The following is a 225,941-nucleotide window of genomic DNA, read 5'->3' as shown; positions in this document are numbered from 1 at the left end:
AGGAAAGTCGCTGTGATCGCCATGACCTACTTCTTTAAAAGCTGCGGCAACTAGTCTCCACATGTGTCTTTGCCCTTAAAGGAGAAAGAAAGGTAAAAACTAAGTAAGCTTTATCAGAAAGGCCTATGTAAATACAGCCATAAGCACTCACAGAAACGCTGCACTGATTTCTCTGAAAAAAGATTAGTTGTGTCTGTTTTCCTGTGCCAGAGACATGCAGCTTTCAGCTCTCTGCTCTTTCCTGCTCCCCCCCCCCTTAGGAATGTGGATCTGAGCCAATCAGCAGGAAGCTGACTCATAGGGGCTGATTTACTAACCCACGAATCCGACCCGAATTGGAAAAGTTCTGACTTGAAAACGAACATTTTGCGACTTTTTCGTATGTTTTGCGATTTTTTCGGATTCTTTACGAATTTTTCGTTACCAATACGATTTTTGCGTAAAAACGCGAGTTTTTCGTATCCATTACGAAAGTTGCGTAAAAAGTTGCGCATTTTTCGTAGCGTTAAAACTTACGCGAAAAGTTGCGCATTTTTCGCGTAAGTTTTAACGCTACGAAAAATGCGCAACTTTTTACGCAACTTTCGTAATGGATACGAAAACTCGCGTTTTTACGCAAAAATCGTATTGGTAACGAAAAATTCGTAAAGAATCCGAAAAAATCGCAAAACATACGAAAAAATCGCAAAATACCGATCATTACGAAAAAAACGCAATCGGACTCCATTCGACCCGTTCATGGGTAAGTAAATCAGCCCCATAGTCTAACTAACTGAGCATGTTCACTTGGTCTGGGTGTCTGTGCAGGAGTGAGGCATTATGGGAACTCTCTTTACACAGCTCAGCGTTTTTTCTTCCTGTCTGGCTTCAGATCTTCTTAACAGGTGAAATATGGGGAGACTTAAGGGCACTATTGAGACAACTGAAGGTATGCCTGCAGCTTGAGATTAACTCTTTATTAGCCTTTCCTTCTCCTTTAAAGTCTTAATCAGGTCTGCTACTGCCAGCTACGGGCCTACCAGTATTCTACTTGACCAAATAACCCACATCAAAGCATGAGCCAGAAAAAGAATATCTTGCCCGATAATCATACTATTTGCTGTTTTCAAAATATTGAATATAACACAATATAAATTAGGTGCTAATTTATTATTCCCAAAATTTTCTAAAAAAGATGACAGATTAGCACCAAGGTACAGACATCACTTTAATAGTGGTTTCAAGGAAACATTTTATGCTGTAATTGTCATTTAGATATTTTGAATATAGAGTGTCCAAAATTTTTCTCTTTCCAAAAATGTATTTTTATATAATAATGCATGTATATTTGACTTATTAATGATATTGTTTTTACTTATTACGTATATGTTATAGCACTACTTGAATAATGTACTAGAGTACAAATTACATTTCCATTGCTACAGTGAGAAGAGAAAGTAGGTCTGTACCCCACAGAGCTTACAGTCGAATCCCAAATGGGATAAATTCGCATTGGATACGATAATTTCTTAAGATCGCAAATATCACGAATATCCTTACGAAAAAATCATTTTAGTCATGATAATATCGTATTGGCGATCTGTAAATCACAAAATTTTCGTACAGAGCGATCGTAAAATGCAGGAAACCCTTTCCGACTTTGATCCTTCTGTGCATGATTTTGGACGCCTCCCATAGGACTCCATGGCACTCTGCAGCTCCAACCTGGCCCAAGAAAAGTCTCCCATAGGGCTCAATGGCACTCTGCAGCTCCAACCTGGCCCAAGGAAAGTCTCCCATAGGGCTCAATGGCACTCTGCAGCTCCAACCCGGCCCAAGGAAAGTCTCCCATAGGGCTCAATGGCACTCTGCAGCTCCAACCTGGCCCAAGGAAAGTCTCCCATAGGGCTCAATGGCACTCTGCAGCTCCAACCTGGCCCAAGGAAAGTCTCCCATAGGGCTCAATGGCACTCTGCAGCTCCAACCTGGCCCAAGGAAAGTCTCCCATAGGACTCAATGGCACTCTGCAGCTCCAACCTGGCCCAAGGAAAGTCACGATAACGAAGCTTGAATGAATCCGAAACTTTCGTACTCGGCGCGACAATATGAAAAATTAGCGAAAAATACGAAAAAGTTGCACAAGGTATGAAAAAGTTGTTGAAAATACACTCGGAGTGTCCGAACGAACGCTCGGAGCGTTTGTGGATTAGTAAATGTCCCCCTTAGGGGCACATTTACTTATCCACAAACGCTCCGAGCCTTCGTTCGATCGGTCCAATCGTATTTTCCGTGACTTTTTCGATGCTTGCGAGACTCTTTCGGCGCCTTTGTGACTTTTTCGTATTTTTTCCGTGAACATCAGAGATCCTGATATTGTTACATAATATTTTTTGTCATATTTGATCTTCTTATATCTCCTTTAGTTTTGTGTCAAAATTACCTTTTAGCCTCTTGTTTAGTTTTTTATAACATATACATATCGTAGTAAGTGATTGTTTATCTTAAAAATTGTGCTGCAGAGGAACCATATACAGGTATGGGATCTATTATCTGGAATACTTGGGACCTGAGGTTTTCCTGATAAGAGGTCTTTCTGTAATTTGGATCTCCTCACCAAGTCTACAATAAAACATTTAAATATTAAATAAATAGGACATGATGTGGGAAGGCAATGCTGAAGTTTAGGGCTCCTTGGCAAGGCTTTGCAGGAAATAATATTTTGCCATAAACATATTCAAAGCACATAATTTGTGGTTAAATTCATCTGGATGAAAAATAAGGGTGTTTCTTCTATGTAGGCTGTAACTGATATGCCGAAAGTTGGTTTTATGAAGGGTGTGTTAGGGTGTTACAGCAATTCCCGCTGCTTATTTAAAGAAACTTCATTTCACTGTTTACCATTTGGGAGTCTATTGCAATGTGGCTATTTCTGTGTATTATTTATATAGATTTCAGCTACCGACTTGGCCTAAAATTGCCCAGATCTCAATTGGGCAGGTTTGATTTTCCATCTGATTGGGGATCACCTGTCGTCCTAGGGCCAAATAATGAAATTAGCCCGATATCGCCCACTTTAGGTGGACATATAGGGAGATCTGCTCATTTGGTGACCTCCCCAAAGAAATGGATGCAACTGTGCTTTGTCTGAAAGATGTGAGATTCATCCAAATACAGGGAACCCACTGGAGTGGTCCTTTGAAAGAAAAATTGCAAAGTAAACCAATAGCAGTTATTGCTAAATGATAAGAATGCTCTGAAAAAGCAAAAACTGTAATGGTCCATTATATTAGACAAACTTGATTCCATTATGCAGATGCCCTACCCAGGACTCCTAAGGCTTGCTTGCATCCTCGGCAATGTAGTTACTAATCAGTACCGACATATATTTGCCCATGAAGCACTCTTTTTAGCTAAAAAACATTGGAAAATTAGTGTCCCCCAAGAGGTTTCTATGACAAATATTATTTTTCTTGTACTGCTTCATTTTTCTTTGTAATTGTTTTACTCATGATTACTGGAAAAGATCTTTAATTGAGGGTATAGGTTTTGTGGTTATATATAGATAATTATCTGTAAGAGATAATGTTTCCTTCTTAGAATAAAGAGGATTGAGTTATTTATTGTCTTTGAGATTCGACAGGTTCTTTCTTGTTAAATTAGTTTTAAGAGGTGTAAACATGTTCTAATTGTTTCTAGTTATGTTATTATATTTTAAGAGTAAGTTTTTACATTACCATGACGCTGCTATACCTCTGTGAAAGAAAATCTCTTCATGTATTGTAAATCCCGACCTTTCAAAGTTCATTAAAGAGATACCGACACATGAACTGTTTTTGTCTCCGCATGTTATTTATATTTTATGTTTATACAGTGGTGTGAAAAACTATTTGCCCCCTTCCTGATTTCTTATTCTTTTGCATGTTTGTCACACTTAAATGTTTCTGCTCATCAAAAACCGTTAACTATTAGTCAAAGATAACATAATTGAACACAAAATGCAGTTTTAAAATGAAGGTTTACGTTATTAAGGGAGAAAAAAAACTCCAAATCTACATGGCCCTGTGTGAAAAAGTTATTGCCCCCCTTGTTAAAAAATAACTTAACTGTGGTTTATCAATTTCAATTTTCAATTTCAATATCAATTTCTGTAGTCACCCCCAGGCCTGATTACTGCCATACCTGTTTCAATCAAGAAATCACTTAAATAGGAGCTACCTGACACAGAAAAGTAGACCAAAAGCACCTCAAAAGCTAGACATCATGCCAAGATCCAAAGAAATTCAGGAACAAATGAGAACAAAAGTAATTGAGATCTATCAGTCTGGTAAAGGTTATAAAGCCATTTCTAAAGCTTTGGGACTCCAGCGAACCACAATGAGAGCCATTATCCACAAATGGCAAAAACATGGAACAGTGGTGAACCTTCCCAGGAGTGGCCGGCCGACCAAAATTACCCCAAGAGCGCAGAGACAACTCATCCGAGAGGCCACAAAAGACCCCAGGACAACATCTAAAGAACTGCAGGCCTCACTTGCCTCAATTAAGGTCAGTGTTCACGACTCCACCATAAGAAAGAGACTGGGCAAAAACGGCCTGCATGGCAGATTTCCAAGGCGCAAACCACTTTTAAGCAAAAAGAACATTATGGCTCGTCTCAATTTTGCTAAAAAACATCTCAATGATTGCCAAGACTTTTGGGAAAATACCTTGTGGACCGACGAGACAAAAGTTTAACTTTTTGGAAGGTGCGTGTCCCGTTACATCTGGCGTAAAAGTAACACAGCATTTCAGAAAAAGAACATCATACCAACAGTAAAATATGGTGGTGGTAGTGTGATGGTCTGGGGTTGTTTTGCGGCTTCAGGACCTGGAAGGCTTGCTGTGATAGATGGAACCATGAATTCTACTGTCTACCAAAAAATCCTGAAGGAGAATGTCCGGCCATCTGTTCGTCAACTCAAGCTGAAGCGATCTTGGGTGCTGCAGCAGGACAATGACCCAAAACACACCAGCAAATCCACCTCTGAATGGCTGAAGAAAAACAAAATGAAGACTTTGGAGTGGCCTAGTCAAAGTCCTGACCTGAATCCTATTGAGATGTTGTGGCATGACCTTAAAAAGGCGGTTCATGCTAGAAAACCCTCAAATAAAGCTGAATTACAACAATTCTGCAAAGATGAGTGGGCCAAAATGCCTCCAGAGCGCTGTAAAATACTCATTGCAAGTTATTGCAAACGCTTGATTGCAGTTATTGCTGCTAAGGGTGGCCCAACCAGTTATTAGGTTCAGGGGGCAATTACTTTTTCACACAGGGCCATGTAGGTTTGGATTTTTTTTCTCCCTAAATAATAAAAACCCTCATTTAAAAACTGCATTTTGTGTTTACTCGTGTTATCTTTGACTAATAGTTAAATGTGTTTGATGATCAGAAACATTTTGTGTGACAAACATGCAAAAGAATAAGAAATCAGGAAAGGGGCAAATAGTTTTTCACACCACTGTATTTTGCCATAAAAGTACTTTGTGATGCTTTTACATTACCTATCTGATCCCCCATGTTCCTCTATAAGGGGGTGCCATATTTGTGCAACAGCTTTTTCGTATTGAGCACTCGTAAGCGGCGGGCGAAACTTTCAGACTTAGCATGATTTTGGAAGCCTCCCACAAGCCTCCCCCTCTCAATGGCACCCTGCAGCTCCAACCTGGCCCAAGAAAAGTCACCATACTGAAGCTTGAATGAATCCGAACGCTACGAAAAAATCGCCAGATTTTGCGCAACTTTCGGAATGGCTACGAAAAATCGCCAAATACCGATCATTACGAAAAAAACGCAATCGGACGCATTCGGCCCATTCGTGGGTAAGTAAATGTGCCCCTAAGTCCGGCTTGGGACTCCTCCAGTTCCATGGGAATAGGAGAAAAAATAGTTTATCTGAAAGCATGAGGCACAATGCACTGAGATGGCGCCTACACACCAATATTACAACTAAAAAAAAAAACACATTTATTGGTTCAAAAACAAAATTATAAATAGTAGAGTGAATTATTTGCTATGTAAACAGTATAATTTAGAATTAAAAGTACAGGTATGGCATCACTTTTCCAGGAAGTTCAGAAAGGCCATCTCCTATAGACTCCATTATAAGCAAATAATTCTAATTTTTAAAAATGTATTTCCTTTTTCTCTGTAATAATTAAACAGTACCTTGTACTTGATCCCAACTAAGATATAATTAATCCTTATTGGAGACAAAACAATCCTATTGGGTTTATTCAATTCTTAAATTATTTTTAGCAGACTTAAGTTATGGAGATCCAAATTATGGTAAGATCCCTTATCCAGAAACCCCCAGGTCCCGAGCATTCTGGATAATAGGTCCCATACCTGAACACCATAAAAATTACGACAGAATCCCTTTAAAAGAAGTTATAATTGACAGGTTGTAAAGGGACAGTCAGGTTGGCAATTGAAATTATGGCCTGACTTTGCCTAGGACATATCCCAGTGACTTCTATAGAAACTCGCAAGCTTTTAGGTGAACTTTTACATTTGAGTTTTTTGCACTTCATAAATACCAGATATTTAAGTTTTTGAACCATAATTAGAATTGAGATTTTTTTTTTTAGCACAACGACTTGAATCATGGAAACATAACATTGAAAAATTACCCCCTTAATGTAAATTAATATTTTTTGTGTAGGTATCACAGATAAAAAAATTACATGGAATGTAAGTGGTTTTAATTGATTCCCCCAATAAAAAAAATTGAGAATGTGTAGTACTAAAAAATCTGAATGCTGATATAGCTCTAATTGCCATAATGAAAAACATGGTTACATTTGAGAGATGAACTTTTGTATACTTTTGCAAACTACAGCGAAGTCTCCATACTCCATTGTACAAAGAGATAAAGTTGTTCTAATCTTTCTGGTCTACAGGTATCTCTGCTCAATCAGGGGATCTTCTCTTATAAGTATTGTCCTATCTGATGTTGTCCAGAAGAGTCTCCAGTGGTTATAACCACAAAATGCCCTTTGGCCACAGCTCTTCGTAGCTCCTCCGAAAATGTGGCCCATGGCATTTCTCAGCATGCCGAAGATGTTCCTTTCTACCTCAGCCCTTTATGCCAAATTCAACTTACCTTCAAATGGTGATTTATTGACACCTCTGACTATGTATAAATAACGCAGCCAACAAAAGATGATTACTAACTTTTGGCCTAGTGCTGGGCGGTATGACCAAAAATTTATATCACGGTATTTTTCAAAATTATATCGGTATCACGGTATTTGACGGTATTTTTTTTTCCCCATGCATGATTAGGTGACCACCCCAAACACCCGCCACCCGCACCCCCCCCGCCACCCCAAACACCCCCCCATCCGCACGCACCCCCCCACCCCACCCCAAACACCCCCCCATCCGCACGCACCCCCCCACCCCTCCATCCACACGCACCCCCCCCACCCCCCCATCCGCACACACCCCCCACCCCACCCCAAACACCCCCCCATCCCCTTCACATAAATATAACCCCCCACCCCATCCCACACACAACCCCATCCCCTTCACATAAGTATAACCCACCCACCCCCACCCCAAACACCCCCCCATCCCCTTCACATAAATATAACCCCCCACCCCATCCCACCCCCCCCAAACACAACCCCATCCCCTTCACATAAGTATAACCCACCCACCCCCACCCATCCCCTTCACATAAAATATAATTACTGGCCAGGCACCCCCGACAGCTCACATTGGTATCCGACTCTGAATGCGTCCTAGCGATGGCGCTTTTGTAGAGTGTGCGCGCTGACGTCACGTGCGCACCCGGAAGTATTCAGCACACCGGTATGTCGAAAATTCATATCGGTTTAAAAAAAAAAACCGGTGATCGGTTTTTACCAGTATACCGCCCAGCACTATTTTGGCCCAAGGTTTTTTTTTTTTTATGGACAGTCAATCACTTGTAAAGAGGCCAGACTACTACTACTTATGGCTCAGGACTAGATTAGGAAAGGCTGTATTTATCGGTTACTCCCCTACTGGTATAACAGTAGTACTAAAGTGTTAGTAGGCTGTACACTCTCAAGCACCATCATCCTTCTTCAGAAAGGTTTTAACTACTGTTACTTAGAGGCCCACTTCTTTTGTAAAGCCCATATATGGGTTCCCCTTAAGGTGCTCAACGGAAAATGAAGCTTTTAATTCCCCCACAATGTGTGTTTTCAGAGGGAAATTTCAGATAATTAAATCTCATAACTTTACCAGACCACTTTTTATTTCATATAAAAAAAGATGAAGAACAGAGAAGTTAAGCAGCTCTAAAATGACAACTCTAAACCATGAAGACCTGACAAATACGATTTATTTCTTTATTCTTTTAAAAGCCATTCATCTTAAATAAGAACCTAAACATTCACCAGACTGTCACTGTATAAAAATGTACAGTGGCTTTATTAACGTGCACATTCCATTAAGTTTACAGCTGCAAGATATGAGGCACACTCAGTATTGCACTTCATTAAATTTCAGGCCCAAACATAACCCAGAAGTTTAAATGAAACTGCTGTTGTAATGTAATAAATCTTATTACGGGACAAAACATTGATATCTTTTAAGTATTATGTACAGCAATTGTTACAACATTTATACCTGGATACATATACACCTTCCAAATACAATCTGTTTCACTGCTGAGTGCACTGCAAATATCCACAGCAATGCCAGTTTAACAGTCTAGAGGATAAGCTAGCATGTTCTTCTCTTTCCATAAGATGCAGGTATACTTGTACTGGAATATTAAAAAGTCACTTCTCAGCTTGACACATCTTCTGATAATATAGAATATATGGGCATAGCCTGGGCATGGTGAGCTGCCCCCGAGTGCTGTATATTCGAGCAGTCATTTGTATATATTCGGTGCATTACTGATGGCGCTATATGTTATGACCACATGCATGCACCTCACAGATACCGATGTTTAAGAAATATGTACTGTTTGCTTTGAACAACATGGGTTTTGTAACTGGAGCCTTCTTCCTCTTTATTCTTGTTCGCAGACTCACTTAAATGGTCCCCCAACTTGACCGCAGGCTGTTGTCCAGAACCTGCCTGGCATTGTGGTGCAACAGACACACACAAGCCTGTTTCTTAATTCACAAAAGAATGCAAATCTTGAACACCAATATGGGTGAATTTAAAAAGTATGGGCATTTCTACACACTCCACAGCCCAATGCAAATTCTTCTCCAGTGGGCGGATGGACCACATGAAGAGGGCACTCTGTTCCTTCGAGCTGTTTGCCTTTTGGACCTGGAAGAGAAACATAACCATTAGAAAATAAAAGCCCCATTCCCAGTAAGTATGCAAAAGTATTACCAGTGTCATTAAGGAATGGGTGCCTTTCTCCTGCTTGAGCTGAAGGTGAGCCATAAATATATATAAGGAAAGATATTAACAACCTGAGCTAGAATTCCCACAGCAGCTATATGCTATATGGTACCCAACACAGACTGTGCATGCCACAAAATTAAAAACGACTAGGGAATATAATGACCATGGCCAAATTTACAAAAGCTTAGTTTGCACATTTTGGAGAATCCACTCTTTTCCTGCCTTTATCTTTGGCACAATGGTATTGGTATTTTGGTGCTCTGTCAGTATCTCCCAGTATTTGGCACCATTCATTTTTTCTTCTATTGAACACAATGCCTGGTCTCTGCTGATGAAAAGCAGCCCCACATTACGATGCTACCACTTCCAAACTTCCCACTAGTTATTGGTCATCCATATTAAGACTTTTACATAACAATGACCTGTACCAAAAACTACAAGAGTGATACATATCATGTGAAAAGATTCCATGGTCACATTAGACCAAGACAGAGGTTTCTGGCCAAAGCTGAAAGTTTTACATGTGGCAGGAATCTAACATTGACCCAACCTACACTGAATTATGATGGCAGTAGCATCATGCTATGGGCAGCTTTTTACCCATAGGTACTGGACATCTTGGTAAAACTAAGACAGTGATTATTTTAGTATATTTTGCACTAACAAAAAAAAAAACAAAAAACAGTTTCGGATCACCCAAACAATGGGTTTGAAAGTTAATCTTTGAACAATACATTGTCTACCTAAATGCAAGTTGAAATTATCTGAAATTGCTCAGTAATACAGTCTTACAATGGTTCACCCAAAGCCCTGTCCTCATTCTGTGGCACTATTTGAAAACCAAAAAGAACAATCACCACCTGACTAACATAACATATATAGTAAATGATAAAAGTGATTAAGGTATCTCATTTTGCAGAGGATAACTGCAGAACTTTTTATGAAACATCACAGCAAAAATGCTTATGTTTTGCTAGCACACATTTCAATGAACTATTTTTTTAGCTATCTTCCTTTACATTGTAGGGTGGGAAATGGACTGACTAAACCATAAAGTTTGACCCAAAGAAACATAACTTAGCACTTACCTGCAGGACAATGAGGAAGTTCCTCTTTAGGCAAACTTGTCATTCTTTGAAAGTCATCATGGCAAGCATTGCAAAAATGTGTTGTTCCAAAGCAGAAAAACACAGCTACGGAGCAGCAGTAACGACATTTGTATTCAAGGAAATCTGTACCATGTTTTGGGCACATCTGTCAGGAAAACAGGAACACAAGCATTAAAATCTAGATCCTGTACCCTGTCTGGCATGGGTTTAATCCCACTTTCATTTCTGTGCAACACTTTGGTAGCAGACAGAATGCAAACATATTTCCTTACTTATGTTCTCTCATTCCTCTGTCAGAGCTAGCCCAAATTATTCTGTCTACACAAATCAAACCTTCCTAAGCCTTATTTGCTTCCTTAACAGTTTTCTCCATGGTAGCCCTAAAGGTGGACATATTGTACACAGGCAGATTTAAGCTGTCAACTCAGGTCCTTCAGACCAATTCGGCATCTTATCTGCCTGTGAATGGGACCCACCGGCAGGCCTCCTCGACCAATATATGGTCTAAAATTAGCCAGAAGTCAATTGGACAGTCTTGATTTTTAATCAAATCGAGGAACACACCGGTTTATTGTATCCCCCCCCCTTCATTGTAATGTGATTGCTTGGCCCTAGGAAATAATCCTAGTATTACAAAAGTTGCACAGCAACAGCAACCTTGATAAAGGAAATGTAACCTGGTAGAAAGAAACTTTCGGTAGATATTTAATCTATGAAAGAGCACTTACCTGAGCCCGGGACACATCTGAACAAGCTCCACAAATAAGTTCTCTGGGATCATAGTCATCTCCTTGCCCAGCTTCTGCATCACACCGAGCTTCCCCACCAAAATATGCCTTAGGATAAAAAAATCATTATTTTGTTCAAATGTAAATGTACTTCTCTACTGTCCTCCCCTTCCATCACCGCATACCCTGATTTTAAGTTTTCCGTTAATTTACAATGTTTTACACCAATAGGTAATACATCATTAACTTCCCTGATTTTAAATTCCTGAAAAACTTAAAATATGGGTTCTATTGTATTATGTAAGGAGACAGTTAATCTCATAAAGGGAGCTCATTGTGTCTGATGTAAAACATAGGCACCTACATGTTTGCTCACTACAGACACAATGTGCCAGGGGCCCTGGATTACTCTGTGGTGGGGGGTGTTCCTGATAAGAGTTTGGTGCTTCTTTCAGATTATATCTGATGTTCATATCTGCCTGTACATTAAATATACAAAGTACCTTTTTGCATTTGTAGCACACATAATAAGCATATCTGTTCATGGCATAGCTGGCTGGATCATTGTAAAAACGAACTCCTGGTGTTGTTATAGCATCGCTTTTGTGAAGCCCTTCATATTCCAGTCTCATTAAAGCTTTCCTCCTCACATCTTCATAAAGTTCTTTTATTGGATCTAGAAGATCTTTTAATACTGTGTGATTTATTTTGTTCTGCAAGAAAGGAAAAAAAATCTACAGTTAACCATTCCAGTGCCTTCTTTCCCCAATTTTACCCACCATAATTGTTCAGTACAATACCCAATTTCTATCCAATACTAATGTTTAGATTGACTCCAACTGTTTCCTTTTAAAAATACATATTAAAAGTATGAAGTTGCAACCCTAGCTCCAACAATGACTAATCAGAGCAACAGCAAGTAAAATAGTTACCGCCTATATTACTCATAGCAACTCCCTATGATATTTACCTTGCAAATAGGGCAGGACATAAATCCAAATGTTATGCGTGGACCAAGCCATCTATTTTCAAGGACTCGTCGGCAGCACTGCATATGGAACACGTGGCTGCAATCCAGCTGCGGTGAGAAAAAAAAATATCAGTGTTTCTATATTTTTTACATTAATGTTTTAATAAATAAGAGCTGAGTTTAAGGGGCCCATTCATTAAAGTCCGAATGAGTACGAATGGAAAAAAATTTGTATTTTTTCTAACTTTTAGAACTCTGTGTATTTTCTGCATTTTTTTCGTACTTTGCAACAATTTGTGCGACAAAGTCGTATTTGTCGCAACGAGTACGAAAGTTTTGCTATTCATTCAAGCTTCGGTATTGTGACTTTCCTTGGGCCAGGTTGGAGTGCCATTGAGTCCTATGGGAGGACTCCAAAAACATGCACTGAAGGTTCAAAGTCAGAAAGTTATTTGTGCCGTTTACAATTATTCGAAAACGAAAATTTCGGAAATTTCAGATCGTACAACGATATTTTCGTACAACCATGATGCAAATTTTCACGCAATTAACGCACATCAGAAATTTTCGTATTAGAATTTTTCCCAAACTTACTTTTAAAAGTCCAAGTTCCATATAAAAGGTTTTCTGCTTTTATATAGGTCACAAAACTAGGGATCCACTATTTTGGGATTTGGCTGAACCCCCCAGATAATCCTTCAAAAAAGATTCAGTCTTATCTTGGACAAGACTGTCTCCTACATATATATGACTAGAATCCAGCACCTATACTATTCATTAAGGTATCAGGCCTGAGGTGTGTCTCCCTTCAGAAGCCATTCAGTGGAACGCACAGCATGCATGTCACACAGTAATAACTGCCTGCTTTGGTAAGTTATTATAGATACCTTCAACCAGGTGTCAGTGTGGAAGGAAATGAATAACCATTCATACACAATATGCTTATATTTGACAAACATCCAGATACATTTCACTGTATATTTGAAGCTCTCATTGTGTTATAAAGTATATAAATAATGCATGCACTATATCGTAGTCCAACACACAACAGTTTTTTTTTTCACCTTAAAATTGATGTCGATTTTTTTGTTTTAGACAAACTGCGTCTATTCGTCTTTAAATTCTGCCCCTATCAAAGATCTAGCACAGTGCTGTCCAACTGGCGGCCCGCGGGCCGCATGCGGCCCGCGACCCCCCTCTGTGTGGCCCCCCACCTGTCTGGCTGCTTTGATGGCTTACTCTTGTGTAAGCTTTAAATGGTATCAGTACTGTGATTAACTGCCCCCCCTGCATGGTTCTCACCTCAGATTCAGGCTGTAATCAGGCTGTATTGTTTAAATATGTAATCCCCTGTGTTTTTCACACCTTTTAGTTTCTGTATTGTTCACCCCCTGCAGAGTTCACACCTCAGGCTCAGGCTGTAATCACCCCCATTGTTCCCCTGTTCACACCTCAGGAGCAGTAGAAACCCACAAATAATCCCTGCACACTACAAAAAGAACATATACTGAGGTGGTACTTCAATTAAAAAGTTTTTTAATATATAGTTATTTTGCAGACTGTAGGAGCAGTGCCAGCATTGTGTCACTGTAGGCTGCCTGTGTGTGCCATACACACAGGCATCATAGGGCAAGCAGAGTATGGCACACACAGGCAGGGTAGGGAAGGCAGAGTATGGCACACACAGGCAGAGTATGGCACACACAGGCCAAGTATGGCACAAACCAGCCAAGAATGGCAAACACAGTGAGAGTATGGCACACGCAGGCAGGGTAATAAAGGCAGAGTATGGCACACACAGGCAGGGTAGGGCAGGCAGAGTATGGCACACACAGGCCAAGTATGGCACAAACCAGCCAAGAATGGCAAACACAGTAAGAGTATGGCACATGCAGGCAGCGTAATGAAGGCAGAGTATGGCACACACAGGCAGGGTATGGCACACACAGGCAGGGTATGGCACACACAGGCCAAGTATGGCACAAACCAGCCAAGAATGGCACACACAGTGAAAGTATGGCACACAGACAGGGTAGGGAAGGCAGAGTATGGCACACACAGGCAGGGTAGGGAAGGCGAGTATGGCACACACAGGCAGGGTAGGGCAGGCAGAGTATGGCACACACAGGCAGGGTAGGGCAGGCAGAGTATGGCAGGTTTTTGCTGTACTACAACCATTAATATGGGTATGGTCATGTGATAACATGGGTGTGGTTTCAAGTAGGTGCGGTTTCAAAAAGGGGAGTGGTCAAAACGGGCTTCCATTATCGGCCCTCCACCACGTAGGTCGGAAAAATTCCGGCCCTCGGTACAACAGAAGTTGGACAGCACTGATCTAGCATATATACAATCATCCCTCTGACTGTATATTGAAATGTCTGATACCTGAATAGCTGGTGCTGCAGAGAGGGCCTCAGTAAAACAGATCATGCACATATCATCAGCATCCTGTTTCAAGCTAGTTGCATTTTTATCACAGCCGTGCAAACAAGGCAAACAGTGGTCTTCATTCTTTACTCCACCGCAAGGATGTCCACAAGAATGAGTCTTACTGCATGCAGTCTTGGCATACTCCTAAAACAGAAACATGTACAATCAGGCTAGCTCTATTTAAAAAAAATAGGCAATAGTTTAAAACACCCCTAAAATCTAATGTATCTGCCAGTACAACAGCTTTAGGGAAAGAGCAAATGAAAGTCTCCTGGGATTGTGCATTGATAAAGCTGCAGTCGTATTCATTGCTAAAATGCAAATGTATGTCAGAACCCAAGAGCAACACCCCTACATCCTAAATACATTGTGCAGAGGCAGGCAGAGGGTACAGATACCTCAAATACATTAAGATGAAATAATATTCACTAAGAGGTAATGGATTCTCAGGAGTAGTCTAAACGATCCCAACCTAGCCAACCTTTTCTCATAACTGAAACCTATCAGCTTAGTCACTCTTTTTTGGACTTTCTCTGTCCCATTAATATAGCACTGGAAAGTAAAACTGCATTGCATATTCTAGATGGGGCCTTACCAGCAGTCAAGTGGAAGAATGGGCCTCCCCTTCCATGAATCTGTATACATTTTAATATGGTACTGCACACTACAGCCAAGTGTATTATCCACATGTATCCCTAGGTCCTTCTCCAATAATGACCTACCTAAATTAGTCCCACTAAGGGTATAAATGGCTTGCATATTTTTATAACCTTACATTTTTTAAACTGGATCACCAATGCTGGTGCATTGAATGGGGTTTGTCCTAATTTATTTGTGTTCTTGTACACCTTGTGAGGACACAATTGATAAAGGGATTCATAGACCGACACGTAGTGCGTGAGCTAATAAAGCAACAGCAGTTTAATTCTGTCTTTAGTCAGGGGCAAATCAGGGCGATACATGACTAATCAGTGAGTCGATTTGGTCTGTAGCAGACGCTCACCTGACAGTCTGAATCTGAGCAAACGCTGCCCACAGCAGATAGCTCTGTTCCATTTCTGGAGCCACAAAAGCGACAGGTTTCTGAGCTGCTACTTGCAGGTTTACCTAAATGTAACAAAAGTAAATAACATGTTGCACTCAGCTAGAAACTTTTGGTGCAGACAACAAGAACATCATGTACACAAAAATATTCAGACTCTTATCTTACAAAACAAATAAAATGTCGTTTCCTGCAATAAATAAATAAATATATATTTTATTGGTTTTAACATTGGTTTTACAATGTTGCAATAAAGCATTTATTGTTATAAAGTGGTTCTTCATAAGAAAATATCAGATACATGACAATTAATAAATAGGCAGATTATAACAATATTAAAATGGAGATTAAAAACAAAAGGAAAATCACGTGACTGAACTGCTCCTTGGGACATTCATTCACTCTGGGGGTATAGTTTTCCTTTAATGCTCAATAGAAAAATGTCTTCTGTGATTCGACAACTGGTGGTGTACAAACCTCCTACATGCATACTGTATGTGCATTTTATTACCTGTTTGCTCTCTAAATTCGACCATTGCTTTCATTGTTTTAGAATCAGCAAGTGCCATTAACCAAAATAACTTTGTTCTTCCACAGCCCTCATGCAGATCCACTTTAATTGCTTCCTCTTCTTCTTTGAAGACCTAGTAAAATATGTCAGTCAGTTAAGGATAAAAAAAAAAGTTATATACTGATAGGTCTCCCAGGGACAAAGCCCACCCTTAGTTTATTTCCTACACCCCCTGTAACTAAAAAATCTATTCTACCCTCCCCCAATAATTGTCCTATCCTGAAAACCATTTGTTATTTTGAATGCTTTAGTAGAAAATACCTGTAAAAAACTTGGCTTCCTGTCATTTGAACAAAGGCGATAAGGCGATGCCGGGGAAAGTATCAGGAGATGCATCAACTATGCGGCGATCGATTGATCGAGCCTAGCCTGACTTCTGTATGAAGGAGTCAGGCTAGGCTCGATCAATCGATCACCGCATAGTTGATGCATCTCCTGATACTTTCCCCGGCATCGCCGTATCGCCTTTGTTCAAATTACAGGAAGCCGAGTTTAACAGGTATTTTCTTCTAAAGCATTCAAAATAACAAATGGTTTTCAGGATAGGGCAATTATTGGGGGAGGGTAGAATAGATTTTTTAGTTAAAAATATTTAGTGTTACTTTTCCTTTAAGGGTTAACACATAGCAGTTCATGGGAAAGCAACATTAAAATGCCCCAGGCGGTAAGGAACATTAAAATGCCCCAGGAGGTAAGGAACATTAAAATGCCCCAGGAGGTAAGAAACATTAAAATGCCCCAGGAGGTAAGAAACATTAAAATGCCCCAGGAGGTAAGAAACATTAAAATGCCCCAGGAGGTAAGAAACATTAAAATGCCACAGGAGGTAAGAAACATTAAAATGCCACAGGAGGTAAGAAACATTAAAATGCCACAGGAGGTAAGGAACATTAAAATGCCACAGGAGGTAAGGAAGCGTTCAACAAACCCCACCAGCACGGTTTTCAAAGATGGTACATCTTGCAACAGTTTCTAAGGATTTACAAACAAATACCTGTCTCTGATGTGATTTTGTTCGTCGGTGGAGATGTAAGAAGCGGTCACAGTCTGTGCACAAGTTCCCGCAAGCATTGCACAAAATGATCGCTGCAGTTTCACCATCATCATGATTATCACACATTGGCTGGAAAATCAGTAGAATAAACATAAATGTAGACTTTTGTTTTGTGTTTGTTACATTATGGTTAATGGCACATGGGGATATTGGTCACCCACAGGAACTTCTACCCACAGGCGAAAAGTCTCCTGAAAATAATTTTCCCATTATTGCCACATGTAAAAACTTCACATGCAGGTGACAAATCCCCCATAATAAGCCATAGCCCTGAAATAACTAAACATTTTATCAACTCATCGGAAAAACTAACAATACCATTTGCTTTTGCTGTCCATCTTTTCCCATCCATCGTCCAGAAGACAAGCGATCTACATGGTCTTGATCAAGAACACAGAGGGATGCTACCGCCAGCCAGAGCTATTGTAATTAGAAACAAAATGTTATGCTGTGAAATGTACAGCAGTCTCTGTAAAGAACCTGACATGTCCGGGTTGCTTTTTGATCTGTCATTATAAAATGAACCACCTAGAAATTAGATATTCGCAAAATACACTGGGCAGGCTTGATCACCTCCAATGCACGCAACAATTGCATTTAGTGACTGAAGATTTTCATTCATCCAGGTCATGGTATATAGAATACAAGTAAATCTAAAGCAACTGGACATGCTAAGTAATCAACGATTACTTTGCAAGTACAGTTGCTTTAGAGTTACTTATACTAGATATAATTGTGTTTAGTATTTGAGTTGCTAGAGTTAGTAAGTATGTGGTTCCATTGTTATACATAGTACCTTCACACGCTAGATTGGCATCTTATGAAAAGGAACAGGCAAAAAGTGCAGCTAATGCACACAAGGAACTTCCAAGATAAAGCCATTATTATAGCAAAACAATCATTGAGAGAATTAATGGATCCTGGTTATTTCTGCAGTAAGAGTGCCAGTGGCTGGCTGTGGGACCACATACTTTATGTATGGTAGATGATAACATTCCTGCACTTTGTATCAACCATGCTAAGTATTTTGCATACTGATCTCCAAAAAGCCCAGGTTGTGTACATAAGCTCCCATAACTACTACATGACTATATATGACTGCTTAACTATTATTTAATTTAAAATACTGCCAGTTTAGGTCTTGTATACCAGCTTTACTTTATCATAAGAGGTATATACACTTGTGGTTTATACTGCTAGGTACACTGAATATTGAGCTCATGTTTGAATCTAACCTTACACATAGAATTAACTCTGGGGAAGCATTAGTTTGTAGTTGCTGATTGGGTTTAACATTATTAATCACATAGCTTAAGTGTGCATTACTTTTACTACTACATGCCTTTGTGAATTGGTATTGCTTAGTATTATATATCAGAGATTAACACATAGCACTTCCCTGAGTATGTAAGAACCATGAAATTGTGAGGATTTGATTCTGTTTGTAGTGTTTGATCCAACAGTTCTGCACAGAGCTATTTACTTAAATTAAACACCAAAAATAAATATAATGCAATGCTGCCCTGCACTGGTAATTGTGTTTGCATTAGAAATTCTACTACAGACTATGTACATTAGCTGCTATGTAGCCATGGGGGCAGCCAGGATAAATAGGGCAAAAGGCTCTAATTTACATAGCAGATAACAGATTGTATAATAGGTTTTGTTTTTAAATGGGAAGTAAACAGAGCCCAAATGCCATTCATGTATCCCTACAAAACTACAGGCTTAAAAACTTCACATAAAACAGGATATTAGATCCAAGAAATGGTTAATCTGCAGGTGCTGATTAATCGGATACAAAAATTACATTTATATGAAGAGATTTTAATGTTCCTGTTAATTCTTGAGTGCCTGTATACACACAGAGTGCATATATGAATACTATGTCATTTGTTTAATTACTAGGAGGCCTGTGGCTTAATTGTGATTAATTTTACTGATATGGGTTTATTTTTATATGTGAATGTTTGACATCTATGATCCAACCTGGGCAGCTATTAGTTCCTCAAGTCAGACATAGGTTTTGTGGGTTTTATATTTATCTAGAACCATCCCCAAAATCTTGCTGTTGCTGCCTGATACGCAAATATCATATAAGTGTGAAACTGGGAAACAGGTGGGCATGAAGGGAGAAAAGCAAGGCACACTTTGCGTAAACAAGTCCCCTTTGTGGTGGCAGATTTTATTTCTGAAATGCAGAACAATTGCCAGAACATAACTGGGATTTCATGGCTTTATAGAGAATATGATATGCACATCAGTGCTAATTTTACAGAAAATTCAAATAAGTCAACACAAGGCTCACCCTAGTAGTAGCAATACATCTAACAGGGGATCGATATTCTTCCTCCATCTTTGTCAGTGCAATGATTGTCTCTGCAATTGCATTTTTTGTCACTCTAGACCACGCCTCAGAAAGATGCCCCTGTAGCACAATCGCACAGGAAATAACAACAGTGTTTTAATAGATACAACAATACAACAAATAGATACAAACAAAATCATGTTTTTACATTTATAATACATCAGATCCCAGGGATACAGACATATAACAAAAGTAATGCAAAGAAATGCTGCTTGCTTGGCACAAATAATTTTGCTAGGAAAATGGTGACACAGGTAACTAAATATTAGCATTAAGTAAAACAAGTATACTTCTAAGTATGAAATGTCTTTTAACAAAGTTATTGGTTGGTAAAGGAGCATATGTAATTGTGTTATCTTTTTATTACTGACTGTGCACAACGTTACTTGGGCTGACATGCAGGAGTGATATTTTTCCTTAAGTAATGTACATGAGATTTGGAAGTAAAAAAATGAAAACTTACAGCTGCCATGTCTTTGATTAATTTTATAATAATCTCAGAAATCTGAGTAGGAGTTGAGCCTTTCATCCACCAGTGGCTTTCACCTCTTCTGAGGTAACTGTAGAGTATATTCAATTAGTTTACAGGCAAAGGCAAAGGCAAAAAAAAAAATAAAGGCAAGTAAATAAATATGTACACCCTCCAACATGCACTAAAAATCTGTAGATCAGCACTGTATAGTTTCCGTGCATGTCACTGTGGAACATTCATTCACAAGGGATCAAGGAGCATTAAATAATTATTATTTAGCATCTCTCTTTCAGTTTACCCCAGCAATCAGGCAGCCGTTTCACAAGGTTTAACTACCCTTTTGCACTTTAAGTTTCCATTCTCTGTTCTATAAAAGTGTTGTTCAGTGTAATTTGTATTCAGATAGCAATATATAACCAGATACATTTAAATCTGGACACTGTAAGAATAATTGAATTTGAAAAAAATGAAGGGAATATTCCCTTGTATACAGCTAAAATTCTCAATAGGCAGGTGGCAAATGAACCCACCTCGGGCAAGCACAGCAATATGTAATTAATACTGCAAATACCTGGAGTTGAAGATCATTGGCAGAGTGACAGTGGTGACACCTTTTCCTGCACTGGTTCCTGCAGTGCCTTTGATTGGTGTTCCTTTGGCCTTTAGCTGGACAGTCAGGGCCTTGGCAATACATCCCAGGAACATGTCCAATATTCCCATCTTATTCCAATCCCCTTTCTCTGTTGAATGAATAATGTCACTGATGTCAGCTGGTGGGAGAGACTTTACCCCAATAATACTCGCCAAACGAGAGGGCGTCACTTCAGGTAAAACACGACGCAGCAGTGAGGTAACCTACCAAGAAAGAAGAAGAAAAAAAATGAAATAATTTTGTCTCTGGAACTAAAGATTTAAAAGCATTTACTTTGATAAGCAAATCCAGCTGATTGTTGTATTTTTAGTATCTTTACCTAAAATAAATGAGAACTATATTGGTATGACAAGAAAACAGTATCACCATCATAAGAAATATGCACTACAGCAAAGAGAATCAAGTACCCACAGTAATCAGTTATAACAGCACTGAAAATTATTGGGAAAAGCACCCTTGCTTGTGCATTTTCTAAAAAAAGGTCAGATACAATATCAAAAGACTGACTTGTCTCTGGACTCTCGGAGAGGCAGTATGGAGCAGGTGGAATAGGTCTTGAAGCAGAGTAAGCTGTTGTGCCAAATACTGCCTGCCAACGTTTGATCCACTCAAAGCAAGAACCATTGATAACAGTTCAAAGCAGTAGGCATCAGAGGAGGCATCCTCATCATTAGGCTGAGAGTTTGCATTTTCTTTGCTGGATATTGCATGCTCCCACTCCTCTCGGACACGCATAGCTTCCATCCTGATGGCTTGCACAATATGGGCACAAACCTAAAGAGATATGGGCAAAAGTATGAATGGACAGCAAAATCAGTATAGGGGCAGTCAGACACGTAAAAGGAAACTTTAGTTACCTATCATTTAACAGCAAAATTGGTGGTAATTATTAGTTATGTTTTAGAAGGTTTGGTTGCTGGGGATGCTGGGAGTTGTTACTGCATGTATAGGTATGCTTTCACATCTATGCATAATACATTGTTGCCAAAAGAAAAAGTATCTTCTCCAGGCTGTCAAAATTGGTCAGTCATTTTTTTTTAATATTTTACAGCTCCCGTTCCTGAACCTACAAGTAACCCCTGCAAGTTAAAGTGAACCTTTTGCCCCTGAAACATCCATTTATTCCTTTTCATTAATGACTATGTGTATATTTTTAAAATTATATAAATATTAATGAACTAACAAACAGCATTTAAGGGCTCTGGCACACGGGGAGATTAGTCGCCTGCGACAAAACTCCCTGTTCGCGGGCGACTAATCTCCCCGAGTTGCCGCCAGTTGCCATCCCACCGGCCGGTGGGAGGCACACGTGGCGGCGCGATTTCGGGAGGCAACTTCAGCGATTTCCCGAAATCGCGCCGCCGCATGTGCCATCCCACCGGCGACTTACATTGTCGCCGGTGGGATGGCAACTGGTGGCAACTCGGGGAGATTAGTCGCCCGCGAACAGGGAGTTTGTCGCGGGCGACTAATCTCCCCGTGTGCCAGAGCCCTAAGTCATTTGGGGGATATCAGGATTATCCCTGGTATTTGTTTCATGTTACAGCAATTTGGATAGGCGTGTCACAAATAGGTACATTTTTCTTAAGGGAAAAAAAAAATAAATAAACTTCATGGTTTTGTGACTTATGTAAGCCATAAAGAAGAAAGTATGCCATGTCTTGGAAATTACCTGCTTCTGCAGATTTGTTAGCTTACTCCTGCTAAAGATAATGCCAACCATGTGCTCCTTCAGGTCCGCATCTGATGGTGCCTAGGAGCAAAGAGAGAAGGAATCTTAACAAATCACTTCATATTAGTGTTACTATAGTTTCACAAATGAAAGATGTCTGCACCACTGCAAAATTAAATATGTATATTATGTTTAAATATGTATAAATATGTTTATTAAGGGGAAATTAATGTCTCTGAATTTGTACTTGGGGATTTAATTTTACATTGTCCAGTAACTCTTCCAATTTACCATTCATTGTTTAAAAATTGTGCAATGAAGGAGAACACAGTTTACATTCTTATCAGTTCTTAAACAGCACATAAAAATAGAATACTGTACCTTTTCTTCCCCTTCTGGTGATGACAGCAATGTTTTTTCTTCCTGTTCAGGTGTTGGTTCTGCATCCCCAGAGATCAACTTGCCAAAGACCTAGATAGGGCAGCATTGGTTTAGGTGTGTACTATAAAGTAAAAAACTCCACCTCCATTAAATAATGTTCTTTTTTACATAGAATTCTTACAGACAGAAATGACAAACCCATTATAGGGCTTGTATTCTTTGTGAGGTACATGGTAAAGACAGGAATATAGCAAAGGATTTTACATTAACCTATTACTTGCAAAGATTTAATCCTACTATATAAATAGGTCGGCTGCAATCATTTAACCACTTTTATAAAGTTTACTACAAAGAGCTAAATAAAAATTATGGTAATGAATAAGGTTTAATTTTCCTGCAACTGACCTGAGATGTAATAAGTCTAAACACACGCAGTGTCTCCGATTCACAATTTCTTTGCTGAGCCACACTTGCAGAAATCTGACCAGGTATTTTGATAGTCTCGCCGTCTTTCCAGCCAAGCACTTTCACCTGCCGCACTCTCAGTGTGTTCTCTGGACCCTTCAGCTCAATCTTTATGATATTATTATCTCCTCCAGGAAGTTCACTAGTGACCCATCCAATGTGGCGGGAATCCAAGTCAGCCTAGCAGAAAATATCACAAATGTGAAGGAGAAGCAGTGATCACTCATTTTCTTCTAGAGGTGACCATACACTGGATCAAAAAAAAAAGGTCATTGACTCAAGGGATGAAAACATAATTTTGCCTCTTTATAGGTCCCTGGCAAGGCCTCACCTTGAGTATGCAGTGCAGTTTTGGGCTCGTCCTTAAGAAGGATATTAATGAGCTGGAGAGAGTGCAGAGACGTGCAACTAAACTGGTTAAGGGGATGGAAGATTTAAACTATGAGGTGAGACTGTTGAGGTTTGGGTTGTTTTCTCTGGAAAAGAGGCGCTTGCGAGGGGACATGATTACTCTGTACAAATACATTGGAGAGGATCATAGGCAGATTATAGGGGATGATCTTTTTTCCAATAAAAGCGATCAACACACCAGAGGCTACCTCTTTATATTAGAGGAGCGGAGTTTTCAATTGAATTAGCGTAGGTGGTTTTTCATGGTGAGGGCAGTGAGGTTGGGAAATGCCCTAGGGATGTGGTATTCTGTTAATGCCTTTAAAAGGGGCCTGGATGAGTTGAACAAGGATAGTATTCAAGGCTATTGTGATACTAATATCTACAGTTAGTATTAATGGTTGTATATATAGTTTATGTATGTGATAGTATAGATTGGTAAGTATAGGTTTGTGTGTGCTGGGTTTGCTTGGAAGGGTTAAACTTGATAGACTCTGGTCTTTTTTCAACCCCATGTAACTATGTATCACCAGCATGGAATGGGGATTTATATGAAGAAGCAGACCCCACGGTCTGGGCCCCCCTGCCCCCCCCACACTACCGCAGGGTCTGCTTCCTCTATTGTTATGCCACTGCCTCATTCGCCTGAATGGAGGAGTTTCAGTAAGGGCTCTGGTACACGGGGAGATTAGTCGCCCGCGGCAAAACTCCCTGCTCGCGGGCGACTAATCTCCCCGAGTTGCCTTCCCCCTGCCATCCCACCGGCGAACATGTAAGTCGCCGGTGGGATGGCAGACGCGGCGGGGCGATTTCGGGAAATCGCCGAAAAAGCCTCCCGAGTCTTTTTCGGCGATTTGCGCGAAATCGCGCCGCCGCATCTGCCATCCCGCCGGCGACTTACATGTTCGCCGGTGGGATGGCAGGGGTAGGCAACTCGGGGAGATTAGTCGCCCGCGAACAGGGAGTTAATCGCGGGCGACTTATCTCCCCCGTGTGCCAGAGCCCTAAATCTGTGCCATGCTCGGTTTTCCCCCTGTGCCTTCTGGGATGGAGAAAATTTCAGTGATACTGTATACTGTATAAGGCTCAGTTCCCCAGGTGCCTCCCCTTCCCTATGACTTCCTACCCCTGTGATGTAGAATGCACAGGGAGGGGGAAGCAGCTGGAGAACACAGCCTTACGTAGTTTCACTAAAATTTTCAGGGGAAACTGCTGCTGAGTACAGCTCCAAAAAAATTCTTTATTCTACGTTTGTTGTTCTATGTTCCTTGTTCACCTCCATTTTCTGTCCTTCTTTCTCTTGCTCTTTCAAACGGCTGAGATGTAATCTGGTTAGATTTCGGCTAACAGATTTTTCCCATGGGGCTTTGCATGCCGACTTTTTAGAGCGTCTGCTCGTGCACAGTTTTAAAACTACTGCATTTGGTACATTTATTTAAAAAAAGATGAAAGTATGTGATTATACTTAATACACTAAAGACATTCCTACTGTCAACTAAAAACTGACAGGTGCACAATAACAAACATGAAGGAATTATTTAAACACAATGTAATATGGTATTTGAGAAAATCTATTTATCTTGCTGTCTTAAAGACTTAAGGTGTCCACACACGTGGTGATTTTCGACATTCAGGGCTGAATCGTAAGATATGGAGGTAGAAACAATAGGATTTCTACCTCCTTCTGCCAATTCACCCCTAAAGGTAGATTTTGCTCAGGTGTCTTCAATGGCGTCCAATCAAAATCTTTTAACCCGCCCGATCGGCGAGTCAACCGATACCCGCAGCCTTTTCAGATATTGATCGCCTCGCCGAGTCACCATACACGTACCAAATATTGTATGAAACTAGGTTCATACGATATCATTGGTGCATGTATGGCCAGCTTTAAACTTGAGATTCAAACCAAGGCTTTTATGATAAAAGGAAAGAAAGAAAGAAAAATAGAGGTTCCTGCACCTGTTTGATTCTGCACAGATCTTCCACTGTTTTTCCACTCAGAAAAGTCAGTGATGTCACCTTGTTCTAAAACAAGCAAAAAAAAAAAAAAAGTTTGTAAAAACATTTAGCAACATTTGTACCAGTCTACAAAGTTTAGTGATACATATATTAATATTTACTAATTATATATTTAATTTTGTGCTGTATTTCCTACCAATGCTATTCAATAAGTTCAGCGTGCAGGGCTAAATAAAACACAGCAATCTTTATATAAAGCATTTCTACAATGCACTATAGCATCATCATCTATACAGTAATTACTAATGAACCATTTTTATTTAGAAATTTAGAAAACAATCGTTTTCATTGATATTTAGAATAAAAAAAAAAATATAGATTCACATCAACTTCATCTTAAGAGCTTATATGTACATATAAAAGTAAATAAGTACAGCACAGTGATTATTACCCCTAAGTCCCGAGAATTGTCTATGTGAACAGAAACATAACGAGTGTTTATGCCTTTCACACAGTTTATCGTTATGCTTTTGGTTTTATTTTTATCTTCATCTCCTGACTCCCAAAATGTTTCTGTTGATCCATCAGTCAGACTTCCAATCATGGCTGGTCTGCTGGAAGTCTTTATATCCACAATGCTTGTCATATCTTTTAAGCCAGTTACCAAGCAGGATCCCTGTAAGAAAAAATGGAATTTAACAATACTAAAAGGAGTATAACATGACAATGTAAAAGAAGATCACTTGACAAAAACTGACACCGCTATATGCATTTTTTATTATTGTCTCATGCCCCCTGTACCACTTACCTTAGCAATTATGCATTTAATGGTAAATGTGACCATAATACTTTTAAATTATTTTGAATTACTTTTAAAATAATCATTGCTGCTATTATTAGTGGGCATGTTGTAAATGTCTATGTGCTACTTATTGCAACCAAATTCACAAGAATTATGAGCAAGAACTACATAACTAACTATATTGTGTTGACAAACCAATGAGATACATTGATTCTGTCATGATTTTTATGATATAGTTTTTATTACTATACTACACTGTTCACATTGCAAATTATTAATTCTACCATTTAAAATGTAATATTGGTGTGTAGGCAGCCATCTCAGTGCATTGTGTCTGATCTTGCACTTTCATAAAAAGCCAGCACTGCGCAACAGAACTGCTTGCAGGTAACTATTGTTTCTCCTACTCAATGTAACTGGAGGAGTCATGGGTTGTTTGTTTTACTATTGAGTGCTATTCTTATATCTACCACTTGGTGGGGCATGGGAGCATTTTTAGCAATGCAGGTGTCAGGGAGTGGTTACCTTTCTATTGTTCTGCTGATCGGCTGCTGGGGGGGTGGGAGGGGGGGTGATAGCACTCTAACTTGCAGCAGTTAAGTGTGATTGAAGTTTACCAGAGAACAGGTCACATGGCTAAAGGCACCTGGGACACTAAGAATATGTCAAGCCCCACATCAGATTTCAAAATTAAAAAAAAAAATTCTCTTAGTAAAAAGCATGTTCTACCTCAACAGAATCCCTATAAATCATTTTATTTCTATTATGCTGTTTTGTCTCACAACTAACATTATTTTAACATCGGGACTGTACACTGTTGAAACTTGCCTCAAATCCAGACTGCACACTGATGTTAAAACTCTCCTCACTGTCTCCATCATCTGACTTGGAGAGAATGTTATTAATATGACGAAATACATTACTCTGATGTAGAAACTGGTGGTCTGATTGCTTGAATTTCAGACTCCAACATCTGAAAAAAACGGATAAAACAAAGGGGCATAAATATTTGATCAAACATTTTAGTAAAAGGTATGAAACAATATTAGCTGAAAGCATTAAAAGAAATTAATAACTGCAAGCAGCTTCTTTGCAAGACCCGTGGCTTAATAAACATTAAATCAATGTCTAATGTATAATGCTCTTAACTCTCCCAAAAGTTAATATATTTTTTAGTGTCTGTGCCTGTTTTTACCCAACTCTAGCAACCAGCGTAAGCTCAAGTGGGCAAATGTACACTCAACCTGCAGATCGGTGTCATGCATTTACTGTATATACACTGTAACTGCTTTATCCGTAACCAGTTCTGCTCACCACCACCCCATTGTAAGTAATGTTTTCCGACACTGGAACTGATGTCATCATAACTTGGAGATGGTTTCATTTGAGACCCACTGACCTGCCCCCAATACCTAACTACACAATTCTGACACAACCCAGTTTAAACTACAACAAAGACTCTGCATACATCACTGTTATACCATTAATACACAGTAATGGGTCTTTACCTCAGTGCCATCTGTTGCAAGGAACTACCCCCAGGAAGAGACATCATCAGGTCCGAAATGGTCTGTAGAAGACGATGAAATGTGTCTGGCAAGGGATGTGCTGCTTCCCCAGCAATAACTATGTCTGACAATGGGTGTTCACATACTCTTGTGTCTTTTTCCTTAAAAAAAAATTATACTATATATTATATATATATATATATATATGTGTGTGTATATGCATCTGTGTGGCTCACAAGTACAAATGATTGGGGATCCCTGTCCTAGGGTGTCTGGGGGCCAATCTTGAATGCCATTTAAGCATTCTCCCCCAGATCTGTTTTGCACTTTGAAAGTTGGCTTTGCTGCTCTGATCTTGTGTTTTTTTGCAAGCTGAGAGAAGGGGATTCACTCTCTTATGCACCTCAGTACACTGTACTGACAATTACAGCTTCCGCTTGGCTACACAAGGCGGAGCTGAGCAGAGATTGGCCTAAAAATGTCTTGCCTTCTAGTTTTTGGGCCAATTCCCGCTCAGCTCTACTTTGTGTAGCCAAGCAGAGGCAGAAGTTGTACTTGTCAGTGCAGTTTTACGGAGGTGCATAAGGGAGTAGTGCCCCATGGGCAGTGATTTGAGATTTAGGGGCAAATTTAGCAAAGTGTGAAATTAGAGCTCCATACAGAAAAATTACCCCACTTTCTATCCATTTATCAAATGGTGAAGTCTAACTTTTACCCATTGGTAAATATGTTTGATAATCTTGATATTATCACATAATGGCTGATATTTACAAAACAATTTGACATAATTATTTAACCCTCTTTATTTCTGTAGATTGTATGTTTTATAGTATGTGGCCTAAAGGACCTGACTGCCAATGATGAGCAACTTAAGTATCTAGGTTACTACTTGAGCTGTGCTGTTCCACATGGTATCTGGCAAAACATGGTGTAATAAGATCAGAAAGACAATGTGGGTAAGAGGTTAAAATCAATTTAAAAATAGTGCATAGGATTCCCTGAGTTTCTAGTTATGCCAGACTGAAATACCAGAGAGAGGAACATTAAAATTTAAAAATAAATTATATAAGTTAACTGAAAAAAAAAGTAATTTCTGGTGTACTATCTGCAAACAACTGGACTAAAAAAATGTTTGGAAGGTGAACATGCCCTTTAAACCTCCATTTTTGTTTAATGCAAAACAATGACATTCTACACAAATTTCTTTTGTCTGTTTTTGACTCCTGAAACTTAGCAAAAATAAGAAAGAAGCGTGTATTGTTTCAATAGCAAAAATATTTACAAATAAACTCAAAGCCGTTGATAATTTGTAGTTTGCATTCCCTTTTTAGACTACAGACTGTACCTGTTCAGCGTTTTCCTTGTTAGCTTTGTTTTCCTCATCCTCATCTTCTTCTGGTTCCACTGGAGCAGGAGTTAGGGAGGCCACAAAATGCCATAAGATATCATGGAGAGATGTTGTCTGAATGACATTACAAAGCAGCCAATTGAAAGCCTACAAAAAAAAAAAAAGTTATGGAAATGCGCTGAAGTGCATGTGTGTGTGACACCCTGTTAGGACAAACCTCCTACCTTAACACATATTTAAATATGTAATTGTACTTCTCCTACACTGCACCAACTGTTGATGTCCCTGTTATGGTAATGCAACAACCAGACAACTCACCAAATAAAAATAGTGAGTAATGAGGCTGAAACGTGACAGCCCTGTTAGTGGGTAACTAATCTTGTTTTGGATGTACCTTCTGTAAATCATTAAGGCCGACATTGGCAGCTGAAGCATGCTATTGAGTCCCGGAAATCATCTCTAGGAGATGTTCTAAAGCAATATCAGCCATTGTGGTGGTCATTTTTTAACACAGGGCAAATTTTAACATCAGACAGCATAGTATTAAACATTTTATTCTCGAGCAAAACTGGTCAATGTATTGCAAGTTTAGGTCTGAAGAATGCCTAGGCTTTTTTGTGTACTGCTCAAACAAAGTGTGTATTTAATAAGTGTTACCAACTAGTGCTGGAAGATCCCTCGTTTTAATTGGCTGCATATACATTTTTTAAACATTATACCCCTAGAATATGTAGCCCAAATTTTGTAAATATTTTGCCTTTAAAACCACATGATTTCTGATGCATAAAAAAATGTACTTTTATATGTAGTGTGCTACACAAAGGGTCAAATATACCAGGAAAATATGCCTCTGGCTAGTTTTAAAAAATCATGCTATCAACTGATTCATGGTTATGTAACCGATTTGATTCATGGTTATGTAACCGATTATTTTGGTGATCTTTGTATTGTGAAACAAAAAGCAGAAAATATTATCAGCAATCATTAACAAAGATGCCCTACCTCCATGGCAAATACACGGCAAGCAGATTTTCTTAGTGCCTGTTTCATTGCAATTTCTAAACCTTCGAGGTCATGGTGTTGGATAACAAAAGCCAGGACTGGCCACTGGAAATTCCTCTCGCCTTTTGATAGGGAACTATGAGCAGATATCAGCCGTGATAACTCAGGGGATGGATGTCTTAGCAGTGAGGATCCAACTTCTGTAAAACGATTCATATTAATTGATGCCAATGTATCCATGCAGTTTTTATAGCTCTAAAAAGCCATTATTACTAAAATGTATACAATGATTTCTTGAAATTAATGAGTCATTTTAGACGTTATAGGCCTAATAAGAAGGGTAAGTATATTTACTTTTTGTTTTTCAGTGTTCAATAACATGCCAGGGTTCTCAGATACCCTAGTAACAACCTTCTTAATACTGTCTTAGGGTTATTGCATTTGTGGCACTTTGTTCATTACTGCTTGTGATGGAGATCATATACCTGGCTTGGTGATATTACATGAATTCTAAACAAAGTCTAAATCAAAGTGAAATCATATAAAAATTCGTAAGCCTCTCAAAACAAAATGTGACTAGTTTCAACCTGATATCAGTCAGGGAAGCTACAATTTTGGTCCCATAACTGTGGGCAATAAGTTGGCCACTTGCTAGAGTTCTCGAGTTGGCAGTCAAATGGCATGTGTACTAAAAGTTTAGATCACAGCTTTTAGGAGCTGATCACTTACACATATACACTCAAAGTCAAAGTAAATTAGTTTACCTGCGTCTCCACTGTTCACTCTGCGTCTGGGAATAGCCTTTACTCGAGGCTGCAGAATAGAATGTTGCTTGTCATATTCAGAAGCAACGACGGAATAAGACCGTTGAAACACTGTCCGCTTTGCAGAGTCAGTATCTGTTATAGGACTTGTTTCTAGACTGAAAATTAAAAACACAAAATACTCAATATAAATAAAAGCCATACTAATTCTAACAAGATTCTTTACGAAAACGTACAAGACTAAATCAGTTGATTGCCAGGAAAATAAATGAATTAATCTACATTTGACTGAACACTATCATGCCTGTTAATACCTTATAATGCCATGTTTGGTGAAAAATAACATCTGTAGCTATCTATCTCTGCCTATCATCAATCTATCACCTATCCATCCATTTCATCTATCTATCTATCTATCTATCCATACAAACATCTACCATCTACCCATCTCCTCTACAAAATCTCATTTGTTTTGTAGGAGGCTGAGAAAATGACAGACAACACACCAGTATATACCATATGGCTTTTGTTGTACTCAATTAAAGATGCATTAATGTACACAATATTACAATCAGAAAAGTTCCAAATACCTAGGAGGCATAGATTTCATATTGTTCTCTGGCTCCTCAAAAACATTGGGACATGCATCTGGAGTTACCGATATGTATGGTGCTGGGACAGAGGTGGACCGAAGATATCTCATTTCATCTTGAAAAAGGTTGTCATCTTGATAACCAACAAAATTGTCATGATGATGTCTGTGTGTTTAAACAAAATGTAAATTCCAGAACTGTAACAGAGAATGATTTTTAACATGGGCAATGTTGCTGCAATGATATTAACAGATTAACTTGAATAACATTTCCTCTGCATTTCCCCTCCTCCTTTATCTAATCACCATCCCCTCCAGTTTTGGATATGCGAGTTTTCATTGGGGAATAATTATCCTTTTTTAAAAAGGGATAAAAACTTCTAAAGGTAACTGAAAATTATTTTTATACGAAGTTTCACCTTTTCTTCAGCTGCTAAACAAAAAAAAGCTAAAGTAGTCAAGTACCGATTATGTATTAACTTGAACCTGAGCAATGCTAACGTGATTTGATTTAACAGAACATCAAATCTGCAGTTAAGTGCAGGTAATTTAACAAAAGGTTATATAACAAAATATACAGTAGTTGACTATCTCCAATCACTACCTTGCCAAGGTCTGAAGGTAAAGACATTGCATCTTGGGTGGAATGTCCTCTGATATGGTCTCCTTGACAGAGGGTAGGTGGGAGAGGAACGGCTTGGGTGGATGGTAGCAAAGGATATTTGGCTCTGCTGCACTGCTTAAGGATAGCAAAAACAGTGCATTTGCTTTAATCACTTGATGAGCTTCCATAGTGGGGAGTGCTCGAGGAGTCTTAACCTGTACTGGTTTTCTCCTAGATTGTTTTACCTGTGAACACAATCAAATTTAGTATTCTACCATTTGTATCATGAAAGACAAGGTATATAATTTCTAAAAATTATCTGAAAATTATCAAAACAGAAGATTTACACACAAAAACTATTTAATTTCTAGTTACATATGTAAAGACTATGAATCACTTGTAAATGATGTGAAAGAAAAGTAGTGCGAATCCACATTGCACTCGCTGCCAAGAGTACATCAAGTATAAGCTCTTCTTTCTTACAAACTGAAGAGAGATTAGCTGTGTTAGCAGTATTAAGACTGTGGGTGAGGAAAATTGGCTCTTGTAAAGCTAAGAGGCAACTGCAAATCTATCTGAATCAATAATATCTGACAGCATACAGTGGTAGCCCTGCACTGCCATCTGTGGAAAAAGCAGGGACAAGAAGATACATGGGGTGGGAGGCAACCCATTCCTTAAACCTTTATGAAATAGACTTATTAGCATGTGATAAATGTAAGGACTTTGTTTTTGTAGACACATTCTAATAACCCCGTTATTTGTTTGCATTTGTACCTCTGAGTAAAATACAAAGAAATAATGGGGTTATTAGAATGTTGGGTGGAGAAGAGGATGGTTATGCGAAGGGAACAAGGACATTCTTTGACAAGGCAATAGCTGCATGAAGATTTAATAGACATCATTCAAATTGATAGAAGTTATTGGAGACTTGTGTAACAGGATACTATCAATTTGGCTGATGTCTATTGGATCTACATGCAGATACTACCTTATCAAAGAATGCCCCAGTCTCATAACCATTCTGCTAATAAATAAATCCAACAGGACTGCTTTGGCACAAATATGGATTCGTGCAGTTAGTCACAATTAAGTGCAAGGTATTGTTTAATGATTACAGAGGAAAAAGGTAAATTTAAAAAAAATTATTTAAGAAAAATGGATTGTGTGGTTAATCAAAGAGCAAATCTGAGCACTGGGTTTATAGGAACGACAGACAAAAAGCCAGTCAGTTGAGCAGTGTGTACAAAAAACAAACATGAGAATGTGGAATAGATATGTTATAAACAAATAAAATAATGTAAATTTGACTGCAAACCTTCTCCCGAACAGCCACTTGTTTTTCTCGAAGATATTTTTCTCGACAGCGATCACAGACCAAATACCAAGTGCTTCCTCCAATTCCCCCATCCCCACAGTTTCCTGCCCATCCACCACAAAAGTGACCAATGCTGTTATAGCCTTGTCCTCCCGCATATCTTCCACAACCTACACACAATGTCACCGGGTAAGGTGAAAAACAAACACAGAAACATTTAAAATAATTCACATTTCTTTGAACAAATGCTAAACATAACTTTGTAGTGATTAGGTTACCATAGCTTTAGAACATATTTACAAACATGCATGTTACAATGCGACTAATGAAGACTGTGAGTAAATATTAAATGTAGGATTATGTAAGATATGCACTGCAACATAAAGAAATGTGGAAATATGGCTACAGAAAATATTTTGTTGCATAAATGTTACTCTAGTCTAATTTCGTTTTCAGCTTACCTGGATGTGCTTGCCGCATGTGATATGTCACCGGATAAGGGTGAGACTCTCCACACAGCTCACAGATGGTATCTTTTTCTGGTCCTCCTACAGCAAGCTGTGCCATTTCGCCAAACAAATTACCACGGGGTCTGGACTCTGCCTTTTCTTTTTTCTTTTTCTCCTTTTTTGCCTTTTTGTTATCTTTGTCACCGTCTTTCTTTTTTAGCACAGCACAAGAACCAGGGCTTGGGAAAATCATGTTCTGTGATGCAGCTTTTATGGTGGCCAATGAAATGTCTTCCCAAAAAGCCACAAGGTGTTGCAGTGTTAAGGGAAGGGGGGATTTTGTCTTAACAGAATGCTGACTGGGTAAGTCAAAAGCAGAAGTTTCATGTTTGCCATCCTCATATTTTTCATGGAGTGGTGGCTCTTTTAGCATTGATAACACTTTGTTTTTGTTGATACTGCCCATTTTTGAAATATCTGGTCCATGTGGGGCAATGTGAAACATGTTTAGTGCAGAAGAAATTTCTATTGAGTGTCTGTTTTTTAATTTAACCTCCTTTTCTTCTGAGGGTTGTTGATTGTTAAGACTGCATCTTATGGGTGCGTGTTCTTTGGAAAGATCTGGATTAAATTTAAGAAAGGAAGAGCAAGCCATTGCATCATGAACTATACCTTCATGCCAAAGAAAAGCTGCAAACACAGCCCGTGCACATTCAGCCACAGATGGGGACATTGCTTCCTTTGCTGGCTCAATAGACTTTGAGGATTCTCCCTTGAAAAAAAAGTTTGATTTTTCTTTTTTAGGCCGAACATGCCTACTCGTACTTTTGCGGCTAATTTTAGGAGATGCTCTTGTATCTTGCTCTTCTTTAAGCGGTGCCTTTCCTATGCTAAAATGGACTTTACTTGAGCCATCATCAACACTCTTTACCTCTGCATTATCCTCACATGTACTGTCTGTAATACTGTTTGTTTTTAAAGTACTGGATGAGCAAACTTCAACAACTTCACTGTGAAGGTTTTCTTGAACCACATGTGGAGAGGGTGCCCTGTTTTCACTACCGCCTGCAGGTTTGGCATCTTTTGGAATAATTTTTGGTTTAGGTGAAGTGGACCTTCCCCTTAAGGGTTCCGTTAAAGGGACTTTCTTTTTACGTAATGTATCTGGATCAAGCGTGTAAGAGTCTGACTTAGATCTTTCCCGAGGAGGCTCAAGCTTGGACTTGCTAGGACCAGATGTTTTTTGAGGTAGGCTTTTCTCTTGTGGAGATGCAGAGCGTGGAGAGCTTGCACCAGATGTATTCGGCTTTCCAGCAGGCACAGTTTTTGGCTTTGGTGAAGAGGAACGTGAGCCAGGTCCTGGTGATTCAGCTCTAAGACCAGAATTCACTTTACCATCTGTCTTTAGGATTTGCAGAGTGTTGTGGTTGGGAGATGAAGATCTGCTGTGAGAGTCTGATCTCAGCTTTGCAGCATCAGACTTCAGTAAGAGAGATTCACTTGCAGTAAGGCCTTCGTTATTTTTGGGTTTCTTCTGATCAGCATTAGAGCGGCTTATTCGTCCGTCAGGCTTTGGAGATTTGCTCTCAACTCGGTTTTTTGATGGCAAATCTGATTTGTTCACTGCAGATGTAGTTTTCGCAAAGTGCCCTTTGTCATCTGAAGAGAGATCACAAAAAAGTGAAATCATTATCTCAACTTCTCATATATCATTAATTACATTGGAATACTTTATGTGCCATTTGTATGTGGAAAAAAAAGGGGGGAACTAAAAATATTTTCTAAAACGAAGACTGAAACACAGCAAGCACAAAATGACAATATGGGGATCTAGTAAAAAAAAATTTCATCTTAATGACCGCACCAGATAAGACCTAAAGGACATTTTGCTATGAAGTGCATTAAGAATCAGTAAAAAAAAACAATTATAACATTCCATGTTTAGAAAGAATAACAAAAAACACCCATAACACGATATCCCTTTCCATTGTCAATTTTTTCAATTCAAGAACCGCTTGGAGATTCTGACTTCTGGTCAATTGTCATAGGTTAAATAAAGAGCCAAAAATGGCTCAAAAGGTTGCTGTTGCCCCTGGATGTAGAAATAAAGGCTTTTTAATCTTATTATGGAATGCTGCTTATAATCAGCTGTGTTAATCACAATAGGTCAAGGAATATATAAATACGTGTTTAAAATCCCAGAATTCCAGTGTCCCTGCGGTCACAACGGAGCAGGGCTGATGCAATTGCAATGGATTCAACAGAAGTACTACAACTGTGCTCCAATGCAGTTGCAAATTGGATGTAATGGTTTGCCTGGTATCATTTCCAGTGTTTGCTGTTCAAGTGAAGTTTATGCCCGATTCTTTAGATGCAAGCGTGCTGCACCAATTGAAGACTAAGGGAACACCTGGTTTTATGCACAACTGACTGCAGGGAAATTGCTGGGACTGTAACTGTACTTGAGGACATACATGAGCCCTCATGTCTCATGCAACATACAACTCTATTCCCTATTGGCAGCAGTGGACCAAGACAGACCCATCTTTAGGGTTCCAGTGTTACAGATGAAGTAGGGTTATAGATTATAACTATTACTAACAACAGTATTTACTGTACTGATGTAACTACAGCTGCTGAATCACTACAAAAAAAAAAAAAAAGACTGCTTTCCATCATATCATAAATGAAAGTCTGATTTCAAACTCAAGTAGCAAAGACGATTATCTATAATGCGACTGTAATCTATCACATAAGGTTATTTTATAACTTATATGGAAAGTAAAAAAAAAAAATCTTTATTTAATAGAAAACCAATTAGTGGTTCTTTTGCATCAGAGACTTCACCCTCTCCTCATGCCTTTCACATACAGCACTCTCTTCCTGTAAGTTCGAGCACCTGTTATTCATCGGCCACAGGACTTGGCACTCTATCGGGTGCTTCCCTAGTAGCTGGTGTAAATTAAAGATCCCCAATTACAAAGAGAGGATAAGGAAGAAGCAATAAGCAATGCCAAATAAAGATAAGGCAGCAATCAGTCTAAATCAGTAAACAGGTCAGATGCGAAACAGAAAAGATATGCCGAGAGATATCTGTGCAGCAACTCTGCAGAGGCTGAACCATCACCATAGTTGCCTCTTTAAAGGCTCCAAAAAAAGTATCCAAAATGCATCTTAATGATGTCAGTAAAGCAGCTGTAACATATCATACCCACCATTTAAATTTAAAGACAACAGTGCTGCCAGCTGGGTGCTATATTGGAGAAGGCATCAGTTTCACTTGCCAAGATATAAAGTACACACACATACAGACAGTAAAAGAGGGAGTTGATATAAGTAGTAACAGAAACAACTGCATATCTGTTCCATGCACATATATTAGTGTTCAGTGAGTCATCTCAAAACAGTACATGCCGATCCCATCTACAGATAAAGTGCACATTAAAAAAGCCCTCCTTGGGGTACAATATTGTTTTCAGACAACAGGTGTTGCTGGGGGAAAAAAGCACGGATGAGAATATTAAGTAAATCACTGTTGTCTGCATTAGACTGGCTGTGGAATGTGATATATGGGATGGCTTGGAGCCTGTTAAGTTAATGGATTGTATGTTAGCACACACACTCCTATATGTAACACATTTTTCTATACAATTTAAGGCTGATGTCTGCACCACTTGTAGCCCTCAAACTATGAACAAAAGGCACCAAAACATCCTTTCCTCCCACTCTCCAGCCCATCCTGAACTACATTCTCAGAAACTTTGCATCTAGAAGTTTCTTGGAATTGATGTTTAACATGTCCGGGGGGCTGCAAGTATGATGTCAGTTCTGTTGCTCTATATCCCAGGTTTAAAACATTTTCACTGGGTATTTCTGCTTGCAGATCCTCTATTTTTGCACACAAAATGTATACAAGATTTTTCTAGTCTTGTCTTGATGTACAGTTCCCTTGTCCTATTATGATACTCTGAGGACAAAGTAGTGTAACATAACTGTGTTAGCTTATAAAGAGCAACATTTTGTGTATGCAGAATCCCCTGTGCAGCCCCCCTGATTTTTGTTTGAAGATTGGGGACTACCACCATGGCCTTGATAATAGAAGCACAAAAAGCAAAATGGCACTCAGGGCTACAGGGAATTAATCCCTTTAAAAAATCTTTATTTGCGAAAAATGCAACGTTTCGAGGCAAAATAGCCCCTTTATCAAGCATCAGATGTATGATGTATGATCAAGCAATGCTTGATAAAGGGGCTATTTTGCCTCGAAACGTTGCATTTTTCGCAAATAAAGATTTTTTAAAGGGATTAATTCCCTGTAGCCCTGAGTGCCATTTTGCTTTTTGAATTTCCATTGGTTTTTGGGAGGGTGCCGAGCCCTCCAGCAGTGTGCACCGGGTGTTCAATTTTGGAGAGCTAGGGTGTGCGGTAAAGGCCTCTGTTATACTTGATAATAGAAGCACCTGACTAGAAATAACAGGTTCATGTATAGAACTTAGTTTTTTTGCCTCAACGTGATGACTCACTTTTGTCCCAATAACACATGGGAGGTTTTCTCACCAGTAGTTTTCCCACTGGCAATTCATATTTAATGCTGGCGGGAAGGAAACTAGGGCAAGTGAAGTTTTACTGTGGCGACAAAACATCCCGTGTACATTCCAGTTTTATCAGAAATCAAATTAGGGCAAATTGGAATATTATAAAAATGATAAAACCTTGAATACGACAGTGAGACAAAACCAATGGTAATTTACAGAAGACAAAGAATCTTAGGGATATGTTAATATAAGCAGATCCAGTAAATAAGTACAGTAATATGAGATCTAGTAATGTGAGGCCTGGTTGTTTCCAGTGTTACACTTGTTCTTCTTGCAACTCTATTCTTGAAGGGGATAGATTTGCATGTCCATATAGTGGAGAATATATTAAAATTAAAGGCAGGTACACTTGTCATACAGATTTCTGTGTGTGCTTATTAAAGTGTCCAATGCCCTTTAAAGAGATTTTGGGTACACAAATCCCACATTAAGACTGTATATGATAGAATGGCAAAAGGGAAACTTAAAGGGGATTAAAATCCTGTAGCGTTACATTTTGCCCATAATAACCATCCTGCAAGTTCCGTAAGTTCCTTGGTGAATGAACAAGCGCCACAGCTTAGTAGTGGTGGTGCCAGAGCAAAAATAGTTATGTCAAGAATCCGTTTGGATCCAAAGATTGTAAGGAGTATAACCAGAAGGTCTAAATTTGTACTTGTCCTTTAAATGCTTTTTAAATGTCAGGTGATGGATATCCTAGGGTTATGTTTTAAATCTATGGGGAAGGGTTGTTTATTGGGACCAAACCATAGTGGGAGGTTCTTGATGTTATCGTATAAATGTTTGTTTGAACGCTTTGTGTTTTTGGCCTGAGGAAGACGAAACGTTGACTTGATAAAGAGAATGTTTTTGTATTTTGGATAAAAATTCCAGAGTGCATCACAGTATGTGTTGGACTATTGTATTTGGAGGAGGAGAGCTGAGATACCCCAATATGATCTGTATCTGGCGAAAAGTTTTGCAAAGGAGTGCAAGCATGTTCCCTGAAGTAACACCCCACTCCAAGAAAAAAAAAATTTTTACAGGCCCCTACCATGGGGGCAGGACAGACACCCCCTCTGCCGGACCATATGCTCATTGTGGGTCTGCTGTATAGTAGTTATGCCACCTGCACACATGGTATATTCACAAACTGTGCGTACGTTTTTGCCTGGAAATCTTCATTTTTTTGTGTTCCTGTTCCTTTAACAAGATTGCTGTCAAGTTCATGTCAAGAACAGACGAGGGATTCTTTACCTGGAAACCCAATATCCACAAAGCTCAGAAGTATGGGAACAATCATAAAACTATCCATACCACGCTGAGGAAAGAACATATTGTGGTCCCATCTATTTACCTTCAGTATTTTTTTGCAGGCTGGCACCCACCTGCATGGTTGCCTGTCCTTGTATGCATAAATCCACATTGGTGGCAAAACAATCCTATTACATTTATTTAATGTTCAGTAAGCCTAAAGGTGGCCATACACGTGGCGATCGGACGATGTTTCGTATGACCATCGGTCGCACAAAACATCGTAAGATCCGCCACACACCATTCAGGGCTGAATCGGCAGGTAAGGAGGTAGAAACAATAGGATTTCTACCTCCTTCTGCCGATTCAGATCTGAAGGGAGAATTTTGGTCAGGCGCCTTCTATGGCGCCCGATCAAAATTTTCCAACTGGTCCGATCGGCGAGTCATCCGATATCAGCAGGTTCCTGCGATATCGGTCGACTCGTCGACATACCATACACGCACCGATTATCGTACGAAATGAGGTTTCGTACGATAATATCGGTGCGTGTATGGCCACCTTAAGGTATGGTGATCCAGATTATAGAAAAACATTCTGGATATTAGATCCCATATCCAAATGAATATATCTAATATCCTTCTGCTTAACAGAATAATCTGTATCGAGGACCAATGGTGATCATACAAAAATGCCTTCTTCATTATTTTCACATATTGAAAGTGTTAAACATGGCATAACTCCTAACAATTTATCAAGTGGGGCAGGTATTTTTAGATGGTTTGTTGCATGTGGGAGAAAAGATTTCTCGTGCGTGACAAAGTGCTCGATCTATAGTGAGCGAAATCAAAATCATTCCATCTAGCTCATTCACAGAGCTTCCCGTTCTGTATTTTGCATTGAGAATGTAGAGTCTAAGCTCACTAAGGATATCTAGTAGTGGTTTACGGAGTTTATCTTTGGTGAAAGAAAGGGATTTCATTGCAATATTACAGCAGGTTGTACCCAGTTTGAAAATGTTTTGACCTGCACCCAACCCTAACTCGTGCTGCCTCAACCTGCCATTTTATAAACCTGCCCCCTCCCCTCTCTAATGTCATCGAAGAGGAAAGGTTAAGTACAACTGTGTACTGCCCTGTTACTACTGAGTACGTTGGGGAGAGGCTGGACTGGAGGCAAATACAACACACCACTTGCCTCTGGGGGTAATTGGTCACGTGGAACGCCGCTAACACTATCCTGTAGAGCATGGATCCCCAACCTTTTATACCCGTGATCCACATTCAAATGGAAAATGTTTTGGAGAGCAACACAAACATGAAAAAAGTTCCTGGAGGTGCCAATAAAAGCTATAATTGGCTATTTGGTAGCTCCTATGTTGACTGGCAGCCTAGAGAAAGCTCTGTTTGGCAATTTCACTGGGTTTTTATGCAATCAAACTTGCCTCCTGACCAGAAATTTAAAAATAAGCACCTGCTTTGAGGCCACTGGGAGCAACATCCAAGGGGATGGTGAGCAACATGTTGCTCACAAGCCACTGGTTGTGGATCACTGCTGTAGAGCATGTAAAATATCCAGTTCCCCTTGATTGTATTTTGGCAATGATTGACATTCTATAACTAATGAAAAGCAAAAAAAAAAAAAAAAAAAAACAATGTTTAAAAAATGTTTCTAAAATGATTCTATAAGATGGAGCAGGATGTTCTTTTATGCAATGAAGAATTGCTCACAAGATGCCAGATGCTCTGTTACTAATTTATTCCAAAATATTAACTAAGAAACATACTTTTTGAAAGAATAGGTAGAATGTATTTCCAGCACAAGTTTTATTAAATTTGCTGAAGTTTGGGAAAAAAAAAGGTATTTTAGGTGTGCATTGCTGCTATACTCCCAATCGTATTGATCAGGACTTAACTTAGAAGGTAGATGGAAAATCCACTGGGGAGAGCTTCATACTGGACTGTTCATAAGTACTGGCTAAATATTTATACTGTTGGCTGTTAAATGGTTGAGTGGTATATTTCCTGCAGGACATATATAACTACAATTTGACAAGCTATGTAAATAACAACTTTAGGCAAGGGCAAGGACATGCATTTAAAAAGCAGTTAATCTTTTTATTTATTTCCAAGCCTGTAGAAGGTTCCCAAGTATGATCAGCTTTAATAAAAACAAAAAGAAATGCTCTGCATTTTGCTAAAAGTATTTTAAGTATAGTTTAACTGAATCATTAAAAAACATAAAACACACAAAACAGACTTGCATAACCAACTGAGAAAAAAAAAATCCCACCAAGCGTTAGGTTAAGCATGAATACCCACCCTTTTGTTTGAAAGCAAGAGATGAAAAAGCAGATGCAGGAGCAGCTTTAGGTTGGTGAATACTCTCACGAGAAGCAACACTGCTTGATGAAGGGTCTATAGTGGAAACAGTTGCACAGAAGCAGCAGAGATTTTAGCAAAGTAGAAAACATTTTGTACAGCATGCACCTAGCTGAAGGACCCAGATGTTGCAAGACACACTTGTCCCTACTGTGCCATACTTTCTAGCACAGTGACGTAAAGAAACACATTAAAAAAAAAACCAAAAAAAAAAACCTGCAGATAGATTCCATTACACACACACAAAATAATGTTGGGTTCCTGAAAAGTCCCCTGTGCAATGGTAATATTTCAGGACTATAGATCTAATTTTGAATTGAATTTGCCAATATCCATAATGGCACTTATGTGGTTGCTGTGGTTTCCCCTAAGAAAAGAGCACAGTAAATAAATAAAGGTCCATATTTTCCTTCTTTATCCAATTCAACATTGTGTGCTTTACCAAAGTACTGTTACAGGGGAAATCTCCTCAAAAAAAAAAAAAAATTTTTTTTTTTTTTTTTGCCTAATGAAAAAAGAAGTTTAAGCAGCTTTCCAGTAAGCGGTTTTCAGTTTTTTGTTTTTTTTTTTTGTTTTTTTTTAAAGTAAATGTAATTGCAAGCAGTTTATGTGTATCCCTTTCTAATCTCTGGTTCTGACTGGTTTAAGTTACATTTTTGCTGGAATTTTCCAGTCAAAATTAATTTTCATTACAAAATATAAGTTCCCTTGTTGGCCATTTACTCCAGTTTATAGACAGAGCCATGGGGTATAAGTGGCTGTTTCATATAAACATATAGCATGGGAGTCCATATATATAAAACAATGTTTATCTAAGGAAATCCTTTTTGTAACAAAAAGTATATTTTCCAGCCATTGGATAATCCCACAATAACACTGTGATGTGTCCCTCTGGCTGGTAAGAGGTACTGTGCTTACATACAAACTAAGGGCACGTATACATGATTTTTTTCCTGTGTAAAAGGATGCACATTTGTTTCACCTGAAACATCTTGCTAGCATCAAAAACAAGCATATATTTTTCAGAGAAATTAAAATTTTCGTTTTTTTTTTTTCGTTGTCTTTGTACTATTTGCAATCAAATACAGGGTTTAAAGGAGAAGGAAAGGCAAAGTCACTTGGGGGTGCCAAAATGTTAGGCACCCCCAAGTGACTTAACTCGCCTACTTTTTACCTCGGGCTGGTGCCCCTGTTCGGAGAGAATAGCACCAGCCCGGGGTACCTGCAGCGCTTCCTCCTTCCTGTTTGCGTGTGGAGTAGAGTGAAAAGCCGAACTTTAACAGAAAAGTCGGCTTTTCACTCTACTGCGCATGCGCCTGTCATGGGGTCCTGGCAAAACGAAGCAGGAAGGAGGAAGCGCTCCGCTACAAGTACCCCAGGCTGGTGCTGTTTCCTAACAGGGGTAAAAGGTAAGCGATTAAAGTCACTTGGGGGTACCTAACATTTTGGCACCCCCAAGTGATTTAGCCTTTCCTTGTCCTTTAAATTATTTGCAAATCATCCCTTTCTGTTTTTATTTTTCACAGTGTTCCAAATATTTTTTTTTGGAAGTGGGGTTGTAATGAACCCTGATAAAGCCAGAAAAATGGAGGAGCAGCTGAACTCCTGTCAAGATTAGCCTTTTTAATACTGAGCTTACAGTAACAGGATACTTATTCTTGCTCTTAAATTTGGTTAGTGTAGAGCAGTACTATGATTTCACTGCAGTGGGGAAATTTAGAACTTTCCCCATGTTTGGGGAGGGGGGCTGAGCTATTACAACAGGATGTCATACAAAGATCTTGTGCAAGATGAAGGCCATAACAATCTTTACGAGGGCCACATCCATAGGCCACCAGGGTAAGAATTTTTGCAATGGATAAATCTACAGCCCATTGAACATTCTGTTATTTAAATTGAACGTAGTGGGGATCATGTAAACACTGGGCAGGTTTGCACATGGAAATTAACCCATGGCAACCAATCAGATGTTTCTTTCACTGGTCTGCCTGCAGCTGACTAAAAAAAAAAGGAACAAAAAAACCCCAAAAACTAATCACAGGGCTACTGCCCAGTATTTTTATAAATTAACCTTGGTATCATTATTGTTAGTATCTTCCAATAATCACCCCAATACACAAATATTTGTACAGTGTATTTGTACAGTTTTGGCAAACATCACTGACCCCACCTATCAGCCACAACAACAATAAAGTTTAAGAGTTGTAAAGGCAAAATTGCTCTGACAGGAGCATGACACATGAACTAATAACTATACAGTCTGATCAGACACTGACCAAACTGTATGTGAAACTTGAATGCGAGTCTGACTTTTAGCAATGAAATACATACAGTGAAAAGGAAAGGTAGAGGTAGGGATGTATTTTATAACACATTATGCCAGATGAAGCACTGTAAATTATTTAATACATGTGCAAACAGTTTTAAGTTACATAAGAGACTGTTTTCAAAAATATATATAGCTACATTTAAAATGCTATGTTTTTGTACTTTGTCAAGAATTCAGAGATTAAGACTCAGAAGTCATGTATGTATGTATGTATGTATGTATATCTTTATTTCATAGAGTCTTACATTAAAAAAAAAATTGTAATTGTCATGACACAACTATAGGAATTATTACTCAGTCTTTCCAACCCTATCATACAAATTACCGATTTTTTTTGTGGAGTAGTCATCACACACAAATGCGTAGATGAGTTAAATAATTCAAAGTCACGGTTGGTTTCAGACCTCTGAATGGTCTAACAAGCTCTCCCTTATGAAAAACCTCACATTTAACAGCAGTTGCTTCTCTTACAGCATCTGGCATATATAATAGGTACTTTACTTTTAAAGAAGTCATGGTGAAAACCCATCCATTTTAACAAATACAAATGAATAAAAAAAAAATCAGCTAAACTGCATGCAAAAAAAGTGTCTGAAGAAACAAATGACACTTTCAGAAAAATGGATGGATGAGGTACATAAGACTGACAAACTTACTCTGAAGTGGAGACTGAGGCTGCTGGAAGGAGGGGGACTGCCCGAACACAAATGGACTGTTGACTAGGGAAGAGGGAGGTTTTGCTGCTTGATCAAAGATGGAAGGAGTTGGGAAATTAGGCCGTGACTGAATGGAATTCAGTATGGCACTCAGCTGATCACCTGCAGTGGGCAAAACAGTTAAAACTACAACCCATTATTAAGTGTCTCAAAAGCTCTCTCTCACTCATTTTAATGGTAGCAAAAGTGACTGAACCACAAGTCCAACCACAATGCAAAAGAAGAACTTGCAATGAAACTGGTGCTTGTAAGGACTGATTTGAAAATGTCTGTACGATTTAGTTGTATAAAAAAATGTATCTTAAAAGGAGAAGGAAAGTCATTTTGGCATTTCACTGCCAATAGATTTGCCATATTAGTGCCACCTAGAATGATATATTTATTCTACAGATAGCATTACCATACCTGAGTAGAGCGCCCTAGAAGCTTTCTCTGTTTGTGTAAGATTGCAGCTGCCATTTGTAGCTTGGTCTCCTAGCTTCCTGCTTGAAGTCTAGCATAGTACAAATCACGCATTCCTAAGAGTGGGGGGAGTGACTTTTATGAATTCTTATGGGAGGGGGCAGCAGGAGAGGGAAGAGAGGAGAGAACTTTGCAGACTCTGGCCCCTGGAATGAAGGCTTTTTCTGAGAGAGGAAGTCAGATACACTAGGAACATGTTTACAAAAAGGAGACAAAAAATCCTGTGGTTTTTTTTTTTGATAGAGAACTCAGTGCAGCTTTTTAGTGAGTGCTTATGGCTGTATTTACATAGACCTTTCTGATAAAGATTACTTAGTTTTTACCTTTCCTTCTCCTTTAATGTATAAACAGATATGTTTGAATTTAAAATATTAGTAAATACTATAAACATAATTATATACAGAGTATATAATATGTATATGTTGTTCTGCAACACAAGTGTCATAATATCCATTAAGTATGAAAAATTTTCATTCAGTAAAAATTAATTATTTCTTGGCAACAAGTGTGCTATTTTATAGCAGGATGGTCTTTATTATACAGTAGAGAGCGATTAATGGCATTTGTTTCTGTTTAAATTCTTGTCTAATAAATAAGCCAATGTATCCTACACAGCTTCTGTTATTCTCTATTTTAGAGCCAATAGATTACACAGCAGCTTATTTATATAAATTGCATTATTGCTTCTGAAGCAAATACACAATTTGTATAAGTGCAGGATAACTACATTAGATTTAAATGCTAATGCTTTTATTATGCTAATTTAGTTTGGTGTTATTGATTCATTAACTCAGAAAAACACTATAAAACCCCAGGATCACCTGTCTACAGAATTGCCTGAATTTCACATTTGTGGGACAAGTTCTTGGCTCTATAAAAGGAATAGGTGAATAGGTGACAAAGTTACAACTGACTTGCATGCAACGATGGATGTTATTGATATAAGTAATAGAGTTTTTGAATTCAAAGCCCCAGCTATGAATAATGGGTATTTAAACTGATATTTAAATGTACTTTTGCAATTATTTTTGGACCACCGATATTACAACATAGGCTAGACCAATACGCAAAACCAATTAGTGCATTTAAGACTGATTCTGTTATGGGCAGAAAGCTCAGTGCCCCATGCTACTAACAGCTTCTACGGTCTCCAGCCATGTATTCCACCTGCACTGGTACAGTACCACAGAGGGGTGAGGATGGGCAATTTTGGTGAGAGTATAACACTACCAATCTCGTCTGGGGAGACACAGAAGTATTGTAGTGAATGCTCATTTATGCAACAAGTTATATTTTTTTCTTAAAAAAAAAAAAAGGCAAAAAGGTATGAGCAAAGGAGGGCATAGCTTTCTGTGTGAAGAGCAGCTGCCTTTTACTGAGGTAATTTTTCAAAAGACAAAAGCAAACTCAGAAATAAAATACACACAGTTACAAAAGAAAACCTTTAACCACATGAGCTTAGAGACAGAAAATAGAGAGAGAATTAAAATATTCTGTGAAGTAAAGGGGGAAGCATTCACCACAACTGGGACTGAAAAAAATAAGCTCATAGAAGTGCAAAGGAAAATACTCTGAGGGAGAAATTGTTCTACATGTTACACACAAATTGGAATTTCTGTAGTTGTAACAATTATTAAGCTATTAATCTGCTAAAGTTTATAGTCAGAGGCAACACCATGAACAGCAAACAAAAAGCAAATACTTTCAACTCTTAGGGCTCTGGCACACGGGGAGATTAGTCGCCCGCGACAAATCTCCCTGTTCGCGGGCGACTAATCTCCTCGAGTTGCCATCAGTTGCCATCGCACCGGCGAAAATGTAAGTCGCCGGTGGGATGGCACACGTGGCGGCGCGATTTTGGCACATCGCCGAAAATGCTTCGCGAGGTAACTTCGACGATTTGCCAAAATTGCCTGCGCATTGTGTGCCATCCCACCGGCGACTTACATTTTCGCCAGTGGGATGGCAATTCGGGGAGATTAGTCACCCGTGACAGATCTCCCTGTTCGCGGGTGACTAATCTCCCCATGTGCCAGAGCCCTTAAAATCTTTGCTGTTATCTCAACTATAATACAGGAGATGCCACCTATCTGGAAAGATGTGTTATTAATCCAGTACAGCAGTGTCATTCTGTCTTGCCAAAGAATGCAACCTTCAGAGAGTGGGGTATGACTGAATAGATGGAAATGCACTGCAAGCTACACCATCAAGCTCCACTCTCTATAGGTGAGGTAAATAACTATCATAGCTAAGCCTTACCCTGTATGCAAGTAGACTTTATAACAGAATAAAACGTTGATCCAGGTATAGTAACCAAACAGAATTCAGCACAAGACTATTTTCTAATTTAAAAGCAAAATATGGATTACAAATACTTGAGCAACTACAGCTGTCTTGCTATGTTTCAGCCAGACCCCACAAAGTCTTTTTAAGCACAGAGAGCACAACAGCACTCTACACCAGCATATCTGCCACCCCTAGATACATGGACTAGAGCTGTTCCCTCCCCCTCCAGCAATAGACCAAAAGTTCCTCTGAACGATATTGTATAATCTTGAAAAATTAATGGGATTACTACAAGAATCTGTTCGGGAACTGTAAACAAAATAGTTTCAGATGCTTTGGCACCCACCATCAAATCGAAAGAGCTTTCAGATTATCATCTCTTACAAATGCAGACCGCTATGCTTTCAAGTAACAGCTGCCTGAAGGACTGTAACTAGTGCTTACAAGTTATTACTGTAGCAGGCAGTAATGATTTGCCACTGCAACCACCTCCTGAATGTGCCAAAGTACTGATATTGCCCCATATGCCATTACCCTTAAAGTTTTCAAAAAGCAAAAGTGTTTTTGTGTTTGTAATGTTTTTTTTAAAAAAGATAATGGTAGACATAAGAACATTCCATGATATTTTCATTATGTCCCTCTTCATAAATCACCTTACATCCAAATGCTACCTAAGACTGAATACCACATTTCGGTTTGTTTAGTTCTGTCATATAAAACTAGTAAGTTTACCTTTGTTATTTCCAAGGCCATAATCAAAGCCTGACACAATGTTGCCACTTGTGCTACGGTGAAACATTTGAATGGTGAAAGGGCTTGGAGGTGGAGTTTGAGAACCTTGATCCAAAATGATTTGCTCTGTTGGGGGAAAAAAAAAAATTAACATCCTTAAGGGACAACAATGAACAACTGAATTCCTCTTTGCTGTTTTTATAGCACAGCCCACTATAAATATATGTAAACGATTACCTATTTAGCTATTTTTGAACTAATACTACTTGTAAAAATGTGTTTTGTCTATTAAATATTGAGATTGTCTGTTTAATTGTTTTGATACCTAAAAAGAGAGAGAGAGAGAGAGAGGCGACACTTTTTGCATGAACAGCTTTTACTACATAATGACTTTCTCCTAAAATACACTTCCTGTCTGCCCCAATATTTAGAGTATCTGTAATGTTTTTAGAAGCCGTTGCTTGTACACGTTATAGAATAGAATAGAATGGACTGTCAAAATATGGTTCAAATTGGGCAAAATACCCAACCAAATCTAGGAATTAAGGTCGGCTTTAGTTAGAAAGGTAAACAAAAAATATAAGGACCCCATACCACTCTGTATAAGTATATATTTTCAGCAATGCTCCATGTGAGATCCACACTGATCCAGGTACACTAACCAATAGCAAGAGAATGTAGTATTTCCTGGTCTATTTAAAAGAAAACCTCTGCTATGGATTACAAGTCCTGGAACAAACTAAGTGCTTTATCACAGCAATAAAAGTTGTTCTGTGTGATGTTTCAACCTCAAACCACTAAAACTCAAAAGATATTGATCTTTTTTTTTCGTAAACCGGCAGTTTGCATGAGTATTTAATTTTCCCACTTACATGTAAGATGAACTTTTATCCAACCTTATGGAAAATGTTCCCTTGCAGTAATCATAAGCATAAAATATATAGTAGTCCAAACATAAAACATTTAGTTGGTGCATAAACATTCTGTTATATCACAGCAAACAGCCTAGATATCTTAGTGCTTCATGACTCCTTTTACAGAACTGAGTGCTGCCATCAGTATTTGTATATTGCATCATATGTACATCATTGTTGGTACAGGTCACTGATATAACATTCCATTAACAGAATTAATTGATATTATGGGGGCAGTAACATCATGCCATGGGGCTGATTTTGATCACCAGGAACTGGGCATCTCGTTAAAAGGAAGAATACATTGTACAAGTTACAGGAAAGTGTTGCAACCTGCTTCAGTTTGCTTAAAAACTGTGGGTCAAAGTTAATTTTCAACAGAAGGGCAAAGCTGGTCTGGCTTTAACTTGTGGCTGAAGCTATACATACAAATAAGACATTTATTATTTAAACAAAATGTTAAATATTTGATGAAAACGAAGTTGACAGCATTCCTTTAAAGACACTTTAAGGGCGAAGACACACAGAGTTACTTGTCATGGCTACTAAACACCAGAAAATACTGCTATAGACAATACTGAGAATTGCCTCTGCTAAAACACACATAGAGACAATTATCAGTAAATGATCAGCATTGTTGATTTTTAGGGTGAAGACACTCTGAGCTACTAGTAGCAGCTACTTCTTCATAGCTACTAAACTCCAGAAAATCCCCTGCCATACTGAGAATTGCCTCTGCTAAAACACACATAGAGACAATTATTATAGTAGCTCCACGTGTCTTCACCCTAAAACACTTTTTTAGTGCCTAGAACAGATGCCTGTATACAGCAGACACCTGTCTAGAAAGAAGCAGACCACAAGCTATGTGTGACTGTGCCCTTAGTCGCCCCGCAACAAATCTTCTTTGTGGTGGGCAACTAATCTCCCCGCAATGCCATCCTACCGGCTAGAATGTAAATCGCCAGTGGGATGGCATACGCGTCTCTAAGATTTCCCAAAGTCGCCCTTGGGTGACGCGGGTACATTCTAGCCGATTAGTCGCGGGGGGACTAATCTCCCCGTCTGCCACTGCCCTTAGAGTCTAAGGGCACAGTCACACATGGCATGTGGTCTAAGGCTTAGACTATAATCTGCTTGGCCCCTTTAATTTTTTCAGTTTATCAGGTTACACTTCAGTTAGTAAGCGTATAACCTAAATCTACTAAAATGTAAATGTGGAAGTTTGAATTAATCACAATTTGCATTTTGGTCTTTCTATTCTTTGGGGCTTCAGAATGAGATTTGCCTTTCAATTCTGCCTTTGCTCCCTGGGTGCAAGAAGTTGATGACCTTGTCAACAAGACAGTCATTTTGAGGCTGGATTTTTATCTAAATAATTAATCTACATCATAATAAATGTTGATAAAAATATATATATAACTATAATATAAATTTCCATTTTAGGTTTTCTGTTGCAGAACACACTTTGACATGCCATCCATTTGGAATAGAATGATATGTTAAATTATGGTAACTTGCCATCCTCATGACGAAGGTATTGATTGCCACTAGGATCTCTAGCCAGGGACCAAGCCTCGCCTTCATCATTCTCACAAAACTCTACCATGCTGTTCTTATCAAGCTGCACCCATGTTCCTTCAGAACCGACCACCTGGTGCAGAAACAGAAACCACAAGTTTCACGGAGATCTTAAATTTTCAAAGGAACAGATAATTAATAGTGATGCATGAATGCTATCAAAATCGAGTTTATAACATACGCTAATTACAGCAAGGTACCGGGTATGAAATAAAAGATCAACAGTTCAACAAAATAGTGTCCATTGTCATAATGTAGAATTCACTTTAGAAACAGCAGCATAAAACAGTTCAGTAAGAAACACCAAGCTTATTATGAAGCAATACATCTTTACACAAGATGCATTTACCTATCCAAAACAATTAAGAAATAGCATGACACACTACACCCTGACTTAAAGTTTGTACCAAAATTTCACAACACCGCATATTGTCATTTCATGAAATGCAAAGTAATTTACCAAGTGAAAAAGAAGTTTTAAAAAGCACATAATATTAAAGTGATAGATTTGGTTACAGTTTTGCAAGCAGTGGCATTACTTTTACTTCTCTAAACTTGGAAAACGCAGTCATCAAAAAAACAAAAAAGAAAAAAACAAACCACTGGCATAACCCTCAGTGCCAAGAAAACAAACAAAAATAAAAGTGGAGATGAAGCCTTACTGCTCTGATCTATATATGATATAATTTGAATAAATTAAGTTGAACTGTAGCTACACAAATCCATACCTCGCCCACAGCCTTGACTTTGTTTCCCAGAACTAACATTCCAATTGGGATACCTCTAAGGTTTGGGCAGCTTCTGATGTTGTGACCAGATGGCCCAGTCTTGACTACCTTGTAAAGGCCAGGCCCACTCCTGAGTACAGGTACTTCATGTTCTTGCATTGTTACTTCCTGGGAACAGCGTGCTTTTAAAACCTCATCAGATATACATGCCTGCTCCTTAAAGAAGAAAAAAAATGTAATATTAATATAAACACGTAGCAGAAAGTGCACTTATACATAAGGGATCTAATTTACTACTACAATTTTGTTTCTCTCAATTTAATATAAAGAAAGAATGTTTACTTTGTAGAAGTAGCCTGAAACTGCTGCTTCACTACTACTTAAAAGGGGCTGTTCACCTTCCAAACATTTTCAGTACTAAATTTTTATTTTTTTTTTCAAATAAGGATTTAAAGGTAAATATTTAAATTTATATTTTACTCTTTCCCAGAAGTGGCTCAGAGGGTGTAAGGGGTTCACAAATTTTCTGAAAGTAAGACCTTAGTTACTTTTATGTTAGCTGTTGACAGAGCCAAAAAACCGGAGTACTGCATTTGGTAAATGTACCATTGGAGTCAATTCTACTGTTTGAGGCCATCACCCAAAGGTTTAGGTGGCTGATTAGCTAATTATTGTCTGATAACTTATGCCCTAGATTACAGATTGCATCCCTGGTTGCTGAAATTTCTTCAGTGCTTCTGAGAATTGTATCAATCAATGCAGCACATTAAATTAGCAAATGGATTAAGCCACTACTGAGAAACATTAAAGTAAACTAAAAGAATAGATTTAAAGGCTAACTACCTCGAAGTTTAGTATAACAGTGTAAAGGTGATTAAGAGTTAACTATTGGTGCCCCAAGAATATTTCTCCATCAGTCCATTAAAGTACTCTTGATGCATAAATAGATAAAAATGCATTTGTTAAATATCTATAGTCAATAGAACCTTTGTTATGTTAGTCCCTTTTTTAATAATATAAGTTAATTTAGTTTATTAAATATTAAGATAAAAACTGTCCCAAGAGCAATCTTATAACTTATGTTTTTACCATGCATGGCTGGTATAGGCAAACCAAGCTTTTTTTTACTGGTTTTGCCAAGAAGTATGTAAGAAAATCAAATAATGGGGATGCAACTTCTTAAAGGGGTGGTTCACCTTTAGTTAACTTTTAGTATGTTATAAAAGGGCCAATTCTAAGCAACTTTTGAATAAGTCTTCATTATTTGTTTTTCATCGTTTGAATTCTTTGCCTTCTTCTAACTCTTTGCAGCTTTCAAAAGGGGGGCACTGACCCCTGAGCCAAAAAACTATTGATCTGTAAAGCTACAGTTTAACTGTTATTGTTACTTTATATTATTTATTTTTCTATTTAGGTCTTCTCCGATTCATATATCAGTCTTTCATTCAAACCACACCCTGGTTGCTAAGGTAATTTGGATCCTAGCAACCACATAGCTGCTGAAACTCCAAGCTGGAGAGCTGCCGAACAAAAACTGAAATAATGGAAAAACTACAAATAATAAAAAATAAAGACCAAATTCAAATTGTCTCAGAATATTACTCTCTACATCATACTAAATGGAGGACAACCCCTTTAAGGTCTCACACAAATGTTTCCTAAGTGTTTCTTTCATAAAGTTCCTTGTGGTGGATCTTTCATGAATTCCACTGAAAGGAACTGCATAAAGAAATGCCCTGTATTTCCTATGTGATTGTACTCACTATGGTGCAGGCAAGCACAGAACAATGGTGGGACACAACTTGAGATGTTCTGCCAGTGTTAACATTTACCTGCGCCACAGTATGAACTCGGAGACTAGACTAAGCTAGGTTTCTGCCTGTGTTCCCGTGGTGGAATAAATTATCCACCACAAGCAGATTGCTCATGTTTTATAAGTCCTGGCTACCTTAAGAAGCATAATTATATTACATAATTTTTATTTAGGACTAAACTAAAAAAAAAAAAAAAATCCTGGTACTATTTAACACCACTACAGACCTGGTATAACCTACTGAAGTCAAGAGAACACAAATGTTCCAAAATTATAATTACACAACATTATAACAACTTTATAAAATTAAATTTTTTTTATATATGCCTCTATGAGCGCATATACAGGTATGGGACCTGTTATTCAGAATGCTAAGGATCTGGGGTTCTCCAGATAAGGGGTTTTCCAATAATAAACCAAACAGAACAGTTTTGCCTCTAATAAGTACTTGTCTTATTATTACAGAGAAATATAATCATTTTTAAGAATCTGATTGATTTGATTTAATGGCCATCCATAATTCAGCACTTTCTGGATAACAGGTTTTTCAGATAACCGATCCTATACCTGTACTTGTTTACCAGTATATAAAACAGAGTTTTGTGGTTCAAGCTTGCTTCTACCCTGAGATCACATGATCAGAAACTGTGAATACTTAAGACAATGCTCTGAAAAGCCATTAGCTTATTTGTAACATGACTATTTGATGAAATCAAACTCAAGAGCTAACAAAGTATGCACATACATTAAAAGCAAAAAGCAGATAAGATATAAATGGAAAGTATACTCCGAGTATTACAGGTATTAATAAATATACTCACTACTTAAAGCCACATACACAAAACGAAAAAAAAAAAAAAGCCCTTCAAAATCAAATTTCTCAAGAGGAAAAAATTACTAGGAGTTGCAGAGAATAATTATCTCAACTGCCTTAAAACTTAAAGCACAAATGTGACCCATGAATGTAAGCTGAAATGGAAAAGCATAAGGAGACTACTTTAACACAAATTAAAGTCTTTGTGGGTCCTACCAACTGTAAGCTTGTGCAGCACTGATTTGGTCTAATGACGATTTTGCTAAAAACACACAGGATTAAAAATGTATAAAGAATACAAGACAAGGAGTTTTAGGGGCTGGAAAACAACCGTATACCGTACAATATATCTTCAAAGAATAAAGTGTGCAGAGTTAAAATAAGGGAAGTATTTTTAATTGCCAGTATGAGTCTGCTGCAGAAAACCCGTCATATTATTAGGAGAATTATCATATCATTTATATAGACAGTAATACAATGTTAATAATAAATACAAGCTAACATATATATAACTGCTCTTTCATATGAAATCAAGCTAATTTCATCTTCAGGGTTCCTTTAAACCACTGGACAGGAAAAACGTAACTAAGAAAAAAAAAAAGTCTACACCAATTTAGTAACCAAGCTCCTTCCACAAAAAACACATTAACTGTGATGATATGAGAGAGTAAAAGAACTAGAGAAACCAATTTTAGCATAACTCACCTGAGAGATAAAAGCTTTAGAAGTCCAAGAAAAAACGTCAAAGTCCCTGGCTCCTTGGCTAGCATAAAAGATATTCTAAGCAATAGATTTTGAGAAAGGAATATCAAGACAGAAAAGTCAAAAAGCAAAGCAAGGTGCGTGAAGGATCAAGAAAGGAATATACATTTCAAACCAATGAGTGCTATGCTCAGCCACTTGTGTTTGTGGAATTCAGCTTCAAATGTGAGAAGCTTGAAATGGATGTAGTGTGTCATGCCATTTACAGAACAATAAAGTAAGTCTGTTGAGTAAGAACCAAGACCATGCTACTACAGCTCTTACCATTAATACAGAGACAGTATTGCAGCTTATTAGGAACAGAATGTCACAGAGCACTAGAAAGTAGGAGTTTCCGGACTAAGAATATAATTTAAAATATTTAATAACACACACAATAAAGAAAAAATTACACACACAGTTTAGATAAGTGAATAGTTAGGGGGCTGTGTAATGTTGCACCACATTAAGTGCCTGCTAACATTACAAGAGTTACTTTTAACAATGAATTATACTCATTTTGTACCATTATATATTTAGTCAATACAAAAAATAATTTGGTTAAACGGTTAGTAAAAAGACTTGAGACAGGGCCTTTATATCAGATTTTGAGGAGTCCGCCATTAACAAGGCAGTATAGTACATGAGCCCTGGGCAGAAGTAAAAGGGACCATATGATGTAAACATCTCTTCTATTCAGATTCACCCTTCTGAGCCAATGACCAGAAGAAACAAATTAATGCTTTTGGAAATCGAAATAGAACTACAGGTTTAATTTAAACACACAGGTGCTTAAATGCACGCAAATCCTCATTTATTAGCCCATAATGCAAAATTTTTCCTCAGAATTTAAGTATTACAGAGAGCTCCTGCTTGGTTAGTTGCATAAAAGATCTATTTACTTTTTATGGTCTACATCAGTGGTTCCCAACCTTTTTTGCACCACGGACCGGTGAGGGGTGCGGTGCAACTAGTGCTAGTTAAATTTTATATTATGCACTTTACTATTAATATTATTATTACATACAGCTTAATAAAGTACTTTGGTCCTTGTCGTTATCAGTAGAAATCTTCCTGGGCTTTGCATAGCTATTGTCATGGCTGTGTAACGCATTAGGAACTTGGGATCACAAGTAATTGGGACCAGAGGTGGCCCGGTTCAGCACAGCCCACGGCCTGGCACCGGTCCCCGGAACGGCGGTTGGGGACCCCTGGTCTACATGACAGTAGTCATGAATAACCCCCCAAAAAGGAAAAAAAAAGAATAATAAATCTTATAAAAATTAGGTTATACATTACATATTGATCTATGTATGTGAACCCGCTCTAAGGGATAGAGAATTGAGATTGGCCCCATCACCAAAAGATTAATGATTCATGTAGATGGACAAATTGTACATTATTTGACTAGTCCCCCAAGGGGCACGACTGGTCTGCGAAACACTAGATAGACCTGTTAATATTTTTTAGTTTGAAAATCCAGTGGTAAATTGCTGAAGGCTTTGGATGCGTTAGATTGTGTCTTTCTGAATCCAAACGTCTGTTTGCCAAAGGCTTTCACTATTGCATATAGGAAGTCATTGGTGTAGCCAGTGCAAGCCTATACATTCATTCCATATTTTTGTCCAGCTGACTTTCCAAATAAAACTTGCACTTATTATTAATATAATCTGGTACACAAGTATTTGATTTCAGATTATAAAAGCACTTAATGCAAATGCTGCCTGAAGGCCACGCTAAAACTTGAAAATGGTCCCATTGAGGAAACGTTGCCTTTTTTTTTGGTCTACTTTTTGAGCCATAAAAGCACTCTGAAGCAACATTCTTACTGCCCTTACTGTGTGCTACAGTGAATTTTGTTTTGGACCTTTGCTATGTTTGTAACATAGCTAGTTTCTCTAACTTTATCCTTCTTTAATCCCATACTACTGTTTCTTGTATTTGCAAAATTTCCCAACCTCTTTAAAATGTTCTTTTACCTTAAACAAGACAGGTATATAAATCAAAAAAGAGTTTCCGTCCAGTAGGCCTTAAGCTTGCTACCATTCCATCCTTTTGTTCAAGCTTGTAGCATTCTTTAGGTATGCATACATCTTAGATTGTTGGTTTTTGGTTTATTTTTTATTGCTTGGGGTATACCAATGATATAACCATTTTGAGTGCTAATTCACTTATCACCCACAGCATGTGGACCCTTTGTAATCTGTTTTTTTATACCGGTTGAACATTAGGATAGTTTTGCAGAGCAAGTTGTCCTGTTTGTTCCTATTTTTCAAATACATTAGTCCAGGGGTCGGGAACCTTTTTGGCTGAGAGAGCCATAAACACCACATATTTTAAAATGTAATTCCATGAGAACCATACAATATGTTTGGCCGCGGATGCTGCGGGGCAAGGTAGGGTGGGTCCCAAGGATGTCGGATGTGGATGCGATGCAGAGGAGGTCGTGGTCTGCGCTCGGCGGATAGAAGACGTGTTCTAAGGCTTAGAACACGTCTTCTATCCACCGAGTGCAGGGGCAAGGTTTAGAACACGTCTTCTATCCGCCAAACACAGGCCACACTCCCCATTATTTTTTTTATTAAAGATTTGGCAGCGAGCCAGATGCAGCCATCAAAAGAGCCACGTTTGGCTCCCGAGCCATAGGTTCCCTACCCCTGCATTAGTCCCTAATAATGCTGTAATGATCATCAGTATGGAAACAATATGACAATCTTAACATCTAAACCTACCATTACTCACTCTCAAGATTAAATGTACCCATTTAATTGTAATAACCATACAGCAAAACTCACCTGGCTAACAGATATTATTACAGTTAGATCTGAAGCTATAATATGACATTTCTTTAACTTGCCTGAACTATTTAACTCTTTCTAGCCCATCTTACTTCTGGCCATAACTGGGAAAGGCTTTTCACAGGGTTTAACACAGAAGAAAAATCTTTAAAATGTTGCTTAACAAGTATTTAGGTCTGTATATTCCCCTTGTAAGCAAGGAGACATCGCAAAGCAAAACCTTTCAAGTTAGCTGGGACAGATGAAACGTTCATCTAATACAAGGAAGCCAATGAAGCATGCAAAAAAAGTATCAGGCAAGCAAAAATGGAGATGGAAAAGGGTACTGCAGCAAGGAATAAATAGAATACAAAATGATTTTTTTAAATATGTAAATAATATAAAAATGACGCAAGTATGGTATGGAACCCTTATTATCTCAGGGGGTCAGTTGATTTATGAACATAGGGAAAAAGCAGAAATTCTGAACGCTCATTTTTCATCTGTTGACACAACTGAGAAACCAGCTAATGAGGAGGTAAGGGTGTGCTGGTGTTAAGATTTTTTCCATTCCTTTTTAATAAACCCAGTTCTAGTAATATAACTACTGATGCATGGGTCACTCAAGAAGAAATTAAGAGACTTGAACATGTAAAGGTAAACAAAGGTCAGGGACCAGATGGTATTCATCCCAGGGTATTAAAAGCTAAGTTCTGTGATTGCCAAATTTCTTAACTTAATTTTTCAGGATTCATTGAGGTCTGGTATGGTGCCGAGAGACTGGTAAATTGCTAACGTGGTGCCGTTATTTAAAAATGGATGCCGTTCTCAGCCTGAAAACTATAGGCCTGTTAGTCTGGCATGAGTGGTAGGAAAGCTTTTGGAAGGGGTAATAAGGGGTAGGGTACTTGAATACATTGCAAATCACAATACTATAAGTTTGTGCCAGCATGGTTTTATGTGTAACAGATCTTGCCAGACTACATAGTAACATGGTAAGTTGGGTTGAAAAAAAGACATACGTCCATCACATTCAACCATAATGCCTATATATAACCTGCCTAACTTCTAGTTGATCCCGAGGAAGGTAAAAAAAACATCAGAAGCCTCGCAGAGCCGCAGAGGGGAAAAAAGGCCTTCCTGACTCCAAGATGGCAATCGGACAAGTACCTGGATCAACTTGAAAACTATAGGTCTGTTAGTCTGGCATCAGTGGTAGGAAAGCTTTTGGAAGAGGCAAATCACAATACTTATTTTTGCTGATGATACTATATTGTGCAAAACTATTGATCGTGTCCATACAAACGGTTTATAAATGATTGCTGTACTGAAAACTATAAAAGCAGCTGAATACCTATTGGGGCTTGGCGCTTTCTAATGCAGTTTTATGGGCGTGTAGTTTGCTTCCCTTGAAACAATTCACTTCATAGAAATTCTGTACTGTATCATGCCACACAGTGGAAGTTAGAAAGCCAGCTGAGGTAATATTGCAGATTCCACAAATATGATATATATAGCAAAACAAGATGCAAATGTAATTATATTTCTGCTTTGCTTTTTACATTTGCTGTAAGTCTACAGAATATTTATTTGATACTTTATGTTTTATGATTTGCAAAGATTTTTTGAGGACTAATTTAGTATAAATGAAAACATTTTGATGAAATCTCTATATCGCCAAGGACTCCTTTTTAAATGACAGATTTACCAATGCATATCCTGGTTTTCAGGTTTATATTTTTGCCAATATACTGCAAAATGGTGTGTACATTGTACAGTACCATATTACAAAACTGAAACAAATTTGTTGCCATCTACAATGACACTACTGAACCAGACCATTTTACTTTCTACAAAAGTTCAGTTAGTCAAAGTAAAGCTGCAGTTAGCTCTCCATATGCTTGGGGGTTAAGGAGAGGTGCAATTTACACATGAAGAACACATTAGAACATAGGTGAATGTGTAATCAGATGGTGGTTCTCTGTAATGATGCCAAAGGAATGTGTTAATTATCATTATTTCAAATACATATTGTCTGATACAGCTCCTGTATTAAAGTCCCTGGCCAGTAAAGCATGTGTTCGAGTGTGCCCTTTTCAGGGCTGGGTGCAATCATTCAGCTGCAGCAATAACAAATTTTAATTTAGCCCTTGGACATTTAAAGGCAAGAAGATATTTTTAATCTATACATGACGTAATGCTCCAAAATCATGTTCCTTTAATATTTTTTAGGTGTTTTTTTACTTACATCAACAGGAGCCAGAAGACTCTTGCCAAGATGTTGATTAAATGAGAGGCACCAAGCTTCATTGTAACCATTCATGTTATGAACATACTTCTTTACTGTCTCATCATTCAGTCTTAGCCACACACCATCATCATTGTGGATCTAGATGGGAAACAAGCAACAATAGCGAGCCATGCTCTCCTGTAACTGCTTCAGTGCCAGCAAGTCCTAAACACCTGGTCAGTGGGTCATTGGCAGGTGTGAAGCACAGCTGTGAAAGCCACAAAACATGCAAAACTGGAGATAAAAGGAGTGTAGGTGAAAAAGGGTGGAGAAAAGTGGTAAAGCAAGGCTACTGCTTGATTGGCTTTAACAACAACAACAACAAAAGTTTAAATAGCAAGCAAATATTGCCCGATATTGCTAAAAGGTAGTAGAGTACCGAACTTACATGATAGCAAATATAAGGTTAGGCTCTGGAGAGAAGTTAGGGTTAAAATGCCACTGACTCATGTTTTATGTTACATGTTTAATATTTTCAGCAGCTAGATGCTATTATCATTCTGACAGTTTTACTAGTTTACAGTAGACAAAAGCTCTGGTATGTAAGCAGAGCATTGAGATTTATAAAAATAAACAGTTTACTATAATAAATGTAAATTGAGCCTGGAAATAAATTAAGGTAATATCCAATTCAAAAATATTTAAATACTTTCATTTTCTAGCAAAGTAGAGGCTGTTTCACAATTAACTAACAGTGAAAATGAACAACCACCTGAACTATGCAAGAATTTACCTCATCAACAAAAGCGATGGTTCCATTGACTTTCACTATGCCTATCTGCTCACTCTGTAGGGAGGGGTGGCTACGAATACGGAGCCCTGCACTGTCCTTGGCCACAAATTTGCGAACCTATGAAGCAGAAGTGGATAGAAAGAAGAGAAAACCTAATCGCAACAGATCAACAAGAAGAATGCAAGACTTCATACTTTAAGACAATAAGGGCTGGAAATGTTACAGGTTGTTGCAGGTTTCCCATTCAATTAAATTATAATTCAGTAAACAGTTGTCTTGGCTGCACAGCTCTAGTTTTGTAACAGTATAGCTTTATGAGTAGGATAAAAGCAACTAAAATACACAGTCATCCTCCGTACATCCAGTTCATAATACAAACAAAGGCACATGTTGGTTCATAACAGGCATCACTGGATATCTCTTTCAGGAGCCCGGAGGCCACCCCCATTCTCCGGCCCCCTCAAGATCGCGCGCATGCGCATCCTTACACCTCGCACATCGAGCACTGGGGACGGGACGAGCCCTCCCCAGTGCTCTGTATGTGAACAAATTTATGTGCGCCAACATTTATGCCGCCCTAGGCCTGGGCCTTTGTAGCATCGCCCCAAATCCGTGCCCGAGAGCAGATTTATTTCCTGGTATTGATATAGCGCTGACACATCAGTACCTGCTCCAGTGGAGCTTACAATCTAATGTCACATTTCACACGGTCAGTTTTGTCAAAAGCTAATAAAAATGCCAGTAGTTTGTGGGGTGAGGCAGATTCATCATCCAACACACATATATTATATTATATTTACACACTATGTAACCTTTGAAATTCTGTGGTCACAGAAGGTAATTTAATAGATCTTCCCCTTACCAAAATTTTGGAATAACACAGGGCTACATCCTGCAACATAAGCCCATTCAACCAGTGTGTAACAGAGAACTTGAATATGTTATTACAAGAATTAGAAGAATGGCATGCAGCATGAATGATGGCTATAATTAATTAACTGCATGAGAAAAACTTACATTTTAGATCAAATAAAATGAGAAGCTTTTGTGTGGGTAAAAATTAAGATACTTTAATTTACCTTATTTGGCTGAGGTTCACTTTTTGGTTTTACCAGCTGTGTCCCAGGAGGGACCATTCCTTTTGGAGGATCTTTCACTTTCACCTCTAAACCAGCATCTGTATAAGATAAAGATTAAATGTGTGTCAGCATAATAACATCAATGTGGAATGCCACACTAAGCCACAAGGCCCGGAGTGTTGAATGTAGCTTATGTTTATTATTCTGCCTAAAACAAATGCCATCAATCACTTAAATTATTAGCTTAATAACATGTTTTCTCTTGAACTGAATACACCACATGAACAGATCAAATACTGTACCAATTTCTATTCCATCAATGGTAACGTGTATGGTGTAAAGACCAACAGCTCCAGGAGTCCAGTTTGCACAGTAGGTTCCATCATTGTTCACTCGGATTAACATATTTTCACTGGGTCTAAAAGAATAAAAGGTTAACAAATCAAAATCTACTCAAAAAAATAATGAAGAAACTAAGGTTGCACCCTCCACAGGAACGTCTCAAGTCTAATTGTGTTACCACATAAAGGAATCTCAAAACAAAAGAGGATAGGAGGAGAATGTGCATCAGGAGTATTAGACAAGTATATGCAGAAAAGAGAAAGAGCCTTTGATAAAGCTCCCATTTATGGAGCGAAACGTGCGTCGGGCACTCTGTCCTTCAGTCCTACTATTGCAGTGCATTAGATGTGAAACAAGCTATCTCTATCTCTCCATGAATATCCTTCTTTACCTCCCAAAGCTACAAAGTTCATGTTTCACCCTACGTGTTTCTTAACTTTTTTAATACGAATGGAGTGGTTATGTGATTTTTAATTAGCTTGTAAATAAAAGTTACGTTCGGTTTAATTCCTGGGCACTGATTTACCTGGTATATGGGGGAGGGAATGGTGCACTTATAATTGGAGTCTATTAAGATCACCTGAAGAGCGTTCTTCTTTTCTGCATATACAAATCAAAATCTACCAGTTCTTTTATCAACTGCTCACAATATATCCCACATGATATACGCATCATCAAAAGAAGTATCCATTTTAATAAATGATATACATTATAAACACCAGTGCTGCATTACTAGTATCATTGCCTTTATGAAAGAGAGAGGAGCTGTGGGAGCATTCACAGGCTAAATGAAACACCATTACATACTGAATTTTTAATTTTACTATGAAAATTAAAACAAGAACATTTTTCAAATTATATAAAAGATGCTTTTGACAGTATAGTTTTTATAATTATGCATAGCTTTGGTGTGTGGCAAGTAAAATTAGTAATTGTTTCCCACTGACATAGTTCAGCAGATCCTTAAATGGAGGTTACCTTGAGTTTAAAAAAAATAGTACACTTTACCATTTAGATTAAACCACATTGGAAATATTATTAAGCCCAAAAAGAATCACAAAACAAAAAGGGGTGTTAAGAAAAAGGGGTCCAGTTTCTCTGTAGAGAAAATACAACACAAAGATTCAATGTACATGCCTACTTGGAAGAGAAACTATTTGATTTCACTGGAGTTTTTAGTTATTTGTTTATGATCAAAAGATTGCTAAGCCATCAGGCATCAATAAATGACAATGTGCATGAGCATATTTCCTCCATCTTACCTCTTGGGCATGGGTGAAGCATAGCGAAGCTCTTCAAATGAGTAATTTTCATATGCCTATAGAAAGAAAAAAAAGCAATTAATAACTCAGAGGAAAGCCGTTAATACTAAAACCATTCTATTTCTTTGTTCACTGTAATCTACCAAACATCTATGCAGTAATCACAGAAGAACCACTTTGGTAGTAAAAAAAAAAACTGTAATAAATATTGGAAGGGAAACAAGCAAGCTTTGCGCAGCTGTATTTAATCCTTTAACCACCAAGTACTGACCTTGCATCAAGCATAATATGCTTTGCAAAACATATTCAACGTATTAGAATCTTCATTGGTTGAATAGGGCACAGTTCAATACCCTAAATGTTGCATTTCTCAGTTTGGGAGACACCCCCCATTACTCTAACCCTACTAAGCTTTGCCCAATGTATACAGTGATGTCATGCTCAGCTCCACTGCTCCTTCTGACTGACTATCATTTCTGGTCTGCTAGTGTCTCTGGGTTAACACAGGACCAATGTGATAAAGGAGGAGATAACAGCTACAATTTTCTGATCTACATAAGAGACAGGATTATACAAAACAAAAACCTGCATCTACACTTCATAACTCCTATTTAGCTAAAAAGATTGGGTAGACAATGCAGGACAATCTTTGACACTGTAGTTGCAAAACTACAAATTTCCTGGTTATGGTTATGATTTTGCCCCACCCTATACACCTTTGATCAATGTGACTTATGATACACTAAGAGGCAGATTTATCAAATTGTGGGTTTAGAGCTCAATACATAAAAATTTACCCACATCCTATTCATTCCCATGGGATTTTAGAATGGGAATCAATGGGTGAAAGTTAGAGTTCACCATTTGATAAATACACTTCTAAAAATCTCATAGGAATGAACAGAACGCAAGTTTTTATTTATTATGCTCTATATTCACATTTTGATAAATCTGCACCTTATTGTGGTGGCAAAATTTAATAGAATTTGGGGACTTGGTGCAAGTCTGACCTCCTACAATTCTACATGTAAATTATGCATTATCATATATCTTGGACTCAGGGATGTCATTGCACCATGCAAACTGCTGAAATATGTGTATGTTTTGTTATGCAAATAAAGCAAAAAAAAAAAAAAAAAAAAAAGGTTAAGTTACCATTACCAAGAGATAAACATCTAGTTAATATATAATGGCGCGATTACCTTCATCATAGTAATGGCAATGTAACGGGCCTCTTTCACTATCATTGGCTCATAGGAAGCATCAAGTTTAGGTGAAGGAAGTCCACCAAATGTCATATCTGTGCCTGAAGTATTTGTAGTAGATGGGCTACCAGGTATACGAGGAAACTTCTTTACTTGCTCTTGCTGTAGGGAAGTCTTTTTCTGCGATACAGGGACAGCCTTAACCTCAACCTGCCAGTGGGAAGGGGAAATGTAAGAAAGAAATCCAGTTAAATTATGAAACATTTGTTCGTTTTAATAGTACAGTATGTCTAAAAATCTTACCTTGAACATGTCTAGAAATGCCATATTTTATATACTAAACTGGCTGCACTAACCAAAAGTTTCAGCATCACTATAGTAGTAATGATAAAGGTGTTTACAGTTGTCACAGGACAGGTGCTCCTCAGCTTGGATTCTGTTAGAACTGTCAAGGACAGTGCACATGCTCAGTGTGCTCTGAGCAGCTGTTGGGAAGCTGAGCTTAGGTGTTATTGCAAATTATCAAGCAGAAAATAAGGTTGGCCTGTCATACAAACTGATGCTACAGGTTTGATTATTACATTTTGATGCTAATTGCTGCCATGTTATGCGAATCCAAATTAATTACTAATCAGCCTTATATGGTTACATTTATATTCTATATATACAGTATATTGTCAGTCCCTAAGCTCAGGTAAGTGACAGCAGCACAGAGCATGTGCAGGGAATCAGCAGAAAAGACGAGGAGCTACTGAGGCACAGTTGAAGACACAGATCTTCCCTGCTAAAGGGCAGTGGTTGCCTTGGGCTGGTACAGAAGCCCAAACCATAATGTACAACATTTCTAGCCTATTTCTTTAGTTATGCTTTAGTTCACCTTTAAGTCACTCTACTGCCATTTATTCTAGGTTTGTTCTCCATTCCTGTCCTTTATTTCTTATATACAGGTATAGGACCCTCTATCCAGAATGCTTGGGACCAAGGGTATTCCGTATCAGGGGTCTTTCTGTAATTTGGATCTCCATACCTTATGTCTACTAAAAATCAATAAAACATTCATTAAACCCAATAGGATTGTTGCGCATCCAATAAGGATTATTTATAACTTAGTTGGGATCAATTACAAGGTACTGTTTTATTACTACAGAGAAAAAGGAAATCAGTTTTAAAATTTTAAATTATTTGATTAAATGAAGTCTATTGGAGACATGCTTTCCGTAATTCAGAGTTTTCTGGATAACGGGTTTCCGGATAAGGGATCCCCTACCTGTACATACATTTCTTTTCTACATCCCTTTTCCTTTCCTGATATCAGCCTCTCTGCCTTCTGTACATTTTTTGCCTTTCCACATGAGCCACTCTCTCCTACTTTAACCTTTCCTCCATTCTCTATCCCCTATATGGCTACAGCTGCCATTTTCCCACTTTCCCCATTCCTCTTCTATTCCAGGTTTTCTGCTCTCCATTTTTATCTTGTGTCTTGCACCTCTAATTCCCTGCACATAAGTAATAATTCACAGCAACATAATCTGTGTACTGCATGACAGTGCTTTTTTTAATTGGCATACTATAGAACTGGACATGGATCAGAGCATTTGGATCACATTCTACATGTATGAGTAAAACAACACAGCACTGTTATAGTGTCCAGGTTAAGCATGCTCCTGCAGTACAAGGAATGTGCTGCTGTGAATTATTTTATATATTATATAGAGGTACAAGGCACACCAAACAGAAAGGGCATTAACGAAGGCATGCAGGGGCCTTATTTACACCACTGACTTGTGTAAAAGCAGTTGGCCTGTTCTATTATATGGTTATTGAGATTTAGGATATTCTTACATTATATTTATTATACACACAAATAAACAAACAACCCCCCCAGATTCTGGAAAGTGAATACCCTTAAACATACCTTCATGTTAGGAACATGTACTACATCTCCATACTGATCCTTTGTCTGTACAGTTATGGTAGTGGGCCAGCCACATCTGACATCATCTTTATTAAGAATCAGTGACGTTTTCTGAGGATCAGCATAAGAGTCCGGCTGAAGCCACCTTATAAAATAAGTATAATATACATTTAAAATGTGATTACATAAAGAAACAAATATAGAATAAAGTAAAAACTATACAACCGATTGACCAGATGTGCATATTATTAAGATAGAAAGTTTCAAAATTTTGTTGAATAAACACTAAGAATTCATTAACTTGCTTTAAGTGTGAATGTAATTTTTTCGTCCTGTGCCCTGACACTAACCTTTTTTTCTTGAGTTTCCCTATTGTGTTCTGCAGGGGCATAACTAGAGATGAAATAGACCCTGCCCATAAGTACAGAGGGCCCAGCAAAGCCCTAATAAATGCGCAATTTCAATTTATCTTGGTATAATAGGCCCAAAATTGAATTTGTTGTGGTGCCCAGTAACATGTATTTATGCCACTGGTGTTCTGCTTGTTTTTGTAAAATTGTTTCTTTCTTTGCCAGTTCCTTCCTTTTATTGGTTTCATTATATTTCTTCTCTTTGGCAGTTTTTGTTTCCATCGAGCTACCCATGTTTTCCCATATTATTGCTCTTTATAAAAGTGCCCTTCTTTAAAAACACTTTTTTTCTTATGTCCCATCGCCAGTGAATGAACGGCGTAAGCTTGGGATCGTAAACATTTTAAGAAAGACACTGCCACCATAACCAGAGGATTTAACAGTACAGGTATGGGACCTGTTATCCAGAAAGCTCGAGACCTGGGGTTTTCCCGATAAGAGAGTTTTGTGTAATTTGGGTCTCCATCTTCTTAAAATAATAAAAAGATTAATTAAACCCAATAGGATTGTTTTGCCACCAATAAGGATAATTATATCTTAGTTGAGGTCAAATACAAGGTACTGTTTTATTATTACTGAGAAAAAAGGAAATCATTTTTTAAAACCTTGAATTATTTGATTAAAATGGAGTCTATGGAAGATGGCCTTCTGGTAATTCAGAACTTTCTGGATAACTGGTAACAGTATAGAATATAATCATTTACTTTACATTGTTAAAACTGATTGGTGATTTTATATAATTATTACCAACCAGAATAATAATAAATAAAGGAATGATTACTCCCAGTTGTTTAACCTCCCAAGCCAAGCCAATAAAATATAGCCAAAAAAAATATAGTGCCTTGCTAATCGTCCACCACTTGATCCAGGCACGCAGGTTATGAAATCCTCGAGAAATGACTGCTCGTTGCTTTGAATTTGCAGAGGAAGACTTCCTTCCAAGGCTTCCAGGATGGTTGGAGAGTGAGAAAGAGCCAAACCTTTTCCTAAGATGCCAGAATGTGTTTTACACACCTAGGGAAAAAAAATTAATTTAATGTAATTCTAAAGAAGCATTATTTACAAACAAAGAAAAATGTGTCCTTTATTTGTTTAGTGCAGTCAGAGTAATAAAAACATGAGAACTATGTATGGGAGTGGCACGCTGACCAATGCATTGATGCTCAATGCAGGGATATTGCCTGGAAATGTCCCCAAATAACCAAAAAAAAAAAAATAATAACGTATGCAAAAAAAAATAAACAACATTTTTCTCAGAATGAGTTCCCTGCTATATTTCAGTAATGAATGCAAGCATAATTTCCTAGTGCACACAATAAATAATATTTACAGAGCACTAGGGAATGCGCTGTCATTAAAAATTATTCTTTGTTATCCATATTGAAAACAAAGTGCACACATAAAAGGACCATCCACTTGGCACTTTTTTGTGTAAAGTTATTGTCTCATTGAATCCCTTTATCCATGCCTTCTATTTTGATGGTAGTACGGACCGTTATGGGTTAATGTTTTTAGGGGTTGAGTTTATTGTTGCTTTTAATTAGAAGGGCAATGGGATCTGTTGAGTGCTTTTGAAGAAGTGGAAGAAAGCCAAAAACATGGCAATCAGATGGCCCTTTTCATCTGTTCATCTTTGAAATGAAAAAAATATGATTTATAAGTACATCCTTTTCTTATTATAGACCATGGTTAAATCAATAGGAGCAGGACTGTATTTTTAGAACTCTCCCCATATAACCTTTCCCGCAAGGTAAAATCATTATAAAAGAAGGCAAACAGTGTCTTAACTTAAAACTATAAACTATAACACTTTTCTGATCTAAGTTTCCAAACGTGGCCACCATCTAAAGAAAAATTCATATAAATTTTCTTGCGTCTACAAAAACAACATCCAAAGAGTCCCCCTGGAGGGAAAACTACTATTTATTCCTCTAGTTACTACCGACTGCAGAACTTTACGCCCGAAGGCTGCCTCGGCCGAGGCGAAGGTATCGAAGCGATAGAATTTTGCAAAGGTGTGCGCGGAAGACCAGGTTGCTGCTTTGCACAGCTGCTCCGCGGAAGCCCGGTTCCTGCATGCCCAGGATGCCCCTAGTGCTCTGGTGGAATGTGCTTTTATCCCGAAGGGGGGTGTTTTTCCCAGGGATATGTACGCCCGGCGAACAGTTTCCCTGATCCAGCGAGCAATTGTGGCTTTTGAAGCTGAGCAGCCCTTACGGCTGCCTGACGGAATCACGAAGAGATTCCTGGTTTTGCGGAAGTGAGCTGTCCTGTCTACATAGACTTTCATTGATCTAACTACATCTAGTTTGTGTAGTTTGGCTTCTTTGGAATTTTTGGGCGAGCTACAGAAGGAAGGGAGAACTATCTCCTCGTTTAGGTGAAATGGTGATACCACTTTCGGTAGGAAGGAAGGAACTGTGCGCAGGACTGCTTTTTCCTCGTGGAAAATTAAGTGAGGAGAGTCGCACGACAGTGCACTTAGTTCCGAAACACGTCTTGCTGAAGAGATGGCCGTGAGGAAGACTACTTTCCAGGTAAGCCAGGGAAGCTCAATGGTGTGGATAGGTTCAAAGGGGGCCTCCAAGAGTGCCGACAAGACGAGATTGAGGTCCCAGGGTGGCACCGGGGGTCTCCAGGTTGGTGACAGGTGAGCTACTCCCTGTAAGAATGTTCTTACGTCTCCTAGCCTTGCCAGTTTCTTCTGTAGTAAGATGGACAAGGCTGATACCTGGACTTTAAGGGACCCTAGGCTCAAGCCCTTGTCCAGGCCGTCTTGCAGGAATTGGAGGATCAGAGGAACGTTTGCACTCTGATAAGCTACTTGCTGTTGTGCGCACCAGTGGATGAAGAGGTTCCAGATTCTATGGTATACCTTGGAGGATACCGCCTTCCTGGCCCTAATCATAGTCTGAGCCACTACCATCGAAAACCCTTTCCGGGTCAGAATAGCGGTCTCAAGTGCCACGCCATCAAATGGAACATTTGAGGGTTGTGGTGGAGGATTGGGCCTTGGTGAAGCAAGTCTGCCCGAACGGGAAGTGCCATGGGCGGATCGATGGAGAGATTTACCAGGTCTGTGAACCACGACCTCCGTGGCCAATTTGGGGCGATTATGATGAACGTGCCGCTCTCCTTCCTCATCCTCTTGATGAGACGTGGGTAACATGGCAAGGGGGGGAAAGGCGTAGGCCAGCGGGACCCCCCACGGTGCCGTCAGGGCATCCACCCCTGCTGCTAGATGGTCCCTGGTCTTGGAGATGAATAGTGGAACCTTTTTGTTGTGGCGAGACGCCATTAAGTCTAAGTCTGGTGTGCCCCATTGTTTCGCTATGATGTCGAAAACCTCGGCATTCAGTTCCCATTCCGTCGGGTCTAGTCTGTAGCGACTGAGATAGTCCGCTTCCCAGTTCAGAAGGCCTGGAATGTGGACTGCGGAGATCTGTGGGACGTTGTTCTCTGCCCAGCGAAGGATTTTGCTGATTTCGCCTGCTGCTGCCACACTCTTGGTTCCCCCTTGGCGATTGAGGTACGCCACGGCAGTGGCGTTGTCGGACTGGATTCTGATGGCTAGTCCTGTCAGTCGGGTTTCCCAGTGGGTCAGGGCTTTGAAAATGGCTCTGATCTCTAATATGTTTATCGGCAGTCTGGATTCCGCTGTTGTCCATAGGCCTTGTGCCGAAAGATTCTGGAAGGTGGCTCCCCAGCCCGACAGACTGGCATCGGTTGTGATGATTTGCCAGTCCGGGTCCGCAAAGGGTCTTCCATGTGTTAGGTGAGGTGGGGTCAGCCACCAATTTAGAGAGTCGATCGTCTGAGTCGGTAGGGAGATCCTCTGGTTGAGAAGGTGGTGTTTGCGCCACTCTGAGATGATGGTCCTTTGAAGGGGCCTCAGATGGAATTGTGCAAATGGAACCGCTTCTGTGGAAGCGACCATGACCCCCAAAACCTTCATGCAAAACCTGAGGGATGGTTTGGGGATAGATCTGAGTTGTCGGACCAGCAAGTGTGTCTTGTGGACCTTTTCCTCTGGTAAGAGAACTCTGCCTAGGTGGGTGTCGAGAAGGAGCCCGAGGAACTGAATTCGTTGTGATGGGAAAAGGCATGACTTGGTCATGTTGATCGTCCAGCCGAAGCTCTGAAGGACCCGGATGGACAGGTCCAGGTCCTCTTGTGCCTGGTGCCGTGAGGGCGCCTTGATCAAGAGGTCGTCCAAGTATGGAGTGATATACACCCCACGGACTCGGAGAAAGGCTGCCATGGTGGCCATTATTTTCGTGAAAATACGTGGGGCCGATGATAGGCCGAAGGGGAGGGCCGCAAACTGGTAGTGGTGATTGTGGTAAGCAAATCGCAGGAACCTTTGGTGAAGAGGGTGGATTGGGACATGAAGGTATGCGTCCTTCATGTCCAAGGATGTCAGGAACTCCCGGGGTTCTAGAGCCCGGATTACCGATCTCAGTGATTCCATCTTGAATCGTCGGTAGTACACCCATTTGTTGAGAAGTTTGAGGTCCAAGATAGGACGGTATGAGCCGTCTTTCTTGGGGACCACGAAGAGGTTCGAGTAGAACCCTTGGAACCTTTGAAGTGGAGGAACCGGAGTTATTACTCCGGCCAGTGCCAGTTCCTGTACGATGGATAAGAAGGCGGTTTGTTTTTGGGGTTCTATGGGAACCCGAGACATGAAGAACCTCTGTGGAGGTGTTCTGTGGAATTCTATCCTGTAACCGGAAGATATTGTGTCTATGACCCAGGGGTCGTCTATGAGTTCGGCCCAGGTGGTGGCGAAGTGTTTGAGACGTCCCCCGACCTGAATGTCTGGCCAAGTGTCGTGCGGCCAGTCATGCTGAGGAGCTCTTCTCGTTAGAGTTCTTGGTAAATGTCTTGCGAGACTGCCAGGTTGTTCTGCCTCTGGAGGTGGGCCCACCTCTGGCAGAAGAGGAGGATCTGGATGGAGGTGATCCTTTTGAGAAACGAGTGCTTTGGCCTCGAAAAAAGCGCTGTCTCTTGTAAGATGTATTAGAAGGTCTGCTCTTGGGTTTTTGCTGGGGCAACAGTGTACTTTTGCCCCCCGTTGCTTGTGAGATAATTTTTTCTAGTTCTTCGCCGAAAAGGCGGGAACCTTTGAAGGGAAGAGAGGTAAGTGACTTTTTTGAGCTGAGGTCAGCCGACCATAGTCGAAGCCACAGGGAGCGGCGTGCGGCTACTGAGAGAGCAGATGTGCGGGCCAGCAGCTTCAGGGAATCCAGTGAAGCCTCACTGAGGAAGGAACTCGCCTCTTGGATGTGTAGTGCGACGGACTCGACGTCCTCGATGGCGGTTTCGCTCTGTAGACCGGTGAGGATGGCGTCGGACCACACTTCCAGAGCCCGACTTACCCATGCCATGGCAAGAATGGGTCTAAAGGCTGTACCTGCAGAGGTAAAGATAGCTTTAAGGAAGCCTTCCAGTTTTTGTCGGTGGCGTCCTTAAAGGCAGATGCATCTGGAACGGGTAAGGCGGTGGCTTTTGACAACCGCGATACCGGAGCATCCACCAGAGGTGGGGTGCTCCATTTTCCCAGATCCTCTTTTGGAAAGGGATAAAGTTTTGAGAATTTTCGGGTGACTTGGAACTTGTGTTCCGGGAGGTTCCATTCCTCCTGGATGATGGCTTGGAGTTGTTCATGGGCTGGGAAATTTATTTCGTGCGAGGCCGTTCTGCGGAATAGACCCTTAGAGGTCTTAGCCCCTTTGTCAGTATCCTCAATGTTAAGGGCCTGAAGGACTGCCACAATCAGGTCATTTGGTGACCTGGCAGAGTCCTGGGCGGTTGAGGCAGAGTCGCCCTCTGATGCGGAGTGGGATAATTCCCCTTCGCTGAGCCCTTCCTGGTCCGAATGGGACTCAGGTGAGGAGGGTGCAGTAGAGTCATTAGGTAACGGGCACTTGCGTTTAGATGTGCTCTTAACTACATTAGGTGATGCTAGTTTGTCTAGGATTTTATCCAGAGATGATGCTAATAGTGGGATTCCCTGCAGGTTAGCTAGGGAATTAGATAGTGAAACTGCCCAGGCTGGAGCCTCAGGGGCTTCTGTAGCCACATTGCCCGATGTTGAGGGTAGTGCTGCCTGTACATTCTCCCCCTGGTCTGTTAATTGTGGCGTGGGTTGCTCTGCATCCGTGGTAGCAGTGGTGCAAGCTTTACAAACTGGGTCTTTTTGTGCCACCTTAAACTTTTTCTTGCATTGAGTACATGCAAAGAAAGTTACTTTGGACGCCTGTTTCCCCCCTCTGAGGAATAGTGCATCCCCTGACCCCTCAGCCATGTTGGCTTAGTGACCCTTTTACCGTATCTGTGCCTGGTAGAGGGAAGAGGAGAGATGGAGGGCGAGAGACCTGTGGCGTTCTGTCTGTGTTGGGAGCAGGCCTGCCGTGTAGCGTAGCTGCGAGTGCGCGCTCTGTCAGATGCCGGAAGGGAGGAGCCGACTGAGGGCGCGAATGTGGGGAGGTCACGTGAGCCGTGCGCACTTCCGGCGGTACAGCCGGAAGTCTCGGTGCGGCTATTGAGGGTGCGGAAGGCGCGTACCATCCATTACCCGCCGGCTCCCTCTGCCTCACTCTCTCACCGGCTGCGTCACAGCAGGCGCGCCGTGTGAGAGTGTAGGGGCGGCTGCCGGAGGATACCCTGACTCTCCGCCTGCCAGATGTAGGTATGGGGGAGAGGTTGGGATCTCCCGTGTGTAAGGAGGGGCTGTAAAACCCCTGTTCACTCTCGCCACCTGTGAACGGTGCGGAGGGTTAGAGGAGACTAGAGGGGACCTCATGCTCCTCTGTAATCCCGGGTTGGTGCCGTGGGCCCCCGTTGTAGGGGGGGGGGGGGGCGGCCGTCGGGTACATTGCCTTTTCTAGGCAGCAGGCTCAAGGAGCCGTCCAGCGTAGGGGGCTGACGCAGCGAGTGCAGCCTAGGCTGCCTCAGGTACCACCCCGGGTGTTAGGGCTAAGCCCTGAACCGTAGTGATCTTTTCAAGTTGTGTCTCCTAGAGACTCTTCTGTCCAACCTCCTGTTTGCGAGGACACTAAAAAAACTGAGGTACCTGGGTGGGGGAAGAGGTTATATAGGGGAGAGAAATCAAAATTATACAGTGTCCTGCCTCCTGATGGGAGGGGATTTAACCCCATGGTGCCTGTGTCCCCCAGGACGCAAGAGAAATAATGTTTAATGATACCAGCGCATTCCTGAGTGCTCTGTAAATATTATATGTGGTTTGGATTACATGGTTGATGGGAATCCAGCATATGTGTAGCACGGGACTTGCCTGGTGTTGGTACAACTGAATACAAAGCCATAGATAAGTGATTTCCTTGCTAAGGGGAAAAAGCATTACCAAAAGACAGCAGTAACAGTTTAGTCTGAATCATTTTTTAAATATATGAAGAATACAGCGCAACACATTTATTTACTTTGTGTTCTTTGCATTCACAAATATTTTCTAAAACAGAGCCACCACTCCAAATAATATTTTCATATAGATTTACTTTAAAAGCTCTTCATACAAATAACAGTTTTCAAGAAACAGAGTTTACCTGCAGTGCTGCTTCCTCAACTATTTCCAGATCTTCCTCCAGTTCACTTCCTATAAATATAAATTGAAAATTGAGTTTTTCCACATAAAACGAAAAAAAAAGACACTTAAAAATATGTCAAGTGAGTCTTATGACATTTGACTGAAGGAGAATTGAATTATACCCTCTTGTTCAGCATGAGTTCAATTCAATCTTGTGCCTATTGTTTTAACTAAGAAAATATATGGCTTTTGTGATTTGTGTTAAACAGTTGAAACGGAGAAGCTGAAAATACTTTCAGTTTTATCAGGCAGCAACAAAGGGGAGCAGCCCCAAAAGACAGTGCACCCCTTGGCCACATGCCACCCCCCCCAAAGCACACCACCAGCTTACACCCCCCAACTGTTAGCACAACCCACCTGATTCCCCTATTGCAAGAAATGGGGACTGGGTGGGCAGGATATTAAAACAGCTGTCAAAATCTGCCTCCCAGTCTCCAGTTCAGATGTGACCAGCGGGCAGCATGCCACCCCCAGATATTTGCCACCCTTGGCCCGGGTCTTTGGGGCCTGCCCACATACCTAGGCCTGAAGGTGCGTTAAAAATATGCAGGCTGAGAAAAGTGGATCATCCCCCACATCCTTATTTTACTCACCACTACAACATCTGTATTAATCATATAGGGGCATATGATTAATACAGGGTTATGGTTTCTAGCACTAAACATGAAAACTTAGAACAGGTGTGGGGAAAAGAGTTTGGTGCAGTTTAAAGGACTGCCTTATCAACATGGAAAATGAGGAAGAAAGATCCATACAATACTTCAGACACTCTTGAAATTTTTTTTAACCAAGGCCCAAGTCAAGGCCTGACAGAATGTTATAGTCTATAGTAAATTATTATTTTTTTTAATTTATTTACTTTTATAGTTTTTGAAATGTTTGTCTTTATCTTTTGGTTAGAAGTCACTAAACCCCACTGCTGATTTGTGAAACTAAAGTGGTGTTCTTATTTTACGAATCTATTTAGGCCCGCTTCATTTCATCTTCAAGTCTCTCATGCCACATGGGTATATTGTAAATTAAGAAACCTAATGTTGCTAAAGTTCAATCGTAATATTCCATTACTGGCTGCACAGGGCTTAATATGACACATGGCAGAAACTAAGATAGCTTGGCCCAAGTAGGATGAATATATTCTTGGGACAATATATATCCAAAAAAGACCAGCAACACCGAGTTATATTCCAAAAACAATCAATTGTGTATTAAAAACGCATGAACAGCCAACGTTACATTTCAGTCCCCATGGGGTTCGCTGTATTATAATATATTTTATATATATATATATATATATATATATATATATAAAAGTCCAATGTATGGTGCACACAAACGGCAAAATAAATATTGTGGGTGCGTAATAAGGCTCAAATCACAGCGAGTCCATCTGTGCCAAAATATACCGTCCAACTGAACGTGACGTTTCGGGGGCATCCCACCCCCTTTCTCAAGCGTAACTAGTGGCGATCACAAACAGTGATATGCATACAAATCAGTTCCTTGTATAGCTAAGAAGCGGAAGTGACGCAGCGGGTAACTATGGAGACGGTGTACACAATCAGTGTACACCATATCCACAGAAGCCGACACGCCAATGCCGCTGACAATGTTTGTATCAGCAAAATCAAAAAGTTCAATTTATACAGATGTAGTACAGTGGTCTCAAACATACTTATTTATGAAACAGTATCTAGCAAGGTAGTATCTAGCGAAACAATGTTTTGTAAACCAATATATATTCTCAGATCAAAAAACAAAACAAAACAAAACAAAGGAAGGAAAAAAGGCAAAAAAAACAAAAAAAACAAGTAATAAGAAATAAATAAAATGGAAATCAGAGTATGTTTGAGACCACTGTACTACATCTGTATAAATTGAACTTTTTGATTTTGCTGATACAAACATTGTCAGCGGCATTGGCGTGTCGGCTTCCGTGGATATGGTGTACACTGATATATATACAGAAAATAATAATCATCCGTGGCCAGCACACCCTTCAATGCTTTATCAAAAATTTATTGAAAATATATTGTTTAAAACCGACGTTTCAGTCCTCATTAGGACCTTTCTCAAGGATAAAATATATATATATATATATATATATATATATATATATATATATATATTTTTTTTTTTTTTTTTTTTTTTTTTCCCATCTAGTGTATGTAATTAATTTCTTACTAGAAGGAACTACTTCATTAGCATAATCACAAGTCCTTATTATTATTAAAATGTATTTATAAAGCGCCAACATATTCCGCAGCCCTGTACAATAAGTGGGTTTCATACATTGGACATACAGAGTAACATATAAAGCAATCAATAACCAATACAAGAAGTGAAGAGAGCCCTGCCCAAAAAAACTTCAAGTCATTTTAAATGACAAACATATCCTCACATTAATGCTAGCTAATTGGCAATAACTGTACATATATGAATATACATCCTAGTAAAGATTCAGCAGTGCATATACACAAGGCGTTTCTTGACTTACCAACAGGAAGCGCAAGATCTTTTTTCATTAGAGCAGCAGCACACGTTCCTCCAAGGTTGGCCAGTTCTTTTTCCAGCTGAATGATGCCCTGAAATAAAGAAACATATGATGATTTACAATGTGCATTCAAGACCAGCCAAGTCTTCAAAACTCATGAAGCAGCAAAATATGCTAAATAAAAAATAAAATGTAATCCTTTATCGGCTCTGCAGGTTTATTGACCCTTGCACGTGTGAGTTAATTGTTCTGTGGAAAGCTGGGTACTGTGTATAACCTGACCATGCACTGTATGGCCACCTAACAATTGGAACAGTAGAAAACAAAAAGGAATTGCAGCTACATTAGCTAATGTTAAGATTGCTTTTCGATCCTTTAGCTAAATATTGGTAAGAATTGTTGGGCCACCATAAACATGCTGAAAACAAAATGATTTTATTGGTTAAGTGCATGTGCAGCTTTTTTATCATGTGCAGCTTTTTTATCATGTGCAGCCTGTTAATGTTATCCGAATGTTAAAGGGGACCTGCTACCCTAAGAAAAAAATCCCAAACCCTTTTCAGCTGTCTCCCCCCATGTATATTGTGCTATGTAGAAACCCCACTCATATACTCACGGAGGCTCACAATTACAAATACATAAATGATTGATTTTACATCACTGATGTAGTAAAAAAGTGTTTAGTACACATCAAAGATCCCTTTCAGGGATCTACTGTGTCAAACCTAGGATAGCCATTTTTTATTGGGGGTTGTTCACCTTGAAAATAACTTTTAGAATGATGTATACATTGATATTGAGACAATTCTCAGTTATTTAGTTTTTTGTTTAGCAGATATCCAGTTTGAAATTTCAGCAGCTATCTAGTTGCTACGATCTTGTTTACCTTAGCAAACAGGCAGTGGTGTGAATGAGATAATATGAAATATGAATAGAAGAGGGACTAAAGAGAAAAGAACAAAAATAAAACTGCAGCTTCAAAGAGCAAACATGTTCTTGCCAGTGGGGTCAGTGACCCCCATTAGAAAGCTGAAATGATGCAGACAAAGAAGTCAAATAATTCAAAAACTATACAAAATAAATAATAAAAGAACAATTGTAGGAATAGTACAACATACTAAAGTTATTTTAAAGGTGAACCACCCCTTTAATAAGTGGTCCAAGGCCCTATGAGTTCATTTTGCTCCTCTGTTACAGAAGTACTTAAAAGGTAATTAATAAGAAGCTAACCTCATCAGACCCTGGGCTGTATTCATATCCAATAGCAAAGCACTTAAAGCCATAGAAGGAGGCCTTTTCATCTTTTACATAATCAGAGGCAGTTTCTAGAGAAAACACAGCTTCATTTCCTAGGAATAAAAAAAAACAAAAAAAAAAATTGTGTTGTTAATAGATAGTCAATAGCACAGATGGCTTGTTTATATTTAAGAAACAGTAATATTTGAATATGAAAATGGTATCAAGAATGTTCAAATGCTGTTCTGCCAGTTTGCACCTTTAGCTAACGATTATTGCTTAGTCCCTGAATTATTTGTATTGCATCAGGTTCAGGTGAAGTAAAGTTTGAGAAATACAGCATGGCCTACAAACGATACTATACAATTACTTGCTCTGGGAAATAAGGGAAGCTCCCATTCACTTTTAAGTAACTTCCCCTTATTAATGAATTCTAAAACACAACATTTCCCAAACTACATTTGATATAACAGGGAACAAAAATCAGTATGTTGCGGGCTCAATTTTTAAAGGAATACTTTTAAAAAACACATACACACACAAAGCTATGTATATCCGAATGTTAAAGGGGCCCTGTCACCCTAAGAAATATTTCCAAATCCTTTTCTATCATGTTCATTGAGCAAAATAAACTTTCCTTCCACTATATATTTAAATTTTGTTCTGTTCAGTTTTGGAATTCACAACAGCGGCAAGCCCCATTTTGTGCACACTATTATTAAGGCAAGTTTTCTATCATTACAAAACTTTGTCAATGCCCTAGGAGTGTGGGACCTAATGATAACGCCCATGCCCAAGCTACAAAATAATAGACCATTAGGAGGGAGGGGAAAATCGAGGAGTGCAGTGGTATTTAGGAAGTGCTGAATGGAAAGTGAAAGTAACCGACAGCCCCACTTCTATGCCTAAGACATAGAAGGCAGCGCAGCCAATATATAACTGACAGCTCAGATTTTTGAAAATAAACAAGATTATTTGGATAATAATTAATAATTATTAATAATAATTAAATAAAATGGGTTAATTTTCTATTATTCAGCTTTTTGTGTCTGGTGACAGGTCCCCTTTAAGGGTTGTAGATATTACTAGTATTAAGACTGAAAGGAACAGCATCTTTACTGCTATCGAAGAATTATTTTAAGTGTGGGGGGTATTATTCAGACCTGATTCATGAAGTTTTAGTTTGGCCAATGGCTCCGGATAGAACAACTGTCCTTTAGGGAAAATAGTAAATCAGTTAGGGAGAAGTATGGGATGTTTTAGATGACTACCTATGGTTAAAACACCACTTTAATTAATTTCTATTACAGGATTGGCTGATAAATTGGATGTTTCCAAAGAAATGTTTGGTTACAAAAAATACACATTGGAAACTGAATTTCTATTGTTGCTTGTCTTTTCTAGGTCTATACATAATTATTACATTGCACAGGGGCGGAGACTGAAGTGCAAGGTAATAAATATGTATATGGAGTCCTGTCTGCTGGAATGCTATAAGTATATACTGCATGTGTGCATTTCCCATAGATATATATATATATAGATATATATATATATATATATATATATATATAGATATATATATAAAACATTATAAAGCGAAACTACACCTATAGCTAGGCTGCATTTTCTGTTTAAAGGGGATCTTCCACTGTCACTCTAAAGGTGGCCATACACGGACCGATTTTTTACTTACAAACGACCGATTCCCGAACAATCCGATGCTATCGTTAAGTTATCGTATAGTTGGTGGTGTACGAACGATCGTCGGCCCACTAAACGAGCCGACATTATCGTCCCCAAAATCGATCGGCCAGGTTTAAAAATTTTGGTCGTTTAACGATAAAATCTGCCAGTTGGTGTGAGTGTCAGACATTTGTCTTTCAACGATTGTTCTCTGCGCATGTCACGATTGCCAGCAGCAGAAGTCAACGACATCGATCGTACGTAGATGTACGATCGTAGGTATTTTACGATAATGATGCGACAAAATCTTTCCCGAATTATCGTTGCCCGTGGATGGCATATCGTATGGGAACTCGATCGCCATACGATCGTTTGTCGATATAATCGTTCATCGCACAACGAGCGAAATCGCCTCGTGTATGGCCACCTTAAGAAATGATTCCAAATCCTTCTCTATTGGGCTTGTCAAGCAAAATAAACTTACACTATATCAATTATTTAGAATGTTTCCTTCAGTCTTGGAAATCACAATCATAGCAAGCAGGGAGGTCCCGCCCCATTATGTAAACACTGTTATTAAATTATGAATCTACATAAAAAGTTACCTATAGGTCATGTTGATCTTTCACTGTTAGGGTTGGTTTTGTAAGTAATTGGTACTTGAAGTTCCTTAACCTGACTGTTTGCCAACCTGACTGTCCCTTCTCAGTCTGTCAGTTACAGCTTCTAATGCTAACAGCCTACTGCTGCACAAATATGCCCGCCCCCTCATAGAAGAACATGGGGGATCAGATAAGGAATGGAAAAGCATCAGGAAATACTTTTTTAGCAAAATTAGAAAGCTCATGCAAAGACAATGTTATGATAGATGTAAAAAAGGCTTCATTTCTGGTGTCAGTATCTCTTAAATGCAAGCTCATCCCTAAATCTTGTTTATGTGAGAGAATAGGAATCTAATGAACATGCACAGGCAACAGAATGACATGGTGAGGAGGGAGGGGGAATGTGAAGTGACAACTAGGAAGAGCAGAGTGGAAAGTGAAAGAAATTGCAAGTCTCCTTGACTAAGGCATAGAGGTGGAGCAGGGAATACAGTTGCTTGCAAAAGTATTCGGCCCCCTTGAACTTTTCCACATTTTGTCACATTACAGCCACAAACATGAATCAATTTTATTGGAATTCCACGTGAAAGACCAATACAAAGTGGTGTACACGTGAGAAGTGGAATGAAAATCATACATGATTCCAAACATTTTTTACAAATAAATAACTGCAAAGTGGGGTGTGCGTAATTATTCAGCCCCCTTTGGTCTGAGTGCAGTCAGTTGCCCATAGACATTGCCTGATGAGTGCTAATGACTAAATAGAGTGCACCTGTGTGTAATCTAATGTCAGTACAAATACAGCTGCTCTGTGGCGGCCTCAGAGGTTGTCTAAGAGAATATTGGGAGCAACAACACCATGAAGTCCAAAGAACACACCAGACAGGTCAGGGATAAAGTTATTGAGAAATTTAAAGCAGGCTTAGGCTACAAAAAGATTTCCAAAGCCTTGAACATCCCACGGAGCACCGTTCAAGCCATCATTCAGAAATGGAAGGAGTATGGCACAACTGTAAACCTACTAAGACAAGGCCGTCCACCTAAACTCACAGGCCGAACAAGGAGAGCGCTGATCAGAAATGCAGCCAAGAGGCCCATGGTGACTCTGGATGAGCTGCAGAGATCTACAGCTCAGGTGGGGGAATCTGTCCATAGGACAACTATTAGTCGTGCACTGCACAAAGTTGGCCTTTATGGAAGAGTGGCAAGAAGAAAGCCATTGTTAACAGAAAACCATAAGAAGTCCCGTTTGCAGTTTACCACAAGCTATGTGGGGGACACAGCAAACATGTGGAAGAAGGTGCTCTGGTCAGATGAGACCAAAATGGAACTTTTTGACCAAAATGCAAAACGCCATGTGTGGCGGAAAACTAACACTGCACATCACTCTGAACACACCATCCCCACTGTCAAATATGGTGGTGGCAGCATCATGCTCTGGGGGTGCTTCTCTTCAGCAGGGACAGGGAAGCTGGTCAGAGTTGATGGGAAGATGGATGGAGCCAAATACAGGGCAATCTTGGAAGAAAACCTTTTGGAGTCTGCAAAAGACTTGAGACTGGGGCGGAGGTTCACCTTCCAGCAGGACAACGACCCTAAACATAAAGCCAGGACAACAATGGAATGGTTTAAAACAAAACATATCCATGTGTTAGAATGGCCCAGTCAAAGTCCAGATCTAAATCCAATCAAGAATCTGTGGCAAGATCTGAAAACTGCTGTTCACAAATGCTGTCCATCTAATCTGACTGAGCTGGAGCTGTTTTGCAAAGAAGAATGGGCAAGGATTTCAGTCTCTAGATGTGCAAAGCTGGTAGAGACATACCCTAAAAGACTGGCAGCTGTAATTGCGGCAAAAGGTGGTTCTACAAAGTATTGACTCAGGGGGCTGAATAATTACGCACACCCCACTTTGCAGTTATTTATTTGTAAAAAATGTTTGGAATCATGTATGAGTTTCGTTCCACTTCTCACGTGTACACCACTTTGTATCGGTCTTTCACGTGGAATTCCAATAAAATTGATTCATGTTTGTGGCTGTAATGTGACAAAATGTGGAAAAGTTCAAGGGGGCCGAACACTTTTGCAAGCCACTGTATATGATGAGAGTTAGCTGACATTTTTAAATGTCTTTATAAAACATGTATGGATGTTAAAAACAAACAAACAAACAAACAAAGACCACTTGGGTTTCATGTTTAATTTTGAAAATTTACCTGGCAAAATCAAGACTGAAGTTGGCCACCCAGTGGATCCTGAAAATTTCTTAACTTCAACCCAAGAATTAAGGCTTTCATGAACAGGAAACTTTGGTCCAAAACCTGATAAGTGAAAGTTTCTGCCAGGAATCATGAGACGTAGAACATCCTCAGACTGAGCTGTACCACATTGTGGGTCAAACTCCACTGAAATCCACCGTACACATTCAGGAAATGCTACCTACAATACAATAAAACACATAAACAATAGTGCTTCTTTACTTAACTAAATGGCCATACACTTTAGTATATATTTATTTTCCTACCTTAAATTGCATTACACTGGCTGGTTTGTAAGGGTGCTCGCTTTCAAGAACTGCATAGTGACTAGAAGTGGTACATGCAGAAAGCTGCTCAGGCTGATTTCCAGTAGTGCTGTCAGTAGATTGATTGGGGTTGAAAACAGGAGGTGCATATTTCTGATTCAGAATAGCTACTGATGGGAGCAACTGTTGGACCAAACTAAAAACTTCAACAGCAGCCTAGCAGGAAAAAAACAAAACATTATTTACACACATATTGTCATTATATTATGTATATATACACACACACACACATACATTTATGATTACATGCCAAAAAGTTTGCATGTAGTAAGCGACACAAACCACCTCCATGCTCATGGATACTGTAATAGTGTGAAAGGTTTATGAAATTTAAATTCTGAATATGTATGATTAAAAGGAAATTATACCCCCTTTCTGACATGAGCACATTCAGTTGTGTTTATGTAAAATGTGCATAAAAACTCTATGAACTTCCAGAAATAAATATACATGAATATAAAAGATATACCTTATTCCGTAGACAATAAGGAAACCATAACAGTCTGTGCGCTCATTTATTTATTTATTGGAAGTTCAGGTTAGTACAGGTATGGGACCTGTTATCCAGCATGCTGAGGACCTGGGGTTTTCCAGATAAGGGGTCTTTCCGTAATTTGGATCTCCATAACTTAAGTCTGCTAAAAATCATTTAAATAATGAATAAACCCAATAGGCCTGTTTTGCCCCAATATGGATTGATTTTATCTTAGTTGGGATCAAGTACAAGGAATCATTTTTAAAAATTAGAATTTTTCAGATAATGGAGTCTTTGGGAGATGGCCTCTCCGTAATTCAGAACTTTCTGGATAACAGGTTTCTGGATAAGGGATCCCATACCTGTATATCTGAATGACCGTTTCAAAAAGGGGGTTATAATTTATATGATGCTATTTTTATTGGTGTGTGTGTATCGTAAAGGACCAAAATGTTGATTTTGTGTGCTAGTCTTCATTTACGTAGCACATTTTGTTTGTACCAGTTTCTATACATAGGGGCAAAATTAGTTTAACAAGTTGATTGAAACAGTTTTCTACCTTTGGAATAGCAGCAGCTACAGGTCCAATGTATGCTATCAGCAGAGGAAGCAGCATAGAAAACAAACTTGAAGAACTAAGCAATTCAGGAATGTCTTCAGCTAATGAAAGGTGGAAAAAAATACATTTTTAGGTTATCACATCAGTTTGCAAATCTTTCTAAGTCTTTATCTAATAAAATGAAATTTAATACCATTTGCTGACAGAAAAGGATGTGTGAAACACAGCCTTTTAATTTATTTTGTTTGCTTTGCTAGATTCCTGCAACTACCTGGTGCTCCAGTTCTGGTCATGCAATAAATAAAATTGGTTGATTTTGGAATTATATGCCATTAAACTGTTTTGTAGTATGAAGATTATTATACAAAGCTAATATGTAAAGCTATGGGAGGAGATAAAAGAAATTATAGGACAAAAGATAGAACAAGGGAGAGAACCTTTAACTTCGAGGAGATCATCCTTTAAAGGCAGATAGTTCATGGCTCTTGTAGGCCAAGGAAATGGGGGAAAAAAAGGATCTTAACAGAGACAGCATAGCCAGAAATACTTAACAGTAGCACTAATAAATAATGTGTACTCTAAAAGGACTGACTGGTAGCATGGAAACTGAATGTACACTGAATTTGATGTAACTCCAGAGATGGACAGGAATGAGATGGTTAGTGCAGAAAAGGAGATTTTGTGTTACTCACCGTTAAATCTCTTTCTCCTCAATGGCTTGGGGGACACAGGGACAATGGGGTATAGCTCCACCTGCAGGAGGCAGGACACTAGGGAAAAAAAAAAAAAAGAATGCTCCTCCCTCTCAGCTATACCCCACAGCGCAGCCAAATGTAGATCAGTTTTGTCTAACAAAGAGGTAACCAGAGTAACCAATGAACAATATAACAATGTAACATAAATAACATGGCAAGGGGGGCAGAAAGAATTCCGCTTCCGGGGGAGGGAAGCCCTGTGTCCCCCAAGCCATTGAGGAGAAAGAGATTTAGCGGTGAGTAACACAAAATCTCCTTTTCTCACACAATAGCTTGGGGGACACAGGGACAATGGGGACATACCAAAGCAGTCCCCTGAGCTTAATAAGAGGTGGGCAGGAAGCGGAGTCGGAGTTAGACTGCCGCTGCTTGCAGCACCTTGCGACCAAAGCGTGCGTCAGATGCAGCAAAGGCGTCAAATTTGTAGAACTTAACAAAGGAGTGGATGGAGGTCCACGTGGCAGCTTTGCACAGTTGCTCAGCTGAGGCCTGGTTTCTGAAAGCCCAAGAGGTACTGACAGATCTAGTGGAATGGGCCTTGATCAATTGAGGGGCCTGTTTCCCCTTGGATATGTATGCTCTTCGAATAGTTTCTCTGAGCCATCGAGAGATGGTGGTCTTAGAGGCAGGTTGCCCAAGACGGGTGCCCGTGGGAATGACCAGGAGGGCATCAGACTTGCGGATTCCCTCCGTGCGGTGGACGTAGTATTTGAGAGCACGTACTGCATCTAATGAATGGAGAGCGACTTCCTTTGGGGATTTGGGATTAGGGCAGAAGGAGGGAATGGTGAGTTCCTGGTTAATGTGAAACTTGGTCACCACCTTAGGAAGGAAGGACGGTACGGTACGCAGTACTGCCTTGTCCAGGTGGAAGATGAGAAAGGGGGATTTGCAGGAGAGCGCACTCAGCTCAGACACGCGTCGAGCTGATGAGATGGCCAGAAGGAAGGCTACCTTACGAGTGAGCCAAATGATGGGAATGGAGGCGAGGGGCTCAAATGGGGGCTCCTGTAGTGCGCTTAGGACGATGTTCAGGTCCCACGGAGCGCAAGGATAGCAAAAGGGAGGTCTGATGTGCGTGACGCCCTGCATGAAAGTCCTGATGTCCGGCAGAAGGGCAAGGCGCTCCTGGAAGAGAACCGAAAGAGCCGAAATTTGAGCCTTGAGCGAACCCAGGGCTAAACCCTTGTCAAGGCCAGCTTGAAGGAAGCTCAGTATGGCTGGTAGCGAAAAGGTCTGAAATGGAACATGTTCCTGGGAACACCAGTCCCGGTACATTCTCCAGACCCTGTGGTAGGCCTGAGAGGATACAGGCTTCCGTGCCGCTAGGAGGGTTTTGATCATGGGTTCCGAGAACCCTTTTCTTCTGAGGATCAGGGATTCAGTAGCCACGCCGTCAAATGCAGAGACCTTGGGTTTGGGTGGAGGAAGGGACCCTGGGAAAGAATGTCCGGATCGTGAGGTAGATGCCACGGTTCTTCTTGAGACAGAGACAGAAGGTCTGAGAACCAGGTCCGGCGCGGCCAGTAGGGGGCGACGAGAATGGTCCTCACTCTTTCCCGTTTGATCTTTTTGATGACTCGGGGAAGCATGGGCAGAGGAGGAAAGATGTACGCCAGGTTGAAGGACCATGGTGTCGTCATGGCGTCCGTCGCCTCGGCCCGAGGGTCCCTGGATCGCGACAGGTATCGAGGTAGTTGGTGGTTGATACGAGAGGCCATCAGGTCCACCTCTGGTGTGCCCCACCTCTGCGTGAGTGCTTGGAACACGCTGGTCTTGAGTGACCACTCCCCCGGGTCCATCGTTTGCCGACTGAGGTAATTGGCCTCCCAGTTGTCCACACCGGGAATGTAAATGGCCGAGAGGAGGGTGTGATGAAGTTCCGCCCACCTGAAGATGTGACTGGCCTCTGTGAAGGCTTGATGGCTCCTCGTCCCGCCCTGGTGGTTGATGTAGGCCACTGCGGTGGCATTGTCCGTTTGGACGCGGATCGACTGCCCGTTGAGGAGAGTCTGCCAGTGTATCAGTGCAAGACGGATGGCCCGAAGTTCGAGGATATTGATGGGGAGCAGGGATTCCGAACGGGACCAGGAGCCCTGGGCTATCCGTCCCTCCAGGACTGCTCCCCAGCCGGATAGGCTGGCATCGGTCGTGAGGATGCGCCAGGTAGGGTCTGCGAGTGAGCGGCCGCGAGTGAGATTGTCGGTGTTGAGCCACCACCGCAGGGAGGCCCTGGTCTTTGAGGAGAGCGGGGTCTGCTGGGAGAGGCTCCTGTTCCTGTGCCATACCGAGAGAATATTCCACTGTAGCGGTCGGAGATGGAATTGGGCGAATGGTACAGCCTCGATGGAGGATACCATCGATCCGAGTACCTTCATGCAGAACCGGAGAGATGGTTGAGGTAACGAAAGAAGCAGCCGAACCAGGGCCTGAATGCGAAGGACCTTCTCTTGGGGAAGGAAGAGTCTCTGCGCTCCGGTATCGAAAGTCAAACCTAGAAGGTCATCACCTGGCTCGGACGGAGAGATGATTTGGCGAGGTTTATCTTCCAGCCGAAATCCTGTAAGATGTTCATGGACAGTCGGAGATGCTCCTCCGCTGTCTGGAAGGACGGGGCTTTTATGAGCAGGTCGTCCAAGTAGGGGGTGATCGAGATCCCCCTGGACCTGATGACTGCTGCAGTGACCGCCATGATCTTCGTGAAGACACGTGGGGCTGACGAGAGGCCGAACGGCAGAGCCGTGAATTGGAAGTGGAGGTTGCGGTAGGCAAATCGCAAGTATCTCTGATGGCGAGGGGCGATGGGGACGTGAAGATAGGCATCTTTTACGTCCAGCGCGGTGAGAAATTCCTGTGGTCCCATGGCCGCAATAACCGATCGCAGAGATTCCATTTTGAACTTGGTGTAACGGATGAATTTGTTTATGCCCTTGAGATCGAGGATCGGTCGGAAGGACCGGTCCTTCTTGGGAACGAGGAACAGGTTGGAATAATATCCCTGAAATCTCTCTGCCTGGGGGACCGGGGAGATTACTTCGGCCGCCAGCAGGTCTTGGATTGCCGTCTGGAAGGCCTGGAGTAGAAGAGGGTCCCCGGGAGTTCTGGACATGAAAAAGCGATGAGGAGGGGGGGCTGTGAACTCGAGGTGGTAACCTCGTGTTATGACCTCGCAGACCCAGGAGTCTTGAGCATGAGCCTGCCACTGTGCACGGAAGTGCTGCAACCTGCCGCCGACGGGGGTTTGCAGCAACGGGACTGACGGACAGTCATGCAGAGGTGGACTTGTCCGTCTGCTTGTGAGTGGGTTTTCGGGGCTGCCAGGCGGGGCGAGGCTTGTTGTTGAATTTACCGCGGGAGGATGATGGTTGCGAGGAATCAGAAGGCTTGGTGGATCTGTATCCGGAGCCACGAAAAAATCTCCCCCTGCGAAAGGAAGGCCGGGACTTGTTCTGTGGGAGGAAGGTACTCTTCCCACCTGTGGCCTGGCTTATGATTTTGTCCAATTCTGGACCGAAAAGTAACTTACCCTTGAAGGGGAGGGAAGTAAGGGATTTTTTGGAAGAGAGGTCCGCGGACCAGAGTTTCAGCCAAAGTGATCTGCGAGCGGCTACTGTAAGGGCTGAAGCCCTACAGGTTAGTTGGGCAGCATCAAGTGTTGCTTCGCAGATGAAGGAGTTAGCTTCCTTGATCTGGGAGATCATAGGGATGAGTTCCTGTCTAGGGACTCCCGAGAGGATGCTGTCCAGAAGTGTTTGGGACCAGGACTGAATTGCCCTGCTGACCCAGGCGGCGGCGAAAGTAGGACGCAAGGCTGTCCCAGAAGCCGCGAAGGCAGAGCGCAGAAAACCCTCGATTTTCTTGTCCATAGCGTCCTTAAAGGAAGACGCATCAGGGACAGGAAGGGCCGTGTTTTTGGAAAGGCGTGACATCGGAGCATCGACGACCGGTGGAGAAGACCAGGTGTCCATGGTTTCCTGCGGAAAGGGATAGAGACGTTGGAAGCGCTTGTTGGACTGTGAACGCCTCTCGGGATTATCCCATTCAGATTGCACAATATTATCTAATTGTGCGTGTGAAGGGAAGCATACGGATTGTTTCTTGTGCCTCTTGAAAAGAAGTTTGGAAGTGTCGGAAGGATTATTGGAATCCCCTAGATTGAGAGTTTCTATAACTGAGGCAATAAGGGCCTCAATTTCCTCAGATGAAGATTTGGGTAGGTCTTCGCCTAACGTATCTGAGTCTCCAGAAAGCTCTCCCTCACTTAGGGATAGATCTGGCTGAGTGGGAGAATCTGCCGTGAAGGGGTTGTCACTCTCCTCATCAGATGAAGGAGGTGCATGACGCTTGTGTGAAGAGGATTTAGGAGCGTCTAGCTTAGCCAATAACTTATTAAGGGAATCCGCGAGTCTGGGAATACCGCTAGAAAGTTGTAGGGCCCAATCAGGGGCAAACTGGTTAGTGGCAGGGGGGCCCGGCTGGGCTTGGTCTGTTGGTTGAGGGATGGCAGAGCCTGAGGGCTCAGCAGAATAAAAGGCCTGGGGCTGAGGAGCTGTAGAAGCAGATTCAGGGGGCTTACATGCCTCACAAACTGGTTCCTTGTGCCCAGATGGCAAAAGCTTTTTGCATTTGGCGCAGGCCAGGAATTTGATATTAGCCGAAGAGGCTGGGCCCCGGGGGAATAGCTGTTTGCTGCCCTCCGCCATATTAGCCTCACTATTAGGCTGAATGATGCCCCTGTAGTGCCCAGAAGTAGAAAAAAATCCCCCCTGTGAAACTGCGCTGCGGGGAAAAGGCAGGAGAAAAGGAGAGCCTACCTACAGGTGGAGGCACCCGCTGTCCGCAGAGCAAGAAGTGAGGAGTCGCAAGGCCTGCGACACTGAGTTCTCCCCGGGAGCTGCGCCAGTGCAGAGCAGAAGGGCGCGAAGAGAGGCGGCGGAAGTGGGCGGGCGGTATGACGGAGGGCGCAAATCGGCTCCTGTTCCTGAGAGAGCAGGAAGTATTGGCCAATGGGAGCGCAGTAGCCTGTGCGCGCCTATTTTAAAAACGGAAGTGGGGGCCCCCGGCGCTTCGGGTTAGAGATACCCGGTTGGCCGCATGGTGAGGGGGGGAGGGGACGACCCGAGGGTCCCGCCGGCGCTGCTCCGGACCTGGGTGCCTACTTACCGATGCGGTCCGTAGCAGTGCTGAGCGCTCCTCTGGCTAGCCTTCTATCCCTCAAGAGGGTAGGAATGCTGCTAGGTGGCCCGCACCGAAGTGACTTAGTGGCCCCAGGGGAAATCCAGCGGTGGGGGGAGATCTGTAAGGGACCTACTTCCTGAGGTCTTCAGTCAGCCCCCGAGTATCCAGGCTAATCCTGGACTTTTAAACCTAGATGCAGGCATACTAAGCCTGGTCCTACCTCCTAACACTAGGAGAAAAAACTGATCTACATTTGGCTGCGCTGTGGGGTATAGCTGAGAGGGAGGAGCATTCTTTTTTTTTTTTCCCTAGTGTCCTGCCTCCTGCAGGTGGAGCTATACCCCATTGTCCCTGTGTCCCCCAAGCTATTGTGTGAGAAACTTAGCTTGTACCATTTTTATACCAGTTATAAATCCAGTGCACAAAGGCCTCAACAGGATGTGCTGAAATAGGATTCGGCCAACCACCAGCAATTTTTGTAGGTTCTGGATTTGGTTAAATACTTTGTATTCAGTTAATTTTGATTCAAACCCTTTGCTTAGTGTCAGGCAGGCTTGAGCTTAAAACAGTCTTTTAGTAAAAAGAAAAAAAAAAAAAGACTAGCTATCAAATCCCTTAATTCAAACAAAAGTTGTAAAGCACTAAGTTTTTTTACCGTCAACCGCAAGTGCTCTGTGCAGAAGGTCTTTAGCAGCCCGTGTAACTGCATTTACAACAGCAAGTGCTCTGCTGCAGTTCTTGTCTTCTTCATTTGCTTTACTTAGGAGTTGTGATTGCAGATCTCCATCAAACTCACTCCTACATTGTACAAAACAAACAGGCACAAAAATGCCCCGGGTCAATATATTGAAAAGGAACAACACTGAGCTACCATCAAATTAGTAATGTTTAGAATTCAAACATAGCTTTCTTGTGAAAATAGGCACTTTTTCTACTTGCATATGGTAACATTTATTAAAGTATGAATAAGATTTAGGGTGTGCAAAAAGCAATTTGTTGTCCTAGATATTCTTTGAACTGTGACTGAATGGCTGGTAATGTTCAGCAGCAATTTGCAGTGACATCTCTACGAAATTAACACTCCTGCAATAGTACAGTGATCTACAGTGATGTTGTTGTTTGAAGAGCCCTTGCCAAATGTTATGTCTTTTTGTTGGGCTTCACAAAAAAATTAGGTCATGTAACACCTATAAATCACTGTATTTTAAACTCAATCTAAGAGGATTTCAACATCTTAATTCCTATTGCAGGAGTCCACAACCTTTTTAACCCTTGAGCCACATTCAAATGTCAAAAAATGTTTGGAGAGCAACACAAGCAGGTATAGAGTTCCTGGGGGGTGCCAAATATGGGCTGTGATTGGTAATTGGTAGTCCCTGTGTAACTTGGCAGCCTTTATTTACTTACATTTAACAGACACATAATCAACGTAATAGTTTTCCATTTATTACACTAACCTGTAGTATAATACTTGTGGAATTTGTCCACGGGTTTGATTTGTGCCATTACTGCTTAAACTGCAGGAGCTAAACGTGAATGTTACATTATCAGAACACTGGACTGTGGTCATTCCTCCATCCCCATTAGCTGTGCGGCTCCCATAATTACGCAGACGCACTGCATATTTCATATTCTCCTGCAAACAAGATGAACACAATCAAAACCATATGCCACATGCTTCATTTGCTACATTCATTACCCACTAGGAGAATAGTCATTTGATGTACAGCATATAAAGTACTTGCACTAGCTCATGAATTAGGAGACCATTTTTTTTTTTAAACTATGACAATATAAATGTGAAACAAAAGTGACATCTAGGGGCACATTTACTAATCCACGAATCCGAATCACGAATGGGAAAAAATCGTATTGGAAACGAAAATTTCCTAAGATCGCAAATATCACGAAAATGCTTACGAAAAAATCGTATTAGTCACGATAATATCGTATTGGCGATCCGAAAGTCACGAAATTTTCGTACCAAACAATTGTAACCAGCGGTAAAACCTTTCCGATTTTTTCGTGCAAACATCCGAAAAAGTCGTGTGGTGTACGAAAGAGTCGTGCGCCGTACGAAAAAGTCGGCGAAAATACGCTCGGAACGTTCGCATGAACGCTTGAGCGTTCGTGCTTTTGTAAATGTGCCCCTTAGTGTTAGAGCAGTAAAATGTTTGGAGAATTTGTCATTTGTATATAACACACCAGGTTCAAGAATTGTATTACCTTTAAAGGCACAGCTTTGTCAAGTCTGATTTCAGCAATATCACTGGGTGAGTCATCAGTAGTGTAGGTCCCTTTCATCAGCTCTAAAGATGTCCATCTGTGCGAATGAGCTGCATCACCAGAGTGGTCACTCTGAAAACAAAAACAAAAAACATGACAATATTCCTTGACCACCAATTATAGGTTTCTAAATATTTCACACATGAAAAAGTAATTTCAGGCACTTTGTCACCCTTAGGGAGTGTAAGTTTCCATGGGATACAAAGCTGAGTTGCATCAGCAAGACCTTCATCATGGCCATCAAGAGACTGATTTTATTAAAATGTATTTCTAATTGTCTACAGTTAATTTTCCCGCAAAATATTTTAAAAGACAACTAGAGGAATACTACTATATTATTTACATACATACTTACATCATCAACCAAAACTTCAAGCTCATATTCATGGATTCCTCCTCCTCCATAGACACAAAATCCAACCACAACCAGCCCAGGTTTGTCCACAGAAAAGCAGATTGCATCTGGAGAGCCATTTCCAGTATTCCAGCTCCTACCCTGGCTTGTTTTTGTGAAGCGATTAGGGCTGGACTTGACCGAATGCAAAGAATTTAACCCATCAACCTAAACATACAAAACATATTGCAGTTAGACGTACACAGATACATTTTAATGTGTTTCTGCTGTCACTTGAATACTTCTGTGTTTCTAATAAGATGATAAGTTACAACTAATAGTGATAAAACTGCCCTCAGAACATCTGGAAATCATGTTTAATGCACCAAAATGCAGAGTACCTTATAAGAGCTGCATTTTTAGGTATTTTTGCCCTGCAAAGCAGTTTAGGATTATATTGTGGCTTTGTAAAATGTAGCTGTTTAACAGAGGTTAAGTAAAAGGCAGTGGAATATAGTGCGTGCCAAAGGCTACTACTGGAAGCTACTAATTTTAAACGTCAGTTGCTTTTCTAAACTTTTGGAAAGATACCCTAAACCCCAATCCTTTCTTCAATATATTGAGCAAAATGGCATTGCCTTTTGCTCCTGCCCTGCCTGAAGAACAATGGAGGTTGAATAAAATGTATATAAATATTAAATTTCCCTGTCCTGCTTGCCCAATGCAAGCCTTATTTACTGAACTTTTTTTGATCTCAAAATATACAATGGCTATAAAAAGCATTCAAGGGCATTCTCCCACTTGGACCTTGTCAGATTCTGGACCAGGATCTATAATGCCATTTCCATAATTTATTACATATTAGTATGAAACAAGATCCAATGACTACCCTTTTAAATGGAAAATGTACAGGTTTTATGAAATCTGTGAAATAGTATGCCTGGAAGGAAGTTTAGTAGCGCACAGAGTTTTCAAGGCTTTCAAAAAAATGTTTTATATGAACAAACTTAAGGTGGTCTATCATTTATAAATGCAATACAATCGCCGAAAAAGACTTGCAAGGCTTTTTCGGCGATTTCGGGAAATCGCGCCACCGCGTGTGCCATCCCGCCGGTGACTTACATGTTCGCCGGTGGGATGGCAGGTCATGGCAACTCGGGGAGATTAGTTGCCCGCGAACAGGGAGTTTTGTCGCGGGCGACTAATCTCCCCGTGTGTCAGAGCCCTCAAAGTGCAAAAAATTGCCCTGCATTGTTCCTGAAAAGAGATTGCCACTACAGAGAATTGCTGGGACTTGCTAAAGGCAACAGTACCTAAACAACACTCAGTGGCTTCAAAAAATGCTGTGGTTTTATAAGTGTTGTAAATTATTTGTTGTGAATGCCAGCGGCTCTGCAAACAAACAACTACACTGGCGAGACAAGTAAGTGCTCACATGACTAGTTAAGAGCTAATTAAAGCAGACGGGGCCACAATGGAAAACCTAGTTGACTATGTAAACTTGCATCCAGATAGAGATATCTAGGTCTATTTCTTTCTAATGAATATATATATATATATAAAATTTTCTATCAAAGACCCAGGTGACTAGAAGGAATCATTTATGTCAGACAGCAATATACATTATGCCACAAAAATAAGTCCTTGTGAGGAAGATCTGTTTAGGATTGTTAAATACCATACATTCTGAGCCTTAATATTGCACCCTGAGCAAGTTTCAGCTCTATTGTATACAATTAGTTTAAATGGATGTTATATCAATAACTACACTCTGATCAAACTTTTTGCGATTTTGAGTAAATTTGCAGCAGCTGGAATTTTGCAAAACTGGTACTCATAAAGTATGCCAACTTTGGATGAGCAGTTTTCTAGATTATCAGTCATATGGTTGTGCATTAATGTCTACCACAGCTTTTTATTCAACTAGAAGTACTGTTACTTAGTTAACTGTTGAGACCCAGGATCATTTTCTGGTATCAAAAATCTTTGATTGCTTAAATCTCATGTGTTCTTCATGCAGAATACCACCAAATTATTAAGCAACACCAATGAAACTATAGTCAAAGTCAAATATTAGGCACCCCCAGTGATAATAGTAGCCTTCCTAATACCCTGGGCCATTATGCCTGTCAGCAGAAAACTGCACTGGCTTGGTGTACTCCTGTATAGTTGTGCATTGTGTTTTCACTGCTTCTTCCTTTCTCGTGTTGGGTGCACTTGCAAAGCAGAGTGGAAAGCTGAACTTAAAGCAAAAAGCCAGCTTTTTAATTCTACTGTGCATATGCTGGCCTGGGGCCATTAAAGAAGAAAGCAGACTTATTTGTAACATGGCGCTCATACAAAAAGTAAACCAGCCAATGCAGTTTTCAGCAAATACAAGCAGAGCATCAGGAAAGCTATTATAATCCTTTACATACTAAACAAAGATGAATGTTATAGTTCGATTACCCTACTGTGAATACCTCAGATCCAAGAGCAGAAGCTGTAAGCTCACTGACAATGCTAGCAAGCAGACCACATGTGTTGGACACCAGATGTGAAGAGAAAAGTTCATTTTCTCGCCTTAAGCTGTTCCTTACAGGCAAAACAACAATGACCAACATCTTTTCCAGAACCTCACGAAAGCTGGTGATCCCAGAGACATTCTCTTCAGTCTGTTCAAAAAGAAAGAAAGGGTGCCCTCCATTTGCAAATACACTATAGTTATAAAAATACACTATAGTATAGAGCTAGAATGATATTCATGCATACAAAACAAGAAAGTATAGTTTATATAAAAACACAGTGTTAGTCAAGGAGAAAAGGCACAGGTTACATAACAGATAAGCTTTGTAAAATACAATGGTGTTTTACAGAGCTTATCTGCTATGTGACCAGTGTCATTTAGTCCTATTTAATGTAAATATCTACCCTCATGTCTACAAAGCAACTTTGTTTTTATAAACTGTAGTAGTGTTTCTGAAGCAAACACACTAGTTTTAGTGCAACAGTATATTATATTTTAATTACCATTATACACTCTATTTTTAGGTGTTACTGTTCCTTTAAAGCCACAAAAAATGCACTCCCAAGGCTTGGTTCCACACTAGTGACTATTTACGGTTAGGCAAAAAAAAAAAAAAAAAAAAAAAACATCTCTGATAACACTTAAATAAAAATAATAATATGAATGCAGTTAGATATTGCACAGTGATAGTAAGAAGGTATTCAGCGTAAGAAGAGTAACATATTAAAGGAGAACATAAGGCATGAATACAATTTAACAGCCCTGCCTTGACCCAAAACCTGCTGGTCGGGATGTTCAGGTCGACCAATTGTCCCCAGAGAATGGTCATGGGTTTGCCATATTATTCTCCACCTGGACACTCCCAGCCCCACTACTGATATGGTGGTGCTGGTTTATAGCCTTGCTCTCCAGCTGCTTGATGGTGTCAGAGATTTGTGAAGCAAACATGTTTACTACACAATTTAATATAAAACACAAAAGATCTGAGTAAAGCAATTATACATTTTTTTTTTTTAAAAGCTAATAAGCACTGTCAGTGTATCTTTGACTAAGGGGCCATAATTTAAAAGGCAGGAAGCATTAAGATGGCCATACAGGAGCAGATTCCATAGTGTGAAACAAAAGATTTAAGGTCAATCCAATAAAATCCTCTACTTATTGTTACATCGATGGGTGTAAATGGATGTAAAATTGACAATTGTTCTGACCACATCATCCCAACAGCTGATCAGACATCGTTGACAAGTCTGTCAGTGGATGAGATGAACAGATCATCATTGTTAAACAAACATTCATTGTGTAAGGCTTTATTTTGAAGGGATGGGTTAAATGTGAAAATAAACATACTAACAGAGAGCCATTAGTTAATATGTATGATCTTGCAGCCAACATGACAAAGATACATCAAAATCTCTTTAAATATCATTAGTTATTGATGAATTAATTGTTTGCTAAAATGCTTGGTTAGTTAATGGTTTGCATGGTGGTGACAAAATATGCCCATGTATGGCCAGCTTTAGGTACAATATTAGTAAGAGGGGCAAATATCCTTAAAAAAATATTGAAGTACAAACCTGGCTGAGTTTCTCCATGGCTGACACAAGCAGAGGAAACCGGTGAGCCAAAGCAGTGTCATTTTCAGTACTAACTTGTTTCACCATAGAGCGTAAAAGTACCTCACCATCATAAGCAATTGGAAAGATGGAGGTGAGCTTCACTGAAGTATTGCAAAGAGCTGACATAACTGCTGCCAACAGACGACTGCTGGATGGTTTGAAATTTGCTTCTTGAATATCCTTAAATTAAATAATATCAAGAGTTAAAAACTGTGCAAACTGGGCTATATGTTATTGAAAATAGAAACAGGAAAAGAAACATTTTCATTTTAAATATGTAGGGAGGATAGTGGAAAAAAACAGTGCAAAGGCAAAGAACAAAAAGAAATGCACTTTTACTATTTACTTTAGTACATTCCAGTAAGGTTGACTGGAGTTTTTAAGGTCACTACTTATTTGTTAGGTCAATCTAACTGGGATGGGTACCGTCACTGTGATTTATTGTACCACTCATAAAAGAATCACACAAGTATAGTTTAAAAGTAAAGTTATTGGTATTGGGTGGCCTCAACTTAAAGGTTAATTTAATTTAGATGGGTGAATATAATGTAAAGTCAAGTTAGCCCTTTCCAGCTTATATCCTGAGAATACTGGATAGTTGATGCTCCAATCTATACCTTTTCTATACCTAACCCCTTGATTCCTCATTAAGTTTCTTGGTATATTTAGCAACAACTTGTCTTTATAACACTTAAGTGTAGGATGAAATTACAATAACACCACTATATTCATATTAAAATCTCAGCATTTTTAATGTGATATCCAGGCATGAATGTTTAATTCCACTGCAAGAAAATTCAAGAAAGTTAATGTTGTAGGTAGGGAATTACCTGATCCAAACAATTTAACAAATCACAAAGACATGCCCACTGAAGGGCAGGAGTGGGATAAAAAGAATGAAAGCAGGCAGTAAACGTATTATGGCACTCCTGGAGAACAGCTTCTAACAGGCTCATGGGCTGGCTGAGATATCCTTCGGGGTCATTGTCCAGCTTTGTCATGCAATTATCCACACCTTCAGAAAGGATTTTCCTCAGCAATGTCCTGGTTTTACCAATGCATTCAGCTAATTTGCTAGTTTCTTCTACAACTGCTTTTGTGGTAGCTAAAAATCAAATTACAAAATAAAATATATTTAATAAAGTTGCACTGGAAATCGTTCCCCCAAATATATGTAACGATATGATTTGAAAATTTAAGGAAACAGAAAACTAAAAAATCATTAGATTAAATAAATGATGACAAGTTTACAGTTTGTGTATGCATTTAAAGTGTTTATTTAACTCTCTTGTTAAGTATCACTGGGCTGGGGGCCCTTTTGTAAGAAATTTTTTCATAAGTCATATGAGTCATAAGCCTCATGAGTCATAAGGCTAAGGGTACTTGGCGAAATAAGAAAATGGATCTTTTATGGTAAGACTCAAAATGAAATAGAACTCAATCTATCCTTTGGAAAAACAACTTTCAGTACAGGGATCTGCTTCAGTAGTTCTGTTAACTGATACATTTTGAGAAAAAAAAAATCTCATTTTCCAATGACAGCATCTATAAGATATTCTAGATCTACCAAAAGCTTGAAATACCTGAAACTGGGTAGATTTCACAGATGTAGACTTTCAACAACCTCAAACAGCAGGTCCCTACAAAGCGTAACCGTTCCAAATCCAGCAATGTTGCAGTGTACTGGAAACCTTTAAGACTTCGAAGTTCTTCCACTCCAAGAACTAAAGTGGTCCAGCTCCAGTGTAGAATGCTTAACAGGGATTCAAAACAGTCCTGACATTCAAAACAGACATATATATTAAAGTAATGCTAACGTAGCAAAAATAAATAAATAAATAAGCTGATTTCACAGTGTTAGTATAAATTAACATTAAACATGACATGCAGTTAATGAAGGCAGTTACTACTGTATTGATTTATATAATTTGTTATTTCACCCAGTAAGCAGCACCTAATCAACTAAACAAGGATATTGGCAGTGAGGTGTAAAAAATGTGTAAAATCAGGTTAAGAATTAAAGCAGCTGTAGAATTAGGTAATATTTTTACATAAACCACTTTATCAGTGAGCATGTGAACTATTTTGGAACGGTTCTAAAAAAAAAAAGGTTGGCAGCCTGTTAAACCTCCAGAATCTACAAGGAAATCCACCCAAACACAATTTTTTGTATTTTGCATACTAAAAGAAAATGTCTAGTGATAAAGACAAAGCAGGTTCCCAACTGATAGATTCAGCACCACAATATAGAAGATTTTTAGTTTTTGATCATTATCAGCCATCAGAGATAATTATTTTAACCTGAACAGAAGTAAAGCAGGAATTATATATTTAAGTAAAAGCAAGCAAATAAACGTTCTGCTGGCACAATATAGAATATCACAAATATTTCCTTTAAAAAAAAAACCCCAAAAATGTATATATTGATACTTACCACTGACACTGTCCGTGCAAAAGATCTTTTCAGAATGTGCACTGGCTCAGTGGTTTGTGGTTTTCCTTTTGTTGCACTACCATCACTTGTAGGAAGTCTATCAGAAGTAAGCCAAACAGTTAAATAACCTATGTGCAAATATCAGTTTATACTTTGATACCTTCTGCCAATTTATTAAACACAGATGTTAGAGTGCCTTACCTGTATAGTAATTGTGGTATCTGCCCTGCATTGACATCTGTACCATTATTTGATTTCTTAGAACTTTTAAACTGGAAAACAACACTGTCAAGAAAAAACACATAACAATTAATGTAATATGTCTTTTTTTTTTATAAGTGATGAAGTCTGAAAAGATAAAAATGTAAAAATAAAAGGAAAAGGATGACATATCCTCTAAGAAAACTCTTTTGAATCATCAAGTTATGTCAACATTAAAACAACTGTAAAAGACTCAGCAGTGTAAAATATATATCTTATGAATTATCACTATGACCACAGTAAGGCAAAGCACTAACTAGATAATCATAATTAAGCAAACTAAAAGGTGTAAAAGGACACCGTGTAGCACTACAGTGATTGAATACAAAAGAAATGTGGTGCATGCAAGCAGAATGATGTGTGAACCAAAAGGCATTCTGTTATGGGAAAATACTAACAGCTAACTAAGCTCATGCATCCATATTGATGGCAAAACAAAAATGATTTGTAGCAGATATAAAGTATGGCGATCCAAATTACGGAAAGATCCCTTATGAGAAAAACTCTACATGCATTCCAGATCCTATCCCTGTACAAGTTTGGAATTTGGAAAAAAAATCAAATTTTTAATAGTGAATACACTATCCTACTAGTGCAAGGGCAGGCATTGTTATTTAGTTAAGGAATGATACAAAATACTTGTGTACATGTGTTTACTTTCAGCCAAAAGCCAGTATACCTTTCCACCTTCTAGTGCAAATGAAGAAATGTAAAGAAAAACACCCACTGTTGGAAAGGCCAAAGCTGTTAATGGTTAGAGATTTTTTTTCATGCCCCGGAATATAACATATACAGCTTTGTTATATGCAGAATGCATGCCAAATATGGTCATAATTCATCACTATCACTACTCAGTCATAATTACCCATCATCAGTTGTAATTGAGGCTTGGCCATGGGAGCCACAGTCACTGCTTGGACCGGACACTCGAGCCCACGCAACATACCACCAGCCAGCTTGTAAAAGGACAGGTTCATCAAACATCATTGCGTATTTTTCTCTAAAAACAGAAATTGAAGAACATAAAATGTTAAAATTCAGTATTCACAACTGTGTTTTTAGATCCTGTATTTAAAAAATTACACTGCAAGCTTTAATACTTATTCTTGCATGGATGCAGAACCTAATTTTTGACCACTAGGCAGCAGTATGGCTGCCATCTGGCAAAACCCTTAGTAATAACTGGGCCTCCCTCCAGAAACATTGTTTCCTCTAAGCTGTGTGCTCCTGCGCAGAGACTTTGAGGCCAGTACACACAACAAAGATGAATAATTGTGTGTAAAAACACAAAAATTCTGTATTTATTCTGACCTGAGCGCACAGTTTAAAAATGTGCATAGCAAGAAGGAATTAAAGAAACCATTTCACTCAACACAGCCAATTTCCTCCACCCAGTACTGCAGCAGGGTCAGAATGCATCATCTTCTGCTGCTTTATGTCCACTTTTTTCCCAGCATTGAGTGCAGTTGAAGCCAGGTCCGCTTCAGCTTTAAATACACATACTTGTAAGACTGTGGAGTGGTGGACCTGAAGCAGCGTCAACCCCACTGTGCAACTCTGCTTTACAGAAAAAGGCAGATGAAATGGCTGTTTAGCATGTCCTATGTTATGTGGTTCAGGAGTGGGAAGGGAGGTGGAATTTAAGTGTTTTGATCACCAGGGCACTACAGAACACACTCAATTAACATGCCAATGTCCAAATAAGGAAAAATAAACGAGAGGCTGGTTAGAATCCAATACATGAAAATAATATTACTGGCATTAAAAATATTTACACCTCTGCAGCCGTTAAATATTGTGATTTATGTATATAAAACATAACGTTCGTTCATGCTAGCCCGACAGATGTGCAGGTAGGACACAGGGGGGCGCCACGGGGGGGGGGGGTCGTGCACCGCGACCTTCGTTCATGCTCACCCGACAGATGTGCTGATAGGGAGTGCACCAAATGAGGATGTGGTTTGTGTGTGGTTGTCCTGCTGGTGAGTGTCTGTGTGTCAGAGCGTGTTTATTCCGTTTGGTGCTTGAATGCATTTTTCTCTTTGGTCACTAGCTGGAACAGTAATTTTCAGAACTGGCTGCTGGGAACTGATTGTCATGGGGTCTCGGACTTCCAATTTGTTTTTCTATGTATATTTTTTTTTGCATTATCAGAAGGGAAATTAGTAAGTATAGCAAGTTCTGTGAGTTGTTACTGGCAAATAATTAATGGTAACTAAATGTTGCATCTATATACATGGTCCTGTCGCTCAGAACAAGCATAGACATGACACAAACGAGTATTTATTTGAAATGCTACACTGTAGCACGCTATAGCTCTACAACAACTTGCTGCAGCCGCAGAGAATCAGAACAATGTGTGCAAATAATGGAGCAACAATCTGCAGCTACAGTAGCATATGCATTCTGCAGTATTATTACTTCAGCGGGTATGGCATAACATACAGTTATGGAAACATATCCTAACAGGGCAAAACTGTGCAGGACTATCATTACCTACACACTACAAAAATTAAATGAGATATTAACCTGTACAACCTTGCATGTAGTTATCTTATGTTGGATGCGCCTCATCTTCCAGCCCACGCCTTGTGTTTATTAATATGGTAGTCATGTAAGCACTTGTGAGTGTCCTTTTATTAAATAATTTGATTATTGAAACTTAGCAGTAGTGGCTGCATTTCCCACCCTAGGCTTATACTCAAGTCAATAAGTTTTTCCAGTTTTCTTAGGTAAAATTAGGTACCTCGGCTTATATTCGGATCGGCTTATACTCAAGTATATACGGTACATGGTTTTTGTGCCAGTAACATCAGTTAAAACTATTTCTATTGCAAAGGATAAAATATTAATTAAAAAAAAAAAAACTATTTTACAGGCTGTTTTTCCATGTGTGGAAAAACACTTAAAAACGGTCTCCCATCAATGTATTAGCAATTACCTGAAATCACCCTACTTTACATACTGAGGCTTTTTTCATGCATTGAAAAGCCTTACAGATTAAAAAAAAAATTGTGAGTGAAAGGCAATAAGCAAGAACTTAAAAATAAACAAATGTTTAGGGGCTGATTCATCAAAGTACGAGTTCGAATCCCAAAATGGGTAAAATTTGGATTAGATACGATAATTTATGATGATTGCAAATATCACAAAAATGCAAAAAGTATTCGTTGCCGTAATATCGTATTAGTGATCCTAAAGTCACAAAATTTTCGTATCCAAACAATCGTAAACGACGTGAAAACCTTTCTGACTTTGATCCTTCTGTGCATGTTTTTGAAAGCCTCCCACAGGACTCAATGGCACTCTGCAGCTCCAACCTGGCCAAAGGAAAGTCACAATACCGAAGCTTGAATGAATTCGAAACTTTTGTACTCGGCGAGACAAATATGATTTTGTCGCACTAATTGTTGCGCTTTTTGTCACAAAGTACGAAAAAGTCGCAAAAAAATACGCACAGTACCAAAAATACGATTTTTTTGTATTCGGAACTTTGATAAATGAGCCCCTTAGAATGAAACATTAGAAAAAGTACAAGGAGAGTTTGTATGGACACAAATCATTCACCTGGCAGCACAATCATATGCAAGAACATCCGTTTCTGCAAGGAGGTCTCCATCTGTTTCATGATCACCTCCATCAGGGCCCAACTCAAATAACTAATAAAAAAAAAGAAAACTTCATGAAATCTGCCCGTGTATGACCACCTTAACTTAATTCTAAATGACCCAAAAAGGTGTATTACAAAACAAACATGTCAATAAAATACCTTTATCTTTGCTGTGTATTCCCCTCGGCCACCAAACAGTCCAAGCCCTCCAAGTAAAATGTCTGTATCAGCACAAAAACGAATAGCTTCAACAGAATGGGCAGAGTAGCCCCAGCCTCCACCATGACCTAAAATTGAAGAGATTTAAAAGGGTGTATATATAGCAATAAGTTTACAGCATCAAGTGTTGCCTATTTTTTAATTAACTTAATTCTTACTTTCAAATCTGTTTACAACACTGTAATCTTCTTTGGAATACACTTTCATTACAGACTGAGTCTCCTCTTCGATGCTCGAAACTCCCATTTTTAAGTCCTGCATTGCAGCCAGTGTGTCTAGGCAACCTTAAAAAAAATAGAAACAGGCCTATGAATAAAAATTAATTATATTTTTATTTCCGTAAAATAGTTCTAAACATGTGACACGTGGTGGGCTGACAACTATGTTATTAACTATTATTCACCCAAGAAAATTCCAGTTAGGAAATTATACTTTAAAATAAAGTCATGAAGCTGTCATGTCTCCTAATAATATCAGTGATAACTGCAATGCTTTAGGAGCTCAAACTACTTTGAGAGAATAAAAAGTCACAACAACATTCTGGCAAAAACTGACCAAATAGCACAAATAATTATCGTGCAGTATTTCAGAAATACATATACATGTAAAAGTGACATTGCCAGAGAAAATGTGCAGTCATCATTTGGCAGACTGTGCAATATCACCTTTTATCTTACCTAGAATGTGCAAAGCTGCATGGGACCGAGTTGTTACAGCTTTCTGTCCTATAGGCAGTGCAAGTTCTGGACTAAGAATACTGCATCGAAGCTGCATGTCTGGAGCTGAAGGAAGCCTGGAGTCAGCTATCACTGCATTGTAACACCACAGTTCTTTAGTGCTGCCCTGAAATCTAAAACAAGAGAATCAACTGCTACTATAGTACTGTAATCAACAAAAGGGAATAAACTGTATTAACAAACAAGCTAGCCATTATATTTACAAAAAAACACATATACATTGGCTTTAACAATTGGATCATTCAGGGTTTGAAATCAGTAGAAGATTTGTTTAAGGAAAGTCATTCAGGACTGACTTCCACAATTAGCAACAGAGAAAGTGACCATACACGGGCCAGTCTTTAAAGGTATTTGACTGGAGTACAGAGTACTTCCTGTTATAGGAGTTCCAACATAGATGTGGGAAATATTTTAAAAACTATTAAGAGACAATTCACCTCCAAATAACATCATGAATTGGATCCAAACAAACACCAAAACCTTGCAAATCCTCTTGTTCAGAGTCATTAAAGGTTGCACAGTTTCCATCAACTTTGTTAATAAGAAGACATTTAAATGGAGGTGGTTCCGTCATATAGGCTGGGACCAAACCTGCAAAGGAATTAAATTAATTATCTCTTGTCTAAAGATAGACATTATATCAACTTTATTCAAATAGTACAGTGTAGACACATTTAAAGACATTAAAAAAAAATGATATAATGCTGTTTGCAAAATCATAGACTTTAATGGCCTGGCAAAGTCAATTAAACGTGGCCATTGATTTTTTAGTAGACCCTGGTGATTTAAATTACGAAAAGATCTCCTATACAGAAAACCTCAGGTCAAGAGCATATAATGCCAAAAAGTTACATAGCTCTTGACATTTTTTATCCTTCACATCAGTCCCTGCCCCAGTGTAGACAATTTACCTTAAACACAACAAACGCAAGCAACAGGGCGCAATGCCTGTAATGTATTTGAAGTGTAGCAATAATGTACATGATATAAACAGGGAAAAAAGTAATGTTAATGATTAGATAAAATAATGAAACCCAGTACATTGACCAAGTACAGGTATAGGACTTGTTATCCAAAATGTTTAGGACTTGGGTTGTTTTCCAGATAAGGAGTTAAATGAACTCAACAGGATTGTTGTGCCTCTAATAAGTTAGAATCAAGTGCAGGGCACTGTCATGCACTTACCTATGATGTGCCGGCTTGCAAATATTTCAGAAGTAGCAAGTACATGGGAGTTTATTAGAGCTTCATCTATCCTTAAAAAGGTCTGATCTCCACTTGCTCCAACCCAGGTTGCTTTTCGTCCATATTTGGAGCCTATGTTGGGCATGGGTGCTGGCTTAGCATTCCAGTAGGGAACATCCAAAATAGGTCTTCCAAGCTGTCCTTTCTGGAAAAAAAAAAAAAAAAAAAAATGAACTTTCAACAAAGACTTCATCATGTGCTTAACAAATTTTAGTCCTCAATGTAATAGGATATAAACAGGTTAAAAAAAAAAATTGGCAGTTACAAAAGCTAACTTCTACACTTTTCCATAGGGCCAAGAAATTAGGCAGTGTCCATGTCTTGCCAAATACAGAACTGTAGTGTGCAGTAAAGTACAGGTATGGGACCTGTTATCCAGAATGCTTGGGACCTGGGGTTTTCCGGATAAGGGATCTTTCCGTAATTTGGATCTCCATACCTTGAGTCTACTATAAAATCATTTAAACATGAATTAAACCCAACAGGATTGTTTTGCCTCCAATAAGGATTCATTATATCTTAGTTGGGATCAAGTACAAGGTATTGTTTTATTATTACAGAGATAATGGAAACCATTTTTAAAAATGTAAATTATTTGATTAAAATGGAGTCTATGGGAAATGGCCTTTCCGTAATTCGGAGGTTTCTGGATAAGGGGTCCGATACCTGTACTGGCTATTTATTTATATACTCATACTACTTAGTGAGTTTTTCTTCTCTTTCCGAAAAAGAAAAAAAATCTTGCTGGAGTTGGTTGATCCTATGGTAAAATCTAACTGAATCTGAAGATCTAGCGAGCTATTACACCATTGGATTCCCACTTTAAGGGCTAGGCATCATTTTATGAAGTGTCTGAACCTTCAAATAGTCCAAAACATTTTTGCATAGTACAGAATACCTTTACTCTTTTCACACACAGAGAAACTTAGGACCCTTCTACTAACCACAACCACAGTGAAAAAATACCATGCCCCCTTGTCCATCATATGAGAGTCACTTCTGCTCACTGAAAAATTTACTAACTGAATTCACTAAATGAAAAGGTAAAGCACCTGAAAAATATAAAGGTTTTAATATTTTTGTTAATCTGGTCCAATGAAGAAATATTTGCATATTCATATTTAGTGAAAAATGTTTAACTGCATAAAAATGTAAGGGTGTCTTAAACCCGTAAACAAATGTAACACTATCATTCCCTCTTATTATGCAGACACTTGTGGCGTATTATTCATATTTGAAATATCTGCTTTTCACTTACAGAGAAACTTCCAAATGTGAAAACTTGTCCATCCATTAAAAGAACAGCAGTGTGATTGCTGCCAGCTGTGACTTGAGTACTGGGGCCTGGCAGTGCCTGGATCAGAGTCGGACAGCCCCTGAACGAAAAATTAGCAAGTTAGCAGTCAAAATCAATAAAAGTGACGTGAATTTAAAGAGAATTTAAAGAGAAAACAGTAAATTATCACAGTACAGAAACTTTAGCTAATAAGCTGAAATACATTACAGTTCTCCATACAGCTAATTATATTTATTTTTAAATCAAGGAGCATTTCCAGGGGCAACACAAGCAAAACTGTTTCGTTCCTATACCTAAAACAAACATAGTAACAGTTGACAACTAGAGAAAACAATTATCTTGCATTGTCTTGGCATTAACCATGTGTTAAGTTTCACTACTGAAAGCTACTGGAAATTGTAGTAACCACAAGTAAAAGTTTGATTAGATAATACGTATTTTTTTTTCTACTTACCTACAGCTGACATCCCCATGGCCCAGCTGTCCATGTTGCCCATATCCAAATGTATACACATCACCGTTTTCCATTAAAATTACTAAAATTAAAAACATTGGCTTTTCTTTAAATTATATAGTAACAGAAGTAAATAGAAGTAACTTTAATTTTGCAACAATAAGTTTGAAATAATTTGCTTAGAATCATGGCATTACAATAAAATAGGCACTACTTGGGCATTGCAGCTCAAACACTGTAAAAAGAAACATTTTGTAAACAGTGAGCTAGCAGTAACTTGTGTTAAATACTAAACCAACAAATAATTTATATAAGTGACCTATAAAAGAATCTTACAAAACTGACATATACATACATGTGGGTTCTGACAATAACACAAAGAAGCAAGTATGTAAAAAACAAAGCTCTGTCCATGTACTGGATGATCTATTTAGCATCTATTTAGCATTTAGCAACAAGGCTGCCATCAGGAAACATGGGGACAGCCTTCATGTGTGCCACACCCTGACATGCCCATTATGCTAAACCCTACAACCCTAAAATCTACATAAACCTTCACCCACACCCTTAGAAACCTCATCTCCTTCACAAACATTTACATGTCTTGGGGCCCCTTATGTTACAGGGCCCACTGTAACCTCCTGATGGCGACACTGTGTATTTGTGCCTTTGATTTGTGTGTGAGCATCAAATCCTATGGGAGGACTTCAGCACTCAAAATGTTATGGGATTATCCAGTGGCTACTAGAAAAGTATAGTTCTCCTTTAAGAAGAAGAATTTTTTTTTTTATCAGTACATGAAAGCCAAACGTTGGGCTACAGAGACCAGGGCAGAGCAAGAAAAGCAACTTTATTTTAAAAGAAAGAATGCCTACTAGCATTCTTAGTGTGTTCATACTGTGAATGCACAGTACAGTACTAGCATGTGCATACGTCAATGCATACAAATTGAAGTAAATGTTACCTCAAAATCTATTACCTAACAAAACAGTCGCTGACTGACTAAAGCTGGCTATACACACACAACGATATCGTACGAAATGAGCTTTTGCACAATATTCGGTGCATGTATGGTGGATCAAAGAGATGACGGATATTGAAAAAGCCTTGGATATTGGTTGTCTTGTCCACATTAAAGGTGCCCGAGCAAAAGCTGCATTTAGGGCTTGACCATCAGGTAGGGGTAGAATTCCTATTGTTTCTACTTCCATATCTGAAGATTCAGTTCTAAACGTCAATGGATGGTGGGAACGATCTTTCCTGTGACCAATGATACTACTACTTCCATGTCTTTCAAGTTATCCGTTTTCAAATACACTTCATTATGTATACTGCCACTGCTTCTTAAAGTAGAACATTAAACACACATTGGGGGGTTGGGGGAATAAGGTTGGCAATTTTTAGCCCCCCACTGGGACTACAATCACTTATCAGTTACAACATGCCTGAATCTTTAAAAAATGAACCTACCCGGTGTCTTTTGCCATAGAATGCTAACAGGCTAAACAGGGAATGTTTTAAGTTAATATTTCTATTAGTTAAAGGGAACAAGAGAAATTAAATGAACAAATCCTTATAATGAGGAAGTGTTGTTCTTATGATGAATTTTGTTTTAAGATAAAAAAAAAGGGGGCTTGAGGGAGAGTAGCAAAAAAGGGATTTGGGGAAAGCAGCCAATGCTGTTGTTATCATCATGAGAAGATGTTATTAAAGTTCAAACAAAATTACACAGCAAAACCTTTCTATTATTACCTCTAAAGACCAACAATGACATCTACATGACATTTATCTATAACATTTACTTTGAGTCTGCTCAGTTGTTTAAGATTAAAGTTAATTACCCGAGTGGTGAAAGCCACAGCTAACTTGAACAGCCCGCAGTTCACAGTCAAATCGCACAGCTCCAGGAGGGTAAGTTGTGATTTTGCTTGCATCTTTCTCCCCTTGTTCTCTGCCCTCATCTGCAAGCAACATACACAGAAGATTAATATAAGATTAATATAACATGGTTTAGTCACTGGTGGTATTTCCACAGAATGAAAGGTGCTGAGAAAAGACACCATGGAATAATTAAGGACAGAGACACAGTACAAAATGGTATTAAGAATAAACCAGATTTACTAAAAAACAAAAGTTTGTTTAGACCAAATCTACCACACAGTTACCCCAAAGATAATTTTAAAAATGCTACAGTAAAAATATCTCGATAGTTTATGGCTCATGATCAGCAACCTAATAAATCGTCAACATATTTCAAGGAATCCATGTTTTCTCTCTCTGGAACAGAACATAAACATTCAGTTAAACCTAATCTCAATCTAACTGTCCGATTTTCTGCTTAGAGCAATGGACTCTGTGTGAGTTGCACTCAACATTGCAGGTCCAGATGTTTCACAAACAATTTCACAACAGTTAACATGGCTAAATGTGCAATAATGAAAGAGAGGGTTCTAAAAAAAAAAAAAAAAAAAAAAGGATGGAAACAGCCAAACAAGATAAATTAAAACATATTTCGATGAAGCGACATTGGGTTTGTGACAGTGGAGCAACTGGTAACTTTGTATGTCACTGGGCCCACAACAAATTCAATACAGTGCCCAAAAACATTGGTAAGTTGAATTACTCTATTAAGATATCCTGAAATTGAACACTAATTAAGGCCTCACTGCGCTTTACACTCCTGAGCCCCCCTACAACCACAGGTTGCTTTCTCTGTAGTTAAACCCTGGTTTGTGCAGATGGGTCTACAGCACAATGGGGTTGCATTCTTGGCAGGGCAAAAAGTTGGAAGAAAAGGGAAGATCACTGCATAGTGCTTTTAACCCTTTGCTTTGCGCCTCAATTTACTAAAAGCCATCTAAGCATGTACAGCTGCCCACAGTGGAAATGCAAAATTCCATTAGCAATACCATTAGTTTATGTGGGGAAGCATTGATTTTTTTTTTTCCCACTGATGTGGGCTTATTAGCAGTATAAGATCTAAGGCTGGTATTCCTTAAACTGAAGCTGATGTTTTTTTAACCTGCCTGCAAAATTACATCAGGGGTATAGGATGGAATTTCAAGCAGGGGACAATGTATTTATCTTATGGGAAGCACAGCAGACTTTCCCCAACTTAAGCACCTGCACTTTCTGAATAGTGGTTTAAAAACACAAAACAGATGGTATACAGTGTGACTAATCACTAGAAATAATTATTCATCTGATGTAGTAGATTCACAAGTTAATATACCGTATATACTCGAGTATAAGCCGAGGTACCTAATTTTACCTAAGAAAACTGGAAAAACTCTTTGACTTATAAGCCTAGGTTGGGAAATGCAGCCGCATATATTTTGAAACTACAACCAGCACCCAAGAATGCAACCAATTTTATGTGATGCATGGATCCGGTTTACTAGATACAACACAAGCATCCATTGCAAAGAAACAAGGACACGTATATCTGTTTTAGTACAAGGATAAGGACCTGGTTTGCAGCACAGCCTACCAAAGCTCATATCAAATGTAAAAATACAGACAGGAAAAGCCAAGATGAAGGACAAGAGGGTGGCTGAAGGCCAAGAGTGAAGGATGGTATCAGATTTCTGTCAATCTATAGAAGAACTTGGCTGGGCCTGGAACAGTATGGAGAACAGAAAAGCTGCTACCAAAGAGGACAACTTCCTCAGGTTCCCCTGCGGCTCTCTCCAGCTTCCCCCCCGCGACCTCTGTCCGTTTGTCTGTCTGTCCACAGGGGGGGAAATGGGTGCGCACAACAAACTCGTTCCATCTTCGAATCCTTATACTCCAGTATAAGCCGAGGGTTATTTTTTCAGCACATTTTTGGTGCTGAAAAACTTGGCTTATACTCGAGTATATACGGTAACAGCAGTGTACTGGTAAACCTAGCCTACACCATGATCTAATGTAAGAAAATGACTGCTCACATTAGAGGTTAATAGGAATGCACAGAATCCACTATTTTCGGATTTGGGCAAACCCCAAATCCTTCACAAACATTTGTGCAAATACCGAAGGAATCGCTAGAGAGAACTTACGCGTAGCACCTGGTGAAAAATTTTCAACTTCTGTGTTTATGTGATAAAAAAAAAAGGTCACATAATTTTAAGGTTTCGGATTCAGTTTGGCCAGGAGCATGGATTCGGCTAAATCCTAAACCAAATCCTGGATTCAGTGCATCCCTAGGAGGTTAAGCATTTCAGATCTAACCCTCGCAAAATTTATGTTTAGAGTTTGAGTTTGTAAAGATGCAAATATACTGACACTAAACAGATATTTTTTTTTATTATGGTATGGCTAAAGGGAAAACCAGCTACAATCAAATCACTAAATTGGTGGCCAGTTCTATTATTAACATCCTTAATTTATAGAGCCTTAACATATTTCACCTCCACTGGAGCTTATAAATAAGGCCTCTATTACCCACACCCAATTTATTTATTTTTTTTAACATATACAGTGGATATAAAAAGTCTACACAGCCCTGGTAAAATGTCAGGTTCCTGTGCTGTACAAAAATGAGACGAATATAAATAATTTCAGAACTTTTTCCACCTTTAATGTGACCTATAAACTGTACCACTCAACTGAAAAAACAAACTGAAATCGTTTAGGTGGAGGGAAGAAAACCAAAAAAACTAAAATAATAATACACCCTCTAGCTGTATTCAGAACTAAGCAATCACATTCAAAATTATGTTAAATAGGAGTCAGCACACACCTACCATCATTTAAAGTGCCTCTGATTAACCCCAAATAAAGTTCAGCTGCTCTAGTTGGTCTTTCCTGACATTTTTTTAGTTGCATCCAACAGCAAAAGCCATGGTCCACAGAGAGCTTCCAAAGCATCAGAGGGATCTCATTGTTAAAAAATATCAGTCAGGAGAAGGGTACAAAGGAATTTCCAAGGCATTAGATATACCATGGGACACAGTGAAGACAGTGATCATCAAGTGGAGAAAATATGGCACAACAGTGACATTACCAAGAACTGGACCTCCCTCCAAAATTGATGAAAAGACGAGAAGAAAGCTGGTCAGGGAGGCTACCAAGAGGCCTACAGCAACATTAAAGGAGCTGCAGGATTATCTGGCATGTACTGGCTGTGTGGTACATGTGACAACAATCTCCCATATTCTTCATATGTCTGGGCTATGGGGTAGAGTGGCAAGACGAAAGCCTTTTCTTACGAAGAAAAACATCCAAGCCAGGCTACATTTTGCAAAAACACATCTGAAGTCTCCCAAAAGCATGTGGGAAAAGGTGTTATGGTCTGATGAAACTAAGGTTAAACTTTTTGGCCATAATTTAAAAAAATATTTTTGGTGCAAAAACAATACTGCACATCACCAAAAGAACACCATACCCACAGTGAAGCATGGGGGTGGCAGCATCATGCTTTGGGGCTGTTTTTCTTCAGCTGGAACTGGGGCCTTAGTTAAGATAGAGGGAATTATGAACAGTTCCAAATACCAGTCAATATTGGCACAAAAGATTTCAGTTTGTTTTTCAACTGAGTGGTACAGTTTATAGGTCACATTAAAGTTGGAAAAAGTTCTGAAATGATTTATCGTTGTCTCATTTTTGTACAGCACAGGAACCTGACATTTTACCAGGGGCGTGTAGACTTTTTATATCCACTGTTTCTACAGATAAAAAAAAAAATCAGGAAGTAGCCAGGATGCATCTCTCCCCACCACTGCTTTACATTTTAGTTGGTGGGAAAGAAACAAGTCTTAGCCAAGACTTATTATGGGCAACAAAACATACCGTGTTTTTTGCCTTTATATTACATAAGGTCTGCAATGTTCTTTGTAGCATACAGAGGGCAAACAGGCAAAGCTTCTTCAAAACTCAACAGCTTTCCTTATGCACACACACATGCACACCAGCATTATTTGATTGTTACTTTTTTATTATCTTTAAATTGAGGCCATCTAATCATCTTTCACGGTCACTGAAATCACTGCCTGATTTCTAGGGTAAATAGGAGCCTAGCAAACAGATAGGCACTGAAAAACAAGTTAAAGATTAAAAAAAAACCCTAATTCAAATGGTCCCTTAATATCTTTCCATGTCATACTATAGGTTAATTTAGTGCCCCAACAATTTGCTAACAGACTATAGAAACAAAAGATAGTGATGTGCAATATAACTACAGTATCCTGTATTTTCCTAGTACCCAACATGAAAAGGAGGACCCTGACCATTGCGATTCGTTGAATACATATATGATACTTAAAAAGACAGAGAGGCTTAATGTACAAATAGGTTTTAAAGTGGTGTAGAGCTTTAGGACACTTAAGTGACATCCTCATTGCTTACGGCTTGTTCAGTATTGAAAAACATATAAGTACACATGTACTTACTCAAAATTCTTAAAGAGAAAGGAAATCTTAAGAAAAGGGGAAAGGCTGAAATAAAGCTTACACAAATTTTAGCAAATCTCTTTAAAAAGGGTTGAAGAAAGGACAAAAAAGTTTAAGTGTCAGCCCTTTCTCATAGAACAGGAATACTAAATACCTTTTTTCTTGTCCCGCTTATGCTTTAGCTGTGCTGGAAGAGATCTTAGTCTGGCTAGTGCCTGCTCTCGATGTTTCATAAAATTAGGACCAGGAAATACAAAAGGGCCTGGGGAGAGATATTTTGCACATGCATGGAAAAACTCACAAAATGGAAACAGGATTTAATAGAGTGTAACCAAAAAGAAACAATGAGCTAAATCAATACACATCCTTTCCCAAAGCAATATACCTCGGAAGGAAGTCATGTTTTTCCCTATATTTGCCAATTTCATGTAAACCCAATAAAATACGTGCTCAAGGGTGTGCACCAACTAAAGAAACATTGTTTGTTGTGCACCTAGGCATGGGGTGGAGCTGTGGTTATAGACATGTTACCTAACTGTGCCAAGTGGCAAACAGTAACATTATATTTACGCAGAACCTGCTTATTCTTTGGGCCTCAACTGTGTTTCTTATTACAATAAAACTACATATACATGAAATGAAATGGCCTATGATGCAAACAACTTAAGTCAGTTAGTGAGCTTTAGAAACATATCATTGGTGCAAAATGATCTCAAGTGTCATCAAAAGGATTGTAAAAAGCAATTTGTATTTTAGATTAATCTTTAATATCTGTCATATTGTTTTTTTAACTACAGTAGAAACTTATGTTTTAGATATGCTCACGTACAAATGTGTACATATTAAGTAATATAACACAAATAATACATCTGTAATAAAAGGAGTGCAGAGGATAGGGAAGTGAAACAAAATATGTTACTGAACAATTAACATTTAATTCCACATGTCAATTCAGAAAAGGGCAGGGAAAAACAAAAAGTAAACTAAGATGCAAAATAAAAAGAAAAAAGAAAAAGATCAAACAAAACCTTCCAGTAGACAAAAACCATTATGTGATTCATCTGTAACCTTTCTTTTTGGTCTTTCCAAGAGCTGCAGGGGTGGTGTTTTATTCCTATTCTATCCCAAGGACAAATAGAATTTTAAACATAAAAATGCACAATTTGCTGAAACTTAACGAGTTCTGGAGACTTTTTTGAATATATAGTAACTTGTATTAATACATACAGACCCTATTAAAAAATATGAATAAATAAACAAAACAAAAAATGATCTCTGTATTTAGGCATGGATCTATTATCTGGAATGCTTGGGACATAGGGTTTTTTTTCTAACAAGGGGTTTATCTGTAATTTGAGCAACATTCCTTAAAAAAGGTAGATTGTCTTTAAATTAACTTCAAGTATGATTAAGACATTGATAGTTGGGGATAATTTGCAATTGGTCGTCTTTTTAATTAAACCAGTGTTGCTAGAGTTTTCTGAAAATATTTCTAAAATATTTAAATTGAATACAGGAAAAGTTTCAGGAAAGGCTAGATATTTGCATTAATAGAATCCGGAAAAAAATTTCAAGGAATTTCATGTTCACAATTTATCTAATAAAATACAATAAAAGTGAAAATTGGGGTTAGCCGTACTGTGAGAAATTATCACCAGATACTTGCCACCCTTGACATAAATAAATCCTTGATATCAATAAAACCTTGATATAAATAAATCACAGTAGTATGCTATCCAGTGGAATGCTAATGGTGGCTTACGAATACTAAGTACTTAACCAGAGTTGCCAAGTGGTCAATGTTTTAATAATTTAAAGTCAAATTACCAGACAACATTTTTGATGTTCAAATATTCAAATGATAAAGTGCTACAGACAGTTTAAAATATCTAACCCTGTAGCTCAGAGTTATACTGTAGTATTGAAAATATTTCTTCAGCAATACAGATCTGAACAGTGGCACATTTATATTGCTGACAAGGAGGAAAAATGGCCAAGACCAAGGGATTGAGGAGTTATATTAAAGGTGACAAGCTATAAAAATCTAACAAATAATGTTCGAAAGGATATTCTCACAGAAACCACAGACCAATAAAGCCAACATATCTACTTTATGAAAGAACCACCATTTTTTTTACCATTTACAGCACTGCCACAGTACAGTACTGTCCCACAAACATTTCTGGCATTGCACCTGAATTAGAGAGTGTACACTAAATGGACATGTCTTACTTTGTTAAATTAAATAATGTAGGGCACCAAACCAGGCAGTGAGCCATTGATTTTAAAACATTTAAAACTGTTCCCATAGCAGTGGTAAGAGAGCTGAAAAGTACATACCAATAACTATCTAATTTACACTATAGCAACATTTTTCCAAGGATTGCAGATATAAGGGATTCTGTCATGATTTTTATGGTGTAGTTTCCATTACTAAATTACACTGTGTACATTACAAATAATTCATTCTACAATTTAAAATGTTATTCTTGAACAAAAAAAAAATATATATACATTTTTTAACTGTAATATTTGTGTTTAGGCAGCCATCTCTGAGCCCGAGCCACAACCTTTCAAAAAGAGCCAGAACTGCACAATACAACTGCTTTCAGATAAGCTCTTGCTTTTCCTACTCAATGTAACTGGAGTCATTTACTGGGTGAGCCGGACTTGGATTTTTACTGCTGTTATCATATCTACCATTAGTTGGGGCATGGGAGCATTTTTAGCAGTACAGGTGTCAGGAAGCTGCTATCTTGCTACCATCCCATTAATCTGTTGATCGACTGCTGGGAGAAAAGGGAGGGGGTAATATCACACCAACTTGCAGAGCAGGAGTAAACAGTGACTGAAGAAGTTTATCAGAGCACAAGTCACATGGCCGAGGGAACCAAGGAAACTAAGAATCTGGCTAGCCCCATGTCATATTTCAAAATTAAATTAAGTGCTATTAACTAGTGCATTTTGCAAAAAACATGTGTCCCCATTACAGAATCCCTTTAAGGAACCAGTACACTACACATATGAATAAAGCAGAGTAGCAACATTTTTCTAAGGATAGCAGATATTTAAGGAAGCAATACATATTCTTAATACTTCATACATTTTCTTTGAATTCGGCATTTTTGCTTACTTTGGAGGTCACCTTGCAACTTCTTCATTCTCCATTTAGAATTATGACATCTAACCAAAATGGTAATCCCTTATTTTACTCATTATTATTAACATTTATTTATAAAGTGCCAACATATTCTGTACAATAAGTCATTCTCATGCCACGTATTGTGTAATGATGGGCTTATGTGCCTGAAACAACCAAAGTTATATTCTAAGTTTTATGTACAGTCATGGCCAAAATTGTTGGCACCCCAGAAATTTTTCCAGAAAATCAAGTATTTCTCACAGAAAAGTATTGCAGTAACACATGTTTTGCTATACATATGTTTATTCCCTTTGTGTGTATTGGAACAGAACAAAAAAGGGAGGAAAAAAAGCAAATTGAACATAATGTCACACAAAACTCCAAAAATCGGCTGGACAAAATTATTGGCACCCTTAACTTAATATTTGGTTGCACTCCCTTTGGAAAAAATAACTGAAAATCAGTCACTTCCTATAACCATCAATAAGCTTCTTACACCTCTCACCGAGAATTTTGGACCACTCTTCCTTTGCAAACTGCTCCAGGTCTCTTATTGGAAGGGCGCCTTTTCCCAACAGCAATTTTAAGATCTCTCCACAGATGTTCAATGGGATTTAGATCTGGACTCATTGCTGGCCACTTCAGAACTCTCCAGCGCTTTGTTGCCATCCATTTCTGGGTGCTTTTTTATGTATGTGTGGGGTCATTGTCCTGCTGGAAGACCCAAGATCTCGGGTTGAAAACCAGAGATTTCTGAAACTGGGCTCTAGAGTGCGATCTAAAATCCTTTGGTAATCCTCAGATTTCATGATGCCTTGCACACATTCAAGGCACCCAGTGCCAGAGGCAGCAAAACAACCCCAAAACATCATTGAACCGTTCACCATATTTCACTGTAGGCACTGTGTTCTTTTTTTCATAGGCCTCATTTTGTTTTTGGTAAACAGTAGAATGATGTGCTTTACCAAAAAGCTCTATCTTGGTCTCATCTGTCCACAAGAAATTTTCCCAGAAGGATTGTGGCTTACTGTAGTCTTGCTTTTTTATGTCTCTGTGTCAGCAGTGGGGTCCTCCTGGGTCTCCTGCCATAGCGTTTCATTTCATTTAAATGTTGACGGATAGTTGGACACTGATGCTCCCTGAGCCTGCAGGACAGCTTGAATTTCTTTGGAACTTGTTTGGGGCTGCTTATCCACCATCCAGACTATCCTGCGTTGCAACCTTTTATCAATTTTTCTCTTCCGTCCACGCCCAGGAGTATTAGCTACAGTGCCATGGGTTGCAAACTTCTTGATAATGTTGCGCACTGTGGACAAAGGCAAATCTAGATCTCTGGAGATGGACTTGTAACCTTGAGATTGTTGATAATTTTCCAGAATTTTGGTTCTCAAGTCCTCAGACAGTTCTCTTCTCCTCTTTCTGTTGTCCATGCTTAGTGTGGCACACACAGAAACACAATGCAAAGACTAAGTGAACTTCTCTCCTTTTTATCTGCTTTCAGGTGGGATTTTTATATTGCCCACATCTGTTACTTGCCCCAGGTTAGTTTAAAGGAGCATCACATGTTTGAAACAATCTTATTTATCCACAGTTTTGAAAGGGTGCCAATAATTTTGTCCAGCCCATTTTTGGAGTTTTGGGTGACATTGTGTCCAATTTGCTTTTTTTCCTTCCCTTTTTTTGTTCTGTTCCAATACACACAAAGGGAATAAACATGTGTGTAGCAAAACATGTGTTACTGCAATACTTTTCTGTGAGAAATACTTGATTTTCTGGAAAAATTTCTGGGGTGCCAACAATTTTGGCCATCACTGTATAGTCCAGAATCTCAACAAATAATAACCTGTAGATTGTTTTGACTTTTTGTTACTTTCTGTACTTTTAGCGACATTCTCTGAGTTAATTCTAAATACTTAAAACAATTATGTAAACAAATTATTTCAGGTTTACTATGAGAACTCAAGAAAAGGAAAGATTTAGGCTGCACCTCAGAAAAGTTCCAAAGCAGTTACACGAGAACCATTCGCACCACATACCAAAAGGTGCATAATATATACACAAGGTGATCTGAAATACTTCAAAACATTTACCAGTTTTCAGGACATTCATCATACCTTACCTAAATCCCCATTAGGTTTGTTTCCCCCTAAAAAAAAAAAAAAAATACAAAATAAAAACTAAAAAAAATGTAAAACAAAATTTAAGGAAAATTACTTCACACTGCCTATGATTGTAAACAAGGCCTGATACTGGGGACCAAACAAACAAAACAGATGTGGTTTGGCCTCACATTCAAACATAAATTGCTTAACTCAGGCATTGAGAATGTCAAAGTTGACCCTCACATACCAGCTGAGGTCCTAAAACAATCACATGGGCCAAGGACTGCCAGGTGAAAACAGAATGATTCTGTTCTGTTATATTCCATTCTATTCTGTTCTTCAAATCTGTCCCACTACTGCAGGCATTAGTGGTAAAAACAACTGACAGACCAAATCTGTCCACATATTGTAAAATATACAAAAAGCATAACTAATAATTACTCTATTATAGAGATGCAAACAGTAATGCGCAATTTACCTCTTCCTTCATCTATTCTATGCCTCCTGTTGACCCGCTGTCTCTTGTCTTCCTGTCTTAATTGCAGGTGCTCATCTATGTTAACTCCAGGAACAGGTACTGCTACAATAAAATTAGAGAAATATTTATTTCATAATATGTTCTGTTAGTATTACTCTTTAAAATGTGAAAAAAACCTTCCAAAATTAACACAGTACCCCATGTAGCTCATGTACCAAAACACACAGTGAAAATTATTTAGAGATTCTACATTTGATGTTCTATTATATTGCTTCCAATTCCTACTCTAGCAATTTACTAAAGAAGGAACCATATTATTAAAGCAGACTCAACATACAAATTTTTGGAGGTTTCTAGCTTAAATCTACTTGGCTTAGCTTTAATTCTTTAAACCAGACAAAGTAAAGAATAACCTTTATCTCTGCTCTTTTTTTAGGTGCTGGTCTTTTACCCCGTTTTGCCACTCAAGAGTACTACATCTTTTTTTTTTTTTTTTTTTTTAAAGGTTTTATTTTGCATTTTTAAATTTTTAACAACATAAGGGAACAATCCCTTTAAGGAAAATAAGAAGAGAAGAGAGAAGAACAAGAGGAGTCAAAAGAAGAAGAAAAAGGGGGAATGAGCTGGGGGGGGGGTATAAAGTCCAAGGATTATATTTGTACAAAGCCAAGAGGGAAACCCTGTGTCTTTTTTGCCAACTGTTCAAAATCGGTTAAGGTGGTGCGTTTGCCAGGAGCCATGCCCCCCATATGGCCTCGAATTTGTCCGGGCATCCCCGAGCTTGAGTACTTCATCTTTGATGTATGAACATGCAAGTACAGGTATAGACCTGTTGTCCCGAATGCTTGGGGCCTGGGGTTTTCTGGACAAGCAGCCTTTCTGTAACTTGGTTATCCATTCCTTAAGTCTACTCAAAAATCATTTGAACGTTAATTAAACCGGATAGGACTGTTTTGCCTCAAATAGGGTTAATTATATTTTAGCTAGCAAAAAACTACAAGGTACTGTTTTATTACAGAAGAAAAAAAAAACAAAAAAAACAATTCAATTGGAGTCTATGGGGATGGCCATTCTGTAATTTTCACCATTCTGACCCCAATAAAAGCTAAGAAAAAAAATCAAAACTGGCTTTGCAACGGTTGCAGATATGAATTAATAAAATTATTTTTATTATTATGTTAGAAGGTTAATGCTTGAAGTCAGCAACATAGGTCATAGCAGACATTGCCAGTATCAGTGCACTTTTTCCTTTACGTTGCTCTCTGAATAATAATCTGCCTTGTGGCAGAGGTTTCTAGCTAGAGAGCACCACAATATGTGAGTGAAAACACCAGTAGCATGCTACTATTTCCAGTGATTTCCTTGGACATTAAACATCAACAAAAATACTGCACTTTGTAGTCTGTTAAATAGCCAATGTAAAAATTTCACTGACTGATCATTGTTCTGGTCTTCAAAAAGGCCATCTTCACAAACTAACAAATATATCTACACACATGCAGAAAAAATGAATACAAAATAAACAGAATAAGCCACACCTTTACCTAGTAGGAGATCCAATGGTATCATCTCTTTCACAGCATCCAGGATTCCTCTTTGCCTTGCCTCCTGGCCATCAAGCTCCCGAGCACAAGCTTTACAGCATCCACAAACACCACAACCAGATTCTCCCGATCCACAGCCACAAATTCTATAAAATTTAAGCTCCGATAAGATCAGTGAAAAAAGTAAAAAGCTACAAAAATCCATAAAGCGTCAAAACATAGTATCAAGAAGTCCTTACTATTACAAAGTGTTGTAAGATTATAAAGAAATGTGTTTTCAAAAATGCTTCAGGACTCTTCATGAAAGGTAAGGAAATCCTACTATATACCTACCCTCCTGGTACTCGATCAGGTCGTCCACTACTAACACAGCTGGCTCCATATCCTGTGCATTCTCCACACACTGTACAGACCATGCATTGTTCCAGCTTCCATTTATGCATTCGAGGAGGGCACATCATAGATTTTTCATCTTTATCATCGAGTTCCTCCTCAAGATCCTCATCCATTGCCGTTGCCATGTTTTCAACTCCAAAGGCTGACAAAGCCAGTAAAAATGTATATATCACACAAATATGCAAATATTTTCATCTATTCTCCCTAAACAAAAATTATGTTTCTTGTATTATATTACTGAACCTAACTAATAATTTTCTGTATTTCTGTCTTCTTAGTACAGTACTGCAATTTAAGCCTAAAAATATTAGTTAGGAGAGCAAACTTATTATATAAGTGTAATGTCCCCACAAATGAAAGCCATTTGGCAATTATGCCAATTATGTTTAAAGAGCAAGGAATTATTTATACACTGGGGGTGCCAAATTGTCAGGAGCCCTCCAAATGAATTAAAACTTTTCCCTGGGCCAGTGCTCTTCTTCAGAAATAACTGCAAAGGCTTGTACTTTTTTTTACTTTTTTTTCTCTGTCACCATTTTACCAACTCTTCCCAGGGATCCCATGCAGCCCACTAGACTTGCACATGCATAAGAGATCCCCAGAAAAACAGGGTAGGATAATTAATGTAGAAAAAGGGTGTACACTGCCACTTTAAGCTTAGCTCTCTTTAAAGGTGCAATTTTGTGTAAATCAAACAAAAAAAAAAAAAAAATCAATCAATATAAAAAAACAAACACTCAGACATGGCAAACATGTCTTACAAAATGTTACACTAAAAATTGTTATAACATAATAAAAAAAAAAATAAAGTTAAAAATGCAAGAAAGTGGTTTTCTTACCCTTTCCTCCTTGGTTCATAGCACCTGTGTCTCTTCCACACTGGCCCTTGTTGTTGACACCAAATGTCCAAACTTCCCCTTTCTTTGTCAGTACACAAGTATGGGCTTTCCCCATAGCGACTTGAGTCACCACATGTCCTTTCAAGTCTGTCACCAGGTCTAGACAGATCATTTTAAAGGATTAAGATAACGTTGTGCACATGTGCAAAACACTCAAATACAGACACATACCACACAGAAAAACACTGGTAGATGATACATGATGACGTTTCGGTAAACTATTCAAAAACACTTCTGTTGGTTAAAGTAATGCAACAGACAGTAATGCAAGGGCTTATTTACAAGTTTAAGTACAGTGCTTAAAGTGCAATTTAAGAAGCAAGTTGCCATCTATTTTAGCCACGACGCAGCAGTTTTTAATTTAAACATAAATGCTGTCATGAGGGGGAAGGTGTGCCTGATGCAATTAATGGATTTTGGATGCAAGTACCTTCAATAAATGGCATTGGTCACATTACAATGCCTAACTGCATACTACAGAACAATACCCATTGGCCTATACTGGTCAAGTTACTGGGAAACAAGTCTGTTCCCTTTCTAGCATTTTTTATCGATTTCAAATAGAAGTTAAATAACATTAAAAAAAAAATTAATTTTGATCTCCAGAGAAACAAAAACAAGATTATTATTTGTGACTGAACAGAATATCCATGTAAGTGTGTGTTGCTGATGTATAAAACTTTTGAAAATAAAAATACATTTTGTTTTCATGACTGAATGTAGTGATACTGAATCATCTATTTCAGGGGGCATGCATAAATAACGAAACAATTAAAACCATTGTTTATCTACAAAAGACTTACAATAATCACATTTTGTTAAATTCACTTACTTGAGCTGTCAGAATAAATGGCATCTTTTCCAAACATGTACAGTTCACCATCCTTGCTTATGATGGAGCTGCTCCCATTATTGCAGGCAGTGGCTACAACAATTTTTCCATCCATTTTCATCATTTTTTTTGGCTTATAGGGTTTAGATTGTCGACGGCTTTTTGCTGCTTGTGTCATTACAAAAATGATACAACAATAATAAAAACAAACAATACTAAATCAGTAACTGCTTTATTAAATGATTAGTAACACCAAATAATTAAAGTGTTTTAATAAGAAATGAAAATATAATGTATGTTTCCCTGAACTAATCATTTTGAAAAGGAAAAAAAGCACAGGTTACAAAGTCTGTGTAGAATACAATGGGTTTAATTCTTACAGAGAACGATAAACAAGGGTCAAATGTCAATTATGGCTCTTTATAGACCAACAGCAAAAAGTTCTCATATAAAATAGGACCTTGTTGCCACACAGTGGTTTATTTGTAGGTTTTGGATCAACATATACAAAACATTAAATGTATAAAATATACATTTCAGATTTTTGACATTACTGGTTACTAAACAATCTCTTCATAAACAAATGCCATGTAGCAAATCACTGCCCTAAGAAACTTCCATAAGGTAGATATAAAGCATAAAAACTTCTTTGTAGAGCAATATAAAGTGGATCACTTAAAAACAGGAAAAACGGGCTACGAATTTCACACCAAATGCCTGTTTTTAAAATAATTGTTTCCAATTACTTGGGAAGTTCGTTCCTCAGATTATTTATAAACCATTTCTCCACTGCTAATCTATGTTTTATCTTGGGCAGGGATGTCTTGTGCTGGACAGCAACTACTGAACCAGACTTTCTCCAGATGCAAGTGCACATTATTGCACTTGCATTTGTGGCTAAAGCAATAATAAAATTAGCTGTTACATAAAAAGTTACATATACTGCAAGCACAAGTTGCAACGAAATGAAACAAAACTGCTCATTTGAACAAAATAAGGTTATAATAAGAATAATACTGACACTTACTTGACTCTCCATCTTCCCCTTTACTAGCTGTGCCTGTAAAAAATACACTTCCATCGTCAGCAGTAAGTAATGCATGAGAACCATCATGGCCAACTGAGAACTGAACAATCTTTGGAGATTTTGTTATGGGTAGCTCAACCCATTTTCCTGTTGAAGGCCCACCCTGCTTGATTCCAAGGCTCTGATATTTGCCAGTGTAATACACCTAAACAGGGTACCAAAGAAAGAACATATTAATGAAAATATAATTTCAATATGATTTCATATTTACTAAGTAAAAAAAAAAAAAAAAAGTTAGTTATACGCATGACAATTTGAATAAGCAGCCTTAAATGTAAAATGTGCTAAGTTGGTACAACCATTATGCTAATTGTAAAACAAATAACTTTTCTTTATAATTTAACAAAATATAAACAGAATATAATGCCACCTTTCCGCTAGCAGTTTTCATTAGTGCAAACTCTCTTCCCGCTCCCAAAACAGCCAGTTCTTCATCAAAGCCCGTACCTAAAAAAGGGAGAACGAAAAAGAATAAATCACTTTAAAGATAAATACTACATCAAAATTGATCTCTGTTGTAATGCAGGGTATTCTAACTAGAGATGCACCAAATCTACCATTTTCGGATTCAGCCAAACACCGAATCCTTCGCAAAAGATTTGGCCGAATTCTGAACTGAACCCGAATCCTTATTTGCATATGCAAATAAAGCGTCAAAGAGAACCGCACACTGCAAAAAGTTTTCAACTTTGTGTGTTTGTGTGACAAAAAGTCATGTGAGTTTAAAGATTTGGTTTGGTCAGGAGCGTTCATTCAGCCAAATCCTGCTGAAAAAGCCAGAATCTTGGCCAAATCCCAACCCAAATCCTGCATTCGGCACATCCCTAACACAAAATACTCTTTCCAAACACTTTTTAATTCCACTTGTTTTCAGATAGTTCACCAGAAGCTTTTTTTTTTTTTAACTACTTCCTTTATTTTGATTTTTAATTTTCCATCTTCTAAGGTCACCCTGAAGCAGCTGGGGTTAATTTGTTACATTAGTTGATACATTTCTTATCTTTGGTCCTGCTGACCATAATCCCAAATTTCATTAAAGTTAGCTGTTATAATTTATACAATTACTGCTAATGCTACACAGATGCTGCCATACTTTAATGAATGTGCCCCTAAGTGTAGCAAATTGTAACAGAGTTTGCACCTGGATTACTGTGCTAGCTGGAAACACCAGAAAGAACAAAGTTAAACAAGTTAGTAAAAATGGTCAAAAATAAGAAATAGGAAGCAACTGCTTGGAAGATAAACACCATCTTTAATAGAACGTGTGAGATATTTTAGATCGCGGTTGCCTTGAGAGGAAACCGTATGCCATCCCACCAGCAATTTGCATTCTCACCGGTGGGATGGAATTTTGGGGAGATTAGTCACCCGCGACAAGGGAGATTTGTTGTGGGCGACTAATCTCCCCGTCTGCCCTAAAACAGAAACTTTAAGCTATGGGTCAGATATGAGCAGGAGGGTTTCTCGAGTTTTGATGACCAGAGAGAAAGCATTACACCTATTTAACACTTTGTACTGGTATGAAAGGCAGTATAAATGCTGATAAACTTAAAGCAACCCTAACAACCAATTGTTAAAGGAATACTGTCATCATTTTTATGGTGTACTTTTCTTTTTATTTATAAATAACACTGTTTACATAGCAAAAAATTCACTCTACCATTTAAAATTTTATTCCTGAACTAACAAATGTATTTTTTTTTAGCTGTAATGTGTAGGCGCCATCTCAGTGCATTGTGCCTGAGTCTGAGCTTTCAGAAGGAGCAAGCGCTTTCTGGTAACCTATTGTTTCTCCTACTCCCATGTAACTACTATCTTGCTACCTTCCCATTGTTCTGCTGATCGGCTGCTGGGAGAGGGGTGACATCATTCCAATTTGCAGCTCAGCAGTAAAGTGCAACTGAAGTTTATTAGAGCACAGGTCAAATGGCTATGGCACCCTGGGAAATTAAGAATACGGCTAGCCCCATGTGAAATTTAAAAATTAAATATTAAAAAATCTGTTTTCAATGCAGGATTCTGCTGGAGAAGCTCTATTAACTGATGTGTTTTGAGAAAAACATGTTTTCTCATGACAGTATTCATTTAAATAAAGCAAAGTACTACATATAGAAACATTTTTCACAAATGTTCTTACTTATAATGTGCAAATCTTTCTCCAGGTCAAACAGTGAGATGCCACATGCATGTAAACATTTCCTTGCAAGTTTTAGCTGGAGTTCCTGCTGTAATACAGGCTCTGTACTAGTTGCAAATATTCGAACAACGAATCCATCCTATGACAAATTAGAACAAAATGAGACAGTTGGGAGAAAGTCCTGTATCACAGATAATCAAATTATTTTGTTACGCAAACCTTGAGAAAAAAAAAATTAATTGGCACATATGCTAGAACATTTGAGACAAAGTAGTTATACCTCATATAGAAAAACAACCAAAGCAATATTAAACCGATTTATTTGAGGTGAACAGACAACTAACATTTCGGCTGTCACACCAGCCAGATTTACACAAACCCTATATAGTGTGTTTGGCGGGAAAACCAAACGGACAGTGGTATGGAAATGAAACAACCCTAGTGATGACATAATACACCCACCCCCTACGTGAAAACCATCACCCCAATATATATATTTATTTATATATCTCTCTCCTCAGGAGTTTTCCAAATCTCCTTCCCTCAGCAAAAGTTTCTCACTCTACTTCCTACTCCCCTCTACTAAATGTTGGTTTAACACCAATATATATTTGCACACATTTTTAAGTGCTTCATCATTTACATGTTGATATGATAAGGGACATTTTTTTTCCTTGAAAGTGCGCTACACCTGTTGTGTTTTGACAACAATATAAATGAATAAAAATCCAAAAAGACCCAATTAGCAACATATTTATAAATAAGCATCTTAATATAATTAAAAAAATACAGCTACAGCCCGTTTCATAACTTACATCCTTAGAAGCAGCAATCTGGTTTATGAATTCTCCATCACTGAAGAGGATATTCTGTCCATCAGTGTTACCATCTAATAAAAAAAAAAATGGAAAAAAAAATAAAGATATAAAAAAAAAAAAAAAAGTGGCCCTATGATGTAAGCTGTTGTACTCTGGGCATATTTATAATGTTGTTTAAAATTATTTATTCTAGAAAAAGGGTCAATAAGGGCTTGTGTTTGGATTTAGTATGCATAGGGTTATACCACAAAAGGTGCAAAATTTGCTACAGGTCCAGGCATTTATAAGATCCAATTAGCAGGTAACTGGAACTCTATTGTTATTCGTAGTAATGTCTGTAATTACAGACAATGGGTAAACCATAATGAACTGCCGGTTATAATACTTCAGCTGAGATTTTTATAAAATAATAAGTGCAATTGTATAAGTATAAAAGCTTAATACACTGAGGCATACTTATTTTAATGTGTTAGCCAACATCATTGGTAAAGTTGCCCATAGCAACCGATCAGATCTATGCTTTTGTTTCTATGGGTATAATATATAGGTATAAGCTGATCAGATCTATCCTTTTGTTTTCTATGGATATAATATATGGGTATAAACTGGCATACACTTTAAATTATATAAGCCCCTATAAGAGGGTGCCCTCTCCTGTTATTTGTTAGGGTAAAGTCATGTGAGCTTAATACGCCCGTACACTAAAAAAAAAAAAAAAACCTTCTCGTTGTGCCTGCACCCGGAAACACTGAATCGGATCAGGTGCAGGCGCACACAGTCAATATTCACCAACTAGCACAAGACTTGGCGGACATCGGCTGCATGTGCCTGCACCTGGACAGATTCAATGCTTCCGGGTGAAAGCACAACGAAAAGATTTTTTTTTTAAGGTGTACAGGCATATTGTCATCCGGCGCTTATCCACGGGCTGACCATATGCCCATGTGACCTTACCCTTAAGAGTTTAACAGCCTAGCAAAGACCACCTTTTGCCCTGTAACTACTACAACTGTAACTGTTACACCCGAAAGAACTTCTGAATTGTTAAGGTTACACAGATAAGTAGTTAGATATTTTGTGCCATTTGTATCTTTTGTACATTTGTATCAATTGTGCATTAACATTAGTCACCTGTATAAATGCTCACATTTTGTTGCTATAGGTTAATGCACCTTGGCAAACTTTGTGACATTTTATTATGTATGGGGGTTATATCCACTCCTGTGTGTGCACTTATGAGCCAGTGTCAGTGCAGTGAAAGCATGGATCGTAGCAGATCAGCATTTTCTCAGTGTAGGTGGGGAAAATACTAGTGTGCCATTGAACTTACTTAGCAGATGTATTCTAGTCATCACAGTCTTTAAATGTTTTAATTATATTATAGAATGGCCCATTCTGAGCAACTAGTCAGTTGGTCTTTATTATTTATTTTTCAATGTCTTGTTGCCTACCTGGCACTGTAACTGTCCCATCCTGTTCCAATGTCTCTGGATTTATCCTTTTAGCTGTCATGCCTTGATTGCTCGTGTCTCTGTAGAGTAAATAACCCTAAAAGGAAGTAAAATTAAAGAAAATAAAGCATCCTATCTTTTACAAGGCTTTCAATAAAATAGCATTAGAAAAAGGCCTTAGAAAAAGGCAAGGAGGAAAACAAAAACAGAGTAGTGTCATGGATACCAAGAGAATAGAAACTAGTGGACTACCCACAATAAATGGTTTGCAGTAAATCTGCTGAAGCTTTTTTCACACTTTTTGGATTTTTGTAGAGGAGGGGGATGTTAAAAGCAACATATTGTGTAACAAAACAAGAATGTACCAGTGCATTTAACTTTTAAATATAGAAACAATCTGCTTAAAATTGGGACAATTTATTGAAAGTCTTCCCCCAATTCTACTCATGTTCCACTTCCTGCTGCCTCCTTTTACTGGCTGTATGGGTGGTGTGGCCAAAAAGCTGTGATTGGCTCCCCCCTCCTACTGTGCTTCTGGCTCAGAGCATTAAAACACACTCAACCCTTATCTGAAACATGGACAGGGACTATATCATATCTATAGAGAACTTCAATAAGAGGGCCATATTTAAAGAGAATGGTCATTTAACCCAGAGTAAAACCAGCTCCGTATTGTATTCATTATTCATGTGGGGTTTAATGTCTTTAAAAAGCTGCTGGGAGAAATATTTTACAAGAAAAGGTATTTCTTGGCTTTTGCAGCTAGTAGGTTATTGGCGAGTCATAATAGAGGGGAAATGGTGTACCTAAAACCAACTGAAGGGGTTTAGGCAAACTATGGTTAGATGGAAAGCAGGTTAATTGGTTATATAGAAACTGCTTATGGAGAGAATAAGCAGTCATGACAAGAAAGTTACCAAGATTGAAACAAACAAGTGAGGGTTTTAGCAGTGAATGAGTGATTTCTGCATATTTTTATGTGTGTATGGGATTGAGAAGTATGAAGTAGCAAGACTGGAATGTAGCAGGTAGTAAGAAAGGGGGAAAACAACATTTTTCAACTTCCTCAAAGGCAACAGGGAGTTAAACAAAAAGAGTGAGGACCGTTAGACAGGAGTTTAAGAAGGGGTAAGGAATTAAATGCTGTGCAGGAGAGTTTAAAGGGGTGGTTCACCTTTAAATTTACTTTTAGTATGTTATAGATTGGCCCATTCAAAAGAACTTGTCAATTGTTCTTCATTATTTATTTTTTATAATTTTTTCTAATTATTTGCCTTCTTCTGACTCTATCCAACTTTTAAATAAGGGTCACTGACCCCAGGAGCTTAAAAAAAAAAATTGATTGCTCTATGAGGCTACAATTTTATTGCTAAAAGATACTTTTTATTACTTATTTATATATACAGGTCCTCTCATATTCATATACCAGTCTCTCATTCCAACCACTCCCTGGTTGCTAAGGTAATTTGAACCCTAGCAACCAGATAACTGTTGAAAGTCCAATCTGGAAAATTTTGAAACAAAAAGTGAATTCATAAAAGAAACCAAAAATTATAAAACAATTGCAAGTTGTCTTAAAATATTACTCAATACATCTTACTGAAAGTTAACTCAAAGGTAAACAACCCCTTTAATAACTGCAAAAATCTAGTCCTGACTGAATTTTGGGTGAAATGTAAGTGTTGTCAAACTCAAGCAACCCTCTTTGTTCCTTTTCTATAGGGGCTTAAGTAGTGTATGTACAGGGCTGCGGATCATAGAAAATACCTGCGGGCCAGAAGCTGCATGCTGGATGGCCCTGTGCTAGCTGATGTGGGGTCAAACAGAGCTCTCCAGCCTTTTAGCTTAATAAGTCTTACATGATGCATTTCCTGTCTTTCTGAAAATGCAGCAATCAACATGTTAAAACTTTTCATTTTGTCCACCGCTCCCTTACCTGAGCATAACCTAACCATGACTTCTTTTCTCTTCTACTTTTAATGCGGGATGTGGAATTATATATGTGGCCCTGAAAAACAAAAAAAAACGGAATTTGTAAAATGATATTTATAACGTAAACCAGATTTACATAATCAAAATTAAGTGATACTGCACATGGGGTGTTTCCTTCCATTTTAATTGTCCCAATAGCTTGTTCTCCCGAGCCTCTTCTGTAGGGTAATGCCTGGTGCTTGATACTGACGGGTCGGCACTTCTCCAGAAGTAATAATTCAAATCGAAGTAGAACCAGCACAGCAAGGAAAGTGAAGCAGGAAAACCCCTGCATGTTAAATTTTGTGGGAATGCCCGCAAAACATTACCATATAACATATTAATATGATTGGGAGGCGGCTTAGATGATGGTACTTCTCTACTGGATGAAATGCACTACCAGAGAAAGCTTCCTATGTGGCATCAGCATAATTATTAATTGAAACATACTGACTAAATGAATTTATAGTATTAGAGAACCCCTTATGATTAAGTCTGTAAAAATAATGGCAAAATACACACAGATTTACTAAAACATTTCTCATTTTTTGAAATTTAAAAATTTTAATAAATGCCAGAAATGTCTTGCATTAACTAAGTCTGAACTGAAAAGGTCTGTGCGGGAAAAGGCGCAGAAATCCCAAATATTGTCTTGTCGCACGAAAACTGCAACTTTTTAAAAATTGTTGCACAAAAACCTTTGTTGCACAAAAAATCTGAAAACCTCTAAAGTTTCAAAGGAAAGAAGGATCCAGCAGGGAAGGGATATCTGCCATTGACTTCTAGATGATCTCAGAATATTTTAGACGTTTGAAAAGCATAGTAAATCTTGGAGAAGGTATAAATGGGGTTCATGGGACAGGTCAAGGATAAGCAATAAATGAAAGGCAATAATAACAATTTTGTCTCAAACCTAATCTGCCTTAAGGTTCTTGGGCATTGATGACTCTAGTGACTAGAGAGTATTTAAACATATAGGTCAGAGACATAAACATAATTATATTTGGTAATGACCTCACAAAAATAAATGTTGTGCATGTTCAAAAACTTGCTAGCTACTAGCACAGTAAGCTTTGCCAAGGGGCAATCTGTCATAGCCAATCCACACACATTACATATATCACTAGCATAATACATGACACTAATTTGAGTTTCGATAATAAGTATATATCTATTACCCTCACTGTCCCACTATAGCCGGAGCCAATTTTGTAAAGGCCATCTTTGCATAAGAGATAAAGGAAAAAGCCATCGCTCTGAAGGAGGCACTGTTCATCTTCATCAACAGGAATGTCTCGAAGAGACCACTTCTGCATCAAGGCAGCTTTTTTAATCCCACTAGTAAACCAGTCCTGGATCTGGATTTTTCCCACCAGCACTGCTTGGACACTCCTTTGAAGGGAGTTTAAAATTGTTGGCACCTAAAAAAAGAGAGCAGTGGGCATAAATACAGATAGTTCACTAAGCACATACAAATTGCAAGGATAACATGTTTTTTCACATTCATACACATTCATTTAAATCCTTATTTAAATCGTTATTACAGACCTATTTATTGAAAGTTTGTGACAAAGCTGGAAGCAGCACCATTTGCTATTCTGTTCTGCCCCTAACAAACAATAGTCAACAGCTGACATTCCACTTTCCAGTTAAGGCTTGGATGTGCCATATTCAGACCACAATGAAGTCCTAATCCAATGAGAATTTCTTGCCCTTTCAATTTACATCCAATCATGGCTGGTAAGATTTGAACCAGGAAGACTACAGGTGTAGATCCACACAATTCCTAACCCCATGACCTCATGACAGTTTAAATAATACCGACGCTTTTACAATGGAGATAAAAAGTCTACACACCCCTGCAAAATGTTAGATTTATGTTTGATAGAAAAAAAAAAAAAAACCTAGATAAATCTATACAAAAAAAAAAAAGTTGAACACAAATCAAACAGTTTAGTGGAAAAAGAAATCCAAGTAAACCCAGCACACACAAACCTATGCCGACCTATCTATACACTCACATACATAAACTATATATACCAACATCAATATTAACTGTAGATTTTAGTATCACAATAGCCTTGGATACTATGCTTGTTCAAAAACTCATCCAAGCCCCTCTTAAAGGCATTAACAGAATCTGCCATTACAACATGACTCAGAAGGGCATTCCCCAACCTTACTGTCCTCACCGTGAAAAATTACCTACACTGCTTCAAATGAAAGTTCCTTTCCTCTAATCTAAAGGTGTGGCCTCTGGTGCGCTAATCCTTTTAATGGGAGTGAAGAACACCCCCTTATCTGCCTATAATCTGGTGAAACATATTGTTAAAGTTGCCGCATATTTGGCATAATATTTATTTCTATCCTCCAGTTTCAAGAAATATTTTCTTGAAAATATTGCATTCAATGAGGCATGGTATGGCTTTAAGCTCTACTGTATGGGCCATCTCCTATCTATTGGAAAACAAAGCTTGGTTGATTTGCATTCAGAAAAGCTATACACACTATACGTTCATAACCAGGAAAAGCCATACTAAATGTAGGTCATTTCTATTACAAATATAATGCTTTTTAGAAACATGCACTCAAGGTCCAAACTTTTAAATGTGATAGGCAACTGTAACATTTTTATTTACTGTGAGAAGTACCTGAATATTTTGGCAAGCATGGCTGCCATTATTAGTAAGAATAGCAGAGATAGCCTGCAAGATCTTTCCTGTTTCACCCCATGAGACCACCAAGCTGAAGAGGCAAGCACAGGAGACTGCAGTAAGCGTCTGCCCTGTGCTATCATTTGATCCTGTGCTGCGAACTGTAATTTCCAGAATGAGCTGGAGTAGAGATTCTGTAAATACACAAAACAAGAGAAAATCTTGTATTAAAATAAATAATACAAATAAAACAAAAAGTAGTCATATACACCCAAACAAAGGAGTTTTACATTTGTGTGGATATAGAAGAGTTTATTTTATGAATATATGTTTGTATGCAGAATATGTACAGCAGGAAAATCAATGGTTCTCACAAACCCATGGCAATAGTTTAACCAGTTTATTGGACTGAAAAATATTTTGCAGGTTTCTTCATTAACAAAGTATAAAAAGCTTGTTTCAGAGTCTACTCACAATACAGCAATTAAAAAAAGGTTAAGTCATTAAAATACTAACAAAAGTGCCCTGCCCACACTATGGGGCACATATATTAAAGTAGGAAATGTCTGATTACAAAAAAATTTGTATTTTTTCTAAAGTTTACAACTTTTGCGTATTTTCTGCGATATTCTAGTAAATTTGCTCAACTTTTTCGTACTTTGCGACAAAATCGTATTTGTCTCAACGAGTACGAAAATTTCGGATTCATTCAAGCTTCGGTATTATGGCTTTCCTTGGGCCATGTTGGAGCTGCAGAGTGCTATTGAGTCCTATAGGAGGCATCTAAAAACATGCACAGAAGGTTCAAAGTCAGAGAGGTTTTCGCGCCATTCACGATCGTTCAGATACAAAAATTTCAGATCGTACCACAATATTTTTGCACAAGCACGACGTGACTTTTCGCAAAATTAACGCACATCAGAAATTTTCGTATTAAATGCGAATTTTCGCAAATCATACTCGTAATTAGGACTTTAATGAATCTGTCCCTATATGTATACAAAATTACACAAATACTATCCGAAACCAATTAAAAAGCTAAAATTTAAAGGGGTAGTTTACTTTTAAGGTAGCTTTCAGTATGTTACATAATGTTCTGTTCTTAGCAACTTGCTACAAAAAGACACATATAGTTAACTTTTTCCCACTGATAAATACACTTCTAAAAATCCCATAGGAATGAATAAAAAGGTGAATTTTTCTGTGGTGAGCTCTAATCTCAAATTCTGATAAATCTACCCCTAAAAATACAAGTTGATCTACCAAAGAAAGGTTAATGCAAAAAATAATCAATAATTAATGTTTTGGAAAAATCGAATCATAAATCCTGACTCTCTCTGGTTTGCAGGACTGATCAACAGTTACCGGAAACATTTAGTTGTTTTCCTCAATAAATAAATGAACAAATATAATTTTTTTGGACTTGAATGAAAAAATCGAGCACCACTGTATAATAATGAATCAGAAGCAATTAGGCCTAAATCCTTAAGCAAAGTTAAGTTTAAATATTCAAAAGTTATCATGCTTATGTAATTGTATAAACCTGCCCATCTGGAACATCTTACACTACTGGCACAAAGATTTAAATAAGGTAGAGTTTCTTTTTTTATCTACAATCAAATAACAACAACTATAAAATTGATAAATACACAAATACAGTTTTAAGACTTTTATGTTGCCCCAAAAGGTTCATAATAAGAGAAAAGCAATAATACTTTGATAAAACACTATAATTAACGAAAAAGGATCTGCACAGAACAGATCTAGTGTACAAGTAGACCAAAGACAATACCGTAGAGATTTTTGTTTTAATAACTGAAGACAACATATAGACAAAGATAATCACTGTCATATAAGTAAAGAACTTTAGTAGGCTGGTAACATGTCCATAATGGATCAAAATAAAACAAGTAACATTTAGACCTTGTCTTAAAATGTTTAGAATTAGGCCTTACCCAGCACTTCTGGAGGTTCAGACTGGAGCCCTTCTGGCTGCTGTCCCTGAAGCACATTCAGCAATGCCTGCAAGCTTCTCAGACACAATGATGGATGGGAAAACCGTGTTTCTTTGATTAGCTCGAATACTTCGCATAAACCAATTTCAATAATCTGAGAGAAAAATAAATGTTAATATTTTGTATCTATATTTAATATTAACTAAATATTATTAAATTTGAGGAGGTTTAATAACACCCATGATGCATTTATTTCAAAACTACTTCACATTCAAGATTGTATTTATTTTTTGGTATCTATACAGTAGAAACCTTTGAAAATTAACACAACAAAAAAGTGGTTTAACATTGATCTCTTTATTGGCTAACAAAGATAATCATAGCAACTTTCAAAACTTTTCAGTTTCTTTTTAAGCTTTGGTTTAACTTGCCTTTGGAAGCTTAATTAATGGTTCTTTGGATTCTTCCTCATCATCACTGTCAGACTCCCCACTCTGGACAGAATTCTTGGCAGATAAAACCAAAGAGGTTTCTTTTCTTTGCCACTCAAGAACACAATGCCGTACATTGCAATAAACATTGAAGGCTGAAGGATTGCTGTGGAGTTTGAGGTCAGGTATGAAGAAAGCATTTTCCTGGTTGTCCACCTAGAGAATTAAAAAAAAAAAAAAAAAAAAAAAAGATTAAAATAATATATAAATATATACACACACACACACACACACACACACTCACAACACATTACAGACACTAGAGATCACTGGGGAATTCTGTGACTATATACAGTAGAACTCTAATTTTATGTTTGCATTTTATGATTGCATAAAAATGGTGCACATTACAAAAAGTAAAATCCGGGAGCCCTTCAGTTTTTTCTGGTGGGATTTTTCTGGTGGACTCAAAAAGGCCTCCTAACCTTCCACAAGCTTCTTACCCAACATAGACCCAAATCTCCCCAAATACTGCAGGAAAAAGAACAAAGTTCTCCTTCTGAAATATTTTTCTTTCACCAAATAATCATACTTTTCTCATTCCCAAGCACCACATTAAGCAACTATGGAAGCTTCATTATTTGAAAAAGGTGCCTATGACCCTTATTGACTGCAGTATATACTTCCATGATATATAACCAACTAACAGAATTACCCTTAGTCAAAATGCAAATACATGACTCTTCAAATCCAAAACCATGGGCGACTTATTGCCTAAAATCTGGGCCTCTATACATAAACTATCTCAAAATGTCAGTATAAAAGATATGGCCTACAAAGTATTTTTCTGATGGCATATTATCCCAACTATGTCACATGTGCTTTCGTGGATTTCCACTTCTAGGAGACTATATTGTAGCCTGCTGGCATTGCACAATATGTCAATCTGGACACAGGTCTTTCAGTAGGCAAACACATTTTCAACTGAAATGTTACTTTCTCCAGATATTGCACTACTCTGCTTGCCTTAAAAAAAAAACAACTTCTCACGCATCTATAAACTATTTTCTAAAATTCTGGCAGCAGCATGCTTGATTGGCCCTTAACTGACTAGCTCCTAAACTCTCCTTATTGCAACTATACCAAAGACTTAATTTCAATATATGCCCCAAGCAACAGCTTGGTTGAAGGACACAATAGGAATAGGCACATAGAACGAAGTATGGTCCCCTGGGACATTTATAGGAATGATTATACAATCCCAAAAGGTTGACATCATACCATTTGAAACCAGGATCTCCTTGTTTTGACTCCTGCTTATAAGGTTATAACTTCTGCCTATCTAACAAAAGTACATCGATGGTGTTACCAGCTCGGTCAACTCTATTTCAATCTACATCAGGCATATATTGTTGAGTTTATATTTTTTTATAAAAATGTGTAAAATAATTAAAAAAATAAAATAAATATAAAAAATAAAATCTGTGAATTAAAAAATTGCAACCTATTTTAGGCCGTGAAAAACAGGGTCAGTTCCAGGAAACCATGAAATATTTGTACTGTAAAGATACAATGCCACAGACCAAGTGTTTTTCTAGGGGTCACCTAACTACCATCTAATATTGATATATTTTTAAATTAAAATGATACAGTGTGAAAAGGTTTCCTGCACCCATTCAATATATGCTGCAGTTTTTTTAAAGAATGACAATTAATCTACATAACACAGCACAAAGGAAAGTTTAAATATAATAAAAAAAAGTTACAGTATTGCTTAACTTTGCATAAGCACATTTAAGCTCATAAGGAGCAACATATTACACAGGGAATTTAAAATGACTAACAAACATACATATATAAATGTTTTATAAAAAATGTATAAAATTAATTGCTCTTGAAAGCAGCTCCATCCATTTCTCAACTGCTGGTTAAGCATCTTAAAACAATGCAGTCAAAGTCAGCAGTGTATGCATCTTCATGGGTCTGCGGGTCAGCAAGCTACAGCTAATTTTTTTTTTTTTTTTTTTTAAAACACCAGAGTAGGGAATAAAAGGACAGGCTTTTAGGAGCAATTACATATACAAATATCTTTAAAACCATTAAATGTTTAAGTAAAGGAACAATAACACCAAAAATATGAATTTATGGATACAATTTATAAAAACGTCTTTATATAGTTTTTATCTAACAAAAACAGCTGTAGCTCTTACCTTGTTTCGCGTTTTCCCTTTTGATTTTGTTTTTTGCTTCCGCTTTAGTTTTTTCTTACTTATGATTTTTTTATTCCTTAAAAGAGGAGAAAAAAAAATTAGGCTACCGTCACCTGCAGATGAAAAAAATAATTTAATTCTTCCATGAAAAACTGCATTGTTGCCTGTTTCTAAGCACTATGTAAGTAGGGTCTACTGGCATATGTGTCACTGAAGTTGCATGACAAGGAAGCTTCGGAAAACTGAAGAACGACTTACATTCTTGCTGGTGGGATCGCATTTCGGGGAGTTTAGACGCACATGGAGCAAAAATTTATCGTGGGCAACTAATCTTCCTGTCTGCCACCTACCTAAAAAGCCAATGTGTAAAGTTCCAAATCCCAGGGGCAGATTTATGAAAATGTGAATCTAGAGCCTAATACATAAAAACTTACACATTCTATTCATTCCTATTGGATTTATAGAAGCGTATTTATCAAATGGTGAGAGCTAACTTTCACCCATTTATAAATGTACTTCTAAAAAGCCCACAGGAATGAACAAAGCGAGGGTGAGTTTTTAATGTAAAACTCACATTTTCATAAATCTGCCCCTACGTGTACCATTACATTACATTAATTATCTTTACTTTGTAAAAATAAGCAATATTAAATTATGCCTTGGCACTGAAATATTATCTTTCATATAACACAGATTATATGTAAGGGCAAACTAAGGGGACTATGTTTAATCACCACAAGACATTTCTATAGAATAAGGGAATTATTTCATGTTTAGGAGACAAGCGTTATAAATCCAGGAGGGAGCATTTCCTCAGAAAAACAAGCGTGTCACCAGGGAAACAGAGTTCTCAATTTGGCTTGCAGTTACAGGCGATGGCTGCAGACAACAAACCTATGTAAGCCAAACGAAATAGGCAGTAGGAGTACATGCTACCATCCAGGGTTAATAACAAAGATAACCAGACTACAGCCTGGCTCCTTGCCACGGTACCTTGCTCATATAGTGGCATGTCAAATGACAAATGCTACTTGCATGGCCCCAGCAGATGTGTTTACTGTACTAAAGTTTTACAGTTTTTAACCTTTGAGACTTTTGTCATGATTAATTTGCTTATTAGTGAATGAAAACAATGTCCTTTTTGCATTGCTATAATTGCATTATGATCCTACAATTGTACAATGCAGATTTTTACTCGGTTTAGCAACTTCAATATGATCTGCAATTCACTGCAAGTTCTCAGACAACCTCTCTCTCGTCACACACAAACCACTACTTCATATAGACTCATACACCTCCACCAGTTTCCATTCCATCGCCAACCTCTAAGTTCATGAGGCGCCTCAGCCTTAAAGGAGACATTTCATATAAAAATTAAGAATGTACCAGTGAATTAAGGATTGTGCTTAAAAAAAGTTGTGTTTCAGACAGATTTATTGAGATATTCCACCAAAACCCCACTATTCCCGCCCATCTGTTCCACTTCCTGCTGGCTGAATACTCTGGATGTGAAGGAAAGCCGGCGGCTCTCAGTAAATGGCACTGTAGGATAGAAACTAATCAGCAGCTAGGCTGACCTGATAGGGAACGGAAGCCTGTCTTTGCCTGTGTGAGTGCAAGGAACTGAAGCCTGTCTTTGCCTGTGTGAGTGCAAGGCTGTGATTGGCTATCCCCCTCCTACTGTGCTTCTGCAGACACTGTTAGGACACGCCCACTCTTCATTTGAAACAGGGACCGAGAACTGATCTATAGGATTTATAGGGAGCTCCAATAAAGGGACCATTTTTACAGATAGGGTTCATTTTTAGCCCAAAATGAAACAAGCACCATATATTATTTATAATTGCCTACAAAATTTGTTTTTTTTTCCATTTATTCAATATGTCTCCTTTAAGCAGTATGCACTTTATACGTTAATTAGCACAAAGTGTGTATGAGGTCATGACTTGCTCTATGTGAACTGTTTATTGTGTTGCATGCTGAGAGTTTTGTTTCTTAAAGAACTGATGAGCATTCTTCAGTCTAGTTTCCGCCCATGGTAGAGAAGATTTATCACTGGTGACTAATCTCCTTGTGAGTCACTGCCCTAAAGAGACTGAAGTCACATGGCTGCGGTACCTGGGAAACTAAGAATATGTCTAACCCCATGCAAAATTTTATTAAATATAAAACAAACAAAAAATCTGTTTGCTCTTTTGAAAAACAGATTCCAATATAGAATTCCAATGGAATGGAGTGCTATTAAAGGGGATGTTCTCCTTCTTAATCCCAATCTGAAAAGCCCCTGTCAGAAAAAACAATTTTGTAAGTCATCTTTATTATTTAAAATGTAGTTTTAAAGCTACAGACCCAGATTAGAGCTGCTAAAACTCTCCTCTGCACTCTGTTCTCCCATCGGAGGGGTTCTCTGACACCCACATGCATCCTGCCCAAACTGAACTGGTTACTGCACATGCCTTCCCTCTCCCACTTCATTTGCATATCTGAAACCATTGGCTGGCAAGATTCAGCCAATCAGATCAATGAAATGCAAATGAAGCAGGAGACAAAGGTGTCAGTGATTCCTTTCAAAGAGAGAGCAGAGAGAAGAGGAGAGAGTTTTAGCAGCAATGATTCTGGTCTGTAGTTTCATTTTAAATAATAAAGATTAATAAAAAAAAATTATTACAGTAGGGGCTCTTCAAATTCAAACTATTGGCTGAAGATAAACATCCCCTTTAACCAATGCATTTTGTAAAAAAAAAAACATGCTGAGAGGAAGGAGTGTAGAAGAGCTATATTAATGGCACAGTCTGTCAGCAACTGTATTTACATCATTATGCACTATTCTCAGCACAAGTAAGTTAAATTATTTGCTGACAAAATCTCTTCACAACACTATCATTAGAAGCTTAAAGTGGCATACACTTTAATGATATAATATACAATATTAAAAATTGTAATTATTAAAGGACATGTCAACCCCAAACATAATTTTTCCTAGTAAAAGAAATCATAATTCCAAGTTTCCAATGTGAATTTATTATTATTTTTTAGTGCTTTAAGTTATTTGTAGATGTACAGGTAAACAGGCATGTCTGCTGCCTTGTGTTACATTGTTTTAACAGTCAGAGCCACCAGGGCAGAAAATAGAAAAGGACAGACACTACTTCTAAAAGTAATTATATATATTAAAAAAAAAAAATTGCACATTTGTAATGAATGTATATTGCAAAGTTGCTTACAATTAAGTTTTCTTTTATTTGGCAAAAAATATATATTTTGGAATGACTTGTTCTTTGAGTGGAGGCTGTCTGTAGTGTAGGACCCTCATTGGAAGCAGCCAACATACACCTGACAAAACAATCCACAGAAGAAAAAAGGTGTAGCCTTCAACTTATCAGCATTAACACACACACCCCTAGACCACCCATATCCAGTACAACCTAGAACTGTAGTTGAAAGTAGTCCTAGAGATGGGTGAGGTCATTGGTATGGGTTATGCATAATAGTAACACCTGTAGAGTTCCATAGTGAGTCTTAGTTAACATTTGTACACTTGGTAAATAGCAAATATTATGGATTTAGTGCAACCTCATGCATCCATTCTATAATAAGATACAAGATAATGAGAAATTCCTCAGTAACTGAAATCTCATTACCTGCCACTAAAATGCTATAACTATCATATGCTATATTAATCATCACTGCAACAATAAATATAACGCTAGTAACGCAATGCATAAATAAAGGTTCAATGGCAAATAAAGCCAGTAGTAAACCATTTAAATACAAATTACAGCATTCTGAAGTTACAGCAGGTTCTTTTAACTATGAAAGTGTTAAACCTGGTTGTTATGTCAGCATCCACAAATAGTTCTGTGATGTAATCGTGCAGTAAAAGTAATGCTTCAAGACACCACTAGCATTACTGACAGACAATGCTATCCAAATTCAATTATTACTCTGAAACTGCATCTCTCAAACATGGCTATAGAAAAAAAAAAAACCATTTTATTGATATATACAAGGGAACCTATTGCTATATTACTCTTTGAAGAAATTGTTTTTCAGAAGGATACGTGCATTTTAATAGTATATAATATATACGTGGCTTATACAATCTAAAGTATAATATAAATGTTATGAAAATGCATAGCAGCATTCCACTACTTGCATTGTACAATTTAATACTTTAAGAAATGTTTTACTTCATTAAAGGAGAAAGAAAGGTACAATCACTGCGGGGGTGCCAAAATGTTAGGCATCCTGCCCCCCGTAAGTGTAATCACTTACCCAAGGATGGTGCGGTTTTCTCCTACCAGAAGCACCAGCCTGGGGTAGCGGCGAGAGCCCGATCCTCTTCCTTCTTCTGTCTTTGCGCCACTTGCACATGTGCAGTAGAGTGAAAAGTCAAACTTTAACAAAAAAAAGCCGTCTTTTCACTTTACTGAGCATGCGCCGGCCCCGGGATATGGAAGATAGATGAGTGAAGGAAAAGGATCACTTTTTCGCAGATACCCTGGGCTAGTACGGCTTTCTCCAAACAGGAGCACCAATCTGGGGAATAAGGTAAGTGATTACAATCACTGGGGGCTACCTAACATTTAGCACCGCCCAGAGATTTTACCTTTTCTTCTCCTTTAAAAACAAAACAAAAGAAAAACATTGCCATATGAACATGAAGAAAGGGCAATATAGTCCAGCATCAAATGGTTCATACAGACTGGTAAAATATCCCTTCATAAGAAAGTTACTGAAAAGAACTAAGCGCATAGAAATAGTAAAAACATGATAACACTAAAATGAAAATGATATTTAAATAAGACATATTGTGTAAAAAAACAAGAATATGCCAGTGCATTATTCTCTTTCAAATATTAAAGGAGATGTGCTTTAAAGTGGACCTGTCACCCAGAAATAAAAAGCTGTATAATAAAAGCCCTTTTCATATTAAACATAAAACCCAAAATCATTTTTTATTACCATATCCATACCCATTATAAAAGCATTTAAAAATCCCAGCTGTCAGTCATATATTGACTGCCCCTCCTCTATGCCTTAGGTCAAAACAGGATTCTGGGAACAAATTCCTTTAGGCTCTTAGAAATGTCCCATTTGCATGGGTTTATCCTATAGACTAATGCTTACCCACTGGGTTTTCAATGCAAAAGCCAGGATAATAGCTGATCAGATTCCCAACTACAGACCGGTTTCACCCTTCTTGGGGCTCATCAGTGTAGTTGAGGGTTTTCTGATCAGCTTAGGTAGAGCCAGGAATGGGGATTCACGAGAGGTGGGGCAGACAGTTACTTTCACTTTCAATTCAGAACTTCTTAGATGTTGCTGCACTCCTCACATTCCCCCTCCCTCCTCACCATGTAATTTTGTAACCAGTGCATGGATATGGGCATCAGGTTCCCCCATACTGGCACAGAAACAAGATTTTGGCAGGATGCAATGCCTGCTTTGATAACAGTGTCCACAAAATGCCACCTCCCTGCAATTGTGAATTCAAAGGCTGAAGAAAATAAGATTAAAATAATTTATATAGTGTAAGTAAAATTTATTTTGCTTGAAAAACACAATAGAAAACAATTTGGAATTATTTATTAAGGTGACAGGTCCCCTTTAAAAAGTTGTAAGTAAGCTCTATGTTTTCTTTCATTAGATATTTTTATTTGTTTTCTTTCATTTTCCAGCACTCTGCCTTCCCCAGTCATGATTATATTATTAAGCATTTAACTGTAGACGTCAGACTTAAGACAGAGGGTGGGGTTTTTTTGGCAACAGAAACAATATCTGTACCCAAGCAGGGCACCTAGAACACACACTCTGAAATACAAAAAATGTCTCATTTTACAGGCAATAGGTAGAAATAACTGGTGCCTTTGTTTAAATAAATGTTTAATTAGACTAAAGGTGGCTATACACGGGCCGACTATAGCTGCCGATATCGGTCCCTTGGACCGATTCGGCAGCTAATCGGCCCGTGTATGGGGAGAGCAGAGCGGCCTGGCCGACCGATATCTGGCCTGAAATTGGCCAGATCTCGATCGGCCAGGTTAGAAAATCTGGTCGGATCGGGGACCGCATCGGCTCGTTGATGCGGTCCCCGATCCGACTGCCCCATTGCCGCCCACATAATCCGATCGTCTGGCCCCAGGGCCAAACGATCGGATTATTATTTTTTTTACCTAAATGGTCCCCGATATCGCCCACCCGTAGGTGGGGATATCGGGGGAAGATCCGCTCGCTTGGCGACATCGCCAAGCGAGCGGATCTGCTCGTGTATGGCCACCTTAAGACCTAAATACTTGACCAAAACCTTATGTCTCTAAAGGCCCCCATACACGGGCCGATAGAAGCTGCCGATATCGGTCCCTTGGACCGACTCGGCAGCTGATCGGCCCGTGTAGGGGCAGAAACGAGGGGCCTGGCCGACCGATATCTGGCCTGAAATTGGCCAGATATCGATCGGCCTGAAATTGGCACCAGGGCCAAACGATAGGATTTTTGTTTTTTTTAAGCTACTTGCTACCCGATATCGCCCACCCATAGGTGGGGATATCGGGTGAAGATCCGCTCACTTGGCGACATCGCCAAGCGAGCGGATCTTATAGTGTATGGGGACCTTTATTCCCTTTTCCATTTAAAGTGTACAAACAGAATAGCATTAACCAGTAAGCCATGTTGTACACTTCTTCAATGTTACATTTTGATACATTTCTCAGCAGCAGATTTAGCCCCTATGCATTCTACTACCTTTACTTAAAGGACATGTAAAGCCTATATTCGCCTACAATATATATCAGTTGGGCACATCTCCCCAACCCAAATGGCATCATTTGTACTGCATATATCCCCTCCGTTTGCCTGCACCATCACATTTTCCTAAAGCTAATAGCATATTTCACCCGTGGCCATTTTTCCTCTGATACATAATCAGTTACATTTAAATCTGCAAGCAGCATACACACAGACCCTTATTCAGCATACATTTCATCAAGAATACAGGCTCACACAGGCACAACTGTCTCTGATAAAAGTTCTGCTTTGTTTGAGCAATGTAATGGTAAAGCTGAGCTCAGGAGAAAAAAAATTGAAGCAGACAGCTAGAGCTGAGTTTCTATGGGAACCAGCAATGCCATCTCTTTACTGGCTGCTAGACTGGGGGGGGGGGGGGGGGGTGTTTAGTAATCTGAGCTTAGAACAACTGAGCATGCCCACAAGCCAACAGCCAAAGCAAATTCCTGAGGGAGGGGGCTGAGTGGGTTTCAGGAGGAGACGGAAATCTAAGTGATTAAGGGGATGTTGCAGCCTTACTATTAACCTCTGCTACTAAGTAGCTCAGTGTGTCTTCACCCTTAGAAGGTTAGGTCTACTAGTTACTGCTACATATAAACTTTCTATGAAAAATTTTATTTCTTAATTTTTCTAAAATATATAAGGCTAATTATCTTTTTAAATCAGAAGACCCGTTACTTTTCCGTTGTATGCTTTTAATTCAGTGTGTCTATTTTATGATAGCAAAACATTTTGGTAAGTATCTCAGGAAAAATATTTGCTGGCTGCATAATTTACAAGGCAAAAGTTAAAGGAGAACGAACTAAAGAAGTAGGGCAGAAATGTTGTACATTGTTTTGGGCTTTTGTACCAGCCCAAGGCAACCACAGCCCTTTAGCAGGGAATATTTGTGGCTCCAAAGATGCCTAGTAACTCCCCATCTAAATCAATGCACATGCTCTGTGCTGCTGTCAGTTACTGAGCTTAGGGGCCGACTTAAAATATACTGCATAAATAGAATATAAATGTAACAGTAAAAGGCTGATTAGTATTTAATTCAGATTCACATTTAGCGACGGATCTGAAACTAGGGCAACTGCATCAGAACTGAATAACTGTCCCTTTAGAGTCAGCTCGTATGACAGACATATCTCATTTTCTACTTGATAATTTGCAACAACCCCTAAGCTCAGCTTCCCAACAGCTGCTCAGAGCTCACTGAGCATGTGCACTGTCCTGGACAGTTCCAACAGCATCCAATATAGAAAGCTCCTGTGACAACTATAAAGACCTACAGTATATCATTACTACTATTGCGAGGCTGAAACTTTAAGCCAGTCCAGCCAGATTATTATATAAAATATGGCATTTCTAGCCATATTCATTTTAGGGTTTAGTTCTCCTTTAACGATAAGAATGACACTCTGAATAAAGGCATAGTTAACATGTTGGCGATATCAAAAGTGAGAGTTTCAGAAGAGGGATGCAGTTAGATCTAGAGGTTAGATCTAGAATCCGCTATCACTATGATGGTTTTGTGGGATGGTAGATTTTTAGTAAATCATGTTAAGAAACTATACTCATTAGTTTAAGTTCCAAATACCTCAAACTCCCATGTCTTTGCAGGGATTTTTGATGGCCCCTATGAAATGTATAAAATAATCAGCAAAACATTTACACAATCAAGACATAAATGTATAAGTAAACTAGTATATCTCTTCTGCTACAAAATCGCCAAAGTACTCGGCCAAGAATGTCCGTCCACATCCTGTCCTAAAAGGATGTAAGTTAATGTATCTCACTAAAGGTGGCCATACACGAGCAGATCCGCTCGCTTGGCGATGTCGCCAAGCGAGCGGATCTTCCCCCGATATCCCCACCTACGGGTGGGCGATATCGGGGAGCATTTAGGTAAAAAAAAAAAAAATAACCCAGGGCCAAACGATCGGATTATGTGGGCGGCAATGGGGCAGTCAGATCGGGGACCGCATCAACGAGCCGATGCGGTCCCCGATCCGACCGGATTTTCTAACCTGGCCGATCGAGATCTGGCCAATTTCTCCCCATACACGGGCCGATTAGCTGCCGAATCGGTCCAAGGGACCGATATCGGCAGCTATAGTCGGCCCGTGTATGGGGACCTTAATACAGTAAAAAAAAAAATAGTGGCTACATTTACTAACTTGAACAATCAGCTGTAAAGCTAACACAAGCACAGGTTAAAGGTTTGCAAATGCACTTCTACAGATGCAGGCACAGGTATACATGAATAGCAATATCAATCCTTTAGATTGTAAGCTCCTTTGTGCAGGGCCCTCTTTACGTCTTGTATGGATTATTGGTTGTTTTTGTTATTATTTTGTTTGGTTAGCATGCACCCCTGTTATGGGTTACTTAACCATGGTCACTAGAATTCCCCTACAGCTACAGACAACTTTCATAATAAAGCAATAAATACAACCTCATTTTAGCCTTTTTTGAAAAAATAAGTATCCTGCACTCCAGATCTTGCACAAGGGTGTCAGAGGAGAGGGGGGAACCTAACAATACATACAGGCTCCACCATGAGCAGCTGTCACTGAGATTTTAGAGGTGCAGTTATACAACACCTGGAGGGCTGATGCAAATTCCCTCTATATCATATCTTTAGGAAATGGCAAAAAAGGGCATTTTTCAAGAGCCCCAGAATCACAGGGGCCACTTGGGTGTGGCAGATAAGATTTCAGTGGAATATGACATATAGGACGTTTCCTTGGGCTCCAGCATCACAGGGACACCTTGGGTGTGGTAGGTACAATTACAATGTTATATGACATAGACGATATTTCCCTCAAGCTCTGGTATCGGAGGTGCCCCTGGGGTGGTGGGTAAAATGATTATATTTAATAATTGGCTGCTATGCTCAATATTTACATGAGGTATGGGCGGAACCATCCTTCATGCATTGTCAGGTGCCTTCTCTTCTCTGACTCCTGCCCTTCACACTGATGTAAGTTGCACAGTAAAAATGGTTCCATATCGTCCATCCCTGCTTTATAGATTGATTCTTGAATGCTCTATGCAAGACCTGGCCTCACCTGCCCGACTGACCGGCCTGCTGCTCCCTGTCGCTGACTGCAGCCGTGTAGATATGCCGGTAACGATCTGCCAGTGCTCTTCCAGAGAGCAGTAGCATACCGACCAGCGGTCCCGCTTTGTGCGGGACAGTCTCGATTTCCTCAACAGAGCCCGCAGTCCCGGATCGCTGTTTATATGTCCCACAACGCCTTTAATATCCAGCTCCTTGGCTTCTGCCGGACAGCTAATTCCCGATGTTACAAGTCTCTTCTCGCGAGACTGTGGCGCGACTACATGTATATAAGCGCAGTGACGTGACACGCAGCTCCCTTAGTGGGGGAGTGACGGGATGATTGCAGACAGCTAGCTAGTCTGTACCGGGCACGGCGGTTTGACGGTGTCTGGTGGCAATTTTTTTTTGTATTGCACGCAGGTCCTATGTATCAGGCAACCAAAAAGAATAATTTGATTTGCTAGCCCTGCCCGCTGGCAACAGAGCTTTAGCTCCCATTATCTAATTTGAAGACTTTTATATTTTTTGCTCTGCGCCATCACAGGGTTTTTTACCCATTTTGACCGAAAGACTATATTTTTGCGCTAGCTAGGGCCGGACGAAATAAAGTACTCTTATTAGATTTGTTTGTTGTTTGAAGGACTGTGTTTTTATAGTCTTATAGTTTACAGTAGTGTAACCTCTTCTTGGCTTTAACCAAGCCAACAGCACGGCTAGTATAAGTTTACAGCATGGGGTACATACGACCCAATCCTTCAGCATTGGCCTTCGCTAAGTGGAAGTAACCAAACGGAGCAATGGTGTAGTGCAACTACAACCCACTGAAGTTTGTGCAGTGCAAAGTAACAAATGGGCGTAGAAGGTTTTTGCAGTTGAACAATAGAATTGGTTTATTGTCAGAGACAATCAATATGCAGGGTTATAGCAATACTCACATACAGCTTCTATAAGATAGTATTACTATGAGGACAGCACAGAGAGGGTGTACACCAGTTTATCCCAACTCCTGAGTCTGGGCAGGGTCAATGCACCTGGTCAGCTTGGCCACCCTTTGGAACAGTCAGATTGGATACTACACTCCTCAGGCGGAATACCTCTAGCTGTCAGGGTCCCACAGCAACTATGGATCAGGGTTCAGATAGTGCCTGCCTCCTATGTCTTAACCGTGGCCCTATGCTAAGGCAACAGTGCCTGTATGGAAGAATACTTCCAACTACTTTCCTTGGTGGAGCTGAAACTGCTCTTGCTTCCTTCCCTCTCTATCTCGCTTACCTAGAAAGTACTCCACAAAAGTAACTACCCGGTCTTCATTCACGGGGTCCCTGTCCCCGACTTCTCTAGAGAAGGTGCAGACTCTAGGCTAAAATGTTTACTGGGGTCCTGTTGATCCCAGGCTCAGTGGGACTTCCACCTGGGTCAGCAGATGCAGTGAAAGAGGAAGACCCACCCCTTTGCCAAACACTATATTTGCGTGCAGAGGGTGGAGTTAACCTATAAACCAATAAGGTATCTTTAAACTGATACATGGGTCTTTGACCAGTAACAGCAAGACTAAGGAAGTTGTAGGGTTTAAAGCCATACCCCTTGTATGTTGCTCCCAGTGCCCCCAAAGCAGGTGCTTATTTTTGAGCTCCCTGCTTGGAGGCAAGTTTTAGTTGCATAAAAAATAGTTGCACCCTCATGAACATTTTTCATGCTTGTGTTGCTCCCCAACTCTTTTTACATTTGAGTGTGGCTCATGGATATAAAAGGTAGGGGATCCCTGGTCTAAGGCATCTTCAGCACCCCCTCTGGCATTTGCCAGAATCAACAGACTGCCAATCCAGGCCTGGCCGCAGCAGCTTCCAAAGTCTTAGAGGTGCATCAGTGAATGTTTCCCCTGATTCACAGAAGTGTAAGATCGCTCCAGTAGTATCTCACATTTACCTTCAGTTATTTTGTGTAAAAGTCCTGTGTTTTATGTGAAGACGGGCAATAGTTTTCACAATTTAATGCATAGGATTTTGTGAAGATATTATTATTAAAATGTACTAACAGATCCTTCCAGTGTTTAGTTTTTGGCCACTAGTTTTTGTTCCAACAGGTTTCTGAAGGGCTAATCTAGGAAAATACAATGACTGAAATTGACCAAAAGTTGAGTTTCTACACTTTTTTATAGTGGCATCAAAGTTTTCAAGCGGTTTATGTAAAAACTATGGCCAGATTTTTTAGAATTTATAGACAAAACAAGAGCTAATTGAAAAACAGTGGGTGAAATATACCACCAGTAATCTTTGTTTTTTTCAGTCTGGTTTTTACTGTGACATCAGAAGTTCCAGTGTTTTTGTGTACAATAGGGCTACATTTTTTAAAATCTAGGGACAAACCAAGGGCAAATTTAGGAGAAGACAATGGGTGAAATTGGTAAAAGGTTCTTGAGTTTTTAGGATTTTTCTTTATTCTGGCAAAGGTTCCCTTTGTAAGAAAAAACTTTGCCTAATCAGGCATAATTAGAGTAATAGTATGTTTTCTTTCCACAGCTAAGGTTTTGTTTAATTGCTCATAAGCCTTGAGAATGGCACTGGGCAACACTGGAACCTTTTACTGGGGTAAAAAAAAAAAAAAATCCCAAATTATTCTTACATTTATCTGTGTGTATATACGACTTTCAGGCACCTTAGGAAATGAAGAGAACAGAGAGAGAGAACAACAGTATTTTTATTGTAAAATGCATCACGTTCTTTGCTAGTAAAGTATATAATATTTTGGGGTGGGGCATATTTAAGGCAACGTCAAGTCTAACAATGAGTCTTCCTTTAAAGGAAAAAGAAAGTCAAAGTCACTTGGGGGTGCCAAAATGTTAGGCACCCCCAAGTGACTTTGACCACCTACCTTTTACCCCGGGCTGGTGCCCCTGTGAGGAGGGAACAGCACCAGCCCGGGGTAGCTGCCGGCGCTTCCTTCTGCCGATTCACTGCGCGCGCATGCGCAGTAGAGTGAAAAGCGAACTTAAACATTAAAGTCGGCTTTTCACTCTACTTCTCATGCGCCCACCGCTGGCATTCAAGCAACGGAAGCCGGAAGAAGGAAGCGAACCGCTCCAGGTGCCCCGGGCTGGTGCTGTTTTCTCCTAACAGGGGTACCAGCCCGGGGTACGAGGTAAGCGGTTAAAGTCACTTGGGGATGCCTAACATTTTGTCACCCCCAAGTGATTTTGCCTTTCGTTTCCCTTTAAGATTCAGTAGTTGACAAAACACTGGAAAACTGGCTTGATTGACATCTTTCCCTCTGTGCTCGTTTGCATGTGTAGACATTGAAGTAGGCCCTAGAGCTTATACTCCTCCTTATACTCTGACCTTTAAGTAACACATCCTTCTTAAAAGAATGAGGAACAAGTTTTTTCTAAAGAAAAACGTTTAGTGAAATTGTTAACTAAGAATCTAACAGCATCAAATGTATAGGTCCTGCACCCTCAAAGAAATGCTGAAATTGCCTGCCTTTCAATTTTCCCACTTTTGCCAGGACAGTAACAGTGCTGACTCATCGAAGACTTGTAAGATGAGACTGTAGTATCACTTCCCATACTATATAAAGCATTGCCACTGCTGCCTTACAGATTTACTATGAAGACATTTACAGCTCTTGAATGTACCTTGATATTAGAGGGTACCTGTTGTGACTGGTGTAAATAGGCTAGTTAATTTCAATACTTAATCTAGTCTGTTTCTTTTGATCTTGACTTGGCTTCTGAAATCTTGATTAACAGTGAATTACATTTCCTGATGACATTGGGTTGAGATATACAGTAATATAAAAAAGTTTGGGAACCCCGCTCAGCCTTCATAATAATTTACTCCACGTGCAACAAAAAAAGATAACAGTGGTATGTCTTTCATTTCCCAGGAACATCTGAGTACTGGTGTGTTTTCTGAACAAAGATTTTTAGTGAAGCAGTATTTAGTTGTATGATATTAAATCAAATGTGAAAAACTGGCTGTGCAAAAATTTGGGTACCCTTGTAATTCTGCTAATTTGAATGCATGTAACGGCTCAGTACTGATTACTGGCAACACCAAATAGGTTGGATTATCTTGTTAAACCGTAAACGTCATAGGCAGGTGTGTCCAGTCATGAGAAAAGGTATTTAAGGTGGTCAGTTGAAAGTTGTGCTTCTGTTTGACTCTCCTCTGAAGAGTGACAGCATGGGATCCTCAAAGCAATTCTCAAAAGATCTGAAAACAAAGATTGTTCAGTATCATGGTTTAGGGGAAGGCTACAAAAAGCTATCTAAGAATGAGGAAAACATTTTTTTGCAAAGTAAAAGGTTTAGTAAAATTGTTAAATAAGGGCCTAATAGCAACAAATTTATAGATCCACCGCATCCAACGTGTGTCACCTCTGTTCTTCCTCAGTAAGTGGGTTTGAAGAGTGCCAGGAGGACAGTGTCATGTGGAAAGTAGACACTATTTAGGAAGTTATTGACAGTCTCGGGAGATTCATCAAAGTACGAATTCGAATCCCTAAATGGGTAAAATTCGGATTAGATACGATAATCTCTGATGATCGGAAATGTCACGAAAATACTTATGAAAAAATCGTAATAGTCACGATAATATTGTATTGGCGATCTGAAAGTTACAACATTTTTGCATCCGAACGATTGTAAACGGTTGGAAAACCTTTCTGAATTTGATCCTTCTGTGCATGTTTTTGGAAGCCTCCCATAGGACTCAATGGCACTCTGCAGCTCCAACCTGGGCAAAGGAAAGTCATGATAACGAAGCTTTAATGAATCCGAAACTTACGTACTCATTGTGACAAATATGATTTTGTCCCGTAAAATTTGTCGCAAAGTATGAAAAAGTTTCACAAATGAAAAATGATGATAATGAAAAAAAATGCAGAAAATACGCACAGTTCTATAAATAACAAAAAAATACAAATTTTTTGTATTCGGAAGCAATCGTACTTTGATAAATATATATTATAAGAAAATTATATATTATTACATATTATATATAAATTATATATTAAAAGACGTTTTCCTTGTTCCTTGCGGATCAAGCATGCACCTTACTAACATATCAGGAAAACCGGAAAGCAATTTTCATATTTATCATTTTAAGGCAGGTTCTTTTCAGTGGTTCAAATGTAGTGTAAGTTCGCGCTTTTAGGACCAGATTTAAATCCCTCAGCAGAACCAGTGGTCTCACTGAAGGTCTAATTCTCTTTAGGGCCTTAAAGAATCTTTTTGGTTTCTGTGCCCACGTGGTTCCAGAAAAGTGGGATATAACTGTTACATGTCCCTTGAGGGTAGCATTGCTGTGGCGAAATTCCGCTCCCTTCTACAAAAGTTTTACTAGTTGGATTTCTGTGGCTATTGACCCTGCACCAAGAGAATATCTCCTGTTTAGAAATATTTTTCTGTGGTGGAGATCTTTGTGGCTTAAGGAAGACTGGATATTGAATTATTGAACAGTATTGTGGCTCTCTTTCAAATGCCTGGGCTATCTTGCCCAAATAAGGATAGGCCAAGTTGTTCTGGACATTTGGCAAGGTGATGTGTAATCTGAAATAGTGTCCATTGGCAAGATGTAGACGTTGAGAGAACCAAGGTCTCGCTGGCCACCAGGTTGCCACTAGAACTACATCTGCCTCGTCTTCCCTAGCTTTCATCATATCCCATTGGTTCTGTAAGATACTGGCCCCAAGTTCCATTTGAGAGAAAATACTGAGGGAATCAGTACACACTCCTTCTGGACTCAGGATCCAATAGCAATAAATAGGATAGGAAGAGTGTGTTAGGATTTTTGCACTGTTCCAGCAAGCCATTACATCTAGTTTAAATGTTCTAATTAGACTATATTCTCTGTAACTTGAATTTTAATCAGGTTGCCTTTTTGCTTCTTAGTTTGTCTAAGGAAAAGATTTTGTAGAGTTGTCAGTAGATTTACCTGTTATCCGTTTGATATGATATCCACTCCCCATTGGTATTGTATTTAAAACTGTGCTGTGGAGCAATATCTCTATACTTTCCCACCATTAACTCCATTTTTACTTCCATACTCCATAATGTTACCTTGTAACAGTCTATAAAATCCCTGTGATTTCTTTGTCTTTCACCTTAAGTGGTGTCCAGTAACTGAATTTCGCTGACACCGTTATTCTTTATTTTTATCTTTTATCCCATTTGAAGGACTAAAAGGGCTGCATCTTGGATTTTTATATTGTCTGCTTTCTTGGAAGGATTCTTTAGTGTTTTTTGAAGAATACTTTGTAATGGGAAAGAAAAGCTGTATTCCGGGCAGAAGCTTTTACATTTTGTTGATACAGTTTGGATAGAAAAAAGGAGATTGTCTTTTTTTTAAAAAAATGTTATGTTTTGATTGTATCAAAAGATCAAAACACATTTGTATCAAAGAAGCTGTTTGGAATAATATTTTTTGTATAATTTTGTATTTACAATGTCTAAAATCAGTTCAGTCTCACAGTGCTATGTATCCCTACAAATCCCTATTTGTATCCCTAGAAATTGTTTTAAGGGAAAAAATATTTCTTGGTTACAGCGACATTTATTAATGACTTCACTGCAGCTTAACATCTACAGTATTATTTGTGCAAGTGCAGATACATTTTTCATAGCAACAGAAAGAAGTAGAGAAAGAGGGTGGAGAGGTAAAGAGATAGATTGTAGAGAGAAAAAGGAGAAGGAGGTGCATACAGGTGCATCATGTCACATTGTCAGTACAACCCTTCAGATTGGAGTGGTCCTTCATTAGCAACCTTTTGCATGGTGTCAGAGACCTAAGACAAAAGACTGTAAGAGTCTCTGATGTGATTGACCTGCATAATGTAAATTAATCGTTAGATCTTTCTTCAGATTAATCATTTTTATATGACGCAAAAAGCTACTAAGTATAATACTCATGTGCAAATTTAAATCCTTTCACAGCAGTGAGCTCCTGAGCTCTGTAACAGTCCCTCCTTTCTAGAGGCATTTGCTAATAACTTTCTTACTCTGTCTTCTTTTGCCTGCTCCTCCCCACTTGCCAGAAGCAGACAGCATCATTACATTACTATGATGCATTTTCTCCCATCCCCCCCTGCTCCCAGATTCTCCTGCTGTGGGACTTGGCTGTCTCTCTCAGTTCTGTTAGCTGTATTACCTTTAGTCTTATCCTGCTCTAATAGCATACCAAACATAAAGAATTGTGCATAATATAAAGAAAAAATAATAACATTGTTATTTACAACATCAAAATTTATTTAGCATTGGGTAAAGCAAATCATGTCAATATTCAATTTTGTGCTGTGGCCCAGGTGTTGGAAATAAACAATTTTCTATTTATCTGCATCAGATTTTGTTTATTCATGTATTGGTCATGAGAGATTACCTTTTTTTATAATCTTGTTGTTTAATTATGTTTCATTTATATAGTGCAAGAGACTCTTTTGTGTGACATGTATGCTGGAATAATATGATTTGTACAAGGTCAAAGTCAGTTTCAAGACTCCAGACTTAAGGTCTAGGTCACCTCCTCCCCCAGTTCTATGTCAATTTACTGAATTATTCTGCCAAACCTCTTTGAGCCATTTTATACAAGCATTATCATTAAGGATATGAATTTTGACCAAAGGTGAATTCACTCACTGTCAAAGGCTTTTACATTTTACTGGCAAAGTGTGTCAAGGTTGCATCCGTTTTTACATTAAAATGTATTGTTTAGTATACAACTGTGCATTTTTACAGAGCAAGCATGCTTGCCACTTGAATTATTGAATTATTTACCAACAACAGTAATATTTACAAACAGTAAGACATAGCCTGAACCCTATTTTTCACCCTTTGCTCCAGTTATAGCTACTGGGTATTGACCCCACTAACACTCCTCATTAGGCTTCTATACAGGCCTCACACTGGTTAGTAATTGATACAAATCCATCTTCTTTACTGATAGGGCTCTAAGCAGAAAATGAGTTTTGTCTATCATAAAAGCTGATGCTACAATGCTGATTTTAAAAGAATTTGTAAACCCCCCACAAAAAATAAAATCAACCTCTTTGAAATATTTAAATACTTGCCACTCCTGTTGTTAAAAGGTTAATAGTAAGGCTACATCATCCCCTTAATCTCTTGGGATTCGTTCTCCTCCTCTAGCCCAGTTGGCTCCTTTTGGATCTTGGCTAACTGAGCATGTTCAGTTCTTCTCAACTCAGGTTACCAAACACACCCTTCAGTCCAGCAGCCAATGAAGAGATGGCACTGCTGGTTTCCATTAAAACTCTGAGTGAAAGCATCTGTTTGTTTTAGGAAAATGTGATGGTGCACGCAAACAGAGGGGATTATATTTAATACAAATGGTTTGGTTTGGTAAGGGAGATGTGCCCAACTTTCATACATGTTATACATGTTACATCCATATCAATTGAGTCCACACCGTGCACAACGGGGTAAAAATGTCAAAAAACTAACATGAATAATTACTGAACCCGTGAGTCCTATGAGTGCTGTTCTTCTGCATTGTTTATATTGTTTCCCAGCTTAGGGACCCAGGTAAATAAACTTTTATGGTATGCACCTCACAAATAACTTATTCATAGCTTCATTAACTTCTTCATAGCCAGGAAGAAAAGGAAGACTGACACAAGAATGAGCTATTGCTATAGAGCAAGCAAGGGAGTAATTATATAGATTTGGTATTTATGCCCATGTACTGTATATGACTATATAAATATATAGCTATGACTTTTTATTTAGGATACACATTCATATACACATACCACATATGATGATAGTGCCACTGGAGTTGTAGACATCAAGAAATGCATTTTCTATCTAGTCACACCTAGGAGTGGGTGTAACCTCTGTGTTAAAGCTTTAATTATCAATAAGCACATGGTTTAGTCTGTAATTATTACCTGATAGTTATCTGAAACATGTGTGAATAAATCCCATGAATTAGTTGAGATACTTCTATGACTTCAATCCCTTAGCCACAATATAATCCTATCCGAAGCGGCAAATATACTGCGTGAACCTCTTATGTATGTTACAGTCGAGAAGATAAATACAGTTTATTTCAATGCTTTACATTTACTGCATAACTACAAGTTTGAGGGTTTTAGTCATGCCATTTAGTGCTTAATAATGTAGTGTCACTTGTAAATTATTGACGTAGGAAATAATCATTATATGTGTACACACATACACAGCTGTATGAGAGGTGCCACTGAGATACAAATACAGGTATGGGATCCTTTAACCAGAAAGCTCCAAATTATGGAAGGCCTGTCTCCCATAGACTCCATTTTAATCAAATAATTCAGATTTTTAAAATGTATTTGCTTTTTCTCTTTAATAATAAAACAGTACCTTGTATTTGATCCGATTTGAACTAAGATATAATTAATCCTTATTAGATGCAAAACAGTCCTACTGGGTTTAATTATTTTTAAAAATATTTTTTTTGCTTTTTTAATAGACTTGTAGACTTGAAGTATGGCGATTCAAATTATGGAAATACCCCTTATTCAGAATACCCTTGGTCCCAAGCATTCTGGATAACGGGTCCTATACCTGTATCAGCAACTGGTACAATATTGGAAAGTATCCCTGGAAAATAAAGTGCTTTTGACCTGAGTGTTTCAGATCTGCAAAAATGTAAATAAATGCAATGTAATGCAATAATTAACTGTTTAATTTAGAAACAAAACTATTTTCATATTGTAAACTATACTGAGCAGGGACTTCTCTTGTATCGGTAAAAGTATATGTATAATCTATATTTATGATGTATAAAACCTTCTGTTGTACAGTGCTGTTGAATATGTTTGCACAGATAACTACTGTATATACTTGAGTATAAGCCTAGTTTTTCAGCACCCAAAATGTGCTGAAAATGTCACCCTCGGCTTATACTTGAGTCGGGTGCCATGGGTCCCTCCAGACTAGTACCCTCTGTCCTTTGTGTGCAAATTAGGCCTCCCGCAACCAGACCCTCCAGTGCCCTGGTCCGCTCCCAAATTCATCTTCATCTACCGTTCTCACCCGCCCCATTCTGCACTAGACATTGCACTTTATATTAGATATAAACAATATATAGTCTTGAAGGATTTTAACTCTGTGTTTTAGCTTGGTTGCTGATTGAGCTAAGGGGGGTAGTACTCTTAAGCTCCACTTGAGCTAGTTTACTATTTAAATAAATATTTAAAAACACATACCCCACTCATTTAATGTAATTTTATTGGTATTTATTTTGATTATTGAAACTTAGCAGTAGCTGCTGCATTTCCCACCCTAGGCTTATACTCGAGTCAATACGTTTTTCCAGTTTTCTTAGGTAAAATTAGGTACCTCAGCTTATATTCGAATCTGCTTATACTCGAGTATATACGGTATGTTATTTTGATGACATATGTATGCATAATAAAATTAGCAGTGTCAACTTGTGATATTCAGAGCCAGCAGAATATACAATGGTAAAATATTCACGTTAAAAATATATAATTCTGTTTTTAAAAAAAAAAAAAAAAAAAACAATCTTTAGTAAGGCCTCAGTTTGAATATGGATTTGTTCACATTAGATAAGATGTTTCTTACATTTTTATTTAAGATTTTGATTTTGAGTGTGAAAAACAAATGTGAATAACAACCTCTACAGATCCCAAAGAAAGTATATCTGTATTTTCATCACAGATATGTGCTGGGCATTACAGAGTAGACAGTATTAGGGTACACAAAACTATATCTGAACTTTGCATCAAAATTGTCTTATGCTACTTTACTGTGCATTCTGGTCTCATCGTTTAAATTAGTCAGCAATGAAGGCATTGCTCTAACAAGTCGGCGTATGTTTTGTTGTTTTTAATTATGGCAAGCTGTTTCATGCCCTTGATTTGTCTCCATACATTACATACATTTTACTTCCTTGTAAAATACAGTTGCCATTCTAAGATGTTGCCCTTGCTTTTGTGTACACTAAAATATGCCACTGAATACTGATAGGTTCTATCTTGTAAAAGGATGTATTATTTGCCAACACTTAATCAATATTCAGACACTGCACATTCTAATTAATATTCTCTCATTTTGCTTCTTTCATTTAGAACTTGTAACAATTCTGACACAGGGTTTTTTTAGCTGGGTAACAAAAACATTTAGGGCAGATTTATAAAAACTCAAATTAGAAAAAATATTTTTGGTGGGAAAAAAAGGCTTGGAATTATGGTAAAAGCTTGAATTCAAATGTAGATACATCTGTGCAGTAATAAAACAATATGAAGGACACACCAGTGCATGAAGTAGTCTCTGGCGGCTGGGGTGATTTTTAATTTTATTTCCTTGTTTAAGTAAATGTATTATATGGACAACCAAGGGCCTCTCTCCTAAAGCTGCAGCCCTAGGCACTGGGCCTTTTGTCCCTTACCTTGGAACCTATTATCCACAAAGCTCAGCATTATGGGAGGTGCATCTCCCATGCAGTCAATAATTAGTTGACTAAGTTTTTTTTTTAAAATAATTTATTTTTTCTCTTTACAGGTATGGGATCTCTTATACAGAATGCTCGGGAACTGGGGTTTTCCAGATAAGGGATCTTTCCATAATTTGGATCTCCATAACTTGAGTCTACTAAAAATCATTTAAATATTGAATAAACACAATAGGCTTGTTTTGCCTCCAGTAAGGATTAATTATATCTTAGTTGGGATCAAGTACAAGGTACTGTTTTATTATTACAGAGAAAAATCATTTTTAAAAATTAGAATTCATTCATTTGTACTCATTCGTACTCAACTCTCACAAATTTTGTCGCAAGGTATGAAATTGTCGCGCAAGGTACGAAAATGACGCAGAAAATACGCTCGGAGCGTTCGTGCGTTAATAAATGTCCCCCTTAAGGTGTGAAGATTCAAATTACAAGAAGATCCTTTATCCTTAAAACCCCAGGTCCCAAGCATTCTGGGAGGGACCAGCTCCTCATATTTTACATTCTGAGTTACAATAGAAAGCATATTACTAAATAACCTTAGAGTACAAACATTCTGTTTTATGTGCTCCTAATATTGCAAGAAAAGTGCTATTTTTGTTATAAATATCAAAAACATGTAAAATACAAATATATAGTGAAGTCATAATATACTTTGGGTGCTTTTTGGGTTAAATCAGCTTTTTATTTGTAATTTATTGCACATATCACAGGGTTTGCCAATATTTCAGTGGCACTGAAGGGGCCATTGATTTTGTGCATGGAATTAAAACTCCACTTATTTTTCACAAAAATATAAAAAATTGTGTATCACCCACCTACGTTTTATTTACCCATGATCAGTGCCAGCCCTACACATGTACCCTGCCCACCCCTCAATCTATGCAATCTTTTAAACATATATCTTTTTAACATGTGTATACAGTGGCTTGCAAAAGTATTCGTCCCCCTTGAACTTTTCCACATTTTGTCACATTACAGCCACAAACATGAATCAATTTTATTGGAATTCCACGTGAAAGACCAATACAAAGTGATTTACACGTGAGAAGTGGAACGAAAATCATACATGATTCCAAACATTTTTTACAAATAAATAACTGCAAAGTGGGGTGTGCGTAATTATTCAGCCCCCTGAGTCAATACTTTGTAGAACCACCTTTTGCTGCAATTACAGCTGCCAGTCTTTTAGGGTATGTCTCTACCAGCTTTGCACATCTACAGACTGAAATCCTTGCCCATTCTTCTTTGCAAAACAGCTCCAGCTCAGTCAGATTAGATGGACAGCGTTTGTGAACAGCAGTTTTCAGATCTTGCCACAGATTCTCGATTGGATTTAGATCTGGACTTTGACTGGGCCATTCTAACACATGGATATGTTTTGTTTTAAACCATTCCATTGTTGCCCTGGCTTTATGTTTAGGGTCGTTGTCCTGCTGGAAGGTGAACCTCCGCCCCAGTCTCAAGTCTTTTCCAGACTCCAAGAGGTTTTCTTCCAAGATTGCCCTGTATTTGGCTCCATCCATCTTCCCATCAACTTTGAGCAGCTTCCCTGTCCCTGCTGAAGAGAAGCACCCCCAGAGCATGATGCTGCCACCACCATATTTGACAGTGGGGATGGTGTGTTCAGAGTGATGTGCAGTGTTAGTTTTCCGCCACACATAGCGTTTTGCATTTTGGCCAAAAAGTTCCATTTTGGTCTCATCTGACCAGAGCACCTTCTTCCACATGTTTGCTGTGTCCCCTACATGGCTTGTGGCAAACTGCAAACGGGACTTCTTATGGTTTTCTGTTAACAATGGCTTTCTTCTTGCCACTCTTCCATAAAGGTTAACTTTGTGCAGTGCACGACTAATAGTTGTCCTATGGACAGATTCCCCCACCTGAGCTGTAGATCTCTGCAGCTCGTCCAGAGTCACCATGGGCCTCTTGGCTGCATTTCTGATCAGCGCTCTCCTTGTTCAGCCTGTGAGTTTAGGTGGACGGCCTTGTCTTGGTAGGTTTACAGTTGTGCCACACTCCTTCCATTTCTGAATGATCGCTTGAACAGTGCTCCGTGGGATGTTCAAGGCTTTGGAAATCTTTTTGTAGCCTAAGCCTGCTTTAAATTTCTTAATAAATTTATCCCTGACCTGTCTGGTGTGTTCTTTGGACTTCATGGTGTTGTTGCTCCCAATATTCTCTTAGACAACCTCTGAGGCCGTCACAGAGCAGCTGTATTTGTACTGACATTAGATTACACACAGGTGCACTCTATTTAGTCATTAGCACTCATCAGGCAATGTCTATGGGCAACTGACTGCACTCAGACCAAAGGGGGCTGAATAATTACGCACAAACCACTTTGCAGTTATTTATTTGTAAAAAATGTTTGGAATCATGTATGATTTTCGTTCCACTTCTGACATGTACACCACTTTATATTGGTTTTTCATGTGGAATTCCAATAAAATTGATTCATGTTTGTGGCTGTAATGTGACAAAATGTGGAAAAGTTCAAGGGGGCCGAATACTTTTGCAAGCCACTGTATATAGGTTCCCAGTAGGCCTCCCCCACTATAAAGAAAATGCTCTGCATATGATCTGGAACAAGTGGATCTTTTGTACATCCATACAAACAAAGAAAGCTGGAGAATGCCTACAAACATTTAAAAAAGAAACCCTGATGATAAAAAAAAATTCCCAAGAGGGAGAGGGATTACCCGATAAATGTTATCCCCATGGTAACACTGTTACTATAAGCTAATAAAAGCCTGCTACACTGCAAGCACAAGTGCTTATTAATAGGTAAAATGAAACATTTTTTATTTATTTTAGATAACACTGCACCAGGCTAGAAACAGCAGTCCTGTCAGACTGTTTTTTGTAATAATTGTGTCTAGGCTGAATTTGGTGAGGTTGCATGCTGTCTGGCTGGCCACTAAGGTGTAGCTGTTTTTTTTAAACATAAAACAATGTCCTGAAAAAAATTAGTTTGGTGCTTTGAAATAAAATATCACAGGGAACAATATTTAGTAATTTTTTCATATAGAACATAGTGCTGCACTTAACTTGACTTCAAGAGGTCCAAGTACCTTCAGATGTCATACTATTTTAACCTCTTTTTTTTGTGACCAAGGATTTAATACAACTTGTTACGTGGCTTTGCAGCTGGTTGAGCAACAGTTTTGTTTTTATTTTGTTTGATCACTGTTTTCTTACTTGCTATTGAAATCTTATAGACTAGCTCATATACTCTACATCCAATTTGCCAGGCTGCTGAGAAAAAGCTTGCATTTTTCAAGTTTATATTGGTCTCTTGATACGCTGAAAATACATTCTTGGATGATTCCATAATGACAATAGATTTGCTTCTCTAATGCTGCTTACTTTATAGGAAGATTTTCCTGATCATAATCATATCATAATTACTTTCTGCAAGACAAAGCCACTTGAAGAGGGAGGCACAACAGGGACATTTCCTCATCTAGATGAAGCTGCTTTCAGAGCAAATTTTTGTTTTGTCAGCATTGTGATGTTCCTGTCTGCGTGCCAGCCTCACTCCTGGAACTGGCATGTTACCGCTCTGGTGAAGTGCCAGCTTGATTATCAGTACACCATGACCCAGTAGGAGGCATGTATGTAAAAGCATTTAGACCAGATTCCTTACTACTTTGTCAAGTAACCCTGATATTTACATTCCAGCAGTTTTCATAAAATAAAAAAATCTAATGTGTAGTGCTTCTTCATGCATTTTTTATTCAATAATAAAATATTTTTAATTTGTCAGCTCTCAAAGTTTAAAATATATCTAAATATTGAACTAGGTCAACTGTTAATTTATTGTCTGATATAATTTTGTGGGCACAAGGGTGTTTCTAGCAGCTGGTCAACGCTACAGCATGGGTAAGAACAAGCGCTGGTGATTTTTTTCCTGTCTTACGTGTACAAAATGTAACCAGATATGGCTTCTAGCTGCTATGTAGCCTTTAAAAAAATGTGTATGTTAATGAGCTGAGGCTTAAAAGCTCCCTGCTTCCTCACTAGAGCTTTTGAGCTAAGGGTAGGCTATTTTATTGTTTATAGCAGCTGGTCAACTCCAGAATGTGGGTTAGACCAAGCACTGACACAAGGGTGTTTCTAGCAGCTGGGCAACGGTACAGCGTGGGTTAGACTGAGCGTTTGCAATTTTGCGTTTTTATAATTTTGTGGGTTTAGAGACTGGTCCAAATGGCAACTGGTCCAACTCACAAATGGGCCCAGTCAACAGGGCTATGATGTGATGCACTCAGAACTGTCAGCTGTGTGGCCTGCACAGTGCAATATTCAGGCAAAATGGGCATTAGTGTTTAGTGACAAGCTTGCATGTTTTGCAGAATTGGGGGTCTAGCCTTGTCTGTCTGTTTCTTCTGGGTTTTCTCCCACACTCTAAAAATATACCCACAGGTTAATTAGCTCCTTATGAATTTGACCCTAAGCTTCACTGGAGCAGGGGCAACTTCTGTAAAGCACTAAGAGTGTCAGCAATAACTAAAAGCTAATAAAAAAAATAAAGTATTACTTTGTGTGGGGATAGTTTGAGCAAAGCAAGAAATTGTACATACACTGTAACTGTGACATTTGTGTACATAACTGTAACAGCAAAGAATCTTGATGTTTATATCATTAAGAGACAGATTTATCAGCATTTGGATTTTAATAGTTTTACAACTAAACTCATTTTCACAAAAATAGGAATGTCTAGTCATTTATTAAAAGACCTAAAAGCAGGAACAAAAAAAGACGTGGAAAAAAAAGTGTAAAAACTGTAACTTTTTCGTACTGTTGCACAAATGCAGTCTTCAAAAAAACTTTGAAAACCATGAAGCAAAAAAAAGATCTTCCAGTTGACTTCTACATTTCTACATGGTCTCAACAGTTCTTAGATGGCATATCTTTGCATTTAGATTTGTCACGGTTTTGCTGCCTAATAAATGGTGAAAAATCATATTTTTCCCTTGAACCTTAGTAAATGCCCCCCATTAATATATCATACCCTGTCAAATATTACTGATATTCTCTTTGCATAACAACCCAATAGACAATTTACAAGCATCGAGCCCTACAAATACTGTGGGGAGCAGATTTTCAGTAGTCACTACCCCTGCAATTCTAATGAATTCATGAGAATGAAAGTCACTCTGTGCAGTTTGTCTTTAGAGATGTTTGCAAACAAAAAGTCAGTCCATCAGCATTATGCCATATTTCTGAATATATTTCTAAAAAGCTTTGATGTTTTCTCAATTATAGTATGAAACACTTCAGTATTCTAGAGACAGTCTTCGTAGTTTTGCATTTAATAATTAAATTCAAACTGGGGGTTTCAACATTCAGTAAAGTCAGGGACACACTGGGCAGAGTACCAGAGAATCTCCTGGTGGGCCCTGGCCCTAGTGGACACCATTCTTGAAAAATTCCCACAAGCCATTTCTTATTTTCTGTATAAGTCTGTATAACTTCTATAGTATTTGGCACTGTCTCCATCAAATTGGACCCTGGATGTCAGGTTTCTTGGCAGGCCATTAGAGTCCCATATAATACTCGGTCAAGTAGATTTTATCTTTCATCTTTTCAGGAACACTTTTGGAACAAGCAGGATGTTGATAAATGACAGTACTTCTGCTATGATTAATAACAGCCAGATATTTTCTATATAAAGATTATGCAAAAGAAGCTTGCTTAAAAAGTGTGGGGAAGCACCCTACATGCAGCGTCTGCTGGTTGTCATGGTTTCTTATTTTCCTTCAAGCATTTCAGTGTATCATTAGATCTGCCTTGCCACTAAAACGAAAGATTGGAGCTAGAGAGAAATAAAATAAGGTCACAGACTCTTAATTATGTCTTACACTATAACTCAGCAGATAATGATGATATATCCAAGGGAAATATACATGAAACAAACCAGACAGGCTTTGAGCAAAATCATTTTTAGCAGTAACATGTTACTATATTTTTTGTAGGTAACGAATACACATAACAATTTGGATCCAAATAATTACCCATAAGCTAGGCAAAGAGAAAATTACCACTAATAAGGGAATGTTTTTATCAGCTGTTAACATTAAATGGGCAATGACAGCTCTATGAAATATTCATACTTTATCAGCAACTGATGAAGATTTAAAATTGATAGGAATGATAAATTCAGTCCCATTAATTCAAAACCACAACTTGGGTCTTCATGTAATGCACAAACTAGGATCTGGATAGTGAAGGTTATTAATTTTAGAAGCCAATCATTATACAGTAAGGGAAATGAAAGGTCCTTTTCATATACTGAATATGGCACCTTTGGATAGAAACATAACCCACAACAAGTGCAAAGAGAACAATTCCTCTGCGTCTAAATGATTCCCATATAATGTTTGTCATATATCTGTACCTCCTGGCTGTTTGCAGATTCTGATTGAAAAATGGCCATACACCTTAAGATCAGGGAGGACCCATACATGTTCTGAAGCAGCTTCTGCCTGTGTGTGGGAAGCTTTAGTTGACTGTCCTGATTACATTTTAAAACTCATTGGCATAACCATTCCTTGACCAAGCCTAAGTTATTTCTCAGGGCTGTATTTAGGGTGCCACCCTAAGCACCAGGCCTAAATGCGCCTCTCAGGTTGCGGAAGTAATGTCATGTGTGCACTGCACATGTATGTATTTATATATGTATAAACTTATTTATAAAGCGCTACAAGTACGCAATAGTCTCGCAATATACACAATTACACACAGGGAGGACAAGTGTTATAATAAATAAATATAAATACACTGAGATTAAGTGCTATGTGGTGTGAGATACAATAGGAAGGCGATCCCTGCCCCATAGAGCTTACAATCAATACAAAAGTGCTGTCACTTACACTGGAAGTACCATCACTTCTGCACTGCACTCTCCCTGGACACCCTCACCCCCCCAGCTCTGCTGCCGGATTTCCATAGGTTTCATCTCGTGGCAGCTAGGGAGGTTTTTTATTTTTTATATATAGGCACCATAGCGTAGACCCCCTAAAGCTGCCATCCTCAACACTATATATATGCCCCCAGGGCTTTCTTCTAGCTTATAATTCTATGAAAAGGAGGTGGTGCTCACTGTAGCCTTAGCAACAGTGTCTTGTAATAGGTTAATCACACATACAAAGAGAAAAGGGACTGCAAAAAAAAAGCTATTTGCCTACAGGTCCTGTGAGAATAAAAACCACACTGAGCAATTGGTAATTTTTTTTCAAAAATGGTTTAACCCTTAAAAGGCAAAGAATACTACATAACAATTGTCTCATCTATTGGCACATGGTTTCATTCATTTCTCAGTTGACTGTAATACATGTATTACATACTTAATCAACAGCAACAGTCCTACAGTAATTTTCTGTTATAACAGTGGCATTTTTTGTTAACTTACATGTTTATTTTATTAACGTTCCATTTTACAGTCTTCCTTGTCTGTTACCTAGCAACAGAAGAATAGCTTCTAAAATGCTTCTTCTGCGTTGCTGTCTGTTTCACGCTGCATACGAAAAACTCATATTTCATAATAAATGAAATGGTTTGCTGCAAATTACCAGATTTCTAAAGGTAGTCTCCTGCTTCAGAATGTGGCTTGTTTTTCAAAAGTTGGCTACTGAAACATTCTTAGAGATGCTATACCAACATCCCTCTAATTTGAAATCTTCAAGGAACGAACATTAAGCAGAGGCTGAACTTGCCTTTAGGCAGCCACAATGGAGTTATTTTTTTTGGACACCTTATCTCATATTTTCACATCCCAGCAGAGTTCTGTGTTATGCCAGCAGCAATCACATGGCACAGTGAGGTAATTATGATATAGACATGTACTGGCATTATAGAGGTATGGTCTCTTTTTAGCTGCACTTCATATCCTTTGGAACAGCAGAATTCTGGGTTCTAAGCAAAATAACGTAGCTGCTTGTTTTCACCTATGCTCCTCATGATGGGATATGGTGGGGTGAGGATTTCTGATTTTTTCATGGAGGTGAAAATTGGTTTGAAAAGTGTGAGGCAAAAAATGACATTTGTAAACAAGAGCTGCCTGTGAATAATCCAGTTTTGTATTCTGGCAGTGTTAAGAATTCAACCTGCAGATGGGTTGTTTGCATTCTTCGGTAAAGATGGAGCTTGATCGTTTTAGCTGCTATATTTGTAGTGCAATTATAAGAAAGGAGGTCCTGTGGTCCTGAGGAGGGTCAACCCTTATTATGGGAAGCTTTAGTATATGTGTTCAATGGGAATTAGGTAATTAGGTAAATCATTTTTAGATATTTAATAGTAATAAATAGGTTATATTTTTGATTAAGCCTATTAAGAGATAAAGACAATTTTTACAAATTTTTGTGTGTATTTGTGAAGCTGTACCCACTGATAAAATGAGGCTGTAGCTACTAGTTCTTGTACTCCTTGTGTTTCTGCTATCCTATTGCAGTATGTCGCAGGCAGCAGAAAAAACTCAGAGTGCAGAAATGCTGGTTCAAAGTTACAGGCATGTTGGGTGCGCAAATTATAGGTGTTCTAATGCCATGTTTTCAGCATGAAAATGGGTAAATCATTGATTACTGCTCTTACTTATGTAACTATTTGTAAATGCAGTATTGTACTCTCTATCACCTCTTGACAGGCAAACACTTCCATTTACTTAGACTTAGGACTAACTCTCTGCAGCAACCAGTAGAGCATGCATTACAGATGACTCTGGGCCCTTGCTGTATGGTGGTAGAGGTGGTGGAGGTGGAGGAAAGCATTTCACCCATTTTTTTTTACATCTGTAAATGACCTCTTAAATTATTTTCTCACATACTGGTGTCCTTGCTTCCTTAGCCAAATCAATAAGGATGTCAGGGATCAGCTATGCAAATTAATCACAAATGTGTCACTTATAACTACCACTGTAATTGTGCATTATAAAATGCATTCTTTTTTTCGTGATAGTTACATACTACACCCCAGATTATTTGGCATTTTTTATTACAATGTGAATTATGCACTATTGAATTAACTGAATTGTATTTTCTAAAGAAATCAGGCTTTCTTTTTCACTGTCAGCTGCTGCCATCTGCTGGTTTAGTAGGGGCAATCACTTTATCTCACTGTTTTTTCTGCCTTATAGCTATAGTTATCATATGCTTTATTTTGTGTGCTTTCCAAATTGCTTGTACAGGTATCGGACCCCTTATCCGAAAACCCATTATCCAGAAAGTTCCGAATCGCAGAAAACCCATCTCCCATAGACTCCATAATAATCAAATAATTCACATTTTTAAAAATTATTTCATTTTTCTCTCTAATAATAAAACAGTAGCTTGTTTTTAATCCCAACTAAGATATCCTTATTGGAGCCTAAACAATCCTGTTGGATTTAATTACTGTTTAAATAATTTTATTAGCAGACTTAAGGTAGGAGAACCGAATTACAGAAAGACCCTTATCCGGAAAACCCCAGGTCCCGAGCATTCTGGATAACGGGTCACATACCTGTATATAAAAGGTTATTGTCCTATATAAGTGTTTGCCTGGAGGCAAATTATTACCTTACCTATACATTGAATCCTTTGATGTATTGCTTCTGGCAGTAAGCTGTTTATATTCTATAATTGAAATCACCATTCCTGTTAAGGTGGCCATACACGTCAAGATCCGCTCACTTGGCGAGGTCGCCAAGTGAGTGGATCTTCTCCTGATATCCCCACCCTGGGCAATATCGGGGGAATTTAAACTAATTAGGTCGTTTAGCCCTGGGGACCAATATCGGCAGCTTGAATCAGGCTGTGTATGGCCACCTTTACTTGAAAAAGTGTCCTTGTCCCATGCTATTAGTTGTTTAATGATTTATTGTGCCAATCATTTAATTCCCATTATGCATATAGTGTATGGAGAGACACTTTTTTTTAAATTACTCCCAGTTCCATTTGAAGAGATCTAAAAAAAGTATTTTCTTTTAAACTGGTAGGAGCTAAGATAAAAAATGAAAAGCATAGAGTTTCTTTTCTTTTTACATATTTGCTTCATACTCCTGGATTTGATCTTTGGGGCTTGTAATTGTACAATTAAAGGTCAAATGACATTAATACTAAATACACCTGAGGAGTCTAATGTGTGTTGTGAAAGTAAACAAGGTATACAAATTTAGGGCAATTAGACAGTCCAAAAATGTGCACAGCCAAATCAAGGTAACGGTGAGAAAAAGAAAACTTCAGGATAAGCTGTTTTGCTGGCTGAAAAAATAAACTCATATAATTCCTGTTCCCTTGAAGAAATATATAAATTCTCAGTTTCCAGTGACTACTTTCTGTTTAACCTAAAGTAAAGTAAAATACGTTTTCTTAAACTATTGGAAAGCTTAAAAATACTTAACTAATAATCCCCTTCTATATTGAAACTGAGATTCCAAATATTAGTTTAGTAATAGTTGCTTAGTTCCTTTGCTTGGTAACAATTTTGCTAGATCCTCTTCTGTAGTAATTTGGTAGCATGCTGGTATTGCTCCCCTTTTTTAACTGCATGTATCTTTTTTTGCTGTCCTTGATGGAAACCCATGATATGAGCTGGTTACAAATTAGCTAATAATGAGTTGTTAGATCACTAATGCTACCACCACCAAGCAGTAAAGTACAGGTAGGGTCAATAGTAGCTATGCTAAATCTGTTGTCAGCCACTGATGTCCTTTTGATTGGCATTTGTTTAACCACTCCCTGAAAAAGAAAACTAATAATAGATATAAAACAGGTTATTCTACATAAGCTATAGCTGAAATATTATGGTGATGTCTAAGAATGGGAGGGATATTAACAAAGAGATTGTTGTATGATAGCGTTTGCATTAATTGTTAGCAAAAGAGTTGAACTCTGATATCCATGCAAGGTTTTCAAATTTGGTTGCTTTGTCAGAAATAGCATTCTGTGCTTTATATGAACACACTTCATAAAAGTCACGCACCCTTCATATGGTTCAGCCTGAAGCTAATGACCACCCCTACCTACTGTAAAATATCAAAAGTATCCAGACATTTGTCTGTCAAACATTCGATTTTGGGAAAAAGGGTATTAATATGAAAACAGTACTGGTTGGTAGAGTGTTGGTCTTCCATTTAGCTGCAAGAGCATTAGTGAGTATTTATGTTGGGTAATCAGACATGGTCTCAAGCCATTGCAATTCATCCCACAGATGTTCAGTTGAGTTATAGTCAGGGCTCCGTGAAGGCAACTCAAGTTCTTCCACTCTCATCTCATCAAACCAGTTCTGTAGCAACCTCACCTATGCATCAAACTTTAGCTTCTTGAAAGTGGAAAGGGTCTTTTTATACTGTGTAGTAAAATTTGTAAGCTTTGCTTTCACTGGAATCATGGGCCCTAATCCACACCAAACTTTACAGCAAATATTATATATTCACGCAGGCAATGTAATCCCGGCATTTGCCAAATCTAGCCAGATTGTGAAGCTGGTGCAGCAGTTCACCTATAAAAATCCATGCTTCCCATATGTAGTGCTTGCACTGACACTGCTTCCAGACACAGTTTGGAACTGAGAATCTGGTGTTCCAACTAAGAACATGCACAGTAAGTGTAATATTTGCCCTTTTCTTCCATCTCTTAAAGCATTCCTCCCTTAATTTTGTTGATGTTGATGTGAGGTGCTCCAATAAAAATGTGTAACTTAAAATAACTGGGACAGCGAGCTATGCTTGAGAATATATATGTATTTATAAAAGCAAAAAATGTTCTGCACACACAGGTGTTCTTTTAACCCTGGGTGGTGCTCCTGTTAGGAGAAAACTACACTAGCCCAGGGTATATGTGAGTGAGTGTTCCTCTTCCTCCTGTCTTCTTTCTAAGAATTCTGGGACCGGCGCATGCACAGTTGAGCAAAAAAGATGGCTTTTTTGTTAACATTAGCTTTTCACTCTACTGCGCATGTGCAAAGACTGAAACAGGAAGAAAGATTGGTAGCTCGCATACACTCTGGCCAGTGCAGAATTCTCCTAACAGGAGCATCGGCTGGGCAATCCAGGTAAGCATTACAATGACTGGGGTGATTCATGTAGCTTAGTTACTATTAAGTAAAAGGTACCATTTTATTATTACAGAGAAAAAGCAAATCATTTTTAAAAACAGGAATTATTTGATTAAAATGGCATCTGTGGAAGATGGCCTTTGTATAATTCGAAGCTTCCTGGATAATGGTTTTTTGGATAATGGATCCCATACGTATATATATATATATATATAGCAAATGTTTTAATGCAACCCACAGCTGACTCTTGAATTAAGTATAACATTTTGAGTGCCTATGCAGATAACAACTTTTCTTTTGCCTGTGTTTGGGATCACAGTAATTTCGATCAATATCTGGGGGGGCAAGATTCAGCTAAATCTGGCTCAACTGAATGGGAATCCTTAAAATCCCATGAAGTTTCCTCGCATAAACACAGAAAATGAAAATTTGGAATTGTGTGCTGAGTGTGTGGTTCTCTCTCACCCTTCAGTAGCACAATTTGTATATTTAAATTAAGATTTGGTTCAGCATTTGGCTGAATCTTTTATGACGGATTCGGGCTTCAGCAAAATCCCAAAATAATGGATTCAGTGCATCCCTAACTCTAAGGCATTTAATGATAACAGAATGCTAAGAAATAATTTTATAAATCTAGCAAGCTCCATGTAGTGCGGCTAATCTTCTTTCTTCTTTATAAATTCTTTTTCGTGGGTGTAGGAAAGTAACCAAACTAGTTCTCCTATAAGACATAATGGGTGTATGCAGTTCTGTAAACAAAGGAGGTTATTGCTTTTCATTTAAGAACTCATTAACACTGCATGAGATGAATGAATGGAAATAAACATATGTTGAGATTAAAGGGGAAGTATATACTAGCATTTAGTTTTATGACAATGGAAAGAGAAGGAGTCTAAGCCACGAAGCATTTTGGTCAGATCTGCTCCCTTAAGCACCTTAAAATTGATTCTGTATGTCTGCAAAAGAAAGCTGAAAATGCCAATTGCAGTGCCCCTGCCAAACAGAAATTATTATTACTTACTAGGAAATTAAGCTGTAGGTGCACCAGCATTTCATGACAGACACAATATAGCCCCCAATGTTCCATGACATATTGTGACCCCCTGCATTTTATTGCAGGCAAAGAGTGTGGCCCCACTTCATTTCACAACATGTGCAATATGCCCCCCCCCCCCCCCCAGCATTTCACAACAGTCATGGTGTGCCCCCCAGCAAGCAGTAGATGTAGGAGCGACAACTCTGCGGCAGTATATAAAGACCCTCAAAAAGTCTTGCATCTAAAAAACTGAGGTGGATTTATAGAGGTGTAGCAATCCTTTTGCAGGAGGCTGACAAAAGGAGGCAGTTGTGGCATAGAAATTAGGGTATTCCTGCTGCTAACATGACAGGCTTTAATCTGAAATATTTTATATTTTGGGTAAAATGATAACCATCTTCCCATTAGCTTTATCAGTAGTCCTTTACTGCCTTATAACTTGCTTCTTCAAACTGTCTCTGCAATAGTGTCTGAACGCAAGTGGAAGTGGATAAGAAACAGACTGGACCCAATCTAAGCTTGCTCTTCTGCCTATAACAGCCACCTTTGACCTTAGGCCTGGCCCTCAGGTGCTCAGGTGCTTACCTTACGAGAATCCAGGCACTCCCACAGAGGCAGGCATGGGTGACAAATGTATACTGCAGGGAAGAAGCCAGTAAGGACAGAACTAGACATAGTCAGGCAGGCTGGGTCAGTACCAGAAAGCAGCAGCAGTATCATGAGGCAAGGTCAGGAACCAGCTGGGGTCAGAACCAAGGAGTCACACAGGGAACAGCAAGGAACAAGCATGCTTGACCTACAACAGGCGATGCCTGAGTGCAGGAGAGAGGATTATACAGGCAGGTTGTTGGTTAACACTGAGCACCTGTGACCAGATTAACATCAGGTGAAACAAACCATGCCTACATTCATTTGTAAGAATAGGAAAACCCTGTCTCCCACCTGGTAACCAGAAGCTGTCCTCTGATATCTGGTAGCAGCTTTTCTCTGGTGGGTGCCTTCACCCTTTGCCAGACATTAGCCATAAACTGGGCAGACCGAACAGTGGGGACATCAGGGAGAGAACAAGAATGAGAAAAGGCTTTAACTATCTTAATAACAGTATGCCCATATTTTCCCAAAACATGTCCCTACAGATACAGCAGAGCAGAGATTCTTGCAAATACAACATGTATCAGGGAATTCAGTGTCAAGGGCCACTGTCTGAATCGGCTGCGGGATAGGAGTTGGTGATGCAGCAATCACTGCCTTGGGAACATCAGTAGCATTTTCAGAGATATCACTGAACTCCCATCACATTCAGGTAAGCTCTCAAGGACAGTGGCAGCAAGGTGTAAAGGGCACTTAATGCAGACCGACTTACAGCCAGGACCCCATTGTAATATCTGCCCAGTACTCGAATTAATGTGGGTTTTGTAACCGTAACCAGGGTAGCCTCAAGGATGCACACTGGATGAATGGAAAGCAATCTCTTCAGAATGTGTGCTACCAACATACATATCAAGTTTAGGGGTTACCGATGTAACAAATCCATTGCCAAGGGGATGGCAAGAGGGGAAAGAGGAATGGAAGGCCAAAGTGGCATCAAAGAATTCCAAGCAGCACCTGAATCAATAAAAGTGTTAACAACAACAGATGTGTTATTACAGGACAGAGTGAGAGGGACACAAATCTTAACTAGTGTTACAGGGAGTAGAAATACAACCTGAATGAATCTCTCCAACCTTATTTGACTGCAGAAGCTATCCAACCTTTACTGGGCAGGTGCAAACAAAATGGCCTTTGGCTCCGCAGTACATACAGAGACCTTGGGAACATCTGTGTTATCGTTTCTCAGGTGACAGTTTAGTGGTCCAAATCTGCATCAGCTCCTTAGGAAATTGTGCAGGAGGAACAGATTCAGAGGGAATTAAGACCTTGCTGCCAGAAGCATAACCAGGTCGCAAGACCTTTTTCTGATGTCTCTCCTTTAGTCTGAAATCCACCTGAATAGCCAGGTGCATTAAGGATTCAAGGGAGGTGGGTGGAGGATAGTGAACTAGGTTATCTCTAAAAGCATCACAGAGCCACTCTCAGCTACGTAAGGCTGTGTCTGTGAACTGGGTATCAACAGCCCAGCATCTGAATTCAATACAATATTCCTCTGCACGTCTCCTCCCCTGTTGCAGGTTGTGAATAGCAAGGGTCATCATAGAGTGAGGCCATGGTCCTAGAGTGACTCTTGCAGGGTCAGAAGCTAGGAATCGCTAGGCAAATTAAGGTCAGGAACTAGCCGGGGTCAGAACCAAGGGAGGGTCACACAGGTAACACGAGCAGGGAAGAGAGAATCAGAGCACCAAGGAATAAGCAAGCATGACCTACAACGTGCAGAGCGGAGGGTTATATATGCAGGTTGATGGTTAACACTGAGCACCTTTGACCAGATTAAAACGGGTGAAACAAACCATGCCTACATGCATATGCAAGGATACCATAGCAGGGAACCAGGACCTTAGATGTCTGCTCATACAGAGTGGTGGCAGTATATTACTGATGTGTGTCATGATGATCGATGTGAAATAAAGCTTCTGTTCCTTAACCACTTCCACTGGTGTTTGGAGTGCACTCATCTAAGAAATAGTGCTTGTGACTGCTAAGTCTGGCTGGTATGGGTTACTTCTCACAGGCAAATTTGCCCAGTGTTAAAAAAGAGCCCCACGTGAGCCTCTTGAAGCTGCAGTCTTGTTGCCTTAATTGAAGTGCCTGGTCTTTGTACAAGGCTCTCAGTATTGTCCCGGTCTTCCTACCCTTCCTGGATTTTATCGTGACTAGTTTCCTAGCATAACTCCATAAAACAACTGATAGCAAATGCAATATTACAATAAAAAATATTTAGGCAATTTTTAAATTCACATTTTGTGAAAGAAACCATGAGTAAGCCATAAGCATAACCAGTAAATTGGCATATTAATATAATTTTGCATTTATCCAGATCTCACATGGTTTCAGGTTTCTTCAGTTGGCTGAATTTAAGGAAAAAAACTGTTGTTGGAAAGCTTGGGAGCAGTACAACTATAAGCAACAGGTGTTTCCTATAAAGATATCCAGTTCTTTGTACTACTTCTTATTGTAACCTTTCTTTTGATCTTGCATACCACAGGTCAATTCAAAGCATTTCCAGGGTACAATGAGCATTAGCCTTCCATACTTGCTATACTGGAGATTCCCAATTCCCAGCTCACACAAAGCTTTGCTTTAGTTCCCAAGCAAGCATGCTTTGGTCTGGTTCAGCACTACAGTGAACTATGCACTGAGGCTTGGTTTTGCTGTGAAGGGAAAAAATAAAGGATGTTAAAAACTAAAGAGCATGGTCTCCTTTAACCTTTTAAAAAGTATAAGTATTTGCTGCTGACGTTCCCTATTCCAAAGATATGACAAAAATGCGAGAGCAGTTTGACACTCGCATACACTCCCTCGATAGGTGCAAGGTATTTTACAGGTGACACCCTTTTCCTCACCCCACCTCCTCCGTGCATGAGTCACACAATCAGCATTGCAGGAGTCAGAATGCTTCTTAGTCTGGGGATGACTCTATAGATACCTGCACTGTTCCCTGCAGGTCACTGCCTGAAAGATCCACAGTGCACAGTACCTGCTGCTGCCAGAGTGCATAAGGTAAGTTCTCTTAGCAGCCGTTTAGGCACTGTCATATGGCTGACAAACTTTGACTTTGAAGTTTGCTATCTGAATGTTGCTAATAATAATAAATAATACTTACATACACAGCCATTTTACAGCTAAAATGAATGTAACATTTTCAGTACACAAATGTAGTTTAAAGCAGATGGAAAATACACACTGTAACATGACTACATGGAACTAATATATATTATACAATACAACTTTAAACAAAAACAAGCTTGGGGGGGATGCTCCCAGTTATAGTTTGGTCACAGAGGGAGAGATTTTGATTGGGGCTACTTGTTTAAAAGGACAAGTCAGGGTTTACAATTGCTTTGGAAAAGAAACAGCAGTTCTGCATGATCTGTTTTGATCTCAGTTTTTCTAATGTAGGTGTAGCGCTCACATTTCATAGAGGTGTTTTCCCAGTGGATCTATATTGTAATTATAAAGCTTGTTCCTCACGTTTAACTGTGCACTCTGGAAAATGTAGGCATGCAAATATGAGAAGATGTTCTTCCAGTAGTGTTCCAGGATAATTCCGCAAACTGTCTGGGAAGCTTTTCTTGCTTATGAACTGCCTATGACGTGACAGGTGTAACTGCATATTTGCACAGGCAAATTCTATGGCAGACAGAGGCCAGACCAACGTCCTATTTACTGCAATGCTAGTGACAATTCTAGTCTGTTATCTGAGTCCCACTCAGCAGAGTTTAAAGCTTCTCCAGTCCGTCAGTGTCGACAAACTGCCTTAAGAAACAACCCACCCTGATCTGGTTAAACCAGTTCAGTCAGTCAGGTTTCTCATGAATAGACAGGGAGCTGCATTTTCATACCTACGACAGCACTGAGCCAGGTGGGATCTGCATTCTTTTCTTTCTTGTCAAAATGCAGTACAACTAACCTATAAAATACATTTTCGGAATGCTTTGATATATGAAGTTATATCCCTGTTATTCAAATTCACTTGCCTACAACAAGACTGACTTATTCTTATGTTAGTACTGTCATTGCATGATTTCCTGCAAGTAATATTAATCCTAGATATGTATACTAGTGGTCCAGTTATCAGTTATGTCCTACTAGTCTTGCCCTATTACTTAGCTTAAGCACCCATTACATAGAATAAGCAGAAATACAGCCTATTAACAAAACAGAATTTGTTGCACAGATTTGACCAAATCACAGTAATGCAAAAACATACTGCTTCCTTGATGGCTTTTGGAAATTCATTCCGTTCCCTTCATGTATTTGCTAGTTTATAAATCTAATTAGCAACTAAAGCTAATATTTTTTTAAAACAACAGAAGAATGAAATACCTTTTTCACATTTTTGCACAGTTACCTGGGATTTGTGCATGTAAAGTGTTTTAGGTGGGGCAGGTATATTCAGACACTTCGTGGCCCGCAGGAGAGGAGATTCCTTACAGGCGACAAAGTGTTCTGTCTATCATTGGCCCTAAGGGCAACGGCAAATGGAACATTTTGTTACCTTCGCTAAATCTGAGCAGGTAACAAGACATTCATAGTTTCCTTCCCATTGGCAAAAATATCAGTGGATGTTATCAGTGGATGTCGCACTAGTGATTCAAATTACTGCCCGTGGAAAGGAAGCTTTGTTGCCTACTTTGTTACCGCGGGCGACAAATGGGTAGTATATTTCTCCATTTAAACTGTCTGAACATACCTTTTGTCTATTTTTTTTAAATCACAAAACAATGTAATCTATGTATTTTTTTTTACGATAAGCAGGGCAAACAGGAAAATTTAAGCTACTTTATGTTTGTTCCATGTGGGGTAAATAGTTAGTCTAATGTCTAATGGAGCTGTTTATCGGCCTGGGGATAAACACCATACACATTATCCTTTCCCTGCACCTGCACCCAGAGCCATTGTGTTGGCCCAGGTGTAGTCACACGTTGTGGATTTTGGCTCTGAAATGCATACAGGGGCCTGTTGGGCCTGAAAGTCACTCCATGTGCCTGCATCTGGGCCAACTCAATGGGTCCGAGTGCAGACACAGGGAAAGACTGATGCCAGTGTAGGGGCTGATTCTCAGCCTGTATTTATCCATTCCATGTGGCATTAGCTTTAAATACAATTGCACAAATAATCCCCCTGCATAATAGACTTCTGCTTATTTTTACACTGGTGATATTATTGTCATCTTTGCAAGACCAAACATGGAGTAGCTTCAGTTTTCATGTCTGCCCAGTTTAGCTCAAGAAATAATATAAACGATTGATTTTTTTGTATTTAAAACAACAGGCAAAAGGTATGCACAAGCTCTATTCATTGAACTCATGTTGGAATTTGCTTATGGTGGAGTCTATGGGAGATGGTTTTTCTGTAGTTCTGAACTTTTTAGATTCCAGATAACGGATACCTGTAGTAGCTTTTGGGGGTATTGTTGGCTAAAAGCACACAAAATGTTTCAGTTTCACTTTTCTTTCTCCCCTATAGCAAGTAAATCTTGGTGAGTCTGTAAAAAGAATATAAAAGAATCTGTTCCAAGTCTGCACTATTTAATGCTATGGTAAATGTTGTTTCCAGGTATGATTATAATGAGTGTATCCCTTAAACTGCTGCAGTTGTAATTATATAGCACCGGGAATGAATAACAATGCAATAAAATATGGAGTATTTGCAGCTGGTAATATAACCTCTTTACAGGCTCTGGCACCTTAAGCTTCTTAATAGGGCTATAATACCACTATCACTACTCCAGTTGTTGAATGTATTATATCATTTTGGCAACAGCTCAGGGTGCCTGGCCATTGGTGGCGGGGTTTAAAATCAAAGGAATATCATTCCCAATAAAATGTATTTGTCATTTGTGAGTCACACGAGAACCTAAGATCTATCATAAAACTTCTCTAATGTTCCTGTCTATCTTCTTACTTAACCATCTTAATCACTTACCTTACCATAAGACTAATTTAAATGGAATCTAGCTTGGAATGTATTAATACCACAAGCTCTACACATACTATAAAAGGGGATCCCAAGTGAGAGCTAAATTTCTATTGTAAGTAGGAGTGTTTTCTGTTCTATACAATAGGGAAGCATTATTAGCCCCTACCTGTCATATTAGCATAAATGCTCCCCGACAGTATATAAATCACTACTGGGTTTGTTCTAGGTTCTTCCACTACTTCTGTCTGAGGGAAACACTAATTTTGTAGGTAGGTTTCTACTCATTAGTACTATACTTGATAAGTAGGCTAGTTTACATGCCCAGACCTTCCCAAACCAAATTTAGATACAACCACGTCAGTGTTGTTACAATCCTGTAGCCATACCCCATTATTTCTTAACCACACACCTTTGTTCCACCTAAGCTTTGTATAGATTTGTGTGGCACTTCACAAAATATGGTATGGTTCAGATATATCCATTTTTATATGTGCTGTATTTCTCTTGCTATCTGTTTGTCTTTCATTTTTCATTCATCTGTATTAATCTGTCTATGTATCTGGCTGTGTTTGTATGTCTAGCAATGTGTCTTTCTGCATTGCTTTCTCAACCCACCTTTCTTTACTGTTTGTTACTAAATAGTTCCATATAGTAATATTTTTATATGCTTTCTAAGTAACGGCACAGGAACTACCATATGGTGGTCCTAAGTAATTCACTAACACCTCCCTGCTTGGTTGCCTTGTCTTGGCAAAGGCTAGTCCTTCACCATTGTAACTGTAAGACAGCTATTTTAAGTATTACTTATTAAGTATAAGGGATGAGATTTGGGGATGCTTTAATGGCACAATAGTAGAAAAATATTCCAGAACTCTTAGCTGCAAGAGAGCAACAGGGGTGTATATTGTGTAGTGCTTTTGTATCATTTACACACCATATGTGTTGCAAGTCAGATTAAGTACATAAAGGTACATAATAATTGACAAACTACTATTAGGCCATTATTAGCAGTGGGGATAACTGATGCGCAAGATAAAATTATGTAGCTGTGAGGTATATGTTGGAGAAATACTGTCAGTGTCATGAATTAAAAGAAGCAGTTGTATGTGATTACATAAGTTTGTAAGCTTCACAGACAGGGGTTCTTTAGGATAACATTTAAAACTCTGCAGGATAGGAGAGTGTCTGATGTTGTGGGATAATAAATTCCATAGGTAGCAAGCTGCTCTGGTGAAATTCTGTATGTGTTCATGTGAGGCAGTTACTAGGGGAGAAAAAAGATGAAGGTCATTAAAGGAGTAAGATGGTCGATTTGGAGTGTATCTGGAGATAAGGCTTGAAAGTTAAGGTGGAGCGTTTTTACTTAGTTGTAGGTAAGGAGTTTAAATGTCATACAATAATGTATTGGTAGCCAGCACAGGGCTTTGCAGAGAGGTGCAGCAGAGGTGGTTTGATGAGAGGGGTGGCTGAGTCTTGCAGCTGTATTCTGGATAAATTGTAGATAGGCTAAGCAAGTGAGTGGTAGTCCAGTAAGGAGGAAGTTACAATTGTCTAAACTGGGGATGATTAATGAGAGGAGTAGTATTTTGTTGTTTCCTGACCAAGAAATGGTAGTATCCTATCAAAATTTTAGTCTGCGAGATTTTGTAAGTGATTGGATGAGATGTGTTTACAGTAACAGCCAATGTCATAGGGAGTGTGTGTGGGGAGAATACAATTGTTCTGATTTAGAAAAAGAGAGGCCATTCAAGATGATATGGCAAAGAGGCAGGTGGACACATCCAGAGGAGAAAAAGATCAAGGCAACAGATTTAAATGTCATCAGCATAAAGATGGTACTGAAAGCCAAATGAAATGCAGTACATAGTTAGAATGATAGTGACCCAAGGACAGAGCTTTGAGGGATCAATGATGCACCATGTATGCCAAGGTAGGGAAGGATGTCATAGAGGAGCTGGTCATTCCAGTGAAGAGATACGAGTAAGAGCTGGGCAGATGGTAGTTAGCAGATAAGTTGTGAAGGGATTTGATCAAGAGGGCAGGTGATTAAGTTTGTGGTAAAGAAAAGCTACCTCTTATTCTTTGACCGAGGAGCATTGTGACAGTGCAGCATGACTGCATCTGGGTGGTGTTTGTGTGACTAATGTGTTAGCTACTGGGCTGTGTATGACAGGGGTGGTGTTCAGTGCTGGAATCTCATTACTTATGGTGTATGTTTTCTTTTTAAAGTCTATGGCAAAATCTTGGGCTGTTAAAAAAGAAGAAGGGCCAGGCAGAAGGGAATAAAGTTGGGAGTTAAAAGTTCAAATCACACCTTTTGCACTGGGTGATTGTGAGGATCCTAATGTAGTAAAATAAATTGGTATTCTCACAAAGTGTAATTTTGTAGTGTACAAAGTCTGCTTGTGTGTAATTTTCTCCAGTGACATTCTGCAGTTCTAGAGCACCTTGGAGATTCAGGGTCAGGTGTGAGTGCCAGAGGTTTGGGTCATCTGTGGTGAGTACTAAGAGGTGCTATTTCAACAAGTGTGTTAGATAGAGTAGTTTCACGATGTTTAATTAACGTGTAGGGAAGAGAATGGGAGAAGATTACAGACAGGAATGACAATATTGGATAGATCACTTAGATTAAAATTATGGATGTGCCTTACAGTTTGGGTGGCTTTTGGTGGCTGTTGGATTACAGAAATGAGTGCATTAAAAGACAAACGATGGTGATCAGAAAAAGAGGAGTCTGAGAAAGTTTTAATATTGCAGTGATGAATGAATACCAGATCCACACAGTGTCCATCATAATGTATTGGAGATTTAACCCACTGATGGAGTTCAAAGGAATAAGTAAGGGACAAAATATGAGATTCTGCTAAACTGTTGTGATTGTCAATAAAGATATTAAAGCCTCCTAAAGTAAGAAAAGGCAGATTTGATTATAAAAAAACAATGGAACGGAAGGTGCAATGTGAGACATCCCTGCTGAGTCTTGTAGAATAGTGCTGACACGTTAAATGGATTGTGTCCATGAAGTGCACTGGGACTGGGACTGTGCAGTGGGACTTTTCAGTATAACTAGTTTGCAAGCAATTAGGTTATAACAGGTAATAAAAGAACAGTGTGCAGATGGAGTATGGTAAGTTAAGCAAGTTTCTTCTAGGCAGTCTTTAGTTTCAAAAGACTCAATCCTTTATTGCAGTGGAGATGAAAACTGTTCTTTGTAGATCATCCCAGTTGGTCAGTCCTTGTTAATTAACAGTTTCCTCTGTTTTCTTCCTGTTTATAATTATACATATTTATGAGCTAAGCTGTAAGAAAACAGAGGAAACCTTCCCTATATACATGTAGAACAAACTAGTAATAATCATATACTGTGCTTCAGCTTGACCTTTGATATACAAATCTGCAAACTGCCACTCTTTAACAAGTGAGCCCCACAATGGTCTAAATGGACAGTTTGTCCTAATAGGAGGGTAACCCTGGCATTGCCATTAAAACCAATGGAAGGGATGACCAAACTTATTGTAAATAATGGATTTTCCTTTTGTTTCAAGAAAACATAGATTGTCATAAACAATATTCTTTAGATAAGCAATAAATAAGACATTTAGAGCGTAATACATAAAACCGCACCCATGTTCTATTCATTTCTATGGGATTTTAAGAAGTGTATTTATCAATTAGAGAACCCTAATTTTCACCCGTTGATAAATACGTTTCTAAAAAACCCATAGTAATGAGTAGAATGTGTAAGTTTTTATGTATCAAGTTTCAAAATCACATTTCGATAAAACTGCCCCTAAATGTTGAAAACGTAATTTATTTAAAACATCAGTATTCTCAGCAAAAATCAGATATAGTTTCATACACCTGGATTGCTGGGACTTTTTCTATAAGTGAGCACTCCAGGATCCAGTAGTTGTGGTTATAAAAGAAGAAGCTTTATATCACATAATTAATTGCAGAAAACACGTTAGGATTTTTGTGAAATAAAGCTTCTTCTTTTTTAACCACAGCTACTGGATCCTGGAATGCACTCTCATGGAAAGAAATTGTGACTTTGACTGCTGGGTCCTTCCCTTGCTACAGGTCTGGGGCGCTGCACCCATACCGCCAGGATAGGGTGGTGAGAGGCCATGTGTAGGGGCGAATTTCCACATTTCGCAATTGGCGGATTTTCCAGCAAAGCAAAACGGGACAGATTCGCTCATCACTAGCCATGTGAACACATTGTCTGTACAAGAATAGTTAAGGAAGGGCTCCCCTTAAGTAATGGTTTTGGGGCATGGCACCCAGACCAACTTTATGAAGTGGTGAGAGAGTTTCTGTCTACTCTTTTTACCAAGAGAGATATGGAAACTCTTAATAGGGGTTGGAGTGAAGTATACATATCCATTTTTTGTGTGACTGGAATTTTTACTTTTATTGAACACTGATACTGGGCCTAAATTGGAATATGAGTCACATAGAATATTATCCATCTTACCTAACAAACTGTCATCGTATCTTCTTAATAATACATATGGGTGGGGGAATAAAAATAGAACAAAACATTGTTTCATCAATTATTGCACACGTGTGTGTGTGTGTGTGTGTATATATATATATATATATATATATATATATATATATATATATATATATATATAGCACATTTGAAATTCCGACACTCACGTTTAAGAAGACTATGACAGACTGGGATCAGTCCAGATGATGACGATAGTTCCCACAATGTAAAGGAATCCACACTCTCAGGACTTATTGTACAACAAAAAGTGGTTTTTTTTTATTGTGGAGCACACTGTTGTGGAGTGCGGATTCCTTTACATTCAGGACAAGCAAATGTTGTAAGAACCCACAATAATAACATACCATATGTGCAGTTAGCCTTATAAGGCACCAATATTACATGGGTGAATGTGTGTTCAATTCAGTTTTGCTTTTCCAAGCTAAGGGGCACATTTACTAATCCACGAACGTCCGAAAAGTGTCCGAATGCGTTTTTTCGTAATGAACGGTATTTTGCGAGTTTTTTCGTAAATTGTCGCGACTTTTTCGTAGCCATTACGACTTGCTCGTAAATTGTCGTGACTTTTTCGTAGCCATTACGACTTGCTCGTAAATTGTCGCGACTTTTTCGTAGCCGTCGAGCCGAGTACGAAAGTTTCGGACTCATTCAAGCTTCAGTATCGTGACTTTCCTTGGGCCAGGTTGGAGCTGCAGAGTGCCATTGAGTCCTATGGGAGGCTTCCAAAATCATGCAAAGTCGCAAAGGTTTGCCCGCCGTTTACGAGCGCTCAATACGAAAAAGTCGCGACAATATACAAGCAAGTCGTAATGGCTACGAAAAAGTCGCAACAATTTACAAGCAAGTCATAATGGCTACGAAAAAGTCGTGACAATTTACGAGCAAGTCGTAATGGCTGCAAAAAAGTCGCAACAATTTACGAGCAAGTCGTAATGGCTACGAAAAAGTTGCGACAATTTACGAAAAAAAATCGCAAAATGTTCGTTTCCAATCCGATTTTTTCCCATTCGAGATTCGGATTCGTGGATTAGTAAATCAGCTCCTAAGTTTTATATTTATAGGAATGTAATGAGAATAATTAAATTAACTGCAGGGTGGAGGTTATTAAATATTTAATATAGTACACAGTGTCATACAACTAGGGTCAAATCACGAAACCAGGAAAGTTATTTACATATGCGAATAAGGGAGGAACATGGGATACTAACTTGCTAAACTAGACTTGATTGCATTGCTACTAAATAACTTCTAAAAATACCAGAAACTACCAGATACTATGAATAAATAATTTAAGCGCTTAACATAATATAAACTAGTTGGTGTCTGCTTTTAAATGAAAAATTGGTAACTACTTCTTCAGAGTAATGTAAGTTATTGTCCTGGGGCCAAAAAAATAGAGGCCTTTGACTAAAAGATTTTTGAAGAGGTTCTGTGCAGGGGTTATTGCAAAACCAGGCAGTTTCACTGGGTGCACCGGCATATTTTGTGTAGGTGTGGAATGTGAGTCACAATTGCCTACTAATATGTTTTACAATCATGTTGAGCAACTTTATCTGATGAGGTTAGGCAGCTATGAACAACAGTCTTAATATTATGTCCATTGGAAGATAAATAAATATCTAATAAAAAGGTATTTGAAATTAGCAAACATATTGCTTCTGGGCTTACACTGCTTATTTTTTTAATGGCATTGCCTAAGTAACACAGTTGAAACAGCTGTAAGCCTACATTCATAACTCTCATATAAGCCTTTAGAGACAAAACTCTTGTCTCAGGAACCACTGAGCAATCAATGTGGACATACAAGACATTTTATGCAAACAGCTTAGACAAAAATGGGCCTGGTCCACATTATAATGCTCATAGCAAAGAAAAAAGTCTCCATTCAGCTCCTTTGTAGACCAATAAATGTGGTGTGATATTTTTACCTATGAACTGTGTAGACATTAAACGTAAATACATTCTAGTGACTACAGCAAACAATTTCTTTGACATCTCTATATGATCTCTATAAAGTAGGCATGTAATGCAGTCTACCATATGCTATGCAAATATACATTTTTTTATAGAAAATTTTGGCATAATCAGTTGAGTAAAATACTCCTATAAAGGCTGCAACTGCAAATTTAGCCAGAAAAAACCCACACAGCACTTAACTAAACTCAACTGGTCAAAATTTTTAGAGAGCATTCTGTACTAGGCTGAATCCAAAAGGGATGATGTCTTGATGGATCACTAGTTCGTCTTGTATATTACATAAGATTCACTAATTTAAATCTATTATACCTATTTACAGTTGTAATTTGGATCAGTGTACCTGTCTTACACTCTCACAATGAACTTTTTTCACTTCAGCTGCCAGTCCATGCCACGTGTTTACAGTTTCTCTATAAATTTTTTTAAATGTTTTATAGAATATCTGCTATCTCCGTTTTCCACCTAACTTGTGCAAAATTTTGCTAACAAACTGATACATTATACATTATAAATGAGGGGTCCCAAACCATTCTTACTCATGAGCCACAGTCAAATGTAAAAAAGACTTGGAGAGCAACACAAGCACAATAAATGTTCATGGAGGTGCAAAATAAGGGGTAAGGTTGGCTATTAGGTAGCCTCTATGCACACTATCAGACTACAAATACTGTAGCTGCACATGATGCATCCGTACCATATACATAATACAGTATATCTCATCACTTTACAATGCTTTAATCACAGTGTCATTATAAAAAATGATTATTATAGTAAAATGATGACATGTAAAAAAAGTCTATGAAGTTAACAGACCCCAGACTTTTCTTGTGTTTTGTCTCTTGTTGCTTCAGTTGTCCATTATAGGGATTTTTTCTGGTAAGCTTAACAAATTACGTGTGGCAGGAATTGCAGTTCAACAAGAGTTGTCTGATATAGGTAGACATTTCCTGCTATTTAATCCCCCTTTGCTGATATTTACAAGTTTTGCATAGGTGGCAACATCAGTTAAATTGCTTTCAGGTTTTTTTCTCATAAAGACAGGCAGGTACATTTTGGCATGTGATCATTTTAAGTTTTATTCATAATTAGTATAGACATTTATAATTGTTTACACATTTTATAATTTGTATCACTAAAAAGCACCAGCGTATTCCACAGAACAGCTAAAATAGTTGTAAATGTTGGCAAGTCACTAACAAACTGACACCAGATATTAAGCCCTTTTAATAATATTTTCATAACATTTTCTTTGCATGCTCTTTACAAATTTGACATAAAAGTATTTATTCAATGTTTTTACATTAGCTATCTGATCCCCCATGTCCCTCTATGAGGGGGCAGCGATATTTGTGGAGCCATAGTCTGTTAGCATTAGAAGCTATAAAACTGACAGGTTGAAAAGGGACAGTCAGGTTGGCAAAACAGTCAGGTTTAGGAACTTCAAGTAACAATTATTTACAAATGAACCCCTTTTAGGTCAACATGACTCATAGGTACCTTTTTATGCATATTCATATTTTGAGTAGATTTTTAGTGTCAATATCACTTTAGGGAAAATTGTTGTTACACGGTTCAGCATACAGTCTAAACTAAAGACGTGAATTTACCTACAGAATACCATCTTCTGGTTACAGACAATTTAAATTGCCATAGTGCTCTCTGATCACATTAAGATGTTTATTTTTGTAATTTCCTTGTAGATATCATTGACCAGTCATGTCTGCCTTCAGAAGTAATGCATCTTCAGGAAATGGTAATGGAAAAAAATCCTTCATGCTTAGAGAACCATGTGTCTGTACCTATGTCATCCTGCTATTTTAAATTCAGTAAGACAAAAACAGTGGCAACCTGTAGGAAAAAAAAGTGGAAATTGCAGCTCAAATATAGAGGCTTGTTTACAAACATACAACTTGTAGTAGACAAATCCAAATTAATTATGAATTTGTTGATGTGGGTGACTGCACTGGTGCAATGTATCTCTTATTTTAGTAAATCAGAACCATTGAATTCTTCTAGTACCAGTTTCTTTAAGTTTTTTTGAGTGCTATTTGCTGAATGTGAGTAGCTGAAACTTTCCAAAAAAATGTTGCTATGGCTTTTTGCTATGGCTGCTGAGCACATATCTGAATTAAATAATGAGGGACAAACTATGTTGATGATCAGTGTTTCACATAATATTTTTTTTGTCTGAAAGTCATATATATATAAACTGCCTAGACAAAACATGTTTGAAACTGTTGCGTAAATCTTCTTATGCCTTCCCCTAACAGAGTCCAAGAGTGCCACCCTGGGATCAGTTAGCAGGCAGAATGTTATACAGGACACAAATAAAAGAAGAACTCTTCTTCAGGACAGCAGTTGGATAAAAAACCGACCAACAGAAGAGGAAGAAAAAAGGTGAATTATTATATTTTTATCAATAATTTTGTAGTCTGGCACATACCTTAAAAATAGATTTTGAAGTTGTGTGAGGAAACCATATTTTATACTGTCTGCATCCTCTTTCTTGTAACATGCATTAGCAGCATTTTAACCTATTCTCAGTAAGGTTCTGTTATTTACCACATTAAAATCTACTTGTAGTTCTTCTTTTAACTTTTAGCTACCCATTTATTATTTTGTGCTGTCTTTTGCCCTTACCGTCATTATGAAAAACACTTAACTTTTGTATGCCTTGTCAATCCAAGGAGCAAACAAATCAATCTTTTTGTCTCCAGCATATGATAATTATTGAAACTGCTTGCACATAGCTTTACAATACACGTGCTACATCCATGCAATCTCCAGGCTATAGCACGTGTAATGCTAAGGGGCATATTCATCAGTGTACAATTGAGTCCGAATACAAAAAAATCGTATTTTTTGGCCAGGTTGGAGCTGCAGAGTGCCATTGAGTCCTATGGGAGGCTTCTAAAAACATGCACTGAAGGTTCAAAGTCAGAAAGTTTCTCGTGCCGTTTACGAACGTTCGGATACAAAAATTTTGTAACTTTCGGATCGTACCACAATATTTTCATACAAGCACGACGCGACTTTTCGCAAAATTAACGCAAATCAGAAAATTTCATATTTAATGTGAATTCTCGCAAATCGTACGCTTTAATGAATCGGCCCTTATGTGAATTAAGATTGCACAACAGGAATTGTTTCGTTCAATATGGCTGAGATGTCTTTATACAAATGTTTCATTCTTTATGGCTTAGATGTCTTTATACAAATGCATTCAAATTAGTAAGAATTTTTTTGAGATGACAAATCCATTAGAATCCTTTTACACATTCATTTGTAAATCCATTAGTTTCCAGTATCTATTTACACATTCTCTCAATGTCACCTCATGTATATGCAAGATATCAGTGATTCTTGCTGTTTGTAAAATGTAGCTTTATCATTTAGCACTTTAAAAATTGCCTATAAGTTGTACTATTTGTGCTTTTTGTTTGTGGCTTCTGTAAAGAAGGATCTTGCCTAAGCCTTATAGCAGAGACCACATTTTTACTGCTTTTCGTCAGGTCTCTGTTGGGAGAATTAAGTGCTTCAGGAATGGGAATTCTTGGTAATGAAGTCTGTTCTCCATGTGGATGAAAAATAATTTAGTTGGTGGGAAAAGCTTTGGTTTTCCTGCTGACAACTTTCAACATCGATATGATTTTCTTTTTTGACTTTTCACTCCTCAACCAACCACTCAAACCTATGAGCCAGTCCAAATGTATTGTATTAGAAAGTTTTATACCAGATATTTGACAGAGGAAGTACATAAGTACTGTACTTATATCCGTTGGTAGTGGCCTGATTAAAACAGGCAGAAGAGACTGGTATTTAAAGAGATACTGACATTGTCTTTGCATGCTATTAATAATTTTGCCTTAAAAGTATTTGCCCAATTTTTTCACATTACCTATCTGATCCCCCATATTCCTCTAATGGTCAGGATCACTTTATCTGGTTATGTTACTACCTCCAGTTACATATCCAGGTCAGCCTTCCATAATGGGATTCTAAATCATAACAACTGAAAATCAATTTTGTTGCTGTGAAACACTTCATATAACTGCTACATAAATACAGGAGCTCACACAAAATAAAAGGGTAGTTTTATACATATATAACTACATGCTGTATATACATATACATACGACAACTACATATATAATATGACAAATGACACATTTTGATGAGTTGATGTGAGTGAGGTCAAAAAAAGGATATTAGCTTTATAACAAGAAAAGGCAGAAATTACGAAAGGAAGGAGTTAAACAGTTACAGCCACCAGGTAATTCCCCACACCTTGCCCTGGGGCACTCTTGTCTTCTCTTTATTTTCTCTCTGCACGAGGAGCGGCTTTTTCTTTTGCACCCGGCTGTTTTCTGCTGCTGCAGATTGCCTGGGAGTTCAAGCACTTGGATGGATTAAAGAGAAAAAAAAACAAATCATAGTTACATAAGACAATATTATTATATGTATAAAACTTTTTCTAATGTGTACATGCTTTATTTCACAGCAGAGAGGAAAACTTTGGAAAAAGTATACTGAATCGCTACAAATCCCAGGATAATCTGGACAGGTAAAGTCATGTTTTGTTATTGTTCTCTTGTGTGTTGATTTTATGAGCATCTATGCAATCATGACTATAACTGTTATGTCACACTATGAATTTAATCTCTGCAATATTCAGAGGAATAAGTGCAGATTTATGAAATATCAAATCATTGAATCCTAAAGGATTTCCAGCAGTTCCCTCTTTTTTCTAGTATATAAATAGGGTATCAGGAAGCTATAGTAATCACTGGAAGTTGCCTAACATTTGGGTGGGACACCCCCAGTGATTTGATGCTTCTCCTATAATATCCTGCTGTATTTTGTACATGTGCTAGCCACATAACCCCCCTTCACATGCCTCTGCTGTCCTGCAGCTTGGGTGAGGAATGGGATCACTCTCTACATTAAAAAGACACAAGTTTCTTGCCCAGGGGCAACTTCTTGCCTTCCTTGGTTAAGTACCATCTGAGGCAGAAGTGGAACAGAGTGCTGTAATGAGAGTGAGCTATATTTGTAATAAATTGTAATATATATACCACTGTACGTACAATTCAGTCTAAAAGTGATAAAATTCATAGCAACCTAATCTATCTCTGTTCTACATCTATCTGTCTTTGCAGGCCTGAAGAAGATGACGCACCAAAACGCATACACAATAGGTTTAAGTCTGATGATGCTTTGGACAGGTATTTTTAAATATAGATTTAAAGAGAATCAAATTATCTGCCTCACATCAGCGGCGATGACCATGCAGCTATTTAAAAGTTAGTGGGAGGATGTATTTATCATCAATAGGCATGTTTGTATCACTGCAGAAACCCACTGCAATCATCACAATCCTTACTGAACCTGCAGTAAACTGATCTTACCAAATTTCTTTTGATTAGTTGCTATGAATTACTGCACTGAAGCAAATTTTCCCTATTTTAGTGAATGAGCCTCAGTGTCTACTAAATACCTATAATCTAAGGTGATTAGTAATCACATATTAAAATGCACATTATATACTGTAGGTGCATGGTGTTGTAAGGATACAAACATGATCCAGGGGTCACATTATTATATATGTTTTTCAGGCCTGTAAAAGCTTTTTATTGCTCAGTGTTTCCTCTGCTAGGGAACATGCCCACAGGGCTTTATCTTTGGTCCCTGCCACCCAAGTCACTGGACCTGGAATTGACCTTCCCTTGCAGGTGGCATATGTTATCTTCCAAGTTCTGCTGCTGGATTTTACCACAGTCTCTGGCAGAAGATGGGAGATTTCCTGTTGTGTAATGCTGGGCCCTTGGGAGCCTATATATAGATACAGACCTGAGTGCCCACAAATGTCTGCAAAATATATAATTTAGGATTAATTCAGGCACACCCAACTGTCAGTGCACACAGGAGACAATTTTAAACATTAGTCATAATGTAGCAACCATATGTTTGTAATCAATTCTACACAAGATATTTTTTGCGCAGACACAGGATACATTGCTATTGCTTATTCCCAGAAATGTTGATATTGTATATACATATTATATTGACCAACACTGCTAAACCCACAGTTTATATTATGTAAGGCACAGAAAAGAAATGTGTAAACAGGAAATAATTAATTTGTCTAGTAGTGGTAAAATACTGCTGTTTTATTAAATAAAGTACATGTTTTTATTGTTCAGTTTAACGCAAGTTTGTCAAGCTTACAAAATAAAATAGCCCAAATTTAACCAATTAATTTAGAAAATGTCCTTGCAGGCATTTATTTCTCCTTTGATACCTACTGTAATGAATGCAAGCTGCATGCTGTATTTGCATGTCGTGATAACACTTTGCTTATTATGCCAGTTAACCATGTACATCTAACTATTGTCCTTTTTCAAACATTGCATTTGTCTAATCGCTGTGTTTGTGGCAATATTAGGACACACATACAAAGTGTGTAATCACAAGAACTATATAGAAGTCAAAATAGAACTATAAGAAAGCCCCCTGCTTCCTGGGGATCTGGACCAATTGGCAAACAAAAACAAGTTGAACGTTTTATAATTAAGTTTATTCATCAATAAATATGTCAAACGCAAAAGGATATCCCTTAATATAAGAATTAAGGTTTCATCTTTGTGTGCATAATGTATCTTAAACTGCACTCTGGTTGGGAGAAACAATATCCTTTTGGCTCACTCATTAGCATGCATAGGGTGTCAACATGCAAACGCTTAACAGGCAAGTTGGGATCCTAAGCAACATTCGCATGTCTGTGTCCCAACATTGTATAGTGCTCGTTACCAACATTTTTTTCTCAAAATTGTAAAGTAGAATGGGCTAATAGAGCTAATAGCATTATAAGCCTTCACTTCTGGTGGGGGAACAATTTTTCCCCTATAGATACCCTTTAAGTTTAGGAACAGTGAGTAGTTTCAAGTGATGCATGTCACTATATGGCAAAATATAAAGTTACTAGGATTAAAGTACAATTCAAAGTTAAACCAGTGACTTTGCTTTCCTGGATGAAATGGAAGATAATTAGTATATTTAATGCACCAGATGAACAGTAAAATAATATTTTATAGTTTAATAATTATGCACTCCCAGGAACATTAAATGGCTTAGTAAACCAAGAAGCAAAGTCATAGCCAAAGCTTTTATGTAATGAATTTTCTCAGGTATAACAGCCAGTTATTTCATACACATGGATTATAACTATTAATATGGGCATCTTTAAATGCCTATTTTATTACATTTCACAATGCAGATTTTCTACGTAAACATATTACAGTTTTTTTTGAATATAAAGTGCTATGTTTTCCTACAGAATTCCACTGAAAAACACCTCAGAAAGGGGAAACAAAGCTGCAACTTTGGAAAGATTGCCCGTGAGGTAGCAACTTGTACAATACATAGCATTTATCTTAACTGTTAAGAAAAGAAAGTGCTTGGATCAAAATTAAAGGAAAACTATACCCCCAGAATGAATACTTCAGATAGTTTATATCATGTCAAGTGACCTATTAAAGAATCTTGCCAAACTGTAATATACTGTATATATCAGTAAATATTGCCCTTTTACCCTTTCCCTTGAGCCACCATTTAGTGATGGGCTGTGTGCTCCCTCAGAGATCACATGACCAGAAATAATGCAGCTTTAACTGTAACAGGAAGAAGTGTGGGAGCAAAAGGCAGAACTCTGTCCATTCATTGGCTGATGGGGCCTAGCATATATGTGTGCCTTGGCTTGTTTGTGTGCACTGTGAATCCTATGATCCAAGGAGATGGCACTTAATTATTAAAATAGCAGTTTTCTCTTGAGGATTACCCAATAGCACATACTACTAAAACAAGTAAATTTTTATGAAAATGGTTTATTTAAGTAAAACCAGTTTTTACATATGAGCTTGTTTATCCAATATATTTTTATAGAGACCTTCATTTTTTGAGGTTATAGTTTTCCTTTAAGAGACTGAAATGCAGTTGGCTAAGGAGTTCCCCTTCAGTCAAATTCTTTGTTTTTAGATATTGACATATCATTACTGAGGCCAAGACCAAATATTTTCATCAAACAGTAGGGGTTGATCATTATGGCCTGAAAATATTTCAAAAAACCACTGGATAACTCTCCAAATTATACCCTATAACGTTTTAACATTTTCACTCTGTCAACGTAGAGGTAATGAATTGATTATGTTTATTTAAGTTGCTACAGGTAATTAAGAACATAAAATAAATACTTTCCTTAATGTTTCCTTAACTACCATTAGTGCAACAACATATAGCTTGCACACGCGTATGTGAAGTCCTCTCCAGCAGCCCAGTAATCAAATAATGTAGGTAGGGAATAAGAAGCAGGCAGGAAACTGATTCCAAGATTAGGGTTTTTATGTACAACAGCTATTAATAATGTCTAATGTGTATGCATGCTTTGCTAATAATAAACTAACTTAAATGTGGATGCATTTGAAGAAAAAAACATTTTTTGAAGGACTTGAAACCTACATTTTCCCCAACAATGCCTGAATTTGGACCCCCCTCATGAGTATTTTACATTGTGCCAGCTGCCCACTATGTTATGTGGTTGTTACCCCCTGTGGTAGCCTTGTTGTATGGCCCACTGGCACATAGTTGCACAAGCGTACAGATGTAACCATAGAGAGTTGCAACCTGCTGAAATAGTTGTACATTAAATATCTGATAAATATCTTTTTTTATTACTGTGAACTTTAATTAGGCATTTTGTGTTTTTTTATTCCTTCCTACATGTAGTGAGAAATCAGAATATGAAAAAAAAAGGTAAGAGAGTGAAAATATCATGCCCTAGATTAGCGTTTTATTGATTTATAGTACAATATAATAGCTGCATTATTGTATTTTAACAGACAATCCTGGACTCCTGGAAGCAGAACAACAACAACTACTACAACTATAGAGGATAAAAGGTGAATAATTAGGCTAATTTAATATCTAACTATAATAACTGTATCAACGTATGCAAATTACAAGGAATTTTTTATTGTATATATGCTTATTTTATCTTATAAGTCATCATCCCCACAATAATTTTTCCATCTGTTGGTATACAAGAACTCTCAGCCAAAGAAAAGGTAGTAATGTAGGGCTTTTTAAAAGGCGTGTCATTATGAGATGCAGTTTATCCAGATTGTGTACAGAAAAATTGCTATATTATGGTAGTCAGTCATGTATAAATCATGTATAAATCAAAGCACCTGCTGGTGTGTTATTGTGTTGTGTGGTCTGGCTTTTTTGTAGCATGAAGCATTGTACAGTGTGTCTTAGCCAGTAACCCATCCCATACTCAAACATGGATGTATCAAACTATTCACATTCAGTGCTGCTTTGTAGCATTTTCTAGTACACATCTATGTGTGTTTAGTGTTGCTTTGACATAAATATATTTTTACATTAAATTCTTTCCATAAAATGCAATCCTGTAGAATTAAATGATCAGAGAATTATATGATTTAGTCATTGACAATTAATTACGGTCACTGAATAATATATCTGGAGATGCAAAAATGCAGGCTTATGTAGAAATATAGGCAGAAATTTCCCCAGGGCAGTAACTCACATAACCAATAAGACATTTGCTTTCGACAATCTGACGACTGTAGACAGACCAAAGCTATTATAAAGTTATTATTGATTGGTTGCGAAGGGACTTGCTTTTCTAGTATTACTGCATTAACCCTGTAATGTTTAAGCTATTTAGACATAACGCTCACTAGAAAATCTTGTAAAATAAATCCATTTGAATGTGTGAATTGATGATTACTATTATTGGACCACTTGTAAAAATGGGGGACGAATGCATATAGACCTATAAAATAGTCCCTGATAGGTGTTTCAGATATGCAGTAGTCCCTGGTAGGGTTTCTACCTGGCCAGTTAATATGAGGTAGGCTTTTTTTTAATTAAAACTGGGGAGGAAGTTCTGCTAATGCAGCAGCTGATTTGCTTTCAGTATTGTCACTATAAATGTATAATAGCTCACTGTGTGCTGTAGGTTTCTGGACCAGTTTAATTTTGCACCCTGGAGAGTATCCAGATAATGCCTTTTTTCCTAGTCAGGTCCTCACATCATGATGTGATGGTGCAGTATTTTATTGTTCATTCTGTGCAGATAGTGAACCACAGACTGGGAGAGTTTCCTAAGAAGAACATTTGAATGTTTACTCTTTCCAGTTTAGTGGCATGGGTGTGTTTATCAAAGAGGTTACTTATCCTTATTGTTACTTATATATTACTTATGTTGGAATAAAAAATATTTGTCGATATATGGTTATCCTACTAAGGAAATATTTGTTTCTTTGAGCAGAAACTCAGTTAAGGATTGATCCATTAATGAATATCAGACAAAGAGAGATTCCCTTCTAAAATGGATTCTTTTTAACATGATATCTATATAACAATACAGAGCTCAGCTTTTCATTAGATGCACTTGAGTTACACATCTGACCACTCATTCACTCTTATTAGTATACAGCTTAGCTATTTATGGCTCATAGTGTCAACAACAATTCTGCATAACCTTGTAGAATGTTTTTGTCCTTTCATGTCAACATAAACCACTTAGTAATATTCCATAGCACTTTCAATCAATTTGTTACTTGCTTTGAATGAAATATAGATCCCTGGTAAGAAATGTATTTTCCAGTAAGTTATAAATTTCCAGCCATAAAGGTCAGTAAGACTCTAGATCATTCTATATGGAGGCACATGGCATTTTCATTTAGGCTGGTGAGGATTTGTGCAGTTATCAGTCTATCCGAAATAATATTTACTAACCACATCATTATTGCTTCATAATCATTATTATCACCCATTTTCCAAGGTTGACAGTATAGTTGCCCCCTATTTTAGAGTAGTGACTACAAGGCATATGTCCCCAAACAGATTTTGGGTGGCAAAAGCAGTTACAGTTAAAAAGTTAGTTGAACAAAAATAGTAGGGCTGGGGGTTTCAACCATTGTTAATGAGCACTATAGCAACATTGTTTTTAGATATACAGCGGGGCCTTGTATATGATTTGTGTTAAGCTGCCCTCATGTCTACGAATAATAATTCTTTGTGAAGAGTAGCAGTATGAATCACTATTTTTGTTGGACATGTGCTGTTTGCTGTGGCAATACATTCCATCTCTGGGAAAACAAAATGAATGGCTGCACTGTTCTTCATGCTCTGTGTCACTATTGTTTTACATTCACTGTCGCATTAACCTACTTCAAAATACAGCACAAACAATAAAAGGCAAAACAAACATTCTAGTAAAAATGTTTCACTGGTAGTTTTGTTTCTTAGCATTATTAAAGGGTGTAGAACATGAAAGGGAAAAGACATTGCACAATTTTCAATGTCTGCTTATATCGTTGTATGAAAAACTGCTTACAATGCAGTGAAATACCCTGGCCCTCACACACCCTAACACATATGGGTCATTTGCAAAGTTTTTGCTGAAATCATAGCAAATGTCAGTATTGCAAAGGTCATTAAATATTTATAGACAATGCATTACTCCAGAGTTGCCTGGAAAGACATGTCATGAGTATATCAATTGCATAAGAGCAGGGTAGTGTGAAGAGAGAAATACTGAAGTTGATCAAATGAAAGTAGATAAGAAAAATAACAAAATTAATCAAATCATACAGTATGCTGTATGGCACCCATCACATTGATATAGTACATAGAACAGTAATTTCAGTGCAATGTGTGCTGCATGCATGGAGGGATACTTATCAATTTTTTAATATTTGAATCACCCTAGTACTATGTAGTTCGCATAGTCTGCTACTGGAACCTTGTGTGAGGCAATTTCTTTTTCATAACCGTAACTTTATAGAATCAAATAAATGTTGTATGACAATGGAAGTTTGGACCTTCAGGATAACTGTTGAATTCTCTCTACTTAATACAGAAAATCTTGGGCACCACTGAACAGGAGCACCATCACAACGACTGAGACGAAACCGTAAGAGTGAAGCAGGTTACATGTTGAGGACTAGCAATGACATTACAGACACTTTTTAAAATGTGGTTGCAAGGTTCAATGTTAGTCCTACTATTTTATTCTTCCATTAAAGCAACCAATTAGATACTAGTATCAGAAGCAACAGCAACCACATTGGCAGTCAGCTAGCTATAGAAAAAATGTAAATCATATATACAAAACTTGCAGTAGAACTGCAAGCTAAAATATGAAGACCAATGGCATATTGTATACAGCAACTATACAGTAAGTCTCCCTTACTAAATGCTAATGGACACAGTGTTTCCATACATGTGCCAGTGCACCTAACTTCAATGCTATATCCTTCTCCCAGTGTCCTCTAATAAGTTTGTGAGAAGATAGATGTCAAGAATTAGTTTACATTTATAGGCTTATTTATCAATTTTCTCATTTGTGAAATTGAAAATATGGCTTGCCTAGGACAACTCCCATTGACTTCTGCATTAACTCGCAAGCTTTTAGATGCTGAAGTTTTACATACAAGTTTTCAGATTTTTTTCCTTTAATAATGCCAGACATTTGAGTTTTTGAACCATAATTTGAACTGTGCAAGTTTTAATGCTAAAAAAACCGAGCTTTAGAAATAAAACAAACTCCAACGTTGATAAATCACCCCTTTAAGGTCACTACAAAGTTATTGCAACTTCTGCTATATTATTGCATCCTCTACCAACTACTGTACTTTGTGTGTTAGCATATGTTAGGTGTCCATAGGCTATTAACTAAATAGGCTAAATGCATATTGGAGGCTGCTTGTGAGCTAGGTACCTGTTTGGGAGTTTCATGGCTTGAGACAACAAGACTGTTAGGTGTAATCAGAGAAATAGGAAACCACTGATATAACAGTGGCTGAGAAGCAGGGGTGTAGACTTTTGGGTAGAACCTTTTTTAATAAATAAGCTCAACTCCCTGTTTCTGCATGTATGCTTAATATCTTGGTAAGTATTTACCAACAAACAGTTTAATAAAAAAAACTTTATTTTTAGCACACTACAATCTTTTTGTGCATGACTTTTCTAGACAAACAAAGAAACCTATTCCTGCATCTCATAGTTTAATGTAAACACCTTACTGATATTCTGCTTCTATTATGTGAATATTACTGAGCCCAGCTCCAAGTGGCAGATGTAGGCCCCTTACTGACAAATCAAATTTCACTGTACATTATAACATTGTGAGAAAGTCAAATTAATTGAAGTTATCTTACACTAGACTAGTATGTATGTTTAGCTTGGAAAAATCCATTGCATCCATCTTGGATACAATATAGAGTATTAAACTAAAATGTTAACCTTTACCTATTTTAGAGTGGGTCACTATTTTTTCTGACCTAATTTTATTTATACTGTTCCCTAACTTATTGGTCATTTTTTAGTGTCATTTGCAGATTCTGTCACAAAAAAGAACCAATTCTGTATGTAGTGAGATGGAAATACCACTTAGTTGCAAAGAATAAATTAAATGCAATAGGGAATAAAATGCTGTCATTAAATTACAGCAAAGTATGATGATATATTTGTTATGTTTTGCTTGTGAATACAATGGTTACATATTATTATGATGCTTATATATTGTTGTTTAAAATACTGCTATACCCTTCTTATTTGTTGTACTTATAAATTGATTTTTAAGTTTTTAAAGTCATCTTAATAAAGTTAAATACTTAAGGATTCTAGAAATAAATTGTTTGCTGGATACAATGTATACAGTGAAATTGTGAAGAAACTTTACATTGGTTTTCAGCTCATCTGGTGGAACCACGTATTTAACAGCTATCAATGCTATGCTTACTTTGTAGCTTCAACCAATCAACTGATAAGTCAGCAACATCAAGTTGGGTTGACAGCGCCAAATCAAGGTAATTACTAATATGGTGATGTTATGTATATGCTCAAAAATCATTTTTTTATTAACAAAGGAAATTTTAAAGAGACCTATAAACCAAAGACATCTTTATTAAACAATGTTTTTAAATGCAATATTGCATATTGTATATAATAAACTCAAGTTCATGATAGTAATGTGATATAAAATATGACAGCATTTGATACATGAAGAACTATTCAAGCCTTCAGGATACATTAGATTTGTCTGGCAGATGTCCCTTATAAAGAAAATATAATATGTAACTCAAATCACATTGCTCTGTGACACTCTCCTGTACCCCCTACCCCTGCTATGCGAGTTAGTATTGGCCAAAACTTCCTCTGTGCATTAGGCTTAGGCCTTGAAATTAAATTGCCCTGCAGTATTCAGACTAAGTATAGCTAAGTATATCAAGTAGGCTCCAGGCGGATCAGTAAAAAGATGGCAGATCTACCTGTTGGTTCTCTTAAGTGCTGTCTAACTTCTGTGGTACAGAGGGACAGATTTTTTCTGGCCTACGTGCTGAAGGGCATCATAGAAGCCAGTTTGACTGCTCCCTTTTTTTAAACCATGCTAACTTAAAACCACACCAATGTTATCACAAGAGCATTTGAGACCATGCCCACATTAATGGTGGTAGCACATAACAAAAAATGGCTTAAACCCCTCAGGGACACTCTAACAACTATTTACAAATTCTGACAAACTCCCAGAACAAACCCCGGCAAGGTTCACCTCCCACAGGCAGCATAGGGCAGGCAGAGTATTGCACACACAGGCAGCATAGGGCAGGCAGAGCATGGCACACACAGGCAGGGTAGGGCAGGCAGAGTATGGCACACACAGGCAGCATAGGACAGGCAATGTATGGCACACAGGCAGTGTAGGGCAAGCATAGTATGGCACACACAGGCAGCATAGGTCAGGCATAGTATGGCACACAAGCCGCATAGGGCAGGAAGAGTATGGCACTCACAGGCAGCGTAGGGCAGGCAATATGGCACATACAGGCAGGGCAGGCAGAGGAGGGAGACACAGCGAAACCTATCATGTCTATGTAAGTAACTTTAATTTAAATCATAATAGAATTATTCCTGCTTCAGTCATTTCCTAAGTATGGGGGGTGCCTGTAATTTACAGCATACACTACGTGCTTTTAATACTTTCATATATTTATTTGTTAAATTGGAATAAAATTTGTATATTTAAACAACTTAATATAACAGTTGGAAGCATAATTTAGTGTCAATAGCTTCATGGTGTGCCCTTATATTTCAAAACTCTGTTTTGGGTCTTACTGTGCCAATATTATTTGTAATATAAATGATTCATGGTGGTAGCCCACAAATTGTCTGCTTGGTTTTCTATTAGTGAAGTGAAGGGGTTAATGTTTCTGCTACTGCTGTAGTTTTTTTTTTTTTTTTATCTCCTCAGCTGACTTGAAGTAATAGGCATTTTATAAGTTGCTATAGTAACATCAGCTTGAGCTTTCAATTGAATGTGAGTGTGAGCATTGCATTGCTGCTTGTGGATACCTAGAAACGTCAATATCGTATTCTCTTGCCTCTCTCTCTCTCTCTCCTGCATGTATGTGTGTTTATATGAAATAATTTGAGCATCTGTAGTTTGGTTCTTTAATACTCAATCGACAAATTTTACCATATTAGCATTGACTTTTATTTTCAGATTTCAAAAATCTGAAGAAAAAATACCTGCACCATCATCTTCATCTGTAGTAAGGAGTAGCGTCAGGTAATTATGTTTTTTATTATGGTGATAAAGTTGGATTTGTCCCAATAATTATTTAATTACATTCTTCTTTGCTTCTCATCCAATGAGATAAGCTAGTTCCACATATTTATTGTCTTTATTAATATATAGCATACATCTAATCAGAAGGTAGATTGTCACAGTCCGTTAGTTGCATATCTTTACCTCTATTGAAAAAATGCATCATGAAGATCCATGCAGAACAGGGTGAAGCCCTGCAATACAGAATATAATTATCAATGGGAGAGGAGTACGTTTCTCCTAAAACAGCTCCACTTTAGAAGTCTGTGGCAAGCTCACTCTTCTCCCTTTGAAAAACTTGTTCCAGGAGGGATTTTACTAACCTCCCTTAAAAGCTACAGTTTAGGGTGATATTAAAGGTTTTTTCAGCAGCTGATATATTCACTAACAATGACCATCTTTACAGATGGGTAGTAACTGTATTTAATACATTGCTAGACATACTAGATTTTTTTCTAGACAAAATACTGGTTGGGGTTTTTCAACAGCAATAGATATAATCAAAGGACTTCAAGGTGATATAGACCCCAAATATTGAATTGGTGTAAACCTATTCAGAGTGGCCCTTTGAGCACTTTTGCAATTTGCATTCTTTTTGTATTTTAAAGGAGAAGAAAGTAATTTTGGCATTTTATTGCCAATAGATTAGTCACAACAGTGCAAGCTAGAATGCTATATTTTTTCTGCAGAAAGTTTTACCATACCTTAGTAAACAGCCATTGAAGCTCCCTCTGTTTGTTTAAGATAGCAGCTGCCACTTTAGCTTGGTCTCAGTAGCTTCAGTGCTGCAGCTCTAGCTACTGGTAGCTCAGATTACACAGAGTTGGGAGGGGGAGAGACAAGCAAACTGAGCAGACTTGCCCTGAAGGATTTGGGAAAGGAAGTCTGACACAGAAGAATATGTGTACACAAAAGAAGACAAGGAATCCTGTGTTTCTTTTGATAGGGGACTCAGTGTAGTTTTTTAGTGCAGTTTTTCTGTGAGTGCTTATGGCCGTGTTTACATAGACCTTTCTGATAAAGCTTATTTACTTTTTACCTTTCCTTCTCCTTTAAGTGGTTTCTGAGATAACAACAGTTGTAAATGCCTGTTTTTTTACTGCCATGTAGGCTTTTAGGCTGATGTCCCATGCAGAGATTAGTTGCCCACCTTAGATCTCTACTACTGAGGGTCACTAATCTCTCCTTTATGCCTTTCCACCGGCAACAAAGGGAATCGCCGGTGGAAAGGTCTATGCATCACTACGGTTTTTTCATTACAGTTTTTTCTGATTGCTTAAGCACATTTTTTGTAACTATTGGCTATTTTTGCAAAACTCTACACACAAATAAGAAAACCTTTCACCCAATTATCAAAACATTGTAGTTCTCTTGCAAAAGCGAACACAGCTAGATTAACTCTTCACACCTTCGTAAAAATGGTGTTTTCGTATCAAACAGTACACACAAGCCATCATCTACTAAGCACACAATGCGCCAACTGCACACTGATGGTATGAATACAAAACACATCTGGCTTTTGCTTTCTCTGTGTACAGATGTCAATTTGAGGTCATACTTTTGTCATAGTGTCATGTAAACATACAAGGATCCAAACTTAAAGTATTGGTGTTTATTCACACTCATCAAAACCAAGACAAAGTCAGAACACAAAATAGTAATTTCACAAAAAAAAAAGGGAAAAAAAAGACAATCAGCCTACATCATGTCGTCTTTCTGGGTTCGGCCACAAAATTTCGTCCACATTGCATGCGATATCCTCCAGTCCAGGGCACCGGGGAAAATAACTCCTAGAATGCCGTATCCAGGCCTGACATGATGCCTGGTCAATATCTCCACATGCCTCCTCCATTGCCTGTAAAAGGGCTACCTGTTGATGAGGATGACGGTCGTACACTTTCCAGCGCCAGGCAGAGAAGAACTCCTCGATGGGATTTAAGAATGGAGAGTATGGAGGGAGGTTGAGTGCCATGAAGGATGGGTGGTCTGTAAACCAGTTGCGGACCAAAGCAGCCCTGTGGAAACTAACATTGTCCCATATAATGACATATCGGGTATGCTCTGGTCTCTGAACAGTGAGCATGTCATGTAAGGTGTCCAGGAATGCAATAATGTGTGCAGTGTTGTATGGGCCTATGGTTGCATGATGGTTAACAACACCATTTTGGCTTATAGCTGCACACATGGTTATGTTACCACCATGTTGTCCTGGGACATTGATGATGGCACGGTGTCCAATAATGTTCCTGCCACGTCTCCTGGTTTTACTGAGGTTAAAACCGGCCTCATCTACAAAAAGTAGCTCATGTCCCATGGCATCTGCTTCTAGTTCCATCACTCTCTGGACAAGACAAAACAAATGCAACACATCAGGCCCATGCACAGCACTACAGTATGTACTTCCAAATTCAGAACCAATGACACTATAGCTTACCTGCAAATAGTCATATCGCAGTTGCTTTACACGTTCTGTGTTTCTCTCGAAAGGAACTCTGTAAATTTCCATCATTCTTACAGTATTCTGTGGCGCGCAAGTACACGACTTAGTGCAGAAATGCTTGCACTGTGTATATTTTGAAAGATGGTGTCATTATCAATTATGCGCTGCTGTATTTTGCGCAGTCTTATTGCATTATTGGCAATCACCATGTTCACTATATGGGTCTCTTGCTCTGGAGTGAACATTCTTCCTCTGCCCCCAACATCTGGACGTCTAGCAATTCTGTAAAGTAACAATTTCAGTATTTTTGCATGTATGGTACTGTTGTGTTTCTCATTAAAGTATGACAGTGCACAAAGTACTTACCGATTCTCATTTCGAAATGTCCTAATGATGCTTGCCACAGTGTAGCGGCTCAAATTAGGCTGAACCCGTTGGCCAGCTTCCCTCAGGGTCATCCCATGGTTGATGACATGGTCCACTATTGTAGCTCTGATGTCATCAGTTATTCTATTTCTTACTCTTCTTACCCTTCCTCTTTCCCCTCCTCGTCCTCTTCTTGCTCCTCCTTCTCCTCTTCCTCTAACTTCCCCTAACCCTCTCGCTTCTTCGCCTCAACGTCCTCTCCCTCGGCCTCCTCTGATTCTCACTCTTCTCACTCTTACTGCTCCTTCCATTGTACTCCACATAGACAGCTTACCTGTGGCTTATAGTGCTTAGGCTGATTGAAAAGTGAACTAATTATCTAAAACAGTTTTCACATGTGAAAGTGTGCCAGACAGTTGGCAAAATAGTGTTAATGATAGCCATACATGTGTATAATTTTGCTAGGAGTGTGTTGGAAATGTGGTAATTGAGTGTAAGCAGTGAGTTGTGTTTAAAGTTCTGCAAAAAGAGTGTTGTGCAGTGAATTGCGCCTACAGGTTTGCAAAGTGTGTGTTACAAAATTGCAAACTGAGTGCAAAGCAGTGTTTGTGCTTTTAGTTTTGCAAACTCAGTGAGTGGTTTTGCTATAAGTATTAATATTTTTAGAAATTGTGCTATAAGAATCACAGTTATGGTTTAAGCCATCAGAAAAAACTGTAATATGAGGAGGCCAATTTATCAGCATTCTGGTTTTAGTGGTTTTTAAAACCACAAAAACTATTCTCATTAAAACCACAAATGCCAGGTAATTAAAAAGCACAAACGAAAAAATCTGCAAAAAGACTCTAAATGAAAGAATCTGATTTAAACCTCAAAATCATTGTTTTCCCAAGAATTGTCATGCTCCTAACAAATGCAAAAAAATCCCTAAAACCAATAATGACATTAAGATTGTTACAATTTGCCTAGGACAGCTCCCATTGACTTTAGATGACTTCTCCATCTTTTAGATGGCAAAGTTTTGCATTATGTTTTTCTGGTTTTTGTGCTTAATAAATCAAACATTTTCATGTTTTGTAATAATTAGTATAATCCATGAGTTTTAGTGCTAAAAATATGATTCGTTAGAATGAAAAAAAAATACAAACCTTAGTAAATAGTATTTAGATTAAATGGAATTTACACTAATACATTGTGTAGGTTTAAATAGGTTAAAATGATAAGTATGTAATTTTGGAATTAATAACATAAAAACATTGAACTTTGCAATTAATGACATAATATTTTATTGTTATATATAAAATATTTACAGACCATTATGTTCAGATGTTGCACAGTGTCTTTTTTATTTAAAAAAAAAAACAATAATAAAATTATTCTCTGCAACATACTATACATATGGCCATATCAAAAACATTTTATATTTTTTTATAGTTCTGAAAAACCAAAAGTAGTACCACGATCACCTACTGCCAACACAGATAACAGGTAAGGCTTACATTTTTTTTGAATGAGAAAATACCTGAGAAAATTTTTCTTGATTTGCACAACATTCCAATATACTTTACTGGTAAATCAGCAAAAGAATTCTTGAGTAACTGGAGTGATAGAATGTTTTCCATTTAACGTAAACCTGGTCTGTCCATTGGACTGAATGCAGTTTTTAATTGAAAAATGACCCAAAAATGAGAAGACTGAACAAAAGACTGAATAAAATGTTTATCTTACGAAAATATACAGCCTTTTGTTGCCATTTTATTGTAAGAAGGATCTCACAGCAATGCTAAGAAGCAAAACTTTCCTAAAATTCTATTCTTCTGAAATAATACAGAATTGAAATAGATAGTTTTTTTATGCAGATTTGTGCTTATTTATGGAACTCTTTCTTTATTTAGGAACCAAAACATTGATAAGTTTGTTGAAGTATCAAGCACAACAATAAAAAGCACTAAAGGGTAAGGTATACTTTTTTAAGATGATACATATAATTTACAAAATCGTTTACTCACCCTCTCTTGCACCCCCTCTGCACTGCAAAACCTTTTTTAATATCAATATACAACTATCTCTTATCCAGAAATTTGCTATCTAGCAAGCTGTGAATTAAAGAATGCCATTACCCGTCCATGTTATGTATATAATTTGAATTTGTTCACAATAATTTTCTTTTTCTCTACTCCAATAAAAAAGAAGCTTGCATGAACAAATACTTTAGGTTTTTAGTTAATGGTTTCTAAACAAACATAGATAACAGTAAATTTAATAACAAAGGGAAAAAAGTATGTATAGAGAGAATAGACAGAGCATGGAGAGCCAATCTAGAGCCGGAGGTGCTCAGTTTACTTGAGTTCTTGCTGGTTCAACCAAGATCCCCAAACAGCCTCAAACTTTTCCCGGCATTCCTGGGTGAGGTACACCAGCTTTTGTTTAGGAAGAGAATCATGAACCAGTTTTCTCCAGATTACCAGGGAGGGAGGAGTAGATACTTTCCAGTTCAGCAGGATGGGTTTTTTTGGCATAGAAGAATACTTGTAAGTAGCACAGCTTTTCACAAATGCACATATTTAGCTCTTACTTAATACTCAATAGGCAGAGACTAGGGTAAACGTTTATATAATAAAATGATTTTTAGCAGACTTTAGATATGGTGATCCAAATTAAGGCCAAAGCCCTTATCTGTAAAACCCTAGTTATCCCATGTAATCTGGATAATTAATCCCATACCTGTATCTCATTGCTATGATCTTGACATGCCCTCCAGTGTTATTATAAACTGCTTTCTCCATTTGTTGGAAATAATGGTTTTGAAATGGACATACAGTATGTACAACAAGACTGTTGTCACTGTATGTATTTGATTTCATTTTTGGTAGTGGGAGGTAATTCAGTAAGGACAGTTATGGCTACTTTTAGGGAAAATCCAGAAAGCTTCAGTTCTGTCTTGTGATTTATCAAACATTTTCTGTCAAATGTGTCAAAGCAAATAACTATATAAATTCTTCAGAAGGCTGTTAGTCGCAGCACAGAGCAAAATCTTTACTCACTAATGCAAATTACATGTAGGGAGTAAGAATTTAATTATTTTTTGTGCTAAAAGCATTAAAAATAAATAGATGAATCTCAGTAAGCTGCAACTGATCAGTAGCAGTAACTTTAATTAACAAATGGTACTATTAGTCCACTATTAATGAACCTGTTCCATGTATGATATATCAGAGGCATTACGGAGGCATGCCTTAATAGAAGCTCAATGCAAACATAATAGTGTGGTGCCAGTCTAGATCATGAATGACCCATATTTCTATATATGTTTTCTAACTCCAAAAGAACCATGGCATGTTAATAAGGTAATCAGCAACAAAAATATGAAGAAGATTGGCAGCAATTAATTTCCCCTCTAAAAGCAACCTCTGACTATACCAATCTATAAATGCCAGATATTGGTTCACAGATTAGTTATGTAGGTAGGATTGCTTAAAATAAGATATAAAACAAAATGGTACAATTCCTTTAACAAATGCAAATATTTTTTTTTTATACTTTTTACCATAGTACTGATGAGCTGGACAACCTTATTGACATCAAGCCCTCTGCTATCAAAACCCAAGAGAAACACAGGTAATGCTTCTTTAAAACATACAAGAGGTAATTTTCAACTGCCCCTACCTCATGGGTCGGCAGCGGTGGGGGAGGTGGCAGGTATTTGCCTTCCCCTGTCCTCCCCTCATAAAACTCTGCCATACGTATTAATTTTATAAAATTAATATTTTCTACTTTTCACCATAGGACTGATGAGCTTGACAAACTTATTGACATCAAGCCCTCTGCTATTAAAGCAAAGCCCAGGTAATGCTTCCCTAAAACTAATAAAAAGTTATTTATAACAGTGTAGTTCTGCAACTTGTACCAGATCAAATGTGAAGTGCAGAGTGCAGCGGCTGTGGGAACAGGACAGCCCTGTCCTTATTGCCTACCTAGGGTTGCCACCTGTTCACTGCCAGAGTGTAGCTCTGCACCTTGCACCAGATCAGATGTGAAGTGCAGAGTGCAGCCACCTGTTTTGATTTGGAAAATCCGGTTTTCATAAGGGATGTCCAGTTCAAAATTGCCTGCCCAGTTTTCCAAATTAGAACAGGACTCCCTTTGAATGACACGTCAGCCAACAATAAGCCAACTCCTGATTTCCATGTCATAGCCCTGCCCCCTGGTACCACAGTTCCACCCCTGAAATCATTTGCCCATCCGAGTGATGTCACTTTCCCTCATCTGCCTGAGGTTACACAAAGTGAATGCCTACTATAGACAGTCAATATTAGGGATAATTCACAACTGCCCCTGCCACAAGTGCAGAAGTGCTGTGGGTTGCAAAACTTGAGCTCCCTAGTACTCAGTATTTAGTTTGGACTTGCAGCAGGGGCAGTGCCCTGCTCTAAACATTGTGCCAGATTTTAAATCTGCCGCAAGCTGCAGACCACCACAGCTGTGGATACATGGCAGCCTAAATTACCTGTCACAGGGCAGGCTGTAAGTAAAAGGCCCCATGTGCCTGCACATGCTTCCTTACATGCCCATATATGCATGTTAGCGGGGTGGGTAGGTGACTGGAGGGGGAAACTGTACATGCCTTCTCTACACCCATGTATATGCTTTCCCCTGTCCTTATGAAACACTGCCATACATATTAATTAAATAAAATTAATATTTTCTACTTTTCACCATAGGACTGATGAGCTTGACAACCTTATTGACATCCAGCCCTCTGCTATTAAAGTGAAACCAAGGTAATACTTCTCTAAAACTAATAGAGTCATTTACAACAGCCCCTGCCACAGTGGTCTGCTTTGCACTTTGCACCAGACTGAAAATCACATTGGTTCGTTGATATGGTCCTCAGTCTGATAGCCCATATACCCACCATTTTTATTAGATCGTTTGGCCTTAGGGTACATGTTAAAACAACACCTAGCCATGATATTTAGAGTAAGGCAGTGATCCCCAACCAGTGGCTCGTGAGCAACACGTTGCTCCCCAACCCTTTGGATGTTGCTTCCAGTGGCCTCAAAGCAGTGGGGTATTTTTGAATTTCTGGATAGGAGACAAGCTTTGATTGCATAAAAAAACATTGTAATTGTGAAACAGAGCCTTCTGTAGGCTTCCAGTCAACATAGAGACTATCTAATATGCAATAATAGCTCTCATTGGCACCTCCAGCTACTTTTTCCATGCTTGTGTTGCTCTCTAACACTTTTTCCATTTGAATGTGGCTCACGGTTATAAAAGGTTGGGGATCCCTGGAGTAAGGATAAGGCCTTATCTAATTTAAAGTGGAGGAAGTCATTGTGGGTAGGCACACTGGAGGAAGTGGAGGAAGTCATTGTGGGTGGTTTCACTGTAATAGTCCTGATTTAATATATACACACAAATGGGCATCTTGGGGGTGTATTTATTAACATTGTAGACAAATATCACCAGTGATTTTGCCTATAGCAACCAATCAGCAATTAGATTTGACCATTCACATACAAGTTAGAAAATAAAAGGAATGATTTGATTGGTTGATGTTTATCTCCAATGTTAATAAATACTTCCTCTTATGTATGTCTTCTTCTTTTTACAATAGGTTGCATGATTTTTGATAACCCTATTGACATACTGGGGCTCATTTACCAACGCATCGCAACGCTGTAATAGTCGCAGAGGCAAAACTTTTGCCCTGCGCATAAGCATATTTAACAGTATAGCGCAAACACGGTCGCTTAAAGTTTCATGCGCTAGTTTTGACGCAAACTGCTGCGCCATACAAACATGCACATATGATGTGGCAAAACTGCACATATGATGACGCAAAACTTGTCATAAATGATGTGCATAGATGGTGCAAGCTAATGCTCTAATAAAACCATACCAACTACATGCTCCCTAACTTAACAACCCAGTCACATTAAGGGAAACTGCCTTTATATATAAGAACAAAGTTAAAAAAGGGTTAATATAATTAAAACATTGTAAACAAATTAACAATTATATCTTTATAATAATGCTAATTAACATATCATAAATTTGAGAAACATTAACATGATTTTATTAATGACATACCTAAATTAGTTTATTGTAGCGCAAATCTGCGAATATACTAGCGCAAATGGTGAAGAACGAGCAGTCAGAAATACACCACAAATGAACAGGCGTAAAGATTTCAATGCAGCCGTGCCTGCGCAAATCTGCCCCTATATACACACAAATAGCACATATATAGGTGCAAAGGGCGCACTCACGCAAAAATCAGGCACTTAAAACACGCCCCTAGCCACACCCCCAAAAAACACGTTGTTGCTTGCGACATTATTGCCCAGTATTTGCGTCATGTGCATAAAAAGAACTGGCGGAAAAATAAATGAACCAACGCAATGTAACGCATATGCAATTGCGTGTGCGCACAAAATGGCGCATAATCATAATTGCGTCAGTTTGTGTGCTGGGATGCATTGATAAATGAGCCCCACTGTCTTCTGCAAAGAGAACAAAATGTACCCCTTATGTCTTGTTATAATCAAGTTGCCTGTGCCACAGTGGCCATTTATTAGTATATATATATACAGTATATAACAACTGGCCTATTTGTTTAGCTCTGAAAGGTAGGCATACAATTGCCAGTGCTATTAGTAATTAGGATCTAACAAGTAATTGTAGCTAGTTGTCTGATTGATATTTTCATAAACTGTCTATAGACTGGGTACACACAGCTTAAGTGTCTCTGAACAATAAATTACATAAAGCACAAATATACGTGGAGGAAAGAAAAACATTGCTTCCATTAGAATGCTCACTCAATCTTTGGCTTACTAGAGTGGTTCAGAAGATGATGCTGGACTCGATTAAATCGAGTCACAGTTCTTTCCATTGGTCTTGCTAATGCAAAAAGATTGTTGCCTCAGTGTTCATTGACATTTGTAGGTTGTTGTATGACTGCAATATGTTTCAATTTGCACCATATTATGTTTATTGTTATTCCAGTTCAAATACCATCTTAAGAGAAGAAGACCTGGATGACTTTATTCAAGTAAAAGGGGATGTCACAAATATTCGTTCTAGGTATAACTATATATTTGCTATTAGTTCCCTATTTAATTCCATTTGCTTTGTGATCGTAACAATAACTTTATATAGTGCTAAAAATGGCAAAACCATAAAGGAATTGCCTTAAATGTTCTGCACTAGAAGCATTTGCAGTGGTATGTTCTCCTAATTCGTCTTGCAATAGATGCATTTAGTAGTTATAAGTAAACTCACAGCATTTCCCATTGTTTAGAAATTTGCAAAACTACGGAAAATTTCATAAAACCATCACATTTTGGCAAAATGCATTGGAGTCAATTCAAAGACAAAATAACAGTCATTATGGTGGTTCTGGTATAGTATATACATTGCCCTACCTTGATGGAGAAACTGTTTTTAATTGAAAAAAAAGTCTCCAGTGCTACCAATTTCTACAAACACAATTCCCAGAAAGCTCCTTAGATCGACAGAAGGGAGGGCTTCAATCCCATTGGTAGATGTAGAAGGTAAGGGGTGGATAATAATGAGGTTTGTGATTAAAAAGACTGTTTTTATTTTTTCGGCAAAGGAGAAGCATGTGGTTAAAAATTCTCAGATAGGTAACTAAAATCTAGATTAAATAAGTTACTTTTAGTCTTCACTGATACGTTTATACCATAAGTGGGCAGACCCTGTTTATAGAGTACCGACAGTCAGGTAAAACTAGTGATTGTAACTCATGATACAGCCACGTTGAAAATTACAGCTGCAGTAGTGAAGCCATTTCTGCTAGCTTTCAGCAGCACCTTGAGCTGGACAGTGTGATATATGAGTACCTTCCAATTTTCAGAACACTATATTTACTACTCTGTTATTATTATTTTCATTTTATAGAGATGAAGGCAATAGGAATCTAATTGAAAGTAGAAAACCTGAAGCCAAACCAAGGTAACAGCTTAGTGACCTTGAGCATTTTACTCTTTTGTTTCCTATCTGTAAACACTTAAATAATTTATCTCAATGGATACCTTGCACTAGAAATGCTTAATAAGAAAAGTATAATGATATGTCATGATATGTTCTGCAATACATATTGGTAATAATCATGCATGTATTCTAGCACTAAATTTCCACTAAGGAAAAGCTGAATGGAATCTAATTAATGAGTGTACAAATTACAGCTGCTTTATTTGTCCTGGGGCCTACAGGAGTCTTTCTTCATAGAGAGTTAAAACTTCATGAGAAAGACACCTAAAACTTTCCCATAGGGTCCCATTATGGTTGCAGGCAGATAAGTCAGTCTAACTATAGTATCTATTACTTCACATTTTGTTGGGTTACTATAAAACAATGAAGTCATACATAAAGCTAATCCTATGCAGCTGGAACTTTAAGAATCTGAATTCTTACTAAGTAACATAATTCATGGGCTGGGACACAAAAAAGAATATGCTGCCTACTTAGTATAGCTGGTGAGGATCCAGCTACTCTTCACTGGCATTTTGGGCAGCAAATGTGCTGCTCTCTATGAAACTGTGACTTCCTTCTATTTAGGGTTTGCTACAACAAAACAACAAAGCCAACACGGTTTTCACTTTTCTAGACTGTGGCACCAGAAGATAAAAACAACTATCAAACTGCCTGAGATTGCAAAATGTGCCCTTACATTAGGAGGTTATAATGTTCTTATAATGTATCTGTCCTTTCAAGCAAAATTGGTCTTTTATTTCAGATCACAAAATCTTGATAACCTTACTGATGTTAGAAACACCTCCAATAAATCTAATAGGGGGTAAGTAAAAGTTTTCTTTTTTGTTTCCTAATTTTCGGAAAGCTTTGCAGAATGGCCCTTTGGCATAGAAAGGTGTCTTAACTCATGATGCATTCGTCAGAATGAGTACTTGCCAAAAATATATGGTTTTCTGGGGGTCTCTGTACAGTTAGGGGGTCTTATGACACATAATATGCAGTCCAGGGGCTCTGTGTGAAGAAACTGAGTTAGCAAGAACAGAAAATTCATATGTAAGATTTGTGTCCCGTACATACCTTATACTTTGTTATATCTATGCATATTGGGCACAAAACTGTTCAGTAGATCACTGGTGTTCATATTTGGGATGATTTGCCTGTGTACGTAAAGATAAATGAGGCAAATTGGCGCATTTGTTAGGAGATTTTCAGAAGTGCTGTCAAAACTGCTAAATTTAGAAAAGCTTTGCCATTTGGTAATTTGGGATAGAAAGAAATATTTATCCATTTTGTCTGAATTTGTACTTTCAGGGGACACCCTACATTTTGCAGCTTTTATACCAAAAAACTGCCTGTGTTTATGAATTAGGTAAATGTAAGCCATTAATTTAGTATGCACAAGCTATGTTTTGGGGTCTCTAAGTGCCATGTACTTTGATAAACTTATGTACATTGGGCATCAAGCTTTTAAGTATTCCTCTGCTATTCATATTTAGGGTGTTTTATATGGTTATCTAATGACCTGTAGGGGATAAGATGCTGTGAAGTGGAAGTTTTGAGGTGATTTTTGGAATATTTTGGAATCCTCAATTATAAGAAAACTTTGTGGCTTGGTACTTTGGAGTAGAAAGATGTGTACTCAGATTTGGTGGAATATGGTTTTCTGTGATGAACTTACTTTTTTGTAGCTTTACTCTACATAAAATGATGGGGCCTCTACATGCAATATACTTAGGTAATTCTATATATAATTGGCATTAAACTGTTTATTGGACCCCTGGCATTTATTTATTTATTTAGAGTTTCTTATCTTGGTACCTAACGATATGTGTAAGATAAGATGCTGCAAAGTGGAAGCTTTGAGGTGATTTTTAAAAAATGTCATCAAAATTACCAATTTTAAGAAAGCTTTGCAGAGTTCGTTAGTTTGGAGTAGTAAGACACGGGTACGCATTTTAGATTATGGAAAAGTGTACATTCCAAAAATATGTTTTTTTGGGGTGAACTTAATTTTTTTGTATTTTTTTTTTTCTATAAAAATGTATAAATTTAGGACACATTTCAACTTTGTATTTTGGAGTAGAAAGACACATCTACCTATCCCAAATTCCTCAGAATCCTTTTTTTCAAAAAATGTATAGTTTTCTAGGGTAAACCTACTGTAAATGGAATATTTGGCCTTGAAATCTAACATATACAGTTTACTGTAGCAGTGCTTTGGAAATTTGATAGTGTACTGCTGGGAGTTTTTGACCTATGCAAGTGAGAATTCTCTATAACAAATATGCATATTTGGTATCGGGGCATTCAGGAGACATTGGACTTTCTAAATCGGTTGTATTTACATGCATAAAACTATTTGTTTCTGATATATGTGTTTATATTATGGAAAGTATGATTTTTATTTATTTTGTAGATCTTTAGAAGCTTATATCTTGTGCAATTACACAAAAATCCTAGCAGATTTTGAAAGCTTAGGTTTCCCCCCAAAAAAAACAATATGTTGCTTTCCCAGGTAAACTAAAATTACCCCCTAGAAAAGGCCTCTAAAGTGAAAGAGTGCAAAAAAGTGACCAAATTGTCTGGCAGTGAAAGGGTTACTGCTGATATCTATTTACCCCCATATCAAACCCCCCCCCCCCCATCTGACCATCAAATTGTACTACTCCATAGCTCAGAGAACAGTCATGTTGTTACAAAGGACAAAAATAGACTTAGGGGGGTAAAGCTTCAATCTGCCCTCAATTTACCCCCAAAATGTATGTGTATGCCTCATCTAACCAAATGTTTTCATTCAATAGTTTAATTCAAAAATCATGCTTGTGCCACTCTGGGCAATTAGATTGTGCCATATCATAGTGTTGATAAAGTACTTAGCAGTACATTGTTGCAGACCATATACACTGGGGGTTTGAGGGGCTAAATTTGATTATGCTGTAACTGAGTAAAGCCTTGTTTTGTTGAAAAACCCTCCCACAAATGCACTGTTGTTGTTCATTTCATTTAATATTACACTTAATTATTGGGTACTTATACTGCTTTTCTAGTGGTCAAGGTCTGGATGATCTCATTGCAGTTACTGGGGATACAAACAAAGGGTAAGAAAATGTATATTTAATAATCCATCTTTGTTATCAATAAATAAGTACGGTACTCAAAATGGAGTTTAAAGGGATTCTCCACCCAAAAAAATGTAATGTAATTATAAGCAACTTTCTAATATACCAGTGACATGACTGCAATGTTTAAAGGCCAAGAGAACAGAAAGGGATAATCAATCATTGCGTTCAACTTACATTTCACTAAAAAATCATTGTAAAATAATAATAGAATAATTTCGAATTATTTTCTTTAATTCTCTTTTTTGGGTGGAGGATCCCTTTATGTATGGTCTGATTAAATCTTGTGTTTGTGGGCTGCATTTCTGAATGGTTGCTACAAAATCCAGTACTTTTAGTCTGCTCTGCATTAAAAGGGACTGCTATTGAGCGTGTCAGATGAATCAGCATTTACTTTCCTAAAATAAAACTGCTTTCGGGATCTATTTCTAGCTGAAAATGAGCATAACTAGCTTTTCTTCTGTGTTTGTTGCCTGGTGTTTCTGGTGCAATCTGCTATAATCTCATGAGAGATGAGCGGACAAGCAGAATTTGATTTGTGTTAGAAACTACTAAATTCTGTCTTAGTCTTTACAAAATATTTTTAAAATGCCTTTTTTCACAGTGATTCCCCTATTTGATATAAAGTATTTAACATTACTATTTAAGGGGATGATAGACCTTTAATAATACTTGTTAGAAACTATGAGTTTGATTTTAAGAAAACGTGAAATATTAGGGAACTTCATCTTTACTCCTTGTTACTCCTTGTCCCTGACACAGTCTCCACCTTTTTCTTACACTCAATATATAATGGCAAATGGCACAAAGAAGAAAGGTTGGTTCCTGAAATCTGGACCAGAGATCTAGAAACCTTTTTATCCCACTTTTTCTCTTAAATGTAAATTTAAGAGAAAAACAGTAAAACAGTTGAAGCGGATTTACGGTTTGCCCCTACTGCACATGCTCAAGCAGGGTCTGTATCGGCGGTAAGAACTTAAACATTTTCTATTGAATGGAAGATGGTGCCCAGGTACGCTGCTGTGCTGCTCTGCTTTTTTAGGTTGGGTTTTTTTATAGGACCACTTTTTAAAGTTATAGCCTATGCGAAAAGGGAGGGGTGAGGGAAGTCAATGCAGGCCAGTTAAGGGGGCTTTTGTACCTGGGGGGTATACTTCTCCATTAAACAAACAGTGTAAATGATACAGAACACAATATGTTTCCACATCTTTAGGACAGTGAAGCCATCATCTACCAATACCAGTAATGTGACCAGCCGAAGTTCTACAACTTCTTACACATATACTGAGAATAATCAAAATGTCCCGAGCAGAAGTTCTACTACAACATACACAGTGACTGAAGATACTCACAATGTACCAACCAGACATTCAACCTCAACTAACAGAGTTACTGAATCTGCCAATGCTGGAAGCCGCCGCTCAACATCTTACAATTCTGATGCTCCAAACCAACGTTCCAGTGTCAACTATACTCAGGAAACAAGGTAATGTAAAAATAAGGGGACCTCGCCCCTGCACCCCCCCTCGCATGTGCTTCGGTGCCAAGCGCGTGGGGGGTCATTGCCCCCACCACGTAATGACAAGTTGTGGAGGCAATGACAAAGGAACGCGGACTAGGGGCAGACAGGAGAGGCTCCTGCCTGGTGCCCCACAATCGTTGAGCCCTAGGCAGGTACCTTTTCTGCCTACCCCTAGTTCCGGCCCTGCAGTAACCCATAGTGACCAATGAGCAGGTAGCATGTACTGGTCACCTGTTTAAAAGCAAACATCTTTTTGGTTACTATGGGTTACTGTTCCTGGGCAAACTTAGTGCCTTTCATTACATATGGGGGTGGTATATTAGTAAGTAATTGTAAACTCTTGCAAGTAGGGCCCTCTGATCCTATTCTACTCTGTAACCCTTCTTTGTTAAATTTTTGTTATAAATGTATAATTGCATAACTTGCTGGCAAAACATAAATAAATGATGTAATTTTTATAATTTTGCAGATCAGTTTAAATAATGATTAAATATTAGATGTTATTGTATCTCACCGTTCCATTTTCCATAGCTTTACATATAAATTATATATTTTTAGCTATTCGTCTCCTGCAACTAATACCAATGTCTACAAAACATCATTTGAGGACAACAGGTAATTTTTAGATTCATGAAACATCTTATTTGTAATATTTGATTAACAATGTGCATACTATAAAAATAAATTGCTTATCACTCTCCTTTAAGATTTACTGCTGGCCTACAAGGTCTCACCATATTTATACAAGCCCGTTTTTCTTTAAAAATGTAACTTTTGAATGTCAGATGTAATGAAATCTAACTGTGAAATGTTTACTACCATGTCACAAATTACAATCTTCTCCCAGCATTGGATCTATAAACTGCTAAGCAACACTTTAAGTCCACAATGCTTTAGTCTGTTTCCAAGGGCAACTGAGCAACCTGCTATTAGAGCATAATAAAGTACTGTGGCTTGACAAGAGCACTTGTGTAATTTCATGTTAAATATTTCTATTTGTAACTCAGTTTTAGCTATTGATAACATAGACAACTGTAACTTTTATTCCACCATTGTTTAGTAATATTCAAAATTTCAGATTAGGGTTTGTTTGTAAAATGAAAGTATGTATATATATGTGTGTATATGTGTTTGTGTGAGAGATACTGTGTTTAGTATCAAGCTTGACTCTCAAGGAATGGACATACTTTCATGCCAACTAAATTGTATAAAGGGCAAAGACACACGGGGCGATTAGTCACCACAACTTTTTGAAAAGTCGCAGCTACTGCGCAGCAAAAATGCGCGAGCGATTAGTCGCAGTGACGCCCATCGTACTCTATGTGCAAAAAGTCACCACGATTAGTGGTCGCCGCAACTAATCGCCCTTTGTGTCTTTTCCCAAAAGGGTAAGCATGCTTTATTTAGCACATATAAAACCATCTTTAATTTGTGCCACTTTCTATTTGGTATACAGAGATCCAGCTGTTCATAGATCATATGAAAACAATATTGCAGCAAACTCTATCAAAACTGTTTATTCTACCTCTGATCGGTAAGTGACCTAAGGGGTACACACACATGATCCTGATTCATAATATTTTTTAGAATAACATCTACATAGTTCATTGGTTTGTGCACTTATTGGAATTCATATCACTTACTACAGGTCAGTTATTGAAAAAGATATGTGCACCTACTGTCGCAAGCCACTTGGAATTGATGCCAAGATGATCCTCAAAGACTTAAGCATATGCTGCCATGCATCTTGCTTTAAGGTAAATGAAAACCTAACCAAACAACTGCGCAGTTAATTAACACCCATATTTATTTGTTATATTTAACAATGAGAATTCCCAGTACCAATACTTTACACATTTCACCTATTTATTAGCTGCCTTTGTGCTTTTATAGTTACCATCCCTCCCTGTCATTAGAAACTCACTTGATTCTATAGCACAATTACAACTAAATTCCCCTTCACCTTTCAACAATGAAAGCAATGGTGCTCTATGTTCTGTATGGTTGTGTATAATTGTCTTATTAAATTAATATTAAATTCACCCACTAATCTTCATTCATATAGTCAACATATAATCATGTGATTATAGTTTTGACGCCTTTAGATTTTTTAAAAAAATACGCATGTTGGATAATTGAAAAGGCATCTTGGACTATTTTAATCCCTTATAACATTTATTTTTTCAGTGTGAAGTATGCAAAGGGGATTTGGGAGGCTTGAGAGCTGGCGATAGCATGTGGATCTATAAGCAGTGTATTCACTGTGAACCTTGCTATTTTGCTGCAAGAGGTAAGATCATACTGTAGACTTGCTGTTATTCTATATTATTTTTATCTCATAAGAAAATGACTGCTTTGTATTGATCTTAAAAAGTTTCTCTATTGCTCATAAAGTCATAAAAGCCAATTTTTGTGCAAAACACATTTGAACTTGAATGTACTCCAGCTAGTACCTGTGACTGGACTGTAGCTAGTGCCCAGGATTGTAACTAGTGCTCAAAGTATTAGTACACAATGAGCAACTTGTCATCACTCTTTCTTTTGCTGTAGTGAGGGCTAAATGATTGCATGTTGTACGTTTGTTTCCAATTTATCAGGCCACATTGTCAATATAACAGAGCACAGATATGTGTTTATAATCAAATTAATGTATTTGTATTTTCGCTCACAGTTTATACAAAGTTCAATAGGAAAGGTTGCTAAAGAAAAGGGAAATAAATTGTGGGAACATCTCAGAAACACCTGTTGTAGGGTAGTAGTTGCATTTGTTTTTCTATAATCTACCTCACAGGTGTTATAACACACTTTTATTATCAGTTTAAATGTATTTCTCTTAGGGATGGGCATTTTTCCCTTCTCACTCTTGGTTATACTCTTTGGTGTCTTTTTGAACAGTGTTATAGAAACATGCATACTGTTATTGGAACTATCTATTTAGTGCTTTACACAAAAACAGGAATGAAATGCAGGTAAATAAAAGCTTTAATAAGTGATTCAAAGCAAAAATGAACAAAGGAAAGCGCTGGCTGAAAATATTGGAGGCATTAAGTCAGTGTAAATGGCAACAAACAAAGTTCATGAGGCCAAGGGTCATACCAGAAGATTAGCAGTGGCAATAATAAGACAGACAGGACTACACTTACTAAAAAGGAGCAGGATACTTACTCCAACAAAAGGAGAGCAGGGGTTAAAAAGCCCTTTAGTTGGGAAATTGCCTGCAAAGGTATGAACAGTCATCACCATTCGTTATCACCCTGAACTCCTACTGCCTCCTGTGTCTCAGCCAGGAGGAGCAGCAACCATGACTGGGCTGATCCTAACAGCTATGGATGCTGCCAGTACGTAATCTCAGGGAGAGTTTCTGGCAAAACGTTTTGCTTCTGTTCCTATTTTTTAGTACTCTTACTAAGGTAAAATAATGGAATTATTTCCACATAAATTAGTCTAATGTCACAAGTGATCTTTTTTTTGTTTCTTTACAAAATATAAGGTGCTGTAAAAATGTCATTCAAGATATGTCCAGCACAGAATTGATGAACCTAGTGGCCATAAACTACACAGCTGCTCTTGCAAATAGAGTACTTTGTCTTATGGGCCACACTCCACATTATTTTTAGAACTGAAAACCTACAATAGGATTATTTACTTAATAGTATGTTGTAGTGTATTGCCAAACAATGTCACATCTTTTATTTCCAAAAGGATCTATACCTGTATTCCTATACATTAATATATTTTATTATTATATTTCAGAGAAATGGATTATATAAATGCATGACTGCAAACTCAAGAGATGCTGAATATGGATTGCCTATCATACACCTATTTATCCAGACATATTAATTTTAACATTATTATTTTAATACTGAAATTGTATTTGGGTTTCCTAGTGGTGTTACAAGATTTATATAAAACAATATTAACATTATTTAGTTCTCAGAGATCATGCTGTGCTGCCTCCTGTTTAGCTATAAGTTACCCTTTCCTTTAAGCAAGTCATTCTTGGTGTGTATCTGCAGATGCATCTGCTAGAGTTATCCACCCAGTAAAAATATGGTGGTGCCCCAAAATCTTATATCTCCATCTGCACCAGTAAATGCAATGTTGTGTCTTAAAGCATATCTTCCATTATATATCAACACTGTATAACTCTTCCTTGAGAGCCAAAACTTTGTAACTCCACATTTATTTTCAAACATTTTGAAAACTGATCAAGGTGAGTGTAAAATTAATCACCTGAAATTCTATTTTAGTAATGTTGCTCTAAGCATAATAGATACATCAGTAGATAAGCTTTACCTAATGGAGCACAGTTCTTTCATTAGCACTGTGTTTTTTGATAATACTGTAATTTATTAAGATTCCAAATGTCATACAATTACTATTTTCAACTTGCCCCTGCTGTAAGCAATACATGTAAATAATCCATATACTAGTTTGTGGGGAAATTTCGAGATTAAGTCTATCGTTTGCCACACTGATGAGCTTTCCTGCACAGTTTGCAAACCTTGGCACTCTTAATGGGTGCAGTGAACACATTTTCTGTGTGGCTGCTCCCTAATAAGTTTATGGCTGCTCCCAGTGGCAGCCCCTGTCTGGCTTTGCCCATTCAGCATAAGGTACCTGTTCTGCTACTCCACACCTGTGCCTTTATTACGTCAGAGCCCAAATACACATACAAAAAACATCTTAAATGTGGCTCAGAGGACATTAGCCCTCAGGCAAAGCTAGTGGCTTATACTGAATGAAAAAGGCACATTACTTTGTTGTTGAAAAACAAGTTTCTTGTGTCTTATAAAGGCTAATGGGATTTGCATAGTATTCTAAAGGCATATTCCCTTCAGAGCAGTACTTGTTATGATAAAATGTTACATAGGGTGTTTTATGGCCTTGCTCGTGTAGGATAAGTATATGTGGGGTTTTTTTTATATGAAAATGCATTATCTCTTTCTTAAATGTTTCCCATTTTCTCATGCATGAATACTCAAAAATAAAAATACACTGGGAGAAATTAATAAATCTAAAAGTCCTGTTTACTTTTTTTTTCGATATTAGACTTATTTTAAACTACCTCTTGGTTTTGTCACAGCAGATCTCAGTAAAGCATGCTTTGCCAAAGGACCAGAGTTAATTGTAGGTGGTTTATCCAATAAGAACATATCATTTGCTCTGTGTTTTTGATCTGTGCCGACAGCTGGAGGGGCAGTGCCACAGTTCTCTATCTCTCCCTGTCACTTAGTATTGGTTCCAGTGCCTACACTAGTCCAACATGGATCTGATAAAGTGGCCTGTCAATTCTAGAAATGTATCTTTGGTCTTTCAGCTATTAATTAATCTTAAAACCCAGTATCCCTTAGCTTTCAGTAGCTGTTGGGTGTGGTCCATGGAAGAATATAGCTGCTTCAGAAATCACTGGGACTTGCTACAAACACAAACTCTTACATTAAATGACCAGTAACACAAAAATATTTGAATAACTTCTTCATCCCAAAACGTCTCTAATAATAGGCCTAGCCTTTTCCCCCTTGAGTTTTTTGAATGCTTCAGGTAAAATTTTAGTTACAAACTGCTCCATAGCACCAGCGCGAAAAGGCGACGGGTGCTTGAATTACTGTGAACCAGAAGCGGCTTTGCATCAGAGGAGTGCCTTTAAATTTATGCTTCTGTCCCCCCCCCAACAGTTTTTGGATTAATGATGTGATCATAAATTTCAACTACAGACGTAGTTAAAAACAAATTCTTAAGAACCTAGCCACAGGCAGAGTATGGCACACACAGGTAGCATAGGGCAGGCAGGGTATGGCACACACAGGTAGAGTATGGGTCCTTACAAATGTGAACAATGCCGGGCCTTCCAGGTGTGAACTATTCAGGGTCTTAAAGCCTGAATCTGAAATGTGAACAATTTAGGGGCCAGTTAATCTCAGTACTGATACTATTAAAGCTTACACAAAGGTAAGCAGTCACAGCAGCCATACAGATGTGGGGCTACACAAGGTGGGGCCACCAGTTGGACAGCACTGCCATAACGAAATGCAATCTGATCTGACAACTACAAGTAGTTATAAGGAGTGCCCCATGGCACTCCACTCTTCACTGGCACCACATCCAAAATGGTAGCCTCCATAAGCACCATGTGGGACACGGCACTGGTTCAGTGATGTCATCACGTCTCATCTGGCTCGAAAAATTTAAATAAATAGACATCAGGGACCCAGGTTCAATGCTCAAATATAGAACTTATTCTATAAGTGCCTGGCTGTGTTCTGGCTTTGCCTATTCTGTTCTGACTATCCTGATTGCCACCAGCCCCGACCTGTGCCTTCTGATACTACTAACCCTACTTTGAGCTATTTGTTTGACTGAACTTAAGCCTTTTTATGGTTCTGATTACAATCCCGTCAGAAGCCGAGCAGGCCTTTACAATAGGTACTTAATCAAGTGTCTTCATAGCCACTTAGGCGTATTGAATTTACAGAGTTCTTGCTATGCTTTTCAACGTGGATACCTGGTTGTTTTTTGAGAAGTCTTTAGATAGCATACTAGTTATAAGGATTGAAAAATACACCTGTCAAGCTAGGTAAAATAAATAAAGGCAAAACATTCATCATTCTGATGGGGTAGTGGAAAAAAAATATATTAATATACAAATAAATTAAAAAAAAGTATTTAAAAAAAATTAAGACCTATTGAAAATATGCCAAGAGTAGGCCATACTAAAAGTTAACCTGCAGGTGAACCACTACTTTAAGTACTTCTCTGAAAATGCCCCAAAAGCTATATGAGCAAAAATAAAATTATTCTCATTGTTAATTGTTAATAAGCTTCAGTAGCCAACTGAACCAATACGGAAAATGACCACAGAAGAAATACATCTGGTGAAAAATATACAATACCATGCACAGTTAAAGTAATACACTGTTTCCAATTTTTTGTTGAATGGCATCAAGGGAAGGCTGACAGGAAAATACATATAATTATTCAATCAATCAATGCAGCCCTTGTGTAAGAAACAAACTGGCTGGCACTGATAATTGCAACATTTTGGCACACCATGCTGTAACGTTCTTTTTATATCTGCAGTTGGAAGCAGAAAGGAAAAATCAACATTTTATTTTCAAGAATCTCAGTTATCAAGAGCTTTTAATATGTACTTGTATTTGTGATTTCATTTGCTTTGTAGCAAAATATAAATGCAAATTCCCAAATGGATTTGCAAATAAGCTGCAGATATCTTCACTTGCAACTGCTTAAAGCATGTTTTAAGGAAGAAAGCGTTCAGTCAGAAAGCTGCATCTTTACTAAATGATGGTTAATTGTAGCCCTGATCATATCAGCTTTAATTATAGCTCAAAATTCAGGATTGTCTTCTAGGGTGGAACCACAAAAGAACTCTCAGTAAAAGCATCAACAATGTTGCAGAGACATAAAAGCTGATTTAGTTAAAAGCTAAATTTAGCAGTCGGGCCTTACTTTTATTTTCTAGTGAAGATACAAAGAAAGCTCCTGCAAAACCACAGGTAAAGAAAGCTACTGTTCCCTTAAATGAAAAAAATCGTGTTGGTCACAATAATATCGTATTGGTGATCCAAAATTCACGAAATTTTCGCACCGAACGATTAAAAACAGCGACAAAACCAATCCGATTTTTTCCACGCTAAAAATATAAAAAAGTCGCACAAGCGTAGAAAAAGTCGCGGAAAATACGATTGGACCGATCGAGCGAACGGTCAGAGTGTTCGTGGATAAGTAAATCTGCCCCATAGTCTTACAAACTGAGCATGTTCACTTGGTCTGGGTGTCTGTGCAGGAGCGAGGCATTATGGGAACTTTCTTTACACAGCTCAGTGTTTTTTCTTCCTGTTTGGCTTCTGATCATCTGAACAGGTGAAATATGGGGAGACTTAAGGGCACTATTGAGACAACTGAAGGTATGCCTGCAGCTAATGTTTATTTTTTGCATTTTTGATGCCAAAAACAGAATTATTTTGGAGAAAGGTGCTTTTCTGACACAGCAAAAACATAGAAAATTAAAATCCAAATTGCTTGCTATGTTTTCACACCCTGCATTTACTGTAAACATATGGTATATATTGTTAGTAATTTTCTTTCTGCATCATATTAATTTTAGAAGTAGAATTGCTACAGTCATTTGCAATTGTCTAGACCCTAGTGCAAAACTGTACTCTTTGCCGTCATATTGGTAAGAGTGAAGAGTTGTGGATTTGGGCGTAACATGCAAATTGTCTAAGGTGAAGGCACATTGCTCCATGATAATAAATGAACTCTAAGATCTCTGTATTAATTACTAGGAGTTTGTCAGTAAAGGTCATATACATATATCTTTTGTGCTGAGAGATGCTCAGTGATGTAAGCTACGCTGCACAAAGCAGGTCTGGCTATTATCCATTTTACAAGGTCCATAGAGACAACAACCATTGCTGTGTAGAGTACCTAAGCTGAACACTATAAACTTTACAGGGGATGAGAGGTCATGAGAACTTTTAGCCTATTCAATGGCTACATTTCATTTGCAGATGCAAATATTTTTGTGCTATATATATATAGAGAGAGAGAGAGAGAGAGAGACTGAGTACCATACAGTACATGCTGGGACTTAATATACAGAAAAAAAGTTTTTATTTCTGAAATAATACTCTGTCTCTATATTTTGTTTATTTTGACCAGCACCAGATCTCCGTTTTTAGGGTTGTGCTCCTCTCTGCACCAATATATACATATATAAACACACTACTTCTGCATTACAACTACTTTGGCTTTGGTTTTTGCTTTTTATATGTAAAAAATTATGCAGTTTTTGCAAAAACATGTAGATTTAGGTTAAGAATGTCTGTCCCCTATACACAATATTTTTTCCAAACAATATAATGAATTGGTAGTCTGAGTGAATAAGGATACCTGTGTCCTGGCAAGTCACCTGCTGCACAGGCTATATGTACATTCTGGATTTGAATACTTAAACCTACATGGTCTTAGTCTTACTGGTTACAGCCTTCCTTATTTAATATAACAGATTGATTGGTTTCTAATCTGATGTACAATCTGTGCAAATCCCTGAAAAATAATAATTATTAAGTGGACATGTGTCACTCTTGACTTCTAACATACATTAAAATCAAAATATGTATGTAAGAAGTGGTGCATTTCTTGATATTTTTCTGCCTGGACCTGTAAACCTTAAGTCATGTCCTTGTAAATGAATTTCACCCTTCCCCACCCCCTCACTTCTGTATTCTCCTCCTGTATTTTTTCTGTATTTTTGCTGTGTGTTTAACATTCAATTATCTTTATCTCCTTTAATCAATTAACTAC

The 225,941-nt window shown here is 38.3% G+C and overlaps 2 protein-coding genes across 29 annotated transcripts; one reads left to right on the top strand and one right to left on the bottom strand.

Annotated features, from left to right (window-relative positions):
- Positions 1–8,333: 8,333 nt before the first annotated feature.
- mycbp2 (MYC binding protein 2, E3 ubiquitin protein ligase) lies at positions 8,334–148,124 on the bottom strand. Of its 22 annotated transcripts, none has more exons than XM_031897067.1 (87): positions 147,862–148,124; positions 138,020–138,095; positions 135,810–136,025; positions 135,379–135,532; positions 133,421–133,617; positions 131,948–132,190; positions 130,735–130,806; positions 128,799–128,895; positions 127,345–127,418; positions 126,530–126,668; positions 124,763–124,839; positions 124,327–124,537; positions 123,306–123,470; positions 122,414–122,572; positions 121,512–121,716; positions 121,173–121,324; positions 119,635–119,736; positions 119,174–119,200; positions 114,067–114,174; positions 109,383–109,502; positions 107,542–107,623; positions 107,049–107,166; positions 105,731–105,935; positions 104,983–105,136; positions 104,486–104,658; positions 103,967–104,092; positions 103,749–103,876; positions 103,547–103,638; positions 100,845–100,979; positions 99,920–100,003; positions 99,719–99,815; positions 98,868–99,060; positions 98,115–98,389; positions 97,243–97,464; positions 95,625–95,816; positions 93,184–93,390; positions 92,769–92,900; positions 92,000–92,178; positions 91,198–91,340; positions 84,610–84,710; positions 83,516–83,731; positions 83,208–83,430; positions 78,698–78,816; positions 77,471–77,558; positions 74,936–74,985; positions 68,209–68,381; positions 66,958–67,102; positions 65,040–65,252; positions 63,838–63,893; positions 62,536–62,651; positions 62,234–62,331; positions 61,155–61,271; positions 60,380–60,520; positions 55,319–55,393; positions 51,987–52,202; positions 51,199–51,331; positions 48,764–48,889; positions 45,224–45,385; positions 42,179–42,274; positions 34,042–35,688; positions 33,581–33,750; positions 32,263–32,507; positions 31,657–31,824; positions 31,067–31,224; positions 30,303–30,502; positions 29,298–29,447; positions 27,953–28,113; positions 27,273–27,417; positions 26,094–26,318; positions 25,643–25,708; positions 23,234–23,473; positions 22,829–22,918; positions 22,448–22,528; positions 21,283–21,549; positions 20,695–20,978; positions 20,115–20,211; positions 19,592–19,711; positions 17,602–17,703; positions 17,224–17,352; positions 16,170–16,302; positions 15,620–15,723; positions 14,572–14,760; positions 12,187–12,294; positions 11,720–11,929; positions 11,217–11,324; positions 10,468–10,633; positions 8,334–9,298 (listed from the first exon to the last, which is right to left on the bottom strand). In XM_031897067.1, exons 1-87 carry the CDS (start codon positions 147,957–147,959, stop codon positions 9,183–9,185), a joined length of 14,172 nt encoding a protein of 4,723 aa, XP_031752927.1. In that variant the 5' UTR covers positions 147,960–148,124; the 3' UTR covers positions 8,334–9,182. The 22 variants fall into 22 exon arrangements, with proteins under 22 accessions (XP_031752927.1, XP_031752936.1, XP_031752929.1 ...); XM_031897076.1 differs by having other exon boundaries at positions 52,095–52,202; XM_031897069.1 differs by having other exon boundaries at positions 121,179–121,324.
- Positions 148,125–175,927: 27,803 nt separating this feature from the next.
- On the top strand, positions 175,928–221,634 carry scel (sciellin). Of its 7 annotated transcripts, none has more exons than XM_012957722.3 (26): positions 175,928–176,042; positions 187,161–187,213; positions 187,731–187,857; positions 189,965–190,024; positions 190,620–190,685; positions 192,797–192,862; positions 194,242–194,268; positions 194,355–194,414; positions 197,408–197,461; positions 199,299–199,358; positions 201,053–201,118; positions 205,398–205,451; positions 205,859–205,918; positions 207,516–207,581; positions 207,750–207,809; positions 208,685–208,744; positions 210,978–211,055; positions 211,893–211,946; positions 212,731–212,790; positions 215,015–215,065; positions 216,300–216,572; positions 217,167–217,223; positions 218,065–218,142; positions 218,257–218,365; positions 218,796–218,898; positions 220,362–221,634. In XM_012957722.3, exons 2-26 carry the CDS (start codon positions 187,177–187,179, stop codon positions 220,376–220,378), a joined length of 1,803 nt encoding a protein of 600 aa, XP_012813176.1. In that variant the 5' UTR covers positions 175,928–176,042; positions 187,161–187,176; the 3' UTR covers positions 220,379–221,634. The 7 variants fall into 7 exon arrangements, with proteins under 7 accessions (XP_012813176.1, XP_012813177.1, XP_002931973.1 ...); XM_012957723.3 differs by having other exon boundaries at positions 189,962–190,024; positions 197,408–197,455; XM_002931927.5 differs by having other exon boundaries at positions 189,962–190,024.
- The last annotated feature ends 4,307 nt before the right edge of the window (positions 221,635–225,941 follow it).

The sequence above is a fragment of the Xenopus tropicalis genome, chromosome 2 (assembly GCF_000004195.4).
Source record: "Xenopus tropicalis strain Nigerian chromosome 2, UCB_Xtro_10.0, whole genome shotgun sequence".
Taxonomy (NCBI): domain Eukaryota; kingdom Metazoa; phylum Chordata; class Amphibia; order Anura; family Pipidae; genus Xenopus; species Xenopus tropicalis.
Note: the sequence above shows the minus strand (reverse complement) of the source record. Positions and strands in the feature narration are given on the sequence as shown.

Excerpts from the sequence above, each read along its gene's own strand:
- mycbp2 (XM_031897067.1), bottom strand. The coding sequence starts at position 147,959 with ATGCTACTGCTCTCTGGAAGAGCACTGGCAGATCGTTACCGGCATATC. Across the intron at positions 83,732-84,609 it reads TAGCTGCTGCTATTCCAAAG|GCTGCTGTTGAAGTTTTTAG; the intron begins GTAGAAAACTGT and ends TTTTCCTGCTAG. Across the intron at positions 22,529-22,828 it reads CACCAGAAGGGGAAGAAAAG|GCACCATCAGATGCGGACCT; the intron begins GTACAGTATTCT and ends CTTTGCTCCTAG.
- scel (XM_002931927.5), top strand. The coding sequence starts at position 187,177 with ATGTCTGCCTTCAGAAGTAATGCATCTTCAGGAAATG. Across the intron at positions 187,214-187,730 it reads TAATGCATCTTCAGGAAATG|AGTCCAAGAGTGCCACCCTG; the intron begins GTAATGGAAAAA and ends TTCCCCTAACAG. Across the intron at positions 207,582-207,749 it reads AAAACCCAAGAGAAACACAG|GACTGATGAGCTTGACAAAC; the intron begins GTAATGCTTCTT and ends TTTTCACCATAG.